Genomic DNA, 274,565 nt, shown 5'->3' on the forward strand with positions numbered 1-274,565 from the left:
AAGATTGGTTACTCATGGAAGTTTGCAGGTCCTTTACATGATGTCCTCACCCTCCAGGGCCTCTCCTATGCTTTCCTACCATTTCCGTGACTTTATTTGAAATGGAAATAATGAGCTAATAAAAAAGAATGTGATTTGAATTTGTCTGTGTAAAGAGAGAGTTGCGCTATAACAGCAGTACCATCTAGTGGCTGTATAATGACTTGCAGATAAAGGCAGTCCCCGGAGGGAAAATATGTAGTGCACGTGAAGAAGCTGATCTTAATCCCACAAAAAATCCAGAAGAAGAAGCCCTGGTAAAGTTGTGGGATAAAAAGCCTGGTGTAGAGAAGCCCAAAGTCAAATCCTGAGTTTGAATTAATCCACGTGGCTTCTGCCTGTAGAGTCACACTGATTTACATCTTCTGAATATCAGCCCTTCATTCGCCCACTGCAGTGTCCTATGCACTGATGCAAGACAACGGCTGCTGTGCCATAGACAGGAGTTCCTTTGCCACTGTGCTAGTCACAAGAAGCTACAGGGAGGGAATATGATCCCAGAGAGCAGCATGTACAGGAAAAGACCATGCCCAGAACTATCACATTATGCTGAACATGTAGCCCAGCTGAGCTAGGATGGAAGCTAGGTTGTTTCGTGGACTTACAGCTTCTTTCTGCACAGCGAGGGATGATCTCAGCAGAGCAGAACTGAAGCCTGCAGAAGCCTGCACAGTACACCCTTTGGGCTCTGCGGCTGAACCACCTGCTGTTAAGAATGCAGCTGCGCCTTTCGAGTTTGGCAGCATCCCTGGGCCCACCTCATTTGCCGGCAAGCCCCCTCCCCCTGCCAGTTTGAGCGATGCGCGTGTACTTTCTCTTGTAAATAGCTGTAAATCGAAGATGTAACAAAAAATGGGGATATGGAGCATCTGACAAGTAGCTCCTTGGGATGAATTCAACTGCAGAGCCACTTCACGCCTGTAATGTGAAATTCCTGTGGATAAAACAAGCGAATAAACACTGGCTTTGTTTTTGAAAACTCAAGACTCCTTCACTCCCACTCTTCAAAATATCTCCACTGCCCTCCTGAGAGGCTGGGCTCTTCCTGTATTCCACAGGTTCACCTTTAGATTGCAATGGCTTCTGTGGATTGCTTACTGCCAGAACTGGTCTTTCAATAAGGTAGACCAATATTGTAATTAAAATCTTATCACTCATTCTGATTCTTGAAGGTTGCCCACAATGTTGGATTTTCTCATGTGTATCTAATCTAATTCTCTAAATTGTGCCTCATTGTATTTGTAGGTTTCCCAGATAATATTTTCTCTGTGGTACATTTTGTGGTGTGTAAAAGTGAAAAACCACTACCACATGCTAATAGGATGCAATTAAGTGGCTGGACAGGCTAGCTACACCTGTCCCAGTGGTTTAGCTCCTACTATTGAACTGCACTCAACAGCAGGACAAATCCAAACAAATGTTGCTACAAAGGTCTCTGGGTGTTAGATCATCATACCAAATATGTTCTCTAGCAGCTCTTTCCCAATATTGGCCACATGATACTTGTGGAAAACCAGGCTGGGATACTACAGCCATAAAGAATACTTTTATGGACTGATATCTCTGGTCAGGGCTCATTGGGACCTTTCAGTGGTTCCAGATTCTATTTGTCTTTGGTTTGATTAGCAGTCTTTCCCAACTTTGGGTCCCTAGACAACTCACATAGGCCCTGATCGGTGGTTATGATGCTGGGAATGAGAGCTACAATCCAGCAACATCTGAGGTAGGGAAAAGCTGCTACCTGGAACAGATATACCAGTCTAAAAAGTACTATTAAAACTTAAGATCAAGCCATGTCTAGTTATATGCTGATCTAGCTCACATCATCAATATAACCAAGTACATATCTGTGTATGTCATTTGTTGCCTGCTAACTTGTATATATATATGCGTGCGCGCGCACACACACACACACAAAATGGCCTGTGGGGAAAGGAAGGGTCCCATGCATTTGACAAAAGGGTCAAAAGAAGGAGAAAAGAGTGATTCCCCAGGCTAAGCTATAGAATCAGCAGCCTCAATCTGTTCTTGGACTTAACTATTTCAAACCACAGGTAGGGGATAAAATGCCCGAGTGCTCTTTCAAGTAAATAAGAAAGTAAATCATGGCATAAACAAAAATTGGATACCAGAGAGAAGAGTTTTAGCCTAGTACTTCCTGATATGCTGATTTTAAATGTGCAAAGAGGTGCTTTGTTTTGTTTTAATGTAGGGGAGCATTCCAGCATTTGATTCCATACATGAAATTCAAAGTGGTACAGTCTAGCAACAGATAAGAATATAAGAGCCCTGCTGGATCAGACCAAAGGCCTATCTGATAGTCCAGCATCCTGTTTTCCATAGTGGTCATTCACAATGCCTCTGGGAAGCCCAGAAGCAGGACATGAGGGCAATAGCCCACTCCTGCTGTTCCTCAGTGACAGATATTCAGAGGCATGCTGATTCTGAACCTGGGGGTAGTCTATAGCCATCTTGACTAGTAGCCAAAGATAGCCTTCATGAATTTGTTTAGTGCCTTTTAAAAGCCATCTAAGTTGGTCGCCATCACCACATCCTGTAGTAGTGAATTCTAGGTGTAACTATGAGTGGCGAGAAGTATTTCCTTTTGTCTGTCCTGAATCTCCCACCATTCAGCTCGATGACTGAGTTCTATAATACAAGAGAGGGAGAAAAACTTACCTCGATCCACTTTCTGCATTCCATGCGTAATTTTGTACTTCTGTCACGTCACACACTTAAAAGTTTTTCTAAACTAAAAAAACCCAAACTTTGTAACCTTTCTTGACATGGGAGTTGCTTCAGCCCCCTAATCATTTTGATTGCCCTTGTCTGCACCTTTTCCATCTCTGTTGTTTATTCGGTCAGTCACTTCTGACTCTTCGTGGCTTCATGGACCAGCCCACGCCAGAGCTTCCTGTCAGCTGTTGCCACCCCCAGCTCCCCCAAGGTCGAGTCTGTCACCTCCAGAATATCATCCATTTTCCATCTCTCCAACATCCTTTTTGAGATGCAGCAATCACAACTGTACACAGTATTCCAGGTGTAGTCACCCCCCCCAAGTGATACATCACATGAGGCTAATGATAATTGGTTTCAGCTTTAAGGAAATCCACAAATAAAATTCTGCCCACCTGTACTAGTTTCTAAGGAGTGCCACTCCATTTGCATAGATATCTACAAAACTAATGACTAGCACCATCATAACCTGCCTATAAGGCCCTGATGCTGGGTCCCAATTCATGATTTTTAAATCCCTGAGAGGTCTCCAAGAAAACCAGAAAATAACTGAAAATTGATCTTCTCTCAAGTGTGGTTCTTGAAATGATTTGAAAATCATAAACTGAACAACTGTCCCTTGGGCTTCAGTAAACAGAGGGGAATATCAAGGACTTGATGCAGCCACTGCTGCAGTGTATCACGCACTACAGAAGTGGTATTGGGTTCCCACAAAATGCAAGAGGACAGATACATCATAAAGAGGACAAATGTACCTACGTTTGTCAGCTAGGCAGGAGTGCTGCCTGAGCTGAAACTCTGGTTAGCGGTTACTCTTATTTCTTGCCGCTTCCAATAGGGACATCTATAGTGACTAAGGTATGGGTACTGGCTGTAAAATTGTCCATTCATGGCTTGTTTTCTGTTAATTTGTGGACAATATATTCCCCTTTTTATGAAGCAACCAGGTAAATTATTTTCTGCTGCTCCAGATTTATTAGCAGTCAGGCTGGGGAAGGGGAGGAGGGCAGGTGTTGTATTTCTTAGGCCTGGCAGTGCCCCTCCTTGCCCCGGAGCCTTCAGACAAAGGCTCCTTGTTCTATTGGCTTCATAAAAGAGGGGGGGAGAGAAAGATTCCTGCCTCTCTAGGGGAGTGCCGAGGCAGCCGGTTAAGCAAACACACAGGGAAAGAGGAATCAGGGTCATGGTCTCATTTCCTGCCCACTCCTGCCAGTGGCTGGGGTGGGGAGGTCTGCTAAAGCTAGGTTGCCACAGGTCCTGTACTACTGGCCCAGGGCTTGTTCTTCCTCTGACTAGCTTTAAGGGAATCACTGGGCCTAGCAATCTCTATGACCAAGATGTTATACTGGAACACACATGCCTCAAAAGAACTGGATACAAACTGACCTGACCACAAACCTTTTAAAAAAAAGAATGACAGTGGGAGGCATGTTTCTGTGAAAGGGTTACAGCAAGGCCCAAGGAAACTTTTCCCCCTCTGGGGCTGCTCAGGAAGAGTTAGCTTCACACAGTTCTTCACAGCTGGCAACAACTCGTAAGTTTTGAACTGGGTTGGTAGGTTGGGCAGGCCATGCTGAAAATAATGAGTTCTTTCCACGTTGCTTTCAGGCTCAATGTTTCCAATATATTTGTGTGCTATTATCGAAAGGACTTCCTTCAGAGATGAGACTCACCTCAGAATCCCTCCTTCTGGAGTCTCAGTAAGTACGTGTAAGAATGTTTACCTCAGAGAACAGAACAAAGCCATCTTGAACGGTGGCTTCTCTCTTATGGCTAAGAGCTGACGCCTTAAAAAGAAAAAATGTGCACAGGCGGTCTACATAGGCAGAAGATAACAGGCGACTCCATAGAGAAGGAATGATAGGGAAAAGTTTCATTTGTTCACTTCTCTTGTCACGCAGCTAGTAAAACCATGGGAAAAAAACCACTAAAAGGGATGGCAAACAGAATCTTGGTGCACAGCTGCCCTCTAGAGTTTCTCCTTTTTGACTGTGCAAGAGGTAAGTCCTACAGAAAGGAAAGGAAAGGAAAGGAAGAGAGATTATTTGCCAAATTTATCATTGTCTTCTTGAAAGGCTGTGGGTGCAGTGTTCTGCTGGGGCTCATCTACATGGAAGTTTACCCCAGTGTTACTGCGGCTCATAGTTGTCCGATTATTGCCACTCCACAGCAAACTTCACTCCAGCAGAAAACCTGCATTTTCCCCAGGGCATTTTGTGCTGCATTTTTCCTTTAACCCAGCATCCATGTGGTTCCAGTGGAATGTTCCCCATATCTCTGAATTAAATGCAGCTTACTGCATGTTTTTGTGGGGGGGGGGGATTGATGATTTGTGGCAAAGAAGATTGAGGTAGGTAGCAAGCTGCTAATCAGCTAATCATGGAGAAAGAGGTGTTGGTTAAATGGCTACTCGGATGTAAGGAGCAGAGAATGGGGGGGGGAGAGCCATTTCCCCAGGCTTACAGATGAAAAGATCAGACGGGAGGAAGGAAAGTTTTACCTATAAGCGCTTTTCCAGACATGCGCAGGAGCGAATGATCCAGGTTTTGTGAAGAAGTCTTCGCAGATGTAAGGAGCAGAGAGGAGCAGAGACAAGGAGTGGGTGCCCTTTTCCATAACAGCAATGAGCAGAGAGAATGGGTGGAAGAGCCCTGCTGGGAGGAAGGGAAAGTTGCAATTGCTGCTGTTTATACATAGTCGGGTGTAAGGAGTGAGAAAGAGAGCAAAGGGGGCATAGAAGGGGCACCATAAGGAGCTGCCATTCTGCCGCCTGCCCTCCCTGCTGGTCGAGCTGCTGGCGCTCTTCGGTACCACTGGCTCCTTGGTGCTGGTAGTGCTTGGCGGGGTGTCTTCCATTGCATTTCACTGAGCAAAAGGAAGGAAATGTGTTGATGATGTCTCATTCAGTAGTGGGACTTCGCCCACGTATGCATGAATAGTGTCGTTTCTCCATCTGATTTTTGCCCTGAGACAATGGTTTTTCTCCAGTACACACCACAGTCGCTGGCAACATGTGCCATGCAAGGAACAAAGCCAAAATGGTGGAAATCTGGTTTTACATAAAATAGTCTTAGAAAGCATCTCCATGTGGATGGCACCCTGGTTTTAGTCTCTTTCTCCAGATAGAGGGTGTCTAGCACTACCAGTCAAAAGGCGTGGACCTGTCTTGCTCTCTTTTGCATATGTTTTTGTGGTAAGAAAAAAGATGGAAGAAGATGTCATGTGGACTTCCCTGGCAAACTGTGTGAATGAGGCAGGGCAATTGCATAATAAAAGCCTATTCTGGAAGCTCTCTGTCACACACATGCATGACAGGGTGAGAAATGACCAACTACCAAGACAGCCTGAACTGACTTGAAAGTTTATAAAATGTCCTTCTCAAACTTGACTCTAGAAAATCATCCCAAAGCAGATCCTTCCTATCCAAGCTCTGTTTGGGATAGAGTTGCAACATCAAAATTCCGACATAAGCCCCACTTTGGCAATGTGATAGCTGAAATAAAAATAACCGGTTAACTTCTATGGAATCATACAATGGGGAAATAATAATGCTCATTCATTGATATCTGGAGAATGATAGTTATTGTGCAATAATAAATGGCCCTTTAAAATCCCTATTTTGGAGGCTTTGCTAAGCTTGCATTATTTGTAGTGATTGTTGGCAGAATGTCACATCATTCTCTGGTGGCAGAATGTCGCATCATGGCTTGAAGGAAGGCAGAAAAGAGAACATGCTTCTCCTGCTGTCAATGCAGGCCTGTCATCTGTCTCTGCTGGGGTGTCTCTTCCCAACCCTATGGTGGGGAGGAAGAGATCCATAAATCTTTCACTTTCATGGATCCTAGAAGACATTTTACTGTGTTTGAATGTGCAAATAAATGCAAAGGTTCCTCCTTTCATTTCCCAAATCTCTTCTGGGAAATTCCCAGTCTAACAGCGAAGCTCCATCTGTCTTTATCCTCAGATTTACTAAGCAATTCTATACCATGGGCAGCCAAAGTTAGCTGCTCTGTCTGCTCATTCAGTGAGTGCCAAACCACCTTCCCAACAATTTCTCCTACTAAGATGTCCAGTCAGGCTGGGACTTCTAATCCAGCTTAATGGGGTCCTGAATGACAGAACAGGAAGAACAACATAAGAACATGTTGGATCATCAGACCAAGGGTTCCATCTCCCCAGCATCCTGTTCCCATTAGGGGGCAACCAAATGCTCTAGAAAGCCCACAAGCAGAGCACAAAGGTAACATACCTGCTGTTTGTTCAGTCTCAGATTCAGGTATTCTGGTATACAAGCAGAACCTGCAACAAAATGGCAGTACAACCTCACCCCCTAAGAGGAATGTTCCTATTCAGGCCTCCTGCCAATCAGGTGTGGTTTTCCCCAGGGTATTATAAGCTTTAAGGTGTTCAAACAGGGTATCCCACTCCCCCCACCCCAATTTTCTGTTTTTCTTTTCCAGCTGATACTCATTCTGTGGCTATGCAGCATGCTGGATGTATATTGGGCTGTTTTTTTTAACACCTCCCCAGGTTTTTATTTTAATTTTTTTTTGTACTTCTGCAAACCTCAGGATTCCCCCAAGCAACCTGAGACCTCCCTCTTGTTTTTTAGGAGCTCAAATCCCGATAGCACTCACCACCTGAGTTTGCTCTCAGCGGGAATAATACTGCCTCTGAACATGGGAGATTCCAATTAGTGCCCCCCCCACACACACACACACCAAAAAACTTCAGTTACTGTTTGGAATATCAATATTTTGGAGCACAGATGAGTATACGTGGGCTTCTCTCATGCCAGGTGTTTTTTAAATGAACTAGCTAAGTGTTCTAAGGATTAGGAGAAACATTGCACATACTTTAACTGAGAGCTGGCATGGTAGAGAGCTGGACGTGGATCTGGAAAACTTGTGTTCAGTTCCCTTCTTGGTCATAGACAAGTCACAGTTTCTCACTCTCATTTCCTCATCTACAAAATATCACAATCTAATTTGCAGGACGTTTTTCTATGCAATTTTTTTTAAGTACCATATAAATTATAAATAGTATGCCAGCAGTGGTGGTGGTAGTAGTTTGATTAGCCTCCCTATCATGAAGAGTTTTGCCCCTTGCATTCCATACCTTTTCTCCAAAGGGTGTGATGTATGATACATTCATGGAGGTGGGGGTGGGGGTGGCCCAACTAAGCTAACTGTCCTCGCCACACTGTGATAAAAGTAATTCACTCAAAGCTGGCATGAATCTGAAGCACATGGATCATCTGCAAACCCATCACTGCATGACTCATGGCTTGGAGGGAGGGGTATCCCTCCAGGTCAAGAGCAGATAGAAAGTGGAAACTGCTGAGCTTAGCATGTGGGGGGATTTGAGGGGCTTTATCTCAAGAATGGCTTTAAGTAGCTGCTGAGCAAAGCAAGTCAGATTAAAGGGGGGGGCTGTGGATGCATTGTACCTGGCCCTTGTTCACCTGTCCTTGCTTCACATTGGGTAGTCCTGAGCACCTGATTCCCATGGGTGGAAAAATTACCCTAAGCCAGAAAGTGACTGGTGCTGGAAAGGAGAGAGAGCAACAGTTGATATTGAAGCATCTTGAGGGAGCAAGACCAGGAAAGCTCTGCCTATAATAAGCCTGGCCTAGAGCAAAAGGCCAAACTAGAGCAAAAGCACTGGAGGCCCCACAGACCGTTTTTGGGATCTCCCTTCTCTTGCTGAACAAAAAAGTCAGGAGCAACCAAACGATGGGTGCAGGTGCTAGTGTGGAGGAAAAACACTCCCGTGAGCTAGAGAAGAAGCTGAAAGAGGATGCTGACAAGGACGCCAGGACCGTCAAGCTACTGCTTCTTGGTAAGCGCACCCTCAGAGCAAACCACGAAGGCCTTGTCCATGCAGGGGTGTGTTGCTAGCTACTTATTTCCCTCCTCTGCATGTACACACTCTCACTTCTTCTTAGGACAGTGCTGTGTCTGGGGGACTTCTGGCTGAGAGGGCTGGTCATACCATTTTAAAATGGAGCAGATCCTCAGTACAATGGTGACCCAGGAGGGCTTCTTACGACCCTTCACCCCGAAAGGCAAAATGGAACTAGGAGATACGATTGTGCAAACTGAGTTTGCTGTATGGACTTGTTAGAAAGCAGGTGGGGCTGAGATGATGTACTAACAGTAGTCCTATGAAGATTGTAGAGGCCTAGGGGGAAAAATGCCTGCACATGTTAGAGAAAATGAGACAACCTGAGATCTTGATGACTCTCATATAGCACGCCATACACTTCGTTACAGTGTAACTGAAGCTTATGGTATGTTATACCAGTTACTGTTGCCTGGGTTTCTTTCTTTGATTTCCACAGATATTTGGGAGCTATGTGTTTTCATTCTTCTTGGGTCATTGCTCCATCAGTGGTTTAAGCTGATGTATTTCTGCTGGATACTACAACACATACTCCCAGTTGCTCTAAGTGTAGAATGTACACCCTACTTAGAATTAGATGTACAGGGTTGAAAGGGAGCACACGCCATCTGGCCATTGGGAAGGACCATAACTCAGTGGCAGAGGACATACTTTGCAAGCAGAAGGTCCCAGGTTTGATCCCCGGCTTCTCCAGGTAGGGCGAGGAAAGAATCCTGCCTGAAACCCTGGAGAGCCGCTGCCAGTCAGTGTTGACAATACTGGGCTAGATGGGCCAATGGTCTGACTCAGTAGAAGACAGCTTCCTATATTCCTGTGTTCCTCTGACCCAGTGTGACCATAGGGCAGTAAGCATGCCTGCATTGTCTGGTGTGAGGCTTGCTGAGTTGATTGGATCAATGAACTCCTTTGGCTATGGTATAACTCTGCCAAAGGGCTGCTTGCTTAGAGTTAAAACTGCACTGCTATGTGGAATCCCATTTTTCTCATAACGCCAACTGCTGTGTGCGAGATGTAAAAAGAGGATAGTGGCAAATGCCAGACTGTCATATATTTCCATGGCTATCAGCTCGTTGTTGCTCCTAAACAGGAGCAATGGTGAACATTTGTGAAGCAGATCTTTCAAGACTTGAGGAGCAGCTGAAAATGACATAAAAGTAAGCTGTTGTTGGTTCATTCATCCATAGCTTTCCAATAGCAGCATATTACTATGCCTTTCAGCCACTTTGTCCTAGAATACTGAAGAACATTGTCATTGGCTGTGCCAGGCAAAAGAATGATTGCAACAGCACTGCTCCCTTCCCTCACATCGCTCTAGGGGTTTGTCTGATGCGAAGCAAGTGAAGGCTGGCCCAAACTCTGATTGCAGGCCCTCCTCCACATAGCACAGGGAAAGATGCTGCTCTTCCCGGTCTTCCTTCCTCACCTTCATAGTTTTGGGTGCCTGCACCACCCCTTTTCTGTGCAGCATTGTAGCTAAGCTGTCCATGGCCCAGTTCTCGTTATCTCTGCCATGAAGGTGAGCAATCCTTAAGCCATCTTACCCCAAAGCCTTTGGGGTTGGGTAGGCTGGGTAATCTTCCACAGCTCATTTCTGCAACGCTGGCCGGAGCCATGTCTGATAAAAGAGGAAACCCTGAGCCAAGCCTGGTCTTGTGCCTTTAACAACAGCTTGATGTGCAGATATGGGTCAGTGAAGCATATCCCAGCATGGAGATCTCAGCTACAAATGTCTGCACATCAAGGCACTGTTAGACACACAGTTGCAGTGGCTGGTTGAAAAACTGGCAATACTGGATTTAAGTCCTCTTACCAATTTGCAGTTCCCTCCTCTGCTGTAACACTAGGTCTGGCGCTCTATTTTTAATTCGTGCTCAACATATACACTTAATGATTCCATATTTTAAAGCTACTAAAGTAAACTGCAGAGGTTCAGGGGAAGTGTTCTAAATGTATACACTCTTAAGTTGTTTCCAAATTTATTTTCCTGATGTTAATTATTTTAAATTATGTAATTTGCAAGACAGCTGAGTAGTGCTTTGGTCTTAAAACTCAACTCTCACCAAACATTTTCCTTATCCTAATGCCTTTTTCAAATACAAGGTGAAAAAGTAACACTTTGCAACTTTCAGCAGAATGAAGTGGTTGAGTGGATTGTGCCACTTCAGACTACAAGGGGTGAGTGTGCCATTTTAAAATGCTCCCCTATGTAAACATCTTCCTGCTTGTTAAAAACAAAAGAAAAACAAAATGGACATGTCAGGGAGTATTTTAGCTTAGCCTGCAGCATGCTGTGCTAGTTCTCTACTTGGGGGTTGTTTTGTGCAAGCATTGAAAATGTGATCCCCCACATGCAATTTGTAGTACAGTCCACTTTACCACCTCTTTCTGTTGCATATGTAAACCAGGCAGTAGGGCTCATGCTAAATTGATCAGTGCAGAAACAATGCAAGATGGTAGGTAAGATCTGATAGTGCCAAGGAAGTAGAGATAATGATTGTCCCCAAAATGCTGTACCAAAGATGAAGAATTGCAATATTTTTTGTGGAGAACAGAAGTTCTCCACAAAACTTGAGATTAAGACACAAATTAGTACTTCAATTTAATACTGATGCCCTATACTGAGTTATGAGGCACTGGCCCATCTAACCCAGTTCTGGGTCTTGGGCCAAGACCATCTCCAGCTGAGCCTTTATCTGAACTGGCTAAAATTGGAAGTTTCTGTGTTCAACGTGTGTGTTCCAGCACTGAGCAATGGCCACTTCTTAATTCCTGTAGGAGTATAGGAAAGGACAGCATGAGGACCAACCATATTTATAATGTCTAATGTTGGATTTTGTGAGGGTGAGTTCGGAACAGGTTTCCATTAATCTCCCCACCTGCTGTGGATTTCATGGCATAGATGGAACTAGGTTTTTGAGACAGATACAGATTAATCTCTTTTCCTTTCCATTTTTATTCCACCAGGAGCTGGAGAATCTGGTAAAAGCACCATTGTCAAGCAAATGAAGTAAGTGTTTGTACACAAATTCCTAACCTTTCCCTACAGCAACTCTTAAGGAGTGATGGTGAAACTGTACTAATAGGAAGTCCTTAATATACCAAGTGCTATTACAATATACCGTATTGCATTTTTATCTAGAAGAAGCCAGTAATTCAGAAGCATCCCCCCCCCCCGCAAGCCATGTTGTTCCTTTTATTATAGGGCTGCTTCACACATTATGCTTTTAGGTGCACACCCAAGATGTTTTCAGTATAGACCTAACAATGCAAAGGGTTGGATCCAGATTTTAACTCGATCAACTGCATTGGCAGAAGTGGACTTTCCCACCCTCTCCTTCTTACAGCAGCCCCTCCAGCCCCCTGAAAAGTTTCACAGAGAGTCGGGGGCCCTGCTGAATGGGGTGAGCTCTGGTGTGTGGGGAAGGGGGATCCCCCAAAATCGGTAGAGGGACTGTTCTTGAGCAGAGCCCTTTCTCTTACTGAAGGTCCCTTCCTCTTGAGGAGGGCAGATCCTAGATCTAACTCAAAGCGTGCATGCAATCCACCCATTTACAAATACCCATATCATAAAAGTACATTAACAAGGGAGCTGATTGCAGCTGGCTGTAAGTGGAAACACAGTGCCTGTTGAGAATTCTGAAAGCTCCCTTGCCAATAGGCCAAAAGAAAAGAAAAAAAAGGGAGAGAAGCTAGAAGGGATTGTGGTCAAACATGCAGGAAAAGCTGAGACACTGGCTGGCTTTCTTAGTTCATCATTTATCTCCATAGCAGATAATTTCCCCTAAAGGATGGGATGGGGGAAAGGGAAAGCTAGCTGGTAGCTGGAAATTCATCAGATATCTCTAGAGGTATTCCCCCCACTCTCACCCTGCGTGCGCACACGCATACACACACACACACACACTACTTCCAGCAGTACTTTCAGAGTATCTCAGAAATGTTTGCTTCTTCATATAGATGGAGTTGCATGATGCCCACCTAACTAGATAGTATTCTTAAACCATGGAAGGGCAAACAAAATTGGGTGGGGGGCCAGATGACTGACCCCCACACACACCTTCTGCAGGCTGAATGACATCAGGGGGTATCATTCTCCTTGGAGGAATCTCCAGTGTTATCTCCAAACACAGATCAGAGATAACAGTGGGGATTCTTCGAGGGGGCAGGGTTGGAGGCCAAGACCCACCCCTGGAAGAATCCTGGGAGGCTCTGCAGGCTGGATGGGCAACCTGCATGGACTCGATTAGGCACGTGGGCCAGAGGCTGCCCTCCCCTGTGCTAAACCCTTCATGGCCCTGGAAGATCCGAGTTGTCATAGATAGGCCTGGTTGACAGTGCAGCAGAATGAGATAGAATGTCTCCCATGCCACATTCTGTTGGTGTGTGTGCACGTATGTATATAAGAGAGAGTGAGTAAGAAAGGGGCCAAACATCTCCTATGAATCCAGGCAAAGTGTCCGTCAGCTTTTGCTCCTGTGTAATTGAGGGCAAGAACAGGCCTCCTGGTTCTCAGACCAGCAAGCAAACCTGACCCAGAAGTTTTATAGTGGTCCGGGAATATCTACCTGCACTGGCTATTGGTGCAAGGAGGCTTGACTTGGCTGGCCTTCCTCTTCCTGCAGTTTCCTCCCTTGGCCAGAGCTGGTGCACAGGCCAAATTCCTATTTGACATCCTTCAGATCACAAGACCTGCTGTGGACCCCTGACCATATCCAGGGGCAGCCGTAGCCCTCCTGCGGGTGCTCTGGATTGATTTTTTGCTCTACCTTCCATAGAATTATCCATCAGGATGGTTACTCCTTAGAGGAGTGCTTGGAGTTCACCTCCATTATCTACAGCAACACTTTGCAGTCCATGCTGGCCATTGTGAAGGCCATGGGCACACTCAACATCCAATATGGAGACACAGCTAGGCAGGTGAGTCACTGAGGAGGAGTAGAGTTTCCCCAAGTGGATCTTGATCTCCCTTCTCCTTTGTCTCGTAGTAGCAGTAGTAGTAATAGTAGTAAGTAGTATTTCATAAACACCTACAAACCCCAAGATGCTATACAATATAACAAAATAAAAATGAAAAGATCATGGAATGAAAACAACAGAGCTCTTCCTGCAGGCTTCCAATCTAAATAAACAGACACATCAGGAGTAAGGAAAGGGGAGGGGCTAATGGAAGACAAGATACAACAACACATCACGTGTGACAAGCCATGGTGGGTTGTCATGTTATCCAAACTCACCACAGGGCGGCTTGTGTGTGGGCAACAAGGCTCCCCAAGAACCCATGGCTCATTCTTGGGGTTGTTGTACCCATGATGGGTTGCCATGTCATCCGAACGCAGACATGCCAATCCATTGTGGGTTGCAGGCATTGGGCAGTGAGCCACTCAGCAAGAGCAGCAGAAACCCCTGCTGTTCTTCGCGAGAGTGGCTGAGCCGCTTCAAGGACCCCTTGACAGCGACAGCCCCTCCCAAATGGAACTCTGCAGGGGTTGTCACTGGCTCCCCCTGTCTACTGCCAATTCCCCCATCCCCACTCTTTGTCATAGAGACTCTTTTTCACAGAGATCTACACTCCATCCCCTTTCCCCTCCCATTTGCACTAACTGTGGCAACCTCTGACAGCACTTTGACACGTGGCCACAGCGAAGTCAAAAGGGTGTGAAAAGGGAGGGGGTGCACTTTCTATGAAAAATAATTGCTGGAGAGTGGGGCAAGTGGGGATTCTTAGCAGGGTACCCCCAATGGTCCGAGCAACATCAAAAACCCTGGGGATGACCTTGCTATGGGTGTGGTCTACACCCTGTTTCCCACCTGTCAACGGTCAAAGGCTGTCAAACCAGCCCATATACAGTCTAATCTTGTCTGTTACCTTGTATGTGTGACAGTTCAAACATACACTCTTCAGACAAGGCAAACCTGTCTATTTTTGACACTAGGAGTTGCGCACTTGCCCAACTCTGAAAATGCAATAAAAAAATATGAAGGACATTTGCTCACATTCCCTGGGGCCAGAAAAATGTGTTAAAAATATTTCAGCCCCATTTTGCCTAAATAAAAGGAAATAATTTTGAAAAGGCTCTGACTGCAATTGGGGTCATGATTAGAGTGGGGATGGGGGACCTGGCAGCAGAGAAGACAGTTTTTTCTGCCACCAAGTCCCCTGGGATACCGAGTGGAGCCAGTTGGAGGACCTAGTGGGAAGGATCATCTGTTGGCCTTACCGTGGGTTGTTCTGACGACAATCCACACTGCATGGGTTATTCCACAAGGTGGGTTGTTCTGACGTCCAAAACTGGCCAATGGAGGCAGAACAACACAAAATTAAAATGCTCACTTAATTGGAAAAGTCATGTAAAAACAAATGTCACTAGGAGGGGCTGGATCATAGGAATATCTGCATATAGTGTGTTCCAAAGAGAAGAAATGAATGGAGATGTGACAGCCAATGTTTGGTCTAAGTAAAAGATTGATACCAGAGGAACTTGGAGCTCTAGAGCCAAAGCATGAACTGGAGTAAGAGGAGGGATCTTCCTTCTGCAGTCAATGTTATGGAGAGGAAAGTGGAGTTAAGAGGGGGTGTCTCATCCCACTGAGCTTCATCTCCTTTCTCAATTCTAGGATGATTCCCGCAAACTGCTGCACTTAGCAGACACCATTGACGAGGGCACCATGCCTAAGGAGATGTCCAACATCATCTGCCGACTCTGGGAGGACACAGGCATCCAGGCCTGCTTTGACAGGGCCTCAGAGTACCAGCTGAATGACTCAGCGGGCTAGTAGGAGCTCTTTGCTTGTACCCCTTGAGACAGAATCCAGGGCGTGTGTAAGAAAATTGTTATGGGGGCGCAAGGTGACCCCTGGCTAGTTCAGAATTGTAGAGACTGGGCGCATGTGGAGGCACACATCACTTCCCACTTGCCACAGATCTAAAGGTGTTGAGTGTTTGGGAGCTCTATTAGACATTCATATCCCCACATCCCTGACTTTGGTGAAAGTACAGGGAATGTCTCTGCTCCATAAGCAAATGCAGCAGCATAGAACTGCAGGGGAGAATAACCTTGTGCCTGGGCACTGCTTGTACCCACTGCAACTGGCAAGGGCTCTCCCTCTCCTTCCATAAACCATGCTGAGAAGCAGACCTGGGAGGGCTGATGCAGGAAGAAGGACAGATGGAGATCAGGAACCTACGGCTTTGCTGAACGGGTTGTCTGGGGATTGGGCCAGGGCCAGAGGGATGCTCGCTGCAGTTCTCTGGCCTACTTTCTGAGGTTGGCACTACCTGGCTGCCCCTCTCCTGCTTCAGAGTCTTTAAGAGCACTGCTCTTTGTTCTGGCTGAAGGGCTGGAGCTGTTGGAGCTCGCACAGCCAGCCACAGACTTTGCCCAACACATTTGGACATGGGGGGGCTGGATCCAGCACTGATATTGCGCAAGTGGAAGGATACCACTGGCACAATGGGGCTTCTGCGCCCTCCTCCCCCCACAGTGTCCCCCTGTTATCCTCCAGATCTCCTGCAGAGGGTCTTCCAGCCCTCCAGAGCAGATTTAGGAGGTGCAGGGTGTGTGTGTGGGGGGGCTGCAGTTAGGGAGAGGATAGGATGTGGAAGTCCCCTTCTGCAAGCAGTATCTTTCTGCTTGTGCAACAGTGATGCCGGGCCCTGCCTTGAAAACGTGACTCTTCTCCCTGAAGGCCGGGGGACTCTCAGAGCTAATTCACATTCTATGTTCACAGTTATCTGAGTGACCTGCCACGGCTGGTGGCCCCTGGATATGTCCCTACAGAGCAGGATGTTCTCCGTTCCAGGGTTAAGACCACTGGCATCATTGAAACCCAGTTCTCCCTTAAGGACCTCAACTTCAGGTATTGTATGAGTGTGGCAGGTGGGTGACCTAGTAACAAAGGAAATGGCAAAGGAGGGCGGATCACACATGCTGTGACAGCTGTTGCACTGGATTAACTGGTACAGCATTGGGATCAAAAGCCATGAGTTATGACTCAAAATTCACCACTGGAAATCTTAGTTCAGAGCTGCAGACATGCTGGATGGTCTTATGCAAGCCACTGTCTCTTGCCTTTGTAGCACCTTCACCCTTCCTCCCGTAATATGATAACAATATGGGCTTACTTTACAGTGCTGCGGTGAGGATGGCAGTGACAGTGAATGCGTAGGGCTTTGGGCACTTCGGAAAAAGCAGAGGGGAAAGAAAATAGTAGTGTGACCTACGTGGTGTTGTCTGTGCCCTAGTGTGTTACAGTGTGTGTGTCTGTGGAGGGAAGTAATTGGTTTGACCCCACTCATCTGAAAAATTTTTTTGTTGCCTGGACATTTTTTTAAAGTTTAATTTTAGCAGTATGCAATGGAATTACTTAAACTGGCAAATAATTACATAATTAGCTCCTGCTCCAAGTAAAGGTGTGTGCTTTTGCCCCTCATGGGAAAATACCAACCCGAGGAGGATGTTTTGGAACAGCAGGTTGGAAAGGTGCTGGATAATAAGTGTTTTAGTAGTGATGGTGGTGGGGAGGTAATAGTAGAGAATGATGGAGACTGTTTCTTTCGGAAGGGGTGCCTCAGAGCCAGGAGGAAGATGGAATGTTTAAAAAGACGTTCTCAAGAACATGAATAGGAGCGTTGGCAAATGTTGGTTAATTGGGATGGGACACTCTGGCTCAGATGGGATGGAGGTAATGGTCACTGGACAATATGCAATAGCAAGGTTGCTTGCTCCTGACCTGAAGTATGATTGGATTTCTTCAAAAGCTGTACCATTGTGTAAAGTTTGATAGGGGCTGCTTTTCCTATATCTGCTGCACTGCGATGGGGAGAGCCACACTTCTGGAAATGTCAGTTGTTCCACTGCTCTATCTCTACACGAGGTTTTTATCATGCACTCGTGATTGGTCACTCACAGAAGATTGAGGGTCCCTTACACGATGTTGTCAACCTCCAAGGTCTCTCCTGTGCTTTATAACCTTTATCCCCGTTTTTCTTAAGATTGGGGAAAGTCCAGCATTTTTTCTAGAAGCATGATGAAGCACCGCAATGGCTGTGTGTACTTCCACAATTTGCTGTGCCAGTGCCATCTAGTGGCTGTATAATGAAACGTATAGAACTTGCAGAGAAAGGAAATCCCTGAAAAAAAGCATGCGTAAGCATGTGTAAAGGAGCCGATCTTAATCCCGCAAAGAATCCAGAAGCAGAAGCCCCAGTAAAGGTATGGGATAAAATCGTGGTGTAGAGAAGGCCAAAGACACAGGAGTCCTCTCAGGAATCAATAACCCTAGTCGTTCTTAGGAAAGGGATCTCATTAGGGAGGGAGAACAACAAAGAGGCCTGTGGTACCTGAACACTAACAAATATATTATGATATCAGCTTTTGTCTACTCAGTCAGAAGTAAGGCCTGTGGTTTCAAATGGGGTTTCATCCCAGGTAAGTGTGTATAGGATTGAGGTCTAAATATGTTGCTGCTGCCAGAAATGATGACTGCATGTCTGGCTTTCCCATCCCCCTCTTTCTTCTTGATTATTTATTTGTAATACTTATATACCATAGAATCATAGAATAGTAGGGTTGGAAGGGGCCTACAAGACCATCGAGTCCAACCCCCTGCTCAATACAGGAGTCCAAGTCAGAGCATCCCTGACAGATGTCTGTCCAGCCTCATCTTGAATGCCTTCAGTGTGGGAGAGCCCACCACGTCCCTAGATAATTGGTTCCATTGTCGTATTGCTCTAACAGTCAGGAAGTTTTTCCTGATGTTCAGCTGGAATCTGGCTCCCTGTAACTTCAGCACATTATTCCATGTCCTGTGCTCTGGGATGATTGAGAAGAGGTCCTGGCCTTCCTCTCTGTGACAGCCTTTCAAGTACTTGAAGAGTGCTATCATATCTCCCCTCAGTCTTCTCTTCTCAAGGCTAAAATGCCCAGTTCTTTCAGTCTCTCTTCATAGGGCTTTGTTTCCAGTCCCCTGATCATCTTCATTGCCCTCCTCAGAACCCTCTCCAGTTTGTCTGCATCCTTCTTCAAGTGTGGTGCCCAGAACTGGACACAGTACTGCAGATGAGAACTAACCAGTGCTGAATAGAGGGCACCTAGTACTTCCCGGGATTTGGAAGCTATGCTTCTATTAATGCACTAAAAACCACAGTTCAAATACATATATAATACAATATAACAATACACATCTGGATAGTTTACCCCACGGTGTGATGTTAAAACATGTTTCCGCATCCTGAAATGGGCCAGGGCCAGGAAAATGCAGTGCATCGTGATGTCACAACCCAAAGTAAGCAGCAGCACAACTTATCTTGGGAACTAGATGCACAGTTGCCCTGAGAAATCAAGGCATTGCTGCACAAAAATGCTTACATTTGAAAAAGTTGTATACCTAAAATTGGTATATTTGGAAAATATGTATGAATGTTTGTGTGGAAATAGGGTAGCATGAGCTTAGCAATGGAAAAATGAGAACCTGAGCAAAATCAAGGTTGACATATTCTCCCATCCCTGAGCATGACTAATGGGCTAATGGACAGAGCTGCAGTATATTTATTAGGCTGGTACGAGATAAATGGCAATGGAAAACAGACCAAGTCCGTATTGTTCTACCCAAAATTTCATATGTACATCTGTCCGGGGGCTCATGTACGGGAAGCTTCCTTAGCAATTTGATAAATTTAAAAATTGAATTCAGTTTTTATTTGTGAGGATTTGGTGCCCCCTAAGGGTGCACAGTGAAAATGACAGAACCCTGGTCTATGAAGGACATTTTGCTGTTTTTTTTACCTAAAAGTAAAGTTGATTAGCTCTGCCCATCCCCAAACAGTGACCTCCTCATTAACCACTTATTTCTTGCTAATACATCTTTCTGTGGCTTTTATCCAGTGGGAGTCATCCTTTCTCATACACAGTACATCTATCCTGGCATGCATGTTCTCCCATCTCAAATCAGTGCAGGGATTCTAGAACTCTCTTTAGAGGTTCCACTGGAACTCTACAAAACATCCCAGAATTGTACATGTCAAAGTGGCAGCGTCATCCGGAGCAGCAATTCTGGAATTACTATTCTATTGTGGAAGCCTGTAGCCCCAAAGAACTGGCAGGTTAATTCAAATCATTGTGTGACATTTAGCCCCCTTGCCACCCATTCACTCTTTGGGACTATTATTGCTCCGTTAGGGTTGCCAGTGCACAATGCTGCAGTGAGAGTAGATGCAGCAAGCAGCAAATTCCTCTTCTATGTTACTTATAAAGTATATCAACCCTGCATACCCCACTTGGCTACAGTTCCTGGTTCTCCAACAGCCCCCTTGCCTGCCTGCTTCCTTCCTACCAGCAGTGCTCAACCGCTTCTGCCCCTAGACTCTATGTGAGGTTTTGCTGCTGTTTGGGTCCTCCTTTTTTTGCCATGTCTCACCACTCATTCTCTCATTCCTGTCTTTTCCTCTCTCTGACTACTTTATCCTACTCTTTTTAGTAATCCTGTCTGTTGCTAGACTACTTAGCATTACTGTCTCCCACTCCTCACAACAGTATGCAGCCCATCTTCATGCTTTCATTTCCTTTATCTACCTTTCCCTCAAATTCTTCAGTCTGTTTCCTACTTCACACGTTCCCTTCAGACACCTTGCCTCTGAGTTCACTATTGCTTTGCTTCTCTACTTGCCTAGGATGTCTTGCACACATAACTCTCCCCTGCAAAGCTATTTCTCCTTTCCCTAGGGCGTGTATGAGGCTTTAATCCCAGCCAAACTGACTTTATTACCTTCTCTCAGAGAAGGTAGACTTCAAGCATTCAGACATGTCTAGTTCCTGAGCAGCTGGGATGTCCATGAACCATCTCAACCAATCATGTCTGTGGCTTCACCATAACAAATGCATCCAATATAGATTAAATATAGCTTGCACACTTTTGTGGCATTTTGGTTGGTCTGAATAAAGATATTGCCCAATTGTGGATGGGGGTGGGGGGTTCATCATGGACTAGCATGGCTGTCTTTGCTTTTTTTTGTCAATACTGATGTGTCAGAAGTGGGACCTGCAACAAAATGCTGCAATGTGGTGTGCTCCTATTTGGTCAGCCATGTCCTCTTCCACAATGCTCCATTCCATTCCCTTCCCACTTGCTTTTCCATCCCATCCTCCCTCCCAACAGTCAGCATTCCATAACAACTGAGCATGCTCAGTTCTCATGGGCTGGTTTTGGTGTCCCCCACCTAAATTTTTTGTACTTCTGCAAACTTTGGGGGTCTCTCAAGCCTGCTGATACCCCCCTCTTGGGTGTGGATGGTGCCATTTTGGCTACATAGAGATCCACACTTGCCTCTGAACTTAAGAAACGAGAGGGAACGATGGAGGAGTTGTGAGGTTCTGCATTATGGTGATCTAAGAGTTGTGGGAGAACTCCAAAGAAATGTAGAGTTGTAGTCTGTATGCAGTCACAACCTTGGAATGAAAAGCTGGAACATTTACTATTCCTGCCTCAAATGTGGGTGGAACATGTCCTATTCATTACTGTTGGTACCTCTTACAGAGTGACCAATGTTTTTCTTTAGGCTTAAGGCTCCTCCACTGGAAGTCACTATTCATGAGTCACTAGTCATTTACATCACACTTACTCAACTGGTTCAGACAACATGACAGTCCACCATGGCTTAATTTACCTGTGGGGGCTGATGAGTTGTGGCGGATGCCTGTGGGTGCCATTTTTGCATGATGCCTGGGAGTGTCTGGCTTGCTGTGGCTTGTTGTGTCATGTGAACCCAGGTGGCAGGGGTTGTTTGAGGGTTAGACAACTCTCAACCCTGAAACAAGCCATGGGTTATTTGAGTGTTATCTAACCCATGCCATGCAAAATAGCCCCCACAGGTAAATTAACCCATGGTAGGCTGTCGTGTTGTGTTGTACGAACCAGGTTGTAGTTGATAAGATGACAATACCAGTCTCTAAGACACCTGGCACTTGTTTGCCAGGTCTACACTCCTTGGCACAGAATGGGTGAATCAGGAAGCTGTAATTCAATCTTCTGGCAGCAACCTCTGTGCCCGGTAGTCCCTAGTTCATTCTTGGGTTCTCAGACCAGTAGTATCTGCCAAGTGTTTGGTTGACTATGAAGCTGGTGCTCTCTTATTACTGCTAGATGTTGCAAAGAGGCTCATTCAGCTCTAGGTTTATCAGTCAAGGAAGAGGGTTTTTTTTTTTTCATGAAACTAAGTTGTTTTGTAATAGCTGCCATGGACAATTCCTTTGGGGAAGGAATGAGACTAGGGGGATGGGGAATGAGAAAGGGCTTTAACACAGTCCTTTGTTATTTGGGTACCATTTCCATCTCTCTTACTATACACTGAAGGCTGAGGGATAATAAAAGTGAAGCTCACTGGGAGCCTTTCTACACGAGGCCTTTATTGTGTATTCATGATTCCTCACAGTAGTTTGTGGGTCATTTAGATGACGTCATCATTCTCCCGGACCTCTCCCCTGCTTTGCATCCATTTTAGTGGGTCTTTTTCTAACAAGGAAAGTCTGGTATTTTTTGTGAATAGTAGAATAAAGCCTAGACTAATTTTGCAGTTCTGCTATACCACAGTGCCACAAGGTGCTTGTGTAACGGAACATAAGGAAAGGAAGAGAAAGAAAAATCCCAGAAAAAAACATGTGTAAAGGAGCAGATCTTAATCCTGCAAAGAATCAGGAAGCAGAAGCCTTGGTAAAGTGGTGGGTTAAAAGCCCCATGTAGAAAAGCCCTGGGTGACCTTGGGCCGGTCACTATCTGCCAGCTAAACTATCTCAAGGTGTTGCTGCAAGGACTAAAGCGGGGGGTCCATGTGTGGGAACTCTGTGCACCACCCTGAACTGGAGGAAGGACGGGATAAAAATGTACATAACTTACCTATTGCTCCCCTATTATTCCTGCCATAGATTATCCAGCACAGCCCTAGGGATATAGCAAAATGGGGCTAAGACACCTGGAGAGAAATAAACGTTCATCAGTCCAATTTGGTGGGCAGTTTGTCCTTCGCATCAATATTAAAGACCAAGTTTGAGGTCTTTCTGGTCACTACAGACCTTTCCTCTAGCTCTGCAGCACTGAGCAAGGCTGTTCAGAGGGGTCTCTCTAAACTTTCTGGCAGGATGTTTGACGTGGGGGGCCAGCGCTCAGAACGCAAGAAGTGGATCCATTGCTTTGAAGGAGTCACTTGCATCATCTTCATTGCTGCCCTCAGCGCCTATGACATGGTTCTGGTGGAGGACGATGAAGTGGTAAGTAGCAGCCCAAGCTATCTTAAGTAGGGATGTACGAAAGTCACTTACCTTTTCGTGGATTCTGTTCATGGGGGGGGGAGGCGTTCCGTCCCTCCCCCCGGAATCCTCGACGGGGGGGGAGGCGATCCGGTCCTCCCCCCCGGAATCCTCGACAGCCGGCTGTGCTCCGTGGCAGCTTTGCGGAGCAGCCGGCCAGGCCCAGGCCAGGGCCGTCCGCAGCCAGATTTCCGGCCGCGGAGGGCTCTGGGTAAAAAAAAACAAACACGTATGCAAATGGCGGCAGCTACGGCCACTGCCATTTGCGTTCCTTATTTTTCGCCGTCTTAGTCTACATAAATATTTACGTAGACTAAGACGAAGAAAAGAAAGGGGAATGCAAATAGCGTACTGGGCGTTTCACAAACGCTTTTTTTTTTTTTTACCCAAACGTGATAGGCTACGTAAGTCTTTACGTAACCTATCACGTCGGGGGGGGTGGGACACAGACTGCAAATGGCGGTGGCGGCAGCTGGTCAGAAGACCAACGCTGAAGCCACCGCTGGAGCTGCCGCCGTCCAAAACATTTGCCCCAGGTAAGTCTCGTCCCCGGTGGGGATCCGCGGGGGGGTGTTTGGCAGACCGTTCCACGATGGATTTCGGGGGGCTGAATGCACTGGCATTCAGTGCATTCAGTTGCAGAATTCTCTGACATCCCTAATCTTAAGGCCTTGAGACTTCGGCTGTCAGAATTCGTAAACGAATTGTAGGACCAGTCTGGCGTATTAGTTAGTGTTGGACTGTGACTGGGGAGAGCCGGGTTCAAATCCCCACTTAGCCATGAAGTTCACTCGGTGAGCTTGGGCCAGTAATTTTCTCCCTGCCTAACCTACCTCAAAGGGTTGTTGTGAGGATAAAAGCAGGGGAGGGGAGGACTATAAACATTGGTGAATATATACATATTAATTAGTTAATTCAATAGCGCTAAGGCCTTGCAACACTGTAGCTGTTTTAAGGAGAGATTTGACATGAGATGTTGAACAAAGCTTGTTGCATAGATTTGATTCAGTGGTCAAATGTCTTTCGAGCTTATTATCATCAGCAGGGAGAAGAACAATAGCTACTTAGAGCGAGATTTAAAAGGGCAGCCCTATTCAGGAGTATGTTTTTGGTTCTATGGGCTGAGGCTGGTCCCTTGCAGAGGAAACGATGGCAGGAAAGTAGCTCAAGACATTCTGGGATTAATGCCCAACTGCAAGCTGTGTGTAATGCACATCTGGGAGGTGTAGTGAAATCTGCTGAAGCAATCATCACGGGTTCACCCCATGATCTCAGCAATGAAGAAGGAGGACCCCTTTCCTATCCTACTTTTTCCTAGGAGTTCAACCACCGGCAGTGGTGAAACTACCTACAGAGGACTAGGGTAGCATTGTCAGATGCACTATGGAACGTAACTCCTGCGCCTTTGAAGAGGTTTGTGGGAACGGTGTGTGTGGAGACATTTGCATTGACTGAAAGGCAGAGGAGCCAACCTGGCTGAAACTGAAAAGGGCCTGCTTGGTCTCATTTCTCCTTCCAGAACCGCATGCACGAGAGCCTGCACCTCTTCAACAGTATCTGCAACCACCGGTATTTTGCCACCACCTCCATTGTTCTTTTCCTCAACAAGAAAGATGTTTTCCAGGAGAAGATCAAGAAGGCCCACCTCAGCATGTGCTTTCCAGATTATGACGGTGAGTTCCCAGCATGCAAGATGTACATTTGTATGGATACAGCTACAGCTGAAGTTAACATCCTACAGCCGATCCTATAGTGAACAGGAGCATAGACATCGCATGGTAGGTGGCAGGAAGAGGGAAGGCAGATGTCTTGTTTTTTTAATTCAGAAAATATGTTTCAGGAAGAATAGAAGCTGAATACCAAAAAGGAAGCAAATTGAAAGTTGCATATATCGTTTGAGATGACTTAAATAAATGAGTAGTGGCTGCATACCCTTTTGTTCCCCCACCCCCAGGGAAGTTGGTAGCACGGAAGAGGAATGTAATTCAACCAAACAGATTTTCACTCTTCCTTTTTCATCCCTGCAAGGGCTCCTGATGGTTTCCTTATGGGGCCAGATACTATAATGCTGTCATTACCAAAGAAAGATACTCTTAACATATTCTCATTTTTGTAGTGTGTCTAGGCCTGTGGCAATTCATGAGTTCAGCTGTAATTACACTCACCTTTATTATTTTGTTGAGCTGGTAACAAACCTATATTTGCCTGGATAGATGCTGCAGATCATACGATTTGGGGGTGGAGAGGGCCGCTGGCAGGAGCTGGGACAGTTAGGCTTTTGTTCTCCTGGTGGAAGCCTTCTCTTTCCATGTGCTTTGTTCTGCCACAAACATTTATTGCATGGAGAAAATAGATGGGACTTTATTATTAGCATTCTTGGCAGAGAGGAACAAGTTACCTCGTGTCCTCTCTTTGCCTGTCACACTAATCAATGAATATATCTTGCAGTGAGCAGGTGACACTACTTTTGCAAAAAATGTCACTTTTATGACAAACATGCTTTGGGCAACATGACACTAGGGGGCCTCCATGCTCTGTGAAACCGAACACACTTTTTTCTGCCACGTAAACCAGAATTCAGTATCTCCAGCTCTCTTCCAAGGGGTGTGTGTGTGTGTGTTGTTGTTGTTTTTGCACTCCTGGCTTGTACACATGCCTATTCCTTTGCTCCTCCTGCCAAGTGGAGGCACTTCAGATGCGATATGTGCAATGGTCTACAGCGGGCACATGCAACCGTCTCCTGTCATCATTTTTATTTTAATGAAAAGGAGCTGTGGGATGTTGCAAATGGAGGGCAGCTGCTGTGTTTAGCAATTCTACGTGGTAGAAACTGGACTAATTTCTTCAGTGCCTGAAGTCCAGCTGGAGTCAAGTTTGGTGTCAGGGCAGCCACTTCCTGGCCCTTATTGTGTCAAAGCCTCCCCGCCCCAGGAGGCCTAGTTCCCTAGAAGCAACTAGAGCTCTGTCTGTCTGCCTCATACCTGAATGAACACAGGCCCTGAGGAAGGAGGCTTTATGTGTAGAATCAGAACGTCTCATTGGTCCCCAAGTGAAGTGGTCCTTGATACCATTCCTGTCTATGCAGGGCCCAATACGTATGATGATGCAGGTGCCTATATCAAGCTGCAGTTCCTGGAGCTGAATATGAGACGGGACGTGAAGGAAATCTACTCACACATGACCTGTGCCACCGATACACAGAACGTAAAGTTTGTCTTTGATGCCGTCACTGACATCATCATCAAGGAGAACCTGAAGGACTGCGGACTCTTCTGACTGCAGGTGCTTGTGTTTCCTAACCTGGGCAACTCCACCCAGGAGGGATAGGGGGAGGCCTGGAATAAACGATCCAAGACTTCCAGTATTGTCCCACTTTCCCAGTGGAAATGGTTGGATATCCTATTTTATGATTAGATTCTGCAATGAGAGGTAAAGCAGCTTTCTGCTGTAGAATAAGGTGAACCCTTGGCATCTTGGGACTGCTACTGAGCCATGGGAGGGGGGAGTAGAGCACACACTTTGCATGCAGGTTGCAATTCAATCCCTGGCATCTCCACCAGGGTAGTAGGTGATGTGAAAGGCTGAAACCCTGGAGAGCGGTTGCCAGTCAGAATGGGCAGATTGGGGTGGGCGACTTGTGGTCCTCCAGATGTTTCGGCCTCCCATCATCCCTCACCATTGGCTACGCTGGCTAGGGCTGATGGGAGTTGTAGGCCAAAACACTTAGAGGGCAATGAATTGCCCATTCCTGGGCTCGATGGACAAACAATCTGAGTTGGCATGTTCCATTAATGGCAGGAGCAGGCTAGTGCCTTCAAGCCTGGCTTGGGGGCTTCCCTGAGGTATTGGATTAGCCACTGTGGGAGGCAGGATGCTGGGTGAGACGGCTTCTTGGTCTGAACCAGCTAAGCTCTTATGTTCACAGGAGGTGGAGGTACTGAGAGGGGTGAATGAGGGTAGACCAAAGGAGCTCTCCAGGAAGAACCGGTTACTAAGCAGGACCTTAGTTCCTCACTTCGTAACATCCTCTCTCTCTACGCAGGTATCTCTGCTCCTCCTGATGGAAAGCAGCATTGCCAATTCAGCAGTGTGAAAGGGAAGCAATCCTCTTACCTGAGCTGATGCAATTCATTCTCATAAACTGTTGCTGCCTGGAGTAGTGGCCAGCACCTACAGAAACGAGTTTCCCCCTCTTATGAGCCAGCTACAGTTTACAAGTAAAAGGAACATCCATCCCATCATGGGCATTTATTTGACCTTTTGGAGCTGGGAGGGTGAGACTACTATAAGAAGCCCTCCAAACTACGCCTGGGGGAGTTTTGACCTCTACCTCTTCCTTAATATCCAACGTTCAGCAGGAAAAGCAGACAAGCGCTGTTCTGGAATCTCTCTTTCTACCTAAGCCACTGCTGTGCCTCTGAGGTGAGAAAGATGGAAGCCTTTCCTCTCATATTGGACTTGCTTGCAGAGTCTTGCAACTTTTTTTCTTGTCCTCCTACCATGGTATTCTTTGTTTGCTCTTGTTTTCTCCTTGAAGCATGCAGAATAATGGGCACATGCTGGGCTATTATAGAAGTTGGACTTAGAGTGCTAGAATCCTATCATGTACCTGCTGCAGGACACTGTAGTTGTGCCAGGAGATGGAGAGATTCTGATATGTATACATTCCAAGTTATATTTGGAACACTTCTCCTACAAAAAGCTTGGAAACCAAACTCCTGGTCGAAACAATAGTAGAAATCCAAGAATTGTCCATGAGAAAGGGTTGGATTTTATTTCTTGCTAAACAAAGCATTTTCTCAGCATGATTTTCCTCAGTGGACCTTTTCTTCCAGGTTTACAAAAATCCATCACCTGCGGGTTTCCACACACAAGTGTGACTGCACCAGTTTGTGTACAAACACACTGATCCTGAACTATCATAGAGGCCTCACTTTAACAATAAGGGTATAAACAATTTACAAGGGGCTCAAATTTATCTGCTTGTTTCTAGGACAATCTTGTATCACATATTCTTTCTTCAGCTAGAAGAGAACTGTATTTATAATTAAAGGTAAAGGTGTCCCCAACCAGTCGTGTCCGACTCTAGGGTGCGGTGCTCATCCCCATTTCTAAGCCGAAGAGCCAGCGCTGTCCGAAGACGCTTCCATGGTCCTTTGGCTGGCATGACTGAACACCGAGGTGCACGGAACGCTGTTACCTTTCCCGCCGAGGCGGTACCTATTTATCTACTTGCAATTTCTTGCTTTCGAACTGCTAGGTTGGCAGAAGCTGGGACTGAAGACGGGAGCTCACTCCATCATGCAGCACTCGGGTCTCGAACTGCTGTCCTGCTGACCTTCCAGTCTGCAGTTCAGCGTCTTAACCACTAAGCCAAATATTCCTAATCGCTAGACCCAACACTCCAAGAGCTTAAGAAAGCTACCAGCTATTGATCATGATTTCGGTACTCCAGCTGGGCTTCAACATGGGATAAGAGTTTAAACTGTGCTCTAGCCATCCACCAATGTACTCAAAATCATGAGGCTCTCTTGAAAACCTGGCCTGTGGCCCTAATTTGTCTTCTGCCGTACCAATGGATCATCCGGAATCACTGTCCTAAGATGCTATTTTTTTGGTGGACCTCTGCAAAAGCTCATTGAATGGAAAGAGCACATTAAAAATGGCCATTGTGCACACTGTTATGGTAAATGTGCAGAAACAACACCAGCAGCAGACTTTGCATTTAGCCTAGGCAATTCTGTATAGTCTCTCAGTGATGTCATGGGATATGCAAAACATAGACCCAACATGGTATTTCACACATTGTCTGATCGGTAGCTATATCCTTCATTCAGAGACTGTATGTTTACAGGTTAATATGAAGTGTAACACTCACATAATCCAAGAGCACTTGGAGGTTATGCATCTTGACTGGACAACGTACACAATTCTGTGTTCATCAGGCCGCAATGTGCACATTCTCCACAGTGTCTGGTGAATGTGCACCATAGCCATTTTTTTCTGCCCATTCTTCCTTTAACTCTTGTTAACCCTAATGTAAGTGTGTGTGTGTGTGTGTGTGTGTGTGTGTGTATACATGTTTTCCTCAAAAAGAAACAGCAAGGAGTGGACTTTGTGTTACCACTACTCCCCATATTATTTTCAGGCTGGAACTTTTGAGGCTGTAGTTACATAGTTGCTTGAAGATAACTTAGGAAAGGATCTTATTTGCTGGTGATAGACTAGGAAATGCTTGTTCTTTAAAATCTCACACCCAGGAGAGGATGATGGTATATTCCACACCATGCGGCACATGGTTATCGTATCCTGTATGAAAGCCTGCACCACCTAAAAGTCCCTCATCCAGTTTTGGCAGCTAGGAGTGGCAGCTTATCCAGTGTCCACCACAGCAGACACTGCTGGAAAGAATAAAAGCCCCTATGTTTCCTTAAGTGTTTACTGATGGATGGTTCATCTGGGTTTTAGAAGTGCGTTTCTCAAGTGATGTGAGACTGCAAACACAAACATGACCATGTGCTTAAAGCTCATTTAAAGCAGCCTTCCCCAACCTGGTACCCTCCCAATGTTTTGGACGTTAGCTCCCATCAGCCCCAGCCAATATGGTCAATAGTCAGGAATGCTGGGAGTTGTAGTCCAAAACATCTGGAGGGCACCAGGTTGGGGAAGGCTGCTGGAAAGTACATAAAGTATACAGGGGTTCTAGGCTATACTATAGTGCAGGGGTGAGCAACCATTTTGCCCCTGAAAGCTGCATGCGGTGGTGGGTGGTGACTTGGGGGCCACAGGCCCATGTTCGCATGCTGTCACGCTCACGCATGCATATACACACACACACACACAACCTCACCTCCCGCCAGTAACCTTCATCAGGACTGCTAGGTGAAAGGGAGAGCTTTTAATGTTCAGCGACCCTCATCAGGATCACTGTTTTCTCGCTGCTCTTAGCAGTGAGGAATCAGTGATCTTGATGAGGAGAGATGGACTCTAACCCCCACCTCCCACCCTGTGATTAGGATCACCTGGGCACAGGGGGGAAGAAGCTTTAACCTTATCCCTCCCATCAGTAATTGCTGGGGGAAGGTGAGGTTAGAATGTCTCCATCTGCCCTGCATGATCCTGATCAGGATTTGCTGTTTTCAGCAATCTGGTCCCTGCCCCACAGGTGATGGCTGATCAGCTGGGAAGTGGAGAAAAGTGAGGGGAACACCCCAGGGGTTCCACAAGTTGCAGAGATAGAGGCTGAGGGCCGCATGCGGTATGCAGTTTTTCCTCATGTGTTACAGGGTCTCATACACCTCTGCATTTACACAGGCTCAAGAACAACCAAGCGTCCTTCGAAGGTCATTCTACTCTGCTGTACCATCTTTGGATTTTGACCAAAAACACAGTAGATAAAAAGCAGCCACATGAAGCATTTTAAAGAAGCCCAGTATAGAAGACTGGATCTCGTGTCTATGCAGTGATGCCCTCAGTTACACAATAGCACAGTCCCAAAATACAGCCAAGAGCCCCTACCCTACAGCACATGTAGCCACACGTAGCTAAACATTAACCCAGCCTTGGAATGTTGTGGTAGATATTCAGCGAACTAACCAAACCACATGCACATGTCGAGATTCTTGAAGTACAGATGATGCCGCACCAACGGTATGAGCCTTGGGGCCAACTGTGAGGATGAAACCAACTCTTCATCTGTGCTGCGTTGTGTTCATATAGCCCCAGTTGAAAGCAAAATGGAATAGGGAATCTGTTTGGTATCCAAAGGAAGTCTATACTGATGCAAAATGCCCACGCTGAATCAGTGGTTTGTGCAAGGCCTGGTGGTGGTGGTGGTGGCAGCGGAAGAGAACCAATGCGGTGCAAACAGAGCTTTCTTTCTACTTTTTATTATTTCAAACCATGTGAACAATTTGGTAAAACATTTGTGATAAAAGCTAGGCTGCGCCTGATGGTTACTAATGGCCCAGTGCCCATCAACTGCACGGCAGGCCGGACCGCTTACATACAGCAGTGTTTCCTCAACTGACACTACAGTTAGAGCTAGGAAAATACATTAAAATAGACCTGACATTACAGCAACCTCAGGAGCACCCCCAGGCCCTGGGGTGTGGCACAAAGGAATAGAAGGAAGTTGACACTGACAATACTTAGTCCTTAGTGGAATCTTAGCCCTTAGGAACCTAATTCTGTGGCCAGGAAGAAACGTGTTTTAAACCCATGGGCACTGCCCCTCATAAAAAGCTTGGCCTGGGCCACAGCAGAAAGGGGGAGAAGGGCTGGAAAAAGGGGGAACCCATTTCATTCTAATCTAAACACAATGCACATTGAAGCGAACTAAGAAACAGATGTAAACATACAGACACCCTCAAGGCACAAAATTTACTAGAGAAGATATTGGGCAACTCAACCGTTTACTACTTGACATTTTAAATAAGGTTTTTTTAAAAGGTTTCCTTAAAAAAAAATAGACCAACTTTTCCTGCACGAATTGGCTTGTAGAGGAATGTTTTTGCTTTCTTGCTGGTCTGTGCAAATTACAGAGGTAGGAGCTGAGAAGCTTGTTCCATGGCAAGAGCTCCACCTGACTGAAGGTAAAAAACAAATGGACAGTGGATTGCTTTGGCAGAGCCAGACAGAGGGTTGCTTGGACCAAAAAAATAATATATATTCATGTCTCAAAAAAGAACGAAAAACATTTAAAAACATGTCCAAAGTCCCCTGACCTGCTATTTTCTGCACTTCATCTTAACAAAATAATAATAATAACAATAATGGACATACATGGAAATGTTACAGCTATGGCAGGCCACCAATAATTGGTGCTTCAGTAAGGCTTTGTGGGCGGAGGGGGAGGATACAAACAGCCTACGACAGGCACCTGGGAGAGCACAGGGCAGGGAAAGCAATGGAGCCTGTCCCTTGGACAGTGGAATCGCCAAAGTCTCATCATTAGGAAAATTAAAAGGAATGAAACAAAAACTTAAGAAGCAGAAGTCATTAAATGGTGCAGTCCTCCCTTCATCAACACCAGCCTCGTCCTCATATGGAGCAGTTCAAGTAATCCTACAATGGAGAGAGCCAAAAGTGAAAAGTGAATGCCCAAGCTTACAGCAGCTACCTTACACCAGCCACTGTCGGTAAAAGCCCTCTGAAGCCTGCCACCTCTATCTGCACAACTGTGAAGACTGAATATCTATAACAGCAACTTGTGACCTTTCGGATGCTGATGGACTATAGCTCCCATCAGCCCTCACCACTGACTATGCTGGCTACGGCTGATGGGTGCTGCAGTCCAACAATAATGTGATGGCCACAAGTTCCTCACCCCTAATTGATAAGTTGAATGAGGCATACACACATATACACATCCACTGCTCAGTCTGGTGGCCATAATGGATCCAAGCTGCATTCAGCCTGCACATGTGTGGCCTGCAATTCATTCCCAATCCAGTCCTTGAGCTAAATGCTACTTGCTCATGTCGCCAGATAAATGAAGCTCTCAGAGGCTTGGATCCACCCTTCATTGCTTTCTCTTTCAAAGACTGATTTTGTCATTCTTTTAATTTTTACAGGGGTTTATGACAGCCTGGACATTTCAGTACAAGTAACAGAAAAGGGCTGGGACTGTGCACACAAGCACGTGAACGCTGCCATCTACGCACTGGCCTCGGCCTCATTAATAACTACACATAAGTGGTAATATCTGGTACTGAAACCCAGATAGGAGCTAGATTCTGATGGATCATTTCCCTGGGCATGGAGCTGGACATGAAGACAAGCTAGCGTGTGTCCCTCATTCCCTCCAGCTCCATCATCTCAAGTTCATGGGATGTCAGTGACTCTTCTTCATTCTCTGCAATGAAAGAATGACTCCCCTGCCCCTTCACTCCTCTGCCAGCCCTCTCTATTCATCCAAATGTGGCACCTCAGGCAGCTGCTTCCACGCTTACTTTTGAAGATGATGACACTGGCATGCACATCTATGTCTTAGAATGTATGCAGATGTCAAAGGACTCACAGGACTGTCTTGTGTACATATGTATTTCCCAGGGAAGAAGCAGAAATGCATGGCTTCTTCCCTACAAAATGGATGAGTGTGGCATTGTTCACATGAAGCAGCCCTGAATTCCTGCAATATCCCAGCAAAGCCTCACCTTCCTGTGTTCCTCAGTAGGTGCCACCTGAAGAACTAGAAGAGCCCACAGTCCTTCAGGTTGTTTTTGATGATGACATCGGTGACAGCATCGAAGACAAACTGCACGTTCTTGGTATCGGTGGCACAAGTGAAGTGAGTGTAGATCTCCTTGGTGTCCTTCCTCTTGTTCAGGTCCTCAAACTTGCTCTGGATGTAGCCAGCAGCTTCATCATACTTGTTTGCCCCTGAGCAGGAGGGGAAGAGAAAGAAATAGTGATCAGAAAGACCATACCTCACCATCACTGGATGCACCGACTCAGTTTTCTATACACGTGGAGATTCCAGCCCCCAGCATACTACTAACAAAATTAGACACCATGTGCTGTTAACAATATCCGGAACAACCCTGACAAAAACATAAACACTCAGCAGCATTTTAACCTGCAAGCAGCTCATGGTAGGCAACTGCTATGACAACTGAGTGGGAAACTCTGGCTCTGAAATAGCTCCGTTCTCCTCCTCTGCCTAGTACTTAGTAGCAACTGGCTGAGTGTACAACAGAGCAGACTCACTAAGAATGAAGAAATTATGTTATCTCACTGGCTCCTCCCCAGGGAACTCAGAGCAACACAGGAAGCTACAACATTAAAATGAACAAATCCACCAGAGCAGTGGTTCACGTGCCATGACTGGTTCCAAGAAAGAGATCCCTTACTGCAAATTCCCTTTGCATCTATTCGCCATTTTTACAAATCCATCTAAGCTCCCATCCTGCTACAGAGCTAGAGATTAAGCCAGTGTTTTTTCTTGTAAACGTCTAAGGGGAAAAAGAGAAAGCACCAGAGGTAGCAAGCCTCATTGACTGACCCACTGTTTGGACTCCTGGCTCACTCCTGTGCCTACCCTCTGACAGTTTCTCTCCACCAGCAAAATTAGAAATGCTACAGACGAGATCCAGTTTGCCTGTGGAATTGTAAAACAATGCCTGTTGATAATCTATACACTACAGTTTCCTGAAAAAATGGACTGCTGTAAATGCTCTACATAAATCTGGATGTTAGCTGTCATCATTTGCATTTTGCTTGAAAAGAAACCTCATGTTTTGGGCTCAGCCAACGCTGCCTGCTTTAAACTAGTGTATTCCCCCTAGATCTTCCTTTCCCGCTCTAGCTTTAGACAGACGCTTTACAAGATGCAACTCAATATAGCCACTTGCCCTATGGAAACACGAGTCTTAGAGGAAGCAGTGAGCCCGGGTGGAGGGGTGCTAGAGAGCAGATAAGCATCTTATAAGATGGCATTTATATGTATTCCTAAAATGTTGAATAGAAGCTGCCTTGGCCCTGCTCCTTTACATGTTTTCCTAGTCAGTAAGACTATGCACAACCTGGGACAGGCTCTCATAGCAGCTGAAGAGCTTATCAACAAAAGAAAATTCCACACTTCCTGCTGTGTAGAACAAGCACAAAAACAAGGTCAACGCCTCCCTTTCCCACTGCCAAAATCTTAGAACTGGACCTCTGATATCTAGCATTTACTGTGCACTAATTAGTTACAACTACACTGGTTGAACAAAATGGAAGACTATGTGCTTCCAGACTTTCAGTTCTGCTGCATATATTGAAAGATCATGTCCTTTCTTCTCCACCTTTTTAAAGACCGGACCATAAAACATTACTGAATTTCTGCACCCTAACATAGGAAAAATCTTAATTTCACAGGAATGTAACTCAAAAGGGAGTCCTGTGGCACTTTAAAGTCTAAAGTATTTATTATGGCAAGCTTTATATGCCACAATAAGGGCGCAATCCTATGCAGATAGGCGACTGCCTATCCAATGCCGGGCAGAAGACGCACAGAGGGAATCGTTCCCTCTGCTCTCCTCCTGCCCTGGATTTTTGGCTAGACAGCCACTTCTAGCTGTCTAGCTGCATGAGGGCTGAGTGGGGGAGGAGGTTGCTGTACGACACACTGGATGTGTCGTACAGGCAGTTCTGCTCTCCCCACCCCAGAACACCCCCTAGAATGCCCCTTTTCGGCCTCTCCACACTTCTCTTGTGAGCGCGGAGGACGGGGCAGCTCTGCGTGGTCTCTGAGGCAGTGCGGAAGTGCGGGGAGGTCGGTTCTCTGGGAACCGACCTCAGAGCATGGGCTCTGAGGTCGGTTCCCAGAAAACCAGATATCCTATGGCCGTCTAGCCGCTGTCTAGCGGCCATAGGATTGCTTCCTAAATCTGGTATCTTTTAAAGTACTAAAAGACGCTTTTCACTTTTGTGTTTGTTGAAAGACTAACACAGCTGCCTCTCAGGAACACATCAGTATAATAAGCACAGTGTATGTGCATGCGTGCACTACCACCCTCTGCGAATGGACAGAGAAGTGCTTCCCAAAGTCAAAGCACATACACAACCTGCACAGGAAGATCACCACTCTTGCCATACCACCAGTGATCATCAGAGGTACTGGACAGAGTCACTCATTCCTATGTAACAGTGATGGTATGATGAGACATAATACTCCTGACATAAGTTAGCACTATTGGTAGTATAATATTACCAATACGTTATTGAAAATTGTGTATGCAACACAGCCACCCTGAGGTTCCTAGTTTAGATGGGAGGGTTGGATATAAATATCGTGACAATGCTAAACACACTTCAGAAGGGCTTTATGCAGGTAAAAGCTATAGTGTTTCAGTGGGAACACACACTCTGCCAAGCAGAATTCCTGTATGGCTTCACTCTATAGTAAGAGAACTAGTCAGTAACCTGGGGTGGATCTACAGCAATGACAAAATAGTTCAAAACCAGTCAGGTTTTTTTCCCTTTTGTTGGAATTTTATAATAAAAAATAAGTCTGAAAGCAAAACAAAAAAAAGATACTTCCACACACATTTAAGAAATGAACAAACTTCCCACATTTCCCATGTGGTAAGTTGGTTGCCTTCATCCACCCATAAATAGCTGGTACCACACATATGACATAATGTATGCATTGGTCATATGCATGATATGCCCAATTCCCACAACTCCACACTTCTTACAGGTGGTGAAAGTTTAATTAGGGCTGAGCATATCCATGCACTGCCCACATCACATGTTATGTCATATACACGAAGTTGGGCGTGTGTCTCCTGCAGCCTCCTGCACAACAAAACATTCTCTTTGACCAACTTTGTTGTTGTTGTTCAGTCGTTCAGTCGTGTCCGACTCTTTGTGACCCCATGGACCATAGCACGCCAGGCCTTCCTGTCCTGCGCTCTCTCCCGGAGCGTGCTCAAGTTCATATTCATTGCATTGGTGATGCTATCTAGCCATCTCATCCTCTGCCGTCCCCTTCTCCTTTTGCCTTCAGTCTTTCCCAGCATCAGGGTCTTTTCCAGAGAGTTTTCTCTTCGCATTAGGTGGCCAAAATATTTGAGCTTCAGCAGAAGTAACCATTCAGAGATAAATACCTAGAAGAATGCACGGCCTCCCACCAGTTTTTACTTCTGAACTGAACTATGTTCCCAGGCCAAACAGTTCATGAGTGTCTAACCACATGTGGGACTTGGAGTTTAACTTCCCAGTCAGAAAGAAATGGCACCACGCACCTGTGTACTCTGGGAAGCAGATGGTCAAGGGGCTGTGGATGATCTTCTCCTCAAAGAGATCCTTCTTATTGAGGAAGAGAATGATGGATGTATCTGTGAACCACTTGTTATTACAGATGCTGTCAAACAGTTTCATGCTCTCGTGCATCCGATTCTGTAAAGGCAACAGATACTCTGAGCCAGGAAGTGCATTTAGAAGTACAAGGGACAATGGCACAGAGAGGCAAAGACATTGCAAGCTTAGAGTATATGGAGATCGAAACTAAACTAAGGCCTTGCCTACGTCTAACAGAACTGCCACTAGTCAACATTGTTGAAATTACCCAAGTGAGTGTAAAATTTGGCCTCCCGAGCAAATTTAAATTTAGCCTCTATTATGAGAAAGACACATTTAGTCATCAAGTAACAGGTCATCCCCGGAAAATACAGGGAGAAGAATCACAGATGTCCTGCACTGCACATGCAGTGAACAAAGGGCAGTTCCAAAACACCATATGCTTTGCCTATTAAACTGTCTACCTATAGCCTAAAGAGAAAATCAGCTGTTGAAATTTTATGGTAATTTCTGCTATACTTTCTTATAGTGCATGGAATAAAAGTTTACACTCCTTCATTTTTCAGTAGGAAAGTGCTGTTTAACATTTATTTCTCTTAACCCACTATCTCCATTATCCTCCAAAAGCACATTTCTTTCTTATTCACAAGTTGAAAGGTAAGAGCAACAAACTTCTATTCCAAAAACATTTCTTTAAAAATGAAGATTGTTTATTTGGGGGGTGATAAGAGGGAAAGAGGGACCATTCCACCAGCCCTGCTGAAAGACCCCCCACCCTTTCCTGGCCAGGAAGGCGTCTTCCCCCTCAATTGTTACCACCTGCCACCATTCCAGCAGACTCTACAGAGGGAGACGAATGTGGAAGCAGAGCCATTTCACCAGACCTGTTAAAAGACTACCTCATTGTTTCCTCTTCTCTTCCCATCCTTTTGTTGTTGTGTGTCATGTCTTTTTAGATTGTAAGCATGAGGGCAGGGACAGTCTTGGTATCCTGACTGAACATAAGCCATCTAGGATCCATTTTGGCTGAGGAGCAGGATAAAAATACTTTAAATAAATAATTTAGACAGGGATCTGGCTAGGAAGGAATCAACATTTTATTGTGGTAGAAGAGAAGCTGAGTATAGCCACTGTGTGCTTGGTATAGATACAGGAAGGGAGTATTGTAGAAAAAAATAGTAAGTAGTCAGAAGATCATGAGGGGGAAGTAAAACAAATGGAATGTCTCTAAAAGCAGCATGTTCCAGGGCAGTATAAATACTTTTCATCTGCTAACACGCCCCACCTAGAAATCCTTTACTACAATGGGCTTATGTAATGAGTATCTGACACTCCAAAAATGAAGACATTTAAATGACCAAAAAAACCCTTCAACCAGTACAAAGTTAAAGGCAGAAGTGTACATCTGTTTAAATATCTAAAAGTAAGGACACACAAAATGAAGTAATTCCTGACCTAAAGAGCCAGGATGGCACCTTGAAGACTGTATTATCAACATAATTCTTTCCTTACCATTTCTTCATCTTCAGCCAGAACCAAATCATAGGCACTCAGAGCAACACAGAAGATAATGGCTGTCACTCCTTCAAAGCAATGGATCCATTTCTTCCTCTCGGACCTCTGCCCCCCCACATCAAACATCCTGCAAGCAAAAACCACAAAGTTACTGAGGCTGGATGATGCAGCAATTATGACAGCACCACTTCCCTGAAAACCAAAGGGAAAGCTGCACTTTACCAAGCTAGGAAACAAAGTGCAACTCTGAAGCAAGCATTGAAATCTGATTCCTTACTGATACAATGGGAAAACTGTGGGTTTAAATCTGTAGGATGGATCAGAGGAGAAACCGCCTTCCATGCTGAACACTGCAAATCTTTCAGTAGGGCACCCTAGAAATCTGGCAGAATGTCCACTCTACCAAGTAACGCTGCTGCCTTTACCTGGCTTGATTCCCTCAGTCGAATACTGTTTGGACTTGCCCATCACTGTGTGAGAAGAAAAAAACTTTTCGGCTCTTAGGAAACACCTGAGGCTAGTTAGGAAGCATGTTTTTCTTAGTGCTGGAGACAGATGGCATCTGGTTCCCAATTGCTTTGTGCCCACATCGGAGCCATGCCAATGGACTTGGTCGATGCACTATTCTCAAGGTCAATAAAGCCAGTGACATCGGCAGTACAGCCAAGTGGATGTGCCTGTAGCATTAGATGTCAGCAACTGGTGAACACAATGGATAATAATCCAACCATGACAACAGTGTCTTGACACCTCCAATAACTAGAGGTCATCTGATCCAGGCCAGTGGAAACTATGAAACGGTACATATTAAGGCTTAAGAGCATCTACGTATGTCTCTAGGATTAGAAAGGTGTTTATCTTTTTGAAAAGGCAGAAATATGCTTTTATTTATTATTATATGTTCTTATTGGGGGGAAAATGTATTTGCTATTAGGTAGAAAAGCTCTCCCTTTTGTCCCTTGGGAAGGCAGGACTTACAGAAGGGGAGTAGTGTCTTCCAGACATGACATGCCTGGATTAATTCCATCAAGTCTTAAAAACAACTACCTCTTTCCTACTTGCTTCCTTCTCCCAGATGTTCTGTATGTTCTGCAATAAATTCTCGGTTCAGTCTAGTCAGGGAAGCATGTGAATAATTCTCTTCGGGCTCACAATGCATCAGGAGTAACAAATACTGACAGGAGCCCACAGAGAAGCAATCACAATCTCTCTCAGAGTGCTGTTTATCTACTAAATCTCTTGAGTCCACCTTTGTTGTAATTTTTTTGAGCATTTCCAATGCCTCTTCCTATCATTCCAACAACATGAAGCACCAAATATGCGTCATGCAACTTCCCCATAACACACTTTAAAAGGTTTTAAAAGTGAAGTTTCTGAATTTGAAGCAGCCACATTTCTGCATGCCAATATTAAGAGATCTAAAATTCTGCAGTCAAGTTTTCCCTGCTCCTCACCCTCTGTCAAAATACATTGGGAGATCTAATGTACATTTTATGGCAAATGCTGGCCAAAAACAGAATTCTGCTCAAGATTTAGGATTCCACTATTATGGAATACTGTTCTGAAACTGAAGAGAATGGTTATAGCAATCCAGTCCATAGGTAGGAAGTAGTTTATATTCTTAATACTACGTACAAGAACAAGTCTATGTTCTGTTACTATTACTATAGTGTTAAGACTACAAAATTCATGGTGCAAGGCAAATGTAAGCAACTCCACATGCATAGAATCAAAAAACATCTCTCTCTCATACAGAGAGAGCGAGAGAGCTGCTACATGCAATGGCTTCCCAATTCAACCCTTTTGCTAAGTGCTTCATGCAATTCACATATTCTCTCTCAGGAATCCAGTACTGTATGGCAGGTCAGAATTATTGTCCCATATTACAGATGGGAGTCAAAGCTGACAAAAATTGGCCTTCCCAGCTCATAGTTCATTTTCTTAACCACTATACTCCCCTATTGTTAATGTAATCATAAGACTTTCAGCCAATGTACAGTCCAACTGTAAGCAAACACTTGTGTGAAAACATCTGGAACCTGTAAGTGAAGTGAAAAATGGTTTTAAATAGCTTCACCCTTAGGATATATGGAAATACAAATAGGATTCTCTGAAATCTGATAAGAGTACCATGAAAATCTGTTACACTAGATCGGAGAAACTGATTTCAGGATGGGATTCTGCCAGGGTTTGGGGAGCGGGTGGGTAGTATTTGCACATCACTAATTTGCATATTCTATTTGGCCTGCACAGTTTTGTGGGCGACATTGATACATTTCTCCTGGAACTGAGGCATGACTTTTAAATTTCACAGAAAATGCTTAAACACATCTTGACTGTACTGGAATCCCTTCTGTCCAAGGGATTTACTTACTCCAATCCTCAAAGGAGTCCCCAAGCAACTGCGTGTGGAAAACCTAAACATGCTGTCACAGCACCAAAGCACTGAGTCTCAGAATGGAGGGCTACACAAGAGGTTACTTTTTCCAAACATTTGAGGTTCTCCGTAAGATGGTGTAGTGAACAGTGTTTGACTCATTGCACTTGTGGTGGGGAGGACACAGGTTCAACCCTCACTCAGCTATCAAATTCACTGGGTGAACTGGGCTCTCTCAGCTTAGCTTATCTCAGAGGGTAAATGTGTGGGAAAGAACCATGTACACAGTTTGGAGCTCCTTGAAGGAAGGGCACGATAAAAAGAAAAGTGCAATACATATATAAATAGGATTCAAGTACTATTAAGTAGGCTCTTTGCATAGAGATTATTTCTCAGTGCTGGAAAAACACATTCAAAGTGGCCCTAAGAGCTGGCAAAGCAGCACGGCTGTGGGTGAGCTCGCTTCTCCTGCCCCAGCCCTTTGTGTGCGAGTTCTCTGCAGCTCAAACAAGCGCTCGCACCCTGGCTTGCTGCCAGCCTTCTACCTAAGCACACATGGGCTGCCGAGACAGGCTGCCAAAGCACAGGAGCAGGCCAGGCGCTCAGCTGAACAATGAGAGGAAGCAGAGTGGGAATTCCATCCTGAGGAACAGTGGAGACAGGAAATCAACGTGACAAGTCAGCAAACACTACCCCATGAAAAGCACATATCAGAGACTCAACAAGCTATACCACATTCTCAAGTCTTATGCAGCTTACCACAGTGACATTCAACCCCTTTCCCACTGTTATTTGGGGTGGGGGACATCCTCTTCAAGGAAACACGCTTTGTTTGTGATAACAACTTTTTTTCCCTGGCCAACATTACAGTCTTGATATTTGCTTATGGTAGGCCGGCTGCAACACTTCCTCGTTCTTCCACTGAGAAAGACAAGAATTATGCTAAGACTAAGCAAATCTATTAATGTCTGAAAATTCAAAACAGCTGCTCAGTCTCAGTGCTGATTCACACATGCCTGTACCTCACTTGATTTCTCTTGATAACTGGCAGCTGAATATGTGAATCAGCTCCACTAAAAAGCATGATGTTTGAGCCTGCATCAAATCTGGGATGTCCGTTCACACAAACAAATAACTACCCAACAGGGAAGTCAAGTGATGAGCATGCATGTGTGATGCAGCCCTCAGTTCTGTGCACTGTGCTGTCCAGATTTACTGGAATTACTTGCTTTTTTGCCATTTTGTCTGGTGCCGGCACCTGTTCCTTTAAAATGGTGGTTCATGGTCTGCCATTATATAATTTCAAAAACATGATTAAATGTATAACTGATGACTTGAAATTATCTGCAATATTTCAATAACGGAATTGGATATGGGAGGGCACAACTAGACCCTCACACACACCATTCTCTAGACTGCCCTGCTATGCTACTTGCACACATACATGCATGTGCCCCTGGTGTGCACCGGAACTGGGGAGAAACAGTTCTTAGCTGAACATTATGAAGATGCCTTTGAACATGGGTGCAGCGCACCCAGTGCATAGTTAAAACTATGGACTTTGCTACCACAAGATGTAGTGATGGCCACCGCTTTGGATGCCTTTAAAAGGGGGTTAGACAAATTCATGGAGTAGAAGGCAATCAATGGCTACTAGTCCTGATAGCTATATTCTTCCTCCAGTATCAGAGACAGTATGCCTCTGTACACCAGTTGCTAGGGAACACAGCTGGGAGGTCATACTTGGGGGTTTCCCACAGGCAGATGGCCACTGTGTGAACAGAATGCTGGACAAGATAGATCCTTGTTCTGATCCAGCATGGCTCTTTCTTATGTTCAGTGCTAACATGGGGAAGGATCATACCCTTCCTGCAAACCATACTTATTCTTGACGTACTTAAACTTCATGTGCTCTATATTTGAGAATCAAGTTATTATTATTTTTTAGGATCTTCCATAAATTCTTGTTTCTAGGCCAAGTTCTCATGAGTTCTCTTCCTGGAGCTTAAGCTGGCAGTTTATGTCTCTCTAAATCTGAATAAATGGTTTGAATGAAGAATTTTAAAATAAACAGATATTTAGCTATTTTAGGACAGCTACTGTAAAATGTCAATAATTAAGTGCTAATTTGAAAGCTACCATTAAACACCCCCCTGCCCCTCCCTACCAAAGATCTCCACCAGCCTTAAGCTGTCAATTCTTCCATAGCATTTCCATTATGGTTCATCTACACTGGCAGTTTTCCATGCAACCTCCCACAGAAAAAGATATGAGGGGGCTTGTCAAATCCATACATCATCATGTGATTTATCACCACACTCCACTTCCTGGCTTGGTTCTGCAAAAATCTGGATCTTACTGAAGTAGTAGAAACTTAAGGGACTGGGTGTGGATAGAAAGCAGTATCTAACTCGACACTAGTGCTAACATAAATTACGTTGTGTGAGCGTAAGTGACCTCTAGTGCAATGCTAACAGTATTAGCTGGCACGAGAGGTCTTCCAGGAAAACTCATCATGCCAGCTAATGCTACTGGTGGGGCGCTAGAGGTCCCTTACACTATGTAATTTACATTAGTGCTAATGTCAACTTGGATACTCCCCAGAAGTAGCACAATGCCCCATTTGGGGGCATTGGCATTGTTTGTATATTACACTACCAGGGGTCCTCAACCTCTTTTGAGCCTGTGGGCACATTTAGAATGTTGAGAAAGTGTTGTTGGTGCAACCACAAAATGGCTGCCATGGGGAGGGGGCAATATATTGCATATGTACTTTTGAAGATACAAATATTCCAGCCTGGTATAAAAGAAGACTTCTTGACCGATCACGGGAGAGGCAAATAAGGGCTGCACAGTTGGGCTTGGCTATACTGAGACGTGAGGTCCAAAATTTTTCATTAGCACTTGGTGGGACTCTGTAAACAATACAACATAACACACAAAATGCAGTACAGGGTGCAGAGCAGTCTTCCAAATCCCAGTTTCTAGATCTCGGTGAAAGCATAATATATTTTTCTATGCCAAACTGGGGCACAGGTTCAGGATGTGAACACGTCTGTCTTTGTTCGTTTTGCATTGCCTCTTCTCCTTGTAAGTCAAAACCTCCCATTTTTGGAAGTGTAAAGTAGCAATGAATCAACAGTATGTGAGAGAACTCTATCTTCTTAGTGAGTCATTTAACGGTTTGAATAAAATGTCACTCACCAGCCAATGACAGAGGGTGACTCTGGAAAATCAGGACAGAGAAAAAGTAGTTTTGCTGTTCTAGAGGAAGAAAGCCTCGAATTGGTGTCCTTCACCCCTCTCCTCTTGCACTTGGGGGTCCGTTCACCTACCCAGTATTTCCCGTCATCTACCTACCACAGCTAGGTATTTATACAAGCTATTAACATTTAGCTTGTTGAGCTACAGTCTGACATATATCTCTATCATGGTCAAAGACGACAGAACAACAACAAAAATGCGGCATCTCTTCTCCAAATAGTCATGAAATGATTAGCAGAAGCTAGAAAATGTGTGGCACCAACTGTATTGGAAATCGTATAAAATGAGTTCCACATGCGACCATGCTAGGGAAAATAATATGGAAGATCTTACTTGGCTTGAAGGCAGACTACTCTCTGGAGAACAATGACCCAGAAAAAAACACCTTACTGAAGATCCAATATATTGCAAGTAGACCTTTTCATTACAGCAAGCGCTGTGCTCCAGGTGCAGCCAGATGCTTCACGTCTACCTCCGTCCGGGTTCTCATAGTATCCCCTTGTCACCAGGGGATCTACCCACTGTGTGAAGACAAACGCATCCACAGGGGCAGGGGGGAAATAAAAAATCTCCAGTTTGCAGTTGGCTTAAGTAAGGGAATTTGATTCCAACTGAGAGCTAACACCAGATTTATAGCTTGGTTTGATCTGCTCTGCACCTGAGGCACTAAATGCTCCATTAACATGGCAGGGGCTGCCAAAAAGTCAACAGAAGGTAATTCTGAAATGGGTGCACGTCAGCATTCCTACCTCTTTCAGGAGCAAGGTTACAACCTCCCTAATGCATCTGACCATATATGAGGAGGGGTTCTATATGCTTGCCAGTAAAGGCAGTGAATCATCATGGCCATCTCCAAACATGCTACCCAGTGAAGGGAAGAGTCAGACTCTGGAAGTTCATAAGCATCTTAAACACTAAATGCACCTACTGTATGCTGTTATGTTCTGATCTCAATGGATTCTTGTCCTACTAGTGAAGCAACCGGTGACATAAGAAACATACTTCATTAAACGGCTGTGACACGGAGGAATCTGGTCCCTGAGTATTGGTATCCAAACCAGTTTCTAACAGCCTTGACTCAAAGAGTACACTTGTGCCCCTTACAATGGATATGTGTGCAGCTTTTTTGCACAGTACAATATTTTTACATATGTGCACATGCTGCACTGTTTGGCCGTTTGCAAGAGTATAAAACCTAACTCAGTTACGTGCACCTGTCATTCAGTTCAGTGTTTAGCTGGTCAAGGGAAAGCAGCAACCGTCAGGACACAGCTTTTTTCAAGGGGAAAAAGTGTGTCATCTTAACACATTGCAATTATCTGAGCATGAAGGGGAAACCAATTCCTTATCGCCCAAAACTACAAAGCAAGAACAAGACCTATTCGGAAGTAAAACAGCCAGCCACATCCTTCTAGAGCATGTACAACCATCCCTGGAGTCTCACCATCATCAAACTTCCTCTTTGTAGCCATCTTTTGCTATACTTTGCTTACTTGCCTTGGCCTTTTTCTTGCCTTGGCCTTTTTCACATTAATAAGAAAGAGAAAATGACATCAGCAGGCCACAAAAGAGGCCCAACAGCGAAACTTAAGGGTACATTTACATGTCACACTCTATTTCTAATTTTGCACAGCTGTGCTCTTCCCTTTTTCATCTCTTGCAACGGCAGCTCATGTTTTAAATTTTTAAAATTTCTCTGGAAAACCTGTCGTGCCAGCATGCACAGTTGGTACTGTGCTAGAGATCGCTCACACTAGCGCTACATCAATGGTGTTAAGCAGAGTTGGATATTGCCCTCTGTCTACTTTAACCTATGTTGCCATGTGCCTTTTGTCTAAATTGTCTTTATGCTAAAAGTGGCACTTGAAAGACTAATGGGTTAATTGTAACATGTTCTTTTGCAGACAGTTTCCTCAGATGGTGTTATACCCTGACTAGTAGCACTGAGTGAATGCTATCCACCCTTTTTCAGTAGTTGTGTATGAACCTCAAGAAGAGTGAACAAAGGATGCCACCTGGTAACATGGTAATAAGATTGCCACTCTTAGTGCATCACCAGTAATAAGAGATGCTGACCAGTGAAATGCTTTTATAGAGTTAACACCGGTGGTGGCACATCACTAGTGGTTCACCATTTCTATATATGGTGATGTCCCCTTAGAGCTGATGACATGTGCACATCTTTAGTGCATCTAAGAGCATTCCTGTAACTGCAGAAGATATTATGATTGCTAGAAAGTACTATGGCGCCAGACAACATAAGCACCCTTGAAAGAAGCTAACATTGCTGGTAACCCCACACACTTCTCATCAATAGCTTGGTAAAAAAGAGCTACTACTGGGAACAAAAGGGAAAAACTTTCCCACAACTAACTGAATAAAGAGTAAATGTATCAGCCAATCTGTATAACATTAAAACTTCTCTTTGCTAGTTGTGCTGATGCTCCACGTTTTGTAAACCCAGAGACATCCTTCACAAAACACACCATCAGGACGTGCACTTAGGTCTCCCCTGTTGCCAGCATATCACCTTTCCTTTCAGTTGTATGGAAGAACACTGTAAGTTTGGTTTCTTGCAGTTTAATCATTACAATTCAAAGGCTTTCCACAGTGACGACTTCCTATTGCATTCAGAAGTGACAACTGCAAGAGGATTACTCCAGCACCATCTCAGCTGGAAGGTTTTATGCCAGGATCTCACTATGGCTTGACCTACTGCCTTGTTGCATCACCCCTTTTATGCTCTGATAAGGGTAAACCAGCATGTTCTCTTTCTAACTCAACCCAGAGGCATGTAACGTTATAAAGCAGTAATAAAACTGAAGCACAACTCTTCTGCATGCAGGACAGGGAGAAAATCAGGTGCCTGTCAAGGCACCAGATGAATTTCTTGGCTGATTATGGAGAAAGTTTTTCTAACTGTACATTTGGCTCTATTATAGCTTTGGGATGCATCATTCCTTTGGGATGCAAGTCAGCAAATTCCTTTGAGGGAAAGTAGCACTTTTAAGAATGACCACATGCGGGGCATTTTCAACGGTTCTATCTTCCCAGTATGAAATAGTGAAGATAGTGCAATTTGTATAAATCTTGCTGTGCTGGAAGGTAATGGAAATTGCTGTATTCACATTATGGTTAACTTCATTGCTCCCTACTAGCAAGTGGATTAGCCTGATCTGCAGATAAGAGAGCAAAAACGTTAATAAGAGGACCAAAACAAAAATCTACAAGTGCAATGCCAGAGAAAGGCCAGACACCCATGTTGTCTTGGCAGTTTTTTAAATGAGTATTTTTCCAGTGTACTGGCTTTCCCAGAGAACTGTGCAGCTGTCATTAATTCACCTGTTTTGCTGTAGATGTCCCACCATTTGGTAATATCTTCCCCTTGGTTTTTTTTTCCTTTTCAAGGCTCTATTCCTTCCATCCCAAGCACTTATCTGGCAACTTTTCAGAAAAGACCATTTCCCAGTGGCTAAGCTAGTTCTACCCCCTTCCACTGCATAGGGATAATTTATTGCTTGCTTGAATTTCTTTAAAGCAAGTTGCAGCTGATTCATGTCAGTGATAAAACTGGGTTGTCCCTGTATACTGACGTAAGCAAAGATTAGATCAGTCCAGCAGGTGCTAGTGGCAAGGAATGCACCGGACAGGGTTTCTGAAGGGGTGAAGGGAGGAAAAGACAGCTTCCTGCGTTCATCTGCACTTCAGCAAGCACTGGCATACTCCCTCTCCCTCCGAAAGAGACAGGGAGGCCTGAACTCTTGATTGTAGGCTAGCTTCCAGAAGAATAACAATGGAAGGGTTTTTTTCATCTCGCAGTGAAGCTTTCATTCATCACTGAACAGCTGAAGTTGTCAGTGGTATCCCAACCTTTGCCAACCTGTACATAGCTAAAGGCCCAACAGATGAGAATTCACACTTCTATACAGGATGACTGGCCTGTTCACATGCAATATGCCTAAAGGCTTCAGGGTTACTGGTGGAATTTCAAAGCTGCCACCCCTTCCTTTTTGTGCATATAAAAAAATAGTTCAAGACCTCTTTAAGTATGGCTCCAAAAATCTACAGCAGATGGAATGGCATAACTCTGCCTTCCCCAGCCCAACTCCCATTTTACACAACCACTGGCCATGCTGGCTGGGGCTGATGGGAGCTGCAGTCCAAACATATGGAAGGCACTAGATTGGAGGAGGCTGCCACAGACCATATCTAATGCAGGTTACAGGAGAGCCCTGTACTGCAGGGTACATATAATGCTGTGGCACATGTATTACACACACACTTAGAGCTGAAATCCAACTTTATCCGTCCTGCAATAAAAGTTAGCAGCATCACACTTTTTATTTCCCAGGACAAAGACAAGTTACGTATTTCAGCTTATGTACTTACTTGAAATGTAATTCCTTGAAGGTAAAATGAGTCTCTACAATGCCTGTAGTCTTCACTCTGGTTCTCAGCACGTCTTGCTGGGTTGGAATGTAATCTCCTCTGGCTATCCTCTCCAAATCATTCAGATAGCTGCAGGGAGAAAGGGGTGGTGGTGTTTAGAAAAGTAGCTCAATATAGGTTACAAAGTGCTTTAGAAGACTGACTACAAGAAAAGGCAGCAGTGCCATTTTTCCCCCAGTGCGATCTCTTGCTCCTCTCAAGTGCCATCTATATCTTTCAGGAATCTTTCATACTACCAAGTCCCATGAACAAATATTTGCTAGTCATCTTGGAAATAAATAAACATTTCATGCCTAAGCATCTCGATACATAGGCATGCCCACGCTACCTTTTAAAATGGAGTAATATAGCCTAGGTGGTCCAAATCAAGTTGGTGCCCTCCAGTTGTGTTTGACTGCAACTCCCATCATCCCCACTCAGCATAGCCATAGGTTGTGCTGGCTGGGTTGATAGGAGCTGTAGTCCAATGCATCAGGAGGGAACCAGGCTGTGGAAGCCGGTCTAAACCAATGTTTCTCAAGCACGGGACAAAGCACGCTTCGTATGAATGGGGCATCAGTGGACAAATGAAGGATACAAACAAATTTATATGTCTTATGAGTATCAAGCCTATAAATATATGAACTGTCTGTAAACATACATCCAATTATGTTTTTAGGTTGAGTGAGAGTAGGCACAAGAAGATCTAGTTAGTTTAGAAGGGAAAAGCTATTTGATGAAATCTGATAAACGTCCACTGATGTGGAGCCCAATCACATGCAAGTTCACTTGGAAATCAGTCCCACTGTGTTCAGACAGAATTACATCTGTGTAAATAAGCGGAGGATAACAGGCTTAACACTTGTTTCGCAGATGCAGGATGATGGTCTTGTGCCACTGTCCTTGTGCACTTTTGAGCCCCGGCCTTTGTCTTTTAAATCTTAAGAAAACCTTAGAGAAAGGAACAGTCATTCAAGGAGAAATCCACCGCACAGTTGTGTTACCCTGAAAGCAAACCTACATCGGGGTGGCAATCTCCTTGTCATGTTGTTACACTGTATTGCTTTGCAAGAGGTGTGTATTGCATAGGACTATGAGGGCCTGGTTCTTAACAGATGCGCTACTGAGATCCGCACTCAGGTCTGTATCCTACTCACCCCCCATCATCACTGTAAGTTAACTGCAGCTGCATGGGTACATTAATACAACACAGCTCTCAGGAAAGAGGAAAGTATTCATCGCTATGGCAACAAACCAGAGAGACAGAGCCTGCACGCAGAAACAATTTATGGCCGTTTGCCATTTATAGTCAAGACACCCAAACCCTCCTTCCTGGGAGGAAGAGGGAGGTCTTTGAAGAGAAGGGAGGGGACCGTCAGCAGCGCTGCTTGAGGCAGAAAACAACAGGGCAAGGCAAATGGATTATTTCAAACTAGAACACACATGCACACGCATCCAGCAAGGGTGTGAGAGTTGCCCATAAATGCTAGCAGGAGTGGTCAACATGAGCCCAAGGAGAGGCCTTCAAGAGAGGCCCTGCATTAACCCTCACGTAGCAAGCTGGCCCCTGCATTAAGGTATCGGCCCGCTTTTCGCAGGACAAGGGAAAGGAAGGAACCACTCCCAGCTAATTAAGAGAGAGCGGTGATGCTGGGAGTTGTGGTCTCCACAGACATCACTTCTACTTCAGAAGGGAGTGTGACCACAGGAGCACAGAGTCGCATCTGGCCAGACGGGTGAACTGACATCCATCTCCTTTGCAAATCCCATATTTACGTCCTGATCTTTCCAGCAGAAAAAGCCACAAAGTGAAAAGCGCCAAACTGAGGGATTACACAGCCAGCTAACAATGGCAGGATGATTCAGTACTGAAAGCCTGGCAAAGACAGCCACTGCCTGTGGAGCTGGGATACAGTGTTTTCACGGCACAGAGGTAATAGGCATAACAATTGAGTTTACAACACATAAGCTATCAATTAAGGTAACAATTGTACACATATTTAAAAAATCCACATCACATCACAGAAAATAAGTTACTGTGAATAGAATAAAAGGAATCAAGGAAAGGAAAGTGGGAGGCTATAACACCACTAGAAAAATTGCTGCTGTCAAGTCCTATCATGATTCTCCTTTTACAGGTACTGAACCAGGAGACTGGGGCAGCCTCTCATTGCCACTGCAGAAGCCATCTTTATGACCAGCCTCTCTGGACACTCCCTGGTATCACTCAGTAATTATTAGAGTCTTAAGGCACAATCCTATGCATGTTTAGACAGAAAAAAGTCCTACAACTTCTGTCATGCTCTTGCCAGCCATGCAGGGAGTTGTAGGACTTCTTCTGTCTCAACATGCATAGGATTGCACCCTTAAAGTCCTTTCCTCTGGGATTACTCTATTTATTTCAAGGATATTCCTGTTTGTTTGTTTATTTGCTATATTTATATAGCAACCCTGTGACAGTAGAGACCAACTGCCATGGGGTTGATCAGTAATCCCCCACCACCACTTTTTGGAAATGGCCATCCAAGCAGGAAAGGAACCACTGCAAAATGGTGCCCCCCATACCCAGCCTGGACAGCCTATCCAGAAGGACACCATAGTCAATGGTACTGAAAGCCACTGAGAGGTCCAAAGAAATCAATAGGGTCTCACTCCCCCTGTCTCTTTCTAGGAAGAGGTAATCCCATAGGGCGACCAAGGCAGTTTCCATCCCAAAATCAGGATTGAAACCTGATTAAAATGGATCTAGATTTATTTTATTTTATTTTATTTTATTTATTAAATTTATTAATCGCCCATCTGACTGGTCACCCAGCCACTCTGGGCGATGTACAACCCACCATAAAACAATTTAAAACAATAAAATTTTACCATAATTTTTTTTTTTTAAATACCCTAACCCACCCCAAATGCCTGCCTGAACAACCACGTTTTTAATGCACGATGGAAGCTCATTAAAGAGGGGGCATGACGGAGTTCCCTAGGGAGGGAGTTCCACAGAGTGGGGGCCACCACAGAGAAGGCCCTCTCCCTCGTCCCCACCAGTCTAGCTGTCCTGGCTGATGGGACAGAGAGAAGGCCATCAGAGGCTGATCTTGTTAAGTGGCCTGTCTGGTGTTGCTGGAGGCGCTCCTTAAGATAGGCTGGGCCGGAACCATATAGGGTTTTAAAGGTCAAAACCAACACCTTGAATTTGGCCCGGAAAACAACTGGTAACCAGTGCAACTCCTTCAGCACTGGAGTGATGTGATCTCGCCGGCGGCTGCCTTTAATCAGGCAAGCCGCCGCGTTCTGTACCAGCTGCAGCTTCCGAACCGTCTTCAAGGGTAACCCCACGTAGAGCGCATTACAGTAGTCTAAATGAGAGGAGACCAGGGCATGTACTACCGATGGGAGCAGATGGTCGGGAAGGAAGGGGCGCAGCCGCCGTATCAGATGGAGTTGATACAGCGCTGTCCAGCTCACAGCTGACACCTGAGCCTCCACGGACAGCTGGGAGTCCAAAATGACCCCAGGCTGCGGACCTGGTCTTTCAAGGGTAGCCGTACCCCATTCAACACCAGGTCAACATCCCCCAGCCTCCTCTTGTCTCCCACCAAAAGTACCTCGGTCTTGTCAGGGTTGAGCTTCAGCTTATTCCTCCCCATCCAGCCACTCACCGTCTCCAGACATTTGGACAGGGATTCTATGGCCAACCTTGGTGAAGATTTGAATGAGAGGCAGAGCTGTGTTTCATCCGCATATTGATGACACTGCACCCCAAACCTCCTGATGATAGCCCCCAGTGGCTTCACATAGATGTTAAATAGCATCGGGGAGAGGATGGAACCTTGTGGCACCCCACAAGTAAGTGGCCACGGGTCCGAAACCTCCTCTCCCAGTGCTACCCTCTGGTTCCTGCCAGAGAGGAAGGACCGGAACCACCGCAATACGGTGTCTCCAATGCCCAACCCCTCCAGGCGGTCCAGGAGGATACCGTGGTCAACGGTATCAAAAGCCGCTGAGAGGTCGAGGAGAACAAGGAAGGAGCATTCACCCCTATCCAGAGCCCTCCTCATATCATCCACCAAGGCGACCAAGGCCGTTTCTGTCCCATGCCCAGGCCTGAAGCCCGACTGAAATGGGTCTAGATAATCAGTTTCTTCCAAGTGTGCCTTCAACTGCACCGCCACCACCCGCTCAATCACCTTGCCCAAAAATGGCAGATTTGAGACTGGGAGAAAGTTGTTCAGAACTTGAGGATCCAAGGAGGGCTTCTTTAAGAGCGGTCTTATCACTGCCTCCTTGAGGGCTGATGGCATCACTCCCTCCTCAAGGGAGGCGTTCACCACCGCCTTGATCCCCTCACCCAGTCTCTCTCTGCAGCTCATAATGAGCCAAGATGGGCAAGGATCAAGTAAGCAGGTGGTCGGCCTTACAGATGAAAGCACATTGTCCACTTCGTCAGGAGGAAGAAGCTGGAACCGATCCCACAAAACCGGTTTGCCACAGGCCGCCTCTTGCTCACTAACTGTATCCACAGTGTGCAGAGTAACACACCTAATCTGATCAATTTTATCTGCAAAGTGCCTTGCCAAAGCCTCACAGGAGGCCTTAGAATGCTCCAGTGGTTCCGGAGCCACAGGACCGACCAGGCTCCGGACCACTTGGAACAGCCTCCTGGGGCAGCACTCTGCAGACGCGATGGAGGCAGCATAATATTCCTTTTTTGCTGCCTTCACCGCCATGTGATAGGCTGAAGATATAGCTCTAGCCCGTGTCTGATCGTCTTTGGAGCGAGACTTCCGCCACCGGCGCTCTAGCCGTCTCACCTCCTGTTTCAGAGCTCGTAACCGCGGATTGAACCATGGTGCAGTCCGAGCCCTGTTCAGGGGGAGAGGGCGTTTCGGAGCCACCCGATCTAATGCCCCAGTAATTGTGGCATTCCAGCCACCCACCAGGGTCTCGACCGAGTGGCCGTTGGCATGCCCCAGAGAATCCCCAAGCGCGTTCAGGAATCCATTTGGATCCATAAGACGCCTGGGGCGGATAATCAGATTCTTCTAGATCTGGGGTCTTCAACATGGTGCCCATGGACACTAGTGTGTCCACAGATATGTCTCAGTGCCCATCAGGTGACCCTCCTTTTTATTTTTTTAAAAGAATAATTATATACACACACACACACACTATTATTACTACTAATAATAATAATAGTAAACTGGAGGGCCAACATGTTGCATAGAGAAGTGCTGGCTTCTGAGAAATGCGTGTTCTGTGTCTGGCCACACCTCCCATGGCAGCCATTTTATGAATAAACTAGAGATTGACTTTTGAAAAATTAGCCCCAGTAGCTTTGGTGGCTGTTGAGACCAAGAGAGGTTACAGTATAAACATTTTTTTTTAAAATTAGGAACAACTGTATGCTGTTCTACCATTACAAAGCACCAAAGAAAAACACAGTGGTCTTTAGGTAATCAGTACAATTTGCCCTATCCATATGAAATTGAATATGGAAAAGCCCCTTATGATGTTCAAAGAAACTGGTTGAAAAATGGCTGAGTTACAAATAAGTTTAAAAATACTGTCTGGAGAAGAGATTTTCAATGCCTGTGACCACAGTTTGTGTATCGGTAAGTAACATACCTTGAAGTTATCTTTTTGGTATTGGGTCTGAAAGGCCATGGGAAAGTGTGGGTGCATGACGCTTAAATCGTAAGCCAGCACAATTTGCAAGACTATGGGATGTGCTTACTGCTTAGATGGTGCAGAAGTTATGGCAAGAGCCTTGACTTAACAACGTCCATGTGTTTTGGTGCATGAGTGAATTTACAAGAGCCTAGGATGATTCTAGAATATATACAAAAGTTTATTACAGATGTGATTAATTAAAAAATGTTGGGCTTTACTGCCTTTCATAATGCTATGTATTGAGCATAAATTGTTATACCCATCCACATTAAATAACCTTTTCTGATTGCAGACACTGTGCTTTGCTCAGCACGTTGTAAAGACTCTGGATGTTTGTACTGCTCTGCACCATGCTGTCAGAGTTGGCCCTTCCCGGCAGGATCACTGTTGCACTCTGCAGCGAGTCTTCCTCGCTGCATACACAGCAGTGTGCTGACCTTACATTCTTTTCTTGTAACCACCTTCTATCAAATGTCCACGAACGTTCTCTTTCAAGACCATTTAAATCCCTTTTCCTCATCTTGAAAGCTGTTATGGACTTAGCAGAAAAGAATAAAACACAGAAACTTTTCTAGAGAAAGCAAGTTCATATCAACCACACAAGAGAAATCTGACAGACACAGGCTGGAATCCTATCCACTGACAGTGCCAGTATCAGTATGTGTTACCATGTAGCTAGCTTGCTTAATTGGATTATTACAATTAACAGTCATCTTTGAAGCAAATTAGAGCCATCATAAATCAAGGAATTTGCAGTGGTGTGATCTAGCAAGAACTGCACTACTTGAACAGAGGAGGAATTTCTTCCAGAAAATGAGGCTCAAAAGGAAAAGCAATGGCCAAGACAAATGCCAGCACAAATTGAAAAACCCTGGGAGAAACCACAGAACCTTTACTATATGGTAGTTCACCCAGGAGAAGATAGGGAATGATGAACACAATCTGTTCCACACACACAAAGGTGTGTGTGTGTGTGTGTGGGGGGGGGATCCTGTACTAGTTATTATCAACTTTCATTAGTCCTTAAAGCTTCAATTCAAAGTCTCAAGAGTAAAAAAAGATTGTTGATCCAGCAGCTTTGATTAGTGATTTGTGAAGGTGGCAGTAATAGACCCTTACGATGTGGGTTCCTGCTTAATAAATCGGTACCTCCTAAGATCACAGACAAATCTGAAGGGTGCAATTAGATGAAAGGGATGTAAAATTTGTTTAATTCCAGAGCAGTCTAATTTCGGAATCTTCTCATGTTTTCATGTCCTTTACAGATGAAGGGAACTGCAGTAAATATCCCTTCAGCATATTTATTTGGTCTTCTTGTTAATTCCTTATTATGCCAGAACAAGCACAAAAGCAATGCAAGTGCCAGTGCTGCAAAAATAGATGATGGTTTGCAGGTGAGCACTTTGAACTTGAGTTTCATTCATTCATTTATTAAATTTCTTAATCGCCCATCTTGGCCGGTCACCTGGCCACTCTGGGCGATGTACAACGGTACAATTTAAAACAGTAAGATTATACATTAAACATTATTTAAGAATACCCTAACCCACCCCAAATGCCTGCCTGAATAACCAAGTTTTCAGTGCACGGCGGAATCTCATTAAAGTTTCTTTGCAAATTCCAAGGCAGAAGTCTCAAAGCTGTTGAAATATGCAAGCGTTATATATCACAGTTACAAGTTTGTCTAGTATGGACATAAAGCTGGTAGATTATGATTGAACATAGGTTCTCTTGGCCAGGCTAAGCCAGTCATCACTCCCAGTTCAAATGTGAACAAGCCATTCGGTATGGAAATTACTGTTACAGAACAACAGACTGAGATTTTTATGCACTAAAGCTGCCAAATTCTGTGACCAGGCAATCCAAATGAAATGTTAATGGAAACTATGGGGGTAATCATGAAACCGGCATGGTTTATCTGGATTACAAATTAGAAGAGTTATAATTAGTATTACAAGAGAAAAGTGGGACTCATGGGGCATATGTATCAGTACAGAGAAGGGAATGGGACCTAGAAGGATGTATGCAAAGTGAGGCATTTACCTTACTACAAGTGTGGCTGCAGAATTAGAAATGTCAAAGTTTCTGGAAATTCTGAAGCAATGGGAAAAAATGTCCTGAGAAAAAAATGAAATCTGGATGAAAATGGAAAAATATGCAATACTTGCTTTCTTATCCAATCAATTTTATGTTGCTAAAGCAATCTATTTTATTGCTTTAGCAACATAAAATGCATAACGCAGAATATAAAATTGTACTTTCTGACATGTTTCTGAAACTTACACAGCAATCACAGTGTGAAGTAAGACCTACTGTTTAGTGGAGCTTACTCACAGCTAAGTGCATGTAGGACTGCAGCCTGAAAAGTATAAATGCCAGATACTTGCTTCTAGTATCTCCAAAAAAGATCAAAGGTCTCCAGAAGAAGGCATGCAGCAGCACACAAGAAAAGGAAGGCCCTGTGTTTTTACTGAGGTACTCAAGTTTTTTGTTAGTTTTGAGGTATGCCTAGAGATGTGAAGGCTAAAAAAAAAAATCTGAAAAAATTTGGGAACCCGCCCCCCATTTTTTTTCCAAGTACCATTTTTTTTCTGAAAAATTGAACTGCTTTGAATTATGAAATATTTTCTTTTAGAATTTAAGTATTTATATATTACCCAGTCTTTACTCTCCCCAAAATGATTTCTAAGAAGGATGTAATAAGGACAATCTTATAGAAAGACTAGTGATATAAAATGTCTGGAAGTAATGAAACCATGAGGGAAAATGTTTTTTTAATCCTCTCTGTAAGATTTCCAGCATAGTTATTTCTTTCATTCCTTATTAAAATTATTGATCTAAAGTATATTTTAACAAACATTTATGCTCAGTTTCCCACCATGTGAGTAGAGTTACCATTGTGCATTGACAGTAAATGTGCATTCTTGACAGTTTGGGTTTTGTTCTATAGAGCCCCGTGTTTCTGACGCTGAAGCAGTCATTTAGTGTAGTACTAATCTATACAGACCCACTTCGTGGATCACTGCCTTGTGGCGAAGGGGCTTGCGTAACTCAGTGAAGCCATAAGCTATGCCGTGCAGGGCAACCCAAGACAGACAGGTCATGGCGGAGAGTTCTGACAAAATGTGGTCCACTGGAGAAGGAAATGGCAACCCACTGCAGTATTCTTGCCAAAAAAAACCCCATGGAACACATCACAAGGCTAAAAGATATGACACCGGAAGATGAGCCCCTCAGGTCGGAAGGTGTCCAATATGCTACTGGGGAAGAGCAGAGGGTATTTCCAAGTAGCGCCAGAAAGAGTGAAACGGCTGGGCCAAAGCCGAAAGGACACTCAGCTGTGGATGTGTCTGGTGGTGAAAAGAAAATCCGATGCTGTAAAGAACAATATTGTTTAGGAACCTGGAATGTAAGGTCAATGAATCAAGGTAAGCTGGAGATGGTCAAACATGAGATGGCAAGATTGAACATTGACATCTTGGGAATCAGCGAACTAAAATGGACAGGCATGGGCGAATTTAATTCAGGTGACCATCATATCTACTACTGTGGGCAAAAATCCCTTAGAAGAAATGGAGTAGCACTCACAGTCAATAAAAGGGTGGGAAAAGCAGTACTGGGGTACAATCTCAAAAACGATAGTATGATCTCAGAATCCAAGGCAAACCATTCAACATCACAGTAATTCAAGTCTATGCCCCAACCACTGAGGCCGAAGAAGCTGAGGTTGATGGGTTCTATGAAGACCTACAACACCTTCTAGAACTAACACGAAAAAAAGATGTCCTCTTCATCATAGGGGATTGGAATGCTAAAGTAGGAAGTCAAGAAATCACCGGGATAACAGGCAGGCATGGCCTTGGTGTACAAAATGAAGCAGGACAAAAGCTAATAAGAGTTTTGCCAAGAGAACACGCTGATCATAGAAAACACTCTTTTCCAACAGCACAAGAGGCGACTCTACACATGGACATCACCAGATGGTCAATGTCGAAATCAGATTGATTATGTCCTTTGCAGCCAAAGATGGAGAAGCTCTATACAGTCAGGGAAAACCACTAAACCATTCAGGTATGACCGAAATCATATCCCTTATGAATATACAGTGGAGGTGAGGAATAGATTTCAGGGATTAGACCTGATAGACAGAGTGCCTGAGGAACTATGGACGGAGGTCTGTAACATTGTTCAGGAGGCAGCAACTCAATCCATTCCAAAGAAAAAGAAATGCAAGAAAGCAAAGTGGCTGTCTGATGAGGCTTTACAAGTAGCTGAGGAAAGAAGGGAAGCGAAAAGCAAGGGAGACAGGGGAAGATATACCCAACTGAATGCAGAGTTCCAGAGAATAGCAAGGAGAGACAAGAAGGCCTTCTTCAATGAACAATGCAAAGAAATCGAGGAAAACAATAGAATGGGAAAGACTAGAGATCTCTTCAAGAAAATCGGAGATCTCAAGGGAACGTTTTGTGCAAAGACGGGCATGATAAAGGACAAAGAAGGCAGGACCTAACAGAAGCAGATGAGAGTAAGAAGAGGTGGCAAGAATACACAGAAGAACTATACAGGAAAGATATGAATGTCCCTGATAGCCATGATAATGCGGTCACTGAACCTGAGCCGGACATCCTAGAGAGTGAAGTCAAGTGGGCCTTAAGAAGCATTACTAACAACAAAACTAGTGGAGATGACAGTATTCCAGCTCAGCTATTTAAAATCCTAAAAGATGATGCTGTTAAAGTGCTGCATTCAATATGCCAACAAATTTGGAACACTCAACAGTGGCCACAAGACTGGAAAAGGTCTGTTTACATTCCAATTCCAAAGAAGGGCAATGCCAAAGCGTGTTCAAACTACCGTACAATTGCGCTCATTTCACATGCCAGCAAGGTGATGCTCAAAATCCTACAAGCTAGGCTTCAGCAGCATGTGAACCGAGAACTACCGGAAGTACAAGCTGGGTTTCGAAGAGGCAGAGGAACTAGAGATTAAATTGCCAACATTCGCTGGATCATGGAGAAAGCAAGAGAATTCCAGAAAAGCATCTATTTCTGCTTCATTGACTACACTAAAGACTTTGATTGTGTGGATCACAACAAACTCTGGCAAATTCTTAAGGTGATGGGAGTACCAGACCACCTTACCTGTCTCCTGAGAAACCTGTACGAGGGTCAAGAAGCAACAGTAAGAACCGGATATGGAACAACCGATTGGTTCAAAATTGGGAAAGGAGTACGACAAGGCTGCATATTGTCGCCCTGCTTATTTAACTTATATGCAGAGTACATCATGAGAAACGCTGGGTTGGATGAATCACAGGTCAGAATTAAGATTGCCGGGAGAATTATCAACAACCTCAGATACGCAGACGATACCATCCTAATGGCAGAAAGCAAAGAGGAGCTAAAGAGCCTCTTGTTGAGGGTGAAAGAGGAGAGTGCAAAAGCTGGTTTGAAACTCAACATTAACAAAACTAAGATCATGGCATCTGACCCCATCACTTCCTAGCATATAGAAGGGAAAGAAATGGAAGCAGTGACAGATTTTATTTTCTTGGGCTCCAAGATCACCGCAGACGGTGACTGTAGCCATGAAATTAAAAGACGCCTGCTCCTTGGGAGGAAAGCTATGGCAAACCTAGACAGCATAGTAAGAAGCAGAGACATCACCTTGCCGACAAAGGTTCGTATAATCAAAGCTATGGTTTTCCCAGTAGTAATGTATGGCTGTGAGAGCTGGACTATAAGGAAGGTTGAGCGCCAAAGAATTGATGCTTTCGACCTGTGGTGCTGGAGAAGACTCTTACGAGTCCCCTGGACTGCAAGGAGGTCAAACCAATCCATCCTAAAGGAAATCAACCCTGAGTGCTCATTGGAAGGACAGATACTGAAGCTGAAGCTCAAATATTTTGGCCACCTAATGTGAAGAGAAAACTCTCTGGAAAAGACCCTGATGCTGGGAAAGATTGAAGGCAAAAGGAGAAGGGGACGGCAGAGGATGAGATGGCTAGATAGCATCACCGATGCAATGAATATGAACTTGAGCACACTCCGGGAGAGAGAAGAGGACAGGAAGGCCTGGCGTGCTATGGTCCATGGGGTCATGAAGAGTCAGACACGACTTAACCACTGAACAACAACAACAATCTATACAGACAATAATTACAAATTTACTAACTGAGTTTACTTTAAAAGTTTTAAAATACGATTATTTTATGAGCAAATTAAATTATACATCAAATAATTTTAGGAACAGAAAGGCTGCTTGATGTTCCTAAAGCAGTCCTCCCCAACCTGGTGCCCTTCATGCTGCCTGAGGATGATGAGAGCTAAAGTCCAAAATATCTGAGGGGTACCAGGTTGGGGAAGGTTGTTTTTAAGCAATGAAGTGACTTTAGATCTGTAAATAGTATTGCTTATTTTCCCCAACATTTCCAGTTTTCCCCAGGAAAAAAAAGTTTTTTTTCCCCTATGGCCTCCAAATTTCCAGAAATTTTACATCTCTAGGTATGCCTCACCACACCTTGACATTATTCCGGAAGGTTGGTTAAGCAGAACCTTAGTATCAGACACAGCAAAAAGTTGTAACTTATACTTGCCGCGCTCTAACTTAATTAGGTTGGAGCAACCCTCACTGGCATACACATCATAGGACATCTGGAACTTGCAAATGTCTCTGATTGCTAAGTCACCATTATTCTGACCAAACTATCCAAAGCTCATCCTGCATTGGCCAATACAGAGCCCTGTAACGCTCCATTAATGAAGCACCACAACTACTGGTTAATTCATCTGCAGGTGTTAATAGCCACTAAGGATAGGAACTTTGAGCCAGGGCTTCCACATGGAACTCCGGTTGTACCAATACTGAAGGGCCTGGCCAACACAGCTTAGCTCCCTATTCAATGGTGTACATATATTCTTTTGATGCAAGACTTGTATTCAACTGCTAATTTACCTTAATCTAAGTGTAGCCACTCTAGGCCCTAGATCTAGGTTTTCACATGTCGCTCAAGTACACACATACACTTGACTGTGCAGGTGCAGATGTGATTGAGGGCATGCAGCCAGAGCATGCTGCTTTTATGAAGATCCTGTAGGTGCAGAAATGCATCTTTGATTGGAGGGTTGCATATGTTTACACCACAACGTTTTCGGCCCTGAAGGCCGTATCCATCACCAGATGGGAAGCTGGGGGATATGCATGTGTATACACACATACACAACACACACACGCACGATTCCCTCCACACACATACTCTTCTCAGACACTCACACACATGCCTTTTCCTTGCCAGCACTAGATCTAAACAAGGGAAACCCTGTCCTTATCTCAAGATCGCCAGACAGAGTTCCTATGACTCCAGAGGTCACACTGGGAGTGGCTGAGGGTCACATGGAGCCAGTAGGCTGCGGGTGATGCACCCCTGGTCTACACAGTATAATCAGCAATTATAATTTTCTAATGCTTGCCTTATATAAAAATCTTCATACTACATATTTTGAGTAAAAAAGCATTCCAAAACAGAAAATGACTCATACGTGTTACCCCGCCTCCAACGTTCCACCCAAATTTTTATTTTTTCCATTGAAAAAAATTGAAAAAGCCCTCAGAAAAAACAGGACCCCCCCCCCCGGCCTTTACATTTATCACAGGGGCAGGGAACCCTTTTGTGGGGTGGGGATGCATGCCAGCAATAGGTGCGGGCCAAGCAAAAAGTGGGTGGGGTCATACCACACACTCTCACATGCACAGAGTCTCATTCTCAAACACCTCCCCCCCTCACAGCAATTAAGCTTGAAAACTCTCCCACTGGAAATAATGGAAGGCTTTTTCCAAGCCTGATTGGGGCACATGTGGGGATTTTCAGAGGAGGTCACACTGCATGGGGAAAGGAAGGGAAGCCCTTCCCTCCCCAGCTATGTCCCCGCTGAAGATCCTTCCCCAATGCAGCAATTAGGCTTGGGGGGAAAAGCTTCCCCTAGCTTTGATCCTGAATTCTTTGCTTCCAACCATAGCCAAGCATTTCCTCACCCCTTCTGTGTATATGGAGACCAGCAGAATACCTGAAATGGTTAATCATAAAATGTTCAATGCAGCATTTCTTGTATTGCCTAGAGGATCATGTCAATTATATCACCGGATCCAAAGAGCCACAGTTCTCAGCTACAGAGTAGTCTCCTATCTATGAAAGCTTGTGCCACAATATATTTGCTTTTAAGACACCACCTGGCTCTGTCAGCAATGAGATCAAAGCAGCTTTGTTGATTAACTGCTAGGATTCAATTCAGCAGACACGTGCCTAAAGTCAGTAAATTCCCTATTTCACCTTATTTCCCTAGGCTGGGCATATTCCCACCCAGCCCTTTAAACTGAAGATCCAAATGCATCATACACATTAACTGCTGGGAATTCTCTCAGCACATTCTGCAAAAATGGGGAGCAACAGCGACAGGCACGGCTCAACTATATCAGTTCTTCAGCTACTGTATGCACTTTTGCTTGGTCATGTGTTCTCTCAAAACACAAATTTGGGGCTGCATTCCAATGAAGATTCTCAGCTTAGCTGGCTCACAAGCAATAAAGAGGAGATGGTAACTAACACTCTGCAAATGGGTTGGAGATTAGAAAGGCTTCATAACTAATGTGCACAATTCTCCACTCACAGAAGAGTCAACAAGACTATTTCTATGCAAACGCTGCTTCCCGATGCTTTGCAAATCATAAACATGCACTAAATCAGAGTAAGGTGCAAAGATTAAAAATAGGGATGTGTGCTGAACACAGGTTTTGGTTCACACCCCGATTCAGTGATTCAGAAAACAGCCTGATTTGCCTCGGACCAATTCAGAGGCCGCCCAATCCAACGCAGGGACTGAATCCAAATCTCGATTTGGAAATCTGAAACTTTGCACTTTTCATTGACTACCAATGGAAATCAGCAAACAGCTATAACTTCTTTGCTCTTTGATAGAATTGGATGCAATTTATAGGCAAGTAGCCCCATGGGAGGGGATGGAACCTGGATAAGGGGTAGAAGGTTTGTGCTAGATGCCTTTAAATTCTGATTTTTTTAAAAAAAGTGAATTGTCATTAATGTTTTTATTTCTTAGGAGAATTGGATTTAATTTGCAGGCATAGTTGCCCCTTCTGAGAGGATCAAGCCAGCCAAATTTTAGGTGAATAGGTACAGAGGTTTCTGTGCAGAGCAGAGTCTAGAATTTCAGGGTTTTCAAGACAGGATGTGCTTATCCCTCTACATTCTTTGAGGGAAATTTTTATGACAATGGCATACCGCACAGAAGTGCCCTACCTAAGAAACCAGCAAATTTCATAAAGATAGGTGCAGCTGGTTTTATGGAAGGGGAGTATTCAAATTAGGAGGGTGGAAGGAAGATATTGAGTTCTCCTTCCCCCACTCTGCGGTTTGTTTGCTTTTTGGGCAATTTCTAGGAAAACGGCATACATCATAGAGGTGTCCCCGGGCAAGAAACTTGCAAAGTATCAGAAGGATAGGTGCAGGGGCTGAGGATTTATGATGAAAGAAAAATGGTTTAAGGCATTTTGTTTCCTGCTCAAATGGCACCAAAGTCACAGAAAGTGCAATAGGACAGGGGTGGATGATGGATATGAAGCACACAGTGGCAGAGGCACAAGGCTGTGAACATCCAGCAGTTTCCAAGCAAGCACTCTCCCAGGTCCCCCAGACTGCACAAAAACTCTTTTATTGTTCCTCCTCCTGGGAGAGAATGATCAAAGAGCACTGAACACTGAAACAGTTCTGCAATATATTACTTCAACATCCCCAAACACTGGATTTGAAGAATCCTGGTAAAACCATCCACTGTGATTAGAAGCTAGAGCTGTCAAGTCACAAAACTACACCCTCTCCATGGTTCTTGCATGACCAACTCTCACTGAAAATTGCCAAGAACCAGGGAAACTGACTGCCCAATTAATTTTAGGTTCTTCAAAAATCTCAGCTATAGTGCATACAGTGTCTCTAAAGCACAGTGAAATCCAGACTGTAGCAGGAAACATACTATTTGCAGCACAAGTAAAGCCCATGGCAACCAGTAAAGTCTCTGCTTTTAAACTGGGGCCACATGCTAAGGAAAAAATTACAGGCTTCTGTTAGTGGACAAGCCCTTTGCTTTTTCTCACCTTGGAGTTTTCAGTACATGCAACAACAAATTACAGCTAAACAAAGGAGAAGGGGCAACCACTCCACTTCCTTTACACACGTGTGCATATTCAGTTTACCTATGTGTAATCTACACTGGAGAACCTGCCACTGTGCTTGCATCCTCCCCTCCCCTAGGGGTATTCTGTAAAGCAAGGGCGCAAATGCAGTCTCCCTTCTGAACGGAGGCGAGGTGCAGGCTTTCTTAGAGTCGTGTTTCCCTCTTCCTTTCCCCCAATCAGATGCTCAAGGAAAACTGCTAGAGCTCTGCCCTGGGCTATTGGGAGTGATGCAATCCACCTTTCTCCCAGGAGGAGAAGATAGAAGCTCCTGAATTCATTCTAACATGTCTGTCTAACCACAAGGAGTTATGATGGGAAGAGGAGCAGCAGCAAGAATGGAAATAATCACCCAGGTTATGAGAGTATGCCAAACTGTTGTTGTTGTTTATTCAGTCAGTCGCTTCCGACTCTTCGTGACTTCATGGACCAGCCCACGCCAGAGCTTCCTGTCGGCCATCACCACCCCCAGCTCCCCCAAGGTCGAGTCCGTCACCTCCAGAATATCATCCATCCATCTTGCCCTTGGTCAGCCCCTCTTCCTTTGGCCTTCCACTTTCCCTAGCATCAGCATCTTCTCCGCGGTATCCTGTCTTCTCATTATGTGGCCAATGTACTTCAGTTTTGCCTTTAATATTTCCTCAAGTGAGCAGTCTGGCTTTATTTCCTGGAGTATGGACTGGTTTGATCTTCTTGCAGTCCAAGGCACTCTCAGAATTTTCCTCCAGCACCACAGTTCAAAAGCATCTATCTTCCTTCGCTCAGCCTTCCTTATGGTCCAGCTCTCGCAGCCATAGGTTACTACGGGGAATACCATTGCTTTAACTATGCGGACCTTTGTTGTCAGTGTGATGTCTCTGCTCTTCACTATTTTATCAAGATTTGTCATTGCTGTCCTCCCAAGAAGTAAACGTCTTCTGATTTCCTGGCTGCAGTCAGCGTCTGCAGTAATCTTTGTGCCTAGAAGCTCCTGAATTCATTCTAACATGTCTGTCTAACCACAAGGAGTTATGATGGGAAGAGGAGCAGCAGCAAGAATGGAAAGACAAAGTCTGTCACTGCCTCCACGTTTTCTCCCTCTATTTGCCAGTTATCAATCAAGCTGGTTGCCATAATCTTGGGTTTTTTGAGGTTTAACTGCAACCCAGCTTTTGTACTTTCTTCTTTCACCTTCGTCATGAGGTTCCTTAGCTCCTCCTCGCTTTCAGCCATCAAAGTGGTATCATCTGCATATCTGAGATTGTTAATGTTTCTTCCAGCGATTTTAACTCCAGCCTTGGCTTCATCAAGCCCAGCATGTCGCATGATGTGTTCTGTGTACAGGTTGAATAGGTAGGGTCAGAGTATACAACCCTGCCGTACTCCTTTCCCAATCTTAAACCAGTCTGTTGTTCCGTGGTCTGTTCTTACTGTTGCTACTTGGTCATTATACAGATTCCTCAGGAGGCAGACAAGATGACTTGGTATCCCCATACCACCAAGAACTTGCCACAATTTGTTATGATCCACACAGTCAGAGGCTTTAGAATAGTCCATAAAACAGAAATAGATGTTTTTCTGAAACTCCCTGGCTTTCTCCATTATCCAGCGGATATTGGCAATTTGGTCTCTAGTTCCTCTGCCTTTTCGAAACGCAGCTTGTACATCTGGCAATTCTCGTTCCGTGAATTGCTGGAGTCTACCTTGCAAGATCTTGAGCATTACCTTACTGGCATGTGAAATAAGTGCCACTGTTCAATAGATGGAACATTCTTTGGTGCTTCCCTTTTTGGGTATGGGGATATAAGTTGATTTTTTCCAATCTGTTGGCCATTCTTGTGTTTTCCAAATTTGCTGGCATATGGCATGCATCACCTTGACAGCATCATCTTGCAAGATTTTAAACAGTTCAGCTGGGATACCGTCATCTCCTGCTGCCTTGTTATTAGCAATGCTTCTTAAGCCCCATTCAACCTCAGTCTTCAGGATGTCTGGCTCTAGCTCACTGACCACACTGTCAAATCTATCCCCGATATTATTATCCTTCCCATACAGATCTTCCATATATTCTTGCCACCTTTTCTTGATCTCTTCTGCTTCTGTTAGGTCCTTGCCATCTTTGTTTTTGATCATACCTGTTTTTGCCTGGAATTTACCTCCGATGTTTCTAATTTTCTGGAAGAGGTCTCTTGTCCTTCCTATTCTATTATCTTCTTCCGCTTCTGCGCATTGCTTGTTTAAAAATAATTCCTTATCTCTTCTGGCTAACCTCTGGAATTTTGCATTTAATTGGGCATATCTCCCCCTATCACTGTTGCCTTTTGCTTTCCTTCTTTCTTGGGCTGCTTCCAGTGTCTCAGCAGACAGCCATCTTGCCTTTTTGGTTTTCTTTTTCTTTGGGACATTTTTTGTTGCCGCCTCCTGAACAATGTTGCGAACTTCTGTCCATAGTTCTTCCGGGACCCTATCTACTAAATCTAGTCCCTTAAATCTATTCTTCACCTCCACTGCATATTCATGAGGAATATTCGTGAGCTCATATCTAACTGATCTGTGGGTCTTCCCTATTCTCTTTAGTCTGATTCTAAATTGTGCAATAAGAAGTTCATGATCTGAACTACAATCAGCTCCAGGTCTTGTTTTTACCAACTGCATAGATGTCCGCCACTTTTGTCTACAAAGGATGTAGTCAATCTGATTTCGGTGTCGACCGTCTGGTGAAGTCCATGTACAAAGTCGTCTCTTAGGTTGTTGGAAGACAGTGATTGTTATGCACAGTGAGTTGTCTTGGCAAAATTCTATCAGCCTATGTCCTGCTTCATTTTGTTCTGCCAGACCATGCTTGCCTGTAATTCCAGGTGTCATTTGACTACCCACCTTAGCATTCCAGTCTCCTGTAATGAAAATTACATCTTTTTCTGGCATATTATCCAGTAGGTGCTGCAGATCCTCACAGAACTGATCTACTTCTGCTTCTTCAGCATCTGTGATTGGGGCGTATATTTGGATCACTGTGATGTTAAATGGCTTACCCTGAATTTGAATTGAGATCATTCTGTCATTTTTTGAATTGTATCCAAGCACTGCTTTAGCCACTTTATTATTAATTATGAAGGCTACTCCATTTCTTCTGTGATCCTCTTGTCCACAGTAGTAGATCTGGTGGTCATTTGATGTGAAGTGGCCCATTCCAGTCCATTTCAGTTCACTGACACCCAAAATGTCTATATTTAATCTTCACATCTCCCCAATAACCACATCCAATTTGCCCTGGCTCATAGATCTTACATTCCAGGTTCCTATGGTGTGTTGATCTTTAGAACATCGGATTCGTCGTTTACCACCAGCACCATTGGCTGCTAGCTGTCCTTTCAGCTTTGAGCTAGCTGCGTCATCACATCTGGGGCTAGTTCAACTTATCCTCTGTTCCTCCCCAGTAGCATTTTGACCATCTTCCGACCTGGGAGTCCCATCTTCCAATGGTATACCGACATATCTGTGGTTGTACTGATCCATTTAGTTTTCATGGCAAGAATAGTGGGGTGGGTTGCCATTTCCTTCCCCAGGGATCATATTTAGTCTGACCTCTCTGCCATGACCTTCCCATCCTGGGTGTCCCTTCACGGTTTAGCTCATGACGTCACTGAGGTGCTCAAGCTCCAGCACCACGACAAGGTAACGATCTCCACACTACGAAGCAGGTTTTTACACCTGCTTTGGGCAAGGCCAGCTGCCGTAGGAATATTACAACATGCTGCAATACCCCTCCCCACCAGACCCCAGCATATCAGGCTCAACGGGGGAACTGAACAATACATTCCCCACTTCACTGCATCCCAGCCACTGTTTTACAGCTTTTACTCCAAATTAGGAAAATACAATCTATCTCCTGGAACAGCAACAAGTTCTCTGCAGTGAGCCAAGGCAGAATTTCTCTGAGACACATTCACAAAGAAAGGAGAAGTCAAAGGGCTCCCAAGCTCCTACTTATCTCACCAAAAGCTTATATAAGATTTGTACACACACACACACACACACACACACTTAGTTGCCCTGAATGTGTCACTCCCATGTTGGATGGACTGATTGCACGGGAGCTCTTATCACTAGCTGTATTCAAGAAAGTCATGAAGGTCCTAGGATCTAGGTGATACAATAGCTTATTACTGGGATGACTCATCATCTGGGATGCTGTGTGATCTTCTGCAGTTGAAGATTTTAGCATTCTGAAAAATCTAACAACTAGTAAATCTACAAATGACCACTCTAAAAAACTCTGGAGGCTGCCTGAGGTAAATACCAACTAACACCGATGCTCAAGAGTCAAATTACCAGTTTGGAGTATGAACTAGAATGGTTTGCAATAGCTGTTGGGGAACACAAGTTAGAGGACAGAATTTTAAAGTGAGGACAGCTTTCTGTTTTCCAAATTCTCCCTGCTCCTTTGCCTTTAAATAAATACCTGTCATGCAAATATTTAGCTGATTGGGCTGATTTAAATCACAGTAATTTAAACCAATTGTTTAAATCAAGTTGTTAAATCAGCAACAAAAAAGTCAATTTAAAAACAGACGTTTAGATCAAGTTTCCCATTGATACTTCTCCTTATATTTCCTAACAAATGATGAAAATTTGACCACTAAACCATGCTAATTTACACTGTATCATGTTTAAACCAGCCCTTATATCTCTTTATCACACTATACAGATTTTGCAGGCTTTCCTTTTTATCTATAGCAGGAATATCTTTAAAATACTCCTATATTACCCAACCTGGTGCCCTCCAAATGTGTTGGACTACAACTCCTGTCATCCCCAGCCAGTATTGCCATTGCCATGCTGGCTAGGGGCATATGGGAGTTGTAGTCCAACACATCTGGAGGGCAGCAGGTTGGGGAACGATGCCATATAGGGTCTTTGTTATGACCAAGAGCCATGACACTTTGTGCAATTTAGGTATGGGAATGTAGGAACCTGAGCATTGGACAGCTTTTTTGTCTCTTCCTTCTGGTGTTGCTCCTTTCTGCTACACTCCGTCTTGGCCCAACCCTGCCCTCACAAAAACAAACTAGCAAACAAGAATGAAATGTCCAGCCTAATCGTATGATTGTTACTGGGTCAACTAGAGCAATTTATTTTCTTCAGGTGCTAATGGAATGCTTAGGCTTGTTATGTAGAGTATAAACAATCATATTTGAGAAATGATCATATTGGTTCTTCATTTACATAGAAAAACCTAATTTAACGTAGTTCAGTTTGTAGAAGCATTGATTCCATTTAGAGATTTAATGTAAGGCTAAAATGCTGTTTTTCAGATTATTTATTATTAATCTAGTTATTCTTTAAGAGAAACTAGGTATTTACATTTTTAAAGAATCTAATTTTAAAATTGGTTGGTTTGTTTTTTAATCATTGATTTTTATCCACCTTATAAGCAAGTTAAGTGTTTTCCATCATTTTGTCTCCATGCCAAGAAAAAAACATCACCTATTCAATTTCTTCATTTCAGGTCATTATAAAGGGCATGGGAGGCGAACACCTAAAACACTGGTAAACTCTATGTGCCATGAACAGTCCACAGTCCAGCTCCCCTGGCATTCTGAGGGCTAAGTGCAGTATGAAAGACCTTCTCTATTCTTCCACTTCATTCAAAAACAAAGCTAAGCAACCCCTGAGTTCACTTGAACTCTTTGTTAAACTCTTTTCCCTTTTCTTTTGAAGCCATTAAGGTACAGTATTTTAGCAAGGCAGTGCTTGTGCCCCAAGCCACAACTCCCTTCCAGGAAGGCACATTGTACCCACTTTGATTTGACCACTGTATTCTCCTCTGGCCAAGGGGATTCTGGACCAACTCGTGGATTATTTGCCTAGGGTTGAGGATAGCACTTAACTGAGTATACCAACAGCCCTCTCCCCTCAACCTTCCCTGTAGGCACAGGTCCAAGGACCCTGGTAGTGTTGCAAAATGGCTAGGCCATGTGAAGAGAGAAGAACCTCTCTCTTGGATCTTGGTTAGAAATCCACACTCCAAACCTGCAGTCCAAATTATGAATGTTTATTTTAAAGAGAGTATAACAAGATGCAAGAAGGGAAAGGGAAAGATACATAAAGTAAATAAAAAGCGGTAAAATGAAGGTTGCTAAACTACCCTAAACTCTTGGAAGTAAATTACTCACGATGTAGGGGTCACAGGAACTTGCAACACATGTGGCATCCTTGGCTGGAAGAAGTGCGGAGAATTCAGGGAGACAGAACGCCCAAGTGACATGGGCTCCGGTGACAAAGAAACAAAGAACCCCATTCCATTTTATTAGGTTTGGCCAGATGGGAGGGCTGCCCAGCTTAGTTCACTAATCAGGTTCATGGCACGTGCTTTTCACCTTCTGGGCTGGAAAATGAAGCTAGGAAAGCGATAATTAAAAGAGGGATCATTCGCCCAGCTCCAGCAGAATGCTCATCTAAAAAGCCTTGCGGTTTTGTGGATTTGATGTCATGAAGGCCATGGCATTTTCCAAGTGTACTATGAATGCCCGCTGTCCTGGTCAAGGATGCTTGTAGTTATAATGAAATGGGCACTGAAGGGCAACATGGTGTCACAAGGTATGTTAGCCACTTAGTGTATTTTTTCAGACACACTACTAAGACATGAGTTATTCTTGCCAGGGAGCAGTTTTGAGCAAGCCCATGTTCATTGCCAAGCAAGGAAAGGAGTGTTTGATGATGTGTCATTAGTTGCAGTGGCTGATTGAGATTCAAAAGGTTAAAACCTTTGACTAAACCCAGATCTTCAACAAGCAGACCTTTAACCTCTACATGTCTATGGCAAGGGTCTAGTATATTACATGGCAAAACATGTGACAAAATCCTAGGAAGTTTCCTCATTTTAAAAATGATGTGTTTTAATGTACATTTCCAAACAACTACATGGAAATACAGAGGAGTATGCAGCTTCCAATAGGTAACATAGATAAATGGGTAGTATCCAATTTTAGTCCTACTTAGAGTAGACCCATTGAAACAAATGGGACTTGAGTTTCAATGGGCATACTCTAAGTAGGGCTAACACTGGATATTACATGTGTTTAAGATTTCAGGAAGGCACATTGTGGAGGGAGGAGTGTATTGCTGATCACCAGCAATATCATGGGCACTAGAAAACATCTGATTCTGACCTTTGCACAACTTGCATACAACTTTATTGTCTGCAACGAGTTTCCAAGCAACCATAAACAGCTGTTTGGGAGCTGGGAAACAGATTTTGGAGAGCAAACAACACATTACATGGTATATTTTGGATCTACAACAGTGTGCGTGACGACGGTGTTGCCTCTCTGAAAAGGCCCCAAGAAGGCGTACACAATGCACAGACTTGTGCTGAATGCAGGAGCAAGAATGCATGTACTTTCTTAAGCATTGTGTTACCCTGACTTTGCTAAGTCAGGAAGCAAACTAGAAAGAGGAGCAACATGTATTGGCACACTTCCTGGGTTTGCCCACACATTCAAACCGTCTGGTTAATATGTGCAGAAGAAGCTTAAAAAGGAGTCTAGTGCTTTGATAAAGCTGCCCAAGCCATTACATTCCTGGAGCCACTTCCTTCAAATGTACAAAAAGTAGACAAAATAATTTAGTCAGGATATTAAGAGCAGCAGCAAAGACACTTGCTACCACAATAAAGCTCTCCCAGGAAACTGCTACAATTACAAAGCTCTGAGGCATGAAACAGATTATGGCTCAGATCACACAATCTGCTAAAGACAGCCTTCTAACCCTGCATGAAAAATTGCACGCAACTCAAAAGCACTTATTGCAGAAAAGACTGTCTCCAGGAGGGAAATGTCACATGCTACATTTTCTGAAACTGGACAACTAGAACGAGCAACACGGGGATTTCTATAACTAGTCAAGCTCTTGGGCCCTGCTTCCTTGAAAAATCTCACAGAGCAATCCTGAAAAGAATGTCCCTACAAGGGGCATTCTGCATGGCAGAAGCACTAGTGATTTGTCATCTGCAAACTGCCCCTTTGTTCAATTTACCCTGAATTTAACTGTCGTTGCTGCATATACTGTCAAGTACCAGATGCTACAATCATATACTGTAGGTCACACAAGGATATTTGATATGGATAAACACCAGTTGTTGTTGTTGTTGTTGCTCAGTCGTTCAGTCCTGTCCGACTCTTCGTGACCCCATGGACCATAGCACGCCAGGCCTTCCTATCCCCCGCTCTCTCCCGGAGCGTGCTCAAGTTCATATTCATTGCATCCGTGATGCTATCTAGCCATCTCATCCTCTGCCGCCCCCCTTCTCCTTTTGCCTTCAGTCTTTCCCAGCATCAGGGTCTTTTGCAGTGAGTAAACACCAATTGCCATGATTTAATTTATTAAACCCCTTCATGGATCACTGCCTTGTTGTGGCGAAGGGGCTTGCGTAACTCAGTGAAGCCATAAGCTATGCCGTGCAGGGCCACCCAAGACGGACAGGTCATGGCAGAGAGTTCTGACAAAATGTGGTCCACTGGAGAAGGAAATGGCAACCCACTCCAGTATTCTTGCCAAGAAAACCCCATGGAACGTATCACAAGGCTAAAAGATATGACGCCGGAAGATGAGCCCCTCAGGTCGGAAGGTGTCCAATATGCTACTGGGGAAGAGCAGAGGGTATTTCCAAGTAGCGCCAGAAAGAGTGAAGCGGCTGGGCCAAACCCGAAAGGACACTCAGCTGTGGATGTGTCTGGCGGTGAAAAGAAAATCCGATGCTGTAAAGAACAATATTGTTTAGGAACCTGGAATGTCAGATCAGTGAATCAAGGTAAGCTGGAGGTGGTCAAACATGAGATGGCAAGATTGAACATAGATATCTTGGGAATCAGCGAACTAAAATGGACAGGCATGGGCGAATTTAATTCAGGTGACCATCATATCTACTACTGTGGGCAAAAATCCCTTAGAAGAAATGGAGTAGCACTCATAGTCAACAAAAGGGTGGGAAAAGCAGTACTGGGGTACAATCTTAAAAATGATAGAATGATCTCAGTACGAATCCAAGGCAAACCATTCAACATCACAGTAATTCAAGTCTATGCCCCAACCACTGAGGCCGAAGAAGCTGAGGTTGATGGGTTCTATGAAGACCTACAACACCTTCTAGAACTAACACCAAAAAAGATGTCCTCTTCATCATAGGGGATTGGAATGCTAAAGTAGGAAGTCAAGAAATCACCAGGATAACAGGCAGGCATGGCCTTGGTGTACAAAATGAAGCAGGACAAAAGCTAATAGAGTTTTGCCAAGAGAACATGCAAAACACTCATAGCAAACACTCTTTTCCAACAGCACAAGAGGCGACTCTACACATGGACGTCACCAGATGGTCAATATGGAAATCAGATTGATTATGTCCTTTGCAGCCAAAGATGGAGAAGCTCCATACAGTCAGTAAAAACAAGACCTGGAGCTGACTGTGGCTCAGATCATGAGCTGCTTCTTGCAAAATTTCGGCTTAAATTGAAGAACGTCGGGAAAACCACTAAACCGTTCAGGTATGACCGAAATCATATCCCTGATGAATATACAGTGGAGGTGAGGAATAGATTTCAGGGATTAGACCTGATAGACAGAGTGCCTGAGGAACTATGGACGGAGGTCCGTAACATTGTTCAGGAGGCAGCAACGAAATCCGTCCCAAAGAAAAAGAAATGCAAGAAAGCAAAGTGGCTGTCTGATGAGGCTTGACAAGTAGCTGAGGAAAGAAGGGAAGCGAAAAGCAAGGGAGAAAGGGGAAGATATACCCAACTGAATGCAGAGTTCCAGAGAATAGCAAGGAGAGACAAGAAGGCCTTCTTAAATGAACAATGCAAAGAAATCGAGGAAAACAACAGAATGGGAAAGACTAGAGATCTCTTCAAGAAAATTGGAGATCTCAAGGGAACGTTTTATGCAAAGACGGGCATGATAAAGGACAAAGAAGGCAGGGACCTAACAGAAGCAGATGAGATTAAGAAGAGGTGGCAAGAATACACAGAAGAACTATACAGGAAAGATCTGAATGTCCCTGATAGCCATGATAGTGCGGTCACTGAACTTGAGCCGGACATCCTAGAGAGTGAAGTCAAGTGGGCCTTAGGAAGCATTAGTAACAACAAAGCTAGTGGAGATGACAGTATTCCAGCCGAGCTATTTAAAATCCTAAAAGATGATGCTGTTAAAGTGCTGCATTCAATATGCCAACAAATCTGGAACACTCAACAGTGGCCACAAGACTGGAAAAGGTCAGTTTACATTCCAATTCCAAAGAAGGGCAACGCCAAAGAGTGTTCAAACTACCGCACAATTGCGCTCATTTCACATGCCAGCAAGGTGATGCTCAAAATCCTACAAGCTAGGCTTCAGCAGTATGCGAACCAAGAACTACCGGAAGTACAAGCTGGGTTTCGAAGAGGCAGAGGAACTAGAGATCAAATCGCCAACATTCGCTGCATCATGGAGAAAGCAAGAGAATTCCAGAAAAACGTCTATTTCTGCTTCATTGACTACGCTAAAGCCTTTGATTGTGTGGATCACAACAAACTGTGGCAAATTCTTAAAGTGATGGGAGTACCAGACCACCTTACCTGTCTCCTGAGAAACCTGTACGAGGGTCAAGAAGCAACAGTAAGAACCAGAGATGGAACAACCGATTGGTTCAAAATTGGGAAAGGATTACGACAAGGCTGCATATTGTCACCCTGCTTATTTAACTTATATGCAGAGTACATCATGAGAAATGCCGGGCTGGATGAATCAGAGCTCGGAATTAAGATTGCCGGGAGAATTATCAACAACCTCCGATATGCAGACGATACCACCCTAATGGCAGAAAGCGAAGAGGATCTCAAGAGCCTCTTGTTGAGGGTGAAAGAGGAGAGTGCAAAAGCTGGTTTGAAACTCAACATTAAAAAAACTAAGATCATGGCATCTGGCCCTATCACTTCCTGGCATATAGAAGGGGAAGAAATGGAAGCAGTGACAGATTTTACTTTCTTGGGCTCCAAGATCACCGCAGATGGTGACTGTAGCCATGAAATTAAAAGACGCTTGCTCCTTGGGAGGAAAGCTATGGCAAACCTAGACAGCATAGTAAGAAGCAGAGACATCACCTTGCCGACAAAGGTCCGTCTAATCAAAGCTATGGTTTTCCCAGTAGTAATGTATGGCTGTGAGAGCTGGACTATAAGGAAGGCTGAGCGCCGAAGAATTGATGCTTTCAAACTGTGGTGCTGGAGAAGACTCTTACGAGTCCCCTGGACTGCAAGGAGGTCAAATCAGTCCATCCTAAAGGAAATCAACCCTGACTGCTCATTGGAAGGACAGATACTGAAGCTGAAGCTCCAATATTTTGGCCACCTAATGCGAAGAGAAAACTCCCTGGAAAAGACCCTGATGCTGAGAAAGACTGAAGGCAAAAGGAGAAGGGGACGGCAGAGGATGAGATGGCTAGATAGCATCACCGATGCAATGAATATGAACTTGAGCACGCTCCGGGAGAGAGCGCAGGACAGGAAGGCCTGGCGTGCTATGGTCCATGGGGTCACGAAGAGTCGGACACGACTGAACAACAACAAATTTATTAAAATACTCTGCAAAGAAAATATATTTCCTTTTCAGTGCTTTTCCAGTTTGGTTTTGCTTTGCATCATTTGGACAGTTTCCCCCAAATTGTTTTTCATTTTCCTTTGGTTTTACTTTTTAAATGATGCCTTATCTCCACGGAGTCCTTAAAAATAAAACAAAAATCTCCCTCTGAAAGCAATATAACTATGGACTGATACATCTGAAAGTTTAAGCTCTTCCAAACAAAATGAAAATTCTAGGAAATCATTATCTGTGCCTTTTTCTTGTCCCTCAAAAAGCAGCAACAGTATGCTAATCATTCTTAATCATGCTTTGAACAGAACCCTCTAAGCAGCTTCAATTTTAAAAAGCACCAGTTGTATTTTGATGACATTTTGGCTGAGGATCTTTTTTTTAACCCAGCATGGAGTACGTTGGTAAATCTGCTTGAAAGGTTTGCCCAAAGGGAACTACATATAGCTCATTAAAGTATCTTGGTGGCTGCATTTTGCTCAGTTAAGCATCATATGTTCTTCCATATTGGATGAAAGTCCTGATAATGGAATGTGGGGAGGTAGATGAGGTTTGGAATGTCACATTTTGTGCATAGAGCTTTTTATATATATGAATGCATTTTCATTTGACTTCAAAATGTGAAAGAGAGAAAAGAGACCCTGGGGAGATGCTGCACAGACAAAAGGAGACTTTGAAAGGCCACAATTCTGCAGAAAGAAGGGAAGAAAATTGACTTTTAATCAGAAAAGGCCATTTTCCCTTCAATCCTGTGGATGTGTTCATAAGATCGGCTATCTTGCACAGGAAGAAGGTAGAGTGCCTTCCAAGAGTAGAAGGATGTCATAAAAGCCTTGCCTGAATTATTCTCCACCACTCAAGAATTATAGAACGCTGACTGGATTAGCTCATGAGTCATGAGGCTTTATTAGCAGGAGAAACCATTTAACTAAAATTGAGTTGAAAAATTGGCAGGTTACAGAGCTCTCTCTTCCTTGGCTGCATATTCAAAGCAGTGCTCAAAATTACAAGGGGTGAGGGGAGCCCCCACTCTTAACTTTTGTTACTGTTTTTAGAAAACTATGCAGGCATGATTTGGCTGCAACGGGGGGGGGGGGTGAGGGGGAGGGTTGTGGATTTTGATAAAGACTCCCTTATCTTTCATCATACAATTTGAGCACTGGGTCTAACCTGCTCAAAATGGTGTTAAAATTACTAAGCTTTACAATTCCAGTTGTATATGTTTATTTCCCTAGTTTGTACAATTCATCCCTATCTAGTAGGAAAAGGTTTACAGGGTGATCCTAAAATTCAGGGACTACTTGCCAGTCACAAAATGTAACCTTTACCTTTGAGGCCTCCAGTATTACTTTTAGTATTTAAACAGACTCCCCCAGAAAGCCATTATAGTGCCATTCTAAGTAAATGATGAATTCTGAGGATAATTCAGTTGAGTCAATGAAGTTAGGTTATAGGGTTTTGAGAGTTCTCTTGAAGAAGCACCCATCACTATCAGGGCTGAACTGCAGAACTGCAAAAGCACTTGGATTTTTCATTGCTGTAGGTTTGGAAACAAAGAGGAAAAGAACTTCAAGGAGGCCAAAGAATTAATGGCAACTACCTTTTACTCTCAGCCATGCTTCTAGGATTCAAGCACCCAATCAATCAAGTGAAACAAAAATTTGAGAACTACAGTTGATGAAGTACCTAGAATCTTCTATTAGGAGGTCAACAGCATACAGCACTGAAGCTGGGTCCTGACTGCACCTCAATGTAATGTCAACCTGAGCTGTAAGTATCCACCTAGACTATGGTAGAAGTAGAGTAGGTCCTTTAAAAAAAGCTGTATAACAGAGGTAACAAAATGAGGCCACTTTTGCTATCCGAATGCAAGAAACTAAATCAGGTTAGACTTTTCAAATATGAGAAGTCCCTAAATCAAAGGTCTGGCTGATCTGCACATTACCAAGGTATACACAATTGTAATGACCCACAAAGCATCCCCGCTATGGACAGAGTAACTACAGAAGCTGTACAAGTAAATCTGGAATGGCCCTATCTAAGTGTGCCCGCAGAAGGCACAAGGAAATCAAGATACAGGCCTGACTAAGGAAAGAAGATTATTTTCTCCCTACTTTATATTACAGCACAAGAAAGGAGTTTTTCAGCTTCAGCTCCCCTACCCTGCCCCAATCTGTACTATGGCAGTGATAATAAACTCATCACTATGGTGGTGATGAGTTTTAATTGGTTCTGAATGTGTTTTTAGTTATGACTGTTTGCAGTTGTTTTTAGTTATACGTTGTTTGTGTATATTGTTTGGGTGCTTTTATGTAAATGGGTTTTAAACTTTGTATATTGTATTTTAATGTTTTAACTTCTGTAAACAACCCAGAGCGCTTTGGCTATGGGACAGTATAGAAGTGTTAATAATAATAATAATAATAATAATAATAATAATAATAATAATGGCCTAGCTTTACAGGATTCTTCTAAGGGTTAATGAAAGAATATACGTAAATGCTTTGTGTACGTGGAACACGCCTGTACTGTGTGATGCACCAAGCTTAACACAACCCACCAGCCATGTACTGTGGCTCCCTGATGCTTAGTTTTCCCCAGGTACCAGCAATTTAGATCAGTCCCTCCATCTTCTGAGGACTGCTTCTTACTAGATGCTCTATTGTTAAGTACAGATGCCCAATTATATATAAAAAAAAAAAACACAGGCAGATGTCATCAAGTATGAAGGCTGAACATACATACAAGTAGCAGCTTTCCCTTTAAAATTCATGTATGTTAGTGTCATAGGCCTGATCTTTCAGGCACACACACTGGCATTCTGACACAGGAAAATCCAAATTAGTGACTCTTTTATTGTAGCAAATCGCACGGTAAAAGCTTAATGGTTATGCTCTTCAGAAATTACATAACTGATGACAGTTAGCTATAGGCTCCATAAATAATTCCAAAACAATCCAAAAGTAATAATTGTAACTGTGTCAGAGATCCAGACAACTTGGTTTCCCCGTTACAATCTGTATGGCTCAGAATACAGGGCAAGGAGCTCGAAAGGTTCCTGGTGTAATCCATCCCAGGCAATACAAGACAAGGTTTTCCAAATACAGTGCAGGAGCTTGAATGATTTCTGGCATAATCCATTCCAGGCAATCAATGACAACAGTTCTAGAAAAATACCTAAACAAATCCACACACACAGACATTTAGTGCAATCTTGAATTCTTCGTTGGAACCTCTGGGCTACATGGGTCAAGGCCTATCAAATCCAAGAGTCAAGACATAGGTACAAGAGTAAGTCCAGAGTAATCTCATACACACAGACATTTTGTTGACCATAGCTTCCACTTTGGTATCTCCAAGCTACATAGGTCCAGGCATAGAAAAGTCCAAGCGTCAAGATCAGTCCAAGCCAGCTGGCAACTGTAGGTTACCAATGATAAAGATTCACACTCCACAGCAAACAAGAATTCAAGGTCTATGAAAAGTACAACAATACTTTCCATGGCAGGCTCTTAACAATACAAAGTTCAAGGAGGTAAGGGTCCAAATTGGATGTGAAAATGCCTCAGGGGGCTCAGATGGTAGTAAGTCCAGAGAGGATTTTGGGCAGTAAAGATAAGCATGTTCCTAGCAAAGGCTTCCAGCCTGGGCATCTGCTTCAAAGCAAAGTGGCTGTAATAGCCCTCCTCCTGGATAACTGGTAAGGGATTTTAGCCCATCAACGAGGCCCCTGCCCAAACAGGGTATCTCCATTCTATTCTCCTGAGCTGACACTTCAACGTGTGTGACACCTCTGACCCCCCCCCCCCTTCTGTAGGTTCTCACAGAGAGGCTGCCAGCTTTCTTCACTGTCAAGGTTGACGCTAGCAGCTGGTCGGGAGTAACTTAACTTCCGCCTCTTTTCCTCTGAGCAAAAAGACAGAGATAAGCTCACACTGATTCTAATGTTCCACAGGCTGAATAGGCCCAAACCACCCCCCTTCCCTTTCCTCTTGTCATTACATGAATAACTAAGCATAGCCAAACTGTTAGGCCCTGGGCTTCTCATTACTGATCTGGATTCCAAACCTTTCTGGATCACTTCTGATCAGATTCTGGCTATCAGCTATAGGGCCCACTGCAGCACTGGTTCTGGGCCACAACAGTTAGAGCCCAATTTTCCACCAGTTGTTGCTCCCGCCATATTTTAAACAGGGGAACAGAAAGGAAAAAAATACTGGCTTACATGTGCATGGAGTTTTCATAACTGATAAAATGCACTTGTACTTTGTACTTTGACATCTGTACCCGAGTAAAAAAAAAACACCTTGTAGGAAACAAGATATTATTCATATCATCATTTAAAAGTAATCTAAATAAATGAGGTATGGATGTGGTCAATAAATACTGGCTTCCCAAGATGCAGCATTTCTCTCGGTAGAGATGTCTGCTTAAAATAGAACATAATAGACACACATTTCTTTCTAGCTTCCTTCGTGGTTCCAAGTACCCTCTCTATGAAGCATCTGGTAAGAACCTAAGAAGAGTTGTGCTGGATCAGATTCAAAGGCCTATCCAGCATTCTGTTTGCACAGTGGATAACCAGATGCCTATCAGAAGTCCAAAATCTCTTTAAAAGGGATCTCTTTAAAAGGGGATTAGACAACTTCACGGAGGATAAGGCTATCAATATGCTACCTCCAGTATCAGAGGCAGCATGCCTATGTACACCAGTTGTTGAGGAACATGAGCAGGGGGGTGCTATTGCACTCATGCCCTACTTGTGGGTTTCCCACAGGCAGCTGGTTGGCCACTGTGTGAACAGAATGCTGGACAAGATGGACCCTTGGTCTGATCCCAGCATGGTTTTTCTTCTGTTCTAACTTGTGGCCCTCCAGATGTTTTGGCCTACAATTCCAATCATCTCTCACCATTGGCTATGCTGGCCAGGGCAGATGGGAGTTGTAGGCCAAAACACCTGGAGGGCTACAAGTTGCCCAACCCTGAACTAGTGTCAAATACAAAATACTGGACTAGATGGACTATTTAATGATTTTGCCAATATCAGTGAGTAGCAACATTAATGCCTGCCCAGCTCAATAGCCCATTAAAGGCCCCCTGCGGATCCCCAGAACCCCTTGGTCCTGTTCTTCCTTCTTGATGTTGCTGCCTGTCTACCTACCCTCTCTGATCATACAAGCAGTGACAAGACAAAGCAAAAAGGGCAGCAACATGTGATGGTCTTATGGGCAGTAGTGCAGATTGTGCCCAGAGGTAGAGGACAAGTGAATGAGCAGTGGAGATGCCTCACTCAGGGAGAAGGTCCCTTTGAGGGCATCTTGCCCAAGGCCCCCCTCCCCCCAGTCTAGACTCAGTGCAGATTCTGAGTCATGGTGTCTTCTGAAAGCAGCCTAAATGCACACAGCTCCAAATAGCACTATGTTGCGAAGTCTGTCCTCTGTAGCAAGAGCCCTGTTTTGGAAGAAAGTCCTTCTTTCCTCCATGAGGGCTTTCAGCTGGATGGCCGTTGGCCGGGATAAGTTCAAACAAGTTATTTTGGAAGAGGACACCATGCAACAAACCCTTCCTATTGCTATCTTTAAATGAATAGGAAAGTGGCTATGAAAATGCCTACTCAAAACTCTCACCAGCAATTTCAAGGGCAGCATCACTGTATTTGACTGTCAAGCAGCTAAACACAGAACATGAAACATTATTCACAGGCAGAACAACAGGAACTGAGGGGGTGGCAACTGCAGGTCTCCTATTAAAAGACCAAGTCTTGGCTCACACATTCAAACATCTTGGGGAAGCTGATACCAGAGCAACTCCAAAGGGGATTGAATGGGGGAAGCACACAGAGAGCAAGTGTTTATTTTGGTACCCTGGAGAGATTCACTCTTTTTCCTGTGTGTGTGTACAATATGTATAGGAAGATAAAAACAAGGTGACTTACTCACAAGTTGGTTGGTAGGCTAGGCTGCCCAGCTTGTGCAAAATTCTTAGAATTGTCCATAATTAGAGAGTCCTCTCCCCAGAGAGCCATCCATGAACTCATTCCAAAGCCCAACCACCAGATGCTGAGGTGAAGCATATCCCTGGGCTGTGAATCAAGAGGTGGGCGAGAGTGTGGCTGTGTGTAGACCACTTCTGAAGGACAGCATTTACAGATAAACAAGAACGTTTTGCTTACCTTGAGTGGTGCCACCCACAGTCACATATATGCCGAAAGGCTGTTTCTGTTCTGTTCTGAATCTAATAACATTCTAGGATACATCACCTACCAAAGAGGTAGGCACCACTTTATAATACATGATGCCATATATTGAGAAGCACCTCAGGATTTCTCATTATTTCTTCTGCAATAGACTAACATAGCTATTTTTCTGGAATTTGTGACAATGAAAAAGACATTCCTATCTATCTAGAACTGCACATTTTCTGAATGGGCCAGTTCTAGAGATGTAAAATTTCCGGAAATTGAGGTCATGGAAAAAAGGGTTTTTGGAAAAAATGGAAATTTGGGGAAAAATTGAAAAATAAGCAATACTTTTTTGGGGGGGCGCTCTTTGCAGATTAAAAGTCACTTTGTTGCTTTAAGACAGCCTTTGCCAACCTGATGCCCTCCAGATATTTTGGACTTCAGCTCCCATCAGCCTCAGGCAGCATTAGTCAGGAATGCTGGGCACTGTAGTCCAAAACATCAGGAGGGTACCAGGTTGGGGAGGGCTATTTTAGGAACATAAAGCAGTCTTTCTGTTCCTAAAGTTGTCTGATCCATAACTTAGATTGCTCATAAAATTATCATTATATTTAAAAACTTTTAAAAGTAAACTCAGTAATTTGTAATGATTGACTGAATAAATTAGAACTGCACTAAAGGACTGCTACACCATCAGAAACACAGGACTCTATCGAACAAAACCCAAACGGCAAAGAATGCACATTTATTGTCATGTCAAGAATGCACAATGGTGACTCTACTCACATGTTGGGAAACCAAGCTTAAATGTCTATCGGTAAAATATACTTTAGATCAATAATTTAAATAAGGAATAAAAGGAATAACTATGCTGGGAATCTTACAGAGAGGATTAAAAAACATTTTCCCACATGGCTTCATTATTTCCAGACATTTTATATCTCTAGTCTTTCTATAAGAGTGTTCTTATTACAAACTTTTTAGAAATCATTTTGGGGGAGTAAAGGCTGGGTAACAATATATAAATACTTTGTCTTAAATTGTAAAAGAAAATATTTCACAAACCAAAGCTGTCCAATTTTGGGGGAAGAAGCAAAAACAGTCCTTGGAAAAAAAATCCACCCCCCTCCCCCAGAATTTTTCTGTTTTTTTTCTGGGCCTTCACATCTCTAGCTGGTTCACACAATTGCTGCAGCCCACTGTGGCTTGTTTAACCCACAGTGGGCTGTGGCATGTGCAGGGAGCCACTGTGAATATTCAAGCCATGGTGGTCAGTCACTATGGCTTATCATGATGTGCAAACCTGGAGAGGGTGGGTTGTTGCCATGGTTAACAAACCGCCCACAACCCATGGGCTGTTTTTGGATCTCCCAAGTCCCAATCCAACACTCTGATTACTACACTCTACTGGCCCCCCCTTTTTTAGTTATAGCATACACAACCGTATGAATAAAGGAATACCCAGAGTACATAGACAGCCATTCTCCAGTGTATTAATAATCATCTTTTCAGACTTTTTTTTTTTTTTTTTAAGTGAAGGCAGGAACGTTATTGAAGAGAAAAAAAAACATCAAGGAAATAAGCCAATTACTGCTATCAATCTCGTCTCTGTAATCTTACAGGCGGGGGGCTCACAGAGAGGGAAGATTTCTTGGTGTCAAAATATTTAGGGAGTAGGTGAGACAAAAAAACAGCTACCAGTTCATCAGAACTATTAAATATATGCACACAGAATAGCTTAATAAAGCTGGAGGAATATTTTCAGCCCAGAGATCACATGGCTGAAGGGGGCATTCTAGAAAGCAGCATGCACGCTCTCTGACACACACATGTGTGCACACGCACGCACGCACACAATGTTTAAATGATGACATTCAAGTTAGTGATACACATTCTCTTTTAGTCAAATGCATACAGAGGAAAGTAGCAGGGAAACTCCCCTGTGCTTCTCCCTCAAAGCAGTGAGGAAAATGAGGAGTAGCATCCCCTCTATCCATCCATCCAGATCTCTTAGCTCTGTGCTTTGCAACTAGCCTTCCATCCTCACTCTTCTCAGGAAATGTCTTGTTCTCCCTGTTATTTCATTTTCTCATGCATACACACATCCTAAATGGCCCTCTGCCATACAAATAACGGTAACAGCAGCTTTGGATGAATGTTTTATTCTTTCTATGTACAAAGGAGGGAATCTAGTCTAGTAGGGGATATAACTGAACCACTGGGTGAACTTGGATGAGCCTTTATCTTCAATCTTAGCATCTTTAAAATGAACTCTATTGCCTACTCCATAGGGGTTGTTGGATGGATGAACAAGATGAAAACTTTTAATTCATTTGCATATTCGATGTGCCAAATAATGTCAGCAGAAATATTACCCTGCTAAGTGTGAGGGCTGGAAGTAAATTATAGTACATTTTTCCAAAAGAAGATGACCAGAATAATTTGAATGAGGCCATCATTCTATCAAGCTACTCCCAGGGACATGCAGCAGAATGCAATTGCCTACTTTGCATACAACTGCGAATCTTGATTATGCAGCTTATTTTCCCACAAATTCTATATATCCCAGCATGCAGTGCTCTATTTTTGTCCATAAAATAACAAAAGAACAAAATTCACACTGTTAACTATGATTCCCCAGAAATGTCCCCAGTGGAAATTACTACAATTTGCATCTAGAGTTACAGCTCTGAAACTTCATGTCAATATTGTTCTTAGTTTAATATACATAAGCAGCCATATATGCGCTCATAAGTAAACTACTGAAAACTAAGGAACAAGGGGAAATTTCACTGTGTAATCCTATCCATGTCTACTCAAAAGTAAATCTCATTGAGTTCATGGAGCTTATTCCTGGGTAAGTGGGTATATGATTGCAGCCCAAAGCTATTAATTTGAGCAGGTTCCATGAGTTAAGAGATTATCTGTTACTAGGGATAATCCATAGATCAGCTCCATTTATCTTTATCTGCGTACTTGTATCCATTTGACTTGTCCCTGGTACTGCCACCTCTGAGGCCAGACCTCTGATGTTAGACAGAGCCACAGTTGTTTCCCCAGAACTGTTTCTCAGTCCTGACTCCTTGTCTGACATTTCCTGCTCACATGCAGTCCTGCTGATCACTGACTCTACTTTGGTTCTATGTGCAGCCAAAGATGGAGAAGCTCTATACAGTCACTAAACAAGACCGGGAGCTGACTGTGGCTTAGTTCATGAGCTGCTTCTTGCAAAATTTCGGCTGAAATTGAAGAACGTAGGGAAAACCACTAAACCATTCAGGTATGACCTAAATCATATCCCTTATGAATATACAGTGGAGGTGAGGAATAGATTTAAGGGATTAGGCCTGATAGACAGAGTGCCTGAGGAACTATGGACGGAGGTCCGTAACATTGTTCAGGAGGCAGCAACTAAATTCATCCCAAAGAAAAAGAAATGCAAGAAAGCAAAGTGGCTGTCTGATGAGGCTTGACAAGTAGCTGAGGAAAGAAGGGAAGCGAAAAGCACGGGAGAACGGGGAAGATATATCCAACTGAATGCAGAGTTCCAGAGAATAGCAAGGAGAGACAAGAAGGCCTTCTTAAATGAACAATGCACAGAAATCAAGGAAAACAACAGAATGGGAAAGACTAGAGATCTCTTCAAGAAAATCGGAGATCTCAAGGGAACGTTTTGTGCAAAGACGGGCATGATAAAGGACAAAGAAGGCAGGGATCTAACAGAAGCAGATGAGATTAAGAAGAGGTGGCAAGAGTACACAGAAGAACTATACAGGAAAGATCTGAATGTCCCTGATAGCCATGACAGTGCGGTCACTGAACTTGAGCCGGACATCCTCGAGAGTGAAGTCAAGTGGGCCTTAGGAAGCATTAGTAACAACAAAGCTAGCGGAGATGACAGTATTCCAGCTGAGCTATTTAAAATCCTAAAAGATGATGCTGTTAAAGTGCTGCACTCAATATGCCAAAACATTTGGAACACTCAACAGTGGCCACAAGACTGGAAAAGTTCAGTTTACATTCCAATTCCAAAGAAGGGCAATGCCAAAGAGTGTTCCGACTACCGTACAATTGCGCTCATTTCACATGCCAGCAAGGTGATGCTCAAAATCCTACAAGCTAGGCTTCAGCAGTATGCGAACCGAGAACTACCGGAAGTACAAGCTGGGTTTCGAAGAGGCAAAGGAACTAGAGATCAAATCGTCAACTTTCACTTGATCATGGAGAAAGCAAGAGAATTCCAGAAAAACGTCTATTTCTGCTTCATTGACTATGCTAAAGCCTCTGATTGTGTGGATCACAACAAACTTTGGCAAAGTCTGAAAGAGATGGGGGTACCAGACTACCTTACCTGTCTCCTGAGAAACCTGTACGAGGGTCAAGAAGCAAAAATAAGAACCAGACATGGAACAACCAATTGGTTCAAAACTGGGAAAGGAGTACGACAAGGCTGCATATTGTCGCCCTGCTTATTTAACTTATATGCAGAGTACATCATGAGAACGCCGGGTTGGATGAATCAGAGGTCGGAATTAAGATTGCTGGGAGAATTATCAACAACCTCAGATATGCAGATGATACCACCCTAATGGCAGAAAGTGAAGAGGATCTAAGGAGCCTCTTGTTGAGGGTGAAAGAGGAGAGTGCAAAGGCTGGTTTGAAACTCAACATTAACAAAACAAAGATCATGGCATCTGGCCCCATCACTTCCTAGCATATGGAAGGGGAAGAAATGGAAGCAGTGACAGATTTTATTTTCTTGGGCTCCAAGATCACTGCAGACGGTGACTGTAGCCATGAAATTAAAAGACGCTTGCTCCTTGGGAGGAAAGCTATGGCAAACCTAGACAGCATAGTAAGACATCGGCTTGCCAACAAAGGTCCGTCTAATCAAAGCTATGGTTTTCCCAGTAGTAACGTATGGCTGTGAGAGATGGACTATAAGGAAGGCTGAGCGCCGAAGAATTGATGCTTTCGAACTGTGGTGCTGGAGAAGACTCTTACGAGTCCCCTGGACTGCAAGGAGGTCAAACCAGTCCATACTAAAGGAAATCAACCCTGAGTGCTCATTGGAAGGACAGATACTGAAGCTGAAGGTCAAATATTTTGGCCACCTAATGCGAAGAGAAAACTCTCTGGAAAAGACCCTGATGCTGGGAAAGACTGAAGGCAAAAGGAGAAGGGGACGGCACAGGATGAGATGGCTAGATAGCATCACTGATGCAATGAATATGGACTTGAGCACGCTCTGGGAGAGAGTGGAGGACAGGAAGGCCTGGCGTGCTATGGTCCATGGGGTCACGAAGAGTCGGACACGACTGAACGACTGAACAACAAATGCTTCAAGCCCAGGCAGCTTTCTCATTTTTAGCTCATCTGATTAGCCTAACAGGCATCTTGTTGCTCTGCCACTGCTCAGGTAAAAGAGAAAGAGAGAAAGATATTTACCTAAAATGACAGGCCAAACACTCCCAAACCAAGCCATTTACAAGCCTGCTCTTGCGAGTGCAAGATCATAAGAATATAAGAACTCAGCACAGTGGCAAACGAGATACTGATGGGAAGTTCACAAGCAGAACATGAGCACAATAGCACCCTCCCACATGTGTTCCTCAGGAACTGGTATTGAGAGACATACTGCCTCTAATACTAGAGCTATATAGTTAACATTAGTAATCACTGATATCCTTATCTTTCATACATTTTTGAATCCCCTTTTAAAGCCATCCTAGTTGGCAGCCATCACTACATCATCTGGAAGAGAATTCCATAGTTTAAGATGGAGTCTTTTACAAGGACATCCCCTTTACTTACTCTCCAACTGTCCCATTTCATCTGAAACTGTCAGATTTTTGAGACACATCTGAGGGAAAATCCAACCCTCCAAGCATCCCAATTTTCAGGAAGCAACTATAATAAGCTACCGAGCCAAGTTCAAGGTGCTTATACTGACATTACGCTGATAGAGCACCTTCCCCCTTATGCACCTGACTGGATATTAAGATCGAGTGGGTATGCCCAATTGATGGTACTGCATTTGCCTGGAGTTCTATACATGGTAACCCAAGAGAGGGTGTTCTCCACATAGGCATCCTGACTGTGGAACTCCCTCCACCCTCATATACCAGTGGCACGAAGTCTTACAAACTTTTGATGCCAGCGAAATGCCTATGTTTACCCAGGCTTTTGACTGAATTTTTCCCTTTTCTTTTCCTGCTTCTCATGTAGATTGATTTTTATCTGCTATTGTCTCCTGTGTTTGGTTGGGTGTTTGTTGTTGTCAATGCTGTATTATTTCACTGTGTTCTATGGTTTGTACCCCACTTTGGGATTATTTTATAATGACAAATGGATAAGAAATTTCTTAAATAAATATACTATGTTCCCCTCTCTTTCCTTCCCTCCTCTTTATTTTCGTTTTGCATTGTGCACGCTGATGGCAGCTGAAGTACTGCCTCTGAACATGGCCACTCCACTTAGCCATTATGGCTAATAGCCATTGACAGACTATCTTTAATTAATTTGTGTAATCCCCTTATCAGAACCATTTAGAATTTAAAAAGAAAAGCAGCAAGTCAATTTCAATCAAAACACCACAGCTTGAAATAGCCAGTACCCCCCCCAAAAAACCCCACATGCATACATACAACACTAAGAGTTCAAGTTCAACTCTGCTCACGTCTGCCTGTTTCCACAACAAAAGAGAACAGCATGCAAGTAGTACACATTTTGTCAAAGAAGAGAGAGAGCACAGAAGCTTTATGTTGAGGCCTCTGGAAAGTTCAGGCAATTACAAACAGAGGGGACTTCCTTCACTGGAAAGTCCATTATTAGCCACTTAGTGCCTGTGGCTAAGATGCACGTAAGTACGATTTGCCAGCTCATGAGCAGTATGGAGATGCTGAAGCCCTGAAAATGGGGAATGCCAAACTTCTGCAAGTAAGGTTTCTTTGGTTTTGGGGGGCTCCTTTCTCCAACTTGCACAAAAAAGGTGGCAGTGTGCAAAAATAAAGTATAGCAGTGATGGGAAAGAAGACAGCATTGCCATCTCTTGTTCTGCCCTCCCCGCCAACAAGTGACAGGAATGTGGCAGCACATATGGAGGAGACACTGTTCCCATAGGAGCCATTGTGCCTGCCACAAATGTGGTTTCCAAGCAGATGAAGGATTCTGTCACTATAGGTTTCATATCTCCCCCAATTAGCCTTTTTTATTTTTTAGGAGCAATATATGTAAAGGAGTGCTTGACAAATGCCAGGATGCACAGCTGCCACAAGCTGCTCCGTACGCTTATGCAACCTGGGAACTGCGGGACTGAAAAGTACTATGCTGGCTTCGGTCACATAAGTATATCTTTATTACAGCATATTTGAAGATACAAGTTAAGGTGTAGGCAGTGAAGCAGCATACACAGTGTTCTACTACAGCCTGGCCCATTTAGTTTTTCCAGGCTGCAAAGAAGCATGGCAGGTGGGGCTGCATGGGCTTGCTAGAGGATTGCATGAAGGTAAAGGTGTCCCCAGCCAGTCGTGTCGGACTCTAGGGTGCGGTGCTCATCCCCGTTTCTAAGCCGAAGAGCCAGCGATGTCCGAAGACACTTCTGTGGTCATGTGGCCGGCATGACTGAACACCGAGGTGCACGGAACGCTGTTACCTTTCCCGCCGAAGTGGTACCTATTTATCTACTTGCAATTTCTTGCTTTCGAACTGCTAGGTTGGCAGGAGCTGGGACTGAAGACGGGAGCTCACTCCGTCACGCGGCACTCAGGTCTCAAACTGCTGTCCTGCTGACCTTCCGGTTTGCAGTTCAGTGTCTTAACCACTAAGCCACCGCGGCCCCTATTGCATGAAGAGGCAGAGATATTCTGAAGTCTGAGCCACTCTGTCACAAATTTCTTTATTTGTAAAAAATTGGAAGTCAAATAAAATCCACAAGTAACTCTTAAATAGTTCCAGCATAGTCCAAGGCATAAGTCTAAGATGATGCCATGAAGTTGCACATTACAGGGCATGCTATTTTCTACTCTAGATCTAACTTCTAAAAACATGACTGAAGAAAACATGACTCAAAAGGATGATCTACAGATAGATATTCTGCCCTTTGCTGAATTGCCCTTTGCTAGATGCATCACCACCTAGTAAACAGTAATGACAATGTTTAAAGTACAGGTCCCCAGGGCTCTGAAAAACACCTACCCAAACAACATGCAAGCAGAACTGCTCAACACGACATAGAGAAAAAGACCTCTGGCTTTCATTAGGAATAATTACCACATTACTCACAAGCAGAAGCAGTGCATTATTGTGTACTTGGGATATGAAACCAAGTGAAACCGAAAAACTCTTCAAGGACCTTGCATGGTGGTTTCAGATGTCTCCCCTCTATCAGCTGGAATGAGGGAGAAGCCAGATTTCTCCCCTCTATTAGCTGGAATGAGTGAGAAGCGAGACACTTTCAGGCTGAGGTGGGTCGTTCTGAAAATACTATCAGATAAGAAGATTTTCATGGCACTTATATAAAGTGTGACATTCAGAACAGTAGTACTCTTCAAAGGATGACGGAAGTCTTTGCCTGTTAGGTCAGTGGCCTGTTGGTGACAATACCACTGTACTATGTTGAAAGCAGCTTGCTTGAAGCTGAACTGAGCAATTTAATATTAGAAGAATTTAACAAGGGAAGCAGTGGGTATGAGATTGACAAAAGGCTCATCATCATAATGAGCTAGCTGTGTGTGCATATTTCAAAATGAAATTTTCTTCTTTATTTAAAAGTTTGGATGGCTCTCTTTGTTCATTTCTGTGCATCCATGAGTGTTTCAGCACAATATCTATATTTTCATATGCCACAAAATGGCATTTGGGTACTGAACTTTGATAAACTATTCTACAGAGAGATGTGGGACATTCCAAATGAGTAAAACAGCAACAAATATCAAAGCTTGACCTGCACAGCAGTATTTCTGGAGAACCAAAATAAAAATAGGTTCACACTAAACCAAAATTCCAGCCGCTTACTCAGTTTCACCGATGGAACATTTCTCTGTTAGCTGCAGGCTGAAACCACAACTTAGAAAAGGAAGCATGCCTCCAAATCTCATGTACAACCTCAACAATCCCATGGAAACTATGCAGATGGGTTTTGCCCCTGAACAAGGTGTCCCAGGCTTCCCACACTTGAGCAAACCATCCTTCAGCAACCCAGCCATGCTTTCTGTTGTTCACTTGGACAGGGAGTTTTGTGCATGCATATGGACATTTAATGGAGAGATCTGCCAAAGATCTGCCAAACACTGATATTATGGCCCACAAAATAAAGACTGGATGTACAGCTGCCACCCTGCTTTAAGAGTTCTACATTCTGAAGGCATAATGCATACACTGCTCATTTTGAATAGCATGTCAAGCAATACACAACATTGCTATGGAAGCAATGCACAAGAAATGCCACTATTTGCATTTCTTTGCATTTGCAAATCTTTGAACTTGCATGAATTTAATCTGCGCAACTGCCTAAAGCCAAGCCTCTCCCTGCAATACCTTTGGGTTTTTTTATATTTAGATGGTAGAAATATCATCTCCCCATTGAGAACCATTTTCAGTATGTTTTCCTTTGCTTCCGTGTACACCTTTATGCAGCTAATTATCCCACCGGTAAACACCCCTGGACTGTTCTCTCTGACGTCAAAAGCACTTGAATGCTTCCAGAATCTTAAATAAGATAGATACCCTTCCCCAATTAAATGTAATTCAATCAAGCTCTTCCTGCACATAGCTTCACCTTCCCACATTCCTGTTCCAGCCATGACAGCACAGCAGCAGTAGCCTCTGAAGGTAGATGATGAATGAAGAAAAATACTTATCCAATTAAAAAGCCAAAATTCAATTCAAAATGTGGGTCTTTATATAGCCCAGAATCAAATCAGTTACAGTTTACCTGTCTGTGTCTGACTGACCTTCATTAACACCTAAAAGGGCTTTTAAGCCATAGAATAAATGTAAAAACAAAACCCAAAAGTTCACAAGGTGGCACGGGAACAAAATGAGACAACGGTAGCATTGATGGAAGTCCAAAAAAGGTGCTACATATGCAGCAGGAAACAGCATGGCTACAGTTGCTACTGCTGCAACAATACTTACTGCTCAGGCAGAAAAAGCAAGCAAAGTACATTTGCTTCTTTTGATTCCAACCACAGCCTTTAGCATACATATAAAGAACTAAACATACTTCTTGTGTAGTGTTGTATGGCAGCCTTCTCCAACCTGTGCCCTCCAGGTGTTTTGGACTACAATTCCCAAAATTCCTAACCACTGGCCATGTTGACTGGCACTGATGGGAGTTGAAGTCCGAAACATCTGAGGGCACCAGGTTGAGGATGACTAGGCTAAGGGTACTGGTACTTGAGATCAGTGCAAGATCCACCTGCATTACAGACCCCTAGAAACCAGATTTGCATTGTGTAGATCACAGTCCTACAGTCCCAGAGAAGAGAGGAACTACCACACTTGCACACACAGAGCAAGACTCTCGCATAGTTCTCCTTGTGTCATGCAAGAAATAGAGAAGCAGATAGGACATCTGTTGAAGTGGTAATAAGATTTCCCTTTTCCCTAGGCCAACTGTATACTCCTCAAGCAAGTCTGGATTGTAGACAGAAGTTCTCAATGAAAACTTCCTGTCAACCCCCCTCCCACAACAGAAGAATACAAAGCCAGGAAGCTAAGATAATTTCTTCATTTCTACAGAAGGAAATGTCTGAGCAAATATTATAACATGGAAAGTTCATCTCGGAAGGCTGGTTGCTTTTACCATTTCTACCCCCAGGTATCTCCAAAGCAACTTTTATAAAACAGATCAATCATCTCAAAGGTAAAACTAAAATTGGTATGGATTTCACAGAACTAATATAGATTCTACAGAAGAAGCTCACAGGATCATTTTAAAATGCATATTCATAGCTTTGGCATTACATTCCAGACTAGCGAAAAAAATGTAAAGGACTGGTGAAAGAAATACTGAGGAAAGAAATATTCCAGACATGATCATTCCAGGGTCTGGGGGATTTCTCACCTACATTCAACTACTTGCATTTTGATAGCATTAAATATATAATTCACTAACCTTAAATACCTTTATGCACTGAAAGGGATGAATCTTCTGGTCGCGCGCTCTCGCTCTCTCTCTCTCTCGCGCGCACACACCCAACAGAGCGAAGACAGATTTGTTGCCCAGTTCATATATGCGGGTGAACAAGCTGAAGCTTAATCCAGACCAGACAGTGCTAGGTAGGGAAGATGGCTGATGTGGGTAGAGGGGTGTAACAGGTTCTGGATGGGACTACACTCCTTCTGAAGGACCAAGTTCACAGACTGGGGCTTTTTCAGACCCTGCACTGTCTGTGAAAGCACAGTTGGTGGCAGGGGCAAGAAGTGCCTTCTGCCAGCTTAGGCTGGTATACCAGCTGCAATCCTATCTAGAGAAAGCAGACTTGGTCTCAGTCATGCATGCACTAGTTACATCCAGACTACTGTAACATGCTCTGTGTGGGGCCGCCTTTGAAGATGACTTGGAAACTTCAACTGGTACAGAATGCAGCTGTTCAGATACCCTCTGGGGCCAAGCAGTTAGGACATGTTACACCAACACTGTACTGCTTGCACTGGTGTGTTTCCAAGTACAATTCAAAGTACTGGTTTTGACCTGTTAAGATGAAGCTACTTAATGACTGCCTGTACCTACATGAACCTGCCCAGGCCATGAGATCAGCATCCAAGGCCCTGCTTGCTGGCCTGCCTTTCTCTTCTCTTCTCTTCTCTTCTCTTCTCTTCTCTATCTATTTATTTATTAATTACATTTCTTGGCCGCCTTTCAGGGCAGAAGCCCTCCCAAGGTGGCTTACAGAAATAAAATATATAAAAACAGTTAAAATATTAAACGTGATAAAAACATAAAACAATAAAAGCCAACAATAAAACCAGCAACAGTGTTAACGGCAGTAACAGCAACAATAGCAGTCATATCTAGAGAAGGCCAAGGTGAAATAATATGCTTTCAAGGCCTTCTTAAAAGCCTGCAATGACGGAGCAAAGCGGACCTATGATGGCAGCTTGTTCCAAAGATGTGGGGCCACTGCAGAGACAGGCCTCTTCTGTGTGATCACCCACCTGACTACTCTCACAGGTGGGCAAATGAGAAGGGCCTCTCTTCCTGATCTTAAAGTGCAGGCAGGCTGATATGGGTGAAGGCGGTCCTTCAAGTAACTTGGACTCAAACCATTTAAGGCTTTAAAAGTCAAAGCCAGCACTTTGAATTGGGCTTGGAAACACATCAGTAACCAGTGCAGCTGGCACAGTATAGGCATTATGTGATTGAAGCGCCTCACCCCCACCAACACTCGGGTGGCTGCATTCTGCACAAACTGGAGTTTCTGAACCATCTTCAAAGGCAGCCCCACATATAGCGCATTACAGTAGTCCAGCCTGGACATCACTAGTGCATGGATAACTGAGGCAAGATCCATCCTCTCCAGATAGGGCCGCAGTTGGCGTACCAGCCTAAGCTGGTAAAAAGCACTCCTGCACACCACAGCCACCTGGGCTTCCACAGTTAGCTCAGAGTCCAGGAGGCCTCCCAGATTGCACACTTGGTCTTTCAGCCGGAGTGCAACCCCATCTAAGACCAGCTGTAAACCTCCATCCGAAGTAGTTGGTTTCCCAACCCACAGTACCACCATCTTGTCTGGATTAAGTTTCAGCTTGTTCACTGTCATCCATCCCAAAACAGCCTCCAGACACTGGTTCATGAGTTCAACAGCCTCCCTGGGATGTGCAGATGGAAACAAGAGGTAGAGCTCAGTATCATCCACATACTGATAACATTTCAGCCCAAACCTCCTGATGACTTCCCTCAGCAGTTTCATGTAGATGTTAAAAAGCATGCAGGACAAGACAGAATCTTGCAGCACCCCAAAGGCTAATGGCCATGGGGTAGAACTGAAGTCCTCCAGCACCACCTTCTGAGACGACTCCTCCAGAAAGGACCAGAACCACTTTAAAACTGTGCCTCCCAAGCCCAATCCAGATAAATGATCCAGAAGGATATCATGATCGATGGTAATGAAAGCCACTGAGAGGCCCAGAAGAACCAACAGGGTTGCACTCCCCCCCTCCATTCCCTGGCATAAGTCATCAACCAGGGAAACCAAGGCTGTTTCTGTCCCATAACCAGGCCTGAAACCTGATTGGAATGGATCTAATTAATCAGTTTCATCCAAAACAGCTTGGAGTTGTGAGGCTACCACACACTCCAGCACTTTGCCCAAGAATGGCAAATTTGACACAGTGTGGCAATTATCTGGAACCATGGGATCTAAATTTTGTTTCTTCAGCAAGGGCCTCACCACAGCCTTTTTTAAAGCTGGGGGGACCTTGTCATCCCTCAAGGAGGCATTTACCACCTCAGAAGCCCAGATATCTAGGCCAGCTCTGGCAGGTTTCACAAGCCAGGATGGGCAAAGATCTAAAGGGCAAGTAATAGGCTTCAGTCCTCCAAGCAGTTTGTCCACATCCTCAGGTTGCACAAGCCGAAAGGTATCCATAACATGACTACATAGTGCACCAGCCCCATCCATATCACTCTGTCATAACAATGGCATCCAAGCCAGCACAAGTACAAGCGATTTTATCTGCAAAGTGTCTGGCAAATTGTTCATAGCGGGCCTTTGAGGGTTCAAATTCTTGTGTTCCAAGGCCTATGCTCAAAACGCCTTTAACTACACAAAAGAGCTCTGCTGGACGACACAGAACAGATGCATAGAAGCATCGCTTCCAAATCCCGGGAAGAACTAGTTCCCCTCTACTCAGCACTGGTTAGGCATCATCTGGAATACTGTGTCCAGTTCTGGGCACCACACTTTAAGAAGGATGCAGACAAACTGGAGAGGGTTCAGAGGAGGGCAACAAAGATGATCAGGGGACTGGAAACAAAGCCCTATGAAGAGAGACTGAAAGAACTGGGCATGTTTAGCCTTGAGAAGAGAAGACTGAGGGGAGACATGATAGCACTCTTCAAGTCCTTGAAAGGTTGTCACAGAGAAGAAGGCCAGGATCTCTTCTTGATCATCCCAGAGTGCAGGACACGGAAGAATGGGCTCAAGTTACAGGAAGCCAGATTCCGGCTGAACATCAGGAAAAACTTCCTGACTGTTACAGCAATACAACAATGGAACCAATTACCTGGGGAGGTGGTGGGCTCTCCCACACTGGAGGCCTTCAAGATGAGGCTGGACAGCCATCTGTCAGGGATGCTCTGACTTGGATTACTGCATTGAGCAGGGGGTTGGACTCGATGGCCTTGTAGGCCCCTTCCAACCCTACTATTCTATGATTCTATGATTCTATGCAACCATGGCAGAGAAGAAGGATTTCTTTGCTGCCACCACTGCCACAGAATAAGATCACAAGTGGATTCTTACCTGTGTTAGATCATGTTTGTTCTGAGTCTTCCGCCATTTGCGCTATAATCATCGACACAGTCATTTCATTAAGAAGACTGGTTAAGAAGATTTAAGACTGGTTAGAATGGCAGGCCCTACGGACAATGCCTATTCGGCATTGGTCCCTATTCTGGCCACATCAGTTTTTAAACAGGCTTTGGAGAGCATTTGTCAATGGCTTTTCCTGATGAAATGTTATTATGCTGTTGAGTTGTTGCTATGGTTTCTGTTGATACTATTTTGAATTTTTGCAGTTCGGAAACTTATTGCGTTTTAATTGTAATGTTATACTGATGGGTTTTTACACTTTATATTTGCTGTAAGCTGCCTTGAGAGGACCTTGTCCTAAAAGACAGCCTAGAAATATTATAAATAAATACATCCAACAGCATCTCAGGTTGTTTTAGGGAGCACCAGTGAGAATACAGACACTGTGGAGCGCATGACACTGCAAAGCTAATGAAGCTTTGCATACAGGCTGGGGCGAAAATTACCCCAGGAGGCAGTTTATTGTGAGGGAGAGGTGGCAGGAGAGAAAGTTCAGCAGCCCTCCTTCTTCACATGCACAAGCCCACATCCCCAGGTGCTTTCCATGTGACTAGCAAAGTCCCACATGTAAATATACAGGTCTGCCACTGTCACATCTAGTTTGACCCCGACTGAGATTGGTTTTGTAGGGTTATGGCATCGTATCACATCAGTTTTCCCACACATAGCAAGCTGGCATTACCGAAATACTATTTAAAGCTCAAAATACGTCAGCCCCCAAGTAAAGACTTCAAAGGAAAGTTACTCACTATGCAGCAGAGTCATTCAGCTGATACTCTCGGGAACGATTAAAACAGGCCTGGACTCCATTGTCTGCCCAAAGCCTCCGAATCACACTGGATAAGTCCTCTGGCATGATTCCCTGCTCCTCTGCAGTACAAGAGAGTGCAAACAACTGGCGGGCATCGTCCTGCAGAGAAGGTAAAACCCAGGCAGTTAGACCCTAGAGTCAGCTCTTCCTCTCAGCTCATCTGGGCAGCATTGCACTGACGTTCACGTTCCATGCTTACACTCCTCCCTAAGCTCCTAAGAGGTTCATCCCCAAGGAAGTGTACTTTGTTGAGCAATGGAGTAAAATGCTCCCTAGTTGCAAAGCAGTCACCACCTGTTGAGTGTGTCAACATCTCTGCAAGAAGTCAGTGCTTAAGGACTCTATTGATTTAACAGTACTGAACAAAGCAGACATCAGGCAAGCAAATTCATGGTCAATACATGAACACAATTACAGCTTAGGTTGCAAAACTCTTGGGAACATTAGGAAGCAGTCTAGATTTCCTGGTAACTTGACAGCTGGTAGACTTGGGAAGGCTCAATCTCCAAAGGTGAAATTTATTCCGTGTTATCTGCTTTCCTTGTCACAGGAACAAATGAGAAAAACAAAGGAATCAGCCGTGTGTCAAAGATCTTTAATGTGCTGGCCAGAAAATGTTGAGAAACAAAGTTAAAACAGAAATAAGGAGGCTGATTAGTGGACAGAGAGTCCATGCCACAATAAGGAGTCCAAAGCCCACCCAATTCATATATTACTGCAGTGGCATGGAACTGATTGCTGGTCTGGGGTGTAATAACAAGATTAAGAAGTCCCCATGTGACCACATGTTGTATACATGGAGTATCCAGACCACGGGGGAGCGGCCACCACAGTAATGTATGAATTGGACTGACTGAAGTGGTAACCACTAATAAGGTGGTTCCTATTTAAATTATCTCACATCATACTTTAACCACACGAGCAACTGCTTATCTGTAGGTTCTGGCTACATGGTGAAACTGACTTTACTATGACCCTCCACCCAACAGAATGTGGTATAACTTTGGTTCTTCTCCCTGATGTAGAGCTCTTAACTGTATTGCTACATTAACAGAAGCTGGATCCAATAAAATAATCACCTTTATGCCATTTTTATATCCAGTTCTAAGAGTCAGAAAATGCACGCTGGGGAAAATGCACAACAAACCAGACCTGCTGCCCATACTATCACACGTCAACCCTACAGTGGGGTTCAGAGAACCAAGGTTCTTAAGATTAGTTAACACAAACCAAGATAGCAAAGCAGATGGATTTGTTCTAAAAAAGAAAAGAAAAAAAGAGTGGGAGTATACTGAGGAACCTTCCTGCTACTTTGCTGCTGTTTGGACATCTATGCATTTGATTAGGAGCATGGAAGTGCAAACGGACCAGAAACACAACATTGATCCATGTTTCCTAAAGTTCATTCGAAATCATGGTTGTTTTAGTGGTTTAGATAATAGCTGATGCAGACATTCACCTTACTGACTATGAGAAGCATGTTTACCACACCTTGTCATTGCATTTTCTGACATGCATAAAGTTCAAAGCAATCTACTCCAATTAGTTTCTGGGCGAAGATCAGGCTTATTTCTCTTACAATTGATTGTTGTCCCTGTAACAAGTCTCAAAGCAGCACCAGCTAGTTTATTCATATGACTGAAATTAGGGATGTCAGGGAAGACTGAGAGGTGGGTTGGAATCCAGCGGACTCCCCACCACTTGGCCTCCCGGACCCCAGTGAGTGGGGTTTTGGGAACAGAATTTAGAAGGGATAGAGTAGGTAGGTTAGGACCAAGCACAGATCGATTAATAATAATACATAACTGTTCTTGTATTAAATAACTTTGTATTTGTTTGCTTTTAACTACAAAACCCCACCTATTGGTTTGTCTTGTTGCACTACCATTAGAAAATATATTTCCTTGTTACTTCTCCTGTATTGGGTAGAGAGAACCAATTAGGCATATTGAGTGTCCCTTTAACCCAGAGAGTAAAAGGGGCTGAAGCTGTGTGTGTCAGTGAGGACAACTGACCCAGCGGAGGCAGACGTCCTGAGCGGTTTTTCCTCACAGTTTCATCAGGCAAAGCTGGAGAAGGTAGAACCCATGGCAACAGCATCACAGGAGCCGAACAAGGGCGGGCGGCCGGGGTTCAGCAAGCAGCAGACGGAGGTGGATCCATCCATCCCTAATTGGAATTTCACTGTGATTCCAGGTCTCTAGAGCAGGGGTGGGGAACCCTAGGCCTGGGGTCCCAATCCACCCCTCTGAGGTTCCCCAGGTAGCTACACCCCTTTCCACTGGCCCCACCTCCTTTCCCCCAAGTTCCAATCATTTTGTGGTTTCCAGCTTTTATGCAGTTTTTTTCCCCACTCTAAAAGGCTTCTCTTAAGCCATAGTTACTGGCAATAACATCTTTAAGCTAAAATATGCTGGCATATGGGGTGTTTTAGCCCTGCGCCTTTTGTGTTTGGCCTTACATACTGCTGAAGTGTAACCCCGAGAGCTTCCCTGAAATTGAATTTGGCCCTCAGGCTGAAAGAGGTTCCCCACCCCTGCCCTAGAGGAAAAGGTGCGTCTGCCACATTTTCTCCCTCTGATAGCTCATCTTTTGGGCAATCCTCTTTGTCCACTGTCAAGACCCATTCAGAGTGTTTGCTTTTCTCTGCTATCAGGCCAGCCCCTGCTCAGCAGACTCCAGTGGTCATCAGTCAAGCTAGCACTTAGTTGCTACATCCAAACACATAGCTCCAGCCACCTTCACAACCTTAATCTTAATGCTAAAAGTTCTTGGGAGAGGCACCGTTTAATTTTCCTTTCTTCCAAATGCAAACCAAACCCACATTTGCATTTCCAAGCCATCTTCAACTCCTATGCTTGGCCACAGATGCACATCAGGGGAGGAGGAGCACCGGCATCACAGTGCCATTCTGGCAACCTTTCTGCCTAAACTAGAACCCAAATAGTCCTGAGTTCCCACACACTGGATCGTATCAGATAAGCCTGAATTCCGACACACTTAACTCAGATTTGGGTTAAGTTGCATTACTTAAAAAGGAGATGCCATCTGAAAAAACTACAGGCTCATGTAGCTTTGGCCTATGTACTGGGACAGAATCTCCTCAATGAGTTACAGGAACAAAACAGTATGCTCCATTTTATGTAAACAGATGCTACGTTTGCTTATGGCAAACAGCCAAAAGCATTTTTGGAAGGCATAAATCTGGCTCCTTTTAACAAGTTTGCAAGAATTATAACGGAGAGGTCCCAATCAAATTTCAAAAAACAAACAAACATTGTGCAATTAAAATGTTTGACTCACTTTCTCCCTTTACATGTAAATCTTTGACTCACTTTCTCCCTTTACATGCAAATCTCGACCCAAACTGTTCGGGCAACTCATGATGAAGGGCTGTTTTTCACAGGAACAGACTAATGGCATATGCCTCCGGTGCTGAGGGGGGACCCACTTACTAAAATTAACTGAAAAGGCACTAGAATGTTTGGGAGAATTACCAGCTAACATCAAGGTCAGGAACGTGATGCAATTAAAGCAAGGCTGAGCCAAAGAGGGGTATGTGCGTTTTGCTTTTTAAAAACCCCAACCCGAAAAACAGTGTGCCATTCAGAGCTTCAAGAATTCAAGTGCTTTCGTGCACCTGTTCTATGTGCACCAATCCCCACAGGCGGGGTTCCCCAAAACTCTGTTAAAAAAATGCAGTGAACATAGGGTTGAAATGTTTTGTACAAATGTACTTAAAGTAACCAGGGTGGATAAAAATCTATGATTTTTTAAAAATCCCCCCAAAATGGATGTTTTAAATTTAAATCAGGTTTCTTTGATTTAAATTGATTTTTGTTGTTTTTTTAAAAAATATCATAATTAAAATACCAAATTTCTCTCTAACTTAAAAATAACATAATTACAATTACATCTCATCATAAACACGCTAAACCTACAATCTCATAAAAATGAAGTTTTCTACCACTCAAACATGGGCATTAATTTCAGTTTTTCAACTCATGACAATGGCTCTGCCCAGCCTAACTAACAGGTCATGCTTCTTGAATGCTGGAGTTTCAGTTTCTCTGACTAAAGTCACATGTGCAAAGACACAGGCTACATAGGATTGCTTCTGTGCTTACGTGGTGGTGGAGGTGGCCCAAACAAGGCAGAGGAGTTACTTAACACAGAAAGACACTGGGCCAATATACATGGATAACAAGCTACTGTGGCTTATTTAACCCATGGGTTATTTGAGGGTTGCTGCCACTGCAAACAAGCCATGCCGCCCAGGTTTGGATGACACAGCAAGCCACACGCCACACCAGTAAGGATAATTAGGAAAATCTGGCTAGCATGTGACCAGCACACCTGGCAGGGTTAACAAACCACCATGGCTTGTTAGCCATACTGTGATCCTGCTAATCAAGTCTATATTGCAGGGTGGATAACAAATGATGCTTTTAAAAAAAAAATCCCCAAAAATTGGATTAAAAAAATTAAATTGGAGTCTAGTAGCCCAGTAATTATCAGACCTCACTTTGAGCTATTAGTCATGGGCATTTTGTTTTGTTTGCTACTTTGTGTTTTTTGTGACAGCAAGGCTGGGCCAAAATGGAGAGAAGCAGAAAGGAGCAAAACTGGAAAGAAAAAGACAAAGCTGGTGAGTGTGCATCTTCCTGTATTCTCATACTTAAGCTCCAATCCTATACCCCACTTAGCTGAGAGTAAGCCCCACTGAACGCAATGGCGGGTTTGCATGATTGAACAGCCCACTGTGGCTCATTTATATTTTGAATATTCACCGCCTGGCCACAGCTTGTCAAGCAAACCTGGTTAAACAACCTTCGCATAATCCATGGCCTGTTCGAGGGCTATGCAAGCATTGTTAACCCTCACACAACCCCTACCACCCATGTGGTCAGGCAGTGGATATTCAAATCCCATCCAGCATGCGCTGCAGCCCATTGTGGTTTAAATAAGCCATGCTGGGTGTGTCATGCAAACCAGGGCAATGGAACTTATTTCTGAGGACACATGCATAAGATTGTGCTGTTAACCTCAAATGAAAGCATGCAAATTACAGTGAGACAAAAGAGATGCAAAGCCAGCTCATAAGAATAAAACAAAGTAAATAACACTCTATTATTTCTATAAATATTATCCTCTATTTACTTGTAAATTAATATGCCTTAATGGTGAGATTCACACCACTGTTCAAGAAATATATGAAAAGGGTTCAATGGGAAACTTGATTTAAACCAGTGATTTAAATCAACCCTTTTTCTTGCTGATTTAAATCACCTTGATTTAAATCAATCCACGCTGAAAGGAACAGAACAAAAAGGACAATGGTAATAAAACAACAGGTAAAATAGGAGAGAAGGATGGTGTGGAGGACAGCCTAAGACATCACAGTCCCCTGCAAGACCCCCCATTATCTGCCAAATCCATTTCCCCATGTCTGTCCCTGCATGTGAATCCTGCCTTGTCTCCAAATGCCAAATAGGACACGGCTTCTGGCATTCAGGGACAGAAGTGAAATATCCCCTTGGTTGCCACCTCTCTTTTCTGTCTCTCTGGGATGGGATGCAATAAGTTGCTCAGCCAGAGCTTTCCACTAAGCCCCATTGCCAACTCCTGATGGGAGGAATGCCCTCCTCTTGTAAGTCAACCCACGCACTCAAACTTTAGGATAAAGGTGGGATGTGACGTATTTTGCCTTCAGCTTTGCACCTGAGGAGACCTGTTCACAATGAGCATGAAAGCTGACTATTTTGCTTCCCTGTTACACAGTGTGGGCTATGCAGAGCTGCTTTGTTTATTATTCATTTTCTTCCTGTTCTGTGCTTACTTCTCTCTTTGATGCTTTTACTTTGTGCTTAATAAAATATCTGTAAAATGAATTCTGGGGTCTACCTTCAAGTGCAGTCTCCTGTTGGTACCTAGCTACTTGACTTTGTACTGTGTGCACTTTTCCAAGGGGAGGTAAGAGGAAAGTAGGCTGGATTCGCCCATGGCCACTAGAATTCAGCTGGCAGCTAGCCTTTCCCAGGCTGATCATTAGTGTGCAGCTCTGGAACGCTCTCCACAGAGTTAAGGCAGAAAGGGGAGCAGATGGCAGATATAAGTTTTTTTTAAGAAGTGAAGCATTTCCAAACAGCCTATCTCACAAAGCAGTTGTATGCTAGACTTCTTGACAGATTTCCTCAGTTTGCACGTAATGACAATTCAGCCATTGTTTAACCCATGAATTGTTGGGGGGCACACGGGAACAAGCAAGTGCACGCACTGCCCCCCACCCGCATGCCACTTTGCATTCGGATTACAAAACCTGTTCCTGAGCTGTTTGATGAGACATGTGAACCCAGAACTCTGGGTTATTCAGGGAGGAGAAGCCCAGAGTTTTAACCCAGGGTTTGTTGTTGGATTAAAACTCTGGTTTGTTTCTCCCACAACAACCAAGAATTCCGGGTTTGCATGTCACGCCAAACAACCCAGTTTTGTAGTCTAGATGGAAAGCGGAAGCAGTGAGCAGGTGGGAGGCAAGGTACTCACTCCCATGTGGTCCCAACAATTCATGGGTTAAACAACCTATGAGTTGTCATTACGTGCAAACTGGGTCAATGTTAAACCATGCAAACCATCATGCCATGCAGAGCTACCCCCAATACCTTCCCCTCTTAGACTCCAGGGTGTCTTCCCACAGGCCTAGAGAGCTCAAATGATCTCTTAAAACTGTAAATGAATCCTTCCAGCAATGTTCTCGGTTGAGCAGCCTTCATCATGCCCTCAGTGCTGCTGTACATATTTGAACTTGTCCCAAAGCAGCCAGTTCTTCAAACATGAAGCCTCCATCTATTCTTTTTACAGGATTCAGTAGAGCCTCAGGTCTCCTTATGTACAGACTGCTTACAATCCCTGCCCTCTTTGCAGCCAGGCATACAGGTATCCCACACAAATACTCAACTGCATATACAGCACAGCTTATTCTCCTCAGCAGTTCTCAGACCTCTTTCTGCTTCAGTCAACGTTTACTGAATCCATCCCCTTCCCCTGCCGGTCCTGACCCCTCTTGGTTGCCTAGGTTACAGGTTGGTGGCAAGCTGCTATAACCTTCTTAAAATTGCAACATTACATCATGTGCATGCACACCCCTTTCAGAGGATGTGTCATCACCTCCTTCCTCCATATTGTTTATGGAGAATTTCTTATTCCAAGGATTCTGTGGGGAATTGCTTGGGAAAGCAGAAACAAAATGCAGGCAATGAACAGATTTCTGCTTCATAGACTGTGATCAATCTAAGCTTTAGGAAGTCAACAAAAAACACAAAGAGCAACTTAACTATGACAGGCTTTTATAGTTCCATCAGGTGTCCACAGTTATTGCTTGGCCTTGTTGCCCAAGCCAAAAATTGTAGTCACTAAGCCTGTACATCTACATAGCTACATCCCTGTAACCAACCCTAGGTATTGTCACCATTTCCTGAGGAAAAGGCTGGGTGGGTATGGAGAGTGCACTGTTTGGTGGTGCTGCCTGAAGCCACTCTGTGCACCTTTAGGAAGCAGTGCAATACACACACCCAGTTTTTTCTCGAAAGAAAGGCGGGGGGGGGGGATTCATGTGCTGCTGGGCGCTGCTTCCCAAAGATGCAATGGGTCTCTTCAGGCAGTGCGATCCAAAAATTCTCCCAGCTCAAGGACAGCAGGAGTGGGGGATCACCTGTCTAACTCATCATGCTCTCTAGAGGCTGGAACCACACCTGCCATGGCTAGTGTGGCGAGGTTATTTGTTTAACCCTGTACTTCACTGTAAGATACCTATAGAAAACACCAAATCCCGGTTGGCCTGGACTGAGCTGACGTCCACCCCCCACTCCACCTCCATTACGAGCTCACTTTCGCTTTCCACCATTCTCAACTGCAATCTACAGTTGTTTATAAAATGTCCATAGCCCAATATGACTACCCTCAAAAGCCATGGAAACTCTGGCTGCCCCCCCAACATGTGCTAACTTGAGCCATTTGGACCAGAGTGGTGAGGCAATCATAACCTTTCCATTATACCTAATATGCTGCAGTTAAGTCCTAAGAAGTCACTGTATTATAGGAAATAAGACTGCTTCAATACAGACATTTCAGAACAGGATAGATCTTTCCTACATGGATAGTACTTTCACAAAGCACAGAATCCAACAAGTTACTTATGCCCCCACTGATTCTCTTGCACCCCTCCAATTCCCATCAAGTGGTGCCCACTGCTTGCAGAACTAAGATTTAGCACTTCCGGGGGCAACCGGAAATAAGCAAAAATGCTTGTTTCTGCAACGGGGCAGGTTGGAGGATCTCACATAAGCGAGCTCCGCCAACCTGTCCCAATCAAGAAACGAGCATTTCCACTCATTTCAGGGTTTCCTCTGGGCAGCGCTAAATCTCTGTTGCTCAAGTGGCGGGTCCTGCTTGTGTAAAGGAATCTGCAGGACCCACCACTTGCACAACAGAATCGGGAGGACACAAGAAAATCAGCAAGAGCATAAGCGTCCCCGTTGGATTCTGCCCCAAAGAAACAAGATGCAAATCACATGTAGCCCACTACATGTGCCACTTGTATCTCACTGTCTGCATATGGAAGGGGTGCCCAACCAAAACTTCCCATTATCTGTGAATGCAGCAAAGCATGTATGCCTTTTCCAATGTGGAAATGCTACCTGTGTAGGAATGTTGTCATGTTTAGAAACGTTGCCATTCTGAGAAGCATTATTTATTTATTTATTTATTTATTTCTATACTGCCCAATAGCCGAAGCTCTCTGATAATAAAAATCTTGCTCAATTTCTGGCAAACCTGGCTGTTGGCACACCAACTATGCCCGTTCCTGGACTGGAATAGCCTAGCCATGGAGATCCATGCACTGGTAAACTCACAATGGGACTACTGTAATGCACTCTGTTTGAGGTTGGTCTTGTGCCTGGTTCGGAAGCCACAGCTAGTGCAGAATGCAGCAGCTAGGAAGCTCAGTGGAGCACCTAGCTATACACATATTATGCCTGTATTAAAAGAACTGCACTGGCTGCCTATTAGCTACTGAGCCATCTTCACATTTTTGCTGCTGACATTCAAAGCCCTGAAACAACTCGGGACCAGGATACCTAGCCAATCGTCTTCCCCTGTATACACCAAATCGACCCTTAAAATCTTCCGAGCAGGTCTTACTGAACTTCCCATGACCATGTTACCTGGTGACATGTGTGTCACCAGGTAACAATATGTAAGCGGGCCTTCTCAGCAGTGGCACCCACCCTCGGGAACACTCTCTCATGTGTGGTTCGAGAGGTGGAAACTGTGAAAAGCTTTAACTCCCTCTTGAAGATAAATCTGTTTATTCAGGCTTTCTCTGACTTGTAACTGACCATGACACTGCTCTATTTTACTGTTTTTGTTGTAATGTTTTCTTTTCTTTGATATTGTTTTTATATTGTATTATATGTATTTCTATGTAAATCACTTAGTAATCCTAGGATATCAAGTAGTATACAAATAGTTTAAATAAATAAATCATACATACATACATACATAATAAATAAATAAATAAATAGCAAAAATGTTTGAAGAAACGCTCCAAGACAGGATAGTCATTCAGTGTGAAAAGCCAGCACACTTATAGAAACTGTGGTAATAAGCTCTCTGGCAATAGCAGCAGAAGACAAACTCAGTAAGACCACTGATATGTTTGGGACATGGACCCTCCTTTCCAACTTTAGCTGGAGCAAGAGAACAGTACATGCCTAAGTTGTCCTGGCTATAGCCTGACCTAAGCCTTGAAGATCAGGTTTAGCCAACATTCTTTCACAGCAGCAGCCACCTTCTTGTTGTAACCCATCTTTCCTCGAGTTGCTATGTAATTAACGTGGTAAACCTTTGGTACTTTTGACAGCATCATCATCAGGGGAAACCCCAAATATGAAGCTCCAGACTCCTGCTTTACTATGAAACTGCTGCTTATCAAGCTTTCTCAGCATCCATTTTTTCTGTGACTGATTAACTTAGGATCCCCATGGAAACAACATTCTCTGCACACAGAAAGTTAGCATATCAGGAACAGCCCAGCCTAGAATTTATATGTTTACTTTCTATATCTATATGTAAGAAGCGTGTGTGTGTGTGTGTGTGTGTGTGTGACAGAGAGAGAGACTGAGAATATGAGAATTCAAGCATACACTACCCACCCACACATATATATAGGTGTTTAATTTATATCCCAATTTTCTCTCATAGAAGTCAAGACACCATGTGGAAAGTTCCCAAGAGGCCCCCCAGACCTGCCTAACATCAGCAAGTCATTTTCGTTCAGATCATTCCCGGGACAGTTCAGGGAAAGCTTTACCACTTGATTCCACTGATTATATAATTAGCACTCAGTCGAAGTCATCTGAATGGAGAAAACATCACTTGCTCATTTTGCTTGGTGCCTAGCCTGTGATTAGTGCTAAACAAATGTTAAATGTGGTACTGGTTATGAGACAGCAGTATACATGGAGCAGGGACAAGACTTCCAGATGATCTGGGGGCTGGGAAGGAGAGAGTTTCTTTTCTCCCTCATAATATTTTAAAATGTACTGGACAGTAGTTTTATTTGCCAGGTGGTCCTAACTTTCTGAGTTTTTAATGGGGGTTTGAGGAGAGAGAGAATGGGGCAAGGAAAGTTAAATGGATTTTCGAAGTCAAAGAAGTTTGTGCAATGTGATACTGTTTCAGGCCTCTGTCATCTCATATCTGGGCACAAACCTAACTGTATATATACTCTGGCATGGCGTTAAGATTTTTTTTGTCAAAGTATCCTGAGTTCTATACCTTGCAACAAAAGTCAGATTCTACAATGCAAATGGCACAGGCAACTCATTTTTGCACAATGAGCTTCTTTTCCATAATTCTGCTTCTGCTAGGCAAGGGGAGAGGGGAGGGATGAGGAATATCCAGGCTCCAACCATCAGGACCCCTGGGATGTCCCACTTGAAGAGAGCAAGCACATTTCTTCAGTTTTAGTACCAGATGAAGAAAAGCTCAGTATTTCAGATAGGAAGGATGTTGATGGTCAATAGCACGCTGAGAGAATGGGGTAGTAAGGAGGAGGGAGGAAAGGAAACTCACCGCTCTGGAAGGGTCCCCAAAGTCAATTTGCAGGTTTCCCATTGCCTTGATGATAGCCATAATGGACTGAATGGTGTTGCTGTAAACCACTGCTTTGTACTGTCGGCACTCCTCTTCTGAGTATCCATCCTCATGGATAATCCTAGAAAAGAAAAGAACAGGGAATGCTTCTAATGTCAGCATATCACATATAGAGGTCTGCAATGGATGTCAAATTCTCACCATATTCCACCACATAAAATATTTGTGCTAAAGAATTCACCACCAGCAGGTGTCTCACATAACGTTACAAGCATGAAATGACTTCTCTTCTGCTTTCCCTTGATCTGCCTGAATTTAAGGGGCGGGGGGAAATAGCCCCACACATAATGAGAACACAGACAAGGGGAAAGAAGAATCCTTTAGCATAATTCAAGACACATCCAGGTACAGCCGGAGTGGGCAGCTTGTGGCCCTCCAGTTGTTTGGGCCTACAACTCCCATCATCCCTCACCACTGGCTATGCTGGCTAGGGCTGATGGGAGTTGTAGGGCAAAACATCTGGAGGGCCACAAACTGCCTACCTCAAAGGCACATATTCCCCGTATGTGATGGATTTCTGACCCAAACTGACTTGCTTTGCCTTGATTTCTAAAAGCCTATGCTCCAATGACCACTTTCCCCTGTCATTTTCTGACATTAGCAGTAGTAATGCAGTGCAATTCAAGTGGATTTTCTGAAATATGTCACTGTGTGATAGAACCATAGGATAGAGTTACTGTACTGTAAAGCAAGTGGGGGAACCCAGTCCCTTGAATCTACACCATACAAAATGTTAATGTGTTGCTAGGACCAGAACCCATTCTGTTCACCCTCAGCTCTGCCCCTCTTCTCTGTTGCCAAGACGACACCCTTCACAGGCTCTTTGTTTCCCTGCTTTGCATTTGAGAGATGGAAAGGAACTTCTATTCTTTCCCAAACCCAGTGTTTGGAAGTTTTCCTCTCTGCCTCCACCCAGTGTGACTTGGCTACCTGAATTACACTGCATGTTGCCTTAACTGGAGTCTAAGAAGCAGATGAATTAGCTAGGCTATGAAATTCTACATGACCCCAGTTGGTAGCACTGAAGACAAAACACTGCATCAGAGCTCTCTACTTTGATTCAGCATGGGGGAGACATGCCACAAGATTGACACACTTAGGACCAATGTCTGGAGTTGGTACTGAGCTGGATGAGGATGAACAAATGTAAGCTTAATCCAGACCAGACAGAGCTGTTTCTGGTTAGCTGAACAGCTGATCTATGAATATGAATGAGGCCTGTATGGGATGGGTTTGCACTCCCCTGGAAGACTCAGAGTTGTAGTCTGTGGGTACTTCTTAACCCAACCTTGAATCTTGAAGCTCAGGTGAATCTTGATGCTTAGGCCACTACCTAATTTAGGTGGTATACCAACTATGCCTGTCCGAAGAGATGCTGGATCTGGCCACAGGGACCCATGCATTAGTTACACCCAAATTGGACTATTGCGATATGCCCTGAATGGAGCTCCCTCTGTAAAGTATCTGGAAACTTCAGCTGATGCAAAATGTAGCAGCCAGACTGGTAGGTAACCAGAGCTGATTACTGAGATTATGTTACTCCCTAGTTTCCAGTTCATTTCTGGGCACAATTCAAAGTGTGCTTATGACTTAAATGCAGCTGAGGACTAGAATACATGAAGGACTGCCTGCTCCCATGTGAGCCTGACCAATTGTTAAGATGTTATGGCGAGACGCTCACCTGTCTTGCTAATTTCTGAGTTCCTCTTAGCAGGAGAGAGGAAAAGAAAAAGAGAGAGAAAGAGAGAGGGACTTTTCAATGGCCATCCCCAGACAGTAGAATACTCTCCCTAAAAAGGCTCACCTAAATGGTCATTGATGGTTTTTCACTGCTGTGTGAAAACCTTTCTGTTTAAGACATGCCTTCAGCTTGTAAGATTATGAATATTGACTCCTTCTGACATATTGCATTCACTCCTGTTTATATTGCCTTATTAATATTTTATCTGCTCTTTTGTTGTGTCTTAACCCCACACTTTATAATTTATTGGTTTTTAATCTTGAATTTGATAGTTTTTACTAATATTTTTGTATGTATTGTTCTTGTTAGCTGCCTCAGGCATGATTAATTGAAAAACTGGATGAGAATGAGGATTTTTGCCAGGCAAAATTCAGCTATGGCAATCATACAAGCACAGGCCAGGAACCCAGAACACCACAAAATAGCGGTGGACTGAGATCAAGTCTTTGCCTCCCTAGGCTATTCTCCTAATAGCAGAGATGAAATTGACTCGTGGCCTGCTTTGGTTGAGTTGCTAGTAAGAAGGTTCTGAAAGGCACAGCAGTTGAGAAATAGACCATCTGCTTGTCAATTTAGCCAAAGGCAACTATTCAGTAATCCAGTGGCTGGGAAGGAGGACGTTTCCAACTGGCCATGTTTATTCAAGCCTGAACCTACCCAATTAAATGGGGCCAGTTGTAACTGGAATGATCAGTTCTAGAATACTGCTGTGATAAGCATCATATACATACTCCAAATAAAATCCAATGAAACAGCAAGACAGAGTCTTAGTTTATCTTAGCCTACACTGAGCATAATTCCACTGTGGGAAGCTGACATAATGAGGCTTTTCAATTGGCTTGTTTGAGGGGAAAACAATTCTCAAATAACCCACAGCCTGTTGTTGGGCTATCTGAGGGTAGTTTCCACCCTCAAACAAGCCATGCTGCCTAGGTCTGGAAGACAAGACAAGCCTCACCCAGGTAGATAATTAAGCAAACGGCACCTGGCATGTGCCATGGCTTAAACAAGTGGTTGTGCGAACTGGGCCAGTAAATGTTTAAGACAATGACCAGGTTCGGACGGTCACAGGGGGAAAAGAAGCCCCCGCGGCTTCTTTTCCCCACCCAACACTTGCTGCTCACATGAACACCATTTCCCTAATTATCTATGATGCGGCGTGGGTTATCATGTTGTCCGAACCCAGCAAAGTACACAGCAGGGGTGGCTTCTAAACCACCCCACAACCCATGGCTTGTTGTAGGGGTTATGGGGTGGTTTAGAAGCCACCCCTCCCTGCACCTTGCCAGATTCAGATGACACGTTGCAGGTAATTAGGGAAATGGTGGTCGTGCAAACAGCATGCGTGGGGCAGAGAAAAGAAGCCATGGTGGCTTCTTTTCCCCCTGACTATCTGAACCTGGCCAATGCCCAAGAACACCGAGAGAGTTAACCGAAAGTGGGTTCTCTCTTGGCTTAATACTCTTTTTTCGACTTTCTGAAGATGTTCCCACAGGATTTGGATAATATTTGTACATTCTTTTATTTAATTCTCAGTGTCCAGGTTTATAAGATAAGAATTAGAACAGGTGACAGATTTCAAAGCTCTCTAACCCCAATGACTGAAGCTTAGTCCTGCTTGTATATCTAATATCCCTCTCTCCACCCCCACTCCCCAATTTTCAATTCCAGTTTCTCAAGGATTTTTTTAAAGTTGCAAAAACACATGTAGTTTCTATATGCTTTGGGTGGGAAGAAATTTCATACAAATATGATCAAATTAGTCTGTGAGCCTGGCAGAGGTGTGGATTTAGCTCGGCTCCAAAGACCTAGGGCTCCCACTGATGTGGTAGCAGTCTCTCTAGACTGTCACTCTGAACCATACAAAGACTAGTTTTTCTTTCCCTCTCTGCACTATTCAGTCTATGCAACCTCTATCGTATGCATTTTTGATGTCACCTTCCAGTTTTAATTGGAACTCAATGAAATATTAAAGGACAGCTTGCTCCTAAACTGTCTGGAAGTTTTCACCACACAAAGTTTTACATACTCCTCAAATACGGCTGTTGAGTAGTTTGTACCACATATCCTAAATTAGACACAATCTAAATGACAATTTAGTTGTAAATAGCAGCCACTACGTTTTGTTTTCTCACTTCTTGATCTTGTGTAGAATAAGTAAATGGTCTGAGAAGCCAAAATGCTGGCATATGAAGACCGTGTAGAAATGCCATAATGATTTTATGCTGCTGCCAAATAGTGTTCTTTACACAAAACAAGAATAAAAAGAGCCCTTTTGTGTCTTTGCTATTACTAATCAAAAAAATCAAAGATGCAGCACGCACACACCACGCATAGGCTTACACATATGAATATAAATGCTGGAAGCTGGATGAGCAGCTCAACCAGATGCAGTCCAAACAGAACACTGAAGAAACATCCATCCCACTCCATTCTGGATGGGCTCAGGACTATTCAGGGGTATAGAAACAAAGCATGACCATCAAGTAGGTCAGCAACATCTCAGCCCCTAGAAGTGGTCCGAGATGTTTTAGCGGAAAGGGTTATGGGACAACTGGAACAAGGGAAAATTAATCCCTTGTATGGTGGGAAATGCACATTTCTTTAGAAATCCCCAGCCTAGGATCCCTGCTGTGGTAAATGACAGCACAGAACTGGAGCAGGTCAGTTTACTGCTTAATCCAGCATTGAACTTCTTGGGCTGACCAGGGATGAGAGCGAACATTCTTTGTAGTGAATAATTCTCTCTGTTGCCTATTCAAAGAAGACAAGCTGGAAGCCTGCAAGGACTCACATGGGCATGTGTGTGTGTGTGTGTGAGAGAGAGATCCTCCCTTCTCTCCTGAAGCAATCAATGGCGGTGGAGAAGTGGTGGTCGGGGAAACCATCTACCCTGAGTGCTATAGTGGCAAGGGGAAAGAGGTTTCAGAGCTGACTGCGTAGCAAGCAGCTCAACCAGTCTCTAATTTGAGAGGTATAGCGCAGGGACAGTTCCTCATTTCCCATTTTATCTTTGAATAGAGGCAGGAAATTGGGCCCTCAGAGCCAACTTCTTTCACCCTCTTGCTTTTGTCACTGTCAGGGCCTTAACTATTTCAAACCTTCCGTTCAAGCAGGAGAGCTTTGTATGGGCACTGTCGTTATACGGAAAGTGTTGCATGTATGTGTGTGTGTGTGCATGTGTGTGTGCACATGCAAATACACATGTATCTTTTAACAAAATCTTTTTTTCCCCTGCATACATAGCGAGTCCCTCAAGTATGAAGAACCCCCTCCCTTGTCTATGAATGGCCCTGCTTCACTGCCTACTGGTTGGCACAGGGCAACCAAGTTTGCTATTAGAGGGACTGAGACATCCAAACCATTAGATGCTTTTTTCTGTACAAATTTGATTTACATTTCAGAACTACTTCAGTTCAAGGGCTTGGGGCAAACAGCAACACTCAAACTAATGATACAATAAAAATATTACATACAATGTCCACTAAAATCAAAAGAAACTAGAATTTTTTAAAAACCCAGCCTGTACCTGTTAAACCACAGGCCCCATCCAGTATTTTCAGCTTTTTTAGAGGAATTTTAGCAGGGATTTTGTCATGACGGCATGGGGAAAATTGTCCTAGATGCAATTACCTCAGCTACTTGGCTCTTATAGATACAGCAGCTGTTCCTCTCCCTGCCAAGAGGGCTTTCTCAGCTAATCTTTAAGACTGACTCCTTCCTTTCTACTTCAGTCTCCGTTTTACAGAAGAATGAAGACTACATCAACCAAAATAATGTTCCTACACGGGAAACTTCTGTACAAGGAAGTTGCTGCTATATAGCCTATGCCTATACTATGCATATGTGACAGAATACGTGTGCATGTAGGGTGTGTGCGCGCGTATGTGTAAAACTTCAGTTGACCACCAGGCGATATATGAGTGCTTTGACTACTCAATGTTTATAATTTCTCAGTGCTTAACAAGGCAGGATCCTGCTGCAGAAATATTAATAATTGCAACAGATGTGCTAATAACATACAGAGCAGGGGTAGGAAGAAGGTGGATTGAGATCTACTGGTAGATCACGCGATGATTTACAGTAGATTAGCAACTGTTTCTTACTTCAAGCTGTTTAACAACAGCAACAAACCCCCCCCCCCCCAATTAAGCTATTAACATATCTCAAATATAGCATCTTAGCTATACATCTGTATAGCCCAGTGTATGGCTCATGGGGTTCAGAATGTAAGTGAGCCTGGCCACATCTGACACCGAGAACAACTACAATATTTGAACAAAGAAAAATGCTTACTTCATCTGTTTTACAATTGTGCTCTTCCCAGACTCTCCTGCACCTGTAGAAAAGAAAGAAACACCATAAGATATGGGCTTTAACACTAATTTTCATGATCTATAATGTAGACATTAAAAATATGAACAGAGCTGCAAAGGGCATTGATGAAATGATGCAGCTCCCACAGTTGCAATAACCACACATTTTCCATGTGTGGTTTCCATATAGCATTAGAAATCTCAGAGTTTGGACTACCTGCTTAATAGTTTTGTTTGATTGATTATTTCTGTACTGTCTTTCTGAGGTCATTCAAGGCAGTTTACAAAAAATCAAAACAGAAAACACATCTTCATGTAAAAACATAGTAAAACATTAAAAACAACATTAAACATCTTAACAATTTAAAAAGCCAAGTTAAGGAAATATGTCTTGGCCCCCTTCCAGAGCGCAGTCACAACTCCAAAGGGAGCATGTTCCGGAGTTTGGGAGCAACGCAGGAGAAAGTGCTTTCTCGTGAACGACAACTGGGCCTCTGTAAGTGAGGGGGTTTTCAAAGGGGCCTCTCCTGCTGATCTTAGTAACCAAGAAGGTTCAGATTGAGATAGCTGGCCCCTCAGATAGCCAGGCCCTATAGTGTTTTAAAGATTAAAACCAACACCAAGAAAACAATTAGCAACCAGTGCAGACCTTTCAATATTGAAGTGATAGTATCACCAAAAGTCCACTGAAACAGGAAAGGCCTTGGACTATGTTCAAGTGCACAAGGAATCACAGTTGAGGTTCTGCTGGTTCCTCCACACTCCCCTCCTCTATTTACCTGCTCTCCTACAATAAATTCAGATTTAAGTTTTAGCATTGCCTGACCACTGCCAGCCCTGACATACTCCTAAACTCACACTGAAAATCTGTTTTTAATTAGGGGTTTTAGAGTGAGTTTAGGACAGTTGTGTGGGTTCATTTTAAGTAGGGTTCTCACCATGGTTGCAAAACCCAAGTAAAAGGTGGTAGAAGGAGTTTACACAAGAGAGAAGGGCATGTGCAATACCTATAGTGGGATCCCACTTCCTTAATCCTGGTTCCAGTATTATGTCCAAGCTAGAACTCTTATAGGGTTTTCAAAAAGGCATTCCATTTCAGGCTTTAGGAAAGGAGATCCACTGCATGAGACAACCACCAAGAATGCTTAAGGTGGCTTTCCTGGATGTGTTGCACAGATAGTAAATTCTACAGTCACATTTCTGCAATATGAAATGCACTACAAGTGGCAAACTTGAGAGGTCAGCAGAGGCTAAATTTAATTGAAGGGAAATCCATCTTCCCATAGATCTGCTGACTATATCTAGCTTTAGTCTTTAACCAACTTTGCTTATAGTCAGTCACCATGACCAGAATTGAATAATGATCCACACTAAAGGATATAAGACAGATGAAAAAGACAAAGCCATGCATAATGTTGCACATCAGATCTTGTCATTTTCCCTTCCAGTGACCACATATACTAAATAGAGAGAGGGTGAAACCCTCCGAGACACTGACAGAAAAGTCTCCGAGGAGATGATAAACATTTCTCTTCCTGCCAAGATCAAGCAGAACACTCAAAAGCAGTTTTGCAGATGCCTGCCAAGGCCCATCACCATGGTAACAATATCTCATGATCAACATTGCAGAGGCCTGAGGTTGAGCAGTCAGATGGCTACATGTGCTACACAGAGTTGCCTCGCCTTTGGTGCAGGCAGCCAGAGCCTGTGGCAGTAAATAACAATTTTGCCTGGACTACCTCGAGCCTCCTATTAAACATGGTCCTGTGCACTGCTAGAGATGGAGGCAGTGTTACAGTTTTCTCCATCTCTAGAAAAATGGAACGGGACAGCAGTGAAGATTAGCTTTCAGCAGCCTCAGGTAGGTTTCATGCCAGCTGGTCTGAAGCCATGTTCCTCGAGGCCCAGAAGATTTAATGCACAAGAAAAAGTAGCAGGATAAATTACAGTTCTAGAGTAAATACAGGTGGCCAATGAAACATTAAATACAGGCTTGTAAATAGCCACTTGCCTAGTTTCCAGTCACAAGAAAGAATCACCTTCAAGTAGTCATGTAGTGAAGTCCTTTAGGCTGACTGGAGGTCGGCTGTGTGTTTTTTCTTTATCTTTTCACGTCATCAATGCACCAAAAATGACTAACGTTTGTGAGGTATGTGTGGGAAGACTAGCTACGAACATTTTTGTAAGTTAGGGATTTTGAGGACTTCTTTGTAGAAAACAGAAAATAGTCCCCATAATGAATTTATCACATTTTTCTCTCTGACGATGCCAAAAAGAAAAAAGAAAAAGATTTTGCTGGTCAGAGTCTAAAAATCTATGCCAACGTCTCCATCTGCTGCTAGTTCAAATTCTCTTCTCCCACAGCCTCTTTAGCAGCTACATTTTGTTCAGCATCAAAGCAGAGTTTGCCTCCGTAGTTTATGTCTGCAAGACGTTGCATTATGGCATATCTGTACACCTCCCAAACTTGTAATTTTCCAGAATGTCTTCTTTTACAATGCTGATGTTACTGATGCAGATAAAATTCTCAGAAATGGAAACTTCACATGTCTGTACAAGTCTGCAAAAAGCATGTAGCAGCTCTGGGTATTGTCTCGACCAAAAGTAAAGATTTCAAAAAGTACTTCTTAGCAATTTCATTTCTCCCGTAAGAGAGAGAAAGGTCACAAATCTGCACACAGTACAGAAGTTACATCTCTTCTGGCACAAGGTTTTTGGCAAGCAGTATTCAAACTCTGTTAGTTGTACAATCCAGCCTGAACATTTGCATTCTCTCTTTCTCCCTCTCAAAAAAGGAAAAGGCCTAGCCCTTACAGAAGAGGAGAAAAGAATGAGTTCTTAACTTCAATGCGTCTACAAAGGATCAGAGGTCAAAAGATAAGTCCATTTTTAGAATAAGTTCTCACAACTTTGAAGATATTTTAGGAACTGATGTAAACAAACCACAGATAAAGCATTGAGCTTTGCTCTCCCTAAGGTCAAATGAGAACTCTAATTGGGTAGTAAAAGAACAATTCTTTGAATGCTGCATGATCAACTGTAAGGACTCTTTCATTCTGCTTTCTCACATGATCAGGGCAAAGTTTAGCAAATGGCTAAACTCTTTTCACCTTATTAAAATAGCATTCCTTGTATTTGATTTGACTATCTTAGTCCCTCAGAGAGGTTTAGATTAAGATTGGGACAAAGCCTGCAACAGCAGCTAATGTGTGACGTTTATTCACAACATGCCAGTTAAAGTGTTTCTGAACCTCTACTGTACTCTTCGTAGAAGGCAGAAATACAGTTTTAAATGTGGTTATATATTTTTTTTAATTGATTGATGGTAGATTTACAAGTGTATTTCAACCTCCGTCCATCCCTCCCTGTCCCCCATGTGTGTGTATGAATAATATTTTAAATTGCATTTTTAGACATCCATCAGCCATTTTCTCCAACAGCTTTGGGAATTTTTTTCTCCTTCACATTTTAACCTCTCTTCTCTTCTTTGGTCGCTATAAGGTACAGTACATTTCCCCTCCCTTTCATGGATCACTGCCTTGTTGTGGCGAAGGAGCTTGCGTAACTCAGTGAAGCCATAAGCTATGCCACGCAGGGTCACCCAAGACAGACAGGTCATGGTGGAGAGTTCTGACAAAATGTGGTCCACTGGAGAAGGAAATGGCAACCCACTCCAGTATTCTTGCCAAGAAAACCCCATGGAATGTATCACAAGGCTAAAAGAGATGACGCCGGAAGATGAGGTTCCAATATACTACTGGGGAAGAGCAGAGGTGGTGAAAAGAAAGTCCGATGCTGTAAAGAACAATATTGTTTAGGAACCTGGAATGTAAGATCAGAGATGGTGTCTGGTGGTGAAAAGAAAGTCAGATGCTGTAAAGAACAATATTGTTTAGGAACCTGGAATGTCAGATCAATGAATCAAGGTAAGCTGGAGGTGGTCAAACATGAGATGGCAAGATTGAACATCGACATCTTGGGAATCAGCGAACTAAAATGGACAAGCATGGGCAAGTTTAATTCAGGTGACCATTATATCTACTACTGCGGGCAAGAATCCCTTAGAAGAAATGGAGTAGCACTCATAGTCAACAAAGGGTGGGAAAAGCAGTACTGGGGTACAACCTCAAAAACGATAGAATGATCTCAGTACGAATCCAAGGCAAACCATTCAACATCACAGTAATTCAAGTCTATGCCCCAGCCACTGAGGCCGAAGAAGCTGAGGTTGATCGGTTCTATGAAGACCTACAACACCTCCTAGAGCTAACACCAAAAAAAGATGTCATCTTCATTATAGGGGACTGGAATGCTAAAGTAGGAAGTCAAGAAATCACCGGGATAACAGGCAGGCATGGCCTTGGTGTACAAAATGAAGCAGGACAAAGGCTAATAGAGTTTTGCCAAGAGAACATGCTGATCATAGCAAACACTCTTTTCCAACAGCACAAGAGGCGACTCTACACATGGACATCACCAGATGGTCAATATCGAAATCAGATTGATTATGTCCTTTGCAGCCAAAGATGGAGAAGCTCCATACAGTCAGTAAAAACAAGACCTGGAGCTGTGGCTCAGATCATGAGCTTCTTGTTGCAAAATTTCGGCTTAAATTGAAGAACGTCGGGAAAACCACTAAACCATTCAGGTATGACCTCAATCATATCCCTTATGAATATACAGTGGAGGTGAGGAACAGATTTAAGGGATTAGACCTGATAGACAGAGTGCTTGAGGAACTATGGACGCAGGTCCGTAACACTGTTCAGGAGGCAGCAACTCAATCCATCCCAAAGAAAAAGAAATGCAAGAAAGCAAAGTGGCTGTCTGATGAGGCTTTACAAGGAGCTGAGGAAAGAAGGGAAGCGAAAAGCAATGGAGAAAGGGGAAGATATATCCAACTGAATGCAGAGTTCCAGAGAATAGCAAGGAGAGACAAGAAGGCCTTCTTAAATGAGCAATGCAAAGAAATCGAGGACAACAACAGAATGGGAAAGACTAGAGATCTCTTCAAGAAAATCGGAGATCTCAAGGGAACATTTTGTGCAACAACGGGCATGATAAAGGACAAAGAAGGCAGGAACCTAACAGAAGCAGATGAGATTAAGAAAAGGTGGAAAGAATACACAGAAGAACTATACAGGAAAGATCTTAATGTCCCTGATAGCCATGATAGTGCGGTCACTGAACTTGAGCCGGACATCCTCGAGAGTGAAGTCAAGTGGGCCTTAGGAAGCATTACTAACAACAAAGCTAGTGGAGATGACAGTATTCCAGCTCAGCTATTTTAAGATCCTAAAAGATGATGCTGTTAAAGTGCTGCACTCAATATGCCAAAACATTAGGAACACTCAACAATGGCCACAAGACTGGAAAAGGTCAGTTTACATTCCAATTCCAAAGAAGGGCAATGCCAAAGAGTGTTCAAACTACCGTACAATTGCGCTCATTTCACATGCCAGCAAGGTGATGCTCAAAATCCTACAAGCTAGGCTTCAGCAGCATGTGAACCGAGAACTACCGGAAGTACAAGCTGGGTTCCAAAGAGGCAGAGGAACTAGAGATCAAATCGCCAACATTCGCTGGATCATGGAAAAAGCAAGAGAATTCCAGAAAAATATCTATTTCTGCTTCATTGACTATGCTAAAGCCTTTGATTGTGTGGATCACAACAAACTGTGGCAAATTCTGAAAGAGATGGGAGTACCAGACCACCTTACCTGTCTCCTGAGAAACCTGTACAAGGGTCAAGAAGCAACAGTAAGAACCGGACATGGAACAACCGATTGGTTCAAAATTGGGAAAGGAGTACGACAAGGCTGCATATTGTCGCCCTGCTTATTTAACTTAGATGCAGTGTACATCATGAGAAACGTCGGGTTGGATAAATCACAGGTCGGAATTAAGATTGCCGGGAGAATTATCAACAGCCTCAGATATGCAGACGATACCACCCTAATGGCAGAAAGCGAAGAGGATCTCAAGAGCCTCTTGTTGAGGGTGAAAGTGGAGAGTGCAAAAGCTGGTTTGAAACTCAACATTAACAAAACTAAAATCATGGCATCTGGCCCCATCACTTCCTGGCATATAGAAGGGGAAGAAATGGAAGCAGTGACAGATTTTATTTTCTTGGGCTCCAAGATCACCGCAGACGGTGACTGTAGCCATGAAATTAAAAGACGCCTGCTCCTTGGGAGGAAAGCTATGGCAAACCTAGACAGCATAGTAAGAAGTAGAGACATCACCTTGCCGACAAAGGTCTGTCTAATCAAAGCTATGGTTTTCTCAGTAGCAACGTATGGCTGTGAGAGCTGGACTATAAGGAAGACTGAGCGCCGAAGAATCAATGCTTTCGAACTGTGGTGCTGAAGAAGACTCTTAAGAGTCCCCTGGACTGCAAGGAGGTCAAATCAGTCAATCCTAAAGGAAATCAACCCTGACTGCTCATTGGAAGGACAAATACTGACGCTGAAGCTCAAATATTTTGGCCACCTAATGAGAAGAGAAAACTCTCTGGAAAAGACCCTGATGCTGGGAAAGATTGAAGGCAAAAGGAGAAGGGGATGGCAGAGGATGAGATGGCTAGATAGCATCACCGATGCAATGCCTTGAGCACACTCCGGGAGAGAGCGGAGGACAGGAAGGCCTGGCGTGCTATGGTCCATGGGGTCACGAAGAGTCGGACACGACTGAACGACTGAGCAACAACATTTCCCCTAACCAACTTCTCTTTCCCATGACTGTGAGCAGCTGCAACAAAGCAACTTCATTACCACCACCATTTTCCTTCTAGTCTTCAGTAAAATGCACAAGATTGAGAGAAAGAAAAGTTCACCCTCTCCCTGCTTCAAAAGGGCACAAATGCTTACATGTACTGGTGTCCCAGTAACTAAAGAAACAAAACTCTGCCTGCCTGCCTGCCTGCCTGCCTCCCCCTCCCTCCCTCCCCCTCCCTCTCTCTCTCTCTCACTCTCACTTTCTCTCTCTCTCACACACACACACACACATATATCACAGTGAAGTTGACAAGTTTTGTCCAGCTTGTGTGTTCTACCTGAGACCAGAAAAGGGCACTGATGAAATTGGCAAGGCTTTTTCAGTTGCAGCAGAGACCAAGGAAAGAGGCAGAAAGTAGTGGTAGAGTAACCAGGCAATGCAACACAACACAGAAAGGGGTTACACACTCCCAGACTGTCACCAACCATGCCATGATGGAGTTGCAGCAGATCCTAGTTCCAGGAGAGTAAGGCCCACCCAGGATAGACAAGTGGAGGAGCAGCGTCTGCATAAATTGAAAGGTCTGTGGTGACATTTAAATGGGGAATTGACATAAAATTGAACAGGGACATCATGCACCAACTGAAATAGGGAAAGATTCCTGAGCAATCACTAAAACACTTGAAAATACATGTGTGATTCTGGCCTGTATCTTGATGGTGCTGCCCCAGAGAAAGCTGGCCAACCTTTCCCCTACATACATTCAAGTGAGCCCTATCCCTTTAAATCCAGAAACAAGCTAGTGAGGATCCTAATAAGCCCTTTCCCTTTTCAGGATGCATATCAAGATGATTATCAAGACAGCCAGTGTGGTGTAGTGATCAGAGCATTGGATTGAGACTCTGGAGATCTGGGTTCTAGTCCCCACTTGGTCATGAAGCTCACTGGGCAACTTTAGGCTAGTCATGCACTCTCAGCCTAACCTACCTCAAAGGTTGTTGTGAGGCTAAAATCAAGAGTGAGAGGAGGACTATGTACGCTGCCTTAAAGTCTTGGAGGAAAGGCAGAATAGAAATGTAACAGATAAATAAATATTTCTCAAGATAAGGGCTCTTTTGGCTCTTTCCCTCATGTTGTCTTGCATGGACAGAAGGCAAAGTGCCAACCCACCAACACATCTCCCTCCTAAATAAGTGAAGTATTAGAGGCTATTAATGCTAGCAGTATGTTGTTTGTTGGTTATAGGCAACAGGAATAAGATTAATGGGACAACTAGAAACAAATCCTTCAGAAACCTTGGAATCTTAAGCAGAACCATGGGCCATAATCCGTTTATCTCCAGGCTGAACATTTTGTCTTTCTTTGGTCCTTTTTACCCTTGAAGTAGGGCTCCCGAAGCTCACACAACTGGGGTGGAATATCAGTGTAGTGCAGTAGAGTTTCGAACTAGGACTGGCAGGCCCATGTTCAAATCCCACTCAGCCACAAAGCTCACTGGGTGTCCTTGGGCCAGTCACTACCCCTCAGCCTAAGCTACCTCACAGGTCTGCTGTGAGGATCAATTGGGGTGGGGTGAACCATGTACACCACCTTGAGACCCTGGGAGGAAGGCAGAAATATAAATGTAATATATAAACAAATAGAGGTGGTGGTGATGACCTTTGAAAGGAGAGGGGGAAATGTTGTGTACTGACTTTGCCCCACAGTGATGATGAAGAGGCAGGCTCTTCATCACTCTATGGGGCAAAGCCAGTACACAATGCCTTGTTCTCTCCTCTTCCCTCATCCCACAGATTGCTACTGACAACAGAAAGGTACATCGACAAGTATAGAAAACTGGCTCCATCCAGCAGCATGTGACAGGGAAGACTACCTGACAGAAGGTGGGCTAATTACCCCCTGCTCTATCCTAGGTAGCTTATGCTTGGACAGTGTGCAGTGCCATCTTTTCTGGCACAAGGACATGGACATATATTGTGCACAGATCACGAAAACTCAGTGTGGGGGGGACCTCATGCCTCAGATAAGCCACGTTATTAGCAGAAGAAGCCTCTTACAGTGCATCCTATTAACACATTCCCTAACAAGTTCAGAACTGAAAGCTGATGTTCTGAAGCTTCACAAGAGCTCTCTCAATCCTGGCCTCTCGCTCATGGAAGTGATCCAGCTGGTCTAGTTGCAATTAATTACTTCTGAACATGATGGTGGCATTATTACGCAAGCAGCCTGGTGACAAATGTCAGGCTCAATGGGTACAGCCTTTCCACTACTTTATAGTACCCTTTTGCCACACGCAGTAGAGCAAAATCCATGAAGACTGATCTGGAAGTGAACCAGAATTTCCAGTTGGCAATAGTGTAACATGTCTGGCTTTCCCTCTGAAGCACTCTGCTTTCATTTCAAGAGCAAGTCACACTGCTTGTCCTCAGTCACTTACAATTGCCAGCCAAACCCCAAATAAATCACAAATCGGATTGTTAAAGACAATTTGTCCCAGCACCCACTAGTACATGCAGTGGTAAGGGCCAGTGCACAACTACACTATGCACATTGTCTCCTGGGGGTTAACATTCAGCCGTGAAAATAGGCTTAGAGCTGAAAGCTCTGCACATGAAATCTCAAACTTAACAGAAAGCATTCAGGCAACTTTAGCAGCCACAGCCTGGTCATAAAGCACAGAGACACAAGGGGAAGTGGGATGTTTAGGCATCCAATTAACCCTTCATTCACTGAAATCCAAACAGGGACTGAACAATTATTGTATTGGGAGAAAGTGTACATTAAATAGAGTACATTAAAACATTCCATGATCTAATGCTGTTTTCCCTACATTTTCAAGATTGATGAGATGGAATGTGTGGGCAGGGAGGCATGCCTAGAGGTCATGGAAGATTGGAAACTTTCCTTTGAACATCTATTCAAAGATATTTCCTTTGAATATCTGCCTTTTGCAGATATGAACAGATGCAGGTAATCATGAGACCAATTTTTTTTTGGTTCACTTTAATGGAAAGCTATAGCACCTGTTTGCATGTAATGGCAGCAAAATGAGGGTTAATTAACAAACCACAATTAACCCATAGTGTCTGGGACTGCATGACATGAAACAACCTCTGATTAAGCTAACTGGAGGTTGCATATTCAAAGGCAAGACCAGGTTTAAGGTTTTAGTACTAGCATACAAAGCCCTAAACAACTTGGGACCAGGATACCTGAGAGACCGCCTTCTCCCTTACCAACCTGCCTGGTCCTTGAGGTCGTCGGAAGGCTTGCTCCTGGCAGCTCCACACAGACTTACAGCCTGACTGGAGTCCACCAGGAGAAAAGCCTTCAGCGTGGCAGCCCCCTTTCTTTGGAATTCTTTGCTCCTGGAAGTCAGGCAGGCACCAACACTGCATTGTTTCTGGAAACTCCTGAAAACAGTACTGGTCCAGGAGGCATTCCTTAATTGACCAGTTATGTTTTTTATTGGTATTGTATTTTTTAACAAATATAATTTTAATGTGGTGTTTTAATCTTTTTATTCTTTTACTGTTTTATCTGTTGTGTTCACCACTCCGAAATCTGTTCTAGATATGGAGTGGTATATAAATATTGTAAGTAAATAAATAAATAAAACACAGCCATGGCAAAGCATGGGTTAATTAATTAATCCATGATTTGCCACCGTTACATGCAAACCAGCTCAGAGTATCAGGAATCAGCACTGTGTCCCAGATAGCTATAAGCAATAGATTCAATATAAAGACTCCTGTTTTAAAAATATTCTATCATTCACGTGGAGCTGATTCAATTGTTAAAACTAAATTATTCCTGAATTTACAATCCCTGGATTTATATCTGTGATACAGACTAGCTATGTTATATTTGATATGAGTATTAAGCATATGGCCATGGCTTACAATGTACTCAAAACCGTCAAAGCCACTTGACTGCTCAGAACCTGTTCCTGGTAGGAAAAGGGGGATCATCACAGCTCATTTCCTGTTAACACCCATCAACAACAGCTTGGTGACTTAGGGTTCTCTTCTGAAGCTGTATTACCAGATGAACCCCTGTGGGAAAAGTATGCATTATCAAGCCAGTTCCTTCCTGGACCACCTTGAATGTTGTGAGGCTCATCCCTTACATTTGAAATATACCTGGCATGAGCCATTATAACACCAAGGGACTCTAATGGTTCTAGAGACAAAGATGTGAGGTGAAGCCATCCACCCCACTCACCCATGTGAGGGCTTTTCTAAAAAGGAGCTCAGATGCTCTTGTTCTTACCTGAGGTGCTTCCAGACAAGACTTTTATCGCACCATCGCTCTGCCTCAGTCACAAAATTTTAAAGGGGGGCCAGACAATGTCATCTTCCACCTGTAACCCTCCTGTGTTCTCCCACCACTTCTTCCATCTTTTTTCTTACTGCATAAAATCCATTATGGAAGGAAAGATGGAATAGCTACACAATGCCTCCTGGTTGTAGGGTTATGAGCCCTCTGTTTGAAAGACCCCTTTGTCTTCCTGGCCACCCAGGCTGTGAGAAGAATCTGAGCATGCTGTTCAGAGGCTGGCAGGCTCTGCAACAACCAGCTTTCTAAAGATCTGAAGAAAAAAGGACCCTTTAAACTCCAGGAGATTAGGAAATAAGGATATGAGTTACTTCTCTTTGGGGCAGCAAAGGCTGTGGTAATAGCTATCCCCAATTTGTGCTCATTTTGCCTAGATCTGCCCAGTGGTGTAGGTGATCTAGCTGCACAGAAAAGGGAAGATTCTGACATGCCTAGGAAACAGTCTAATACCAAATACAAGAAACTACCCTCCATAGCATGCCTTTGCCTGGCCACATAGGGCCTTCTCGTTCTTTCACCCATATAGCAAATAGGTGTGTGTCAAAATACTTATGCAAATGGGTGAATAAAAGAGATTTCCAAGAATTTCTCTGCAGTCATTTTGCTCCTGGCCAGAAGAAAAGAACAGAGTTCTCAAGCAGCAACATTAAAACAAAGGCATTACATTTAATAAATGAAGAACTGAGTTGTACAATCAGAGAGAACTCGCTGCTCTTTTCACTACACAGCATCTATGGATAGAACTGGTGCCTGTCACAATACGCAGTAATGAAGCAGAGGAGATGTTGCAGACACTATCCAGGGCATTGTGTCAGCTCCGAAGATCAGGCCAGCTGGCTTGCTAGTGGGACCAGTGCTGAACTACAGCTGCTCCAGCCCTTTCAAGGACAGCAATTGTCTGTAATTATAGTTAGATGCTCCAATGGCAATCCCTCCCTGAGGCCAAGGGTCACCAGATGCTCCCACAGACATCCTGCTGTCAAATTGACTGAGATGTGAGTGAGATGTGGTAGGTGGGGGTGGGGAAAGCTAATTACAGCTTTAATTTCTCATACTGTTACCTAGATTTTATTTTTCCTGCTATGCCCAGCCAGTTTGAATCAGATAATGAAGCACTGTTAATCTACCTGCTAGCATCCAACAAGCATAGCATGGGAAGCATCTGTCATGTTAAACTGCCATTCAGTTGGACAGGGAGGCCAGCAGGTAGGTATCCAAAACCTTCTCCTAGCGTTCTTAAGAGGTGTCAGGTCATTTCAGGAAGTAAAACCTCCGGCACAAGGTTTGGTTCCCAGAATCAGAGCTATAAGGATAACCAGCTCATAACTTTAGTCTTATTCAACAATTCAAGGTCTGACATACCAAATAGCAAAGCATCCTCCAATGAGCGACTAGCAAAATCCAACCATTTTAGAAAGAGTTGCCTTTTGCTCCCTGCACATGAATTATTCTTGGGGCTATGATCAACAAAGGGCACATTTTTCAATGCAGCAGAAGCAAAGCAGACTTTTCTGATGTGGTCAAAAATGATCTAGTGATTCCCACCAAGCACATCACTCCCTAGCCTCAACCTAACTACAACACAGTTTCTGGGAGGGAGAGAGAACAACTCAAACAAAGCCATGTTACAATTTCAAAAGAAGGTGCTCTGCTTTGTTAGTTTATAGGTTTCATTTGTGACCATGAACTACAATATTCAGACTTGTAATATAGGGCCCAGCCAGAAGGATGTACAAGACAACTCCATATTAGGATGAAGTAACTTTAGGAAACATATTCCCATTCACATTCAAGGTTAGCAATTTAAGGTGAATATATACAGGTTTGGCTTTACTAAGGTGCCAGGCATCAGGAATATCGACACTTATGATACATGGGGGCAGGGTAGAGCAACACTCACCCACCCCGTAAACTATGGTCTACCACCCACACCCAAAGTATCTTAAAGTAACAAAGAGTCCCACTTGGGTCCAAGGTGATAACCTTCACTTCAACTCCCCTTCTGTGGCCCTAAATAATTATGGGAGGTACAGTCCAACACATCTGGAAAATGCCTGAAATAAACTGTTGAACAAGTTTCTACTATATGTACTGAAACCATGGAGCACAAGAACAAGAGGCCTGTTGGGTCCGACTCTGGGGCCCATCTAATCCACCATCCTGTTTCCAAACGTGCCTGGAGGTCTACAAACAAGGCTATAAGGCAACAGACTTCCTTTACTTTTTCTCTCCCCGCAACTGATATTCAGAGGCAGACTGCCTCTGAACCTGGAGTTTCCATTTAGATATCATGGCTAATAATCACTGACAGACCCCATGAGTTTGTCTACTCCCCTTTAAAAGCCAGTGGCCACTTGTGGCAATGGCAATGAATTCCATCAATGAATTATGCACCATGTGAAAAAAATACTATCTTTTGTCTGCTTAATCTATTGTCAATTTCACTGGATGATCCAGAGTTCTAGTATCCTGAGAGGGGGAGAAAAAAAAACTACCAATTTTCTGCATGCCTTTCTTAATTCCCTCCGCTTAGCCCAACACCTTACCTTTTCCTCATATGGAAGCTCCTGTACCCTGTCGTTCCTTTGGTTGTCCTTTACTGCAATTTTTCCACATCTACACTTTTTTAAAGTGGGGCAACCAGAACTCTACATATTCCAAACATAGCTGCACCATCTGTTTGCATAAACTTTATATAGAGACTGGAAATAAAATGGTAGTATTGTAATTACTTTACAGTATAACATCATTACAATACTAGCTATTTTATTTCCAGTCACTTTGTTCACCCTCACTAGCATGATATTTGCCTTTACCATCACTGCCTCACACTGGCTGGATGCTTTTCATTGAACTATCCACAACCCCAATATCTCTTTCTTGAATAGTTACAGTCAGTTTAGATCACAGTATGTGAAGGTGGGATATTTTTTTTAAGTGCCTTACAGCACAATCCTATGGATATAGTCGGCTGCCTCCAAACTTGGAGGCAGCCGACTATCCAATGCAGGGTGGGCGGAGAGGATCTTCTCCTCCACTCTCTGGCCGCCTTGCATTTGTGGCTAGATTTTGGCTGTCTAATTGGAGTGCCTCAGAATGCGGTGGGGGGGGGGAGGATGGACAGAGCATAGGAAGCTTTGTAACTGTGGTTCAGTGGTCCCCTCCCCTCCCCCAGGAATAACCCCTTTTCATCCGGTCCACACTGCTCTTCCAAGCATGAAGCCAGTGATGAACTGCACCTCCTACAAGGCAGCGGGGAAAGGGGTGGGGAGTCAGATTTCTGGGAACTGAAAAATCCTATGGCCGTCTAGATGCTGTCTAGCGGCCATAGGATTGCGCCCTTAGTGTGTATCCCTTTAGACCTGTAATGGGGAGTCTTTTTCCTGTCGAGGTCTGCATTACCTTGGACAAAACCTGTCAGGGTCCACATGGAGGCAAAGTTGGGTGGAGTTACGTCTGTATACAAGGGAAAGAAGGCATTTACAACTAGGCATTCTCCTTCCCTGGCTCATGTAAGATTCCCTCCATCAGCTTTGCAGTTGCAGGGCTGAGTAGGACAGAGTAAACAATATCAGGAACATGGAGTGGGGCCGATGAGAAAGCATGGCCTAGGGAGCATCCAGAGGTCTGAACTGAGGAGCCTGGTGGTCCGCATTTGGCCCATGGGCTGGAGGTGCCTCACACTTGCTTTAGACTAACTCATACCAGATCTCATTTGCAATTTTACTGCCTGTTTACCCAGTTTAAAGAGGCCTTTTTTGTGCTCTTTGCAGTCCCACTTGAGTTTTCACTATCCTGAATAACTTGGTGTCATCTGCAAACTTGGCTGCCTTGCTCCTAATCCCTGGCTCCAGATAATTTATGAATTAGTTAAAAACCACTGGTCACAGTACATTTATTCTTACCCTTTGCTTCCTGTTCTTTTCCAGTTACCAATCCCTAAGCAAACCTGTTCCCTTATCCTATGACTGTTTTTGATGTAGGATTTTTTTCAAAAGCTTCTTGGAAGTCCAAACATCTACCGATCACCATCTATCTACATGCTTGTTGATACTCAAAAAATGCCTATTGCTGGCTTACATTACCAGCCCATCTAGATTCTATGTAATGTTCACAACAAGCACACCAGAGTCGCCATTTCCTTCTTTCTCCATTGAATGCCCTCCTATCCACACAACACTCATTCTACGTAACAGCAGAGAAGTGGTCAGCTTTGAAATCTACATATTCCCATATTCTACAGTCTATCTTATGTTGCATTATGTATACTCTCACCACCCCATACATAAATACATGTATCTTCATGCTTCAGAAACAATGTGAATGACTATCCCTCAGCTATGATGAAAATCAAGCTAACATGAACGCAAGGCTACTATGAAGTGGATTTGTCTATACAGTACCTTTTAAAGGAAAACATAATGCAAATAAGATCCTCCTAATCTATTTCCAGGAAAAAAGATCAAAGCTGTTACATTTGGACTCATCCATCTGTCAGCTTTAGTTACTTATTATTAAATTTTACAGATTAAGTCTGTGAGGCTTTATAACTGCAAGTGTGGAAATGACATTGGTTTTGCTGACATTCTTGCAGGTTCATGCCAGCAAACCTTAACAGGTATGCTATATCAGTTCCTTTCTGCCCTAGATTATGTATGCAGCCTTCAGATGAAGGTATGTTGTCACTTGGCTGGCAGTTCTTTCAATAGAGGCATAACCAAGTCTGAAACTTACTTAAACATGGATGTTTTCAAGCAACAGCATTCCACAAATGATAATCTGCTTCTGACCAAGCATAGCCCAAACAAGCAACATTGCAGCCTGATCAGCCAAGTCTGCCTGATCTGTTTCCAGGCGTTAGGAGGCACTTTGCTCACTCACGGGTGGCCAAGCAAGAAGATAACCAACAAGAAAGAACATGAAGACTCAGCCAACACAAATGAGCACTGAACTTGCTATTTATCTCTTCATAGCCAGGGAATAACAGACACCTGCAGAAGAGAGATTGCCCACAAGACAGTAGGTTTTGTACAAAGGAGAACATCCCCCACAATATAAACTAGCTGAGCTCAAGTCAAAGTGACCCACAACCTCAGCTTCTTCTGAAGGAAACAGGTTTCCTATGTCCCATCATAATGGCAACCATTTCATTCTGGACCTCAATGGTCTGACCTTTTGAACAAGTTTTTTCCACTTGGAAACTAAAGCCAGAAACAAGAATAGTGTTACTGAGGGTAAGATAGTTGCAATATACGAGACCGGCAGGAAAACTAACTGTATCAGACTCACTTTGTTTTGGAACTCACAGGACACAAATAGTTTATAATGCTGGAGTTCATTAAAATATTTACTGTACCACCAAAAGATGCCTCTCCCAAAATAGAGCAGGAGAACACATAGGTATAACTATGGATGGGCGGATTCCCTACCTGTTCCTCCGCTTGGGAATCTGCCCGCAGGGGGAGGCGATCTGTCCCTCCCCCCAGAATCCTCACTGGCTGGCTCTGCTCCATGGCAATTCCGTGGAGCCGCCGGTCAGCTCCAGAGTGCCAGCAATACAGCCGCTATTGCTGTATCGCTGGCTGGGCTGACTGACTCTGGACGCAAATGGTGTAGCAGATGCCACTTGCGGCCGGAAAGCAATTAGATTAAGCTAAATGCAGAAAGAAAGATTGCCCAGCCTCCGGAGTCTGTGCAGCCGTAAATGCAGCCGTAAATGGCTGGCATCTGCTATGCCATTTGCAGCCGGAGTCAGTCAGCCCAGCCAACGATATGGCAATAGTGGCCATACTGCTGGTGCTCCAGAGCTGGCCGGTGGGGAGGATCGGGTCAGGGAGGATTCCTCAGGGAGGCGGATGTAAATGATCCGTCCCTCCACAGACACCGGAGGCTGGATTCTTTTGAGAGATCTTGCCTTCGGGCAATGAATGATTCTTTCGATCATCAATGAAGATGAGATGTTCCTAGCAAAAGCTCTTCGCCTTTTCATCAGCTTAAAAGGGAAGGTGTGACTGAAAGACACCCCCTCCGGATCCCTTGACAGACAAGGGCCTTTAGTCTTTCAGCAAGGCCCCTGTCTAAACAGGGTGGCACTGCTCAGCCCTCCAGCATTGACGCTTCAACCTTGGTGACCCTTCTGCAAACCCCACCCCACCTCTGTCAGGTTCTCACAGACAGCTTCCAGGCTCCCTGCCTGCCAAGGGCAGACCAGCAGGTGGACAGGGAATCAGGTGACTCCCCCTGGCTCTACCCTGAGAACACTGACTGAGAGAAGCTCACACAGATCCTGACTTCCCAGAGGCTGAATAGGCCCAAACCCTTCCGGGCTACTTCTAATCAAATCCTGGCTATAACCTACAAGGCCCACTGCAGTGCTGAAGCTGGGCCCTAACAGAGGGCAACAAACCATGAGTTAAATAAACTATGGGTTAATGTTATGTGTGACCAGGCCACTGTGTCCACATTCTAGGTGTCCATTCTTCCTATAGTCAGCCTTTTTTCCAGCTTGTCCAACTAGAAGAAGGTGACTGTGGCTAGAAAGAAGATGGAGGTGACAGAGAATCTACAATTGGGATTGGAACGTGGCATCTATGTCAGATTCTAATATCTGGGCTCTCCCCAGATGTGCACCAAATCTTACGGTACAATGATTTTTAAAAGTATTTTGTTTGAAATTGTTAAGTGTGTTTTAACTTCACCAAGGCAGCACAATGAATATAGCCTTTTATATATTTGTGAGATACATTTTGTAGTAATCATATACTATTTGTGATTTCTAATGTTGCTTCAGTAGCCAGTCACCTCTTACAACCTGGATAAGAAAAAGACAAAATAAATGAGTTGTAAAAACCCAGCACTATCTGGACTATCTAGGTGGTTTGCCTCAGGAAGGTACTAGTGAATCAAGGGAATGGGACAGGGAAAGAAAGGATGTTGGAAGACATTCTCAAGAAATAGCAATCTTTCTGTTTGGGTCAGTTGCTCTTGTGCATATTTCCCCAAAATGTTTCTGCATCTGGGCTATACCTAGGGATGGCGAGGAATTCCTCCACGGACCCCAGTGAGGCTGGATTTGAAAGAATTTCAAGAATTTATCCCTTGATTGCCTGAGGGGTCATTCCAGGAATCATTCCCATTCCTTGTCTGGGGTTTGGAACCCCATGTAAGGATTGCCTCAATTAGGTACGCCAGGAACTCCAGGTCCCTTCCCTTGTGTTCAGAACTGTGGAGGTGGCAATGGGGAAACCACGCTGATGAGGATCTCAGTCACAGTAGCAGTGTTTAGCTTTGGACTGTTCTGGAATTACATAGAGCCTATAGCTACTGACTATCAGCTATATGATTTCTGAAGAGCATAACCATTAAACCTTTGCTGTGGGATTTCCTACAATAAAGAAATCTCACTGATTTGAGTGTCCAGTGTCAGGTTGACTGAGCATGCATGCTAGGGGGATTGGGAAGCCTGACACCCTCCATGTTAGGCATAATTAGGAAGGGAATTGAGAATAAAACTGCCAATACCATACTGCCTTGATACAAATCTATGGTGTGACCACACTTAGAATACTGTGTACAGTTCTGGTCACCACACCTAAAAAAGGATACTGTAGAGCTGGAAAAGTGCAGAAAAGGGCAACTAAAATTATCAAGGGGCTGGAGCATCTCCCCTATGAGCGAAGGTTACAACAGCTGGGATTGTTTAGCTTGAAAAAAAGGAAGGGTAAGGGGAGACATGACAGAGGTGTACAAAATCATGGATGGTGTGGAGAAAGTGAACAGGGAGACATTTTTCTCCCTCTCTCAAAATACTAGAACCCGGGGTCAACCCATGAAGCTGATTGGTAGGAAATTCAGGACAGATAAAAGGAGGTACTTCATCACACAGCGCATAGTTAAACTATGGAATTTGCTACTGAAAGACATAGTGCTGGCCACCAATTTGGATGGCTTGAAAAGGAGGTTAGACAAATTCATGGAGGAGAAGGCTGTCAATGGCTACTAGTCTTGATGGCTATACACTGCTTCACATATCAGAGGCAGTATGCCTATGTGCACCAGTTGCTGGAGAAGATGGGTGGGAGGGTGCTGATGCACTCGTGTCCTGCTTGTGGGTTCCAAGTTAACAGCTGGTTGGCCAGTATGTGAACAGAATACTGACTAGATGGACCTTTGGCCTGATCCAACATGGCTCTTCTTATGTCCTTATGCCCTACTCAGGGCTTCTCTGGCAGATGATCAAACAATCCATGGTTTGTTTTCTCAATCCCTGGTTTGTTTCCCACCTCCTTCACCTATTCCCTCCCTGTATCCCAAATGCCTCTGCAGTTCTGTAGTACTGGCATATAGGGCAGCTGGGTTTTTGACCACTCCTGCCTACCACCTCTGCAGCCTAGTGAAACAACCCATGGTTCTGGGTTCACACTTAACGACCACCCATGGTTTAATCAACTCGGAGTTCACAACCCAACAACAAATAATAGGTTCTCTTTGTGGGTGGTTCTTGGTTAACAAACCATGGTTTATTAGTGCAGCTGCATTCACACATCACAACAACCCAGAATTCAACAACAAATACCATGGATTAGCATTATATGCAAACCAGGCCAGTGGCTAGTAAAGGCAGTTGCTTATAGTCCCCAATCAGAATTCTGCTACAAGAGCATCAGTGACCCATATGGGTCCATTTTCAGTGACAGCCCTAGAGCTTTGTATGGACCACAGTCAGTCCTCTATACCACTACACAAAACTCTTACACAAATGTACACATGTATATATGTCACAGATTCTCTCAGTAGGTTAGAGAATCTTTAAAACTTAAGTACAACTTGCATTTAGTAATACATCTTACGTTTATTTTATGTTCAGTTTTATAACACAGCTTATTTCACACATAGGCCCACACAAAACAAATACATGACCTAAGGACCACAGACCTACAGACTAAAGCACCTTACACAGACAGGAGTTAACATAGTTTCATTAAAGGAGCTTTCTGCTCAAAGTAAACTATAGCCCAATCCCATGCATGTTTACTCAGAAGTAAATCCTCTGAGTTTAATGGGAATTACTCCCAAGGAGTGCATAGGATTTCAGCCTTAAAAACATGGGGGAGTTTAAAAAGTGCAGATGATATATTTGAAGGGGTCTTTGAAAATGCAAATATAAACAAAGACAACATGTCCTACTTCTCTCTTCAGTTACACATCAAATCCTGTTTTTTAAACTCTCCCTAGATAACCATTACAGATTTCTCCCTGTTGCAACAAAGTTATCAGATAGAGGACAGCTAATAAAAGAAAAAAGAAAGGTCTTACAACAAAGCCCAAAATATTAAGAAGGAATTACTTTCTGCCAAAATATTAAGAAGGAATTACTTTCCGAGGTCATGCTCACACCAACCATTTTATATTTTAAAAGCCTAAACAACTTACTAATTTCCTTTACCGTTCAAACTGAGGACAGAGCCATATTTTCAGATACTAAGGTGGTACAGTCTTCTCATGCTTTATTGAAAATGCCTCTTATGTGAGAAGAAGGCTAGGCTAGAATTTCTCTGGCATATAATTTTTTGATGTGATACGCCTTCATCATCTGGGGTCACTTCAAAGTGATTCCCGACATGAAAACTGCAGTCATACCACTGCATCAGAGGACCATACGATCTCAGCAACTGAATGTTTGATGCATCCCTGGGAAAGAAATGAACATGAAGAAGGAACAAGCACATGGCAGTTTCTTTTAAAAGAAGTAATACCTTAACTCCCACACAATTTATTCATGTGAATGTTGTCACCTTCCCATTTTTCAGAAAGGCTCACTAAAACATTATGAAATGAAATTAAAACAGGAAATACTATATGAAAACAAAAGATCAAAATCAATTTTACACTATGGTACATTTACGTTGTTTTGAAAAATACAGAGCATGGTTTTCAGCAACCATGTCGTTTTCAGCAACCACATTCTTCCAGGTATTAGGAACCCTCTTCCTCCTCTTGTACTCAACACAGCTCTGAGCTATGATTTTGCAAATGGAAAGAAATGTAATTGCTCTGACCAGCTGTGAATCACAAAAATTCAACTGGCATTCATACTGCAGCCTGGCATCACACAGCCATGTTGTACTTCTGTCCTATTACACTGAATGGATAATGATGCACTTAGGCAAAATCCAATGAGCGCGTGTACTGGTACTCAATCTAAAGAGACTCTCTGAAGGGATGCACATATACAGCAAAGTGTATCCTAAAATGACACATCTATTGCATACAGAACTATGGGAGATCAAGAAGTTAACAAAAATTGTTAAGAGTAAATAGAAGATTGCATCCAGACCAGGGGATCAAGACAATCATTTAATTAGTTATACACCTTTTTTTATTTCCCATTGTCTCTGTTGTGGGCAAAATACCCAGAGCAATAATTAAAAGGCCAAGAGATCAAGGTTTATAGCTGAACCAATTGCTAGCAAGGGAGGAAGAGACATAGCATGACAAGAGAATAGCAACTGCTATTAGCCATCTAATTAGCACCAATGGTGTCTTAAGTCTTAAGCACTGAGGAATTGTATAAGAACACAAGGGTTTCTGTATAATGCAAGGTATCAATTGCTCTCTGTTGCAATGGCTCCATAACTTTAACTGTAAAATACATTTAAAAAACCCGGAATTTATTCAGAATACATTTTACTAGCATAAAATTAAAGTTTAATTAACAGCAAGGTTTTCTGCTTGGAAGTTACTATTTGGCCTTGAGACATTTCAGACATGGAAAAAAAATAATACTATTGGGCAAGTTTTCTGAGGGTGGAGTCTGCTCACGTGATAGGACTTTCCTCTCCCCTGTAGCTCTCTTTGACCCCTGAAAATCTGCTCTGGAGGACTGCCCAACCCTCTAGAGCTGATTTTGATGGTGCACGGGATGCTGCAGGAGGGCAGTTTTGCTGAAGGAATCAGTTTCGTCAGCAGAAACCCCTGACTGGATTTCACCCTGAGTTTCAAAGTTAGGGCCTGAACCTAAAGTCTTCTTGACAAATTATGAGCTGAAAGGCTCTAGTCCTTTCAACAGGGAAGATGTGGCTACATGCCCATTTGCTGTGCAAAGGAAGAGCTTTTCTAAGTGCTGATTCAATTACTAGTTGCCTAAACAATATTTCATTTGTTATGTACAAAATTGGCTATATAATTATGTTGATATTGTAATTACCTAGTCAACAGCAAAGCTGCTTCCTAAACAACATACAAATTAAAAACTCTCCTGACATTTGAAGTTTGCCACTGGCAATGACAGAGGCAGGGAAAGCTTCTAACTGGAAACCTTCTGGGACCACACAGCAGTTATCATCACTGGTGTATTTTGCCTGTGGGGCTGAAACTCTCATCTCCTCAGACTGATTACTGAGCCAGTGCCTCAATTTGACATAATTCATATGCGTATCCTGCATTGCTTACCACATGTATACATGTGAGCAGTGCTCAGTGGGAGAAATGTACTGCAGCAATTATATTCTTGTTTGGATACCTTAACCCAGGCCATGTTTCCAAGTATACACTCCTCCATGCTTGATCTCCAGAATATGAAAGAAACTAATACACAAGAAGTTACACTCAACGTGACACTCATATTATTTCAGAAAATGGTTACAAAGAGGAATGAGTACAAAGAACACATTTAATTACAATACCCTCATTTTGCAGAAATGAATTTGGGAAAACGATTATCCTAAATCATAAGCGAACACCCTTTTAGGTGTATTATTCCCCAGTGATGCCTTCAACAATTAAAAAAATATAATAAGAGGTAGTTTGGAGGTGGAAGGAGAGAAGAAAGAGAAGAATGTCTTCACATGCTAATTCTTCTTTGCTGTAATACATGAATACATGCTTATGAACAAAAGGCACACACAGGCCCTTCAATGTATCAAGTATTAGCCAGGATACTTTTTTCTGTTTTAGAGAAACTGCTCCCAGATTGTGGATCACTGTACCTGATTTGGTTGGTGGCACTTCTTAGCTTCCTTCCTACAGAAAATAGCAAACAACTGTGCACGCCCTGCATTTTGGAGGTGGTGTATAGGTAGCAGGTAGATGTTTTAGGATGTTTTATTATAGGGACAGATGGTGCCAACAATATAGAGTACTCGGGGTCTTTCTATTAAGTAAGGCAGAAATAAACCAGGCCTGTCACAAATGGGTTTTTAATTGATCCCCCAGGGGTAGCAAGACATCAATTCTCATTTAAACAGACCATATGCTTTCTTTAAAAAAAAACCACCCTGTTTTAATTAGTCAGAGAACTCACCAGGGCATAAGACACTTAACTGAAGTGCATTTTATGCCATGGAGACTGCTGCTCTAATGGCCAAGGACTTTATTTCACTTAGGACCCACAAAGGTTTACTATTTTCATGCCTTACAGCAGCCCATGTGGTCTGCTAAAGGTGTCACTAAGAACTAGCTCCTACTGGGTCCTTCACAGCATTCCAGTCAAACTAGTTCACACTGCATGTACTTATTATGTGATTTAAAGTGAACCCAAGGAGCACATAATGAAGCCTCCATAGCAACTTGCCAAAACCAGGCACTTTCCTCCAACCTGTAAATCCTTTTTTCTATTATAAGCTGCAATTAACAATCAACTAGAAGTGATGCTTATTTATGTGTCTGCCTCATTCACATGTAAAGCGAGAAAGGGGTGTGCGGATAAAGGGACTTCACAGTTGCTTCTAGAACTCCTGTCCCAGGACCCAAACACACATTACTTTGAATATGCATCTAGCAGCTGCATCTTTGTTCATTTGGAGTAGGCACAGGAGGCCAGATGTGGACCGTAGTATGGAGGGTAGGGGGCTTTAGTCCATTCCCTGCTATGGCCCCAATGCAGATGGGGGCCCTTGCACCTACTCTAGAGTGAAAATAAAAAAGATGTAGCTGCTAGATGTGAATTTAAAGTAATAGCTGTTTTAGCCCTCAGGCTGGCTCTGTACTAGCACTGGAGTCAGGGTGGGAGAAAAATGCAACAGCATGCAAGATTAGGCACACTTTGCAGCTTTAAACACACACACACACACACCCCGCACCTCAGCTCCTTTTGGTCTTAAGAATAGATACACACACACTTCATACATGAACAGGGCAGAAAAATGAACAAATGCAGCTGTTTCCATGTCATCTAGTTTGTGCTTACTTGGGTTACTTAGAATAAAATAACGGGGAACTGCAACACCAATTCTGTCCTAATATTTCAGTGACATGCACCCAGGCACCTAATGTTTCCAGGATATGCTTGTTTAACATGATCTAGATCACAGCAATGTAAAGCACTGTACATGAATTCAGCAGTAAGTCTACTGTGGAACACATATACAGCCTTCTGTCTAGGACCAGGCTCAGGAAGAACTGTTTTTTATATTTCAGAAGAGCCCTTATATCAGCCATAATGCAGATCCCACCCTCCACCCCAACCCTGGTTTTCAAAATAGAGCTGTAATGTTGACTGAATGGCCCTTGTGTCAGTCAAGAATCTTCTTCCCTCCCTATTTTCTGACCTATTTTCAAAGTGCTAAAATGGATGCAATAAAACTTTAAAAGCACTGAACAGCCTTCTAACTAGACAGCCATGCCAAGCAGAGGGGGAGTGGGGAGAACCCTAAAACAAAAAGCAGGTTCCCTGTCACCCCTCTCCCCATACTGAATCAGTTTCTGCTCTAGAGCCAGGTACATGCTTTACTATTGTCACTGACTTTTATTAATGCTTATATTTATTATTGTATGTTTATCTTGTGAGCCACCTTGAGAGGGTTGTGTATCCTAAAAGGTGGCATAAAAACCTTTAAAAATTAAAATAAAATAAAATGCATGCATTGACACAGGACTGAAGGCAAGGAGGAGCAGAGCTTAACCCACAGCAATGCTCCCAAATCAAACTTATATGATTTTGAAAAAGATTTTCTTTCAAGTGATGATTATTCAGCCCTCTGAGAACAAACGAGTTAAAATTTAGTTTTAGCAAGTTGAACCACTCACTTTTGTGAATCAGAAAACTGGGTTTGTAAACAATCCTAGCATCCACCACAACTTCATGGAGCTTTCCAACAATAGCACTGGGTACTGGACCCTAACCCCTTCATGGATCACTGCCTTGTTGTGGCGAAGGGGCTTGCGTAACTCAGTGAAGCCATAAGCTATGCTGTGAAGGGCCACCCAAGATGGACAGGTCATGGCAGAGAGTTCTGACAAAATGTGGTCCACTGGAGAAGGAAATGGCAACCCACTCCAGTATTCTTGCCAAGAAAACCCCATGGAACGTATCACAAGGCTAAAAGAGATGATGCCAGAAGATGAGCCCCTCAGGTTGGAAGGTGTCCAATATACTACTGGGGAAGAGCAGAAGGTATTTCCAAGTAGCGCCAGAAAGAGTGAAGCGGCTGGGCCAAAGCCGAAAGGACACTCAGCTGTGGATGAGTCTGGTGGTGAAAAGAAAATCCGATGCTGTAAAGAACAATATTGTTTAGGAACCTGGAATGTAAGATCAATGAATCAAGGTAAGCTGGAGGTGGTCAAACATGAGATGGCAAGACTGAACATCGACATCTTGGGAATTAGCGAACTAAAATGGACAGGCATGGGCGAATTTAATTCAGGTGACCATCATATCTACTACTGTGGGCAAGAATCCCTTAGAAGAAATGGAGCAGCACTCATAGTCAACAAAAGGGTGGGAAAAGCAGTACTGGGGTACAATCTTAAAAACGATAGAATGATCTCAGTACGAATCCAAGGCAAACTATTCAACATCACAGTAATTCAAGTCTATGCCCCAACCACTGAGGCCGAAAAAGCGGAGGTTGATGGGTTCTATGAAGACCTACAACACCTTCTAGAACTAACACCAAAAAAAGATGTCATTTTCATCATAGGGGATTGGAATGCTAAAGTAGGAAGTCAAGAAATCACCAGGATAACAGGCAGGCATGGCCTTGGTGTACAAAATGAAGCAGGACAAAAGCTAATAGAGTTTTGCCAAGCGAACACGCTGATCATAGCAAACACTCTTTTCCAACAGCACAAGAGGCGACTCTACACATGGACATCACCAGATGGTCAATATCGAAATCAGATTGATTATGTCCTTTGCAGTCAAAGATGGAGAAGCTCTATGCAGTCAGTAAAAACAAGACATAGAGCTGACTGTGGCTCAGATCATGAGCTGCTTCTTGCAAAATTTCGGCTTAAATTGAAGAACGTAGGGAAAACCACTAAACCATTCAGGTATGACCTCAATCATATTCCTTATGAATATACAGTGGAGGTGAGGAATAGATTTAAGGGATTAGGCCTAATAGACAGAGTGCCTGAGGAACTATGGACGGAGGTCCGTAACATTGTTCAGGAGGCAGCAACTCAATCCATCCCAAAGAAAAACAAATGCAAGAAAGCAAAGTGGCTGTCTGATGAGGCTTTACAAGGAGCTGAGGAAAGAAGGGAAGTGAAAAGCAAGGGAGAAAGAGGAAGATATATCCAACTGAATGCAGAGTTCCAGAGAATAGCAAGGAGAGACAAGAAGGCCTTCTTAAATGAACAATGCACAGAAATCGAGGACAACAACAGAATGGGAAAGACTAGAGATCTCTTCAAGAAAATCGGAGATATCAACGGAACGTTTTGTGCAAAAACGGGCATGATAAAGGACAAAGAAGGCAGGGACCTAACAGAAGCAGATGAGATTAAGAAGAGGTGGAAAGAATACACAGAAGAACTATACAGGAAAGATCTGAATGTCCCTGATAGCCATGATAGTGCAGTCAGTGAACTTGAGCCGGACATCCTCGAGAGTGAAGTCAAGTGGGCCTTAGGAAGCATTGCTACCAACAAAGCTAGCGGAGATGACAGTATTCCAGCTGAGCTATTTAAAATCCTAAAAGATGATGCTGTTAAAGTGCTGCACTCAATATGCCAAAACATTTGGAACACTCAACAGTGGCCACAAGACTGGAAAAGGTCAGTTTACATTCCAATTCCAAAGAAGGGCAACGTCAAAGAGTGTTCAGACTACCACACAATTGCGCTCATTTCACATGCCAGCAAGGTGATGCTCAAAATCCTACAAGCTAGGCTTCAGCAGTATGCGAACCGAGAACTACCGGAAGTACAAGCTGGGTTTCGAAGAGGCAGAGGAACTAGAGATCAAATCACCAACATTCGCTGCATCATGGAGAAAGCAAGAGGATTCCAGAAAAACGTCTATTTCTGCTTCATTGACTACGCTAAATCCTTTGTTTGTGTAGATCACAACACACTGTGGCAAATTCTTAAAGAGATGGGAGTACCAGACCACCTTACCTGTCTCCTGAGAAACCTGTACGAGGGACAAGAAGCAACAGTAAGAACCAGACATGGAACAACCGATTGGTTCAAAATTGGGAAAGGAGTACAACAAGGCTGCATATTGTCGCCCTGCTTATTTAACTTATATGCAGAGTACATCATGAAAAACGCCGGGTTGGATGAATCACAGGTCGGAATTAAGACTGCCGGGAGAATTATCAACAACCTCAGATATGCAGATGATACTACCCTAATGGCAGAAAGCGAAGAGGATCTAAAGAGCCTCTTGTTGAGGGTGAAAGAGGAGAGTGCAAAAGCTGGTTTGAAACTCAACATTAACAAAACTAAGATCATGGCATCTGGCCCCATCACTTCTTGGCATATAGAAGGGGAAGAAATGGAAGCTATGACAGATTTTATTTTCTTGGGCTCCAAGATCACTGCAGACGGTGACTGTAGCCATGAAATTAAAAGATGCTTGCTCCTTGGGAGGAAAGCTATGGCAAACCTAGACAGCATAGTAAGAAGCAGAGACATCACCTTGCCGACAAAGGTCCGTCTAATCAAAGCTATGGTTTTCCCAGTAGTAATGTATGGCTGTGAGAGCTGGACTATAAGGAAGGCTGAGCGCTGAATAACTGATGCTTTCAAACTGTGGTGCTGGAGAAGACTCTTACGAGTCCCCTGGACTGCAAGGAGGTCAAATCTGTCCATCCTAAAGGAAATCAACCCTGACAGTCTGTTTCCCACCTCCCAGCTGAGCAGAGCAGAGCGGAGCAAGCTGCTCCAGCTGGTCCAGGGACTACAGAAGCAGGCAAGCTCCCAGAGAGCGAGTGAACAGAGCGAGTGAACAGGGGGAGCAAACAGGAGTTGGCCAGGGGAGTTGCAGGGGTTGAAGAGACAAAGGAGACAAAGGAGACAGAGGCTAAGAGGTAAGTGGGTTGCAGGAAGCCCAGGGGGCTGCCCTTTATCCTTCTGAGTGGCTGTGAGCTCACCAGGTGCTTCTGAGAGCTCCAACTGAATTGGAGGGGTGTGGCCTGAGTACTCCCAGCAGCTGACTGGGCGGGAAGCTTCAGTCTGTTTCCCGCCTCCCAGCTGAGCAGAGCAGAGTGGAGCAAGCTGCTCCAGCTGGTCCAGGGACTACAGAAGCAGGCAAGCTCCCAGAGAGCGAGCGACCAGAGCGAGTGAACAGGGGGAGCAAACAGGAGTTGGCCAGGGGAGTTCGGCAGGGGAGGTCAAGGGGGAGGCCCCTAACATTTTTTTTTAATTATTTTTATTTTTTATTTTAACTAACTTTTTTCCATTTATTTGTCTTGTAACACACACTTTCACACCAGTGGGAGTCTGCTTTTAACCTCTACTGAGTAGAGGAGCAGGCACAGGCTAGTCTAGAACAATCACAAAGCTAGACACAAAAAGGGAAAAGAGGCTATGGAAGGACAAGACTCTCCAGTGGTGGTGACCTGCAAGGTGTGTGCAATGTTTGTTTTCTTGCCTGAGAACAACATGGCCTACGCCTGCAACAAGTGCAAGTTGATCATGCTGCTGGAGGAAAAAGTAAGTTGACTGGAGCGGCGACTGTCGACCCTCCGGGGAATAAGAGAACACGAAGAGTTCTTGGACAGAATGGAGGAACTACAGCAGCAAAGGGAAGACCAGAAGCTTGAAGAGCAACAGCAAGATGAGGCAGTGGGAAATGCTGAGGTGAAGAAAAATGGAATAGAGGATACTCCTTGGAAAAGGGTGACAGTTAGGAGAAGAAGAACTAGACACCACTCTGCACCAGTGGAAGCAGTGGAGCTGTGGAACCGATTCCAGGTACTTGCGGATGAGACTGGAGGACAGCCTGCAGAGGAAGAATTGCAGGGGAACCTGCATGAGAGTGGGCAAGAGGCTAAAGGTCAGTCAAACAGAGGCGATGAAACCCAGGCCTACAAGAAGAAGAAGAGAAGAGTGGTAGTAGTGGGAGACTCCTTGCTGCGTGGGATCGAGACCCAAGTATGTCGCGAAGACCCATGGACTCGCCAGGTATGTTGTCTCCCGGAAGGACAGATTAGAGACGTGACTGAAAGGTTGCCTGCATTCATAAAGCCCACTGACAGGTATCCCTTTCTTCTCATCCATGTGGGAACAAATGATACCGTCAAGCAGAGCTATGAAGAAATCACGTCAGACTTTGAAGCTTTGGAAAGGAAACTCAAGAACTTTGGGGCCCAGATAGTTTTCTCATCCATCCTTCCAGTAGTTAGAAGAGGGATAGAAAGGGAACGAAAAATACTCCGGGTGAATGACTGGCTACGAAGGTGGTGCCGACAAGAGAGATTTGGATTCTGGGACCACGGGCTATACTTCCTGGAAGATGGGCTGTTGGCTAGGGATGGGTTGCACCTCACAAAGGATGGGAAGAATGTGTTTGGCCACAGCATGAAGAACTTCATCAGGAGGGCTTTAAACTGAATCCTACGGGGAAGGGAGATGTAATGTTGGGGGTAACAAAGGACATAGGCACATGCACTACAATGGAGAGAACAGCTCTGATAGCACCCAATAATAGTCTTCAGACACATGTAGGAAGAAAGCCAGACTATGAAGCACATGGTCTTCCATGTCTATATACTAATGCCCAGAGTATGGGAAACAAACAGAACGAACTTGAACTCTTAATACAAGAGGGAAATTATGACCTGATAGGTATAACTGAGACTTGGTGGGATGACTCTCATGACTGGAATACAGCAATTGAAGGATATAACTTGTTCAAAAAGAACAGGAGGAACAGAAAGGGAGGTGGGGTTGCACTTTATGTGAAAAATACATATCTCTGCACAGAAATACAGGAGGAGGAGCTTGGTAGCCCCATCGAGAGCATCTGGGTTGAAATAAATGGAGCAAAGAATAAAAGGAACCTGGTGGTCAGAGTCTACTACCGGCCACCCAATCAAGGAGAAGACAAGGATGAAACTTTTGAAAAGCAAATAGCCAATGTTTTAAGGAAGCATGATGTAGTAGTAATGGGGGACTTCAATTTCCCCAATATTTGTTGGGAGACAAATTCTGCAAAACATGGCCCCTCCAGGAAATTCCTGACTTGTGTGGCGGATAACTTCCTCCTACAGAAAGTAGAGGAAGGAACTAGAGGATCGGCTGTCCTTGACTTGATCCTAATCAACAGAGATGACTTAGTGGATAAAGTAGCAGTTACAGGAACTCTGGGGGAAAGCGACCATGTTGCACTTGAGTTCTTGGTTCTAAGGGAAGCAAAAGCCGAGTGTAGTCAAACGCGTACCCTGGATTTTAGGAAAGCTGATTTTCATAAACTCAGAACAATGATCAGTAAGGTCCCATGGCAAGCGATGCTAGCGAGAAAAGGAGTCCAAGATGGGTGGGAGCTTTTAAAAAAGGAAATTCTCAAGGCACAATCACAAGCAATTCCAACAAGAAGAAAAAGTGGAAGACAATAGAAGAAGCCAATGTGGCTTCACAAAAAGCTTAGGGATGACCTGAAAACAAAAAAGGACACATATAGGAAGTGGAAAGAAGGCCAAGTAACAAAGGAAGAGTACAGGCAGATAGCACAGAATTGCAGGGATGGCGTCAGGAAGGCTAAAGCTGAGAATGAGCTGAGGTTAGCAAGGGATGTTAAAAACAACAAAAAGGCTTTCTTCAGCTACGTGCATAGTAAAAGGCAGAGGAAAGAAATGGTGGTTCAGCTATTAAATAAGGATGGCAAAACGATAACAGATGACAAAGAAAAGGCAGAGGTGCTCATTTCCTACTTTGGCTCAGTCTTCTCCCAAAAGAGGGTCTATGACCCCCCTGGCAAAGGCAAAGTACAGGCTGAAGGGGCAGGGTTACAGCTTGAGATCAACAGGCATATGGTCAAGGAACACCTCATTACTCTGAATGAGTTCAAATCTCCAGGGCCAGATGAACTGCATCCTAGAGTCATAAAGGAACTGGCAGAAGAACTCTCAGAACCGCTGTCTATTCTCTTTGAGAAATCATGGAGGACGGGGAAAGTGCCAGATGACTGGAGGAGGGCTAACGTTGTCCCTATCTTCAAAAAGGGTAAAAAGGAGGAACCTGGGAACTACAGACCAGTCAGTCTGACATCAATCCCTGGGAAAATTCTGGAGCAGATCATAAAGCAATCCATCTGGAAGCACCTTGACAACAATGCCGTGATTACTCGAAGCCAACATGGATTTGTCAAAAACAAGTCCTGCCAGACAAATCTGATCTCATTTTTTGATCAAGTCACCTCCCTTGTAGACCGTGGGAATGCTGTAGACATCATATACCTCGACTTCAGCAAAGCTTTCGACAAAGTGCCCCATGATCTCCTGATGAGCAAACTAGCTCAAAGTGGGCTAGATGAAACAACGATCCGGTGGATCCACAGTTGGCTACAGAATCGGACTCAAAGAGTGCTTCTCAATGGGAACTTCTCAAACTGGGGAGAGGTAACGAGTGGGGTACCGCAGGGCTCAGTCCTGGGCCCAGTGCTCTTCAACATTTTTATTAATGACTTGGAGGAGGAGGTGCAGGGAATGCTGATCAAATTTGCAGATGACACAAAATTGGGAGGGATAGCTAATACTTTGGAAGACAGAAACAAAATTCAAAGTGATCTGGATAGACTGGAGCGCTGGGCAGAAAACAACAGAATGACATTTAATAGGGACAAATGCCAAGTTCTGCACCTAGGAAAAAGAAACCAAATGCACAGTTACCAGATGGGGGATACGTGGCTCAACCACACTACAAGCGAGAAGGATCTTGGAATTGTTGTCGATCACAAGCTGAATATGAGCCACCAATGTGATGTGGCTGCAAAAAAGGCAAATGCTCTTTTGGGCTGCATTCATAGAAGCATCGCTTCCAAATCCCGGGAAGTACTAGTTCCCCTCTACTCAGCACTGGTTAGGCCTCATCTGGAGTACTGTGTCCAGTTCTGGGCACCACACTTTAAGAAGGATGCAGACAAACTGGAGAGGGTTCAGAGGAGGGCAACAAAGATGATCAGGGGACTGGAAACAAAGCCCTATGAAGAGAGACTGAAAGAACTGGGCATGTTTAGCCTTGAGAAGAGAAGACTGAGGGGAGACATGATAGCACTCTTCAAGTCCTTGAAAGGTTGTCACAGAGAAGAAGGCCAGGATCTCTTCTTGATCATCCCAGAGTGCAGGACACGGAAGAATGGGCTCAAGTTACAGGAAGCCAGATTCCGGCTGAACATCAGGAAAAACTTCCTGACTGTAAGAGCAATACGACAATGGAACCAATTACCTGGGGAGGTGGTGGGCTCTCCCACACTGGAGGCCTTCAAGACGAGGCTGGACAGCCATTTGTCAGGGATGCTCTGACTTGGATTCCTGCACTGAGCAGGGGGTTGAACTCAATGGCCTTGTAGGCCCCTTCCAACCCTACTATTCTATGATTCTATGCTCATTGGAAGGACAGATACTGAAGCTGAAGCTCCAATATTTTGGCCACCTAATGCGAAGAGAAAACTCAATGGAAAAGGCCCTGATGCTGGGAAATACTGAAGGCAAAAGGAGAAGGGGACGGCAGAGGATGAGATGGCTAGATAGCATCACGGATGCAATGAATATGAACTTGAGCACGCTCCGGGAGAGAGCGCAGGACAGGAAGGCCTGGCGTGCTATGGTCCATGGGGTCACGAAGAGTCGGACACGACTGAACGACTGAACAACAACAACTGGACTCTAAAATCGCTATGCCTCATTTTTTAAAAGCAGGGATCCTCTTTTATTTACCTGACTGTAACCTCCCTTTACAGTTCAAACAGAAAAGCGCTCTGGGAGCAGGAAGTCTTCATCTTCTTCATAAGCTTTTAGTAATTCCTGATAAGCTGCATTTCAAATCTTTCCCCAGCTAACAAGAGGTAATTGGGGTTTTTTTTACTCTTTTGTTTTACATTTTAAATTCCATAATCCCATTTGCAAAAAAAAACTTTCACGCTGCTCTAAAACTCATTCACAAGGTTTTTCCATTGGTGCACTGCCATCACTGGCCAAATGTCCCAAATACGCTGCAGCAGGATCATCTCCTCATTCTCCCTGTTCATGTTCCTCCAGCGAGATCCACTGAAAGCTTCTTTCTCTTTTTCCTATGCATCTGCCTGTCCCTTGCGAAGCTAACTGCCCCTAACCAAAACAGCCAATAATAGCCCAGGCTGCTCTGACAGAGATAGTATTTGTTCCTACAGAACAGCTTATAGCATGGCATGCTTAGCATTATTAACAGGCCACCATCGCATCTGAGTTTAATAGCCAACTTTTACTCTTCTATTTCCTTTTCACCTCCACTCTCACATCAGCATTCTGATCTCTAGGTTTTCATTAGAGAATACATTTCCTTAGCAATAGGAACAGGAAAGAAATTAAGAATACTGCCACAAAATTCTCATAAATATGCAAACTGACTACAGAACAGAAATGTAATAAGCCACAACATAAATGCTAATAAAAAATAAACCGATGTCAACACTCATCTCCAGGGACAAAGACCTTGACGTGACTGACAGCAGAGTCAAAACCTATGAAATCTCTGTATAAATGCACGCTTATTGCTTCTATTGTTTACCTCTCACGTCTAAGCTCGGGTTGTACAGTTTACCCAGGCAACCTGAATACTAGCTGGATTTCTTATCTGTTGCATAAGAGCACTGCAAGCACCTGGTTCAATGCTTTAATACTAAGAAGGAGTGCAAGAAGTGATTGCTGGGGGGAGGCGGGTGAAAGCATATGCGATGATGCAACAGGTTTCCTATAGTAAAAATGCTCCTTCCCTGCCATCCATGTACAGCCTAAAACTCACCATCACGTTCATCTGCGTACCTTACAGCCGTTGCATTTGCACATAATGATAACCCAAGAATCCTGGCTTATTAAACCATTATGTGAACAAACAGTGTGCTAGAGCAAACAGCATGCTAGAGCTAGTTTTGCTCTTCCCTTTTGCTTTTCCCTTCAGGCCAGTGGGTAAATAAACCAGGCAGAGATAGCATAGCATGACGTCCTAACCCAGGATTATGATTTATTGTGTGCCCAAACATGCCAAGATGGTACATCAGTTGTAAACCAGGGTGTGTTGTTGGCTTACGAATCCTGGCTTGTTGGAAGCAATAAACCATAGTCCTGGGTTTGGATGTCACACTATGCTATCCCTGCAAAGCAGAAACAAATGCACTGCAAGCACCAACACACAGCTCATTCACATAATGGTTTATTAAGGCAGGAATACTGGCTCATTGTTATGTATACATGCAACCAAACTTTCATAACATAGAAAACTTGTCAAGAGCAGAAAAAAAAAACTCTTGGCTGGTACTTGAAAGCAACTCTGAGAAGGGATGGTTCATTTGACTGTACTTTGTTCTCATCCTTATAGTTAGAATTTCATTGACAAGGCTTGGAAATTGTTTACAAAGCTGAAATACTGTAATGAAAAGAGGTATAGACTTTACCTATTTCCATTCCATTGCAAGTTTTCATATTTCATGCATATTTACAAGTAGTAAGTTATGTCGAAAACAGATGTACAATTGCTAACGCGTTGATATTCTCTGCAACCTTAGAATGAGATTAAAGGGAATTCCTATAAATTGGCTACTAAAGTATTTAGAAACGTGGATTTTTCAGTCAGGAGAATCTCTTGCATATTCGGGAGGGGAGGGGGATTGGAGGGAAGAGAGCAGCCTGCCCCATTTTGATTCAGAACAAAAGATCCTGTCCTTTTCTCTTCTAAATTTCATGACTTCTAGGCATTGCAGCTGGCAATACTGCCAACACTCTCACAGGAAACAGGGGAGAAAAGGGAACTCCAACAGACAGGGAGCTCCAATAGAGATTAGTGAGAAATAAAATCAAAGATGGGAAACAGAGCAGGGAGGGGTGTGGGGAAAGACTTGTACAAGCAATCTGAGAATCTCTTCCACAGATACAGATTTTGCATCAACGGGAGCTACTCATCACATTGATTGTGTATGGAACAACCAGTTACAGATCATGACCAAATGTCTCATGACTGTGCTAGAAAGCCATTGTCATCTCAGCAATTCAAAACACAGTAAAGCCTTATTCCCATTAGCATTTTCTCTAGCACAGCAGGAAGGAGGAGATGAGAGAAGGGAGTGTTATTTTCCCCCCATCCCTAACCAACAAAGACAACAAATGTCATATCTCATTGCAAGCCCAATCCAATTAAAGTAAAACAATCACTAAAATACCACAACTATCATCTTAACTGTAGTACAAACTTTCATCCATTTTACTGTGTTCCTTTACTATGTAGTATGGACTTCCCTGAAAACACAAGCCTTTAATCTCCACCACCACCACCCCATTTATTAGACTGGGGTTGTTGTTGTTCAGTTGTTCAGTCGTGTCCGACTCTTCGTGACCCCATGGACCATAGCACGCCAGGCCTTCCTGTCCTCCACTCTCTCCCGGAGTGTGCTCAAGTCCATATTCATTGCATCACTGATGCTATCTAGCCATCTCATCCTCTGCCGTCCCCTTCTCCTTTTGCCTTCAGTCTTTCCCAGCATCAGGGTCTTTTCCAGAGAGTTTTCTCTTCGCATTAGGTGGCCAAAATATTGGAGCTTCAGTTTCAGTATCTGTCCTTCCAATGAGCAGTCAGGGTTGATTTCCTTTAGGATGGACTGATTTAACCTCCTTGCAGTCCAGGGGACTCGTAAGAGTCTTCTCCAGCACCACAGGTCGAAAGTATCAATTCTTGGGCACTCAGCCTTCCTTATAGTCCAGCTCTCACAGCCATACGTTACTATTGGGAAAACCATAGCTTTGATTAGACGGACCTTTGTCAGCAAGGTGATGTCTCTGCTTCTTACTATGCTGTCTAGGTTTGCCATAGCTTTCCTCCCAAGGAGCAAGAGTCTTTTAATTTCATGGCTACAGTCACCGTCTGCGGTGATCTTGGAGCCCAAGGAAATAAAATCTGTCGCTGCTTCCATTTCTTCCCCTTCCATATGCCAGGAAGTGATGGAGCCAGATGCCATGATCTTCGTTTTGTTAATGTTGAGTTTCAAACCAGCTTTTGTACTCTCCACTTTCACCCGCAACAAGAGGCTCTTTAGATCCTCTTCGCTTTCTGCCATTAGGGTGGTATCATCTGTGTATCTGAGGTTGTTAATAATTCTCCCGGCAATCTTAATTCCGACCTGTGATTCATCCAACCTGGCATTTCTCATGATGTACTCCGCATAGAAGTTAAATAAGCAGGGCGACAATATGCAGCCTTGTCGTACTCCTTTCCCAATTTTGAACCAATCAGTTGTTCCATGTCTGGTTCTTACTGTTGCTCCTTGACCCTCATACAGGTTTCTCAGGAGACAGGTAAGGTGGTCTGGTACTCCCATCTATTTCAGAATTTGCCACAGTTTGTTGTGATCCACACAATCAAAGGCTTTAGCGTAGTCAATGAAGCAGAAATAGACGTTTTTCTGGAATTCTCTTGCTTTCTCCATGATCCAGCGAATGTTGGCGATTTGATCTCTAGTTCCTCTGCCTCTTCGAAACCCAGCTTGTACTTCCGGTAGTTCTCGGTTCACATACTGCTGAAGCCTAGCTTGTAGGATTTTGAGCATCACCTTGCTGGCATGTGAAATGAGCGCAATTGTACGGTAGTTTGAACACTCTTTGGTGTTGCCCTTCTTTGGAATTGGAATGTAAACTGACCTTTTCCAGTCTTGTGGCCACTGTTGAGTGTTCCAAATGTTTTGGCATATTGAGTGCAGCACTTTAACAGCATCATCTTTTAGGATTTTAAATAGCTTAGTTGGAATACTGTCATCTCCGCTAGCTTTGTTGTTAGCAATGCTTCCTAAGGCCCACTTCACTCTCGAGGATGTCCGGCTCAAGTTCAGTGACCACACTATCATGGCCATCAGGGACATTAAGATCTTTCCTGTATAGTTCTTCTGTGTATTCTTGCCACCTCTTCTAAATCTCATCTGCTTCTGTTAGGTCCCTGCCTTCTTTGTCCTTTATCATGCCCGTTTTTGCACAAAACGTTCCCTTGAGATCTCCGATTTTCTTGACGAGATCTCTAGTCTTTCCCATTCTGTTGTTGTCCTCGATTTCTTTGCATTGTTCATTTAAGAAGGCCTTCTTGTCTCTCTTTGCTATTCTCTGGAACTCTGCATTCAGTTTCGGCTTTGGCCCAGCTGCTTCACTCTTTCTGGCGCTACTTGGAAATACCCTCTGCTCTTCCCCAGTAGTATATTGGACACCTTCCGACCTGAGGGGCTCATCTTCTGGCGTCATCTCTTTTAGTCTTGTGATACGTTCCATGGGATTTTCTTGGCAAGAATACTGGAGTGGGTTGCCATTTCCTTCTCCAGTGGACCACATTTTGTCAGAACTCTCTGCCATGACCTGTCCGTCTTGGGTGGCCCTGCACGGCATAGCTTATGGCTTCACTGAGTTACGCAAGCCCCTTCGCCACAACAAGGCAGTGATCAGAGCAGGAAACTTACAAAGAGCCAAATTAAATTTCAAATTTAAACACAAATGCACTACTGTTACAGGTTGTGCTTTCTTTTTCAAACATAGTCTAACATATTAAAAGGAAAAGTAATTTCCACACCTGGGATCTCATGGGCAGACAATGGGTCCTTAATGGGCATGTTTAGACCCTATCTTCTCCACGGAGACCAGTCAAGACAGATGTTATCAGGACTGCACATTCTGTTTACCTATTCTTTTGAGAGGAGTGGTGGACACCCAAATCAAGAGATCTTGTGGTTATTTTGATATGGGATCTCCCCTCACTCTTGGAGATTAAGCCCTTGTTAAAGGAGAAGGTTAACTTTAATAGAAGAAACTTAACATTAATCATCAAGATGTTTGCTTTAAACTATGGTCTAATTTCTGGAAGACATGGACCACAAAGCTACAGAACACACACTCAAAATTTGGGCAGACTAACCCACAACTTGCTTACTATAATATGCTTACCATATTTTACAAGCTTTGGAGTCCAGCGCTTGCGGCAAATTAGACATCGGTCCAATCAGTCAAACATGATTTAACTTGGACCTTAAAAATAACTCCAAACATTGTGTACGTGTGTATCATCTTTTTTAAAATTCTGGGAAGTATTAAGCATATGGAAGATCAAACAGGGTAATTTACTAATCACACATATGGCAAGCAAGTTACTATGATGGTCTATCGATTAGACATCAATGATTAGAGTTCCAGTACTGCACCTCACTAGGAATTTGAGCATATGCTATAGTAGCAATGGTACTGAGAGTGCAGTTACATTTACAGTGCAATCCTATGTATATTTACTTGGAGGTAAGTCCCATTGAACTCAATGGGAATTACTTTCAGATGTGCATAGGTAGTAAAGCCTTAAAAGATCTATCCCCTAATTCTGTGGAGAATCTTTGAAATGTATAGGCAATCCTTTCAAACTGAAATCAAAAGCACAGTTCGGAAGGAAACATGACAGCAAACAAGCTTCAGAATTTTTTAGCAATAGATCAGAAAGTTACAGGCACTGTTAGTTACTATAGCAATGCTTCCCTTTAAATATACAGCAGCAGGTCAAAGTGTGGCGCACACAGATATATTCACACACAAAATGCAGTTATCATATCTGCATAAAGGTTCTTCTACTTCATGGCACCATGTATCAAACGTTGATACTGTTTAGTTTACTGTTTAGAATGGAATCACCTCTGATAAGTAGGCTTGTTTTTTTTTTTAACATCGAAACTTAAATAAACCGCAGTCTGCATATATGTACATTTATCTCTCAAAGTCATCAGGTACTTAAAACTTCTTCTATACAGGTTTAAGTCAATCAAACTATAGTTAACCTCTGGCTAGGGAATTGATATTAAGAATTATTATGGTCATAGTGTGCAAACATGCATCATCATCAAAACAGAGAGGAAATACACTTTTCAGAATGTCTTCAATTGGGACTGAGGAAAGCTCTAATTAAAACTGTGGATGGTTCAAATGCTGCCATATTGAATCACATCACTAGTCCTTCAAGCCCAGTGCTGTCTGTTGCAACTGGTAGCAGCTCTCCAGGTCTCAGGCCAAGTTTTCTGAGACCTGCTTTTTGATATCCTCGCAACTAAAATTGCCAGAGATTGAACTCTGGGCATCCTGCAAGCAAAACACTTGCCCTACCAACGAGCTATGGTCCCTCCCAACACCATCTCAGCCACCAGCTTAGCCAAGTGGGATAGAACAGCCGCCACAGAAAGAAAGGGTCACTTCTGCACAGGATCCCAAGGCCTACAGTGTATTAATTGAAAGACCAGGAAGATGTATTCCTCTTTTACTCTCGCAGTAAATTGCAGGCTTCAACAAATACTCTAGCTATGGTGAAAGTTGCACTACCCTCTGACAAGCACAATGAGCAATCAGCCTTCCTTCCAGCTTTAAAGCTAAAGGAAGGGGGGATCGAATGAGCAGTTGCCTACCCAGCTCGAATGTTGGGAGAAAGCCTTGGAATTGGTTAATATATTACCCATGTAAACCCCTGGTAAATAGCTTCATAGTAGGTTTCCCCAACCTGGGGATGCTTTAGACTACAACTCCCAGCATTCCTGACCATAGGCCATGCTGGCTTGGGCTAATGGGAGCTGAATTCCAAAAGACCTGGAGGGCATCAGGTTGGGGAAGACTGCTTTATGGAATAAGCACAGAACTGGGAGTTATGATACTCAGTTCTATTCCTAATAGATTAATCCCTAAATCAAGAGCGCACACTTCATTTAATACTATGCAGCGGAAGAGTCGTTTTCAAAGAGGCCATGTATTTCATCACCCTCCCATTTGCTGAAAAAGCAGTAATTTGTCCAGCAGTAAGATTTGATCATCTTTTCCAGTTCTGTTTTACTATCATGGATCTAAATTCTGGTATAAGAACACTTATAGAAGAAAGCCCTTATTTAAAGGTTACAAAAATAGAACCTCTTTGTGAACATGGCATCCCCCAATCAGTACCTAAGACACATGAAATGAGATTTACCCCTTCTATTTGGAAAGGTTTCCAGCCTTGAGGCTAAGACAATAACACATTCCAGCACCAGAGCTTTAATCATGAAAGAAAACAAAATAGAGGCACATAAACTAAAAAATGACAATAAATACACACAGAATGATGGAGTGGAAGTTTGCTAGAAAGAGAATATAGCAAATACCTATCACATCAACAATCCTTCCTCTATAGGCAGGCTACATACAGCCTATTAGCCAGCTCTTGGGAGTCTCATCTTCCTTAGCCAGATAGGCTGCACTACTGTCCTTGGAGGTGGATGGTTGGGATTAGATGTCTAATCAAAACATATTACGATGGTAGTGGCCCTATGACAGAAGAGATAGCCAGATCCTAAAGCATCTAAGCAGGAGCTGTAGCTGGGCACAGCTTTGTGAGCCAAGCTTAGTCACTCCTGATGAAACATGATCAAGAAGACATTGGATATACAATAAGACTGTGCACAAAACAGGGTTGTGTGATCCTTGGGGCTTACCCTCTGAAGCTCTTGGAGGAAGGGGCACGTAGTGTTAGAGAAGGCCTCAATACATCCCTAAGTGGCTGCTTTGTGTTGGCTTTGAAATGATGCTCAAGGGTTCTGGGGGTTCTCATGCCCTTCCTTGACATCTGGGGAAAGCTGCCATAGGGTAAATACAGAGCAAGACGTTTCGTGTGGTGCAGTCTGAAGGAAGAGAATGCCAGCTCTACCAGATGGCAATCCCTAGCACTGTGATTGAGGTCAAACACAGAGCTAGCACACTGTGTTTAAAAGTGCACTTGTGTTGCTTTAAAATAGATTCCAAATGTCTTAATGGCAGGGCTTCTCCCTTCCATACACAGAGGGAAGAGATTACAAGGAGAGAAAAAAATATACTAAAATTAACCTGTCAAAATACAGGCAGTTGTTTAACTGTGAACATCAGTCAAGAAAAAAAAGTACAATGAATGTTTGGAGATGCTGAGGCATCAGATTTCAAGCGGTTATGTTAGGGCCTAACTATACATGATGCTAATAGCGTTGCTGGCAATCATATGGACATTTTTCCTTTATTTCATCAGGTGCAAAAAGGGGGGCAATTTTTATTGGTGCCACAGCATGCAGAGAGGTTTAACTCTTCCCTCCCTCACCACAATTACAATAGAAATCCACACACACACACACACTCTCTCTCCCTCTCTCTACAGTTAGGCTTAGAAAAACTGTGTCTATTTCTTAACCCTAGCTGCAGCGCGGGGGGGTGTGTGTGTGTTTTGTTACAATCATGGCAGGGGAGGGAAGGGTTAAACTTCCCCTCCCCATACACTGTAGCCAGATAAAAAGTGACCCCCTGAGGCTGTAATTAAAGAAAAAAGCTGACAGGCAAGAAGTGCAGTTAGTTAGGCCCTTAGATCTCACAGCTCATTGGGACCTTGGCTTTCAGTCTGTTATTGCCATATCAGCATGCACAATCTAAGCCCACTGGTATAGCTAGAGTGAGCTATTTTATATTTAGGTGGGAGATGAAGAAGCCTGGGAGGGAGGAACAGGTGTGTCTTCTCACCTTGTCTGTGCCCAAGAGCAGGTGCACAGGTTACACTTGCCAGAGGGACACTGATGAAAACTGCCTCTCCATGGTGATCCCCAGCTGTAACATTTAAGAACTATTCACCAAATTAATCACAAGCCTCATGTTGACATATATTTTGTAGGCCTGTAGTCAGAGCTCTGTGGTTTTTAAAATTACTGTTGTTTAGTGCCTAGTAACTGTAGGCACGTTCTAAATAGACAAGGATGATGATGCAAGTCTCAAAGCACCTGCAAGCAGCATCTTCTGAACAGACTGTAGAGATTCACAAGATGTTATACAAGGAAAACAAGTATGGAATATATCCTAGCCCCAAAAATGTGTACACTGTACTCAGCAGTCAAGGTACAAAATTGTATTTAAAATTATGTATTGTTTAAATGAAACCTCAGATAAAGTGTTGCAAATTGTTGCAGAACTACATAACTAAAACAGTATTAGATTGTTAGCCCATAGCTCTATTGATGCAGAATAAAAGTACACATTCATCAATTTACAAACACATACAGATAGAATTGTTAGTGTACAACTCACATCAGTATCAGGCTTGTACCCGTTTCGACTTCCTAGTAACCTTAGCTGCATAAAATCAAATACATAAGAAATGAAGGAAATGAAGTATAGAAGGAAAGTTGCACCTAATGAAGCTCTGCAAAAAGTAATCAAACGTTTGAGAAATAACAGAAAAAAACAGTTGGGCATAAATTAATTCCTATGAAGAAAGAAGAAATTCTGAAGCTTTCCAGTACCTAGTGAATTTGTGTATGAAAGATGGGGAACTAGTGAGCTGAAATGTGTCTGGCTACTGTGACTTTTTTACATAAGCATGCTGGTGATGAGAGTTGTAGATTGACAATTCTATCTGTCTGCAGTTGTGAACTGAAAAGCTGTACTTCATTATTCTGGTATTAAAAGAGGTGTGGACTAACAATCCAACAATTGTTTAGTTTTAATAATCTGCAACGTTCTGCAATATTTTACTGAAATGATGTTTTGTATGTTAAGAAATAATATCTTGAACCAGCCTCCCCCAACTTGGTGCCCTCCAGATGTTTTGGACTACCCCAGGAGGCTGCTGGATCCTAATGGTTTCCTGACAGCTCTTGGGGATTTTGCTGTTACTCAGCAGGCAATTCTATTGAAGCCCTGCTTGACTTCTGGAAAGAGGAACTGGCCCAGGAGGTTGATACAATTTCTCCCACTGAGCAGAGCCAAATTCCCCCGTTCTCAAGGGAGCTGGGAACAATGAAAAGAGTTGGGTCAATGGCTACAACAACAATGGCGGAAAAATCAGAGAGTCCAACCAAACATGGCTAAAAACCATTTGAAGACCCGCTCTGTAGTGAAGAAACCATTCTCTGCCACCACTGCATCTACACTGAGCTAACAGATGGAACTTTTCCAGATGGTCGAAGGCTTATTACATTCTGGCCCAGGAGAAGAAAACATAGGCCACCTAATAGCCTGTTGTGACCTATCTGCATAACACTTTGCAGATAAATTTACTCATATCTATGCTGACTGGGAAGCCATGGTACAGTCTGGTTGATGTAACTTTAGCCTCAGCTTGTCCAGTTATAATGGATACTAATCTATTTGTACAGCCCAAGGAAATGGACAGGATCCTTGGAGAAGTGAGGCCTACCATCCATGTGCTTCACTCTTGCCCTTTCTAGCTTATAAAAGCAGCCAGGGACAACTGGCCAAGTAGGTAAGGGTACTGGTGAATGCCTCTTTACAACACAGCATTTCATCATGCCTAAAAGAAGTGGAGGTGACACCTTTGTTTAAAAACCTCCCTGAACCCCATCATATTGGATAATTTCCAGCCTGTCTCCAGTATTTATTTATTCACTTATTTCATTCTTGGGCAAGGTAGTGGAGTGTGTTGTGGCATCTCAAATCCATGTATTTCTGGATGAGGTGGAGAATCTGGGTTCACAACTTGGGTTTACTCCTGGATTTGGCCTTGAAGCTGGATGCCCGGGTTTGAGCAATGGCCAGGAATGTGTTTGCACAGCTAAGGCTAATGAGCCAATTGCACCCATTCCTGGAGATGTCAGATCATGCCATGATGAGATATGCCTTAGTTACATCCTGCTTGGACCACTGTAATTCATTCTATATGGGGCTGTCTTTGAAAAACAAAAAAATCTGGGTAAAGATGGGGGAAATATGCCAGGACTATCATGGGGAAATGGATAGAAAGTCATGGTAGATGTAGGGATTATTAAAGGGATATGCATTGTATGTACAGCCTGGCATGTTCGGCCTGGCATTATGCAAGATCCTTAAATTCCAGTGCTAGCATGGCAGTGTGAGGCATGGTTTCCTTTCCTCACTTCCCCGATGTGGCCAAAAGGAAAGAAAATCTAAGACAAAGGCACCTTGAAAACTTGTGCTACAATTAATGTGTTGATCTTTAAATTGCTACAGGATACTCTACTATTTTACCAGTGTTTTTACTCCTTTGTTTCTATGGTAGTATGTATGAAGCCTAAAATAATGCTCTGACAAGCTGGGGCACTGGCAACCTAACACCTAATACAAGTTTTGTGGGGTCACCTGCAGATATTATTATTCTTTATTCCAAATGGACCTGTAGCTAGAATAGCTCCAGTATCAAATTCCTATCTCCCACAAGTCAGAATGGGGGTACATCCTAACTTATAGCTTGCCTATTATGTGTCAGCAGGGAGCCCACTGAGGCATGCTTATCCTGACTGACACATAATAGGCAAGTTACAAGGTAAGACATGCCCCTATTCTGACTTGTGGGAGATAGGAATTTGATACCGGAGCTGCACAGGCCATTTGGGATAAAGAACTGGTAATATCTGCAGATGACCCCACAAAGCCCTTGCATTAGGCATTCATTAGGTTTTCTCCAGCACTGATTGTGCTAGTGTGGTTTCATAACACTTCTTGTTGAAGTGGGTGTTTCTCTCAATAGGCCTAAAATGGAACTGCCATTAGAGGCTATTGCTCTGAGACAGCCCTGAGTAACAGAGTTATTGTTTCTTCCCTTTTATAATCCATTTCAAAAAGGCTTCTGAAGCAGAGACGATCCACCAAAATTGGGATCTTTCACTTAATAGCCCTTTCAACGGAACTCTCATTTAAAAGTACATTAGGAATGCGGAGGGTTATTCACAGGATGATAATAGTAACCCTGGCAGTGATTGCTCGTTCTTGTTGTTGTATTTGGCTTGGTTCGTCTTGCAGGGACATGGCTATCGCCTCATTTTATCCTTTAAATATGCCAAAGAATTATAGTACATTTTACCAAGGACTGCAGAAAACCCAAATAGTTCTCATTTGTAGACATTTCTGGATGGACTGGATGTTTTTGCTCACTTTCAGTTACTACTGTGCACCTCTATGTTGTCTGCCATTACGTCAAAGCTCTTAGTTCTACATTTGGATCTACATTCTTTGCCAATGAGCCATTGCAGTTTCATCACCTCTAGGGAAACTTACATTATCATTCAAATATAATGCTTCTTAATAGGATTTGATCATAGGCTGCACTGCCAATAATCAGTTGAGGAACATGGGTATGTGTACCAGCCCTAAGGAACAATAACTATAAAAACAAAACAAAATACAAAGCGGGGGGGGGGGGGAAGAGACACACAATCCCTATTAAAAATAGCTTCAGTTTAAGTATTTTTCCTGCCAGAGCCCAAAGCAACGCACTAAATGGCATCAAAGAGGGCAGTATTCTTTGGTAGTGAGCATCATTTCATATTAACTTCTTAAGTAAATGGCTCACATTTCACTAAAGCACCCTTTCCCAATTTGGTACCTTCAAGATGTTTTAGACTTCAACTCCCATCAGCCCCAGCCAGCATGGCCAATGGTCAGGAATACTGGGAGGTGTAGTCCAAAACATCTGGAGGGCACCAGGCTGAGGGAGGCTGCACTGGGGGAATCCCTAGAACCGTTTACAATGTATGAGCATATTTATAAAAATATTTCTGAGTCACCTTTCAGCCCAGAAGAGCCCCCCCCCGAAACAATTTAGTAACTTAAAACATCACACAGCACAAATAAGAAGGGGGAGGAAGATAAGTTTTTAAGAAAGAAAGTAGAGCTAATACATTTAAAGTCACTTAAAAGCCATGCAGAACAAAAAAAAAGGTTAAGACGCCTGCCTAAAATGAAGAAAAAAGGGCCAGTCTAGGCTCCTTAGAGAGAACATTCCATAATCAAGGTAGCCACCACAGAGAAGGCCCTGTCCCTTGCAAAACGTACAGAAGGGTTGCTGAAGCAGATCTTAAACTACAGGCAGGTTCATATAGGAGGAGGCAGCCCTTCAGGTATCCTGGCTCCAAACTGTTTAGGGCTTTAGTGGTAAGAACCAGCACCCTGAAGTGTCCCCAGAAACAAACTGGTAGTCAATCCCATTGACAGAAGACTGCTGCAATATGGTTAATAAGGAACATGCCAGAAAGCAATCTGACCACCACATTTTGCACTAGCTGCAGTTTCTGAACACTTTTCAGGGGCAATCCCACATAGAGCATACTCAGATCTATTCCTTCTTTGCCTTTTAAACTCATAACCATTAACTTCAAGGACCTGAACATTTTGCCCTCATGCTTTTTTACTTTATGTGATTCTGAGCATATAAATATGAAAATATACAGAACTGATGGTCCATATAACTCTTTTGAAGTCAAATTCATGAATAGTGGATAAACTCTCAAACCTGCTCACCCGTTCCTATATAATGTTTCCACAGGTGTATGAACTGAAGGATTGCTTTTCAGAATTTGAAGAGAAATGTGAGTAATAGGACTACAGTATGAATGAGGCAATATTCTTCATTCTGCTCCATAAATAGCAGTTCAAATTGGATTTCAAACCGTCTTGGTACTGTGGAGCTGAACTGATGTCCACGACTTTTACTGGAATAGATGCTATACCATTCTTCTCCCTGGTAAAATGAAAGCCATATTTAAGAGTTCTTGGGATTTTCTTTATGTCCCCATCCCTGTAAGTGCTTAGGAAGTCAACGTGAAACTAAAAAAAACAGATGCTGCTTGTGACCAATACTTCCTCATTTTTCACTGGTGTCTGTGTGTGGGGGTGCATGCTCATAATTTGAGTCTGAACAGCTTGTTCTTATTCAACCATTCTTATTGAAACAGCAATACTCTTTTGTTTCCATCTCAAATTTTCCATAGTGCTTCTAGCATTTAGAGAAAGTGGGCTTTCACTTAGGAGGTATCTAAATTAAAATGTTTCTGAAAGGCATTAAAAAGGATTAGCTTCATGTATTAGTCATTCTTCAGTCCATGCACACTGGGAAAATGGAAGATATCCACAAGATTAGCAGTAGTGCGTGCTTTGGTAAACTGGAACAACGGGAGGCCCAAAGATTCTAGAAATTGGTTCCTCTATGTGCTTGTTCAACTTTTATAGGCAATATAAGGAATGCTATATTTGCAAAATGTTCAGATCTCTGAAAACCTGCTGTTCTGGTTTCTTTTCCTTTCCTGTAACACAGAGGTGAAAATGTGGTGTCCATTTTACAGTTTTGCAAATACAAGCAAATGAGGCTTGCGATTTGAGCTGCTATAGTGAACACTGTTCTAGATGGCAATTTGCAAGGGAAACTGCAAGCTTCTAATTTGCCACAGCAAGTGGGTGCAGTCATGGCATGCTGATGAAATGTGGGCTCTCAAGAGGGCTGAAATGGTCTCAGAATATCTCTGCATTGAGAAGTCCAGAGTTCCGATGCCTTGTGTGAAACTTTTCCACCCAGTGGTTCATTCCACTCCTACCTCAATTTTTTTTTATCAAGAGAAGCCTGAATGATCAAAATGTACTATTCAGCAAGACAACAACAACATCACTTTGTCACAAAATACTCTGGGTCTGCTCAAAAAGTTCAAATCTGTTCACAGAAAGAAAAAGAAAAACTTCAAACAGCTGTCCTCTTCCCACTTTTCACAACTTCATTTAAATCATACTGCTTTGGAAAAAAGCTATCGATGACTTCAAATCTCTTCACAACTTTGTGTGAAACATATGTTTGAGTTAAGTCACCACATCTTTTCTTCTCACATATACTTGGGTTTTGACACATCCCTGATTAGTGTATGTTTCAAGCATCTTCTAAAAAATCCCCAGTATTCTTCACATACACCTCTCCCTATTCCACCGCATACAAATCCTTCCTTCTAAAACATTCACCACCACAATTATCATTTTGAATATTTATCCTACCTCCCTTTCGAGTTTTTCCCTACCTCCAGAACACCCCCCCTCAAAGCAGCAGAATTAAGGCCTACTCCAGCCTTTCCCCAAGTGGTTCCCTCCAGATTCTTTGGACTACAATGCCCAGCATTCCTGACCACTGGCCATGCTGGCTGGGGCTGCTGGGTATTGAAGTCCTAAACATCTGGAGGGCACCAGATCGGGGAAAGCTGGCCTACTCACTGAGGGGTATAAATTGGGGAGGGCACCACTTCAGACATGATGGGCGTGCTCTTCCACACATAAAGGAAGATTATGATAAACAGCAAACTAGCTTCTCAGAGCAAGACTCTTTCTCCTGTTTAGTTTTCTACATGAAGAGATTTTAGGCATAGAGCAGGCACCCTGAACCTGGTATCCCCAGATGTTTTGGACTACAACTCCCAGTATTCCTGATCATTGGCCATACTGCTTGGGGCTGATGGGAGCTGAAGTCCAAAACGTCTGGAGGGCACCTGGTTCAGGAAGGCTGGTATGGAGGCCCTTTCCATCACACAAACCTCCACCTGCAATCAGAAGCAGACAGCTCCCACACAGGTGAAAACTAGACCTACATCTCCCAGATTCCATGTGACCAATGTTCCTCCTATAAAGAGTGATTCACCTGACTTCATTGCCTTGCATGTCCTTTTGGTCCAGGGGTGCACAACTCAAATTGATTCTGTATTTTTTATAACTATATGTTTTAAAAGTACGACGTAGTAATAACTCAAATTAATCTAAAATCTGCTTAGTCCTAAAAGCCTCAAGAGGACCACATTATAACATTCACCATGATTTTTCTATCATTTGAACCTGATGTTTCCTTCTATTCCATTTTCTGTGCTACACATCATGTACTCACTCCTCCCTCTGCACCACTACAGGTCTGCACTCCCACCTCCATTGCCCCATCTTTCAAGGTTTTCCTACCCACACATTTCTATGCATTCCCATCCTTCTCTGTGGAGGTCTCTGTGCAGTCACACATATTGATTCTGCTCCTGTGCCGAGTAAAATTTTGAAAAGTTTTACAGCTTTTGAGTGTGGGAGCTGGTACCACACATATGACATAAAGTATGCATTGGTCATATGCATGATATGCCCAATTCCCACAACTCCACACTTCTTACAGGTGGTGAAAGTTTAATTAGGGCTGAGCATATCCATGCACTGCCCACATCACATGTTATGTCATATACACGAAGTTGGGCGTGTGTCTCCTGCAGCCTCCTGCACAACAAAACATTCTCTTTGACCAACTTTGTTGTTGTTGTTGACCAACTTTGTTGCTGTTGAGAGCGGAGGACAGGAAGGCCTGGTGTGCTATGGTCCATGGGGTCACGAAGAGTCGGACACAACTTTATGACTGAACAACAACAAAGGCCAAGGAAGGCAAGATATAACTAGTGAGCCAAACACAACTGCAAGAGTATGTATAACATAGCCTGAAGCCATCATAATCTTTCCCCCAATGTTGTCTACTAGCTGTAATGTGCAAATATGATATTACATAATGCTTCCTTCCTACTGATGAAACTGAGCAAGCTTTTGAAGTAATTGGAATATTCTGTAGAGGGATGTTATACTTAAACTGATCAAGTGATCTCCTTAGGGACACAAAGCCTGCTTAAATAGCACTTGAAACACACTGGCCCAGTTGAGATGTCACATTCCAGTCCTCTAAACCATGGTGCCAAACATGCCATGGACCACGCACTTAAGTTCTCAGTCTTCTTGACCTTTGCTTTCCTGACTTGCAAAAAGCATAACTTGCCATGATATTCAAATTGGGTAAACTATGATTAATGCTAACTAAGGCAGTCACCTAATTCAAGAAGCTTGATAATCACATGAGTTTTGGTCATATGATTAAATCAATTATATTTGCCTAAATCTACCTATAGTTCTGCAGGAATATGCTTTCTGGATCAGGCTACTCAGAAGCAAGTCCCATCAATTTCAAGGGGGCTTGCTCCCAAGGAAATTTGCATAATTGCAGCTTTACGGACTGCTTCAGAGTATCTGGTATAGTTTGCCATGGTGGTGGGATGGCATCATCTTTTTTCCTTGCTGAGTGGAAGCCAAGAGGCCAAGGACCTGCAACGGCACTAGCATGCAAGAGAGCTCCAAATCTGCATCCACACCAAGGGCTGGAACAAGAAGAAAATGGCAGGCGCCAATTCAGAAGGCAGGAAGAAAATGAAAGAAGGAACATAGGAAGCTGCCTTATACCGAGTCAGACTCTTGGTCCATCTCGCCCAGTATTATCGACACTGGCTGGCAGCAGCAGCTCTCCAGGGTTCAGGCAGAAATGTTTCCTGCCCTACCTGGAGATGCCAGGGATCAAACCTGGGGCCTTCTGCATGCAAAGCAAGTGCTCTACCGCTGAGCCATGCCCCCCTCACTAAAGAAGTGGGGTGCCTCTTCTAAAATGGTGCCCCATTAACCAGGCACACTTTTTAAAAACAGTTGTTTCGAAGGTCTTTGATCAATCTGATTAATTAAGTTAACACTGCAGCCCTAGAGCTGACCTCCATTCCATGGGTTCACGAAGTCACTTCAAACCAAGGATTTGAATCATAGTCTTAAAGTAAGCATCAACCACAGTTTGCCCAATTTGAACATCCTGACAAAGCATTGTTAGAGCAATCCAGAAATGGAGAAGGGAATCCACTGCACTTTTCCCCAACTTCCAAGTATGAGCCATTATTTCCAACTATGATAGATTTTCTGAATAGAGTAATGCCAAGCAAAAGGCATCCTACCTATGTTAGATCATGCAAAAGTACCCAACCATCAGAGTGTATGCCCTTAACATACATATGCAGCAGGGTTACCGCAAAGGGGGAGGTCGAGCTGGGCAGCTGCAAATTCCATAGCAGGAGAGTGCCTGGCACCATTCTTCAGAGGGCCACCTGCACAATGCCTCACTCTGAGAACTCCTCAGAGCTGAGCATCAGGCAGACGGGCTCTCTGGGAAGCCCTGCTGTAACAAATGCCACAACAGACAAGGTGCCTGCAGAGCTCTCCAGGAAGCCTAACCAGCCCAAATGCTGCACTCCAAGGAGTCCTTCCTGAAAGCGAGATATTCAGGGTGAGGTGGCTTTGAAGACTGCTTGTGCTGCTGCAGCACAGAGTTTCCAGGGCCACCTCACCCAGAATGCCTCACCTCTGAGGACGGACCCCCTTGAAGTGAGGATTGGAGTTGGAGGCAGGCAGCAGCACTGAGCCGCCAAGGAGGGTAAAGAGGAGGAGGGTGGTGGTGGCTGCTGGGGGAGGGGGAGGGGGAGGGAGAGGGGGAGGGTGGCAGCATGTCTTCCAGGGTGCCAAAATACCACCTTGCCTACGGCACCAAAACACCTGGCCTGCCACACACACCCATCAAAGCCACCTCTTTTAAACCAACACAGAGTCAAAACATGTCTGTTGTTACTCTCCCTAAAGTACTTTATTAAGAGGGCACACTTTATAAAATAATTGAAAGGGCATAATTAGTGCATTCAACAATAGTATTTTCCAATGTAAAGAACTCTGTTCTTCATAAGGGTATCTGTGTCGTCCTCTCCCTAACTTCATTACACTGCCCATAAGGAGGAATAAGGATTTTATGAAACACCACTCCACTGGTGCAGTCTGTGCCACCAGCAGATGTCTTTATAGCTGAGAGATTAGTCCTATGTAAGCTGATTTATATCCAGTTGATCTCCCTCACAATCAAGCCACAACAGAGAAACTCAAGAGGTATAAGAAATAGGGGAGGAAGGGTTACAGGTAAAGATTTCCTGTGAAAACAATCAGATGAAGAACAAAGACAATGTGTTTGAAACTAGCTTTTTGCCAGTGCCATTGAACAAACCATTCTGAGGGAAAAGTTACAATGAAAGGAAACTTTAGTAACAGATTTCTGCTTATCAGAAGACACTCTGCCACATCATCCACATGAATCCATTTTCAAATGTCAGCACCGTATTCAACAATAACACATTTTTATATCCATCTTCACACATTGTTATTTACGCTAGGCTTCAAGTTCTCAAGTGACGTCCAGAAACAGCTTTCATGCTCACAGGGATCATTAGCCATACTGTTCTATGTTGTGCAGAGTGACATATTATTGTTGTTTTACAATTCTAGCTTCTCAGTGCACTTCTCAGACACTCAGGAGAGGATGCGTGGAATGGACACGTCCATATTATTGAGGAAAAAGTGTGCTTATGCAAAAATCTGATGAAAAAGTAACTTCAAATTCAACATAGTATGTTATGGTCAAGACTAAGAGACCTTTTACTAAAGACCCGCTCCTTCCCCCAGGAAATTCCCCAAAACTGTCCCTCATGCCTATCAGCACACAGTGAGATAGTGAGTTAACAGAGATGGTCAACTGAGAGCCTATGAGCTGATTCCACCCATGCACTCTGCTTCTCCCAGCACCTGCCAGATCAGAGATGCCCTAACATAATGCTACTGTTCTGGGCAGTGCCACTTGGGCTCATGACTACATATGAGGCAACGCTTCTCAAGTCTTTCCATTTGTTTAAATATTTCACTTACAATCAGGTTCACACGTGCACTCATGTGCATGGGCGCGCGCACACACACACACACACACACACAACCAGCCATAAAACTCCTGCATTTCATGGTAGCTTTAGTTGTTTATGTAAAACTGGGATTAAAGCCAAATTGACACCCAAGTCAACGACGAATTACCCTGAGATAAAAATCTGAGTATTGCGTGCAATCTTGCAGTTACCCACAGTAACAAATAATGCCATGGTAAACTCCTCAGGGCAGTTCCTTCTGCTTGTAAGTTGTTATCATTCTGCTAATGCTCACCAAGGATGTTACTATAATTAATTGGTACCATTTTAAACAAACTATACTGCTTTAGAAGCTAAGGCAGGCAATAATGTATAAAGTAAACCTACAGCACAGTTTGAATAAGCAGCTTTTGCTTTTATTTGCCTTTCAAATGGCCTCATTTGCCTAATAATCAAGTTGGCATTAGTTTGGTTTGAACAAAATAGACTGCTGCTCACACTGGGACACTTCTCGTTTATTCCTAAATGCATGCCCCTTGCTAAATGCATGATCAGCTGATACATGCTGATTAGCTCCAATATCTCCATTCATGCAACAGTAGAGGGGAAAAGCACTGCAGAAACAGGTCAGAGTTTGCTATGACTCACAACAGAACATTGATACATAAGGGATGTTGGATCAGACAAGATCCAGTTAGCCTAGCCTTTTATGTCTCCATTAGTGATCAGCCAGATGCCCTCAACAAGCTCCTAAGTACAGTGTGTTGGTGGTGATCAGGCCATTAGTCTAATATCCGGTAAAATAACTAGTGCCTCTGAATATGGAAGTTTCACTTTTTTTAGTTAACAGCCACCAGTAAGTTCATTCTCCACAATTTTTGGTAATCTTTTTAAAGCCGCCAGCACAATATCTTCTGACAATGTGGACTCCACAGACTAATTTTTCATTGGTTCAGTTCAGACATCTTGCCACCTACCCATGATTAAGGAACCTTAACTATGGTCTGACATGATGTCTGAACTAACCATGGCTTGTTATCTGCTAGCAAACTCAAATCAGAAACCATGGTTTAAAGTGGATTTTGCAAACCAGTTTTGTGCGATGACTGAGCTAACGAACTAAAATAACAGCCACTGCTCAGTTTACAAAAGCGGAGTGCAATTTTTCATTAAAATAAAGCATGCGCTCCCCACATGCCTTGTTATAAAGTGAAAATGCAGCTTTTTTTCCACTGCCGCCACACACACAAAAAGGATAGGGGGGCATGTGTTGAGCACCCCTGGGCTAAAATCATGCTTGGTGTGATTTCTGAATTGAGCCATTGTGCTTTTTGTTGTCCCGAACATACTGCCAGTTAAATTTCATTGGAAAACACTGTTCTATTGTTCAGAGAAACAAAAGGGGAGACTTTTCTCTATTCATCTTTTCCACACTGTATGTTTCTATAAACCTCTATCACGTTGCATCCTCAATACCTATTTTTTTCTAAGTTAAAAATGTGCCAGTTGTTTATACCTTCCTTTATACAATGCTCCATACCCCTGGTCATTTTCTGGACCTCCTCCCACTCCTCCTTCCTGAGACAGTAAACAGCACTCTTTATTAAAAATGTGGACACATAACAGTTGTATACAATGGCACCATGATATCTGCAGTTGAATCACTTTCCCAATAATTCCTAATGCTGGACTTGCCTTTTTGATGGCCAGAGCACACTGATATTACACGTTTAAATCATTTTGATTATAGAAGAACATTAACAGAGTCTAACCAGCCAAACTTTATTAAAAGTTAACTTTCCATTAGATAAACCTCATGGATAAAACTGAGCAAGCACAGCAACATATTTAAGCTAGTTTAAATCTAATAACTGAGGAGAGCGAAGTGTGTGGAGGTGGGTGGTGTAGGTGGAAGGGATGATTAGAAACAGAGGCAACTGTCTATAGCAGGCTTCCCCAACTTGGTGCCCTCTAGACGTTTTGTTTTCCAACTCCCATGACTCTCAGCCAGCAGGGTTGGGGATTATGGGAGTTGCAGTCCAAAACATCTGGAAGGCATCAGATTAGGGAAGGCTGGTCCAAAGGAACTAATCTTGTTGTTCAGTCGTTCAGTCGTGTCCGACTCTTCGTGACCCCATGGACCATAGCACGCCAGGCCTTCCTGTCCTGCGCTCTCTCCCGGAGCGTGCTCAAGTTCATATTCATTGCATCCGTGATGCTATCTAGCCATCTCATCCTCTGCCATCCCCTTCTCCTTTTGCCTTCAGTCTTTCCCAGCATCAGGGTCTTTTCCAGGGAGTTTTCTCTTCGCATTAGGTGGCCAAAATATTGGAGCTTCAGCTTCATTATCTGTCCTTCCAATGAGCACTCAGGGTTGATTTCCTTTAGGATGGACTGATTTGACCTCCTTGCAGTCCAGGGGACTCGTAAGAGTCTTCTCCAGCACCACAGGTCGAAAGCATCAATTCTTCGCCGCTCAGCCTTCCTTATAGTCCAGCTCTCACAGCCATACATTACTACTCGGAAAACCATAGCTTTGATTAGACGGACCTTTGTCGGCAAGGTGATGTCTCTGCTTCTTACTATGCTGTCTAGGTTGGCCATAGCTTTCCTCCCAAGGAGCAAGCGTCTTTTAATTTCATGGCTACAGTCACCATCTGCGGTGATCTTGGAGCCCAAGAAAGTAAAATCTGTCACTGCTTCCATTTCTTCCCCTTCTATATGCCAGCAAGTGATGGGGCCAGATGCCATGATCTTCGTTTTTTTAATGTTGAGTTTCAAACCAGCTTTTGCACTCTCCTCTTTCACCCTCAACAAGAGGCTCTTGAGATCCTCTTCGCTTTCTGCCATTAGGGTGCTATCGTCTGCATATCGGAGGTTGTTGATAATTCTCCCGGCAATCTTAATTCCGACCTCTGATTCATCCAACCCGGCATTTCTCATGATGTACTCTGCATATAAGTTAAATAAGCAGGGTGACAATATGCAGCCTTGTCGTACTCCTTTCCCAATTTTGAACCAATCGGTTGTTCCATGTCTGGTTCTTACTGTTGCTCCTTGACCCTCGTACAGGTTTCTCAGGAGACAGGTAAGGTGGTCTGGTACCCCCATCACTTTAAGAATTTGCCACAGTTTGTTGTGATCCACACAATCAAAGGCTTTAGCGTAGTCAATGAAGCAGAAATAGACGTTTTTCTGGAATTCTCTTGCTTTCTCCATGATGCAGCGAATGTTGGCGATTTGATCTCTAGTTCCTCTGCCTCTTCGAAACCCAGCTTGTACTTCCGGTAGTTCTCGGTTCGCATACTGCTGAAGCCTAGCTTGTAGGATTTTGAGCATCACCTTGCTGGCATGTGAAATGAGCACAACTGTGCGGTAGTTTGAACACTCTTTGGCGTTGCCCTTCTTTGGAATTGGAATGTAAATTGACAATTTCCAGTCTTGTGGCCACTGTTGAGTGTTCCAGATTTGTTGGCATATTGAATGCAGCACTTTAACAGCATCATCTTTTAGGATTTTAAATAGCTCGGCTGGAATACTGTCATCTCCACTAGCTTTGTTGTTACTAATGCTTCCTAAGGCCCACTTGACTTCACTCTCTAGGATGTCCGGCTCAAGTTCAGTGACCGCACTATCATGGCTATCAGGGACATTCAGATCTTTCCTGTATAGTTCTTCTGTGTATTCTTGCCACCTCTTCTTAATCTCATCTGCTTCTGTTAGGTCCCTGCCTTCTTTGTCCTTGATCATGCCCGTCTTTGCACAAAACGTTCCCTTGAGATCTCCGATTTTCTTGAAGAGATCTCTAGTCTTTCCCATTCTGTTGTTTTCCTCGATTTCTTTGCATTGTTCATTTAAGAAGGCTTTCTTGTCTCTCCTTGCTATTCTCTGGAACTCTGCATTCAGTTGGGTATATCTTCCCCTTTCTCCCTTGCTTTTCGCTTCCCTTCTTTCGTGTGCTACTTGTAAAGCCTCATCAGACAGCCACTTTGCTTTCCTGCATTTCTTTTTCTTTGGGATGGATTTTGTTGCTGCCTCCTGAACAATGTTACGGACCTCCGTCCATAGTTCCTCAGGCACTCTGTCTATCAGGTCTAATCCCGGAAATCTATTCCTCACCTCCACTGTATATTCAGAAGGGATATGATTTAGGTCATACCTGAACGGTTTAGTGGTTTTCCCGACGTTCTTCAATTTAAGCCGAAATTTTGCAAGAAGCAGCTCATGATCTGAGCCACAGTCAGCTCCAGGTCTTGTTTTTACTGACTGTATGGAGCTTCTCCATCTTTGGCTGCAAAGGACATAATCAATCTGATTTCCATATTGACCATCTGGTGACGTCCATGTGTAGAGTCGCCTCTTGTGCTGTTGGAAAAGAGTGTTTGCTATGATCAGCATGTTCTCTTGGCAAAACTCTATTAGCTTTTGTCCTGCTTCATTTTGTACACCAAGGCCATGCCTGCCTGTTATCCCGGTGATTTCTTGACTTCCTACTTTAGCATTCCAATCCCCTATGATGAAGAGGACATCTTTTTTGGTGTTAGTTCTAGAAGGTGTTGTAGGTCTTCATAGAACCGATCAACCTCAGCTTCTTCGGCCTCAGTGGTTGGGGCATAGACTTGAATTACTGTGATGTTGAATGGTTTGCCTTGGATTCGTACTGAGATCATTCTATCATTTTTAAGATTGTACCCCAGTACTGCTTTTCCCACCCTTTTGTTGACTATGAGTGCTACTCCATTTCTTCTAAGGGATTCTTGCCCACAATAGTAGATATGATGGTCACCTGAATTAAATTCGCCCATGCCTGTGCATTTTAGTTCGCTGATTCCCAAGATGTCGATGTTCAGTCTTGCCATCTCATGTTTGACCACCTTCACCTTACCTTGATTCATTGATCTGACATTCCAGGTTCCTAAACAATATTGTTCTTTACAGCATCGGATTTTCTTTTCACCGCCAGCCACATCCACAGCTGAGTGTCCTTTCGGGTTTGGCCCAGCCGCTTCACTCTTTCTGGCGCTACTTGGAAATACCCTCTGCTCTTCCCCAGTAGCATATTGGACACCTTCCAACCTGAGGGGCTCATCTTCCGGCGTCATATCTTTTAGCCTTGTGATACGTTCCATGGGGTTTTCTTATTCCATTTCTAAAGCAGACTTGTGAATGCCACTCACTTTTTTGCCTGTGGCAACTAACAATTACCCCTATGCAGCAAAGGCAGGGAAGCTTTTGTAAACTGGGAGAGGTAGTTCTTTCTTTTAGGTCACTTATGTGCCACACCTAGCTAATTGACTGTAGGAGCACAGGGGGGCAAGCAAATTCTGTGGACATTTGCTAGGCTTTATCATGTAAAGGCTGACTCACACATTATTCTCTAATGAATGAACACATATATTTGAACTGCCCCTCTACCTATATTGGAATCCCAGAAAAGGGAGCCAACTCCTTTCTATTAGCAGCTAGAAGAGGCAAGAGTGGAGCTCTGCCAGGCCTTCTTAAATGATGATAAATTTTGATAATTTTCTCTTCCTACTGCTTTTGACCATGGTTTCATTGTTGCTATAGGATTGTATTTTTGTTTGTTAATTTTGTAAGCATCCTGGTATAGAAACCTATTAATAAAAACAATATAACTCAAATATACACTTTTGCTCATTAGGAGAGTCAGGTGTGAAGGAGCTCTAGACATCCAGGTAGTGACTGCAGAAAGAGTCCTGAATACTCCAACCATATTATTTATCTGGATGACCAATGAGCCTAACTTATACTAACACTCCTAATACTGCAATATCATGATAGCAGCACTACTATACTGTATCACATACAAATTCAGGAGTCTACAGACCAGGTTCTATTTCTGTCCCTAACTAGCTGAACATGAACTAACCACTCAGCTGTCCAGGGCCAGTTTCCTTATCACCACCATTCTACTGATTAAACTTGCTTATCTCTGAAATGAAAACACTATATAAAGATAATATTAACAACTGCAACAGCACTGTAAGTCATGTGCTTACTTGGTAGACAAATGACATTACTGGCGTTTTCCCCGTAAAACATAAAACATGTTCCTTCTATGCAATTGGAAAGTTACTATCGCCTAACCTTTCTTGAGCTGTCCTCTACCAGAAGGTGCAAAACAAAACTAAAACTCAAACAAAAAGTTAAAACCACCCAAAGCAGCCCTCGATTCTCAAAAATAGAAAATATTGCAGAGTATAGTACACCCATGCAGTTCAACTTAATTTTTTTCAAGAGCAAGACATTTTTACACTATCTCACTTCACTAAAAATTAATTTAGTGGGCATAGGAGAGGAGAGGCAGTTTGATTCGGAGGGCAAGATGGATAGAGAGGGTGAGAACCAGAGGCCAGGAAAATGGGCTGCTGTGTCCCTCCCATTGCTGCCTACAAGACTGAGGATGTGTTGGAGCTTGCTGCAGTGAATCTCAGCCGTTGGCATTGAAAAGGCCTAGACAAGAGCTAAAGGGCACACCCAGGCCATGGCAGGACTCACCAGAAAGCCACGGGCACTTATCTGGCATCATACTGGGCAGATTTCTGTAAGTCTGCATTCAAGCCTTGTAGTCCTCAGTCATATTCCACCAGTCATACTAGCCCAACTATTCAGCATTTACATACAATCCTGTTCTTTTTAACACAACGCTCGTTGAAAAAGGGGGGGGGGGCACAGAGCTTATAAATTCAAAAGCAACTCAAAGTTCAGAATAAAGAGGTTTATTCAGAACAAGCAAGTTCACAACCATTTGCTTTTCATAATTTAGCATAAGAAAAAAAAACTAGGGCTTTGTGAAGAGAGTATAAATAGCCCTGGGTATACAAAGGCTGTGTGTATTCACTGCACCAAGAAAGTACAGATTTATTTATTTTTAGTCACGTGGTGAATTCGGCATCCTTTCATTAAAATAAAAAAAATAGGGGTAAGTTTCTAACCCTCAAGCCTGAAAATATGTGGACAATGACTGGTAAAATCTCAAAGGCTAGAAGACAGAATGAAGAGCAGATTTCCAGTCATGGCTTCCAAGACGACATTGTTCATTACTCCACCCCAAAACTAGCAGAATCAGGAAGAATACGCAACAAGTGGCAAAATTCAGGTTCACTTGACACAGAACCTTGGATTACCCTATTTGGGGGCGGGGGGAGTGTTAGCGTGTGTGTGTTTTTTTAAGCACATGCTATACACAGTTCTTAACATACATTACACAGTCAATTGAAAGGCCTTACAGGCCAGGGTCCAGACAACTAAGTGCCAAATACTGCCTCATTACTAGAGGTTTGTGTAGGAGGGATGAGATGCTACACGTGCATTGGAAAAGTTAGTTATCTGCAATTGTGCCAGGGTTGGAAACCAAACTCAGTTCCCTTGGGTTCCACCACAGCGTCTTTGACACAACTTCACCTACTCTTTCAGGCATATAAATATTTAAAATTAATATTTCTTGTAACTAGAGGCACATATTCAGCAATGTGCTATGAATGTATGCCTTCAGGATCAAGACAGCAATATTAAGGACAGATAAAATGAGGGGTTGTTATGGGTTTTTGAAAAAGAACAGAAAAAGTCACCCTTTCCACAATGAAGATAGTTTTTGTGTTTATTCTGCAATACTAGTAGAGGGTGCCCAGCTGTATGTCAAGTCCAAAAAGTAGTATTTCTTTTTTAAGGAGTTCAATTTCCATTTCAGTGAGCCAATGCTAACATATCCTACCATTCACCCCAGACACACTTGGAACTCAAGTGGCACAAAGTGCCTGCATTATTATAGAAGCTAGCATCAGAGCAGAGATGGGCTAAAGCACTACCAATGCTTTGACACACCATCTCTTCCTCACCAGTTGCTCCCCTCTAAGAAACAAAGCTCAACATTCCAAAAGTATTAAGTCACTCACATCCTAATCAGGCACAATGCTTGGTAGGGGCCTCTGGGAAAAGAAAAAAAGCTGCAATGGATTACTCTTTGGATTTCTATTAGACATCAACGGATTGAAAAAGAACTTGCAGAATACGCCACTGTGTATCGTTAGGGGCTGAGACTCACACAGGACTTTCACTGTTGTTGGTGGGCATGGTCTAGTTCTTTCTTCTCAGATAAAATGGATTTATGTTTATCAGCTGTGATGCCTGAAATAAAACATATCTTGTACATCTTGCTACTGAACGACAGTATGATATATTCCTTTCAGCATGGCAATTTCAATTGCCACTGCTGGGAAGTGCTCCTCTCACTCTGCTGAAGCCTCGCAACTCATGATACACCAACACCACACAATCCAGGCCCTGGAGAATTCATTTCAACAAGTCGTGAAAAAAAAGGAGGGACAATAAGCAACTCATACCCCTTCAATGTTAAGTCATATATCGAACAAACATAGTCAATTGTCCATATCTGGGCTCTCTAACATGATGTCCTTCTGATATTATTATTATTATTATTATTGCGAGGCTGGCATATTGCAAAGAGAAGTGTTGGCTTCTGGGAAATGGGTATTTTGTAACTGGCCACACCCACCATGGCAGCCATTTTGTGAGAACATCCATAACCTTCTCTCAGTATTCCAAATGTGTCCACTGACCCAAAAAGGTTGGGGACTCCTGGGGCCTATATCATGCCAGAGCCAAAGTACAAGTGATGCTATGATTAGATCTCAGGATAACTTTATTTCCAATTAATAGAAAATGCAGAGGGCTCTGAATTTGAATCCAGTAATGACACTGCGAGAAGAAGAGCTTAAGCTTTTCCTAACCAAAATTACCCTCTCTAAGCTGTTATTAGTTCTGCAGTTGAACAACAGTAAGAGTTCTCTATCTTTCTCTGGCATGGAGTTCCAAGACCATTCCACCTATCTCCATCAATGAAATGCCATTTTAAAGGCCATAGAATAGATACAATATTTATGCTGTTTAAATTAGCTAGAGTTGCTTTTGGCCTTTGGAGTTCAAATTTTAACATTTCCATTTTCCTCCTATGCAGGCCGTAGGCTTGCATCTGAATCAACATCAGAACAGCTGAGCCAATGGCAACCGGGGGGGGGGGGGGCTATTCAGTCCCTTTAATTACACAGAGGGGTTTGAAAATGTATGTACCAAGCACTTGTGTTACCTACAAGAGAAATATTGAGCCACTAAGATATCAGAGTCAATCACGCAATGGCAGCAAGGAGGGCAGAGGAAACAGACATTCAGGAATGGGGAAGATAACAAATGGGGAAGTCAAGAGGATTAGGAATCAAGTACAGGACTGTCTAAAGGGCACAGCATGCCTTACCAACTGGTTCATAGCTAGTAAATTATTTATTTACTTAATTTCTTAATCGCCCATCTGGCCGGTCACCTGGCCACTCTGGGTGATGTACTTCAATACAAACAGTTTTAAAACAATAAAATTTTACATTAAAACATCATATTTCTAAAAATACCCTAACCCACCTAAATGCCTGCCTGAACAACCATGTTTTTAATGCATGGCAGAAGCTTATTAAAGAGGGGGCATGGCGGAGTTCCCTAGGGAGGGAGTTCCAAATTAAAATTAAAAGGTATATAGCAAGATATGAGCATATTATAGGAAGTGTTACAGATTATTACAATGCAACAAGTTGCTTACACCATGGTATACTATAAACATTGATTATTCATTTGCTACATCCCATATTTATTGTACTTTGACAAAACAGAACAACTTAATGAAAGACCCCATTCTAAACTGCAAGGTCCAGCATTTGTTTTTTTTGTGGAATTTATTTATTTTATTCATAGTCACCTTTCTACCAAGAATCTTAGGGTTATCCCTTAGCGTACATGGGGTTATCCCACTTTATCCTCACAGCCACCCTGTGAGGTTGGCTAGGCCAGGAGCTAGCTTGAGGCTAGCTAGTAACAACATGGCTGAGTACAGATCTGAACCCAGCTCTGCACGGTCCAAATTCAGCACTCTATCTGCTCTACCACTTTGATTCCTAGTCAAGGAATACTGGAACTGTGTCTGTTGTGGCCTGTAATGAAAAGATTGACTCTAGTATTTGGCTGGACTGAGAGCAGCTCTGAGAGCAACACTCCGAAACACTATGCTGATAGCTGCAGGGACAATCATTAAATGTTGGGGCCTTGAGGATTCATTTCTGTCCACTGCTAACTCCAGCTACAGAGGAGACAGGACCAGCTGCTCTTTCACTACACCCAAAGCTTCTGTAAATTGTTTGCGTGCGTTATGTGGAAGAAATCATGAAGACGTGCAGAAAACTGCCGAAATCCCCAGAAAGTAATAAATGGCGTCCTTTCTCTTAATGTAACAATTACCTGGAAACGAGCCACACAACAAGGAAGGGAGAGCCTTTCCTGATACAGAGGTTTAAAAACAAGAAGAAACAAACACTTCCGATTAAAAGCCTTTAAGCAGCTGTAGGGTGAAATTACATTGAGCTGGATTTTCCTTTTCCTGTGTATTTTTCCTTATCCACAGGTGTGTGAGGGGACAAGGGGTTAGAATTCAAAGGATCTGTCTAATAAATACAGAATGCAATCCATCTTCTATCCTAAGGGTGAGACTGAACCAACCCAAGATGGCATAAGCGTTTTCCAATGCCTCCTTGTTTCTCTGCATTTAGGGAATCTTTATGTTTAGGGACTTTATGTTTAAGTGCAGAACAAGTTATTGCAGCACTTTGGACACAAATTAGTTTATTATGGCATAGGCTTTTATAGACATTGGCCTTTTTCATCAGATGCATGACATGGAATTAAAGGTGACAGATACACGAACATGGGAGTTTTTTGTGAACCTCACAGAAAGCCTTGGCTATTGGATGGTACAGAAATGACATAAATTAAATCAAATGGGGTTAACATTGGATGATAATTCTTAAGAAGACTGACTAGGCCAACACTAAACTCTACAGCAGAAGATGGGAAAAGCTATAAATCAGGGAAATCTATAAAATGGGTGCAATGGCAATGATACAACTGTCTCCCAGATCCTCCCTCCCTACAGTAACCATGGTTTTATTCTTGTCCTGCATAGAAAAGGAACACTGGCAACATCCTTAAACATCGATTTAATTGCTTCAGCATTTCTTTTATGCTGTTTTGTTTACAGAGCTTCAACTGGAATTGTAAGGTTTTCTATGAAAAAAACCAAGGAGGAGTTTCATATCCTGAAGGAGTGCTCAAACAACTGGCCACAAGAGACTCTCCACTGTTCTAAGAGTAACAGCTTTGCTTCCTCATGTTTAGTGCTCATAAATCTGATACAGCTAACAAACCTGTTAAATTCCAGTATTTTACCACGGAAGTCTGAATAATCTCCACCATGTGAAAAAAGCCTTCACTAGAGACATTTTCACAGTTCAGAGTCACCGCCTGCAAAGATGTTATTACCAATTGTTTGTAGGATGAAGAACTAGAACCCATCATTCCATTTTTTTCTGTAAGCCTTTCCTTCCCCACACAAAAAATGCACAGTGTTGACTGCATCATTAAATATAAACCTAGGATGCAATGGTGCAGGTTATATAAATGAAGAAGCAGAAGTGGAGAAGCAGAAACCATTTTTTAAAAAAGATTGTTAGACAAGCCTAAATATAAAAGGAAAAATAAAGTTAATGATATGTCTACATGAACATTTTAACAGAAATTGAAATACTGATGGTATTTCCCAGAGTTACCAAGACAGCAATCCTATGCCCCTCTAGACAGGGTCTGGGAGACACAGGATTCTTCAATTTCCTGGCTCCGAGTTAGTGCTCTGAACTTGGAGCCAGGAAAGTGTGCTTCCCACCCCTTCCCTCTCACAGCCAGCATGGAGAGAACTGTGCTGGCTATTGTTACAAGCTCGTAGGAGGGGAGAGGGGGCATTCCCAGGGGTTAGAAGGGGAAGAGCCTGGGGACGTGTGAATACAAGCTATCACCAGCCGTCCCCAGCCAACTTCCCTCCTTGAAGCCTCTGCTAGATGGGCAAAACTGCCCATCTAGCTAAAAGGTGCCTCCCGCTCTGCATGGGATACTCTTAAGCTTCCAAGTTCAGAGGCTTATGAATAGCCAGGGTGCATCCCATAGGATTGAACCCTAAGCAACACACTTCATAGCAGTGGACATGGCCAGACACCACTGTGGTTATCTGCTGCACTTTTAACTACCGAGGAGCATAGGGTCTTTCCGCACCAAAATGCTCATGTATCACTGGTGGTTAAGGAAATGCCACCATGAACACTGACACTGGTTTTTATTAGTGCTATTATCTCTGATGCTATCTCCCAAAAGGTAGAGCGTCCACAGTCAATGCTTCAAAATGTCACCAATCGTATTACTCCCTCAGAAGCATAAGTAGAACCATATTATGTATATTTTTAAGGAACAGATGTTCTGATCTAAAGTGCAACACTAACCTTTTAACATTCTGCAAGCAAATTCAATTATTTAACTGCAGTAAATTTTGGACAGTGAGCTAAGCGACTACTTCCTTTTGTACAGTTACGACATCCAATGCCATATTTAAAGAGTATACCCACACTATTCTATGGCAGAAAGCCAGAATCTGGTTGAAGTGGCTCTTTTCCAAAGGTCCCTTTCTACTTACCTAATTAGTAGCTCAGTGCATCAGTGTTTGCATGCTGAAAGAATTGCTGATTTTCAAAAGATTCTAAAACTTTCAATGGCTGTTGTCGTAATTTAATTCCTTTTCCCCACACAACCACTTGGCACTCAGTCTATGGACATGCTTGACTGATCTCTTTAGTACGTATATGCCAGGCATGGGCAACTTGTGGACCTCCAAATGTTTTGGCCTAGAACTCCCATCAGTCCTAGCCAGCATTGTCAATGGTGAGGGATCATGGGAACTGTAGGCCAAAAAAAAAAATCTGGAGGGTCACAAGTTGCCCAGACCTGCTATAGGCAGGTAACACAAAGATAGTAAAATACACCTGAATTAAACAGGAACTGTATATCCATCGAGGTGACCTGTCCCTTGCCTAACCAATTAGGTAAATCTAGCTTAAGCTGATTTCTCAAGATACACAATGTCCATGTTCACACATCACAATAAGACATGCATCCTAGCTTAATAAACCATGATGTGCATGAGTAGTGTGTCTGCACAAAAAGCCTAATTGCCCCACCCTTGTGTGAGTAAACAAACCAATCCACAATTAAGCATACCTTCTCATTAAATCCAAACTAGGAACTTTGTTCCTTCCAAACAAGCCAGGATTTGTAAGCCAACTTAAAACCATGGTGGCTAATGACTTCTGGCTTGTTTGGAAGTTAGATTACAAAACTTGGCTGGCTTGGAAGCAATTAGCCATAGTCCCTGGTTTGAACAAACCAGGAATCTATGCTTAACTGAGGCTTCCTTGTTTACCTATTTGCAGAAAGGGACAAGCAAAGCAAGAGCAGCTAGGCTGATTGCACAAGCATGCTGCTCATGCACATCATAGCTTGTTAAGACTGATGGCTTACTGTGACGTGCAAATGTGGCCAGTACTTCTCAAAGTAGAGAATCTGTTATTATATTCCAATATTGTTAAGTGGTGCATATGCCTGCTTCAAAAAGCTGACTGATCTCTAATGCAGTTCCATTAGTAGAACTGTCCAGAGCACCATCTGATTCAGTTTTATTGAATGAGTTGCAGTTCTTGAGGTCTGAGGATACAAACGAGGTCCTTGTCCAAATCTTGGCCACCGGTGTGCTTCACTCTTGCCCGTCATGACTTATTACATCAAGTAGGGAGGGGATGTCTAGCTGGGTCTAAGAGGTTGTCAACTCCTCCTTTAGAGAAGGAGTGGTGCCAGCCACTTAAAAAAAGGCAGTTATTAAGCCACTCCTGAAATAGACTAACATGGACACAGAAGATGTTAACAACTATAGGCTGGTTGCTAATATCCCCTTCCTGGGTAAGGTGCTTGAGCGGGTGGTTGCCAACCAGCTCCAGGCACTCTTGACCGAGAGCTTCAGTTATTGGGCAGTATAGAAATGTAATTAATAAATACATAAACCAATTGTCTAGATCCATTTCAATTGGGCTTCAGGCCCTGGTTTTGGAACAGAAACTGCCTTGATCATCCTATGGGATGATCTTTGTCAAGCCATGGCCAGGGGAGTGTAACCCTGTTGATTCTCTTGGACCTCTCAGAAGCTTTCAATACCATTGACCATGGTATCCTTCTGGATAGGCTATCTGGGCTGGGAGTTCCACTCCTACTTGGACGACCAATTCCAAAAGGTGGTGCTGATTATTGCTCTGTCCTTTGGCAGTTATGCCATGGGGTGCCAGAGGACTCTATTTTATCCCCCATGCTGTTCAACAGCTACATGAAAACTCTGGGGGAGGTTACCTGAAGATACAGACTGAGGTGTCATCAATATGCAGATGACACCCAGCAATATCTCTCCTTTCCATCATATCCAGGTGAGGCAGTGGGTGTTCTGAAGCAAGGCCTTGGTGCGGTAATGGACTAGGTGAATAAACTGAGACTCAATCCAGATGAGGCAGAGGTACTTTTAATGGGTGGTTTGTCTGCCTGGCTAAGGGATGTTCAACCTGCTCTGGAGGGGGTTGCACTCCCCCTAAAGCATCAGGTTAGTAGTTTGGATCCAGCATTGTCACTAGAGGCACAGATGGACGGGTGGCATGGAGCACCTTTTTATCAGCTTGGGATGATATACCAACTACATCCTTATCTGGACAGAGATAGCCTACCTACACTTATCCATATATTGGTAACTTCTTGTCTGGATTACTGCAATGCTTCATACATGGGGCTACCTTTGAAAATGGTCAGGAAACTTCAGCGGGTCCAAAACAGGGCAGCCAGACTGTTAACAAGGACTGGCCAACATGATCATATTTTGCCAGGACTTTTCTATCTGCACTGGATGCCAGTCCATCTCCGGACCTGATTCAAAGTGCCGGTATGGTATCAATATTCAAAGCCCTAAACAGCTTGGGGCCACGTTATCTGAAGGTTCATCTCCTCCCATATATACTTGCCTGGACCCTAAGACCATTTTCAGTGGTCCTTCTCTGCAAGCCCCCACCAAAGGAAATTAAGTGGGTGGCTAAGTAAGAAGAGGGCCTTTTCTGTTGAGGCACCCTGATGAGCTTCCCAGAAAGGCTCGCCTGGTGCCTATGTTGTGCTCTTTTTGGTGCCAGGGGAAGACCTTCTTATTTTCCCAGGCATTTAAGTCTTTCCATTTGTGTTGTTTTTAAATCTGTTACTGTATTTTAAAATCTCTGCACTGCTGCTAGGCTGGATTTGATTATTATTTTTCTTTTTATTTTAAACTATAGTTTTAAACTTTTATATTGTATTTTATCGTATTGTGTTTTATAGTTTTAATTGTTGTGAACCACCCAGAGAGCTTCATCTATTGGGCAGTATAGAAATGAAATGAAATAAATGGAAAATATATGTGCCTGCTTGAAAAAGTTAGAATTCTTTATCTCTGTAGAAGCTTCACCATTTCTTCTGCACAGAAGCACAGAATTGCAGGGATGGCGTCAGGAAGGCTAAAGCCGAGAACGAGCTGAGGTTAGCGAGGGATGCTAAAAACAACAAAAAGGCTTTCTTCAGCTACGTGCATAGTAAAAGGCAGAGGAAAGAAATGGTGGTTCAGCTATTAAATAAGGATGGCAAAACGATAACAGATGACAAAGAAAAGGCAGAGGTGCTCAATTCCTACTTTGGCTCAGTCTTCTCCCAAAAGAGGGTCTATGACCCCCCCTGGCAAAGGCGAAGTACGGGCTGAAGGGGCAGGATTGCAGCTTGAGATCGATAAGCACATGGTCAAGGAACAGCTCATTACTTTGAATGAGTTCAAATCTCCAGGGCCAGATGAACTGCATCCTAGAGTCATAAAGGAACTGGCAGAAGAACTCTCAGAACCGCTGTCTATTCTCTTCGAGAAATCACGGAGGACAGGGAAAGTGCCAGATGACTGGAGGAGGGCTAATGTGGTCCCTATCTTCAAAAAGGGTAAAAAGGAGGAACCTGGGAACTACAGACCAGTCAGTCTGACATCAATCTCTGGGAAAATTCTGGAGCAGATGATAAAGCAATCCATCTGGAAGCACCTTGACAACAATGCCGTGATTACTCGAAGCCAACATGGATTTGTCAAAAACAAGTCCTGCCACATGAATCTGATCTCATTTTTTGATCAAGTCACCTCCCTTGTAGACCGTGGGAATGCAGAAGACATCATATACCTCGACTTCAGCAAAGCTTTCGACAAAGTGCCCCATGATCTCCTGATGAGCAAACTAGCTCAAAGTGGGCTAGGTGAAACAACGATCCGGTGGATCCACAGTTGGCTACAGAATCGGACTCAAAGAGTGCTTATCAATGGGACCTTCTCAAACTGGGGAGAGGTAACGAGTGGGGTACCGCAGGGCTCAGTCCTGGGCCCAGTGCTCTTCATCATTTTCATTAATGACTTGGAGGAGGAGGTGCAAGGAATACTGATCAAATTTGCAGATGACACAAAATTGGGCGGGATAGCTAATACCCTGGAAGACAGAAACAAAATTCAAAGTGATCTGGATAGACTGGAGCGCTGGGCAGAAAACAACAGAATGACATTTCATAGGGATAAATGCCAAGTTCTACACCTAGGAAAAAGAAACCAAATACACAGTTACAAGATGGGGGATACGTGGCTCAACAACACTACAAGTGAAAAGGATCTTGGAACTGTTGTCGATCACAAGCTGAATATGAGCCAACAATGTGATGTGGCTGCAAAAAAGGCAAATGCTCTTTTGGGCTGCATTCATAGAAGCATAGCTTCCAAATCCCGGGAAACACTAGTTGCCCTCTACTCAGCACTGGTTAGGCCTCATCTGGAGTACTGTGTCTAGTTCTGGGCGCCACACTTTAAGAAGGATGCAGACAAGCTGGAGAGAGTTCAGAGGAGGGCAACAAAAATGATCAGGGGACTGGAAACAAAGCCCTATGAAGAGAGATTGAAAGAACTGGGCATGTTTAGCCTTGAGAAGAGAAGACTGAGGGGAGAGATGATAGCGCTCTTCAAGTACTTGAAAAGTTGTCACAGAGAAGAAGGCAAGGATCTCTTCTCGATCATCCCAGAATGCAGGACGTGGAATAATGGGCTCAAGTTACAGGAAGCCAGATTCTAGCTGAACATCAGGAAAAACTTCCTGACTGTTAGAGCAATACGACAATGGAACCAATTCCCTAGGGAGGTGGTGGGCTCTCCCACACTGGAGGCATTCAAGACGAGGCTGGACAGCCATCTGTCAGGGATGCTCTGACTTAGATTCCTGCATTGAGCAGGGGGTTGGACTCGAGGGCCTTGTAGGCCCCTTCCAATGCTACTATTCTATGATTCTATCATTCTAAAACAGATTTGACTTGCAATTTCAGCTTCTGTGAAAACTCTTTTTTTAAAAAAAGTTATATATCCAGTAACAGAATTCAGTAAAGGCTGCAATCCAATGCACACTTATTTGGGAGCAAGTCCCACTGAAATTAGCTGGACTTATTTTTGAGTAAACATATGACCAGGCTGTAAGACTTCCATTTATATAACATGGTACCCCCTAGAAATTATGACTACTGTGCCACTTTCCCTTCATCAGACTAGTTTGCGACTTCAAATGTAGGCCTTTCAATTCCCTCACATATTTGTTCTGTTCCTTTGAAAACCTATTGAAGATTCCATCCGCTAGAACATGATGGGTAAAATCCAATGTAAGTCTTACTTAGAGTAGACCCACTGCAATGAATGGGACTTTAGCCATGACTAACTTAAGTCCCATTCATTTCAAAGGGTCTGCTCTAAGTAGGGCATATGTTGGATTTTACCCAACAATTGTTAAGCCCACGGGCCCAAGGATGGGTGGGGAGTAACATTTAGAAAGCCATTTTAAAATGTCAGGATTGTATGCTCTGTACGAATGGGGTAGTTTTTTCTGGGTTTATAAGTTTAGTTAAAGCTGTGAATTACAAGCAGACAGTTCAGAACAGCTGAGTAATTTAAAGACTCAGCAAGACCCATTGAGGTAATGGCTCCTACTAAGCTTATCAGTTCTATCAGCATTTAACTACAACTGGAAATTTAGCTCTACAGATTTTTTGAAACACCACACATGTAAGTTGCAGCAATCTGCGATCACAAGTGTCAGACTTGCCATTTCCAAATGACACAGCACCACATTTTTGCATACAACATAAAGCTTTTGCTGTGCTTATAGTCCAAAGTCAATGAGTAGGACATATGACAGATAAAAGATAGAAAGGGTGTGAGGATCCTAAAAGAAGCAATGCAAGAAGTCTGTAAAATAATAATGGTTCAAAGCAAAGAAGTGGACAGCTATTCCTTAAGCAGAACGGAGGACGGAAAGCAGTGTCTGTATCAATGCTGAATTTATTTCCTCAAAACTTTAGAGGAAATCAGAAGAGCTGTAAGAGGATACAGAGGTACAACAGGACAGAGTGTAGAAATTGGAACAAGATGCAACAGGAGGTCTAGAGCAGGAGTGGGAACTTGTGGCCCACCAAATGGTTTGGCCTACAACTCCCATGATCCCTTACCATTGACTATGCTGGCTAGGACTGAGAGTTGTAGGCCAAAACATCTGGAAGGCCACAAGTTGCTCATCCCTGATCTAGCGCAATGAAAGACTTGAACAAGAAGTATAACATACAAGGAAAAAGATGATCAGAAAACATGCAAGGGTGCTTTCTTTTTGTTTTTTTACAAAAAGGAGTGAATGGAATAAGTAGGTTATATAACAAGAAAATGATGAGGTTTGGAGAAAACTAGACACACATTCAATGAAATGTGCCAAGTAATTTAAGGTTAGATCCAAACGTACAAGATACCAGCAACATTTGGATATTAAAGCAAACAACTAGGGAGTGTGCAAATGACATTTACTTGGGATTGCAACTCTGAACAGATATGAAGCCCACTACGACAGCTACAGTACAAACCAAGTTATAGTACGAAGGCTATATTATTCCAGCAGTGAAACAAGCAAGGGAAGAACTTGCCAAGGAGATCAGAAAACACTATGGGTGGATGCAACACGCACACAACGTGACTTCCACTGGCGCAATGGGACTTCCCTGTCCTCTCCTCCCCACTATACACCCTGCATACATGCAAAATCTGCTTCAGGGGGTCCTCCAACTCTCCAGAGCAAATAAGAGGGACACGGGGGCCTGCAGCGGGGAGGGAAAACCTGTTCCGCTAGTGGATGACCAACCCGATGAGCAAAATGATCTTTAGAAAGTGGGATTAAGAAAGGGAGGACTATACAAAGGTAAGGTGGTTAGAACACTTCTTGTATGACTACAAAATGTTTTAACAGCTTACTGGGACATGCCCAAAATTCTCATGGGCTCTTTAGGCACACTAGAGTACACTGGAGGCAGCCAGTGCCCTTGCATATCAGACAGCAATGCGAAGTTGTGCAACGGGGCCACAGAACAAATTAAGAGGCAATAAAGGAAGCAGCAGCTGTTAGTTGATGAGGAAAGACTATTTTCTGGACTGCCTTATGGTGCAGTCATGTTTTCCCTGGCATGATACCACTTCGTAACCAAGGCACAGATGTCAGTGCTTGCCATGCAAAGCTGAAAAATACTTTTTATTTATCACCAACAAGCACAGGTTATAGTGCAGTGTTAGAACTCCATATTGGGTACTGAAGATATGTGGTTTAAGATATGATCTCCTTGTGTTTGTCTCTGACATTTCTTCCATTCCTTTATGGGTTGCCAATAAACTATTTAAAAAAGCACACCCAAATTAATCGTTTCTGAAAGTCATCTGTTTCTATTTACTGGGATAAGGGAAAGCAGGGAATTACCAAAAACATATTTCTATATTATCCAAGGCTTTCTTTAGCACTTCAGGAGTCGGGTGCCTTAGATCTGAATCACCCCAGATTGGATTGGAATTTAATCTGCTAACAAGTTTTGGATGTATATTTATATAAAAACATAAAATCCCTGCTAATCTTCAGCATAGAGGATATTTTGCCTTAGCATCACTCTTCCTTTTGTACAAGATTATAGGTGCTAAAACATCCAACTACATACAACATTACGGGTTTCTGGAATTTGGGAAGGAAAAAATCCCTATGCATAGGAAGCAATTAGGGAGAGTCAAACCAGCAGGAGTCTGACTTGTTCAAGGATCCTGGTTCCCTCCTTATTCATGTCTAAAAAGCTCTTAGTACTGTTGTGCAATGCCTTAAATAAAGGAGTGGGTTATGATATATTTTGGGCTTCTATGAAATTTTATGACCACTGAGGGCAGCACCTATTATTATATGACCAGCTGTTCAGTAACCCCTAGTGGGTTACTGAAGTGATTTGAGCAAGAGTACACACTGAAGCGATTAAATGATCACTGCACATTCACATTCCTATTTGTAGTATGAGTTGAGAGTTCACCATGCCATCACTGATCAACTCTAAGAACATCTCAATTCACACTGGAAAAAAAACAGATTTGGGATTGTGAATCAGTCAACAGAAGGGGATTAGGTCATCTGCTGTGAACACCACCTTCTCTTATGTCCAGTATGAGATGTCATCAGGTATATCGTTCATACTTTCTGTCTTTAAAGAAAAGGTGTCCCCAACCAGTCGTGTCCGACTCTAGGGTGCGGTGCTCATCCCCGTTTCTAAGCCGAAGAGCCAGCGCTGTCCGAAGACACTTCCGTGGTCATGTGGCCGGCATGACTGAACACCGAGGTGCACAGAACACTGTTGCCTTTCCCGCCAAGGCGGTACCTATTTATCTACTTGCAATTTCTTGCTTTCGAACTGCTAGGTTGGCAGAAGCTGGGACTGAAGACGGGAGCTCACTCCGTCACGCAGCACTCGGGTCTCGAACTGCTGTCCTGCCGACCTTCCAGTCTGCAGTTCAGCGTCTTAACCACTAAACCAATGCGGCCTCTTTCTGTCTTTAAATAGCCATTAATGGACACAGGTAACTATCAGGTGCATTATCAATCCTTTACTGCTTCATAGCACATGCATTCGTTGTCCGTAACCCACCCTTAACTTACTGCTTGCTGAACTTGGTAGTTTCTGCTGGCAGCAGGTTACAGGTGAAATTGTATTTTTCAGGATAGCTTGCTCCCGTCCTCCTGGGATTGCAAAGAGAGAACCTTCTTCTGGACTGAAAGTGAAGGCAGACTCTTTCCCTTAGGAAATCACTCCTATGTGGGGAGGGAGTTTAAAAAAAAATAAGAAAGCCTTAGGAGGCTACAATTTGAGAGGGGATCTCCTGTGGGATTCCAGCTCCATATTGACCCTCCTTAGGAAGCATACAGGGGAGGGGGGATTTTAAGGAGAAAAAGTGCTGATGAGAAAAAATGTTAATATTCTTCTCCAGCTCTCCTCTGCTCAAAATTGCAGCCTCCTGAGGATGCTTTTCCTTTGGAAAAAAGTAAAGGTTTTGTTATATACATCTTCAAGTAACATGTTGCTTGCAACTAAGAGGAAAGTGAAGGGCAGAGCTGGTGGGAGTTGAAATCCAAAACATCTGGAGGCACCAGGTTGACGAAGGCTGAAAATAAAGTATTCATATACAGGAATTAAAGTTCAACTATTTCAGGCCAAAAAGATAATCCATTACTTTTATTTGCCCACCACTAAAGTCACAACGGAAGCCCAGATTTCTGCCAGCCCCAAATATGTATTTGAATGTGTCTGTCAATATTTGAGATTCTTTTTTTTTTTTAAACTGTCTAAAATAAAAGCACAAAAGTGTGTGTGTGGGGGGGGGGAGAATCAGTATGTGCGAAGCAGTCCTCAGTAAGCAGCCTGAAGAAAATAACTGCTCTGTAGCTAAGGAATATGGTAATCTTCACCTGTAGGCCTGGACTGAAGAAGAAACAACAGGGAAGCCAGAAAAATACCCACTGGAGTGATTTGCCCAACTCAGGCACTATTAAATTTCCTCTCTCCATCATTAAATACAGTGGGGGTTTTTTAAAGTGATGGTTTCATGAGACAGAGCAGGAAATTAAAATAAAACCTTTAGCTATTTGACTACATCCTCTCCCTAGAGTACCAATAAAAAATCCTCTGCTGCTATTAGAATTCAGCAAAGAGGATTTCTTGTTCTCAAATATTGACCAACTATAATACATATCTCCCTTTCATGGATCACTGCCTTGTTGTGGCCAAGGGGCTTGCGTAACTCAGTGAAGCCATAAGCTATGCCGTGCAGGGCCACCCAAGACGGATAGGTCATGGCGGAGAGTTCTGACAAAATGTGGTCCACTGGAGAAGGAAATGGCAACCCACTCCAGTATTCTTGCCAAAAAAAACCCATGGAACTTATCACAAGGCTAAAAGATATGATGCCGGAAGATGAGCCCCTCAAGTCAGAAGGTGTCCAATATACTACAGGGGAAGAGCAGAGGGTATTTCCAAGTAGCGCCAGAAAGAGTGAAGCGGCTGGGCCAAAGCCGAAAGGACACTCAGCTGTGGATGTGTCTGGTGGTGAAAAGAAAATCCGATGCTGTAAAGAACAATATTGTTTAGGAACCTGGAATGAATCAAGGTAAGCTGGAGGTGGTCAAACATTAGATGGCAAGATTGAACATTGACCTCTTGGGAATCAGTGAACTAAAATGGACAGGCATGGGCGAATTTAATTCAGGTGACCATTATATCTACTACTGTGGGCAAGAATCCCTTAGAAGAAATGCAGTAGCACTCATAGTCAATAAAAGGGTGGGAAAAGCAGTACTGGGGTACAATCTCAAAAACGACAGAATAATCTCAGTACGAATCCAAGGCAAACCATTCAACATCACGGTCATTCAAGTCTATGCTCCAACCACTGATGCTGAAGATGCTGAGGTTGATCAGTTCTATGAAGATCTACAACACCTTCTAGAACACCAAAAAAAGATGTCCTTTTCATCATAGGGGATTGGAATGTTAAAGTAGGAAGTCAAGAAATCACCAGGATAACAGGCAAGCATGGCCTTGATGTACAAAATGAAGCAGGACAAAGGCTAATAGAGTTTTGCCAAGAGAACATGCTGATCATAGCAAACACTCTTTTCCAACAGCACAAGAGACGACTCTACACATGGACATCACCAGATGGTCAATATCGAAATCAGATTGATTATGTCCTTTGCAGCCAAAGATGGAGAAGCTCTATACAGTCAGTAAAAACAAGACCTGGAGCTGACTGTGGCTCAGATCATGAGCATCTTATTGCAAAATTTCGGCTTAAATTGAAGAACGTAGGGAAAACCACTAAACCATTCAGGTATGACCTCAATCATATCCCTTATGAATATACAGAGGAGGGGATGAATAGATTTAAGGGATTGAACCTGATAGACAGAGTGCCTGAGGAACTACGGACGCAGGTCCGGAACATTTTTCAGGAGGCTGCAACTCAATCCATCCCAAAGAAAAATTTATTTATTTATTTATTTATTTATTTATTTCATTTCTATACCGCCCAATAGCCGAAGCTCTCTGGGCGGTTCACAAAAATTAAAACCAAACAACACACAATAGAACAATTTAAAATATATAGAACATTAAAACCACAATATAACAATACAACCACAATAAAACCTAGCAGCAGTACAGGCGTTTAAAATACAGATTTAAAACAGCAAAGATAAAAATTTAGAAAGCTAAAATGCCTGGGAAAATAAAAAGGTCTTCACCTGGTGCCGAAAGGAGTACAATGTAGGCGCCAGGCGAACCTCACTAGGGAGCTCATTCCAGAGCCAGGGTGCCACAACAGAAAAAGCCCTCCTCCTAGTAGCCACCCGCCTCACTTCCTTTGGCAGGGGCTCACGGAGAAGGGCTGCTGATGATGATCTTAAGGTCCGGGCAGGCACATATGGGAGGAGGCGATCCTTCAGGTAACCTGGCCCCAAGCCATTAAGGGCTTTGAATGTTAACACCAGCACTTTGAATCAGGCCCGGAAATGGACCGGCAGCCAGTGCAGCTGGAAAAGTACTGGCGTAATATGAGCTCGCAGGCCAGTCCCTGTTAACAATCTTGCTGCCCTATTTTGGACCAGCGGAAGTTTCCGGACCGTTTTCAAAGGCAGCCCCACGTATAACGCATTGCAGTAATCCAGACGAGAAGTTATCAGAGCATGGATAACTGTAGCTAGGCTATCTCTGTCCAGATAAGGGCGTAGTTGGTATACCAGCCTAAGCTGATAAAAAGTGCTCCGTGCCACTGAGTTCACCTGTGCCTCAAGTGACAGTTCTGGATCCAAGAGCACCCCCAAACTACAAACCTGATCCTTTAGGGGGAGTGCAACCCCCTCCAGAACAGGTTGAATATCACCTAGCCGGGCAGACGAACCACCCACTAACAGTACCTCCGTCTTGTCTGGATTGAGTTTCAGTTTATTAGCCCTCATCCAGTCCATTACCGTGCCCAGGCACTGGTTCAGAACAGCCACTGCCTCACCTGGTTTTGATGAGAAAGAGAGGTAGAGCTGGGTGTCATCCGCATATTGATGGCACCTCAGCCCACACCTCCAGATAACCTCCCCCAGCGGTTTCATATAGATGTTAAACAGCATGGGAGATAAAATAGAGCCCTGTGGAACCCCATGGCACAATTGCCATGGCACAGAGCAATAATCCCCCAGCACCACCTTCTGGAATCGGCCATCCAAGTAGGAGCGGAACCACTGTAGTGCAGTGCCTCCAACTCCCAACCCAGACAACCTATCCAGAAGGATACCATGGTCGATGGTATCGAAAGCCGCTGAGAGGTCCAGGAGAATCAACAGGGTCACACTCCCCCTGTCCCTCTCCCGGCAGAGGTCATCCCACAGGGCGACCAAGGCAGTTTCCGTTCCAAAACCAGGCCTGAAGCCCGATTGAAATGGATCTAGATAATCCGTTTCATTCAACCGTGCCTGGAGCTCTCCTACAACCACCCGCTCAAGCACTTGGCCCAGGAAGGGGATGTTGGCCACTGGCCTATAATTGTTAACATCCTCTGGGTCCAGGTTAGGCTTTTTCAGGAGTGGTCTAATTACTGCCTCTTTTAAAGCAGCAGGCACCACTCCCTCTCTCAAGGAGGAATTTACAACCTCCTGGACCCAGCCGGACAACCCCTCCTTGTTTGATTTAATAAGCCATGAAGGGCAAGGGTCAAGCATACAAGTGGTCAATCGGACTTGGCCAAGCACCTTGTCCACATCCTCAGGCCTCAGTAACTGAAACTCATCCAATAAAACTGGACCAGACGGTGCTCTGAACGCCTCTACCAATGGAACTGCATTAATGGTGGTGTCCAATTCATGACGAATCTGAGCGACTTTATCCTCAAAGTGCCGCGCAAACTCGTCACAGCGTGCTACCGAGGGTTCCACTGTCTCTCTCCCTGGCCCAGAATGTAACAGGCCGCGAACCACTCGGAAAAGCTCCGCTGGACGACACTGAGAAGATGCAATGCTGGTGGAAAAGAACTGCCTCTTTGCCACCCTCTTTGCAAAAAGAAATGCAAGAAAGCAAAGTGGCTGTCTGATGAGGCTTTACAAGGAGCTCACGAAAGAAGGGAAGTGAAAAGCAAGGGAGAAAGTGGAAGATATATCCAACTGAATGCAGAGTTCTAGAGAATAGCAAGGAGAGACAAGAAGGCCTTCTTAAATGAACAACGCAAAGAAATCGAGGAAAACAACAGAATGGGAAAGACTAGAGATCTCTTCAAGAAAATTGGAGATATCAAGGGAACGTTTTGTGCAAAGATGGGCATGATAAAGGACAAAGAAGGCAGGAACCTAACAGAAGCAGATGAAATTAAGGTGAAAAGAATACACAGAAGAACTATACAGGAAAGATCTTAATGTCCCTGATAGCCATGATAGTGCAGTCACTGAATTTGAGCAGGACATCCTAGAGGGTGAAGTCAAGTGGGCCTTAGGAAGCATTGCTAACAACAAAGCTAGCGGAGATGACAGTATTCCAGCTGAGCTATTTAAAATCCTAAAAGATGATGCTGTTAAAGTGCTGCACTCAATATGCCAACACATTTGGAACACTCAACAATGGCCGCAAGACTGGAAAAGGTCCGTTTACATTCCAATTCCAAAGAAGGGCAATGCCAAAGAGTGTTCAAACTACTGTACAATTGCGCTCATTTCACATGCCAGCAAGGTGATCCTCAAAATCCTACAAGCTAGGCTTCAGCAGCATGTGAACCGAGAACTACTGGAAGTACAAGCTGGGTTTCGAAGAGGTAGAGGAACTAGAGATCAAATTGCCAACATTCACTGGATCATGGAGAAAGCAAGAGAATTCCAGAAAAATATCTATTTCTGCTTCATTGACTACGCTAAAGCCTTTGATTGCAAATTCTTAAAGAGATGGGAGTACCAGACCACCTTATTGTCTCCTGAGAAACCTGTACAAGGGCCAAAAAGCAACAGTAAGAACCAGACATGGAACAACTGATTGGTTCAAAATTGGGAAAGGAGTACGACAAGGCTGCATATTGTTGCCCTGCTTATTTAACTTATATGCAGAGTACATCATGAGAAACGCCGGGTTGGATGAATCACAGGTCGGAATTAAGATTGCCGGGAGAAATATCAACAACCTCAGATACACAGATGATACCATCCTAATGGCAGAAAGTGAAGAGGATCTAAAGAGCCTCTTGTTGAGGGTGAAGTGGAGAGTGCAAAAGCTGGTTTGAAACTCAACATTAACAAAACTAAAATCATGGCATCTGGCCCCATCACTTCCTGGCATATAGAAGGGAAGAAATGGAAGCAGTGACAGATTTTATTTTCTTGGGCTCCAAGATCACTGCAGACGGTGACTGTAGCCATGAAATTAAAAGACGCTTGCTCCTTGGGAGGAAAGCTATGGCAAACCTAGACAGCACAGTAAGAAGCAGAGACATCACCTTGGTCCGTGTAATCAAAGCTATGGTTTTCCGAGTAGTAATGTATGGCTGTGAGAGCTGGACTTTAAGGAAGGCTGAGTGCCGAAGAATTGATGCTTTCGACCTGTGGCGCTGGAGAAGACTCTTACGAGTCCCCTGGACTGCAAGGAGGTCAAATCAGTCAACCCTAAAGGAAATCAACCCTGACTGCTCATTGGAAGGACAGATACTGAAGCTGAAACTCAAATACTTCGGCCACCTAATGCGAAGAGAAAACTCACTGGAAAAGACCCTGATGCTAGGAAAGATTGAAGGCAAAAGGAGAAGGGGACAGCAGAGGATGAGATGGCTAGATAGCATCACCGATACAATGAATATGAACCTGAGCACGCTCCGGGAGAGAGTGGAGGACAGGAGGGCCTGGCGTGCTGTGGTCCATGGGGTCACGAAGAGTCGGACACGACTTAACGACTGAACAACAACAACAATACATATCTCCACCACGTGACCTTACAGACAGAAATTGATATTCTGGTAATATGCATAGGCTGAAACCTCATGATTCAGGGATACACTCAACTTTACTGAACCAATGGTTTCAACCTCTGCTAGCCTCAACCTTTAAGTGATTCAATAACATTCAGGAACTAAAGGCAAAATCAGTAACTAGTTACCACAGATAAATTACTTTCCATTAAAAGAACGACTGTTTACACAGAGGCCAAGGTAACCCCAGCAAAGTTAGGTAATATTACCATTCTGAAAAATGGGTGGCTGCTTTTTTTTTCTTTAAACTGTCTGTGTACTTTTACAGCCTTGTAACAAAGGAGGAGGTTCCATAAGGATTTTATTTTTGTCCCACTACTGCTTTAGAATTAGGAGTATGAACCGCCCTTTTGTGAACCACCCAAAGAGCTTCAGCTGTTGGGCGGTATAGAAATGTAATAAATAAACAAACAAACTATATCAATAATTGAACCAACGTGCTGGAGAATCTTTTAAGGATTTTTTCAGCTGTTCTTATCACTGCGTCTCATGCATCACTTACTCTGGGCAGCCTAACAGAACAGAGATGGAAATATGCTAAGTGCCAAAGTTCAGCTGACATCAATGCTAAATATTTCATGGTAAATTTCCATCTAAATCAACAAATCGTTTCTCCCTCCCTCTCCTCCCACTGTTAACATAAGTAAATACTGTTGTCAGCCTAAACCAAGGATATATAACATCTAATATAGCTGGACTCTTGACTCGAACTATGAGCAACGTAGTGAAGCTCAGCTAACCTCTGCCTCTACAGGAAATTTTAAAAAATCCTAAGCCCTTTAAATTGTTGTTCATAGATTATACTGTTCATGGGCTGCCACTTTTTCAGCCTGAGACAATGTTTTTTGTTTTGAAAGCATTTCAGTATCCATGTGGACAGTATAGAATTCATCCAGATTTCATCATTAAGCAGTGACAACAGACAATTCTTCTGTGGCACCCCGGCTCTGGAACGAGCTCCCTAGTGAGGTCGCCTGGCACCTACATTATATTCCTTTCAGCACCAGGTGAAGACCTTTATATTTTCCCAGGCATTTTAGCATTTTAGCTTTCTAGACTTTTAGCTTTGCTGTTTTAAATCTGTATTTTAAACTCCTGCACTGCTGCTAGGTTTTATTGTGGTTGTATTGTTATATTATGGTTTTAATGTTCTATATATTTTAAATTGTTTTATTGTGTGCTGTTTGTTTTTAATTTTTGTGAACCGCCCAGAGAGCTTTGGCTATTGGGCAGTATAGAAATGAAATGAATAAATAAATAAATAAATAAAAATAAATAAATAAACAAACAAACAAACAGTCGCGTCTGTGTGAAGACTGTTAGAGAAGCGAGGGGGGGGGGATATACCAGCACACGGTGTTATTAGGACCTGGTCAATTGTCCCAACACCAATAGCCATAAATTATGAGCCTCCTTATTGGAATTGGGGGGGGAATGGAGAAATAGGAGCAACGCTGGCTGCATAACAGCCTGTACTCGTGGCACTCCCCTCCAGGAAGCCTACAGTGAATCAGCCAACTATCTTTAGAAACCAATTGTATCACGCTCTGGGTTTGCCAAGATATTATTCACAGCAAGATGAGGTTATGCTGATGAAGGGAATGTTTAAATGCAGAAATTTCCTTAACAGCTTATGCGCCATAGGATGTTATTTGTATACATGTCTGGAACATCTGTCTCTCTGAGGCACAACTGTTCAGCACAAGACAAGGAATTTTGCAACAGGCAGATATAGCTAAAGGAAGTTTAAATCAGACAAAGGAGGTCTAACCAGAAAACAGAACAGTTGCTCAATTGCCCAGAAGAGAGGCAGCAGAGTAGATCCCAAACATTTCCCCTTTTTGCCACAGGAAACCCTGCCCTTCCAGAAATGACTTTCCCTATCATACCCAGCAAACTGATGTAATCTACGGCTCCTCCTATATTCTGTGCCTTAACCCATGGGTAGGTGACCTGGTGCCAGATGTTTCTGACTGCAACTCCCATAATTCCTGACCATTAGCCATATTGGAGTTGATGGGAGTTAATAGTTGAAAACAATAGGAGGGCACCAGGATTGCCTATCCTTGCCTTAACCCAAGACAAAGAAAAGAGTATATTGACCAATTACAGTAGACATGAGCATGTCTTCCATTCCATATTGACATAGAACAGACCTTGAAAAAATTAAAACTTTTTTAAAATCTTTAAAACGTGTTTGTCTACCTTATTGTCTACCCATTTGCTCTTCTTAGGAGAAGTTATTACCTACCCCCCACAAAAAGGGGACACTGCTCAATTGTTGTTGTTCAGTCGTTCAGTCATGTCCGACTCTTCGTGACCCCATGGACCATAGCACGCCAGGCCTTCCTGTCCTGCGCTCTCTCCCGGAGTGTGCTCAAGTTCATATTCATTGCATCGGTGATGCTATCTAGCCATCTCATCCTCTGCCGTCCCCTTCTCCTTTTGCCTTCAGTCTTTCCCAGCATCAGGGTCTTTTCCAGAGAGTTTTCTCTTCGCATTAGGTGGCCAAAATATTTGACCTTCAGCTTCAGTATCTGTCCTTCCAATGAGCACTCAGGGTTGATTTCCTTTAGGATGGACTGATTTAACCTCCTTGCAGTCCAGGGGACTCGTAAGAGTCTTCTCCAGCACCACAGTTCGAAAGCATCAATTCTTTGGCGCTCAGCCTTCCTTATAGTCCAGCTCTCACAGCCATACATTACTACTGGGAAAACCATAGCTTTGATTAGACGGACCTTTGTTGGCAAGGTGATGTCTCTGCTTCTTACTATGCTGTCTAGGTTGGCCATAGCTTTCCTCCCAAGGAGCAAGCGTCTTTTAATTTCATGGCTACAGTCATCGTCTGCGGTGATCTTGGAGCCCAAGAAAGTAAAATCTGTCACTGCTTCCATTTCTTCCCCTTCTATATGCCAGGAAGTAATGGGGCCAGATGCCATGATCTTAGTTTTTTTAATGTTGAGTTTCAAACCAGCTTTTGCACTCTCCTCTTTCACCCTCAACAAGAGGCTCTTGAGATCCTCTTCACTTTCTGCCATTAGGGTGGTATCGTCTGCATATCGGAGGTTGTTGATAATTCTCCCGGCAATCTTAATTCCGACCTGTGATTCATCCAACCCGGCGTTTTTCATGATGTACACTGCATATAAGTTAAATAAGCAGGGTGACAATATGCAGCCTTGTCGTACTCCTTTCCCAATTTTGAACCAATCAGTTGTTCCATGTCTGGTTCTTACTGTTGCTTCTTGACCCTCGTACAGGTTTCTCAGGAGACAGGTAAGGTGGTCTGGTACTCCCATCACTTTAAGAATTTGCCACAGTTTGTTGTGATCCACACAATCAAAGGCTTTAGCGTAGTCAATGAAGCAGAAATAGACGTTTTTCTGGAATTCTCTTGCTTTCTCCATGATGCAGTGAATATTGGCGATTTGATCTCTAGTTCCTCTGCCTCTTCGAAACCCAGCTTGTACTTCTGGTAGTTCTCGGTTCACATGCTGCTGAAGCCTAGCTTGTAGGATTTTGAGCATCACCTTGCTGGGATGTGAAATGAGCGCAATAGTGCGGTAGTTTGAACACTCTTTGGCGTTGCCCTTCTTTGGAATTGGAATGTAAACTGACCTTTTCCAGTCTTGCGGCCATTGTTGAGTGTTCCAAATTTGTTGGCATATTGAATGCAGCACTTTAACAGCATCATCTTTTAGGATTTTAAATAGCTCAGCTGGAATACTGTCATCTCCACTAGCTTTTTTGTTAGTAATGCTTCCTAAGGCCCACTTGACTTCACTTTCTAGGATGTCCGGCTCAAGTTCAGTGACCGCACTATCATGGCTATCAAGGACATTACTATCATGGCTATCAAGGACATTAAGATCTTTCCTGTATAGAACTGTATAGTTCTTCTGTGTATTCTTTCCACCTCTTCTTAATCTCATCTGCTTCTGTTAGGTCCCTGCCTTCTTTGTCCTTGATCATGCCCGTCTTTTCACAAAACGTTCCCTTGAGATCTCCGATTTTCTTGAAGAGATCTCTAGTCTTTCCCATTCTGTTGTTGTCCTCAATTTCTTTGCATTGTTCATTTAAGAAGGCCTTCTTGTCTCTCCTTGCTATTCTCTGGAACTCTGCATTCAGTTGGATATATCTTCCCCTTTCTCCCTTGCTTTTCGCTTCCCTTCTTTCCTCAGCTACTTGTCAAGCCTCATCAGACAGCCACTTGGATTTCTTGCATTTCTTTTTCTTTGGGATGGATTTTGTTGCTGCCTCCTGAACAATGTTACGGACCTCCGTCCATAGTTCCTCAGGCACTCTGTCTATCAGGTCTAATCCCTGAAATTTATTCCTCACCTCCACTGTGTATTCGTAAGGGATATGATTTAGGTCATACCTGAATGGTTTAGTGGTTTTCCCTACGTTCTTCAATTTAAGCCGAAATTTTGCAATAAGAAGCTCATGATCTGAGCTACAGTCAGATCCAGGTCTTGTTTTTACTGTCTGTATAGAGCTTCTCCATCTTTGGCTGCAAAGGACATAATCAATCTGATTTCGACATTGACAATCTGCTGATGTTCATGTGTAGAGTCGTCTCTTGTGCTGTTGGAAAAGAGTATTTGCTATGATCAGCGTGTTCTCTTGGCAAAACTCTATTAGCCTTTGTCCTGCTTCATTTTGTACACCAAGGCCATGCTCGCCTGTTATCCCGGTGATTTCTTGACTTCCTACTTTAGCATTCCAATCCCCTATGATGAAGAGGACATCTTTTTTTGGTGTTAGTTCTAGAAGGTGTTGTAGGTCTTCACAGAACCGATCAACCTCAGCTTCTTCGGCCTCAGTGGTTGGGGCATAGACTTGAATTACTGTGATGTTGAATGGTTTGCCTTGGATTCGTACTGAGATCATTCTATCGTTTTTAAGATTGTACCCCAGTACTGCTTTTCCCACCCTTTTGTTGACTATGAGTGCTACTCCATTTCTTCTAAGGGATTCTTGCCCACAATAGTAGATATGATGGTCACCTGAATTAAATTCGCCCATGCCTGTGCATTTTAGTTCGCTGATTCCCAAGATGTCGATGTTCAATCTTGCCATCTCATGTTTGACCACCTCCAACTTACCTTGATTCATTGATCTGACATTCCAGGTTCCTAAACAATATTGTTCTTTACAGCATCGGATTTTCTTTTCACCACCAATCACTGCTCAATTACACGTTACTTAGTATGAAACTCTGCCAACCACTGAGACACAGTGTGAAGATAATCCAACCAGAACATGGAAAGGAAGAACTGCCCTTCCCTTCCTGCAAAGAAGCGATCCTGCTTAATTTTTACATACCGATAAGGGACAAATTTCCTCCACTTCAATTTCTTAATTCCATCTCTAAGCAAAACCAGACAATAGCAAAACTGTTATTTCCACTGTATATCAAAAATAGTCATAGCACCCATTTTTTCTGAGCCAGTGAAACAGCATTTAACATAAGGGAATCAATTATTGTCTAATTAATTACAGCACGATTTCCATAACCGCCTCTGTACGAGAGGTAGAAATATGTTGTGTAAACTATGCTTTTAGATAGTCACTGTTCATTCACAGAAAAAACTCTACATCTTACAATACAGATGGCTTTCCCCCTTACTGCCACTCAAATCACTGTCATATAAAGACTTGTATTTTATAGGATTAGGTTCAACTGGTGCCCTGGAGCGGTTTTTATCTCTACCTAGACCACTTGCTCATCATACATACGCAACAAGATTTAGTATTACCCACCACATCCTGCTCACGTTGTTTATGCCTTTAAAATGTTTCACTTTTATCATGCTGCTGCCTTTGCTATAACTGGTTTCTGCACCAAGGAAAGCTAAACTCTGCATCTTTCCTTCAGCAGGACTATGAGCTTGTCTATGAAGAGTACATATACGCAGAGCATCCCCTTTCTCCTGCCTTCAATCTTTCCTTCCCAGTCAAGTCGACCAGGCAGCTCAAGGCCAGCACAGCATCAGCAGCCACCACAAGCCAACATCACTGCTTGCGCCACTTGCAAAACAATGCCAGGCAGTGGCTGGGACAGCAAGATCAGCAGCAGCAACTGTAGCCACTCCACCAGTAGCTAGACCCCCGTCCCCACGGTGTTTCCTCTACCCATGAAGCATTTGCTAACTTGCTGAAGTTAAATGAGGGATATAAGGGGCTGTAGCTCAGTGGTAGAGCAGATGCTTTGCATGCAGAATGTCCCAGGTACAATCTCTTTGTTCATATCTCTTCCTGTCTCCTTCTTTGAAAGAAAAAAAAAACACACACAGCAAATTGGCAATTGTTCATCTATAGAAGACAATAGTATACAATTACACTAAATATAGCACCTTACAGAAGGCTAACTGCTTACATGCTCAGAATACATGCATACCAGGACTGTACAATGACCCCATCAAAAATGTCAGAAATAACTAGAACTGTATCCTCCTTTATGTGTGTGCCCAACGGCACAATCCAGTCTCTAGATGCCATGAAGGAAGGAACAGCACTGGTATAAGATTGCCGGAGAGGGAGGGCGGCCACCTGAGGTAGAAACAGATGAAGCGAATCGAGGGGGAAGAGGCATGCCACAGCTTTACAGTTCTAGGTGCACTGGAGGGGGGGAGAACAGGAGAATGCGTGTGAATGAAAGACTTAGCTGGGTGGCCTTGGTGCACTGTGAAAAGCGACAAAGAAAGAGTGTTTTGTATTACCACGGAGGGGTGTTGCGGCTCAGGGGCTGTGCTGTTATTCTGGACCTCGATGCACCACAACGTTCCTCAGTTGGCAGCCACCACTTGCAGCAAAGGGAAGCAAGTATGAAAACAACATGAGGGAAAAACCATCACTCACAGAGCACCAAACTATTTTGAAAGGCGGCACTGCTACATAAATCCAAAGCCGCAAACATCAACTGGGAAAGGTGGACTCATCTGCTCTGTGTGACTCCATCTACCAAGTCATTTTAGGATCAGACAATATGTGTGTGCACATGTGTTAAGCCAGTGTGTCATGTTCCCCATAGAGGTCTTCTATACACTCCTCTCTGAACTTAATCCCATTAGGTATATCCATCTTGCTCCTCCAAGCTGAGCCACTTCTTCCCTGGCCACACAGCATTTACACGCACTCCAATACCACTTCACCCTCTTAATCAGCCCTCTTGCCCCACCCACAGGCTCTTACACGTACTTTCACCCTGTACCATTTCGTCTGTGTCCTGAGGTAACTGAAACCTCAACAGCCAGGGACTGCAGGAACCCACTCAACATGAAGGAACCCACTCTTCCCTTCGAGGAATCACAATGAGTGTTTGATTCACTATTTGCAGAACATGGAGCCTTAACTATGTAGAGGTCTACAATTAAAAAGGTAAAGGAAAATTGTATCTCCCCCATTGCTGGCATCCTTCATCCCATGCCTTCGTCTGAGAAACTCTACATTTAACTCTTTGCTATTAAACACTGTACTGCTTTACCAGATGCAAGAAAGAAATCTGATAAGCACAATAAAATAGCATTCCCTTGATGGAAGTACCATGCAACTGCAGTAGTGAACCTTCTTTCCTCCTTACTGAGCTCCATATTAAATGAAGAATAGAACATAATTAACATAATGGCATCAGAGTGGGAACGGTGAACTGCAAGGGTTATACTTGGGTCCATTTTTTTTTCTAACAAATACGAAGAGTACTGCATGTTTGGCACAATTTCATTTGAAAAGAGAGAAAATAGAAAGCCTCGCCTTAACCCAGGCTTCCTGCATTAATGACTTCCTGTACAATCAATGAAGAAACGCCCATGACTAAAAGCTGTTTTCAGTAGACTACTCCTCCAAATTCGTAGATGGCGTCCTGTATCAGAATGTGCCTAACAGCACCGCATATTAATGCTGCATTCCCTTCTTAAAACAGTCCAATAGTATTAAGAAGTGGAGAAGCTTTAAACTGAAATACATTTTCAAAGGACTGCCTCCACCCAAACCTATTTCACCCTTACCCATTTTCATAAAAGTCAGCAGGGAAAGGGATTAACAGACCAATCCTATGCAAAATGACTCTGAAGTTAATCCCACTGAGTTTGATAGGGCTTACACTCAAGTAATGCAGATAGGATGATAGCATAAGATTTTATTGGCGGGGGGACAGAATATCCTAATGATTTCCTTCCCCCACTCCCCACAAACTACTTGGTAAAAATAATGGTAGCTGAGTTAATAGTTAGCTCGAACACCTCTTCGCAGATTTTTAGAGAATACTATTTTAAAACTGTATTGTCAAGTATGTGCATGAAATTATTCCAGCCCCATCTCAAATATACTTGCAGTGCATCTGTAATGACATAAGCCAGAAGTTAGCACACACGGATCTTGTGACTGCTGCCAGTCTACAAGCTGTTTCCTGCTGGCTTGCATCAAGAGCAAGGGCCCAGCTCTCAGCTACAGGCCAGGAAACTCCCTTCTTTCTTCCTCCTATAGTAATGTCTGTCTTATGGCAGCAAAAGATTTGAGTCTTCCTCCAAGTTAGAAGAAAGGTGTCTGCAAACAATGATGTCTCATCTACAATACAAGGCAGGATGTATTCCATCTCTAAATCAGAATTCACCCCCTACTCCAAAAAAGGCTAACTCAAAAGAAAACATTGTACAATGCTTCTGAAAACATGCTTTGGACCAGGCGACATTTCCAGGGGAACACAGCTTCACAAATTTTGCAACAGCCGCTAAAGTAGCCCAACTATTTACTTACAGCATTCGGAAGTTCTCAGTGTGGCTTACAACATAAAATACATGTTTTTGCTATTCCGACTTGGAATACAGCTGGTACCCCAGACAAACGAAGCTCGTACTTGCAATTTATCTTGACAGAACACAGGGCAGGAAGAATTCTCCTAGGTATGCTGGACCCAAGCCCAAGCCAGCAAGGACTGAATATAATCACTTCCTCAATTGTCTTCTCACAGCCTGTGTTATACCCACTGCTCAATGTAGACACGTTGTTCTGGTTTTATAAGACTGAAGAATAACAATATAGTTTAGAATTAAGATGACTAAACTTTCCACTGTGGTATTTCAACTTGAGGAGTGGAGTGGGAGACAGAATCTTTCAGACAGTACTTCAGATATACCCAATAAAGCCAGTAATCTACTCGGGATTTTACCCTTAAGCAACAAAAGTAACACGTGTCTCAAAGTACATGGACCAGATGTAACTATGATTAAACAGAGGTGTGGAGAAGAAATATTTACATCATTTATCTTAATATGAGGACCTCAGTCTCTCTACCAATGGCACCTACCATACCGTTGTATTCAACAGCCTGTGTAGTAGTAGTAGTTGTAGCAGTAAGAGATGGGTGACACAAATATACTTATCAGACACTGGCTGGGTTCACACAACCCACAAGATTGAGTATGGATTGAGTGTAGGTTGTCGTTGAACCATGGGTCGTTGTTGAAATGTGGGTTGTTGTGTGTGAACACAGCTGTGCTAACAAACCATGGTTCATTAACCACAAACAACCCATGAAGAGAACCCTTGCCGGATGGGTTGTAGGGTGGGTGAAAATTAATTACGCCCTCACTGCGTGCTGGGCTTGGCTGACACGAGAACCCAGAACAATGCAGGTAATTAGGGTAATCCTGGTCGCACAACCAGTGCACACAGGGATGGGGAAAACAACAAACGCTGTGTTGTTTCCTCCAGTGATCATCCAAACTCAGCCATGGTTTGTTGCTGGATTATGAACTGTGGATTGTTTGTAGTTAACAAACCATAGCTTGGTAGTGCGGCTGGGTTCACACAACCCATGGTTCAACCCATACTCAACCTTGAGTTTGGGTTGTTGGGTTGTGCAAACCCAGTAAGTGAGATTTCATGCTTTTCTGATGCATTCCCTTATTCTTATGTTTTCATTTGCTCAGTACATTATACAGCATGGGAGCACTTCTACATGTTCATGGAGTACAGTTTTGTGAAGTAGCAGTAAGAACATAAGAGTAGTCCTAAGGGATCAAACCAAAGATCCATCTAGTCTAACCAGATGTTTCCCAACAGTGACCAGCCAGATGTCTCTGGAAAGCTTATAAGCAGGCCTGAAAGCAACAGTCCTACCACATTGTCTTTCAGCATCTTTTAGGAGTGGGAGACCCTTTTTTTCTGTCAAGGGTCACATTCCCTCAGGGGTAATCTGTCAGAGGGCAGTGGGCAGGGCTGAAGCCAGGAGTGGCCCTTTTCTCTGTCCCTTTTCTTTCTCTTTCTCCTTCCCTTGCAGGCTGCCAAATCATTCTTGCCAGGGGTCTGAACTGATCTCTTGGACAGGGCTTCTGAAATAAGGCTGAGGCCTGCAGGGCACCCACCACTGTTTTAGTCAAAGGTATACAGCTGCTGAACCTGGGAGATGCCATTTAGCAATAATTATTAAGAGCCAGTGATCAACCATTGTGATCAGTGATCATTGTGATCATTGTGATCATTGTGATCAGTGATCATTGTGATCATTGTGATCAGTGATCAACAGTCTGTTTCCCGCCTCCCAGCTGAGCAGAGCAGAGCAGAGCAAGCTGCTCCAGCTGGTCCAGGGACTACAGAAGCAGGCAAGCTCCCAGAGAGCGAGCGAACAGAGCGAGCGAACAGGGGGAGCAAACAGGAGTTGGCCAGGGGAGGTCAAGGGGGAGGCCCCTAACATTTTTTTTTTATTATTATTTTTTTATTATTATTTTTTACTAACTTTTTTTCATTTATTTGTCTTGTAACACACACTTCCACACCAGTGGGACTCTGCTTTTAACCTCTACTGAGTAGAGGAGCAGGCACAGGCTAGTCTAGAACAATCACAAAGCTAGACACAAAAAGGGAAAAGAGGCTATGGAAGGACAAGACTCTCCAGTGGTGGTGACCTGCAAGGTGTGTGCAATGTTTGTTTTCTTGCCTGAGAACAACATGGCCTACGCCTGCAACAAGTGCAAGTTGATCACGCTGCTGGAGGAAAAAGTAAGTGGACTGGAGCGGCGACTGTCAACCCTCCGGGGAATAAGAGAACACGAAGAGTTCTTGGACAGAATGGGGGAACTACAGCAGCAAAGGGCAGACCAGAAGCTTGAAGAGCAACAGCAAGATGAGGCAGTGGGAAATGCTGAGGTGAAGAAAAATGGAGTAGAGGATACTCCTTGGAAAACGGTGACAGTTAGGAGAAGAAGAACTAGACGCCACTCTGCACCAGTGGAAGCGGTGGAGCTGTGGAACCGATTCCAGGTACTTGCAGATGAGACTGGAGGACAGCCTGCAGAGGAAGAATCACAGGGGAACCTGCATGAGAGTGAGCAAGAGGCTAAAGGTCAGTCAAACAGAGGCGATGAAACCCAGGCCTACAAGAAGAAGAAGAGAAGAGTGGTAGTAGTGGGAGACTCCTTGCTGCGTGGGATCGAGACCCAAGTATGTCGCGAAGACCCGTGGACTCGCCAGGTATGTTGTCTCCCGGGAGGACAGATTAGAGATGTGACTGAAAGGTTGCCTGCACTCATAAAGCCCACTGACAGGTATCCCTTTCTTCTCATCCATGTGGGAACAAATGATACCGCCAAGCGGAGCTACGAAGAGATCACGTCAGACTTTGAAGCTTTGGGAAGGAAACTCAAGAACTTTGGGGCCCAGATAGTTTTCTCATCCATCCTTCCAGTAGTTAGAAGAGGGATAGAAAGGGAACGAAAAATACTCCGGGTGAATGACTGGCTACGAAGGTGGTGCCGACGAGAGAGATTTGGATTCTGGGACCACGGGCTATACTTCCTGGAAGATGGGCTGTTGGCTAGGGATGGGTTGCACCTCACAAAGGATGGGAAGAATGTGTTTGGCCACAGCATGAAGAACTTCATCAGGAGGGCTTTAAACTGAATCCTACGGGGAAGGGAGATGTAATGTTGGGGGTAACAATGGACGTAGGCGCATGCACTGCAATGGAGAGAACAGCGCTGATAGCGCCCAATAATAGTCTTCAGACACATGTAGGAAGAAAGCCAGACTATGAAGCACATGGTCTTCGATGTCTATATACTAATGCCCAGAGTATGGGAAACAAACAGAACGAACTTGAACTCTTAATACAGGAGGGAAATTATGACTTGATAGGTATAACTGAGACTTGGTGGGATGACTCTCATGACTGGAATACAGCAGTTGAAGGATATAACTTGTTCAAAAAGAACAGGAGGAACAGAAAGGGAGGCGGGGTTGCACTGTATGTGAAAAATACATATCTCTGCACAGAAATACAGGAGGAGGAGCTTGGTAGCCCCATCGAGAGCATCTGGGTTGAAATAAATGGAGCAAAGAATAAAAGGAACCTGGTGGTCGGAGTCTACTACCGGCCACCCAATCAAGGAGAAGCCAAGGATGAAACTTTTGAAAAGCAAATAGCCAATGTTTTAAGGAAGCATGATGTAGTAGTAATGGGGGACTTCAATTTCCCCGATATTTGTTGGGAGACAAATTCTGCAAAACATGCCCCCTCCAGGAAATTCCTGACTTGTGTGGCGGATAACTTCCTCCTACAGAAAGTAGAGGAAGGAACTAGAGGATCGGCTATCCTTGACTTGATCCTAACCAACAGAGATGACTTAGTGGATAAAGTAGCAGTTACAGGAACTCTGGGGGAAAGCGACCATGTTGTACTTGAGTTCTTGGTTCTAAGGGAAGCAAAAGCCGAGTGTACTCAAACGCGTACCCTGGATTTTAGGAAAGCTGATTTTAATAAACTCAGAACAATGATCAGTAAGGTCCCATGGCAAGCAATGCTAGCGAGAAAAGGAGTCCAAGATGGGTGGGAACTTTTAAAAAAGGAAATTCTCAAGGCACAATCACAAACAATTCCAACAAGAAGAAAAGGTGGAAGACAACAGAAGAAGCCAATGTGGCTTCACAAAAAGCTTAGGGATGACCTGAAAACAAAAAAGGACACATATAGGAAGTGGAAAGAAGGCCAAGTAACAAAGGAAGAGTACAGGCAGATAGCACAGAATTGCAGGGATGGCGTCAGGAAGGCTAAAGCGGAGAACGAGGTGAGGTTAGCGAGGGATGCTAAAAACAACAAAAAGGCTTTCTTCAGCTACGTGCATAGTAAAAGGCAGAGGAAAGAAATGGTTGTTCAGCTATTAAATAAGGATGGCAAAATGATAACAGAGGACAAAGAAAAGGCAGAGGTGCTCAATTCCTACTTTGGCTCAGTCTTCTCCCAAAAGAGGGTCTATGACCCCCCTGGCAAAGGCGAAGTACAGGCTGAAGGGGCAGGATTGCAGCTTGAGATCGACAGGCATATGGTCAAGGAACACCTCATTACTTTGAATGAGTTCAAATCTCCAGGGCCAGATGAACTGCATCCTAGAGTCATAAAGGAACTGGCAGAAGAGCTCTCAGAACCGCTGTCTATTCTCTTTGAGAAATCATGGAGGACCGGGGAAGTGCCAGATGACTGGAGGAGGGCTAACGTTGTCCCTATCTTCAAAAAGGGTAAAAAGGAGGAACCTGGGAACTACAGACCAGTCAGTCTGACATCAATCCCTGGGAAAATTCTGGAGCAGATCATAAAGCAATCCATCTGGAAGCACCTTGACAACAATGCAGTGATTACTCGAAGCCAACATGGATTTGTCAAAAACAAGTCCTGCCAGACAAATCTGATCTCATTTTTTGATCAAGTCACCTCCCTTGTAGACCGTGGGAATGCTGTAGACATCATATACCTCGACTTCAGCAAAGCTTTCGACAAAGTGCCCCATGATATCCTGATGAGCAAACTAGCTCGAAGTGGGCTAGATGAAACAACGATCCAGTGGATCCACAGTTGGCTACAGAATCGGACTCAAAGAGTGCTTATCAATGGGACCTTCTCAAGCTGGGGAGAGGTAACGAGTGGGGTACCGCAGGGCTCAGTCCTGGGCCCAGTGCTCTTCAATATTTTTATTAATGACTTGGAGGAGGAGGTGCAGGGAATGCTGATCACATTTGCAGATGACACCAAATTGGGAGGGATAGCTAATACTTTGGAAGACAGAAACAAAATTCAAAGTGATCTGGATAGACTGGAGTGCTGGGCAGAAAACAACAGAATGGCATTTAATAGGGACAAATGCCAAGTTCTGCACCTAGGAAAAAGAAACCAAATGCACAGTTACAAGATGGGGGATACGTGGCTCAACCACACTACGAGCGAGAAGGATCTTGGAATTGTCGTCGATCACAAGCTGAATATGAGCCAACAATGTGATGTGGCTGCAAAAAAGGCCAATGCTCTTTTGGGCTGCATTCATAGAAGCATCGCTTCCAAATCCCGGGAAGTACTAGTTCCCCTCTACTCAGCACTGGTTAGGCCTCATCTGGAGTACTGTGTCCAGTTCTGGGCACCACACTTTAAGAAGGATGCAGACAAGCTGGAGAGGGTTCAAAGGAGGGCAACAAAGATGATCAGGGGACTGGAAACAAAGCCCTATGAAGAGAGACTGAAAGAACTGGGCATGTTTAGCCTTGAGAAGAGAAGACTGAGGGGAGATATGATAGCGCTCTTCAAGTACTTGAAAGGTTGTCACAGAGAAGAAGGCCAGGATCTCTTCTTGATCATCCCAGAGTGCAGGACACGGAATAATGGGCTCAAGTTACAGGAAGCCAGATTCCGACTGAACATCAGGAAAAACTTCCTGAGTGTCAGAGCAATACGGCAATGGAACCAATTACCTGGGGAGGTGGTGGGCTCTCCCACACCGGAGGCCTTCAAGACGAGGCTGGACAGCCATTTGTCAGGGATGCTCTGACTTGGATTCCTGCATTGAGCAGGGGGTTGGACTCGATGGCCTTGTAGGCCCCTTCCAACCCTACTATTCTATGATTCTAACCTATCCTCCTTCGATATTGTCTAATCTTTTCAACTTTTTTCAGCCATGTAGTCTAGTAGTGGACATCATTGCAACTGCCATAACTGCATCAAAGGCCTTACCACTTTCACAGCTATACTATTTAGTGTGGCCTTCCCCAACCTGGTGCTTTCCAGATGTTTTTAGGTACAACTCCCATCATCTTTGACCACTGGCCATGCTGGCTGGGACTGATGGGAGTTGTAGCCCAAAACACCTGAAGGGCACCAGGCCAGGGAAGTCTTATTTAGTGGCTCTCCAGAGCAAGATGCTCTTATCCCTTCCCCTCAACAGTTATTGCCTAGTATTCTGGCTGATAGTGACCCCTTCCTAAATATCTTGTAGAGATTAGTCTTTTGGCTGTAAGTGTTGAAGCTCCTGCTGTTGTGTGCTCAGCATGACTCACAAAGGATGTATTAACCAACTTCTGCAATTCGTTAAGAAGTAAGTGCCTTTCACTAGCACAGAGCCTAGGTAAACTACAGACAAATGAAAATATTGCTCACAAAATCACACATCTAGGGTTTTCATAAGCAAGGTTTGATTTGCATATTTAGCACAAGAGAGTCTACCTCCAAATAAGTTAGTTTGTAACTTTTGATTATTATTTCTAATGGCATACACAATTGGCTTCTACATACTTACTTGTACATAAACACATTTCCCAACACGAAAGGGTCATTAAAGGGTACTTTGCAATGCTCCACAAACCACGATGGCTTATTAAGTCTCCAGGCCCAAGGTTTGTTGCAAGACGATGGGTTTTTAAGTCATTCGTCCTACTTCTGTTTTTTTTTCTGCAAAGCTGACGCCTGTAGGTCAAATTAGCTATTTCTCTGACCACTGATATTATTCACTCCTAAGTGGATTGTTCGCTCCTACTGTAACCAGTGGCATTCATATATTAATTCTGACAACACAGAGTCTTGTGGCACCTTAAAGATTAACACATTTATTTTGGCATAAGCTTTCATGGACACTGCCCACTTCATCAGATATATGAAGTGTTAACCTTGGCAAATGTGCCAATTTAAGGTTAACACTTCATGCATCTGATGAAGTGGGCAGTTAGTCCTTAAGGTACCACAAGACTCTGTGACGTTTTTGCTGCAACACAGCTACCCCTTTGGAAATTAGATTAGTTCTGCTATCATATATTCATACATTCTATGGCTACCTCCACATAAAAAGGAAAAAGGGTTGGATTCATGGCTCAAACATATGGTTAATTATATTGCAGCATGAGACACAAAGGCTCTCGCATGTCCAGACAGCTGCACAGCTAAGCTATTCCCAGTTTTCTAAGACAAGCTGATGGAGAAAAGAAGAATTAACTTACTAGTTCCTTCAAAACAGCTTTCCCTCTTTCAAATCAAGACCAACACTATTTGTTTAACACAGGTACAACAGATGCCAAGCTTCTGTGTCAGGATTTCAAACCCATTGCTGAGCAGTAGTTAATACATAATTTGGAAAATTAACAAAGGAGGCTGACTGACTGGTATGGAATCAAGATAAAGGGGAAAACAGCATCTATGCTACACCTCTTTTTTCTACAGAACTTTCTACAGAAAATGACAGAAAGTTATTTATTTAATAGATTTATGTGCTGCCTTCTTTTATGGAATTCAAGCTGGCATTCATGGGGTTCCTAGGCCATCTCATAGAATCATAGAATAGTAGGGTTGGAAGGGGCCTACAAGGCCCTCGGGTCCAACCCCTGCTCAATGCAGGAATCCAAGTCAGAGCATCCCTGACACATGGCTGTCCAGCCTCATCTTGAATGCCTCCAGTGTGGGAGAGCCCACCACCTCCCTAGGGAATTGGTTCCATTGTCGTATTGCTCTAACAGTCAGGAAGTTTATCCTGATGTTCAGCCGGAATCTGGCTTCCTGTAACTTGAGCCCATTATTCCACGTCCTGCACTCTGGGATGATCGAGAAGAGATCCTTGCCTTCTTCTCTGTGACAACCTTTCAAGTACTTGAAGAGCGCTATCATCTCTCCCCTCAGTCTTCTCTTCTCAAGGCTAAACATGCCCAGTTCTTTCAGTCTCTCTTCATAGGGCTGTTTCCAGTCCTCTGAACATCTTTGTTTACCTCCTCTGAACCCTCTCCAGTTTGTCTGCATCCTTCTTAAAGTGTGGTGCCCAGAAGTGGACACAGTACTCCAGATGAGGCCTAACCAGTGCTGAGTAGAGGGCAACTAGTACTTCCCGGGATTTGGAAGCTATGCTTCTATTAATGCAGCCCAAAAGAGCATTTGCCTTTTTTGCAGCCACATCACATTGGTGGCTCATATTCAGCTTGTGATCAACAACAATTCCAAGATCTTTCTCGCTTGTAGTGTGGTTGAGCCACGTATCTCCCATCTTGTAACTGTGCATTTCGTTTCTTTTTCCTAGGTGCAGAACTTGGCATTTATCCCTATTAAATGTCATTCTGCTGTTTTCTGCCCAGCGCTCCAGTCTGTCCAGATCATTTTGAATTTTGTTTCTGTCTTCCAAAGTATTAGCTATCCCACCCAATTTGGTGTCATCTGCAAATCTGATCATCATTCCCTGCACCTCCTCCTCCAAGTCATTCATAAAAATATTGAAGAGCACTGGGCCCAGGACTGAGCCCTGTGGTACCCCACTCGTTACCTCTCCCCAGTTTGAGAAGGTCCCATTGATAAGCACTCTTTGAATCTGGTTCTGTAGCCAACTGTGGATCCACCGGATCGTTGTTTCACCTAGCCCACTTTGAGCTAGTTTGCTCATCAGGAGATCATGGGGCACTTTGTCGAAAGCTTTGCTGAAGTCGAGGTATATGATGTCTACAGCATTCCCACGGTCTACAAAGGAGGTTACTTGATCAAAACTTGAGATCTCCCATCTGGGCACAGACCTACTGCCTTCAGCATGGTTTCTGTATCATGTCTTCAGACCACTCTCTGGGGCGGTTAAACATGCTGTTGGCAGGATTTTTAAAATAGATTTTTGCAACAGCAATCAAAATCTTAAATCTCTTTAGGTTGCAGCACATGGATTTCCTTCCCTTCTTCCTGATGTTTCTCATCTATTCATGTCTTTCATATTAGATTTCTCAGTCACATTCCTTCATATCATTTGTCTTCTACTGAACATACTTGCCTCACATTTTTGCATTCATTGCTCTTCCATCTACTGGATCTTTTTCTTGTGTTGATGCTATTCTAACTCCATTTTTGTCTGCTGTAGTGGAACTAGGGGGCCTGGGTTCATAGGGTTGTGTGGACAAATACCATCTAGCCATAAAACAATTAACCTAGGTACAGACCTTTACCCAGGAGCCATCCTTCCAATATCAGCCTCTCAGAGTTTAATACAGGGTTAAGAGGAAAAAGAATTATTTATCCAAGGGAGAGCACTCAATATAAGCAGTGCACAGGCACTGACAATTTGAAGATAATTCCATAATCAAGAAACCTGCCAATGATGAAAAAAACCTGCCGGACTATCTCATGGTGGCTCAAGCTCCAGAAAGCCAGGAAATTGGAAGCTAAGGCTGATGTTTTAACAGGCATGTCCCATGATCAGTGATTATGTTGTGCAATGTCACAACTGTGCTTGCCTACAAACGTGCCCTCTGTGCACTTACACGTTTCCTTGGTGCTTGGTTTTACAAGGCCAAATCCAAATGAGGGGAATGGAGTGCCTGGAACTATCAAAGATAGTTGTCCTTGTCTTCTATTGTCTTATGAAGCATCTGAGCCTTTATTGCTAGAGGAATCCATCTGTGAGTTGACCCACGTCAACATGTGAGTAGCCCTGCCCCATGTGCCCACTATGTTCAACATGACTTACTCACAGGTGAGTGTGTGTAAGATTGCAGCATAAAAGCTACAAACTCTGTCTGTATCAGTGTGTTCCATCAGGCTGGACACAGGCCAGCGATTAGACTCTAGAATCTTCCTCAGCAACTCTCTGTCTGGCCTGCAGAAACCTCAGTTGTTGCTTTGCCTCTGGCTGGATGCATGAGGCCAAGTGGGCCTCTGCTCTGCTGTCTCTTTACCATCCCTCCTCCTCACTGCTCCAGCACCAGCCTCAGTCCCCTGCAACATACCCCTGGGACAAAAAGGATTCTTCACATTCTTTCCTGAAAACATGTATCCAACATAGGGCTATACTGAACAGAGTTAGGGTGCATCCTATGCACATTTAGTCATAAAACACCCCTACAACTTCCAGGATTCCCTAGCCAGCATGGCTACTTGTGAATTGTAGGACGTTTTTCCTGTCTAAATGGGCACTGGACTGCACTCTAACTCTATTGTGTCTCCTCTTTAAAAAGCCTTCCTTGATCCACTTTCTATTTATTGTTTAATTTCTCCTATTTCATTTTCATCTGAAGTCCTACATGAGTGATTTACTCCCACTGTTTTGAATTTCCTACCACTAATTCCCGTTTTCTGATCTGGCTTTTTCCCTTTTAGCTTTATTGAAACGTCCCTCAGTAAAATGTCTAGCAAAGAACACAGGACAATGCTATATCTTTTAGATCTTTCTGGAATGTTCTTCCTGCACATATTTATTTATAGCATTTGTTGCTCTTCCTCTAGCCTTTCTTTTAAATAAATCTTAAAACATCTTGTGTGTCTGCCTTTGCTTCCTATCTCATTCCTTACATTTTAAAATGTAATGTTATATTGGCTAGTTTGTGTTTAACATCTTATGTCAGAGGACTTCATTAATCACATATTCTTGTCCCTGTTTCTTGTTTATTTCAGATTGGATGTTTTCTGAGCAGAAACCTGCTCTTTTTTTTTCTTTGTGTCTAGTACAGTTCTAGGCATGATATAAAGAAAGTAAAAGCAAATTTTGCTAATAAAGCGTATGGAATAAGGAGCTACGGCGTTGGGTAGTTTATAAAACAAGAACTAGTTTTTCTTTACAAAATAAATTCTGTAAATAAAAATGTGTTTGACGTCTGGAGGGCGCCAAGTTGGGGAAGGCTTCTATATATGTCTACTCAAAAGTAAATTCTATTTAGTTCAATGGGACTTACTCCCAAGTAAGTAGGTACAGGAATGCAGCCTTAGTTTCTTGTGTACATTATACTGCTCTGAGATACATGCCAATAAATCATTATTTTATGAGATAGAAAAGGAGGCCAGTGGAAGTCTTCATGTAAAATTCAAAATGGGGGATACATTGGCCAAGCGATAATGTAAACACCATGTAAAGTTCCACTGCCGGTAACTACCATTAATACAACAGTTATAGGACAAGAACTACATCAGGTTATGGTTATGGGAATGGACATATCTGTCAGGACTGCCTCCCAGCACTACTCAGTTGCACTGTTTTGATAGGGTCATTATGGTAACTAGACCCAGCTGAACCTTACCTAACTTGGTACCAGCTCCTACTAGCCTTCCTTAAGAAAGGTGGAAAAGGCTACTAGCAGGCAAGTCAACAGACATTTCCAGACAACAGAAACTTTTTATTAACACACCTGTCTACACATACTCGTCAATGACCTGAGAAAAATGAACCAACCCTCTTCCAATTTCTGATCTGTTTGCAGGACTAAGTGACAAGAAAATGCATCAGAGTGCCACAGTACCTGCAAGAGGAACCACACACAGCACTGCGGGTGAGTAAGAGGATGCATACGGTAGCCAAGGGGGGTTTCCTCTGCACATTTAGTCTACTGTTTTTATTTTGTGGATTGTCTGTGTGCAATGTACCAGCCCTGGAGGGGTAGCGAAGAAATGGTGCCTTCGACAGATTTCTATGGTCATAGTAAAATGCTGTACTTGTACGTGTTTGCGTGGCAAGTGACTTACTTCTACAAACTGTGATAAAATACACTGCATTTGAGCATCTGATGTCTCTATGCATTTCTTGGAGCAACTTCACCGTTAAGCCAAAGCATACAAAAGTATATTTAGAGCCACAAACATAAGGTCATTGTCATCTCGTTAACTTGAATCAACCACAATCCTCCAGTTAGAAAGCAGTATACAGGTAATGGGGACACTCTAAAAAAAACGTGTCCCTTTTAAATCTCCAGAACAGCTCAATAGTGCTCCAATACTGAATAGAATTTTTTTAGCTGTATGAAAGTCGAATTCAGGGCCCTCCTTGGAGATGAGCATTTGAGAAGGTTAAAGAGAGATCTGCTATTCTTTGGGACAAGTTTTGCCTTCTAAAAGAGAAATAACGATTTATGCTACAAAGAGAATAAAAAGTTGCAGTGCTTCCTGAAGCTGAAACGCTCCTAACACCACCATGGAGATCCAACATGAGGTGTGCTGCACAATTCTCAGGGAGATTAATGGTGAATGAGTGAGCCAAACAATAAAATGAGTGAATGAGTGAGCCAAACAATAAAAGAGACTGAACCTCAGAGCTTGAAACCAGGAGTTAAAACAAAACAGGTTTGGTGAACATCACAGATCAGGTAATTTAAAAAAAAAATTCAATGCCCTTATAAAAATATCTCTACCCAGCTGAATTACACAAAGAATTAAACAAAGACCAAGATGCAGTAGGAGAAATGTTTTCTCAAGCTGTGAAATCATTAAGCATTTGAATGTCTCTTGCCCTTGCAGACCAATTCAGCTCCTGTCGAGAGAGTAATAATGAGATGGCTGATGACAGGAATCCATCCAGTCATGCACTGCAGGCTCAGCTCTTAACACTTTGTTCTACAAGAAGGGAACCATCACGATTGAAGCAAAAGCTGCGGCTTTACAACTGTGTTCACTAGCAGAGGTTTTTGGTATATCTGCAGCACTCCAAAGCTTCTCTCTTCAAGTAAAATATTACGTCCCATTTGGAAGGGAACATGAAATTAATGTGGGTGTTAATAAAAGGACATATAGGCGGTCTTGGGTATGTGTCAAATGCAGAGATTAAGGGAGGGTGAACTGCATGCAAGCTTGACTCCTTTTAAAATTCCAGGGGAAAATTAATAGTTGCACTGAGATGTGCGTTACAATGAGACAGATATAACCTTTCTCTTCCCACTTCAGTGACATAAAGCAAACTATCTTCAGCAACAACTGGCATCCTCCACCCTCTCCCAACCCCACCTCCATCCTCACGTGATTTCAGCTTGCAGTCTTAGCTTACTGCACCGCTATGGTTGTATTCCTACTGATGGTGCCCAGACACCTCAAGCAATGCTGTCTTGTTTCAGTCTTCCAATGCCTTTGAGTGCTATATATCTTCAAGGGGAAGGGGAAGAGCAATGGTTCAATAATAAAACACCAGCTCTATGCACAGAAAGCATTAGGAAAGAGTATTAGGCGATAGGGCTGGGGAAAAAACCTTTGCTTGATACCGTGGGGAGACACTACACATCAAAGATGACAAGGCCAAGTTAAGACCAGCACTCATTATAAGGCAGCCACTTACCTGACTCCTTGTCCATCACTACATGCACAAGATTAGTAATGAAAGCTCTCTCCCTCCATTCTATCATTACACAGTGCAGGAATCAGGTGGATGCACACTACCAGAGCACAAAACATACTGAAGTCCAAATGTAAGAACCCAGATCTCAGTTCCCAGCCCCATGTGCTGAACTGCCATGTGCTGAACAATATGCATCCTTCACTATCAGAATAGGCTAGCGTTTCTGAACCAGATGTGATCAGAAGGATTTTGCTGCTCTTGTGAAGCTTAAACCAGTATACCAAGAGAGCACTGGTTAGGGCAAAGGATGGGATATAAGGCTCTAAGGAATTGCAAGTAATAGCCAGGTAACAGACTAATAACCAAGGCAGCGACAGGCAATGAGAGAGTAGGCCTGAAGCTAGTTGGGAGTCATACACAATCCAGTAGAATTCAGGGACTAAGATTCCCCCGTGAGTTGGACTATAACACATCTGGGGGGCACCAGGTTGGAGAAGGCTGTGTTAGCCGGTGATTCAACAAGCCACAGGACAAGGTGGCATAAACCAAGGCCAGACAGAACAAGCCACTAAATGAAGGATCTCTAGGATAGAGTTCAGTGACAGGGCTTTTAATATTTTGCCCAGCATGCCAAAATGCTGAAATCCAGTATTAAGTGCAGTTATGCATCTTCCTACATGTTGTAACTACTGCCAAGATAGACCTTCTTTTTTCTGAACTGTGTGCACAGGAGTCCTAAAATGCCAGCATTGTTAGCCCTCCCAACCGAGTACAGTACAAAGAAAAACTCCAGCAGAAATTCTTCCGAGAATAAAAAACTATTTCGAAGAGCATTTCTCTTGAGATTATGCTGCCTGAACAATAGCGAGAAATGGAGAAAAAAACTATGTGTGGGCCCCATCATATCTCCCAAGTTTCTTTTAAGTAAAGAAGAAACTTGGGAGATATCATGAGGGCATATAAATAATACAATTCCATTTCTCAGCTGAAGACAGAAATTGAAAAAGCAAGCTGCTCATATGAAACAATGAATGCCTGCTATGAACAAAGCAGATTCTAGAGAAATGTAATAAGAATCAACTGTAGGCAAAAAGGCAGTAACTGCAATGTACTGTGGATTTTTCCCTTGCCTAGTTTTCAATATCATATAAGCACTTTTGAAAATAAATATTTGGGGCAGTTGCCACCCACACCTTGCTTTACTTGCCGGAGATGCTTCAGCTCTTCCTCCTTAAGAAATACTCTTAAAGTGCTAGTAGCCACAACAGTGCTACATTAAAATAGCTCAGGCGTCTTAATTTAGTTGCTCAATTGGGTCTTGCCATCTTAAATTGTTTTTAGCAGTTTGACATTGTTTTAACTTTTTTGTATGTTTTAAGCCCTGTTGTAAGATGACTTGAGTCTTGTTCGGGGAAAGGCATCTAATAAATAAATAAAAATTATCCCATCTGGTGCCCTCCAGATGTTTTGGACTTCAACTCCCATCAGCCCCAGCCAGTATGGCCAATTGTTGCTCTGAGAGTTGTAGTTCAAAACAACTGGAGGGCATCAGGCTGGGGATGGCGGCAACAGCTTTATGCTGTGGAGCTTGCCTGCAACACCCAATGCTGAGCAGGTAGAGTTTGCCACTCAGGTGCTTGCCCAAGGGGAACTGCCCTTTGCTCCAGGCAAGTGGCAAACTGCAACAGCATCATCAAGCAGTCTAATAAGCAGCTCTGCCAGTTAGCATTCTACCTTTCTGCATGACAATCCCAACGTTCTGCCACACTTTCAACAGGCCATTCTGAGAAATCACACCTTAAAAAGGACTGAGCAATACTATATTAACTGGACACAAAAGAGAACTATGTAGTTGAACACTCTCACATCATATAGGTATGAATGTTATAGATAAGGCAACTTGCTCAGTGTATGTTCCCAATGGCTTTGTCTGTTGCACCAAGTATTATCTGTTGAGCCCAGCCCTCAAACAAAATATTATCAGCTAAGCAGCATTCAGCCATGCAGGAGCTTTTAAATGGTTCTGGAGTTACAAAGCTAGTAGGCAGTCCCCCAATACAACACAAATCATTAACTTTTTCGCCCAGACGGTGGGGAACAATCACGCGTTCATTAGGCTACAAAGGGAGTAGCCTCTCACAACTGGACAGGGATCTACACATTTTGGCTTGCCTTAGTAGCCCAGTCATTATTTGCATCTCTACTAGCCCTGCTCCTTTCCCAAGTCCAATGGTGCATAGAGGATTGGGGTTGAGGTTGGTCTCTCACTTTGCCCCATGGCTTTGTAGACACTCAGAAGAAGCAAGAGAGATTCTTAATACTTCCAAATGTCTGCAAAACCCTATACAACTGACCCCTCCATGACTTCTCTGAGTATGTAAGAGAAGTCAGGAGGAGGTATGAAGTCTTTTTCTCTCGCATAACTGGCATGAGAAAGGGGGGGGGAAATCACTTTGTGGAAGGAAGACCGGGTGGGGTGGGGTTCCAGGTATCCAGGATTAGGTGGAGACCAAAATAATATTTATGGTTACCACTGGCTATCTGGCAATTTAATCTGTAGATCCTTGTAAACTAGACTATTTCCATTTCATATTTGGGGGGGGGGGGGGTTCCAAGGCTTCAAAGTGATTTTTTTTACATAATAGAGGGAAAAGATATTTTGAACTTGAGCAATTGCTAACAACGTATTCAGAATGCAATTATATTTGACAGTTTAATGTCAAATGCCATTCCTTAGATAAAACTCTCAGCGGTTCCCAGAAGGCAGGGTCAATGCCTCCTCAGAATTCCTGCAAGTTCTCACATACACAATTTCTGGAGAGTCGTTGTTGACACTGTTCCTATATGAATTATATTAGCTCCTGTCAGAAGTGTTTGCACGGCCAATAACCACAGCAGTTGATGCAAACAATTAATGCAGAGCCATATGGGAAAGCTTTCCATTAATAAAAACGTACATACTACCAACAGAAAGGGACAAGCCTCAGTGGTAGTCTCATTCCAGAGGAGAATGTGACACTAGTAATGTCACTTGCTTGAGAGATCTTGGGAGTGCCAGAAGTGGACCGCTAACTAGTTTCTACTCAGTCAGTATGAACCCTTTATATGGGGAAATCTTAATTTCCTAGACTCTTAGCTCACTCCCAGAGCTTGGGGGAGGTGGGGGGAAACAAGGTATTCCAAACAGCAGAAGTCCTGTTCTCAAGCAACTTCCCTTGGCATGGGATGTAGTTTGTTTTATGAAGAGTAGATCACAGGTTGATAGTGTAGTGAGCTCCTCTACCTGTTTCACAATTCCACATCCTTCCCATTATTCAAGTCTGTCTTGGAGTGCCCCAAATACTTCAATTTAAAATTCGGAGTACCTGACGGGCTTCTCCCACTCATTAGAATAGCAGCTCTCATGTGAATCCTATCTAATGTCGATCTGCTCCCTTCAATGCAGCTTCTTCTCAAGTGGGCCCATGATGCAGGGAGCATCAACTACTCCACTGCTTCTATGAAAAAATTGATAAGGTCTGGGCCTCCTTTCTGTAAGGAGAACTCAGGATTGGTAACAGGGTAGAGAAGATAGCGGTACATGTTCTCATAACACCAGAGCAGATATTATAAGGCTGGTAATACAGTGAGGAAAAGTTAAACTTCTTACAAGGATCCTTAAAGCAAGAATACCACTCTTGTTTCCTTTGGATCAGTAGCATTGTGTCAGATATTCCCAAACTGACAGTCATGCCAAAAGTTTCATACAGCATGTATCCCAAGGGCAAACAATGAGATTCCTATGAATCAAGGTATTGTTGCTAGCCAAAGGGACCTCAGCTACTGCGCTCTATCAAAATGCTATTGTGTCACTGCAGCAGGAAAAACGTAACTGGCAAGCACTCCAAAACTCCAAAGCACTCTAATTTGGAGTTAACAGCTACTGTTAACATTTTTACCTAAAAAAGCATACAACAAGCAAGCCACAGAACTATCACTCTCAGAAAGTTTATACTGAATAGAAATTTTAAAAACTCATTAAGCATACAGTGATCCCATCCTGAAAGAGGAACTATTCTTGTTAAGACCAACTGCTAGGCTTCCATGCTGTCAGAAATGCAACACTAGATGCTGTGCCCCAGGAGCCAACATGTCAAGTTCTTCACTTAATGCTTTCTAAATTTTCAACAGAGTTCCCACAGTAGCTTTTGCTGTTAGGATGCGATCAACAGAGCCATTTCTGAATGACAGCAGAGCTGAATCAGCCTGCCCAATACTTATGTATCAGGCAAACACAATGCTAACCCCCATTTTGACCGCTCCTAGTCCAGATGGACTAACAGCAAGAGTGGCTCAATAATGTCAGTGTTTGTCTCAGCTACTGTTATGTCAAACCCGCACACCATCAAGAAATTCTTCTTTGAAATACTTCCTGTTGTATTTCCTGTGCTGATGCTCCGGTCGCTGGTTTCATAGCAGCATCAAATACCTATGTACAAAATGGGTACAAATAATGAACTGTTAGCAGAGAAAGCAGGACACTTGTCCCGTCATTTTGATCTTTAGGAGGAAAAAAAATTACCAGGATTTAAGAATATACAAAGGTATATTCTAGAAGTTCACTAATATGAGTAGCAGCATTTGAAACTTTTTCATTTTCTTTTCCTATTTTTCCACATCCAAAGGCGTAACAATAAGTTGAACTGCAATTTCCAAGTTTTATGGGAACATTTTTATTGGTTTACAGTTATATGAATACTTAGGTTTTCCTTTTGAAGCCAATTTTGATTTGATACATACAATGTCTGGCCTGAGCACATTTAAAAAATGCAGGTCAAATGGTTTGCTGTGTTCTCAAGGGTCAGATTTTGGGAAACATAACATTATAGTTCCAAAACAGAAATGTGTTCTGTCATTCATCTCCCCGTTTCTTAGAATGTCCTCATTTACTATGACAGGAGATCAGTAGCCAGAAGATATTTCGTCCATTTCTATTGAGGAAATGCCCAAGGACAAACTTGACTTTCTCATTCTAAATTCTTCCTCTACTTACAATCTGCCTTAGAACCACCTTTTTGGTTCTCAATTTGCCATTCATAAATGTTTGTCCCACCGCGCAAATTATGTTAATCTTTCTTGAACACTGTGCAGACAACCTGCATTAACCTTGTATGTAGCAACTCCCAGAGCTTAGAAAATCTAGTTTTGGCACAGACAGACATGAGCATCAGACAACTGTACCAACAGCAAGACAACCTCTGAAAAACAACCAATGGGCAGCCCCAACTAGAATTTGTTTTAAGCAATTCAAACAAAAAACAATACTACCCAATACTACTAATTAAAATCACAGGAAGTGCATGAAAAGGCCTTCAAAATTTTCATCGAGTTACTCCCTTCTCCTGAATTTATGAAAGGCTCCAAAAAAAGAACAAAATGTTACTGAAGCTGGTAGTTCATTACCTGAATTTTTCCTGCAACGACAGATTACAAAAGACGTTGTCTGCAGAAATAGATTGATTGCCTTTTTCAGAATAAGTGGAGCACCACAGTAACAAATCTGTAGTTCTGCTGAGTGTGTTAATTACAAGAGACCAGAATTTGCAAAACTATAGCCCCAAGATGTATTTGCTTTGGAGACCTAAATATTGAACAAACTATTCACGCTTCTTCTAACTTCTAAATACTTCCCCACCAAAGAGAGGAAAACAGATCCTCAACCAATCTCTTCTGAAATTAATGGAGGGTGGTTTGAAAGGAGGCTAAAGAGAAACACGGTCTTTCTCCCCTTCCATGAGAAGCAACTTCATGACGTACGTCCACCTTCAGTACGTTAACCGATCAAGTTCTTGATGATTTTGTGTAGAACCTTGATTATGCTCCAAGACTAAGAAAAAGCTAACTGGAGGCTCAAGACAGCAATGCTGTAATCAACTGGTATTTGCTTCACTCTAGGAAAAAGCACATACCTTAAAAAAAAACCCTTTTAAAGTTGTGCAAAAAGAGATGAGAGATGGCTTAGATTGATCAGAAAATCACCCTAGCTACCAATGTAAATTACACTGTAAATGCCAGAATCTGGGAGTGGCAGGGGGAGCATCTCGGACAAATTACTGGCTTCACAACTTACAATAAATTTGAGCCAGTTTTAAAATAACTGTACACTTTCTAAGAATGTTTTAAAGTTGGATCAAATAAACCATCAAAACAATACCAGTAAAACAGAACAGAATCACAGAGTACTTGCCAGTGGTTACCACACAAAAACTCATGCACATGCCTGAACTACAAACATACTAAAATAGAAGACTGGTCTGGCTCCCAGAGTTCACAACCCAACAACAAACCTTGGGTTCTCTTCCTGGGTTGTTTCTTGTTAACAACTGACAGTTATGGTGCAAGGTTCACATGTAACAACAACCCATAATTCAACCACCAACAACAATTCAATGACAACCCATATTTAACCCATACTCCCCGACGTCATTACATGTGAACCAGGTCTCGGTATCCTTATGAGCAAGGGACACAGGTGCTTATTAAAGTCCTATTTTAGTGACATCTAGGGATGATGTATCTATTTGGAAACTAGTGCAATAAAATCACTTCCTGTCTCATTAATTTTTGCATAGCTATTAATAAAGACAGTCACAGTGTGATAATTTTTGTTAAGGTTTAGTAGAATAATCACAGAAGTTTCATTCAATTAAATCTGCATAACAGATGAAACTATAGTTCTCAGGGAAAAGTATACTTTCTTTAGTTTTAGATGATGCATCATGTTTCAGCAGCCATAATCCTAGAAGAGACATTCCCCTTTTCTCTCTCATGTGGGGCAGAGGGGAACCTACATTCACCCACACAGCTAAAACATTCTTTTCAGTAAGCCTCAAGCTCACATGCTCTGCCCTCCCCCAGCATGGAGAAGTTTGGAAGCTTTTGCTTCCAATCGCAGCTTGTTGTGACATCTGAACCCGGACAAACTGGTTGTTCCTAACTATGATTTAGGGAAACAAGCCAAGTTCAAACTAAAATTTATAAAGTGGCTCATTTCAACATAATTAAGATTAACCTCAGTTTAGGGTTCAGGAATAAAGCTAAACTACAGTTAATCTCTCCTTCATGGATCACTGCGTTGTTGTGGCGAAGGGGCTTGCGTAACTCAGTGAAACCATAAGCTATGCTGTGCAGGGCCACCCAAGACGGACAGGTCATGGTGGAGAGTTCTGACAAAATGTGGTCCACTGGAGAAGGAAATGGCAACCCACTCCAGTATTCTTGCCAAGAAAACCCCATGGAATGTATCACAAGACTAAAAGATATGATGCCGGAAGATGAGCCCCTCCGGTCGGAAGGTGTCCAATATACTATTGGGGAAGAGCAGAGGGAATTTCCAAGTAGCGTCAGAAAGAGTGAAGTGGCTGGGCCAGAGCCGAAAGGACACTCAGTTGTGGATGTGTCTGGTGGTGAAAAGAAAGTCCGATGCTGTAAAGAACAATATTGTTTAGGAACCTGGAATGTAAGATCAATGAATCAAGGTAAGCTGGAGGTGGACAAACATGAGATGGCAAGATTGAACATCGACATCTTGGGAATCAGCGAACTAAAATGGACAAGCATGGGCGAATTTAATTCAGGTGACCTTTAATTCAGGTATCTACTACTGTGGGCAAGAATCCCTTAGAAGAAATGCAGTAGCACTCATAGTCAACAAAAGGGTGGGAAAAGCAGTACTGGGGTACAATCTCAAAAACGACAGAATAATCTCAGTACGAATCCAAGGCAAACCATTCAACATCACAGTAATTCAAGTCTATGCCCCAACCACTGAGGCCGAAGAAGCTGAGGTTGATCGGTTCTATGAAGACCTACAACACCTTCTAGAACTAACACCAAAAAAAGATGTCCTCTTCATCATAGGGGATTGGAATGCTAAAGTAGGAAGTCAAGAAATCACCGGGATAACAGGCAAGCATGGCCTTGGTGTACAAAATGAAGCAGGACAAAGGCTAATAGAGTTTTGCCAAGAGAACATGCTGATCATAGCAAACACTCTTTTCCAACAGCACAAGAGGCGACTCTACACATGGACATCACCAGATGGTCAATATCAGAATCAGATTGATTATGTCCTTTGCAGCCAAAGATGGAGAAGCTCTATACAGTCAGTAAAAACAAGACCTGGAGCTGACTGTGGCTCAGATCATGAGCTTCTTATCGCAAAATTTCGGCTTAAATTGAAGAACGTGGGGAAAACCACTAAACCATTCAGGTATGACCTAAATCATATCCCTTATGAATACACAGAGGAGGTGACGAATAGATTTAAGGGATTAGGCCTGATAGACAGAGTGCCTGAGGAACTATGGACGGAGGTCCGTAACATTGTTCAGGAGGCAGCAACTCAATCCATCCCAAAGAAAAAGAAATGCAAGAAAGCAAAGTGGCTGTCTGATGAGGCTTGACAAGTAGCTGAGGAAAGAAGGGAAGCGAAAAGCAAGGGAGAAAGGGGAAGATATACCCAACTGAATGCAGAGTTCCAGAGAATAGCAAGGAGAAACAAGAATGCCTTCTTAAATGAACAATGCAAAGAAAATGAAGAAAACAATAGAATGGGAAAGACTAGAGATCTCTTCAAAAAAATCGGAGATCTCAAGGGAACGTTTTGTGCAAAGACGGGCATGATAAAGGACAAAGAAGGCAGGGACCTAACAGAAGCAGATGAGATTAAGAAGAAGTGGCAAGAATACACAGAAGAACTATAAAGGAAAGATCTTAATGTCCCTGATAGCCATGATAGTGCGGTCACTGAACTTGAACCGGACATCCTAGAGGGTGAAGTCAAGTGGGCCTTAGGAAGCATTACTAACAACAGAGCTAGTGGAAATGACAGTTTTCCAGCCGAGCTATTTAAAATCCTAAAAGATGATGCTGTTAAAGTGCTGCACACAATATGCCTAAACATTTGGAACACTTAACAATGGCCACAAGACAGGAAAAGGTCAGTTTACATTCCAATTCCAAAGAAGGGCAATGCCAAAGAGTGTTCAGACTACTGTACAATTGCACTCATTTCACATGCCAGCAAGGTGATGCTCAAAATCCTACAAGCTAGGCTTCAGCAGTATGTGAACCGAGAAATACCAGAAGTACAAGCTGGGTTCCGAAGAGGCAGAGGAACTAGAGATCAAACCGCCAGCATTCACTGGATCATGGAGAAAGCAAGAGAATTCCAGAAAAACGTCTATTTCTGCTTCATTGACTATGCTAAAGCCTTTGATTGTGTGGATCAAAACAAACTGTGGCAAATTCTGAAAGAGATGGGAGTACCAGACCACCTTATTGTCTCCTGAGAAACCTGTACGAGGGTCAAGAAGCAACAGTAAGAACCAGACATGGAACAACCGATTGGTTCAAAATTGGGAAAGGAGTACGACAAGGCTGCATATTGTCGCCCTGCTTATTTAATTTATATGCAGAGTGCATCATGAGAAATGCCAGATTGGATGAATCACTGGTCGGAATTAAGATTGCCAGGAGAATTATCAACAACTTCAGATACGCAGACAATACCACCCTAATGGCAGAAAGCAAAGAGGATCTAAAGAGCCTCTTGTTGAGGGTGAAAGTGGAGAGCGCAAAAGCTGGTTTGAAACTCAACATTAACAAAACTAAGATCATGGCATCTAGCCCCATCACTTCCTGGCATATAGAAGGGGAAGAAATGGAAGCAGCGACAGATTTTATTTTCTTGGGCTCCAAGATCACCGCAGACGGTGACTGTAGCCATGAAATTAAAAGACGCCTGCTCCTTGGGAGGAAAGCTATGGCAAACCTAGACAGCATAGTAAGAAGCAGAGACATCACCTTGTCGACAAAGGTTCGTATAATCAAAGCTATGGTTTTCCCAGTAGCAACATATGGCTGTGAGAGCTGGACTATAAGGAAGGCTGAGCACCGAAGAATCGATGCTTTCGAACTGTGGTGCTGGAGAAGACTCTTACGAGTCCCCTGGACTGCAAGGAAGTCAAATCAGTCCATCCTAAAGGAAATCAACCCTGACTGCTCATTGGAAGGACAGATACTGAAGCCGAAGCTCAAATATTTTGGCCACCTAACGCGAAGAGAAAAGTCACTGGAAAAGACCCTGATGCTGGGAAAGATTGAAGGCAAAAGGAGAAGGGGACGGCAGAGGATGAGATGGCTAGATAGCATCACCGATGCAATGAATATGAACTTGAGCACACTCCGGGAGAGAGCGGAGGACAGGAAGGCCTGGCTTGCTATGGTCCATGGGGTCAAGAAGAGTCGGACACGACTGAACAACAACAGTTAATCTAAAATGGAAGCAGAAGCTTCCGATCATTCCTTGCGGAAGAACCAGATGAAGAGAGGTAAGGGGAGACTGCACAAGCCTGAGCCTTACTACAGCTCTTCCTCATAACACTAAACCGTGGACTACTGTTATATGCAACCGCAGCATGTAAGTGTATTTCAGTGTACTTAAGAGATGTAAAATTTCCGGAAATGTTGAAGCCATGGAAAAAAACTATTTTTTCCTGATTTTTCAGGAAAAAATGGAAATTTGGGGGGAAATGGAAAAGTAATACTTATATTTTTAAGCACTCTTTGCAGTTTGAAAGTCACTTTGTTGCTTTAGGGCAGCCTTTCTCAACTTGGTGACCTCCAGATATTTTAGACCTGAGCTACTATCTGCCTCAGGCAGGATGGCCAATGGTCAGAAATGCTGCCCACTGTAGTCCAAAATAACTGTAGGGCGCCATGTTGAGGAAGGCTGCTTTGGGAACGTAAAGCAACCTTTATGTTCCTGAAGTTATATTATATATATTGGGGTTTGTTCATAAAATTATCATTGTAACTGAAAACTTTAGAAAGTGAACTTAGTAAATTTGTAATTACTGTCTGAATAAACTATACTTTTAAAATGTAATATAGCAAACATGATTAATTTTATGCACAAACCAATTTATACATAACATATTTTAGATTCCTAGTTTATCTCTGACTAGAGGGAACTTCAGCAAGTATTCCCTGAAACATCTGTATCATCCTAGAAACCAGAAGAAGCAGGAAGAACTGGAGGCAGAGGAAGACTAGTCCAGAAACACAGGATTCTGTAGAACAGAACAAAACCTATCAAAAATGTACATTTTCTTCCATATTATGAGATGGCAGCTCTATTCACATGTTGGGAAACTGAGCATGGCTTGCCGCATCCCAAAATGCCTACCAATAAAAGATACATTGGATCAGTAATTTTAATAAGAAATGGAAGAAATAAGTATGCTGGGAATCTTAGAGAGGTTTAAAAAACATTTTGCTATAATTGCGGGGGGGAGGGAGTAAAGGCTTGGTAACAGTCTATAAACACCTTGTCTTAAATCCTAAAAGAAAATATTTCATAATCCAAAGCTGTTCAATTTTTCCCATTTTTGTGTGAAAAAAACAAAAACGGTTCTTGGAGAAAAACAAAAAAACTGTTTTTTTCCCCCGAATTTTTCTGGCTTTTTCTGGGCTTTCACATCTCAGTTCACTATTTCCACCCTTAAAGCCCATCTCAGTATCTATGGGCAGTATCCAATCAGACACTAGCACTAATGTAAATTACACTGCACTAACGTACGGGACCTCTAACACAATGCCAATAGCATTAGCTGGTGCGACGGGATTCCCAGAAAGCCCGGTGCACCAGTTAATGCTATTGGTATTGCACTAGAGATCCTTTATTCTAGCACAACATTTATGTTAGCACTAGTGTCCAATTGCACACTGCCCTCTATCTTTTGGGGAAAATGTATCAGCAAAGGACAGTATCCATGCAGGGAGGCTTCCACCCTTAAAGCTGGCCTAAAGATCATTTTAAATAAAAAATAAATAAAATTAAGTTTTTTTAAAAAACCAAACTGGAGAGCTGCTCATTTTGCACCGTGACAAAACACATACAGTGGACAAGTTGCTGAATCTCCTACAATCACAGGACTGTTTCAGTTGCAGAGCCAAAAAAACATTCATTTCGCTAAAATAATCTACTATATTTTTATTGTCAGAGAAATTATTCCATGAATCTAGAAAGCAAAACTTATGTGAAAACGTAAATTCAATGCACTTGCCTTCCACACCTCATTTCCTCACTAGGTTTTTCGTTTGATTTAAGTTTTGGCTAGTAAGTGGAATTCAACTTTCTCATTTCAATGATAAAAATCTTTGGTCCTCAGAGATATAAACATCTGAGTACATCAGAAATGGCTATGCCAATTATTATAAAAGCTGTTAACTCACTCCCAAGGCAATCTAAATTAAAAGAGCTCAGACACAAAAGCAACAGCCCCAAAGGGAAAGCTGCAAGTAAGGAAGGAAATTTTTGAGAGACACAAGCGCACTCCAAGATCTACAATGAAATGCATTTAGCAAAACCTTTCAACAGACATAATGGCCAACATTCAGAAACACTTCTCTCTGTTTTTATACACATATAGAAAAATGGGAAGGCAGGGAGGAAAGAGGAGTTTCTAATCTGACAACAAAAAAACCCTTGACTGCTCTTATTTTTAGCTATAGGCTAGGGTCACAATTCTCAACCCACTGTTCTGAAGTCAAGGTGACTACTTTGAAGTATGTGGTTTGAAGCTGATATCCTTCATCAGTACTACATGTCTTCTTAGGGGTATCAAAATAGACCTGGAAAGTTTCACAACAAGGCAAAATCATTTTGAGAAGTCTTTTTTCAGAAACCAAACCTTCCACTGTATAATGTCTAGTTTTTGATACTGATGAAGGCTTTCAATGTGTCCCTAGATGCAGGGTGAGGGCTTTATTTGAATAGGCTATGCTCAATATATAAGCTGCAATATAAGTGGCCATGCTAGAATTAGCTATTCCCATACTAATAAACTTCAGACATGTTGAATAATGAACCTGTACTTCATAACCTAGCCAGAATTCTGCAAAACACAAAGGAAAAATGGAAGACAAGATTTATTTTTCACAGCTTTATGCCAGATGAGCAAAAACTATCCAGAAATTGCTGGTTTAAATCATCAGGCTAGCATTACACATTGGTTTTGAGCTGCATGAGGGTCCCTCCATTTGCTGTCTGAAGACAGCAAAAATCTCAACACAATGAGAGTCTTTTAAAAGACTGTTGAATGTGCATAAGGAACAGAAATGGGAGTTCCGATATGTTTATATTTCTGCAAAACCTTGTAATTCATCAGCATATAAATATGATTAATAAATAATAAAAAACTGTACACTTGATGAGAAGACACTAAACGTTATATACACAGGACGTCAAGCATTTGACAACTACGGTTACTTTCCTAAAGCAGAGAGCTGTATTGATAAAAAATATTTTTTCTGGGCATGCTATTACTGTTCTACAACCAGGCTTCCATGGTTTATGTTCCTTTTATCAGAGTAATAAAATAGTACAATAAAACATATAACTGAATCTGAACACTGGAGATAGAGTATTATCATTCTTTATAAAATTGCTTTGTAAAAGCAGCAGGACTGCCCTCCACAAGAAATGTCACAGACTTTGGAGCCTTTGGTGTTTGGGCTCACATTTAATAATGCTGATCACTGATAGGCTGGTTCCCCTCCCGCTCCCATTTTAAACAACCATACAGAACCTCTGTCATACTGAACACAAGCTTGCCATTTAATTAGTGTCCTCAACATGGTGCCCATGGACACCTTTCTTGGTGCCCTCATTAGGCTCCTTGTCCCTCCATACTTTTATTTTAAGATTTTTTTAAAACTATTATTTTTTTTAACTGAGAAGCTGGCTTGCTATAAAGCGAAGTGTTGCCCTCCAGTTCCCTCTTTATCTGGGTTCAATAGAATGGCTGTGTGTTTTGGAGCTCAGACCCACCTCTGCCTTGTATTTAAAAGGAAATTAACTTTTCTTTTAGCCTCACCAGTTTGCCTTCTGGGAATGAGTGTTTGGTTACCAGCCATGCCCACCATTCATTTTATGAATAGGCAAGCCCCCCTGCCATGGCAGCCACTTTGTGAGAGCACCCATGACACACTCAAACTTCCAAATGTGCCCACTGACCCAAACAGGTTGGGGGCCCTTCCAATATTATGTACATATATGACCTTTGGAGGCTATCTTATCAACATGCCCCCTTGTTGTGGAGCCTACTTCCTAAAGAAGCCCACCAAGCTCACTCTTTAATTAGCATTATGAGGATGCTTAAAGCTTGACTCTTCAGAGAGCTTTGTACTGCTGGAAACATTATATATACTGTCACTGTTTATTTAACGAATAGTTGTGTTTTATGGTATTTATTGATTTAATTGTATTGTTCTGTGCCATGTGTGGGGTGCTTTGAGTGTCTAGGTTATAACTAGGCTATATTTTCTTATAAATCCACTAATGGAACACAACTCCACTTGTTACATAGGCTTTAGTGATTTCGCTTTTTTTAAGGTCTACTTAAAGCATTTACTTACCATATTTCCTGTGCTGTAACAATTTGAAATTAACAAGTAATTCCAGATTTTTCCAGGCAGCAAGGTGTCTTGCCTGATTGAGTCATTTACCAGTGTTCTCTGTGAAATACAGCCTCCCCGCTGCCCCCAACCACTTCAAGCAATTTTAGCAATTCTTGTTATGCCTCAGCATAAAACCGACCATTAATGAATCAGGCATTTGACACCATTTTACATTTCTAATGAGCAAAGAACGCCCACAACTTTTTTGAAGTGCTATGCAGTGTAGTTTTCAAAAATGGGCTTCAGTCTAATAGATCATCTCGGACATTCAGAAACAAGCTCTCCCTATCATAAGGCAATGAGCAATTTTTTGTTGTTGTTTCAGTTTCATTTCGTGGAAGCTCTACATGAATAAAATCTACCCTGGCCCCCTAGCCTTGCCAACTTTTATTTATATATGTTTGAATTGCAGTGGAAGGAGCCCAACACCACAAGTTATGCAAAAAGGCATATATTGAGCAGGGTCTTGTAGGAGTAATAGTGAGCACAGCTGAGTATCAGTTACCAACAGCACAGCAGAAATTGATGCTAGTATATGGCCTAAAGAAAGAAATGAATTCGTTACGTAGTCATCATACTCAAATTAAGTTTTCAAGGTTATCCTTTCTACAGTTAGTATTTAATACAGAACATGTCCTCCTCAATACTCATATGCTGTGTATGTATGTCCATTTTACCAAGCAAGTGCTCTGAAACCCAAGAGTTAAACAGTATAAGGTCACACGCCTGTCATCTGAATGACAAAATGTGGAAATCCAAAGGTAACATATGACAATTTTTTTAAAAAACAACCTTTAGTCCTTGCAAGTGAAAAGTCACTGCCTTACACAGAATTCACTTAAGACAGAGGTGCACACCTTGTTTGTTTGTTTATTTAAAGTATACATATACCTTCTTTCATACACCTATATCCCATGGCAGTTTGCAATAAGAAATTACAATACAATATAATTGCAACCCAATTTCTTGTTGATTTACATGTTATATCCACAGGCCAATAGATACACATTTGGTTTTCCTGAATCTCCGGATTCTGCTCTTTCTTATCTAAAGATTCTCCAGATTCTGTTTCTTTCTTCTTTGGTATTACATAGAGTACCAAAAGGCGGCTGCCTTTGTGTTAAAGAGAGGAAAATGCACCAAACATTTGCCCCTCAGCTCATGGACCCAAACCCAGGGAATCTTCCAGTTAAAATCAATGGAACTATTTTGTGCGTTTATCCACATTAGCCTCATTACATATTCTAAGCCTGAAAACCATTAAGAAATCCTACAATCCAGATCACTACCACAGAGACTTAGCCTACAATTCAGAAACAATTTTGTTCATCTATTTGAACAATGAAGTAGCTTATACTAGATTAGCAACCATCTCTCATAAAGAATGTCCTGTTTTGCAGAAAACAACAACAAGCACATTTCATTTTAAGAGCAGTTACAAAACCAAGGCTGCAATCCTGAAACACATTTACCTGGGAATAAATCCCACGGAACTCAGTAGGAATTACTTCTGAGTAGACATGTAAAAGATGGTTCTGCATATCACTCACTCTCTTTGGAAGTAGCACACAGAACTAAAACACCAAATGGTTATTTAAAAGACTCAAAATCTGCTTTTCCCTCTAAAGGCAAGAGACAAAGATGTCATGTCAGAAGTTTAACTAGCTGCTTTATGAACTACTCTGAAGCCTGCATGTGTAAAGAACATGTCATTCAAAACTGAAACTTCACTAAAAACTATGGACATCAGTGGACAAAACAAACAGAAATAAAGCCTTTTAGAAATAGCAGGATATTCTTGGGCTGGTGCAAAATTTGCAACAGATGAAATGACCCATCAGTACATGTCAATTCCACAGTTTGTGGTGAGTTTGTCATGTGTCTCATCCTTCCCTCCTCCATTTAAGGGCTGTGCCTCCCCATTGTAAGATATCCTGCTATTGCAGCAAGAAAAAAGGACATTACTATTGTTCTTCCACATGCTAGAATCAATTCAGTCATTCACGCCCCTCATTTTTCCAGGGTGACTACTCAAATCTAAATACACAGTTACCCTGTTCATTAAGTGACAGCTACTTTCATGCATAAAAATAAATCAATCCAGAGAGCATCTAACTTGAGGTGTTGTGTAACATATGAAAATATTGTCCACACAACTGTTCTCATAAAGAATTGCTCCAAAGCATTATGAGAGTCCATATATCAACCTTCTGGCTTGGTTTTACTTCTCCTACCTTGTGCAATGATGAACATTCAAAACAAAAAAAGGAAGGGAGTGTAAAACAGTGAAGTTTCACAAAACCAACAGCCCTAAGCACTGCAGGAAGCTAAATGCACAGAGAAATGTTCAACCCTTACTAACCGCAAAAGGGGAACAGTTTAGGCAACTATTTAATTCTGGGGGGTGGGGATGGGAGGGAACAGAGTGACAAGAACGATTAACCAGTTAAAAAGACTGAAAAAGAAGCAGCAGTTAATAAGGTGGTCATCTCAAGATGGGGTGCAAAGAAAATCTCTTTCTTACTGGGCAAGCCCCCCAGTAAGGCAGTAATGGGCAGTTACCCATTCCCCAGAAGCTATCTCTGCTTATTTGCAGTTTACATTATCCTTTCCTAACACCACATCTGGTGGCAGAGAGTAGAAAATGGGGTTGGGAATCGCCATCAGCAATTATCAAGGCTGACTGCGGAAACAAAAATTGTGAGGTTTGGGGGAAGTGTAAGAAATATTGGGGGTGGAGGATGCAGGCAGATTTCATGTTGTGGGCTCTGGAAGTATTCAGAAAGGTCATCCACTGTGGAGAAATAAGCAGCTGAAAACTGCCAAGCTAAATTTGGGAAACGAGAAGGGGCGGGGGGAGAGTCTCAGTGGAAACGTATTTTACAGGGGCTGCAGAGCACATTCGGGGGCATGGCCGTCAGAGTTCTCTTGAGAGGCCATGGGATCAGGAAAGGGAAGGGGGAAAGTGTATGCCGCATATAGCCAAGTTACCGGGCTTACAAAAAGATGGGGTAGCTAGGATAGGGCTATCTGGCCCCTTCGACTTCTGACCCCCATTTTGTCATCGTACGACGCCAAAGAGCTGCAGTTCGTTCAGACGCTATTTCTTTCAGCCTGGGATCAAAGGAGGAGGGATCCTCTCCAAGGTGGGCTAAAGGAGTCGGGAAGGAGCAGGGGTGTGGCGGCCACAGAGAAGCCCAAGCAAAAAGCCGGCGCCTGGGGCAGCAGGGTCCTGGGAACCCCCCGAAGTACAGACTGAAGGCAGGGGGCACCGTTGGGGGAGTGGGACCGAGCGGATGCGGGATCGAAAAACGCAGCTAGCCAGAGGGTGTGCGCGCCCGCGCGCTTTCTCTACAGTGGCACTCCTACGCTTTCTTGGAAACAAGCCCCGCGGAACTCAGCGAGGCTTACTCCAGAGTAAAGACGGAAAGGGCCGAGGCAGGGAGGCTGCATGGGGGCGGAGGAGAGCATCCCTGAGGCGGGGGGGGGGGACACCCGGCGGCGCGGCGCGGCTCTCACCGAGGAGAAGCAGCTTCACCTCCCGCGCCGCTTTCTCGCCGTCCTCGCGGAGGTTCTTGTCGATCATCTTGGAGCGCTCGGCGGCCGCTTTGTCCTCGGCGCTCACAGTGCAGCCCATGGCGCCGCTGGGCTCGGGCCGGCCGCGGGAGAAGAATCGGAGCGCGAGCAAACGGCACCGAAGCCCGGGCTGCCTTGGCTCGGCGCTGAACGGCGCGGCTGGGGCGGGGGTGGCTGCCCCACACGGGCGCTCAGGCGGCGAGCAGGGCGGCGCCACTTCCTGCGAACCCCTCCGGAGGCCGGCGCGGCGGGGTCTGGACAGCCGCTGGCTCGGGGGGGCGAGGGCGGGGATCCGGGGGCGGGACCGCTCCTCGCAGCCCGGCTCGGCTCCACAGTCCGGGAAGGGAGGAGGAGGAGGGCGAAGAGAGGAGGGGAGTTTGGGCGGGCTTGGCGTCACCGCGCGGAGGAAGAAGGGGCGGCCCCGGACGCGCGGCACTCCGGGGTTGGGGCCGGAGTGGAGGGAGGGAAGAGGAGGCGGGATGTACGGGGCAGCTTCGCTGAGGGAGAGGTGCGGGAAGGCTGAGGTAGAAGGGCGGGGGGTGAAGAGGATGCTGCTGCTGCGTGGCTTGTGGGACCTGGGGCGTCGTGAGAACGCGGTGACGGGGCTCTAACTGGAGCGGAAGGCGCTAAACGGGGGGGGGGGGCTTCTGCTGTGAGACCTCTACCAGCAGACTGAGCGAGGATTTGGGGGAGATTTTGGGAATATGGGGGAGTGACGGTGGATTTGTGCGCGTTAGGGCTCTGGGCGGCTATTGTTGTTCAGTCGTTCAGTCGTGTCCGACTCTTGGTGACCCCACGGACCATAGCACGCCAGGCCTTCCTCTCCTTCGCTTTCTCCCCGAGTGTGCTCAAGGCGGCTATAGAGGCTGCCATTTACCACGCTCTCGCCCCTTGTAAAACCGTGGGCCAAGACACACAGAGCGACGAGTGGATGCCACTGGAAACAGTCTCCAATGGGAAGAAATCCCTATCCGGATTAGCATATAGGCATATCAGCATGGAGAACTACTTATCCTGTGGACTAGTACCATGAATTTGTTAGCCACCACAAACTTGTATGCATCTTCCAAGAACGTCAACTGGGCCACTGGAGGCTCATCATGTGATGGAGGAATAAGCAGTAAGGGTATTGCTCCTTACGGGGAAGCCACGTTGGTGGCATGTGCGTGATGACTGTGATGCATGTTTTGGCCTTTATGCACGTATGCAAATGCGTTGGAAGCCAATACATTGAGCTAAGCTAGATGTTATAATCACCATGGAGATTGGTATCCTCATGGTGAGTTTCCCAACCCACAGGCACATCATTTAGTGTAACTTGCTCCATCAATTGAAGCCATCATGTAGTGAGTTTCTTTGCATGCAATCCACATCAGTGGTATTCTGTGGCAAGGGCCAGGGAACCCGATACATGATTGACTCCACTCATGCGGTGAATTGTGCTAAACAATATGGTCCAGCAGTGGAACTAATTCTGCAAGGGGATGCTGAACCCAACTGCAAATACGACATCATTGTAGGCTAATTCTGAGCTGCCGTGTGCTGCAACATTTCTTACTGCCCCCTAACGGCTGAATAGAAATCTGGGGACACGGAGATGGTAAAAACTCATAACATGGCTTGACATCATAGGCAACTGCCTTCCCACATCCTACGGTTTCATGTACACTGCATTATGTCTACAAATAGCAATCATATGACCACCTGTAGACAGGATAAAATGCAAGAGAACATAGGTAAGGAAAGGTAGCATAAACTCTTGGCCCAGGCACTACTGTGTTGGAGAAGGCACGGTAATTCTACCATTACCACTCTCAGCCACCACTACAATAGTAAGTTGTTTACACATAATCTTTAAAACCCGCTAAGTCTTTTTAAAAAAATTACTTTATTGAAGTGCAACATAAAAAACAAATAACAAAAATACACATAAGAGAGCATATCACAAAGACGTATAAGGTATTCTGCAACACAATTATTACTGTAAGTCAAGTAAGTATATCTTCCCAAAAGGATAAATGGAATAAAGGAGGACAAATCCTTGACATCCCTCTGTTGATGTAGGACAGGGATGGGCAGACAAGCTTCTGAGATCTACTTCATTTTTTACTAACCAGTGGCTCAGGTTGGTGGACATATGCAAAGAATTAAGAAACGGCATGCCTCAGCACATACTCAGTCCACAAATGTGTCCTTTCACACAAAAATCCACTCCTGGTGTCCATTCCCCCCAGCATTCTTTTTCAACATCCCAACGGCGGGAGGGGTGGGGGGGTTAGTTGTTGCTATCATTATTATTATTATTATTATTATTATTATTAATTGCATTTCTATACCGCCCCATAGCCGAAGCTCTCTGAGTGGTTTACAGAAGTTAAAACATTAAATACAATATAAAAAGTTTTAAAACCATTTCCATAAAAGCACGCAGGCAATATACACAAACAAATGTTTGTCCATGTTGTTAGTCAATTGGGGGTCAGAAACCCTTGCCTGTCTACTACAAATCACCCAGATATCTACCAGTAGATCTCAATCTACCTTCTGCTCACTCCTGATGGAGGAGATAAAGAGAAACCATGTTTCAAAGGTGGGCTCTTGTTTAGTTGCACTTGTTCCCACTTTAGTATGTGGACTTTTCAGACAATGCCAAAACCCAAATCCTTATGAACCAATTCTCCATTGAATTCCCAGAATAGCTTTTCCAGTGTCTAGCTATCTAAGCATGGAGGTGAAATGTGTGAGAAGGTCAAGCAAGCAATTACTCATGGGTTGTGAGCTTCAGATCACATACACAGAACAGGATTCGGTGATATAACCTGATTAGCCAGGCTAAAATGAGTGTCTCACAATGGAAATCGAGGCACATCAGTCAAACCATTGGAATTCCTGGAAAGAAGCCTTAGAATCCCAACTTGCTTAACTAAAACCCTGACATACTCCAAAAGCCTCAGTCCAGTCCAGCCAGGGCCAAGTGAGTCATAGTCTTGAGGGCTATGTACTACCTCCAGTACCAGAGCCAGTGAGCTTATGTACACCAGCTGCTGGGGAGCACGGGTGGGAAGGTGCTGTTGCACTCAGGTTCTGCTTGTAGGTTTCCCATGGGCAGCCGGTTGGGAACAGAATGCTGGAGTAGATGAACCCTTAGTCTGATCCAGCAGGGCTCTTCTTACATTCTTATGTATGTCTGTGGCCTAGTTTTCTAAGCATGTTGTTGTTTATTCGGTCAGTCGCTTCCGACTCTTCGTGACTTCATGGACCAGCCCACGCCAGAGCTTCCTGTCAGCCGTCGCCACCCCCAGCTCCCCCAAGGTCGAGTCCGTCACCTCCAGAATATCATCCATCCATCTTGCCCTTGGTCGGCCCCTCTTCCTTTTGCCTTCCGCTTTCCCTAGCATCAGCATCTTCTCCAGGGTATCCTGTCTTCTCATGATGTGGCCAAAGTACTTCAGTTTTGCCTTTAATATTTCCTCAAGTGAGCAGTCTGGCTTTATTTCCTGGAGTATGGACTGGTTTGATCTTCTAGCAGTCCAAGGCACTCTCAGAATTTTCCTCCAGCACCACAGTTCAAAAGCATCTATCTTCCTTCGCTCAGCCTTCCTTATGGTCCAGCTCTCGCAGCCATAGGTTACTACGGGGAATACCATTGCTTTAACTATGCGGACCTTTGTTGTCAGTGTGATGTCTCTGCTCTTCACTATTTTATCAAGATTTGTCATTGCTCTCCTCCCAAGAAGTAAACGTCTTCTGGTTTCTTGGCTGAAGTCAGCGTCTGCAGTAATCTTTGCACCTAGAAAGACAAAGTCTGTCACTGCCTCGACGTTTTCTCCCTCTATTTGCCAGTTATCAATCAAGCTGGTTGCCATAATCTTGGGTTTTTTGAGGTTTAACTGCAACCCAGCTTTTGCACTTTCTTCTTTCACCTTTGTCATGAGGTTCCTCAGCTCCTCCTTGCTTTCAGCCATCAAAGTGGTATCATCTGCATATCTGAGGTTGTTAATGTTTCTTCCAGCGATTTTAACTCCAGCCTTGGCTTCATCAAGCCCAGCACATCTCATGATGTGTTCTGCATACAGGTTGAATAAGTAGGGTGAGAGTACCCTGCCGTACTCCTTTCCCAATCTTAAACCAGTCCGTTGTTCCGTGGTCTGTTCTTACTGTTGCTACTTGGTCGTTATACAGGAGGCAGACAAGATGACTTGGTATCCTCATACCACCAAGAACTTGCCACAATTTGTTTCAGTCAACAGTCAAAGACACAGTCAAAGGCGTTAGAATAGTCCATAAAACAGAAATAGATGTTTTTCTGAAACTCCCTGGCTTTCTTCATTATCCAGCGGATATTGGCAATTTGGTCTCTAGTTCCTCTGCCTTTTCGAAACCCAGCTTGTACATCTGGCAATTCTCGTTCCATGAATTGCTGGAGTCTACCTTGCAAGATCTTGAGCATTACCTTACTGGCATGTGAAATAAGTGCCACTGTTCAATAGATGGAACATTCTTTGGTGCTTCCCTTTTTGGGTATGGGGATATAAGTTGATTTTTTCCAATCTGTTGGCCATTCTTGTGTTTTCCAAATTTGCTGGCATATGGCATGCATCACCATGACAGCATCATCTTGCAAGATTTTAAACAGTTCAGCTGGGATACCGTCATCTCCTGCTGCCTTGTTATTAGCAACGCTTCTTAAGGCCCATTCAACCTCACTCTTCAGGATGTCTGGCTCTAGCTCACTGACCACACCGTCAAATTATCCCCGATATTATTATCCTTCCTATACAGATCTTCCATATATTCTTGCCACCGTTTCTTGATCTCTTCTGCTTCTGTTAGGTCCTTGCCATCTTTGTTTTTGATCATACCCGTTTTTGCCTGGAATTTACCTCCGATGTTTCTAATTTTCTGGAAGAGGTCTCTTGTCCTTCCTATTCTATTATCTTCTTCCGCTTCTGCGCATTGCTTGTTTTAAAAAAAATTCCCTTATCTCTTCTGGCTAACATCTGGAATTTTGCATTTAATTGGGCATATCTCCCCCTATCACTGTTGCCTTTTGCTTTCCTTCTTTCTTGGGCTGCTTCCAGTGTCTCAGCAGACAGCAGATTTTCTTTTTCTTTGGGATTTTTTTGTTGCCGCCTCCTGAACAATGTTGCAAACTTCTGTCCATAGTTCTTCCGGGACTCTATCTACTAAATCTAGTCCCTTAAATCTATTCTTCACCTCCACTGCATATTCATTAGGAATATTAGTGAACTTATATCTAAGTGATCTGTGGGTCTTCCTATTCTCTTTAGTCTGATTCTAAATTGTGCAATAAGAAGGTCATGATCTGAACTACAGTCAGCTCCAGGTCTTGTTTTTACCAACTGCATAGATGTCCGCCACTTTTGTCTACAAAGGATGTAGTCAATCTGATTTCGGTGTCGACTGTCTGGTGAAGTCCATGTATAAAGTCATCTCTTAGGTTGTTGGAAGAGAATGTTTGTTATGCACAGTGAGTTGTCTTGGCAAAATTCTATCAGCCTATGTCCTGCTTCATTTTGTTCTGCCAGACCTTGTTCGCCTGTAATTCCAGGTGTCGTTTGACTACCCACCTTAGCATTCCAGTCTCCTGTAATGAAAATAACATCTTTGTTTGGCGTACTATCCAGTAGGTGCTGCAGATCCTCATAGAACTGATCTACTTCTGCTTCTTCAGCATCTGTGGTTGGGGCGTGTATTTGGATCACTGTGAAGTTAAATGGCTTACCCTGAATTCGAATTGCGATCATTCTGTCATTTTTTGGATTGTATCCAAGCACTGCTTTAGCCACTTTATTATTAATTATGAAGGCTACTCCATTTCTTCTGTGGTCCTCTTGTCCGCAGTAGTAGATCTGGTGGTCATTTGATGTGAAGTGGCCCATTCTAGTCCATTTCAGTTCACTGGCACCCAAAATGTCTATATTTAATCTTCACATCTCCCCAATAACCACATCCAATTTGCCCTGGCTCATAGATCTTACATTCCAGGTTCCTATGATGTGTTGATCTTTAGAACATCAGATTCGTCGTTCACCACCAGCACCCTCGGCTGCTAGCCGTCCTTTCGGCTTTGAGCTAGCTGCGTCATCACATCTGGGGCTAGTTCAACTTATTTTCTGTTTCTTCCCAGTAGCATTTTGACCATCTTCCGACCTGGGAGTCCCATCTTCCGATGGTATACCGACATATCTCTGCTTGTACTGATCCATTTAGTTTTCATGGCAAGAATACTGGGGTGGGTTGCCGTTTCCTTCCCCAGGGATCGTATTTAGTCTGACCTCTCTGCCATGATCTTCCCATCTTGGGTGTCCCTTCATGGTTTAGCTCATGATGTCATTGAGATGCTCAAGCTCCAGCACCACGACAAGGTAACGATCTCCTTTGCTGAAGTTTCTAAGCATAGTAGCCATCAATTTAGACATTGAGCATACTCTTTAAGCTAACTTCCCCACCCTTGAGTTCTGTGCATGGAGAACATTGTACAATTGTACATAGTGACTAAAAGTTTATTGCAAACAAGCTAAATCCCAAAATGTTGTGTACATTTTTAATAAACCAATCTCCTTAGGAATAGAACCTCTCTCTGTGTGTGTGTGAATGACTGTGACAAATCTGCTAGAACTAGAGATGTAAAAGTTCTGGAAATTTTGAAGCCGTAGGGAACAAACTGGGTTTCCCCCCAACATTTTTCTGGGGTTTTTTCTTCCAAGCCTCCACATCTCTAGCTAGTATGCACTACTGCCAAGGTTAAAAGATCCTTTTTACATGTGGATCTCAGATTGTGTGTTGGCTTAAATAATTATCTGGAGAAGATGTGAGTTAACAATGAGCTTCAAGGAAGTGTCCCATACTGCAATTGAGACAGAGTTCAGCAACTGTTTGATCTGTACAGATGACTGGTGAAGCTCTGAAATAAAATTCTCTGAATCGTTAGGATACTGCAGAAGTGACTTTTTCCCATTTGCTTTTTCTTCTGTGCAGTTATAAGTCTGCATATCAAACATCTCTTTAAAATCAGATTGTCTATTTGTAAATCTGTCTATTTGATTATATTATATTTGCAAATCATGAAGTTTTAAACTAAAGAATCTTATATTCAATAGCAAGACAAAAAATACAGTCGTGAGTACACTCAATCCTGAAGTCTTCTATAGGTGAGGGAGGAGGATAAGAGACACACAGCTGGGAGGGATCACTGTGGGGTGAATGAGATTTGAGGAGGCCATATTATGGAACTTGATTATACTATATAAAAGTGTTTCTTGATATGATTATTATTAGTTGCATGGACTAAGGAAAGTGGATTATGTGTTTTTCCAAACTTACACGGTATCAGAACTCAGGAATTGATGTGGATAAAATGTTTTGTTTGAACTCAATTCCTCTTATGTTTCTGTCCACTTTCTCTACAGACCCTGTATATCATGGTTGCAGAACCTCCGGCCTGCAGACTAGATCATCCCACCAGGCACCCCAATCCAACTTCCAGAGCCTCTTGGGGAGGCCCTGCTGTTATCTCGGATCTCACTGTATATGGTTATACAGAGGCCAGAGGAACTGGTGTTTGGAAGATACTTCTGTTTGGAGGTGAAGGATTTTGGATAGTTTCATATTCAATACTGAAATGTTAGTGATCTATTGAAGACACTATAGGGGGCAAGAGAAGGTAAAAGGCTGGACAACCCCTAGGATGATGATGGAAAAACGGCCAAAAGAGCTTCTTAAAACAGATCTTAAATGGTTGACTAATATAATCAACAATGTATGTTTTAAAGTATACATTTAATTCTACTCTCACTACAAACACTTTAAGATCCACAGGAGAGGTCCTGCTCATAGCCCACATAAGTGAGAGAAGAATGAATGTGGGCTGGAGGAAGGCCTTTTCAGCATCTGCCAGTGTGGTCTCAGGTTTGTCTCTATTGCTGACCTGGACCTACCTGACAATGCTGTTGTGAGCTCCTTGGGAAAGGCTGGGATAAAAATATAGTCATAGAATAGTAAGGTTGAAAGGGGCCTATAAGACCATCAAGTCCAACCCTCTGCTCAATGCAGGAATCCAAGTCAGAGCATCCCTGACAGATGGCTGTCCAGCCTTGTCTTGAATACCTCCAGTGCAGGAGAGCCCACCACCTCCCTAGGTAATTGGTTCCATGGTCGTATTGCTTTAACAGTCAGGAATCTTTTCCTGATGTTCAGCCGGAATCTGGCTTCCTGTTACTTGAGCCCATTATTCCGTGTCCTGCATTCTAGGATGATCGAGAACAGATCTTGGCCTTCCTCTCTGTGACAGACTTTCAAGTACTTGAAGAGCACTATCATATCTCCCCTCAGTCTTCTCTTCTCAAGGCTAAATATGCCTAGCTCTTTCAGTCTCTCCTCACATGGCATTGTTTTCAGTCCCCTGATCATCTTTGTTGCCCTTCTCTGAACCTTTTCCAGTTTGTCTGCATCCTTCTTAAAGTATGGTGCCCAGAACTGGACACAGTACTCCAGATGATGCCTAACCAGTGCTGAGTAGAGGGCAACTAGTACTTCCCGGGATTTGGAAGCTATACTTCTATTAATGCAGGCCAAAATAGCATTTGCCTTTTTTGCAGCCACATCACATTGGTGGCTCATATTCAGCTTGTGATCTACAACAATTCCAAGATCCTTCTTTCTTGTAGTGTTGTTGAGCCAAGTATCCCCCATCTTGTAACTGTGCATTTGATTTCTTTTTCCTAGGTGCAGAATTTGGCATTTATCCCAATTAAATGTCATTCTGTTGTTTTCAGCCCAGCGCTCCAGCCTATCAAGATCACTTTGAATGTTGTTTCTGTCTTCCAGGGTATCCCACCCAATTTTGTGTCATCTTCAAATTTGATCAGCATTCCCTGCACCTCGTCCTCCAAGTCATTCATAAAAATGTTGAAGAGCACTGGGCCCAGGACTGAGCCCTTTGATATCCCGCTCATTACCTCTTCCCAGTATGGGAAGATACCATTGATAAGCACTGTTTGTGTCTGATTCTGTAGCCAACTGTGGATCCACCTGATAGTTGTTTCATCTAGCCCACTTTGAGCTAGTTTGCTAATTAGGATATCACAGGGCACTTTGTCAAAAGCTTTGCTGAAGTCAAGATGTATTATGTCCACAGCATTTCCACAATCCACAAGGGAGGTTACCTGATCAAAAGAAGAGATCAAATTAGTCTGGCAGGATTTGTTCTTGACAAATCCATGTTGGCTTCGAGTAATCACTGCATTGTTTTCAAGGTGCTTCCAGACTGATTGCTTTATAATCTGCTCCAGAATTTTTCCAGGGATTGATGTCAGACTGATTGGTCTGTAGTTCCCAGGTGCCTTCTTTTTGCCCTTTTTGAAGGTAGGGACAATATTAGTCCTCCTGCAGTCTTCTGGCATGTCATCCATAGGGATGTCAGAGAATTCCGCGACGGATCTCGGTGAGGCCAAATGCCGGTGCATTCGGCCCCCCGAAATCCATTGCGGAATGAAGCCCCCACCCCCCAACCCACAAAAGGCACGCAGGACGAAGTCCCCGCCGCCCCCAACCCACAAAAGGCACACGAAACAGAGCACTTGCCTGCTCCCGTCCGCACTGCTTTGCGAATGGCAGCCGTCCTGTGGCCGCCATTCGCTTCCTCTTCTCTTCATAGCCGTGATAGACTACGTAAATACTTACGTAGCCTATCACGGCTAATGCAGGGATGCCATTTGCGTCCCTGCGAAGGCTGTGATAGGCTGCATAAGTATTTACGTAGCCTATCACGGCAGGGGGAAAAAACCCAGCGTACGCAAATGGCAGTGCATTCGGCCCCCCGCCATTTGTGTCCCTGTATCTAGCTGTGATAGGCTATGTAAATATTTACATAGCCTATCACAGCAGGGGGGAAAAAAACCCAGCAAAAAAACCCATATGTGTATGCTAGGTTTTTTCCCACCCTGCCGTGATAGGCTACGTAAATATTTACGTAGCCTATCATGGCTAAATACAGGTACACAAATGGCGGCGGCTACGACAGCCGCCATTTGTGTCCCTGCAGGGCTGCCCAGTGGCCGGATGTCCGGCTGCGGGCAGCTGGAGGCAGCTGGCGGCTCCACGTCTTGGCCGCAGAGCGGAGCTGACCGGGCAGGATTCTGGGGGGGAGGACCGGATCACCTCCCCCCCCGTCGAGGATTCCAGGGGGAGGGACGGAGCACCTCCCCCCCACTGCGGAAACAGAATGGAACGGAAGGTAAGTGTTCCATCCATCCCTAGTCATCCATCCTCCATGATTTCTCAAAGATAATGGACAGTGGTTCTGAGAGTTCTTCTGCCACTTCCTTTATTACTGTAGGATGCAGTTCATCTGGCCCTGGAGATTTGACCTCATTCACAGTAATTAGGTGTTCCTTGGCCTATCGATCTCAAGCTGCAATCCTGCCCCTTCAGCCTGTACTTCGCCAGGGGGTCATAGACCCTCTTTTGGGAGAAGACTGAGCCAAAGTAGGAATTGAGCGCCTCTGCCTTTTCTTTGTCATCTGTTATCGTTTTGCCATCCTTATTTAATAGCTGAACCACCATTTCTTTCCTCTATGCATGTATCTGAAGAAAATAAATATGTATGGAATGTGTTCCTTTTTGTGGCATGCATTTGCATCTTGTTATTGGCCTTAAGACCGCAAAGTAATGCCCAGTTTTTCAGCAGATGTTTCACAGGCCCTAAAACGGTTGGCATAGACTGTGACAATTTTATGCTCTGATGGTCATTTTGTTTTATGGCTGCTGTAATTTTTTTATGATTCTGTTTTATTGCCTTCTGATGCTGAGTATTATTTTACTTCATTGGTTTTATGTTGTAAGCCATCTTGAGCCTAAGAGGGTAAGACAGGGAATTAACTTTTAAAATAAAAGAAATAACGCAGAATGCCCAAGCTGTAGCAGGCCTTACATTGCACTGGTCAGATGATCAAGGATGTGAAAGGAGTACATGGAGGAGGAAGAAACAGGCAAATTCCTTTTACTATTAATAAACACCATCACTGTACATGGTTCTTTACGTTAATATTATTTAATAAATGTATATACCACTTACCATATTGGAAAAATATCTCTTAAGTGGTTTACCAAGAGAATACATTAAAACAGATTAAAATAACATTATTTATAAAAACAGTAAAGCAAGTACTGATAGTACCATAATTAAACAGTCTGGCAGCACAATCAATCAGGGAAAGCCAATTGGTGCCTAAACCACACCAAAGCTGGTGCCTCATGAACACCAGAGGGGAAGAGGTATTCCATAAGGTGAGTGCTACCATGAAAAAAGCTTGCTTCCAGGTTGCAGCAGTATGGCGTGGCAGTACAACCAGCAAGGCCTTCTCCAGTTATCTTAATGCTTTGTTGTTGTTGTTCAGTCGTTCAGTCGTGTCCGACTCTTCGTGACCCCATGGACCATAGCACGCCAGGCCTTCCTGTCCTGCGCTCTCTCCCGGAGCGTGCTCAAGTTCATATTCATTGCATCCATGATGCTATCTAGCCATCTCATCCTCTGCCGTCCCCTTCTCCTTTTGCCTTCAGTCTTTCCCAGCATCAGGGTCTTTTCCAGGGAGTTTTCTCTTCGCATTAGGTGGCCACAATATTGGAGCTTCAGGGACCAGGTAAGTGACTTTCGTATATCCCTAACAGGTATACCAACCAGAACTGGTAACAGGTACTTCTTACCACAGAAGTCATTTGGGCCTCTAGTGACAATGATGAATCCAGGAGCACCCCCTAGTAACATACACAAAATATGTCCCTCCCCTGAGGAACTTAGGAGCCTCATGTGGCGCAGAGTGGTAGGCAGCAGTACTGCAACCAAAACACTCCCCACGACCTGAGTTCGATCCCAGTGGAAGCTGGTTTTCAGGTAGCTGGCTCAAGTCGACTCAGCCCTCCATCCTTCCGAGGTCAGTAAAATGAGTACCCAGTTTGCTGGGGGAAAGGTAGTTAGGACTGGGAAAGGCAATGGCAAATAGGGGTGGGTGGATCACCTGGCTCCGTTCCGGGGATCCGTTCCGGGGATCCGTGGGGGGGGGGAGGTGATCCGTCCCTTCCCCCGGAATCCTCCCCAGCCAGCTCCGCTCTGAGTCGAGTCCACAGAGCTGCTGGCCAGGGCCGCCCTCAGCCAGACCTCCGTCTGCTGCTGGGCCGTGACCGCAAATGGCAGCTGCTATAGCAGCCGCCATTTGCGTCCCTGCGTTGCCATGATAGGTTACGTATATATTTATGTAGCCTATCACAGCAAAGAGCAGGGATGCAAATGCCGGCCGCTACGCCATTTGCATCCCTGCTCTTTGCCATGATAGGCTACGTAAATACTTACATAGCCTATCACGGCTAACAGAGCGAGGGTAATGGCGGCCGCAGACCGGGGCCGCCATTCGCACCCGTGGACGGATGATAAAAGGTAGGTTCCGTCCCGGGGAGGTTTCATGGGGTGGCGGGGAGGATTGTTCCATTCCGCCACGGACTGCGGGGGGCTAGATTCTAAAGAATCCAGCCTCACTAGAGTCCATGGCGGAATTCTCTGCCATCCTTAATGGCAAACCACCCCACTATACAGTCTGCCAGGAAAACGCCGAGGAAAAACGGCATCCCTCTCGGGGTCAGTAATGACTCGGTGCTTGCACAAGAGGAACCTTTCCTTTCCTGGGGAACTTACAATCTAAATTGAGTCTTGGAGGAAGATAAAAGAGGGGAGAGACATGCAAAGTTAACAAAGGATCAGATTTCCAGGGCTGAATCCAGAGAAGTGCGAATGGTTCTTCCTCAGTGCAGCAAGCCCCTGGTGCCTCTCAAAAGCTGTTCTTGAGAATCAAGGGGCCCTTGAAAGGCGTGGGATGGAGCATGGGTGTGTGCAGTGGGATGGGAATAGGCAGAATTCAGGGGGTGGGGTTGCACTGAGCAAGTGGAGATGCCTTTCCACTCATACAAGACACTTTTGAGTGCAACCCTAAGCATGTACAGGCACCAGAGATTGTACATTCAATAATATATTACACATTTATATTTCCAGTTTAGAGGCCAAAAAAGCAGCTGTTATGCCCCTTGAAACTTTGGAGGCTTTCAGAGTAGTTAGGATCTCCATGAATAAACATTTCCCAGCCTATTACAATACAGTTACTTTGTTCAGCACATCTGCACAGGATTGGTTTGGGCAAGAAAAGCATGGGGCCATTACCCCATCCAGACCTCGAGCTTACCAAGTTTTCTTCACATGACCACATTGTGATTGGCTCTGTTAACAGATGAAGAAAGAACAGGAAAGTGCAAGTGTCTTGTACTGGTGAGTCTTTGTAATATCAGAAATGGAAGTTTTGCATCTCCACTCTCACCCTGTGGTTGGTGAGGTACAAAGGTTCCCACTGTGGGGACACAAATGGAGATGCAAAAATTCTGCTTTAAATGTCAAAGACATTTGGAAACAGGAAGTTTGTGATCATCTGGAATTTTGAAGTAAGGTAGCTATTTTTCTTTCCCATTAACTACAGATTGTGGGGAGGTTTTCCTTGCGTGTTTCCTTGAACTGGATGACAGCTGAAACATGACAGAGGTATTGATGTTTGGCAACTTAGCAGTTATGGGAACTGTGATCTCAGAAAGAGTTACATTCTCAGAAAGAGTTACATTCTCCCTAAATGAACAGATTTGCAGCCTAGAGGTAATCCTGGACCCAGCTTTGCTGCTTGATTCCCAGAAAGCAGCTGCAGCCTGAAGTGCCTTTTTCCAGCTTCAGCTGGTCAACCAGCTGCAACCTGTTCTCTCCAAAACAGATGTAGGTACTATCATTCACTCACTAGTAACCTGTTTCGACAACTGCAATGTGGTCTATGTGGGGCTGCCTTTGAAGATGGCTTCGAACCTGTACCCAGAATTCAGTTCTTCAACGTCTGATGGATGCAAGGCTCAGAGAGCACATGACAATGATACTGGCACAGCTGCACTTGCTGCTGGTAAATTCCCAAGCCCTCTTCAAAGCATTGGTGCTGCTTTAAATGTCCGGGTCCTTCGTATCTGACAGGATGCCTCTTCCCATGTGTTCCCTTCCAGCCACTAGATCTGCTAGCAAGGCCCTGCTCCATGTGATACCTTTCTGTCAAATAACATCTGTACGTTTTTAGCCTGGCTTAACATAGAATAAGTTGTACCATTTCAGGATGCAGGTGGGAGAATACTGCCCTACATTTTAAAAGTCTCTTAAATAGAAACAGGGCCGCCAAGAAGGCTTATGGGCCCCGAGGCAGATGCTGTGGGTCTGCTGCTGCCCCCTACAAAGACTCAGGCACATGATGAACATTTGGCAAGGCTAGGGCCAAAGATGCACACAGGACCTAAGGTACGGGAGGCTGTTGGTCTGTAGGGGCCTGGGGCAAATTGTCCCCTCCCCCTCTGGGCAGCCGTGAGTAGAAAAGTACTGCAGCATGGAACACACTGGGATACAACCTCCCTCCTCGGTATGTTTGATTTTTGCTTGCAGGTTGTTGTTTTCAATGAGAGAGCATTCAAAAATTGCAAACCCCACCTGCAGTCTGAAATGGTACCGTCCATTCTACCACTTCAGGAACCTATCACTTATTTCTGTTGCTTAGATATCATATGACAGGCCTTAGCAGCACCATGGCCTTCTCTGTGACCTGATTTGCACAATCAAAATAAGCCACTGCTTTATTATGGAAATCACGCCTTGTGCACGCCACAGTAAGCCACAGTGGCTTATTTAAATTGTGGCCTGTATGGGGGTGCGATTTCCATAATCACTGCCTGGGTGCAGCTTGTTGTGTTGTCCAAACCCAGGCAGCATGGTTTGTTGGAGGGGGAGACAACCCTCCAGTAACCCATGGGCTGTTCTACGTGTTGATTGTGGAAGGTTTGAGTTTAGCTTCTCTACTGCACATTTGAATTTTATTGGACAAATATTAAAATAGAAAAATGAATTCCCCATGCTGGCTGGGAAATGCTGACAGTTGTAGGACTTCTTTCTGTCTAAACATGCATAGGACTGCAGCCCATGCACACTTATGTGGGAGTAAATCCCATTGAACTCAGAGGGGCTTACTCCAGGCCAGCCCTAGATAAATAGCACCTGGGCAAGAAGTGCCTTTGGTGTTCCCCCCCCCCCCCATGGTCAGCTTTGCAGGGGCACCCTGAGGGTTTATGGGGCCTGGTGCAGGTGTGATGTTGGGAGACCTACTGCTGCCCCCTACAAGGACCCATGCATATGTGTACAAAGCTGGGGGCCGCGTGCGCAAATTTTTGTTCCAACAGACTGCATCGAAGCATTCTCGCCTGCAGCTCCTCCTTGCCCTGTGATCGAGCAGAATGACAGACGTGCTTCATTTTTTCTTACATGGGGATAATGGAATAGGGATCGGGTTGTGTTTCTCCTGAGTACTTCGTCCAAATTCTGGCAGAGCTTCTTATTCTTCCTGGGGCTCAGTCTTCTGGTTGTGGCCTGCTGCTGGCCACAACTGGAAGGTTTCCTCCCTTACAGCCTGGCCTCACACCACTCTACACCTTTCCCTGTGGTAGCAGCCACAGAAAATTAGTCTCCAAGGGCACCTTGCCTGGAAAACTTAGGTGGTGTTCATTCACTCTTTCCGTGCCTCCTTGAACTCTTTTGTCCAGTGGGCCTGGAGTTCTTCCTGTGCAGAACAGGCCGCCTGCTCTGCCACAGACTCCCTCCTGAAAGCCTGCCCTGTTCCTTTTCTCCTTGCAACAAACTTTGCGACTGGGGCTACTTGGCCTTCCTGACCAATCTTATCTCTATTGCTGCCCAGACATAAAGCAAGATTTTCCCTTAACCGTGATGGGTTTAGATTCCCTTATAATAAGCGGGTCCCTCCCTCCCAGCCTCCCAACGATACATTTTACAGCCAGCGTATGTGTCAAATTAGCATTTATTTCTGTTTCGTACACAGCTATGTAAAATGTTTACATCATCATGGCCAGGGAGAGGTCCCCTTATGTCACGATTACATCTTGAGATTCAGTGTCATTTTACACTCTAATATACCATTCCCTCTTTTTTATGAAAACCTTCAACAAAATACCAAGAATTCTGGTGAGCAATGTGGCAGGACCAGGTCAGGGCCCAATGGTACATACAGGAACTGGGGGGGGGGGGACTTGCTTTGTGGGGGCTTGGGGCAATTTGCCCCAGTTGCCCCACACAGACACACACCTTTGGGCAGCCCTGCAGCTTTGCAGTGTTACCAAATTGTATGGCTTGTGTATGGCAAATGACATCAAAACGGAAATTGAAAAAGAAACATACTTTAAAGGGAGTTGAAGGATATTTTTGGAGTTAGTACCCAAACAACCTGTAGAACCTTGAAAAGAGTTCACAGACACATGCTTTTGTCAGCCTAGCTCACTGCAGACAGTACATTTAAAAAAAAACCAGCCACTGAGCTCACCTTGCCCCCCCTCAGTTCGGCACCCCGGGCAACCACCCAGCTCACCCACCCCTAAGGCCAGCCCTGGGCTTACTTCTGAGTAGACATGTGTAGGATTGTGCTCTGTGTGTATGTGTGGAGCAAAGGAAGAAATGGCTCTAATGATCCTATGAGCACACTCTATGTGGCCATGGTGGACTGGGTTGTGCCTGCTGGGTTTTAATGTGATATTTATATGGCTTTTATTTAATTTATTTTTTTATTCTATTGCTTAAATTTTAATTATCTGTGCTTTATGTTGTACACTGCTTTATGTATTCTGAATAGAAGAGCGGCTAATAAATGCCAATAATAAATGGAATAAATAAATATATACGAGGTACTGTGCTGCCTGAGCACACTTTTTCCTCCACTGTCTCAGAACATCTGAAGCTCCCCTCAGCCAGCAGGTGAAGGAAGCAGCTGAAAGCTCCAGACCACTAACAGGGCCAGGCACTCTTACGTGATTGGCAGCAATTAGTATTGTGTTTCTTCATAGGAAGGTTGTATGGAAGTTGTTCAGAAGACCTTTTTAATATGGTTGGTCTAGAGTTACCACCTTCGTTCTGATAGGGCCCCTGGTCTGTTAACAGCTACTTGACAGGCAGAACCGCAGGAGGCAAAACGTCCAAGATGGAGCAGGAAATTGCTTTACATTTTAAATTGCTGCCTATCACATAGCTTATTAAGGCACAAAAGCTGTGATTAAAAAAAATTAAAGACCTGAAGATGGTTGTTGTCAGATACTTGGCTTATAAGCCTGGAAATAGCAGTGGTTATAAACAAAAATGCTATACAGATAGAGGCTGTGTTTATATTTCACATTTTAATTTGGTATAACTCTGCTGTATTTCTGCATTAACATGCTCCACTGTGCTAGTATATCTATACCAGTGTTTCTCTTGCTTGATCTGTGAAGAAGGTCAGTGCTTGTATTACCAGTGTTAGCAGCTGCCCAGAGCTGCTTCTGGCCTCAAGCCTGAGCTCCCAATAGTAATAAAAAAGCTGTTTATTCATTGCAGCTGAAGAAAATACTAGCGGTCGCCACAAAACTAAACACTGTGGACCTCAGGCACATCAGTATTAGAGTACCATGCTGTCTTCATCTCCAGAACTATCACAGGTTGTACATTTTCATCACTAACTCTAAGTATTTTGATAGTGATTAAAACGGAGATAAGTATATTACCTCAGAGCCTATCATTCACATTCCATATATAAGTATTGCTCAGATGGGAAATATGAAAATATATAAGGCTTGAGTAAATTAAGGTTGTATTAGTGTCAGAACATTGAAGGCAGAGTGGTTAGCAACTCTCAACCCTAACGGCGCACCGCTCCTCTGTAATGTGTGGGAGGACAGGGGTCATAATAAGGGCCTATCTTCCTTGCAGATTGCTTATAAGAATTACTAAGAGAATGATTATCTAAAGCACTTTCAGCATTTAGGATAGTGCTATAATTATGTATTGTTATAAAGAAGTCGCTGCATTGTTTAACAGAACGTCTTTGAATAAAACTGTTCAGTATCTTTGAGTGATATGTCCTGGTAATGCAGAAAAGAGAGTCAAACTTAATTTTAAAAAAGAAAAGATGTTCCCTCTAAACTGTATTTTAACTTTCTCTATAATTTCCTATTTTTTTAAAAAAGAGCAACATTTGTCAACTTGCAGGATCTTGTCGTGCCATAATAAATTTCTTAGCCATTAAGGTGTTGCAAAACTCTGTTGGTTTTGCTGCAACAGACTAACATGGCTACCTACCCCTCTGGAAATTATTCTCATAATATTCTGCCCATGTCTCTGTATAATTCTTTGTACAGCAGCATAGTGTATAGATAAAACGCTATGGAGCTGATGGAACATGTATGATTTGTAATGAAACTATGGGTAACCTTTCATAAAAACATAGCTGAAGGGCAGTATATACTTTTATGCTCATAGATAATGGCTAGGACTAGCATAATAGTCATACGCTAATGTGCCCCAGGGTGTGTGTGTGTGTGTGTATGTGTATCTTCTAATTAGTGCTGTGCCAAAAAGTTCGCTTCTTCCATTTTCGGCATTTTGTGGTGGGTGGGGGAATGAAAATTGGCAAAAGAGGCTGGGGAGGTGAGAATTTTGAGTAACTTTCTCCTTGAGGAGAGGACAGGATTTCCACTTACCTTTTAAAGTGTACGTGGTTGCTGAGGATCTTCTATTTTTTATTAATTTAAAAGCCCCCCTCCCAACTTGCAGCTGCCCAGGACTTTTTAGTGAGAAGCTTCTCCAGCCCAGCAGCTCTTCCTGAACTCTCAGGAGACCACATGACCACAACCCCTCCTATCGGCATTCAGGAAGGGCTCCAGGGATGCAGAAGCTCTGCAAAGCAAGAACGGGGCTTTTAGAACCTTAGAAAAATTCTCTTCTTCCTTACAGCAACAGAGCAAGCAAGATAAAGAGTTTTTTTCTACAGCTCCAAAGGTCCCATTTGTTCTTGTTTACAACAGCCTGAACTTTTTGCAAAGCTTCTGCAGCCCAGGAATTCTTCCTGAATGCCTATTGGAGAGAGAGAGGTCTCATGAGAGTTGACGGAGTGCTGCTGGGCTGGAGAAGCCTCTCTGTGAAGAGTCTCATGCTGGGGGCATTTTTCAAGTAAAAGGAAATGAAATAAGATAGAAGGAAGATCCCTCAGCCACCTCCCAAACATAAAAAGGTATGTGGAAACTCCGTTCCCCTCCCCAAGGAGACAATTCTCCAAAATTCTCCCGCTCCCTGAAAAAAAACAAGGCCTCTTTCGCAGGGAGAAAAAAATCCCGAAAATAGGGGGCAGGATTCGGCACAATACTAATTCTAATTACTGGCTCCATAAATTATTTTGATCAGCCTCCATGTAAGCAATCTGATTAACAACAAAGACTGAAAGTGTGGCATTGCACTAGATGCAAATGTAGAAATAATTACTAGAATTTAAATAGAAATACAGTACATCTCACCATAGTGTATAGAAGACTGACTAAGGGCTGATCTACACTTACAGGTTTTTTCGCTTTGAATGTTCAAATTTTCGAAGATCATGCCTGGATTAGAAAAAAAACATTGCGGAGAAGCCACGATTCTTTGACGATAATGCCTTAATTAAAGCTTCAAATCTTCGAATTTTCGAATCTTCGAAGATCATGCCTGGATTAGGAAAAAAAACACCATGGAGAAGCCATGATTCTTTGAAGATAACACCTTAATTTAAAAAAAAAAAAAGCCGAAGCAGGGGGTAGAAGGGAGTAAAACTTAGTCTCATTTGAAGGGATAAAACAACCCCCTGCTCAATGCAGGAAGACTGATTCCCAGGCGGCCGCCCATCCAACTACTGACCAGGGCCGACCCTGCTTATCTTCTGAGATCAGACAAGCGCGCGTACATCCAGCCCTTTGCTTGTTGCTGAGGAAACATTGAGTGCTGAGGAAGCTATGCGATCAGTAGCTGGAAGACAACATAGAGCCGTTGAGAGCTGTGAGTGTGGTGGGCATGAAATCAGCAGAAACAGGAAGAGTTTCTGATCCTCCAATGAGAGCCTCCATCTTTAAGAGCAGGAAAACAGCACAGCGCTCGAGCGCAACGGGGAAAATGGGTGAGTGTTGGATAATCATGTTTTAATGCGAGAGCATTTAACCCGACAGGACACCAAATTCATTGTGATGGGGGGTGCAATGTAGATCAGCCCCAGGTGACCTGTGTGTCTGCTTGTTCTGCTGTCCAGGTGCTGTTGATGGGCAACTTCAAGACCCCCCTTCTTATGGTTCTTGTATCTTTAATCTGGACTTGGACCAAACAGCTTTTCAAACAGAGCAGGCCTTCAGATAGAGGATTAACCTCTGTAAAGTAGGACGCATTGCCACCCTAAAGCAAGAGGAGTTTTGAAGGACACATGCAAGCAATAGCTTGGTAGCTGCTTATAGTAGACCAAACTTCTGCAGGATCTTGTTTATGCAAAGCAGCCTTCAAATGGTTCTGGTGTTTTTCATTGCATCGCCAAAAACCCCTTATCTTGAAGTTTGTGCTGGCTTAGTGAATATGACTAGAACTGTCTGCCAAGTTGCTTCACATAAAGTCATGCTGCTAGGAGAAGCCTCCACAATGTTTTGTTAATTGTGAATTGGACCTCGGGAACAAGAAAAAGAGGAAAGAAACTGAAATGGATTTTTGTTTTAGATTCAGACTAGTTATGCTTTCTTAATTCTGATAGTTGATTGTTACATTTGCAAACAACTTTTTGTTATAAATTCAACATCCCCTCCCAACCTCCCAGTCTGTGATTTGGATCCAGCATTCTCATTCTGCCAGCGGAAGGATTCCACTGGTGGAATGGGACTTCCACGTCCTCTCTTCCCACCTGCAGCCTTCCTCCACATCCGCCAAACCTCCTCTGGAGAGTCCCCCAAACCTCCAGAGCAGATTTGGGGCACGCATGAGGAACTGCAGGGGGAGGAGAGGGCGCAACAGTCCTGTTCCACCAACAATGCGACAATACACAATGGACAATACCCCAGCATCTGTAGTGGAAACAAAATCAGGAAGATTCCTATTCCTGTTTGTTTGTTTGTTTGTTTGTTTGTTTAACTTCTGTATATTATTCTCCTGTTACCCCATTACCAGGGCCCTGTCTGCACTAGAAATTTCCTGCTGGTCAGACATGTAAAAGGTTTAGGGACTAAATCATCAGTGATTGAGATAGTCACAGTGCAGACAGACAACAAAGAAAAGGGGATGGTGGGAAGTAGACCATTCAAGAAGAGGCTTGAGTGAAAATGTTTCTGCCACAAAGCATGCTAAAGCTTAGTGAGCACAGCTAGAAATCAGCAGAGTGCAGATTCCCTCTATAAAAGCAGTAGATATTTTGCAGAACACAAAACAACGTGGTCTGTAGGCAGGTCTGCTCCTGCCCTCTGCAGCAACCCTTTCAGGTTGCTTTTCTAGGAGCTAGCTCAGCAAGCACCAGCTGGAACACTTTAAAAGCTATGCTGCTTGGACGGAGGCGTGCTCCCTGCGTATGTGGCTTTTGGAGCAGGCGTACACGTCTCATCCCTTCTCCAGCAGAGTAGATTCTGGGTGACACTTCCAACCACTGTAGGGGCTTGGGTGGTCTGTCCAAGTCACACCTCGTATGGGCAAGCCAGCACGATCAGTTCTCAGCATAGGTGGATCACTCTAGATTCAGAAAAAGTTCCCTATGACCTTACAAGGTTGCAGAGCATCTTCATTTCCCTTGCATCCAGGTAGTAAGGCAAGAAGGAAGCCAAACTTCAACTCTGTGTATAACAGCTCCAGACAGCAGCAGACCTTTGCTGCTGCTACTGCTAAACATTTATGAAACACAAATCCATAGAAAGGAACAGGTTGTGACCTGCTGTGTGTTTAGCATAGAAGCATAGGTCATAGTCTATGATTCCAAGCCCCAGTCTTCTTCCTTGTTTGGAACCATTAGTAATTCTCTGTAAGACAAAGCACAATACAAGGGCAATAATCCAGTACAGAGTTAGGCATGCCTCAGCCCACTAGTCACAGATGAGACCATAGATCCATTCATCAAAACTCCAGGAAGACAAAAGCAGAGGAGAGTATGAAATGGACTTAAGGTAGAGCAAAAATAGTGGAAATACAATGGACTGGATCCAGATCATTCATTCTGCAACCGGAAGGATACTGTTGTGGAATGGGACTTCCTCATCCTCTCCTCCCCTTTGTAGTCCCCCCCCTCACTACACACATCCTCTAAAACTTCTCCTCTGGGAATCGCATTCAGCAAGCAGTAACTTTCCACTGGTGCAGCTACAGAGCTGAATCCAGTCCAATGTTTTAAAGACTGGAGTCTCAACTTTATTAAAAGAAAAAAAGAGCCTTGTGGCTTCTTAAAGACTAGTCCATTTATTATGGCATAAGCTTTTGTGGTCTAGAGTCCACTTCATGGGATGTGTGAAGTGTCATCCTTAGTTATAAGCATGCCTAAAAAGGTAAAGGTAAAGGTGTCCCCAGCCAGTTGTGTCCAACTGTAGGGTGTGGTGCTCATCTCCATTACTAAGCCGAAGAGCCAGTGCTGTCCAAAGACGCTTCCGTGGTCATGTGGCCAGCATGACTGAACACCGAGGTGCATGGAACGCTGTTACCTTTCCCGCCGAAGCGGTACCTATTTATCTACTTGCAATTTCTTGCTTTCGAACTGCTAGGCTGGCAGAAGCTGGGACTGAAGACGGGAGCTCACTCCGTCGCGCAGCACTCGGATCTCGAACCGCTGTCCTGTCGACCTTCCGGTCTGCAGTTCAGCGTCTTAACCACTAAGCCACCGCGGCCCCTATAAGCATGGCTAGGGGGTTGTAAAAGTGAGATCACAGAGAAATGAAGTACAGAAAGTACAGGCAGTGATGGACAATTATGCTATTAAGAATGACCATTTACAAAGCACCCTTGATGACAACATAAACATCCTGGCGTTGGTGAGCTAATTAACATGCAGCGTGATTAAAAATTCATTATCCCAATTCAAGCCACTGGTGATAGATCTGAACTCTTGATAAACTCTAAGCCAGCAGTTTCATGTTGCAGTCTCCCCTTGAAATTTGTTTGAGAATAGCCATCTTCAGGCCAATAGCAGAGTGTCCTGGGAGGTTGAGATAGTCCCCCACTGGATTCCCCCCTCCAAAGGTTGGGGTCTCCAACCCTGTTGGGCTGGTGGGCTCATTTGGACTTTTGAGAAAGTGCCATGGGTGCCATCACAAAATGTGTGCCTTAAGGGGTGCCCATTCACAAAATGGCTACTGTGGTGGGTACAGGCAGTCACAAAACGCCCATTTCACAGAAAGGCAAAATGGTGAGGCTAAAAGACAACTTGCCCAAAATCCTAAATAAATAACAGGTATCAGTAGAGCACTTTGTGGGTGCAGGGGTAGTGTCTGTGAGTGCATTGGTGCCCAAATTCACCAAGTTACCGACCCCTGCCTTAACCACTATGCTGAATTGATACATGGTATATCCACCATAGCAGATGTTCTACCCTCATCTCTCTCCCCTCAACTCAGTAAGAGCAGCTTTTCCTGAGGTTATAAGAGGATAGCCACACAGATGTTCAGAACTGGTGCAACGTTTGGACAAAGAATGAAATACTGATATCTGCAGGTATAAACTGAAAGTTATGAATCTATCTCCATAAAACATGTAATTGTAGCAGAGCTTCCTAGAAAGCCTTTTGCTCAGTTATGAGAAGTAGGGACTTTTAATGTTGTCTGTTGAATAGGGATGTCAGAGAATTCCGTGACGGATCTCGGTGAGGCCAAATGCCAGTGCATTCGGCCCCCCGAAATCCATCATGGGACGAAGACCCCGCCCCCCCAACCCACGAAAGGCACGTGAAACGGAGCACTTACCTGCTCCCGCCCGCGCTGCTTTGTGAATGGCAGCTGTCCTGCAGCCGCCATTTGCTTCCTCCTCTTCATAGCCGTGATAGGCTATGTAAATACTTACGTAGCCTATCATGGCAGGGGGGGGGAAACCCAGCGTATGCAAATGGCGGCGGCTACCACCATTTGCGTACGCTGGGGTTTTTCCCCCTGCCGTGATAGGCTATGTAAATATTTACATAGCCTGTCATGGCTCAATACAGGGACACAAATGGCGGCGGCTACGACAGCCGCCATTTGCGTCCATGCAGGGCTGCCCAGCAGCTGGATGTCTGGCTGTGGGCGGCCGGAGCTGGCTGGTGGCTCTGCGGCACAGAGCTGGCCGGGTAGGATTCTGGGGGAAGGGACGGAGCGCCTCCCCCCCGTCAAGGATTCCAGGGGGAGGGACGGAGCGCCTCCCCCCCACTGCGGATTGCCCAGCGCGGAGCCAGGTAGGTGTTTCGTACATCCCTACTGTTGAACATTGACTAAGAAATTCAGGCTTCACACAGGCGTAGGTACCTTTACTAGGTTCCATTCTGCTCCCTGAAGGGGTGCTTAATTCAGGCCTGAAACACAGTTTCTCTTAAGCTGAGGGGTTGAGGAAGTCTGCAGGCTGGGTTGTACATAAGGGTTAATTCACTGTGCCTGGAAGATAACATACTTAATGTTTATCAAGAAAGCTCAGATATCAAAATAGGAAGGAGTAACTGCTATTTAATCAGTATCTAATACCTATAAGTCAATATTATCTCAGAAGCGAAGGACATGGATTTTTTAACTCCTTTATAAAAGGGATCTTTCTTATAATGAAACCTCTCATGCTTAAAGTTTTAAGCTTAGCCAATGAAGCTGAAGATACCATGGAAAGATTAGTATGTAGGAGCAGGGCCTTTTCAGTATGCGCCTCCCATCTTCCATCTTATGGAATACTCATTTGACCTCATTACTTCCATCCTTATAGAGGCAGATGAAAACATTTTTGTTCCATCATGCTTGAGAGTGAGGCTGTTGCCAACTTAGACCAAGAGCTGGAGATTGATCTGCTACTGTTTTGATCTGTTTTATTGAGCTACTGATTTTATTTTTGTTGGTATCAGTTATATTTTATGCTATATGAGATGGCTAGATAGCATCACCGATGCAACGAATATGAATTTGAGCACATTCCGGGAGAGAGCAGAGGACAGGAAGGCCTGGCGTGCTATGGTCCATGGGGTCACGAAGAGTCGGACACGACTTAACGACTGAACAACAAATATTCAAATGCTGTAAATAAAATAAACATTTTTTTGTTGGCCATTATCCCTTCTGTCCCTGTAGTAGGTATTACATCAAGGTTCAGAGGCACTCTGGCTGACATAGAACAATGATGTGTTCCTTCAAGGTAATCATTGATCCCTGGATCAGAAAGTCTTTTCTTTGTCACAGGAAATGCTCTTGTTTAGAATGTTCATAGCTGTCTGCAGTCTAATTTGCAAGTGATTACTGCAGACAGTCCAGCCCCTTGTGCAAAATCCTGTATTGAGCATCACAGCAGGAGACTTGATGAAGTGTGAGTAAGTAGCTTGCAGTCTTTCTCTGCACATTCGCCTGGGCATAAGTCCTATTGTACTTAGCGGGACTTCTCTCCAAGCATAGGATCAGGCTGCAAGTCAATTTAGTTGCATGTACACTTACTAGCTGATAGCTCAAGTATCATCTGAAACAAGGATTATGTTTTCTTCACTGCTGTCTGTGAAGATTGGAACCATCTCTCCATTAAATGTTGCTCCTTTTTTTTTGTTCAATGGAAATAAAATCCAGTTTGTTCTGGAACTGTCAAGGAAATCTAGGAAGCTTATGAATCTAACTGGAATGTGGAAGGACTGATAAAAGTCTTATCTTGCAAAATGATCTCTCCTTGGACAATGAAGTGATTTACTGTATGTATAAATAGCAGAAAGTCTGGATCATTAAAGAGTTGCCTTCATACTTTATCTGGAGTTGGGTTTATAATGCCATACCCGGCTTGGATAGTGTGAACTGCCCTGCTGTTATAATTGAGTTAATGTTGTATTGTAATGAATTATAATTATGGTTATTGTATTTGTTTATTTTGAGAACTGCTTTGAGCACAATGTATTGTGGGAAATGTGGTATACAAATGAATTTACTATGACTGTGTGTATCTGTAACCCTATCCCAACATCACCAATATTTCCGTGGGAGGACAACCTCTGGCTTTCCCAGGAAGGTCTGAAGGGGGATGGTAACCACATTGGGACAAATGTGATTGTAGTCCTCTCTTCAGGCAAGAGTTCTGTGAAACTGGGTCTCCGTGTCCCTTCTTCCACTGATAAAAATACCTGAATAGGGCTTGTGTGTGAACCTAAAAAATCCCCAAATTACTGTAACAAAATTGTTTCTTATCATTGAAGCTGGGAATGGATAGGCCAGCTCAGTTTAATAATGAGACAAGAAGGAAGGTTTCGTTATTGTTCAAACCAGAGCACTAGACTGGGAGCTAGAAACCTGATGATGTTAAGACAGCCACATTCCCAAACCACAGGGGGAAGCAAAAACACAACACGACACAAAACTCCATAGAGGCATGAGTCAGGTTATAGGAGAAAACCCCTCCCATTACCTAATATGGCAAGCAGAGAAACTGGGCTCAGATGCATGAGTCAGAGCCACCACTCAAATATCTGAGGTAAATCTCTGTTCCATCTCAGCACCACAAGGCTTGGCTCATAGTTGTCATCTCTGGCTGTGAGCATCGCTGGTACTTCCACACAGAGCTTAAGCTTTTGCTGGGCATCATGTCTGGACCCTGTTTTGTTTTTCTTCCCCAGGTCTAGAATTAACTCTGATGAATTTTTGATAAATTATGAGAGTTCCAGTGTTCCTAGAGCACATTTGGTTAACAGGTAGTCTGATCCATGCAGTGATAGCACAATCTTGTGCGTGTTTACTCAGAAGTAAGTCCCACTGTGTTCAGTTAAACCTATTCTCATTGAACACAGTGAAAATGTGCACAGGACTGCAGCCCTAACCACTACAGGCAAGGATTAAAAAAAAATGCAGCAAAATGTATCTATTAATACTATTTTCCACAAACAAGCCATTTGCTTAACTTACTTATCTAGAAAGTTTTATATCCTGCACTTTCTGTCTCAAGAGACACTCAAGCCGACCTCCATCAAATATAAAACAGTACAACATTGTTGAAAATAGTGTTCAATATTTATTTACCCCTAGTTATTCATCATCTGAGTTCTAGACTTTCTTTCAACATTGTACAAATATTTTAATTACTTAATCCAGTAGTTAATCACTGCCTTGAGAGAGTTCCATGCTGCCTTGAGAGGGTTCCACCCTTAAAGGCAGCCTGTAGATAGATTATAAACTTTTAAAATGTAAATAATTTTTGTTCAGTCAAAATTAATGAGCAGTATATGGCTTCTCTGTTTTAATCAGAATTCAACTGAAAATACTAAGCTGCATTATCTGTTGGCCAGTTCTTTTTAATTTATCTGGAACGTGGTTTTGGTGCTATTTCATGGTCCAGAAAAAAATATTGATTTATTTACACCATTTATACCCTGCCCTTTAGCCAAAAGGTTTCCCAGAGTGGCTTACAAAGATAAGTAACATGGCAGTCCCTGCCCTCCAGCTTACATATTTAAATTTAAGACATGACACACAAGTGACAAGGGAGAGAGAGAATAATAAAGCATAGAGTGCCTCTGAGTGCATACAGAATGAATTTCCCTTGCCAATAATGAACCCCTATCCCAGCCCGATTCATCTGAGATCAGCCATTTCAGGTCAAAGAATATAACATTCCAACCAGGCTCGAACCATGACACACCTCTCCTTTCAAGAACTACTTTTGTAACTTGAGGGTGGGGACCAAACATGTGTGAATCATAGAATAGTAGGGTTGGAAGGGGCCTACAAGGCCATAGAGTGCAACCCCCTGCTCAATGCAGGAATCCAAGTCAAAGCATCCCTGACAGATGGCTGTCCAGCTTCATCTTGAATGCCTCCAGTATGGGAGAACCCACTACCTCCGTAGGTAATGGGTTCCATTGTTGTATTGCTCTAACAGTCAGGCAGTTTTTCCTGATGTTCAGCTGGAATCTGGCTTCCTGTAACTTGAGCCCATTATTCCACGTCCTGCACTCTGGGATGATCGAGAAGAGATCCTGGCATTCCTGTCTGTGACAGCCTTTCTAGTTGAAGAGCTCTATCATATCTCCCCTCAGTCTTCTTGAGGCTAAACATGCCCAGTTCTTTCAGTCTCTCCCCACAGGGCTTTGTTTCCAGTCCCCTGATCATCTTTGTTGCCCTCCTCTGAACCTTTTCCAGTTTGTCTGTGTCCTTCTTAAAGTGTGGTGCCCAGAACTGGACGCAGTACTCAAGATGAGGCCTAACCAGTGAAGAGTAGCAGGGTAAATCCTTTGCTATGGATATGGGACTGAGTATTAGGAGGAAACGTCTGCCCAGCTGTGGTGTTAACCCTCAGTCCCTGGAGGGGAGCTGTTTACTTTCCTAGCTTGCTTTGCTGTGATGGCGTTGTTCAAGTGTAGCTAAATCTGGCTACCTCTCCTGACAGAACTGGAAGAGACAGGAGGATTCCATCTAGCAAACAATATCAGCAGATGGAATAAGTAACACATTAAAGCAAATATCATAAATCTAAGGCTGTAAATCATGTGCGGGAGAGCAGGTTCCCACAGAGGACGAATAGTCCACCAGCCCCAGATTGCAAAAGACTGTGAAAATACTGCAGAATGTGAAGCACGTTTCTTTGTCCCTGGAATATTACCCTTCTTTAAAAAAGAAAAAAAAACACCCAATGTTGGCATGGTTTCCGAGCATGTTTTCATGCTCTGTTAATCATTGTGAAAACATCGCACAGGAAAGATCATCAACCCCTTTCATGACGCCACACTCAGCCAGGATATAGGGAGACCCCTAGAGGTGGACTGTTGAAAACAGATTGGGAACTGACTACTAGAAAAGTGCAAAGTAACCTTGTAGGGCAGGGATGGGCAGACTTCAGGCTTGGGGGATCTATTTTACTAGAACCCTAAGGTCCACTAGAATCCCAAGGGGTCATGCGCAAAAAACTGGCTCGTGATTGTGGGAGGACACACACTTAGAATTAAGGAACAGGGTGCCTTTGAGTATGTGCGCATCGCAAGAATGTGTTTTCAGCACTAGAAGTGCGCTCACAGTCCTTTCACGCAAGAGCACATTCTGGCTTTCCCTCTCCTCAAGCTTTCTTCAGTTCAAAAGCTTAATTTGGGATTGGGGGTTGGATGAGAAAGAGAGGCCTATTTATTATTCTTATTGTTCATTAATAAGGAATTCAAAATCCTTGCTGATCTACTGCAAACCACCCAGAAATCTACCAATAGATCCTGATTTATCATCCGCCTGTCTCTGCTGTAGAGTGACTCAGTGGTCTCACATAAAACATTGTTTTTTGACAATAGTTATCCTACCAGGTATAAGGACCCACCTTATAGCAGGTTGGGTCACTGACCTATCTACTACAGCATTGTCAACTTTCACAGGCTCTTTAAGCATAAGAATGTAAGGAGAGCCAAGCTGGATCAGACCAAGGGTCCATCTAGTTCAGCATTCTGTTCACACAGTGGCCAACCAGCTGTTGACCAGGAACCCACAAGCAGGGCATGAGTGCAACAGCTCCCTCCCACCCATGTTCCCCAGCAACTGGTGTCCAGAGGCTCACTGCCTCTGGTATTGGAGGTAGCACATAGCCTTCAGACTAGTAGCCATTGATAGCCTTCTCCTCCAGGAATTTGTCCAACCCCCTTTTAAAGCCAGCCAAATTGGTGACCACCACTATATCCTGCGGTAGCGAATTCCATATTTTTAACTATGTACTATGTAAAGAAGTACGTCCTTTTATCTGTCCTGACTCTCCCACCAATCATGTCTCAGGTGAAGTCTTTCTTAGCCTGCTACCAAAGTTCTTTTATCAGGAGACGCCAGGGAGTGAGCCTGAAACCTATATACCACATAGGCATTCTACACTCCTCCCATACAAAGTAGTTCTAAATGGGGGAGGAGACATAACTCAGGAGGTGCAGCACATGCTTTGCATGCAGATGAGAAGGGCCCAGGTTCAGTCCCCAGCATCTCCAGGTAGGGCAGGAAAAGCTCCTGCCTGAAACCCTGGAAAGCCACTAGTCAGTGTCAACAGTAATGGGCTAGATGGACCATGGGTCTGACTCGGTATAAGGCGGCTTCCTATGTTCCTAAATGGGAAACTGCAGAAGTGATAGGAGAAACCGAACAATCTCAAAGCAATTGGACCAGAATCCACAGGTAGGGCCCTGCAACAAAATGTTGCTCTATGGAGTGCTTGTTCCTGTTCAGATTTCTACCCATCCAATTTCCTCTCCCTCCTAGTTTCCCTTTCCCCCCAATAGTCAGTGAGCATTCCATCCCCACTGAACATGTTCAGTCCTCATTTGCCTGTTTTGCCTCCCCGCTTTCATTTTATGGTTTTTTTAAGGAGGGTGGATAGACTTGAGTCCAATCCAAGCAGCATTAAAAACTTGGATTTCTCCACTGATTTCTGTAGACAACTTTCACTTCTGTTCCTGAGGTAATTCAATAATAGTGTGAACCAGGAAATGATCTATCTAGACAATATCCACACAATATGATGGTTCTGTCTACATTTTTAAAACTTTCTGTGTGTCTCCTCCATCCTCCTTCTCCAACCACTCCATTCCTTTCTCTGACCTATCCATTTTTAATTTTCCCGCTCAGGTGTTATAGATAGATCTTAAGGGGAGAAATGATAATAATCATCACCTCCAAACAGGATTTGAACTGAGATCTTCCACTTCATATTCCAGCACACTGGACCATGGACATTCCATGGTAGGCCTGATTAGAGATGTGAAGGACCTGGAATAATTCAGGAAAAAAATCCCATTTTTTTCCAGGGACTATTTTTGTTTCCCCTCCGCCAAAAAAATTTTTTTTGAAAAATTGAACAGCTTTGGATTATGATTTAAAGAAAAAATTATGACAGTGTATTTATATATTCTTACCCAGCCTTCACTCCCCCCAAAATTATTTCTGAAAGCTAAGTAATAAGAACACTTCTATAAAAAGACTAGAGATGTAAAATGTCTGCAAAATAATGAAGCCATGGGGAAAAATGTTTTTTTAATCCTCTCTGTAAGCATAGTTAGAAACAGGCAGGGCCAGAAATATTGGAACAAGGATAACTGTTTTGGCAGTTGGACTCTGTACACCACCACATTGAAGTTGAAAGGAAACACACCCAGATGGGAGTGAAGTCAGGACTTTCAGCTGTAATTCAAGGGGTTTGACAAAAGTGGGGCACTAACTATTCAGGAAGGACAGCCAGTGGCATATACACACCCTCATCATTGGTGGCTCATAAGTAATGGACCAAACCAACATCATTTCAAACTTAAGGATCGCCTTTAATACCTGGATGAAAATCCTTTGAAGTCAATGACTGCCTGAAGTCTGGAACCCATGGACATGACCAAATGCTGAGTTTCCTCCCTCCAGATGCTTTGCCAGGCCTTTACTGCAGCTGCCTTCAGCTGCTTGTTTGTGGGTCTTTCTGCCTTCAGTCTTGTCTTCAGTAAGTGAAAAGCATGCTCTATTGGGTTGCAATCAGGTGACTGACTTGGCCATTGGAGATCCTACTTCTTTGCCTTGAGAAACTCTCGGGTAGCTGTTGCTGTATGTTTTGGATCATTATCCATCTGCAATATGAAGCGGTGTCCTATCAGTTTGGCAGCATTCGGCTGAATCTGAGCAGAAAGTATAGCCCTATACACTTCAGAATTCATCCTGCTGCTTTTATCAGTAATCAGGTAATTAATAAACACCAGTGACCCAGTTCCATTGGCAGCCATACATGTTGTTGTTGTTCAGTTGTTCAGTCGTGTCCGACTCTTCGTGACCCCATGGACCATAGCACGCCAGGCTTTCCTGTCCTGCGCTCTCTCCCGGAGTGTGCTCAAGTTCATATTCATTGCATCGGTGATGCTATCTAGCCATCTCATCCTCTGCTGTCACCTTCTCCTTTTGCCTTCAGTCTTTCCCAGCATCAGGGTCTTTTCCAGAGAGTTTTCTCTTCGCATTAGGTGGCCAAAATATTTGAGCTTCAGCTTTAGTATCTGTCCTTCCAATGAGCACTCAGGGTTGACTTCCTTTAGGATGGACTGATTGGACCTCCTTGCAGTCCAGGGCACTCGTAAGAGTCTTCTCCAGCACCACAGTTCGAAAGCATCAATTCTTCGGCGCTCAGCCTTCCTTATAGTCCAGCTCTCACAGCCATACATTACTACTGGGAAAACCATAGCTTTGATTAGACGGACCTTTGTCGGCAAGATATGGCAGCCATACATGCCCATGCCACAACACTGCCTCCACCATGTTTGACAGATGATGTGGTATGCTTTGGATCATGAGCTGTTCCTTTCCTTCTCCATACTTTTCTCTTCCCATCATTCTGGTACAAGTTAATCTTGGTTTCATCAGTCCAAAGAATATTATTCCAGAACTGGGAAGACTTTTTTAGGTGTTTGCTGGCAAAGGCTAATCTGGCCTGTCTGTTCTTGAGCGTTACCAGTGGTTTGCACCTTTTTGTGAAGCCTCTGCATTTACATTCATAAAGCCGTCTCTTGACTGTAGATGTTGACAATGACATGCCCACCTCCGCAAGAGCGTTCTTGACCTGGCTAGATGTTGTGAAAGGGTTCCTCTTCACCATGAGCAGAATTCTGCGGTCATCCACTTTAGTTGTCTTCCGTGGTCTTCCAGGCCTTTTGCTGTTGCTGAGCTTGCCAGTTAATTCCTCCTTTTTCAGGATGTTCCAAACTGTTGTGTTGGCCACTCCCACTGTTTTTGCTATCTCTCTGATGGGTTTATTTTGTTTCCTCAGCCTAATGATGGCCTCCTTCACTCGCATGGACCCCTCTTTGGGCCTCATGCTGGGAGTTCCAGTGAACAGCTACCAAATGCACATGTAACACTCAGAACCACCTCCAGGCCTTTTCTCTGCTTGATTGGTCATGGGGCACCCAGGAAACAGGCTACACCTGGCCATGCAGCTGCTTCTCAGCCATTCCTTCCATTACCAACGATGGGGGGGAGGGTGTATGCCACTGGCTGTACTTTCTGAGTGGTTAGTGCCCCACTTTTGTCAAACCCCTTGAATCATAGCTGACAGTCCTGACTTCGCTCCCATCTGGGTGTGTTTCCTTTCAACTTCAGTGTGGTGGTGTACGGAGGCCAACTGCCAAAACAGTTATCCTTTTTCCAGTATTTCTGGCCCTGACTATACATAGTTTAATCCTCTTCCCAGCATAGTTATTTCTTTTATTCCTTTTTTTTTCTTTTATTCCTTATTTTATTCCTTATTTCTTTTATTCCTGATCTAAAGTATATTTTATTGACAGACATATAAGTTCGGTTTCCCAACATGTGAGTAGAGTCACCATTGTGCATTCTTGACAATAAATGTGCATTCTTGACAGTTTGGGTTTTGTCCTATAGAGTCCTGTGTTGCTGACGGTGTAGCAGTCATTTAGTGTAGTTCTAATCTATGCAGACAATAATTACAAATTTACTAAGTTTATTTTTAAAAGTTTTAAAATATAATGATAATTTTATGAGCAAACTTTAGGAACAGAACAGCTGCTTTATGTTCCTAAAGTAGCCCTCCCCAACCTGGTGCCCTCCTGATATTTTGGACTACAGTGGCCAGCATTCCTGACCATTGGCCATGCTGCCTGAAGCTGATGGGAGATGAGGACCAAAATATCTGGAGGGCACCAGGTTAGGGAAGGCTTTCTTAAAGCAACAAAGTGACTTTAGATCTGTAAAGAGTGATAAAAATAAGTATTGCTTATTTTGCAATTTTTCCAAAATGTCCCCCCCCCCCCCCGAAGAAATGGCTTTTTCCATGACCTCAAAATTTCTGGAAATATTACATCCCTAGGCCTGATACAGTGGAGAAGACTGCTTTTCCCCCTTTCTGCAACCTTTGTTGGCCATGGTTTGGGATCTTTCTCCCAATAAAAGCTTCAATTAATGATCACAGGACCCATGACAAAAACAGTGACAACATCTGAGTTGAGGTTGGATCTAAACAGCCAGAGCTGCTTTGTTGGGATAGACTAGAAAGACAGTGGTGGTGGTGACAGTATATGCATAAATACCCTGGAATAAGCAATCTTGTGATTGCAATGTAGGGATTGGATCCAAATTTATGCTGGGTCAACTGCACGGATGGAAGTGGACTTCCCTGCTCTCTCCTTCCCACAGCAGCCCTTCTTTATTTATAACTCAGCTGATTAGATCTAATGCACTAGCTCTTCATCATACTATCATTCAGCTTCTGCTATTTGGTTCTATTTATCCTCTTCAGATTTGCCAGGAGCTGTTAGACATATTTATTTTCACAATAAACCAACATTCTACATATTTCTATTTGTTGTGGTCAAGTGTCAGAGGTATGGTAAATGCTGACCTTTTTTAACAATTACTGAGATGTTCGGAGTCCCAGAGGGAAATGTCAGAAACATCTGAAATGTGTCTGTAAGAAGGAAAACCTAATCCAAATTACCAAGTAAAATTAAGAAGTCTTGAAAACTTGACATGCTTTGGGAATCTTTCCTATTAGCCGTGGAAATTTGAGGCACTGACATCACTGAGTTAGCTTGGACCTGGAATACAAACATTTTCCATTCTTGGGCTATTTTGCTATGAAATAAGGTGTTCCCCTTGATGTAAGTAGCAGACGTTGTGTGGAATGCCGCACACAGTGGCTTCAAATATTCCTGTACCATAGCATATCCTGAACACAGTTTTCCAAAGAGACCTTTGTTCATAACCGCACTGAGGATAGAAAAAGGTCAATCTTTCATAACTAGGTTATGAAAAACTAGGTTTTGGGAAACACACAGAAACCACCCAAAAGGCAGGTACCGAAAAGTCAGGTACGGTAAACCAATGGGAATAGCATTCGTAAAGCTCTCCAAAGTTGCAATCTTAGGCATGTTTACTTGGGAGTAAGTCTCACTGGCTATATTTTACCCCCAGTATCAGAGGCAGTCTGCCTCTCAATACCAGTTGCTGGGGAACACAAGCAGAACGGTGCTATTCCACACATGTCCTGCTTGTGATTTCCCTCTAGACATCTGGTTAGCCACTGTGGGAACTGAATGCTATATACAGCCTTCCCCAATGTCATGCCTTCCAGATGTTTTGGACTACAACTCCCATTGTCCTGGGAAAATTGGCCATGCTGGTATGGGCTGGTGGGAGTTATAGTCATAAATGTCAAGAGCGCCCTGGCGGCCTCTTGCAGTAGACTCTAATAGCCAACTCAAGACACAGATGAAAGGATTCTTTTCAAAGCTTTAATCCTTTTACAACTTAATGACTCTTTCAGATGCTAATCACCAGCAACTAAAGCAAGGAACAGCAGAGTGGCCTAAGCTTCGAATAGGCAGTTGATCCCCATTTGAAAGAGAGTCACTTGAGGACCCAGAACTTATGGGCTAGGGAAAGATCCTCCCTCTTTCCCTTGGGTCCATGGGAGGCGGCCACTGCTTGCGCGCCAAACAGGCGCTACACCTCCTTTCTGCGCCCTCCATCGCTCATCGCTCTCTGTGTCTGCGTCGAGCATCTAGCAAGCCTCGTTCCCGCACTTTCTCACTGCTAGGATCACTATCTATCTCAGGAATGCGGGCAGGAGGAATCTCTGCCAGCTGCTGTGCCAGTGAGGGATGAGCTGGCTCCTCTCCCACGGATTGCTGTTCCTCCTCAGAATCAGAACTGCTCTGGGGCTCTATGGGCTCAGTTTCCACCCTGACAATAAACATCTGGAAGGCACCACATTGGGGAAGGCTGTTGTACTAGATAGGCCTTTGGACTGATCCTGCAGGGCTCTTATGTTCACATGATCTCAGCAGAATGTATTTCCAAGTAAAGATGAATAGGATTTATCTATAAAAGTGTAGATAACAACAACAAAACAATTTTAAAAATTCAGGATGATAAATGCTTTAAATATAACAAATGGATGCAAGATTGAGAACTGATGAATGCCACTGTTCATGGTAAATGTTGTAGAATGTTAGATTTCGTTCTATACAAAATAAATGGTTGCCACCTCTCTCTCTCTCTCTCTCATTGGCCGTATTCCATTAAGAAAAACCTAACTCAGGGATGGCCCTCCCATGAAGTGGGGTGAATCCCCCACTTCAGGTGGCTGTTCTAGAAGGGCAGTGGATCCAGCACGCCATGCCACTGCGAGGGCCAGGAGTCCCACTGCCTCTGCCCAATGCCTCTCAGGGTGAGGCACAGGGTGGCAGATGCACTGGAGAGCCCTGCTAATCAAAAGTAGCCGTTGCACCTCTCTGGACCAGCTGCTCCCACCTGCCCTCTGCCTCCGAGTATGGCACAGGCAGGCAGCCACCCAGGAGAGCCACACTGGCAGCAAAGCCTGCAGCCACAGAGTGCCTGGCATGGCTCTCTGGAGTGCTGCCCACCTGATGCCTTGCTCAAAGGACGCCTTAGAGCAAGGCATCGGGTGGGGTGGGCTCTCGGGGGGCTCTCCACCGAGCCCACCTGGCCCAATTGCCTCGCTCCGAGGGGTCCTTTGTGTGAGCGAGGCATTGGCGGGAAGGTGGCCCTGGAGATCGCCTGTGCTGCCACATCATAGGCAGTCTCCAGGGCCACCTCCCCACCAATGCCTCACTCACACAAAAGACCCCTCCGAGTGAGGTATTGAGGGGAAGGCAGAGGGCGGCAGGTGGGAAGGGGGAAGAGTGGAAGGGTGGAGGCACCAGCGGCAGTTTGCTCTCCTCCCCCCGTGCGGCAGCTCATGGCCCTCTTTCACTGTGTGCAGTCCACAGCAGCAGCTCATGCTCTTCTTTCCTTCCCCCCATGTGGCAACGGCAGCTCATGCTCCTCCCCCTGCTCCTGTGTGGCAGCTTGCACTCCTCGTATCCCTGCCGCATGGCAGTAGCAGCTAGCATTTCTCCCCCTTCCCCCCATGCAGCAGCGGCTCACACTCCTCTTCACTCCCCCCCTGCACATGGCCATGGCAACTCATGCTCCCCACCCCTGAAGCAGCAGCAACAGTCTTGCACCAACCCTGGCCTAACTTGCATAAATTTAGCAAGTGTGGACTACTGTAGGTCACTGTTTATGTCAAAGATGTGATTCTGTGGCCGTGTCCTTTTTTTGTTGTTACAGAGGACAGTCCTCTATTTGAAAAGCTGTCAGAGGGCAGTCCTCTATTTGAAGGTGTCCTCTATTTGAAGGGCTGTCCAGTCCAAGTCTGGTTTAAAGAGAAAGAACCTTCAGAGGAAAGAGCTGGGCCTTGAAGTTGCCCATCAACAGCTGCTGGACAGGCAAACAGATCACCTGGTCACAGTCTTCCACATGATGGTGTGATGTACTGTATTTCTATTTAAATTATAATAATTATTTCTAACCCGTATCTGCACATACAAATCAACATATGCAAATTGGTGTCCTCTTTTGTCCTCTTTTTTGGTGATGCATTTCATCTTTTTGGGTGATTCATACATGGCCACCCTATGTGAAAGAAGCGGGATCTTTATACGCGAGACAGTGTTCCATGGGGCCGATACAGTTTTCATAACTCCCCTAACTGTGCAAAGAGTAGTTGTTGTTGCACTGTTAGGGGACCGATTGTTGTTTTAAAGAGGAGCATGCATGAAATGGTGGTGCTGTGGAGAAATTCCCCCGCAATGCATTCAGTGAACTCCTGCACACAAACGGATTGTCACATGGAGACAGCCTGCACGGAAAGCGATTGAATGCCATTTTGCACACACTGGTCTTCTGAGAGCCCATTGCTTACACTTGCTGCTGAGTGAGTCTCCATTGGCTGATCCAGAACACAGAATGATGGGTGGGTAAAAAAAGATCAGGCATGTGTTCCCTGGAAAGGACTTCAGATAGACGTGTTAATTGCTGGTTGGCACCAGATTATTGATTACATTCTCATTCACAAGCAGCTCTCCTACTCAAAGCCAGATGATAGGACAATGTGTGCGACCATTCTCACTGTGTGGCAAGTGACCCACATTCTTTCACAAGCAATATTGTCCGTTTTAGAACAGGCACACAGTGAAAAACAGTGTCTGCTCTCTCAGGCCCAGATGGGCTTTCAGGCTAAATTCATTAGTTAGATTTCTCCCTCTGGCTATCAACAACAATGCAGCATTTTATCATAGTGCTTTCTCCCTCCACTCCTGCAAGACGGCCTCTTTTCTGGCGTTGTGTCTGTATGTTTAAACCGTGGTGTGGAAAACATTCAGATGGCAAAGCTTTTACCATCCCTGCATCTCTGCGCCAGGAAAAGCATCCCTGGCTGAATTCCCTGCTGTCCTGCAGCCTGGCCAGAGAAAAAGTTGGCAGCCTTCGTTAGACCCCCTGACCAGAACACAAATGCCCATGTACAAATCGGGCTCGCTTGCAGCCCTAATTTGTGCTCACAGGCAGTCCTTACTCACTGGCATCATTCACAGTGGTTTGTTAATGATGTAAAAAGGCCTTCTTTTGACATATCTCCCAGTTCCAGGAATATAATGAGAACTGAAAGCAACAGCCAGGGCTGGCCTGAGACAGAGAGCAAGATGGCACCCTCCACCCCCCACCGCCAATTCCATATACAGAAGGCAGCCAGACTGGCAGTTGAAGCCTAGCAAGAAAATGGTGTCCTCCAGAGGCAGCAGGCCAGCTTAGGGGACATAGGGCAGGCCCCGTGAAACACACCGCTCTGTCCCCCAGCATTTTGTTGCAACCAGCTGCCTCCCCACCCCAATGTGGCACTCTGTCCTCCAACTGAGGGGAATGGCTGAGGGGCTGAAGTGGAATCGCTGGGTGCCTGCCATTGCTGCCCCTTCCAGCACCTGCTAGATGAGGCAGCTGCCTCACTCTTCCTAATGGTAGGGTCAGCCCTGGCAGCAGCAATTAGGCCAATGGGATGTCTGCTGTACGCAGAACAAGAAGAACAGTTGAAATGTATTGAATATAGGAGAAGGGTGGAAGTTAAACTTATTCAAGAGGAGTGGATGTATAAGGAAAGGTGGAGTCAGATGTTTTCACAGAGGTGGCTTGAAAGAGCCATCACTACATGTGGCACAGACACTCAGAGCCTATCTGGGGTTTCTAGCCTTAGGGAATCAGTTGGTCTCCGTTTGGAAGTAAAGGCAGGAAGCCTCTGAACTTAAGGGCGAGGAGGTGAAAGTCCACCCCTTTCCTGTGGGGCATTGGGGCGCAGCTGTTGATGTCGCACCAAGTGGGCTGAGCGCCTCCTCTTGGCGCCCTCCATCTCCCGTT

At 43.7% G+C, this 274,565-nt stretch overlaps 2 protein-coding genes across 3 annotated transcripts; one reads left to right on the top strand and one right to left on the bottom strand.

Moving 5' to 3' along the window:
• Positions 1-10,799: 10,799 nt before the first annotated feature.
• Positions 10,800-29,414, top strand: GNAT1 (G protein subunit alpha transducin 1). Of its 2 annotated transcripts, XM_084839596.1 has the most exons (8): positions 10,800-11,686; positions 13,455-13,596; positions 15,295-15,452; positions 16,408-16,536; positions 22,808-22,937; positions 24,496-24,649; positions 26,062-26,258; positions 27,019-29,414. In XM_084839596.1, exons 1-7 carry the CDS (start codon positions 11,682-11,684, stop codon positions 26,250-26,252), a joined length of 909 nt encoding a protein of 302 aa, XP_084695722.1. In that variant the 5' UTR covers positions 10,800-11,681; the 3' UTR covers positions 26,253-26,258; positions 27,019-29,414. The 2 variants fall into 2 exon arrangements, with proteins under 2 accessions (XP_084695722.1, XP_084695723.1); XM_084839597.1 differs by lacking the exon at positions 27,019-29,414 and having other exon boundaries at positions 24,496-24,754; positions 26,062-26,129.
• Positions 29,415-30,845: 1,431 nt separating this feature from the next.
• GNAI2 (G protein subunit alpha i2) lies at positions 30,846-235,546 on the bottom strand. The gene is made up of 9 exons (XM_084839595.1): positions 235,218-235,546; positions 114,642-114,684; positions 108,524-108,665; positions 97,329-97,489; positions 48,307-48,435; positions 38,274-38,403; positions 36,707-36,860; positions 33,134-33,359; positions 30,846-32,042 (listed from the first exon to the last, which is right to left on the bottom strand). Exons 1-8 carry the CDS (start codon positions 235,333-235,335, stop codon positions 33,169-33,171), a joined length of 1,068 nt encoding a protein of 355 aa, XP_084695721.1. The 5' UTR covers positions 235,336-235,546; the 3' UTR covers positions 30,846-32,042; positions 33,134-33,168.
• Between the last annotated feature and the right edge of the window lie 39,019 nt (positions 235,547-274,565).

The sequence above is a fragment of the Heloderma suspectum genome, chromosome 2 (assembly GCF_057233095.1).
Source record: "Heloderma suspectum isolate Gila_16-S chromosome 2, 16-S_ref, whole genome shotgun sequence".
Taxonomy (NCBI): Eukaryota; Metazoa; Chordata; class Lepidosauria; order Squamata; family Helodermatidae; genus Heloderma; species Heloderma suspectum.

Bases quoted from the DNA above. Each gene is read 5' to 3' on its own strand.
- GNAT1 (XM_084839596.1), top strand. The intron at 13,597-15,294 runs GTGAGTCACTGA...TCTCAATTCTAG, and splicing joins ATGGAGACACAGCTAGGCAG to GATGATTCCCGCAAACTGCT. The intron at 24,650-26,061 runs GTGAGTTCCCAG...CTGTCTATGCAG, and splicing joins GTGCTTTCCAGATTATGACG to GGCCCAATACGTATGATGAT.
- GNAI2 (XM_084839595.1), bottom strand. From the start codon at position 235,335: ATGGGCTGCACTGTGAGCGCCGAGGACAAAGCGGCCGCCGAGCGCTCC. The intron at 48,436-97,328 runs GTGAGTAACTTT...TTCTCCCTGCAG, and splicing joins CTGAATGACTCTGCTGCATA to CTATCTGAATGATTTGGAGA. The intron at 38,404-48,306 runs GTAAGTACATAA...TTTTGCTTGCAG, and splicing joins TTCAAGGAATTACATTTCAA to GATGTTTGATGTGGGGGGGC.